Source organism: Misgurnus anguillicaudatus, chromosome 17, assembly GCF_027580225.2.
Source record: "Misgurnus anguillicaudatus chromosome 17, ASM2758022v2, whole genome shotgun sequence".
Taxonomy (NCBI): domain Eukaryota; kingdom Metazoa; phylum Chordata; class Actinopteri; order Cypriniformes; family Cobitidae; genus Misgurnus; species Misgurnus anguillicaudatus.
In genome coordinates, this window is record NC_073353.2 from 3,618,812 (window position 1) to 3,907,169 (window position 288,358).

The following is a 288,358-nucleotide window of genomic DNA, read 5'->3' on the forward strand; positions in this document are numbered from 1 at the left end:
CTTTTCCTGAGAGTGTCTGTTTCTTGCGTTTTGGCGTTGCAGAAGATCACGTGCTCTGGATACGCGTCTTTGTAGCATAATGTTTGATATTTTGCTTTAAATGTAAAATTATTACAGAACATGTAATTTATCAATTTAATTTTAACAAATCAAAATAACTTAAAACAATAGTACAAATCATATTAAGTAGCCTATGTGTTTTATATAACTGGCTGCTTTTAAACCCAAAGAAATAATAATTAATCACAATTTATTATCTTTATTAATTAACATTACCATTCCAGAGTGAAACAAAATAAGGTTTATTCAAAATAAGGAGTTTCTTACCTTATAATATTACTGATAGTCTTAACAGTGTATGATATCCAGCTCGTCTTGATTTAATTGTTTTTTTCCGCCGAATGGAAAAAACATCCATAGGCTATCTGAATGAATGGGACTCAAGACGGCAGATTACGTTGGCCAAAACACGAGAAGAAGCGCGTTTTCAAAAGATATTGCGAGCAAACACAGACATTTGCATCCGGACGGGACTACATTTATCAGAAGACCTCTGAGTTTGTCGAAAAACAGTAGGTAAATTGCTCTGGAATTTTTACAGAGGTTGCAGAGAAAAACACAGACATGGCCGATTCGGACGGGATTAAATACACGTATAGTGGACCTCTGAGAAGCATGATTTTCTCAGAGGTCCCCCTGTAAAACTAATCCCGTCCAAAATTACAAAGGTTTAAATGGCATCTTTATTTCAAACGACCCGACCGACCGCGACCCGAATGTCATTACAAATATTTGGCCCCGGCCTAATTTAAACCCCGTTGCTGAAGGAGACGGAGCTGAGCTCCGGCAGGGTGTGGACCCGAGGAGGCGGAGCTGCGTTCCGGTGAGCTCCGGCCCATTTTAACCACAACATATATATACTTTGATTCGTTAGGTAATCATTAGTTACTTTATGCGTAGCATCGGTTTGTTCTGTCTGCTTGGTTCAGTGTATTTAACGATATTGCTGAGATGTCTTTGTTGTAACCCAGCAAGCAATAGCCGTCATTTCAACGTCTCGTTTCAGTATAGACCCGATATAGCCGGGCTGTGCCTAGCCCACTTCTAGTCCAAATAAACTTTAATTTGGTTACATGTGGTTTTTGACAAAATAATTTGTGAGGTGTATGCTATTTCGTCATGTAAGCAAAGTTAACAGCGATTACAAGGTATTTCGTTTAATTTCTTTAAAGTGTTTTATGCATCGTCTGTACGTAGTCACAATTTAGCTCATAAATAGACCGACTACGAATAAACCACGTTTAGCCCAGAAATAAACATGTATTTAATTACATGTTGTTTTGCCAAAATGATTTGTGAGATGTATTATATTTCATCATGTAAACAAAGTTCAAAGCGATTAAGGTATTTTGTTTCATTTCTTTAAAGTGTTTTATGCATCGTCTGTACGTAGTCACAATTTAGCTCATAAATAGACCGACTACGAATAAACCACGTTTAGCCCAGAAATAAACATGTATTTAATTACATGTTGTTTTGCCAAAATGATTTGTGAGATGTATTATATTTCATCATGTAAACAAAGTTCAAAGCGATTAAGGTATTTTGTTTCATTTCTTTAAAGTGTTTTATGCATCGTCTGTACGTAGTCACAATTTAGCTCATAAATAGACCGACTACGAATAAACCACGTTTAGCCCAGAAATAAACATGTATTTTAATTACATGTTGTTTTGCCAAAATGATTTGTGAGATGTATGATTTTTCATCATGTAAACAAAGTTCAAAGCGATTAAGGTATTTTGTTTCATTTCTTTAAAGTGTTTTATGCACCGTCTGTACTTAGCCACTATTTAGCTTTCAAATAGACCGACTACGAATAACCCACGTTTAGCCCAGAAATAACCATTAATTTAATTACATGTGGTTTTTGCCAAAATAACTTGTGAGATGTTTGGTATTTCATTGTGTAAGCAAAGTTAACAGCGATTGCAAGGTTTGTTTAATTTTTTAAAGTGTTTTATGCACCGTCGTACATAGCCACTATTTAGCTTATAAATAGACCGGCTACGAACAAATCATGTTTAGCCCAGAATAACCTTGAATTTAATAAAATTTTGTTTTTGCCAACATAACTTGCAAGATGTATGATATTTCATCAGGCATGCAAAGACACCAGTGAATTCAAGATGTTTGGTTTTATTTATCTTATCTGAATATCTGCTGTCACGCATAACATTCATTATTTGACCGTATTTCAATAATAAACAAAATCCAGTTACAACTCCGAACCGCTAGAGGGCAGCTGCAGTACACAAACACGAGGCCAAATCTCGCGAGAAAGACTTCCGCTGTTTGAAAATCAACAACACCAGCGAGAAGCCAGAAAGCAATCTTCCACACTCGTTTGGTCTTGTAAGTGTTTTTATTTTACATTTGTTTAAAATGTATTTACTTTATTTGTTGTAGGAATCGTGACATTCGTGTGGGTAACTTAACAGTATAACGTTAGTGTAAGTAACCCATGTTTTATAAAACCTAAACAGTACAACCTAAACACAATGTAATAAAATAGTGGAGGTAAATGTATTAGTCTATGTAACGTTACACCGAAGATTAACATGAGTATTTTGTATGCTGCTTTTTAGTAACAGCAGTAACTTAGCTAAGTTATCAATGTGTTGCTCACAGTATAATGTAGGCAGTTGTGCTTTACAATTATGCATATAGAGATAGATTGTGGGGGGGGAAAGCATATGGAGTTAACTTACAGGCCTTCAGTCTGTTGGAATAAAGAGTTTTATTGTGTTAGTGAGGGAAAACTTGCAGGTCACTGGGCATTCACCTTTAAAGTTGGTAAACACGTGTACACTAAAGCATATAATACTGTACAATACTATACAAGTACTGACAAAGGCATGTGCTATTCAGGTGTCAAAGCTGTGCGAAATTGGAGGGAGAAACTTGCCTGAAGAATGCTGGACAGGTAAATTCTATAAACATGCAATATTAATCAGACATTGTGGTGTCAACACAGTCTTTCATGTGTTCACAAAAAAATATGTCAGTCTGCAACTGTTAACAACATTGTCTTTTGTATTTTAGAGTTCACTAAAATTCACTAATGTCAAAGTTCAACATGAATGGTGGTGGTCCACTGCAGAAGCAAGCATTTGATAAAACACCAGTTCTCAGTTATTAAAGGTAAGTGTGTTTGTATGTGTTTTTAGGCTGAATGGTGTTTCACAAAATAGATCTTGTTTTTTTTACTGGTTAAATAATTTCTTTTAATATGGCATTATTAGGCTATGTGAGGAGTAATTGACGACAGTCCGGTACTGCCTTAAAGGTGGAGTCCACGATGTTTGAAAGCCAATGTTGATATTTGAAATCACCTAAACAAACACGCCCCTCACCAATAGAATCTGGACCTTCTGTTGATAGACCTGCCCCACACATACGCAACCCAGCAAGGATGTCGGTTAGTAGACACGCTCCTTACTGCTGATTGGCTATAAGTGTGTTTTGGTAGTCGGCCCGTCTCCTTTTCCAAAGCGTTTTTCAAACATCGTGGACTTCGCCTTTAATATCTTCTAATCATTAAAAGCATACCCATACGGTATTGTTTAATTTGTTTTATTTTTAGACATTTGACAGGTTTTTTCCATAAGATTGTATTGTGAATATTTTATGCTTGGCATCTTAAAAGGGCAGGGTATTTGATTTTGAAAAATACTAAGTTTAGCCTACACACACCGACCAGAAGCACACTCCAATCTCATTAACCAGTAAGACTGACAAAGTGAATAACATTACCAAAATAACCAACATAAACAACTGTTTTTAATCCGAATTAAATACAGCACGTTTAGAAATTTGAAAAGATAAATATCATTGCACTAATTTGTAAAGGAACACAAACTACATAAGCAACACGTTTTAATAAAATACAATCTGAATCCATCATAATAGAATCACACTGCATACCTACCTTTCCAAAAGAGACACTGCAACGACCCTTTCAGACCTGTAGCTGTTTCCATTTTGCGGAAAAGCAGTGAAGTTACCAATGTTAATTTGGGTTTTTGCTCTTTGCTCATCCAGATGTTTTTTGTTATTTCAAAATGTCTTTCATTTTGCTGCTCCTGTGCAGGTTGTCAATTCAGCAGGAAAGTTTGTTTGATTCTACCTATGTTTACAGAGCATGAACAGGGTGTGAAGTGGCATGCAAAACATGTTCACAGAAGAGGGGCAAAAATTGTATGCGTCACATTAGGCATGGGCCGGAATGAGATTCTGGCGGTGTGATAACCGTAAGCAAAAATACCACGGTTTTGCGATATTGCCATTGTGACACTAAAATGTGTTATTTTCAAATGTCTGCATATTAAAACATCAACTTTTCAACTGGACACAATACATTTTATTTTTAAGCAACATACAACGTTTATGCCAGATAAAAATAAAGCCTTTAAATGATAATATTCTTTCAATTGTAAATGTAAACATAAATTCAATTACATGATTTAATTCATTTTGTGTAAAAACACAGTTCATACATTGAAACCGGTATCACAGAAAATTGTTGTGGTTTTTAAAACCTTGACTCTGAAAATCTCGGTATACCTTGAAACTGGTAACTGGCCCATGCCCACGTCCAATTATTGCATTCGGTCGGAGTTCAATGATTTTTTTAACGTTTTTTGCTCCTATGCCTTTAACAGATGACACAAATATATAAAAATACACATTTAGACAACTTAACATAGTGATTGCTATCAAGACTTGAGGAGACTTTCAGCCAGCATAACTAAAAATGTTTCTGGATCAAAATCAGATACCCTGCCTTTAAGCCTCTTTTGCTAGTTCCAAAATGTCATTAATCACACAGAGAAACATGCACTTGTGTTTGTAGTAATGAGAACGGTATGATTACTGTTGTTGACCTGTCAATATTTATATTAGACTTCTTCAAAAGAGAATGACGATCACATTTAACATAAAGCAAAAATACTTGTCTAATGCATTCTTTTCATATTTTGCAGATGCTGTGTTGAACAACTTTCCAGCAGCAAGAGAACTGGAAGTGAAGGATGCAATGGGGGCATTTCAAACAGGCACCAGGGAGGACGTGGTGTATAGAAATTAGTACAATTAATAAGTTGAAGTGAACTGAAGAAAGTTTGTTAATGTTTAGATGTTATTTCATTTTTAAAAAGTGTATTTTGTTATTTATTCTTTTATTTTGTTACAGTTTTTATTCTTTTTGTTAAGTAGTTTTTCTTCATTTTGTTTTATCTGAATTTCTATTGTATTAACAATATATATTTTTAATACATTTGCATAATTGCATGTTTATGAGAACCTGTTTTATTGGATTAAAAAGAGTTCTTTAGCCATTCTTTTGTTGTTTATTAGACCCATATGTGTAGTCATTTAATAGCCATCTATTTAACGGCTAGTCTATTCTTGGGCTATGATAGACGTCTACTAGATTTTCACTGACAGCCCAAAATTAGCCTTTTATTAACCTAGACCCACATTCACCGTCTATTAGACGTATATATGTAGACGTTTAATAGCCGTCTATTTGATGACTAGTCTATTCTTGGGCTATGATAGACGTCTACTAGATTTTCACTGACAGCCCAAAATTAGCCTTGTTTTAGCCTAGACGTCAGGGGGGTGTTTAGACGGCTACTAGACGTCTATTAGACGCAAAATTGCTTGCTGGGAAGATATTCAGACATATACATTGTACAATGTTATTATTGTTATTTGGTATTATGATAGGTGCATGTTATACAATGAATCTTATTTGCACGTTGCAATCATTAGTATGTGTGACATATACTAATGATTGCAACGTGCAAATAAGATTCATATAATATCCAGACACGGTCCAGACTTGTTAAGCTGACTTCATGCTGTATTCACGGATTAATATCGCCCTCTTGTGGACATTCAACCATAAGCACCCATGCTTTAGTAATATGTTTCTGTTAAATTTATATTGTGTGTTATTGTTTAATATGGAACATTTGTATATTTATCTCACTAAGTTTATTCTTTAATTCTTTCAGACACACATACAAACACATGTATAACTTAACAGTCTTCAGTAAAGCAAACATCAATCAGACCCATTGAGTGCGACCTGGGCATAGGCGCAGAGTGTGCAATGAGATGATATCATCTCACACTTAATATTTTGCTTCTTGGTCTCCTTTCAAATATATATGACTGTTATTTGTTTGATTGTAGTCCATAAAGCTCTTTATATTAAATAATGTTAAGTAACACATTGGCTGTTTCTCAATATGCGTTCTTTAGCGATCTTGCGTCCTCGTGTCCTCGCTCTACGTCATCATTAACGGTCGAAGTTCATTCCAATTCTCAAGAACGCAAGGACAGAGGACGCATGAAAATACCCGGATGTGTTCTTGATATCGAGGATGCATCGAGTGCAGACTTGCTGAAATCGCTTTACGCCCCAGAAGTCATTGCGGCAAAACTTCCGAGTTCGTTCTTCCAAGGTCGCCTGGCAAGACCGATCTCCACGAGGACGCAAGTCCGTTCTTTGCGTTCTTGGAATTGAGAAACAGCCATCGTCTAAACAATAATTACATAGAACAACACAGAGCATGTACATTTTTTTCATAACTAAACAAAATTAAATAAGATAGCTGTTTACTAATTTACTGTACAAAGAATTGGTGCCCATTAGCACAAACGCAATATCTCAGATTGACATCAGGGTAGTTTTCGATAACATTATCCTATAGATTGAAACAAAACTTTAACATCTACTTGCATGAATTAAATAAATATACTTAGAAGTGGCCTGAACGCGTGCTCCTGTGTATGCCCCTCCGTCAGGTAGGTTTCTGACTCTGAGCGCACGTGTCTAAGTGTGTAAGTGCGCATGCGCGGCTGAGAGTGCACCGTGTCTGCAGCCAGACCCTTCTTGTATGCACTGCTAACCCAACACAGAGATGAAGCTCTATTTCAGGAGGCCACTGGGTGTCGCTACAGAACAGCAATATGAATCACTCAATAAAAAGATTCAGCTGAGCTTCCTGGCATTTATTTTCAATGATTCTTTTAACAGGACTGTACAATTTATACCCAAAGTACATTATACAGCGGTTTAAAAAGAGCAACATCAAAGCAGCGAAAACAAAACAAAAAAACACCAGGAAACCAAATTTACAAGAAAAGAGCAAAAATGTTTAACCTCTGTACAGAATGAATCTGTTGAAAGTTAATTTGAAATTAAGGTCCTGTACAACAAATATACATGAATTCTCCAGAGTGGATACACGAAATGTCTTCCTGCATAGGATTCTGTACATTGCCGTTTGTCTACATTTGGTTATTTTTGTGCATTTAACATTAGTACGCCGACTCCGCTCTGTATTATTCTAGAATTACATTCTCATAGCTAGTTGAACAAAGCAAAGAAAGCTAACACGGTCGTCTGAAACCACATAAGATGACTACAGAGCGAAGAATGAAACCGTTGCCGGTCAGCTACAGTAACTCTGAACGTAGGCTTTTCCAAGAAATCAATTTATTGAGTCTCCACTTTGAACTCGGAGGCAACCGTGTGATAAAACCAAATGACAACAGTCACGTTTCAAGGTACTTAACAGTAGCTGTGCCCTATTAAATCTTCTGAAGGCATTTTCTTCCATGACATTATCGTAACATTCTCTGGGTGTCAAAATGTCCATGCTCCATTTTTTCTTCATCATTATCGTTCCAAACACTTGACTTTGTTTATCTGTGCTGCGAAAAGCACAATGCAGCAAACGTCCTCAATCTGAAATTTCATTGCTAACTGGAAACGGTCCCGTCCCGCTCTAGGGTAGGGTGAGGCGGAGCGCTTTTAGTCGGAGCGCTCAGTGCAGGATGTCAGTATGAGGTGGAGTTTGGTGCCAGCGTTCCCGATGAACTGGCCCGTCTTATGTGGGGTAGCAGGTAAGAGTCGCTACCCAGCTGGTGCACATCAAAACGATCTTCTTTCCTATAGGCTAGACAACGACGGATGAATGCCTTGGAAAACAGTAACATGTAAACATTAAAACACTGCATCACAAATTATACAGCTAAGCTTCATGACAGCTCAGTTTTAACAAGAAAATCTCAATTAAAAAAAGCTTTGATGTGTCAGTGATAGGGGTGTCAACAATAATCGATTCGGCAATGCATCGCAATGCGCACATGCACGATTCAGCATCGATGCAGCAAAGTGCCATAATCGATTATGTCACTGTTTATTTTCTGGCCTCGAGTGGACAATAAAGTTGTGAAGTTTCATTTACTTCCGGAAGCTTAACAACAACAATCAAGATGGCTGAGGCAGAGAGAGATGACAGTGATAGACGGGTAAATAAAAACGCACCCTTTTTCATGGAAAGTGGACATATGGGCACATTTCGGATTCTACGAAGTTAATGGGAAACTAGACAAGACTTACGCTGTGTGTAAAATTCTCATCTCAGGTATATAATTGTCATTGACTTAAAGCTGCTAAGCTTCCGTTTTTTTTTTTTTTTTAGAATAGTTGCACTTGCCTTGTTGTATATAGTAGAATTCTGATGCATCGTAGAATCGAATTGAATCGTTACCTGGTGAATCGTAATGGAGTCGAATTGTGAGGGCAGTGCCAATGCACACCCCTAGACAGTGATTTGTATCACATTTTGTTTAATGTAACCATTCTGTAAATGTGGTTTTAATTCCCATAAAATTGTATAATATATAGTATTTAGTATATAAGGGATGTCCCGATCCGATATGCTGGATCGATATCGGGGTCGATCCGGGCATTTTGGCCGACAACATGACCGATCCAATTCCGATATGTGCGTTAGCGTGGTTACTGACAAGCTATTAAAAGGATAACGGATTATAAAATCACCATAAACACTGCACTATATTTAAAGTCTTTTAACACATTAATAGCTTCATGTGAAGGAACAAATGCACATTTAAAGATATTTAAGAATCACAGAAACACTGTAACTGAGTTAATCCACTGGTGAAGCGGACGGATGAAACGCGTCATTCACACACACACGCAATTCACTTTGTGTTGAGCACACGATGCATCTATTCTCTTTGTGTTTTTAACAGTTATAAACTTTTCATTGCGGTGCAAGGATTCCCATGAGAGGATGATTCATGGGCATCAATTCTGCACCCAGGAAGCCCATAAGCGTGTACATGATGATTAAGGCACATTAATTCTGCACCCGGAATGTGCATAAAACTCGGGTCAAGCGCATAATTCCCAAAATAACCATCTGCACACGAAAGCTTTTTTCTATGACAGTTTTACGCAATTAAGAAAAAAATATTTAGCATACTTAATTGATCAAACGTACCTATTATATGTTTTCCTAAACACTGCCATGATTAATATTTACTTATGTTTCCTGTAACTTGTAAATCATTGTAAATGATTGATTTTAACATTTAAAATGATACTAGATGTAGCTGAAAGCACTATACACATTTAATTACAATAGTATTGGGCAGATATTGGTATCGACTGATATTCGGAATTCATGGTATGGGAATCAGAAATGAAAAAGTGGCATTGGGACATCCCTATAATATATATTTTATAGGACCTGGTAGATCTGTCTCTCTATGTTTTTTTTCCCCAATGACTTTTCCCACAACTCTCTTCTATACGTTACAATATTACTACGCTCGCTACTACGGTTTAATCTTAGCCGCTGTACTTTGCTACTTTTATTGTCCTCTGATTTTTCAGTTTTCTCTTATTTTTATTAATCTAAAGCTGCTCTGGAACAATTAAAGAATTGTGAAAAGCGCTATATAAATAAAATGTAATTGAAATTTAATTGGTTTGTAGTGGTTGAAAAGGCACATGGATTTCTTATTTCATTAAAGATGGTGAGATAAAAAGTGAAGCATGCACAACGATTAAAAAAAAAACACTGACATGTCAACTACCCATATACAGTTTATAAATATTAGACCTTATTAAAGCAAATGTAAAATAACCTTGGCTTCATTGCTGGCAACTGGTTTGGAAGGGAACTGAACCTCTGTGGCTTTTAGGATGGTGTTCTCCTGCAGGATGTCCTGTTGGGACTGATTGTGGCCGAATGGCTGGAAAAACAACACAAATCACACTGTTTAAATCCAATCGAACCATCTTATTGTCACTTTACCATATACAGTGAAATGATGAATGAAAAATCACACTGCAGACTCATACATCATGCACGTAATGAACAGTATGTACACAAATATGCAGCATCTTAAACAGCTTTAAACGAAGTGTCAGTGTAATTGAATGCACCTGTATGAAAGGACTAAACACGTGTGGACAGCAGTATGCACGGGTGTAAAGTGGGTTAAAAAATGTTTTGTGTTAGGATAACTTTAACTAATATTTGTAATGCAAATGCTCCTCTGGCCTTATTTATAAAGCGTGCATAAGCACAGACTTGATGCGTATGCAAAAATCCATGGCGACGTTTATATTTATAAAAATATATGTATTTCTTTGACATGATAACGCATTTTTATTTGTCCAATTGCGGCAGGTTTGGGGAAATAGAAGTAATTTTTGCTGCTCGGAAAAAACTGAAACAATGGCGGGTGCTCTTTTAGTGGTGTTTTCCATCCCAAAAAAGCAAATCTGTTTAAAATAATTCTAATTAGGCGCGTTTTTGTCAAGTTTTTGGAGCAAATGATGGTGGTACTGGTAACCTAGTAACCATCAGTAAATAAAACATGACACACTTAAAAAATAGAGACAGAACTGCATGTTATAATTGGGCAAGTCATTATAAATTTACTAGCAGTGCAGCTTGTAATTTCCAAACTAAATGCTGCACACAGAAGAAGAAATGCAGATGTTTTGATGCAGGCACTAGCAGCAAAGGCATTGTGACAAAGTCGAGCCCCTGATACAGCTAGATGATCAGTCACGTGGGTTTAATGTTGGCTATGTCAGAATTTATTCAGCAAATGCGTTTCCATCTCCCATTATTCTCATTTACTCTTTTTTTGCACAGTCAAAATCACCTCAAGCGAGCGTAAAAACTTTTTCATTAAAAATGTGGCATTTAGTTCATTAGTTTCTTATGAGATACTTTAAAATGCGTATAAAATCGGGGCAATGGAAACCCAGTGAATGACATTAATCAGTGGTGGCTTGTGACGTCTTTTCCGAGGAGGCATGAATGTGAGAACATTGTCATGTGTCTGGCTTGTCATGTCAAAATATGTGTTCTGTGCGTCATGTGAACTTATGTGCATTGCGCGTCATGTCAAACACGTGCCTGCTACAGATGCTTTGTAAGGGTTTATGATGAAAGAGATGCTCACATGTGCTTGATAATGGCTTAATCTTGTGTAATCAGAGTTTAGTGTTAAGTGAGTGTCCTGCGAGACCCGAGCATTACTTTGTTATGAACTCTTTCGACACATATGCAGCATACACGAATTTTGACATGACAAGCCAGAAGAAGAAATGCATTGCGCGTCATGTCAAAACACATTCCTGCTACAGATAGACAAGGTCAGTCCCATGGATTTAATGTTCACTCCTTCAGAATTTATTCAGCAATGCGTTTCCACCTCCCATTATTCGCATTTACTCTTAGTCAGAAACCACCTCAAGCAAACATACAAACTTTTTGCAAATTAAAGAGATTTTTTTTCTCAAATTTGGCATTTCCATCACTTGTTTCTTATGCAATACTTCAAAATGAGCATAAAATTGAAGTGATTGAAACCCAGCAAATGACATTAATCAGGCATCATTTAAAGGTGAAGATCTGAAACTGCTCAGCTGCACACAATTTTAAGCTCATTTGCGATTTATAGATTTCACATCTGAAAGTGAGGCGTACACATATTTTCTGTGTATATTTTATAGTTGCACATAAAACAACAATCCAATAATAATACTAATACTACTAATAATAATAATCAAAAATATGCAGAAGACGTCATGGAAACGTAAAATACATCCACAATTGACCTCTCAAACTAACTTCATTCAAGTAAATTATGCATGTAAAGAAACTGAAATTTAAAGGGACAGTTCACCCAAAAATTACAATTACTTTGATAAATGATGGTAGGCACACAGTTGACGGTACCCATAGATTTCCAAAGTATTTGTTTATTCTACTATGGAAGTCAATGGGTACTTTCAACTGTGTGCTTACCATCATTTATCACAATATATTCTTTTGTGTTTATCAGAATAAAGAAACTCATACAGGTTTACAACAAAATGATTACAGAATTTTCATTTTTGAGTGAACTTTCCCTTTAAGCCAATAAAAGCCATAGAAAAATGTAGAAACATGGCCTTGATTACAAATCATCCCATTGTATCTTCTCACCTTTCTTCCATAGAGGCACTGGAAAAATATGACCCCAACAGACCACACATCCACCTTATTAGAGATCTTTGGAGGTTCTTTACCCACCACAAAACACTCAGGGGGCAAGTACCTGACAGCAACAAGAAGACACAATTAATATACATATGCAAAAAAATTCACTTGACCAAGTGTGTGTGTACGTGCTATTGTATTACCAGTAAGTGCCCGCCCCCTGTGATGTCAGATCCATTCCATCTACTCCATAGTTATCATCATCCATGATTTTAGACAATCCAAAATCTGTGATCTTTATCTCTCCACAAGCCGTCCCATCTACCAGTAAAATATTACCTGCACAAAATCACAGACAGAGACATCAAGACACAAACGCATAACATGCCAACTATTCTTACAATGAATCCTAGAAAATAAGGTCACCTTTTTAAATAGGGTTTCATCGGACGCACACGTGTTGTCACGGTTATGCGCCTGGCCTGAAGTGAACTACTGGTCTATGTTTGTTTATGGGTCTGGCTAGTGGCTAAACCGACCTCTAGAACAAATACCAGTAGAAAATAAAAATGTGATGACGGGAGACGATGAGCATGGATCACCACTGTGTGCTGAAAAATTTCACCCGCATTATTGGTTTTCATGCCAAAAGAAAAAATGGAAGAAAATAAATGGAGCTTCCTCTCTTCCATCAAAGTGCGATTGTGACAGCTGTGTGCAAAATGACACAAGCTCTGTGCGATGTGACACGGCGTGAGATTGTGCTTTAATTTGTGTCTAGTGTTAGATATCACACACATTGACTCATCAAATGCAACAAGCTATTAACTATATCAAGTATAAAGTGCACAGAGTAACTCATGCTGGACTGACAGTGACATCACTGAAGCTAATTTACATAAGCAGAACATCTGTGTTATACCTATTGGTTTTATTAAAATTATTGTAAATCATAACAAAAATGTAGTATTAACAACAAGGCTGCCGAGTTGCTGCATTTATTTACTACTGTTTTGTATATAATAGCTTTCCAGAACGTTACATTATTTAGTGCACAGACCTAACTGAAGAATATGTGTGACTCTAGCCCACAAAATTAGTCTTAAGTCGCACAGTTATTTTTGTAGCAATAGCCAACAATACTCTGTAGGGGTCAATATTATCAATTTGTTCTTTTATGCCACAAATCATTAGGATATCAAGTAAAAATCATGTTTCATTAACTATATACTGTACATTTCCAACCATAAATATATCAAAAATGTATTTTTGTGAGGGTGTGCCATGCTAAGGACTTCATTTGAACAACTTTAAAAGGCGATTTTCTCAATATTTAAATTTTTCTGCAAATATGGTCCTATCCTAACAAACCATACATCAATGGAAAGCTAATTTATTTAATGTTCAGATGATGTAAAATTAAAAAAAAAAAACTTTTTTTTTTAAAGTTTTGTGGTCTTTGGTCACATTTTGTATTGTTTTATTTATTTGTCCAATTTATAAATGAAAAAGTCTAATATTAATATATTATATGATTTTTTTTTTAATAATTTTCTTAAGGGGGATTTTTGGTCAAGTGCATCCAGAATGTTTGGTTTCAGTTTTGGAGCATAACATTATATTTCATTTCAGTGAATCGCTTGTCATATTAAAGAAAAACCTAATTCAGTTCAGTATTAATTTGTTTTTGTGAGCACTTACAGGTTCTTATGTGTTTCATGGGGAACAATTTAAAGTTCAGCATCAAATAACTACCACATTATCTCTCTATCAGCAGCCCTTTATGATTCATTGCTTATTTTACCAGAATCTTATGCCGAATTTCCTTTAACTTTGCTTTAAAATACCCCTATATATATCTACATTTGGTATTGGTTAATGGTTTACTGTGAAGAGGAAGAAAATATGAACGAGTAAAATATGGCAATATATATGATGTGCTGAACAAAAATGCACCACAATATTGTTGCATTGCCACCGTAAGCACTGATATCTAGATATAATTTTACCGGATACCACCTGACGCCAGCTTTTCCCTGAGCGTGAGCTATAAACAGAGTAAAAGCGTGCCAGCTTCTAAGGCTAAATAAGAACTAAGGCAAGAATAAATCTAATTAAATTAAGTAAGATTAGAAAAGATGTTTAAAATTAATTTCCTCTAAAAATCTTATGTTTGGATTAAAAGCGTGTGTTTACCAGGTTTGAGGTCATAGTGTATTATAGGCGGCTTGATCTCGTTCAGGTATCGTAATGCATTAACAATCTGCATAACAATAGAGCGAGCTTCTTTCTCAGACATCAGCTTGTGTTGTTTCAAGTAGAAATCCAAATCGTTTCCTTCACAGTATTCCAAAACTGTACAAAACCTGCAAAAAACATTGTGTCAGTTTTACTGTTCTCACTGTAACATCTTAATGTTTTGTAGGTAAAATTAAAAGAGCTGGAACTCACGTGTCCGTGTCCAGTGAAAAGTAATCATAGAGTTTAACTATTCTGGGATGATCCAACTGTTTATGTATTCGGTATTCCCGACAGGCGTGTCTGTGGAGAAGAGAGGCAGAGGTTACCATGGGCAACAGAGGTGAGACCCCAGCAGCCAGCCTCATGAGAGACAGATGGACTAGATTTCCAGACATTTCTACTTCTGTGCAGAATACCAAGTGACATGAAAAAACACCATCACATCAGAATATCCCTAACAATATATCAGCCTACAAACCTGACACATTCACAAATCAACACATGGAAATGACTCTAAAAAAGTGCAATCGATTACTTTTTGCTAACACAGTACAGACTAAATAAGATGTCCACATAGTCAAGGGTTAAATTGGGATTTGTTACGTGTGGGTGGGGGGGAGGGGTTTAACATGTTTAATACTGATGACAGCGAAGCCACTGGTGTGTTTCAATGACATGCTGGACCTCAGACAGAATTTCATAAGTTTCAGCTTTGAAGCTGTGCCAGAGGTTGCAGATGAGGCGCACATGAGGCGTTTGGCGTGGCAGGAAGAGCGATTTCGCCTTATTCGCGCATCTAGTTCGCGCGAATTGAGCGCCTGGCATGGTACGCGCGAATGGTGCTTTTTGAGCATTTCGCGTTTGACGCGATTTGCCGGCTGACACACGAGTTGAAAATTTTTAACTTTGGCATAATTTCTCGCCGTGTTAACCGATCAGGAGCCTGCTTGCTGCTTTGGCAGCAGCCCTGCCCGGGTCACTCATTCAACCCGAAGGAACGCTTGATATTGTCCATAAGCAGTCACCCGGAGCTATACGACACAAGTTCTTATTTCTATAGAGACAGGAATAAAAAGGACTTTGCTTGGAAGAGTGTCAGTGAGGACATTGGGCAACCTGGTAAGTTGTAATACAAATTTCACTTTAAAGTCACATGACGTTTATCGACCCACACCGTTTATTTTCCCCCATAGTAAGGTTAACCGGTAACTCTCTCCATAAATGCACAATCAACATCAGTCATCTTGCAAACAGACAACCCCATAGCACTTGCCCCTCCCACAAGAAGCGGATTTTGCCTCTGACGCGCGTCTACTTCGCTCTAGACACGCAATTGCATTTAAACTGTTTAAGCGGCAAACTAGGCGTGTAGACGCGATTTTGACGCCTGAAACGAGGTTGGTGTAAACGCAGCATGACACTTTATATGCATGTGTTGCACATGCCATCATGCACAATTAAAAAACTTTCAGGAAAAAAGTTATAAGAATCTTACACCTCCTTTATAGGCATAAGATACACCAAAAGACTGCAAGAAAAGGTGCAATATATCAGCAACATGCCATATAAATTAGCCAGAGAGATTCCCTATGCTGATTTTAGGTCAGCAGCAAATAGAATCACTATAGTTACTGTAGGTTGAAATTGATTTGTTGCTGGTAACATTATTTTATTTAACTATAACTGTATATACAATAAGTGAAATCCAGTGTTAGCATAATGTAATGATATGATTGACATGGCTACTAGGGATGCCACAATTCTCAATACATTATTGAACCGTTCGGTTCAACCCCCACGGTGCAATACGCGCATGTGAATTGTGGTTTTTCGGTTTATCCATCCAAATCTATCAGTTTTATATTCCCTGCACTTTTGTTAATGTACGCGTCCGCATGATCTGCACGCTTATAAACGCCACAGCGAGTTGATATCCAGTCACTGTGCGCTTGCTGCTTTAACTCTGCTTGCAATGCTGGTGTCAGATTTCATTTGCGCGCGCACACACCCAACAGAAATACGACAACAAAAAGCATCAGAACGACTGTCTTTTAAATCTGAGGTGTGGATTAATTACTTGCGCGTGTAGATTACATACAACATCAATGTAAAGATGCTAATTCGCGTGGGGCAATGCGAATGACGCAAATTGGGCTTGTCATTGATGCAAACGCGCGTTATTTGCCTCAAACAGGTCTTCCGCGCAAGTTGAAAAAGTTCAACTTAAGAAGAGAATGCGCATGATGCTAAGATAAATCCCACCAATAATCTTGATTGAGAAACGCATTTTGGTTTCTACACAGCACAGAATGATGTTGGATTTAACAGTAGTGCAGTAAGGTATAGCCTTCATTTACAATGTAAAGTTTAATTTACTATGTAAATGTGTAAGATGATTTTGCATTTAAAGTAAGTTCTTAAGAAAAAACTTAAGAAGAATTACAATTCTCGAAAAACAAACTGTCTTAAATTACATCTTAAAGTTAGGACAACCTTACAGTAGTCTTAAATCTAAAATGTAAGATGTTTTATAAGTTAATGTGATTGTTTTAAATGTGACATGTTGTATTTTGTAGTCTGAAATGGCAATTTAATCAGTTTACTTCACATATTAGTTTAAAGAGGAATTCCACACTCATATAATGAAGTTTAATGGCTTACTCAGTAATATGTCATGAAACACAAATAAGTATTAGTGATAATATTAGCAAACATTTAACTTCCTCCGTAATAGCCTACATTCATTGTGAAATTACTTAACAGCTAAAAGTCGCTCTAAGCGGGAGGCGAAGCGGTAATCGCTCCTTCATGTGAGTTGAGGGCTCAGAAACCGCAGGCACGCTTCACCCTCCGCGTCTGTCTCTTGACGCGTGAGATGAAGCTGTGGGCACGGAGAGTGAAGCACGCACACCCAGAGCGCTCGACACGCATTACGGACCGATTGGGACATTGTGGAATTATATTTACACATAGCACCGCCTTAATACTAGCTGGCCTTTGTTATAACAGCGAATAACATCCTGTAGTACGTAGTCTTAATGCATCACTCGTTTGTATCGCGTTAATGATCGCAAGGTAGTCAAAAGATTAATAGATAAGTGTATTGTTACCTCATTAGCAGGGTATCTTTATTTATTTAAAAGCTTGTCATTTTATTCTTAAGACACAAATTTAAGATATTCTTAAGAAAAAAATCGAGAACTTCTTAAGGCTGCAGTCACACCAAAAGCGTTTATGGCAGTTGCAGGCGCCTTTTTTGAATGATATTATATGGGCAGGGCGCGGACGAGCGCCTTGCGGTTTTTTGCCGCCTGCCGCGCACGCGTTTTTGAAGGAGCGCTGAGAGCGGAGAAGCGCCTGACGTCATTCGCATCTCCCATTGTCCAATCGAATGAGGGGAGAGGCGGGCCTTACGTTGTGGTGAGGGAAGTTTACAGTTGCTTTGAAGAACCGGACTCCACTCACTCACTCTCTCCTTCGTGTTTGTGCACCTCTCATCCTCAAACAAGGTCAGAGCAAGCGTTTCTTTTTAAAGTTTCTGCTAATATGACAGTTAACAGCAAAAGAGCGTTCACGCTTCAATATTTGATTGACAAGACAGCTGACTCGGTGGTTGCTTAGCAATATGAAAAGCCGCGTTGCACTGCTCTTTTTTAAAAAAGGCAGTGCGTCGCGTCTTGCGTTTGCAAGCGTTTAAAGCGCTTTTGGTGTGACTGGGCCCTAAGAAATGTTTGAGAATTGCACTTAGGAACATTCTTACGCACTTATAATTTATCTTAAGAACTTTCTTATTTTTTGCCTTAAGAATGTTTTCATGAATCTGGCCCCTGATGTCTAAAGCCTTATTTTTATCTCTCTCTATCTCTCATCTCTACAATGTCTAATGATGTGTTCGATTTCAAGTGAGTCTGCATAGACGTCGATTAATTAACTAAGTGCATGGTGACAAAAACGATTGACGCGTCGTGCATATGAGCAGTAAAATCCCGTTTCTGCACTCCCGTTTAGTTAAGGGCGCTCCACACTTATGAGCGTGATGTAGGAATGAATAAAAAGATCTTATTCACTTCGCATCAGTGCACATGCAACAGCATCAGCGGGCACAAGACCTTCAGCATATGTGTCAGGGCTCAACCCGAGCCCAATTCAAACCCTGAACATACTGCAGTGATTCAAGAAATGACACATGACCTGCAGCTCTTACATCACCGAACAACATGAGAAACAGATCATAAATACAAAAGGTTCACATGAGGTGTGCTGTTGTTTATGTCTGTCTTCCACTGTTACTGTCAGCACAGTAACTGCTGAAGAATGATGCTCATTTATTTCCTGACAGCATGTCACAGATTTCATTTCATTTAACAATATTACATACTTGTGATAATTCTCTTTTTTCTCCTCTCTCCAGTTTTTGTTAAGCTGATGAATTTTCACAGCAGCGTACCGTTGCTCGATTAAATCAAATGCCTGAAATAAGAGCAGAATGGTGAAACGAGTCAAGCACTTCTCAAAGGTCCGCATTCATTCTTCTCTGTTATAAATGTGAGTAATTTAAGATACCTTGTACACTTCGCTGAAACCTCCTCTGCCCAAAAGATGTAACAGCAGATAGCGTTCATTTAGAGTGGGGTGGTCCTTAAACCTAAGAAATGATACAAAATTAACACCAAAAACATTTACTGAAACTAAACCACTAAAGTGGCTTGTTAATAGTTATGACATCACAACAAACAACCACCTACATTAATATATCAGCACAATATTAATATATCCAGGACCCAGTTTTCAGATATTTGACCCATCCTGTATCCGTATATCTGTATATCGGTACAGATAATTGAACCAACTTGTAACAGGTTATTTACATGTACATGTTTATAAGGTACAGTAGCAAAACCAGCCTGTTAAAAGGATCAACGAGATCAACAAAAACATCTTAAATGTGTTTGTGGACCTTGATAAAAGTAAAATTCTGAAAATTTTATGAACCTTATTAAACAGCCGTTAACTAAATGAGGACTTAATGTAAAGTATAAATAAAAAAGGGATTTAAGCAAATTAAAAAAAAAATCACAATCAAATGCGATGTCATCATAGTGTCTGTACATACTGTGAACTGTCTTCATTGTTTATTCTCTTCAGCTCTCGAATGTGAAGGTTTCGAACCCTCTCCAACCTCTCCAGCTCAGCCTGAATCTCTGCCTCTTCCTACAAAATAAAGAAATAAAACTTATTTCATTAAAACCCTCTGCAGCTGTTACTAACATGAGAGGGCAGGACATGGTGGGACGAAAAGAGCCTGCAGACAACAATGTCAAAAGATTATAATAATATTTGATTAAAAAACATTTAACTTTTATGTGATTAAGCACTTTTAGAAAAAAATATGATACACTGTATTACTTACTAAATACGCATATTTGATAAAAGTAAACTAAATCAGTCTATAACATTCATGAAGACATTTATTGTCATATGACAAAATGTGAAGAAATATATCATCTGGAAAAACTCACTATTGTGCATTAAGCCCTATTAGCACAAGATTATCTGTTGACCTTTAGTGATTTTTAATAATTGCAGAGGTTGTCTGTGATCTTAATCCCGTGCGAATCGGCCCTGTCTGCAATACGCTTTATGCCCAGCTGCACTACTTCCTGAACTTCAGGATAATATTAGTCCCGTGCCAATTAGCATCTCTGTAATTTAACCAGGATTTGGCAGGGTCGTATATAAATTATCAAGGCTTTTGATAAGTGTGCACCTTTTATTTTTCTGTTTCTGCGCCTCTCGCACTGCAGCTGAGGAGCGCACACACATACAGAGAAACATCTTTCCTTAAGAAACTCGAGGCATTTGTTACACATTTCTGATTTTAAACATCTAATCAGTCTCTCCTCATCTATGTTTGATGATTAATATTCAGAATGTTCAGACATTTGAGATCTCGGAGTTCAGGCGGAGCTGTCAACTGTGACATTGCAGAACTGTTTCTAAACGTTGGAGCTTCGCGAACCGGCTGATTAGGACAAAAACTCTGATTAACACGGTAAAGGTACCTTTTACCGCCATCAGTGTGTTATACTTGTATAGAAAAAGGTGTTACACAAAGCTTCAACATTATATTTGGGAGATAAGTCAGTTCACGACGCGGCTGATTAGGATAAAAACTCTGATTAACATGGTGAAGGTACCTTTTACAGTGTGTCGCAGTGTTGCTTGCATAGAACGCAAAGTCTTAACATCATATCTGGGAGATAAGTCTATTATAGTATATTTAAGTAAAATCACAAGCTTTGTTTATCTTTTGCAAAAGGGCCATACGAAACTCAGATGTAGGAGGGCAATTTCTAAAATCACAAAAGGTCCCCAGATAATCAGTGTTAATTTCGTTGACGAAGACGATGACGAAAAATATTCGTCAACGAACCTTTTTCACAGACGAAAACTAAATAAAAACTAAATAAAAGTCAGATATGATGACGAAGACTGTAACAAAATATAACTGACACTTTAGTCAACGAATTAAAATAAGACGAAAATGTTAGGGAGGGACGAATGGAGAAGAAATCCAATCAGAGCGAATCTTTGAGGGTAGGTTGATCTATGCAGGCAGCAGAGGTATTTTAAAAACCTGCGGCAAAGTTCGTTTTCACAACAGGTTGTTTACATTATATTTGTTGTACAGTCTTAGTTATCTAGCTTTGGCTGATGTCAGTTGACTTCGCTCGTTAGCAACACGCTAACGTTTTGGGGTGCACCTGGTCCGAAGACATGCCTCAAATGTCAGAGCTAACTTCTAATCTGGTCACACTTCAAATATTACAACAAGACTGCCTGTAAAGACGACTCATTCAGAAATACATGCGAAGGTAAACATACACGCTAAGGTTGTTTTATCAGATAAACCACCGTGTTTTCGCTTAACTTGGAATAACATAGAAACTAAAGGAACACACCTCTGAACTGTATTGATTGTATTGGATTGTTTGAATTAATACTGAGTATAAATATTCAATGTCCTCAAATTGAATGAAATGTGTAACGTTGCTATTATAGTAGATGTTGTGCTGTTAAATGACTGGACAAAGTGCGTAAGTGCATGTGTGTGTCTCTGTCTGTGTGTCTGCTGTGCGTGCGTGCGTCTGTGTGTGCATGTCATTTAGGGACAATGCATATCTTTTTCTGGAACCATGTATATTTTTTTTAGGTAGAGCGGGTCTTATGCTTATTTTATGTGAGATTATCTTTTGTGAAAAAGCCACGGTCAGTTTTTTTGACATTAAGAATAAAATAAAATACGTGTTTTCTACAACAACCATTAAATCTGTGTCTGTATTGCATATTCAAACCTTACCATTCCATAACAGACTGAGGATACTTCCAATGACCAAAAAACTTTAGACTAGACTAAGACTAAAAGATTTCAGATGACTAAAATAAGACTAAAACTAAATGGTGTGTTATTCAAAAGACTAAGACTAAATCAGAATTTGCTGCCAAAATTAACACTGCAGATAATACTAATCTTGTGCAAAAAGTACTATAGTCAGTTTTTTGAACAAAAAAAGGTGAGATTAGCTTTCTACAGACCTTTTTGAGATGACCGAGTCTCAGTTTGAAGATCTCCTCTTGTTCATGGTATTCAGCTAATGTCAGCCTGCAGGAGATCAACAGAAGTTGGGTGAGGATTTAATGCATTTCACAAAGATGAATTTCTATTATGAACACAGTTCAAAAGATGCTTAAAGATGCAAAATACTCTTATATTTGAGCTTCCATACAGTAGCAACACTAGACTTACAGCTGTTTTAACTGGACTTCACATTTATAGCCGTTTTCCTTTATCATCTCTTTCAACAAACCCATTTAAACCTGATTTTATTGCGACTTTTTAATTATTTTAGTTTTGTAAAGAAACAAATCCCTATGAAACTCATCTTAAGTGAGATAGTATAGTGCCGCTTAAAAGTGTATAAACCTCTTAAAACAGGGGTGTCAAATCCTGCAGAGTTCCTCCAACCCTAATCAAACACACCTGCTCCAGCTCATCAAGGTTTTATTAGGCAGACTAGAAACTTTTAGGCAGGTATGTTGAGGGAAGTTTCAGCTAAACTCTACAGGACACTGACCCTCCAGGAAAGAGTTTAGACAACCCTGTCTTAAAACCTTTTTCAGCAGAATGTATTACCTAAAATATCAGCATAATTAATCATCCTAAGCATCATCATCTATAGTCCTAACATACACATTACAAACAAAAAAAAACAAAACAATGGCAACAAAATAACTCAATATAAAAAATTATAATATTATTATATCTGTGAGGGTTAAATTATGTGATCCTCTCGGTTTAGAAGTTGAAACAGACAGCAGATTCTGGTGGGATCCATCTATCAGCAAGAACATGCAGTCCACAAATGAACCCATGAGAACTACTAAGCAACTAAAGGCATCTCTCACATTGGCTAATGGTAATGTCTACTGGCACACCACACTATCCAAATCAAACTGCGCCCGAGAGCGTACAGATGGGATGGACCTCCAGAGCGTGCGCTTTAAACCAATAATTGTTTTGAATCAGGATGTTAGTGATACAGCCATCAAAACAATGAAAAGACTTAATTTAAAAATTTCCAGAGGACAAAGAACTTAAGAAAATGCGTATTGTTAAAATTAGAAGGGCCATATGACCTAATTTTGATATATTAGCAATGCAATGTGTACATAAAATCGGTTTTGTTATTACCCTGTTGGCTAATCATTAATTTCTAATGTTGTTAGCATGTTTACTTTTCTTTAAAGCAATACTATAGTCCTATAACTAAGTACATATCTCCATTCATACAGATTACAAAAAATATGTAAGGCATGAATATGTTAAAAACTTTTCTCCGGCACATTGACTGGATTCAACAGAAGCAGGATTCATTTCTATTGAAATAACATTTGTACACAACTTTGAGGGTTCATATGGGGTTTTATCTCTAACAATTAGAGATGCTCCGATCAGCCTTTTTGGGGCCGATCACTGATTATCGATCACCAAGATCATGAGCTACCGATCAGTGCCGATCACAGAATGGCAGTGAAATCTTTTATCTATAATCTAGCAGAGTTTGCACAATTTGTAGAAATGTAACTAACTATAAATTAGGTATATTATTGTTTTAATAGAGAATTAAATAAATAAGCACAACAAATATTTCTTCTTGCTAAGAGAAATGTAATATGTCTTTAAAAAGGTTTATGTCTGTTAAAAGTAATTAAAATAAAACACTTTACAGCCTTTACTGTATGAATTAAATATACACGCATTCATATGAAGTACAACAGTTCTTCACTGATGAGCAGAGAGTAATTTTATTGAGAGATGAATTAGGATACTGTAGCTTTAAGACGTGGGAGAGATCGTTCTCTTCATGTGCACTGATGACAGGCTGCTGTGTATGCGTGCGGCGGGTGTCCGCAAACAAGAGCAGCTGTAAGGAAACTGGAAGTTTAAACCTTCAAAACTTTAAAACGAATGCAAGTAATAAAACTTTCTGCATGAGGATGCAATTGTCCGCGATAGATGTGTGTTGTATACGCTGTTTGATAGGGATGTGAAGACGCATTGCGCTGAGGACCGGAGGGCGTCCTCATAGAAAATACGCATATCTCTGTAAAGGCAGAGAGAGAAATCCAAATGTGCACGTCACACATGAGCAACGGGTTACAAAATGCTCGCGCTGTGTAAAATGGTCTCTAATTGCAGCCGCATCATATGATGACAAAAGTAAACAGAAAGATCGGCTCATGAGATCGGCAAATTTAGCGAGTGCCGATCGCGTCATTTAATGCCGTTATCGGCCGATTACGATCGGCGGCCGATCGATCGGAGCATCCCTACTAACAATACTTGTACAACCAACTATCACGTAAATAGCTTGTTATCAAGTCAATCACACGTTAAGTCAATGTTCATGTCTTGAAATCGCATAACGGAGAAAATACATGGGATAAACTCTTATGATCTATACAAAATGTATACTTAGTTGTTGTCATAAAATATTGTATTGTTGTTGCACTACATTGGTGTTTTAAAGAAAAGTAAACATGCTTACAACATAAGAAATTAGGGATTAGTCAACAGGCTAATATCCAAAACAGATATTATGTACACAATGCGCTAGTCTAATCTCAAATGAGGTCATATGACCCTTCTCATTTTAACAATCTAAGTTTTCTGAGTTTCTTTGTCCTGTGGAAATTTGTAAAATGATGTATTTTCAGTGTTTTGATGGCTAAATGACCAGCTAGGGCTGGGCGATATATGGTATAAGATTGTCACGCGCATCTCGTCAGTAAAGCCGGTTCCTTGATTAGTATTAAATCGCCATCACCTGTTTTCAGATGAAGCGGCATTTACTACACAAAGTAGTTCAGTGAAAAGTTGGGCCATAATCGCATTAATTATCACAGGCGATACATCCTCAATATTATGTACCTCGATTGTCAGTGAACTACGGCTCTGTGTAGTAAATGCGGCTCCATCTGAAAGCAGGTGATGGTGATTTACTTCTAATCAAGGAACCGGCTTTACTGACAAGATGCGTGTGACAATCCCCCGATATATATCGCCCAGCCCTATGACCAGGATCCCAATACAAAAAATATAGGTTTAAAGCGCACGCTTTAAACGTACATCCCTCGCAGCCTTGGTTTGATATCAACTTGGCGGCGAAATGAATAAGATGTATTATGGGAAAAGTATGCAAAGGTTTGCATACTTTTGCCACACATAGATTTAACATTGGATAATATACTCCACATTAAAAAAAAATGGAATTTTGTTTTGTTATAAACACCTGTAAAGGGTTCATACATTTTGAAGAACTACTGTATATTTGTAATATAGCTAGGTAAAGATCACTTGTGTTAAAGGACACAACTTTCTAAAACAGAAAACCATTGCTTGCGCATATAACAGATGTGGTACCTTTACCGGTAAATTAATCTGGCAATTTTACAGCAATTGAATAGGATTTATGTGCAGAAGTAATTAATGTCTTGGAGCGGCTCCACATTGAGCCATTAAAAGCATGCAGACATTGCTGCAGGTACTCACATCTGAGGAAGGCTCGGCTTGAGGAACGGGTCATTGTCAGAGCCATTCACAGCTTTAGTCTTGCGTTGTTTGGGCTCAGAGTTTGTGCTGGGCGACTGTGAGCTGCTGGATGATGGGGGTTTTCTTTTGGCTAACAGTTTCCTCTGTCTCTCGATTTCTTCACGCTGCTGAATGATCCATTCCTGCTGCCTATACACACACACACAGACATCAATAACAACAGTTCATATGTGCAACAAATCAACTTAAAGGGATTGTTCACCCATGAAATGAAAGATCTGTCATCATTCACTTATGTGGTTCAAACCCATTTGATCTTCCTTTGAGGAACACAAAGCCCTTTTCACACAGATTACAGCAAATGTCTCTGGGATTTGTCCAGGGATCGCTTTATTTTGGTTTATTCACACTGCCAATGCTTTTCACACACACACACACACACACACACACACACACACACACACACACACACACACACACTTTTGTATCTGCCTTTTGTTCACACAGGATGCGCTCCAGAGATGTTACGGCAATGTTATTAGGTCCTTTTTATGAAAGCCATCCCAGCAACAATTACGGGATGCCCATCCAAAAAAAAAATACATTTCTTGGGCTGAAAATATGTTTTATATATGTGCTGAATACATTTTATAGTAAAAGTAAAGCTTAATTAAATATATTTTTGCAGTTGAAAATATATTTAATTTTAATCTTTTTAAACTGGTTATGTTTACAGGTTTGTAACATACAAAGTTTTTCTGCCAATGTGACAAGAATATAAATGCTTTAAAAAATATTTATTTTTAAAATCTACATAAAAATGGCCAAAATATATTGGTGAAAAAAATTTTGTAGACATATTTCAAAATATATTTCAGTAAATTGTTTTGCCATTTTTTGTATATTTTGAAATTTATTTAAAATATATCATTTTGCAGTATGAGATACAACTTTATGAAATAGTGCTCAGATATAAAATATGTTTCTATGTATGGTAACATGTTCGTGAAGTAAATAACTCTAAAAAGCTGGTAGTACCACAAATAGTTCGGGTACAATGAAAGGTTCCCGCAATGCGAAAGGCCCTAGGCATGGACAATGTAGATATATTCTGAAACGCCAGTATAGACGAGGATTGTTTTCATGGATAATTTTGGAATGGTAAAGAACTGTAAATTTACAGACACATTCTGGGGAGACCTAAGACCTAGATTACATCATTTAAAATTTAAAAAGATTTTTATAACATTTTATAGTTATGGTTTGCATCATTGTCATTGGTGCAAATAGGCCTTTACACTAATGCAGGCGTGAACACTACAATACAGATTATTGGTCTGAAATGCAGATTAAATGACACGAGAGCGCACAGCACATCAGTAAGCATCTTACTTGACAAGGTTTTGAAAGGCGTAGCCGTCTGTCCACTGTTCTGTAAATGAGGCTCCATGTCTCACAGTGGTGAAGTGACCCAAACGCAGTCGATCCTGCATGCTCTTCTCTCGACACGCCTGCTTCTCCTGTGTGCTCTGGATAAATACATACACACCTTAACAAACATCTGACGCTGCTTACAACTTTAAAAACCTGCAATGTCATAAGCATGTGAATAAATAATGGCATTACAAAGCAAACTTTAGATTACATACAATCATTTTGTTAATGAGATCTAAACCCAAATTCAGGTCCTTGCATGAAATCACTTTTGCATTTACAGGTGACGTCTCTCTCACCTTCTCAATCAGAAGTTTCTTGCTCATGGTAATGCATTTGTTTAAACGCTCTTTGTACTTTTCTAGTAGCTTCTGTTGTTCATCAATTTGTCTTCTAAGATCACAGTTTGCCTGGAGAGAAGAGAAGAAAAGTCACCCAATTTGGTTAAAAATATTTCAAACCAAAAGTAACGTCACAGAGTTATACTCATTAAATGTAATGCATTCTTCACAAGCCTGTAAAGTCCCTGACATGCAAACAGTAATGCTGCAACAAAAAGTATTAGCCATGCTATTGTGTAATGATACATTTAAAAACATTTTACAATAATCTTTAGGGCTGTCCTCGACTAAGGATTTACATATTCGAATCAGAATTGTCGAATCCTTTCATAGTCGACCGATAGTCGAATCATCTGTGTGTGTGTGTGTGTGTGTGTGTGTGTGGGTGTGTGTGTGTGTGTGTGTGTGTGTGCATGGGTTGGGAGGGGGTCAGACCAGGTACAAATTGATAACTTTTATTTTCTTTCACAAGCAGCACACATAAACAAGTTTCTGATTAAGTGACCAAAACTGTCTTTCAAGTGATGAACGAAGACAAAACTGACGATGCATTTATATATTTTTAAGGTAAAATGTAAGGCAACATTTGTTTAATTATTCCTCATAACATTTTAAAGCCACGATCTACAGAACATCACGCAAAAAACATTTTGATAACTAAACCTAAGAATATAACAAAGGTGATCCTGCCTTGGAAACCTCGGCTAATTCAGTGTTTTTATTTAATTTGGAGATTAAGGGCGTCAAAGCAGTCATGACCAAAAAAAAAAAAAACGACAAATGAGAAATGACAAATAATTTGTAATTGTTACTGCAAATTATAAAAACTAAGCTTTATATACAATTTATAAAAACACTGAAATTAATGATTTTATAGACACTACGCGTTATTATTTAGCACAGAAATACCTGCTTGCATGCTTTCACTTTGATCATCTCCATTCACTGATGATATTACTGATACAAACAACTGATGATATTATTTATTTCAGGAATCTCTTTTCTATTATTTGAAAGTGAACCCCGACCATAATATTAAATCACAAGAAAGACAGTCGTGTCAAGCATAAATACAGATATTTTGCAGATATTTTCCGTTTTATCACCGAAATTTAAAGAAACGGTTTACCTGTTTTGTAGTTTAACTTTTGACAAGATAACCACAATGTTTTAAATACATTTTAAAAACGTATACCCGTCGAAAACATTCGTTTTTTAATGTTTTAGTTTGATGAACTTCTAAATATGAGACGAAGAGCAAGCGCGTTTGGCTAAATTACATGCGCAAGCATGGCCAGCACGCAATAGCGCAACATCGATACAACGAAAAGCAATCCAAAATGTACAGACTTAAATTAGATCAGAATTTACGTTTATAATAAATACATTTTTTTTATAAAATAAGGTCAGAAGTAAAGTGCAGAACAAATGTGCAAAATGCCTCAAGTGCACGAAAACAAAACACAAGCCAAATAGATACATCAGATAACCCAGAGTGATTTATAAATAAAATAAAGAAATTATTAAAAGAATGAAAGTATAGCCAGAATTACCAGCTTTTTCTTTTAAATGTAAAAACAAAGAGGCAATAGTTTATTAACATAGGAACCTCTTATGGACGTGTAGCCCCGTCACAGGGGTTGCTGGATTTATTAACGCATTTTAAAAATATTTATTGAAAGCTGATACTTCACATATTATTTGCAGAATTATAATAATATGCTGTATATTAATATATTGGGAGAAAGCTGTTATATGTGAAATCAGATTTGTGCACAGTGCACTCATATATGGCCAATATTAAAGGATCCTCATTTCATAACACATCTGCGATGATTCGACTGTGAGATTGGTAGTCGAATCAGGCTTCTCCTATCGATGCATCGAATCTTCGACTATTCGGGGTCACCCCTAATAATCTTAAATGATTACAATAATCTTACAGTAATCTCTTTGGTCTTTTCTTACACATTTTGTTGTCTGATCTTACCCTCAACAGGTCATCTATCCTGCCCTCTTTCTTCTCCAGGTCCAAGTTCTTATTGCTCTCTATAGTGGCCAGTTTGACCACTGTCAACTCCGTCTACATGAGAGAAACAAATATTCATATTCAATCAAATCCTGATTGAACATAACAAAACATCAAAATGTACTGTTTAACATTTTATTTTGACATGGTATCTTAAAAATGTGTGCTTAAGATATGCAGAGATCTCTGAAGTCTAAAATGACTTTAATTATAGGTAAATTGTGCATTCATACCACCAGATGAAATCTGATACAAGCACTTATCGGCACAAATAGTTTTCCTGTCTGTTGCCAATGGTGTCAACACTAATAGTTGTGTTGCAATTTTATCAGACTGGACTCATGTGTGTGTTTACGTATGGTCTTACCTGAACACTTTTGACTGCCATTTGTTTACAGGAAATCACAGAGTCCCCGAAACACAGACTGGTTGGTGATGAGCTACTTTGTCGTGTCTGAAATAACAAATTACAGGATTTAATATCATCAAAACAAAGTTTGTAGTAAAGTGAGGCAGAAACAGACGTGTTTGTGTGACATACACTGGATCCTGGTGTAGAGTGGGAATGTGAGTTTTGCGGGGAGCGAATGACAGGCGGTAGACCTCTTACTGGACTGGACCCATTACCACCCTGAAACTAAAGACACATGTCATGAATAAAAACATATAAGACAGTGAAAATAAATTCAAATACAAAGTAAATGAATAAAAAAAATACAAATTAAGCTAAAAAACTTTCTTAAGGGACACAAAAGCCAAAGAAAACGTGTCTTTAGCCCTTTTCACACTGGATAATACACGGAAAATGCATCCTGGACTTTTCCAGGATCATTTGATTTTGTTCATTCACACTGCCATGATTTGATCTGCAAGTTCCGGAAAGACACGTGACCTGTTTAAAGTCCCGCCCTCTCTTCTACGCAGTGTCTGATGTTTGCATATTATTTATTATTTCTCTCTCCAGAAACCACTCGCGTGCATTTTTGTTTATGATAAGATTATAAAGGAGCGTGTGACGCGCCGTTCTAATCCTAGTAAATGATCTCAGCTTCAGAGTGGATATTTGACGAGCTCCCTGATCTCTGATTTAATACAGTTTTCAGACATTTCTCATTGTTAATGTTAATATACATTTAAAACCCCCGTTTTGAGGAGCTGAACAATATATCTTGTTGGGATGAAGCGCGGGCATTTTTGTTTATAAGCTCAAATGAGCATGTGACGCGATATTCTTTTATGCTGCTGATTGATCTCCGTTTCAGCTCGGTTATTGTAAGTGACGAGCTAACTTACCTGATATCTGCTTCAGTCCAGTTTGCAACATTTCTCGTGGTGAATGTTGTAAATCCCTCATTTTAAAGAGTTGAACCAACTTCATGTTGCCATGACACGCGAGTCCTCACTGCGTCATTGTTTATGCACCCCTTTTATCATTTCCTGATAACTGCTTCAATCTAGTCTGCGACATTTCTCGTGGTGAATGTTTATATACATGTAAGTCTCTCGTTTTAAAGAGCTGAACCAAAACTTTTGTTGTGATGACGCGCGCGGGACACTAATTTGTAGTTACATAAGGGTCAAAACTGAGTATGTTAATCTTTGGAGAAAATGTTTTAGTTATTTAAAAATATATATTTATATAGAATAGGTAGAGATATTCAATTATTGAAAAATAAGTCACACCCAAGGTGGTAATACACGGCATGTGTGCATTATTTTCAAATAATTCAAAGGAACGGAGTCAATACACCACGATTAAAACAGACATTGCTCTGGTGGTTATTTTAAGACATTTGACAGGTCAGGTGTGCATTTATCAAAAAATCTGAATAAAGCATTCAACAGCAGCTGAAGATCTTTGCCCGAACCCGACGGGACCCGTCGGAACCCGACGGGCTCGGGCGGGTTCGGGCTTCATTTCTAACATTTTACACGGGCTCGGGGCGGGCTCGGGCTTCCGCTCCGGCTTTGTGAGGTAAATGAGCAGTCAAGTTCAGTAGCGCAGGACCGCGCTGAATTCGTTGCAACCAGTGGATTTAATGATTTTCCTCATCAAAAACATGTAGCCTAATCTTGGTGAGTAAAGGTTTTTCAATGTATAACTAAATATTAATTGAGTCTTAAATACATAATTTAGACAAAGGATATAGACTAATGTTGGCAGTAATGGAGAGAAGTGCCGACGCAAATCCCACGGAGCCTTTCTCTTAATTTCGTTATTGCAAAATACCCATCTCAATTCAGAATGTATTATCTTAATTTAATTCGTTAAGAAATAATATTTTTTATTGGCCTATTTATAGTGTATTGCATAGGCCTATTTAGAATGAGATGTTACAATGTTACAGATGACTTATTTTATTTCTTTGTTTCAACTTCCAGTTTGCGTGTAGATTATTAGTAATGAATAAATAATGTTAAAACCTGTGTAAATTACTCATTCTTGACAAAAGCTGTGTGTGTGCGCACATTTAAATAATGTCGGGCTGTAAACGGGTTCGGGCTTTTAAAAAGCTGTCAATCTAAATGTACGTTCGGGTTCGGGCTGCATTCTGTCGGGCTCCGGTCATTTCGGGCCTAACTTTTAAGGCCCGATTACAGCTATATTATATGATATAAAGAGAGAAATATACAGTATTATCCTTTTATATAAATTTGAGGTAGCCACGACAAAGATTTAAAAAAAAGTTTTCAAAAGGTTTAAAATAACAATCATAAAACCATATACCTGCTTTTCACAATCAAACACAATGTTAACAATATTTTATTACACAAATGCTGTTTATCACTTGAAAATATAATGCATAAATGCAACACTTGTGAGCAGGGCCTAAAACTAAATTTTACCATACCTGCCAATGGACGGTGACTTGAGAAAATTTACCAGCCATAAATATTTTTAATGGCCATGAACCAGTTTTTTAAACTACATCTGCACTAAAATATTTAAGCAATAAATATGTATTTTAAAAACATATATGACATATTATTTCAGTAAATGTGGCTCATAGTCGGTTTGGTTTCAAACATTTCTCAAAATATCTTCCTTTGTGTTCATCAGATTCAGAACAAATACATTTATAAAGGTTTATAACAGCATAAGAGTGAGTAAATGACAGAATTTTCATTTCTGGGTGAACTATCCCTTTAAAAATGAGCTAATACAATATTTCAAATCAATACTTAATTTTATTTACCTTACTTATGAGGTTAATAGTTGTGTAATAAGCGTACTAATGTACAGGCAGCATCCACTTCGTGTCAAGTCCTGATTACACTGTCGGCGCATATTTCTGTTTCCGTATAACAACCAGCTACCTATACATTATCCCTTACTTAATAAACGCTGAAAAAATATATTGTTAATTGTAATTGTTCACATACAAGACAGTCTCTCTAATTTAACGTCATATAATTTAATTTGATGTTATAATTACTGATTGGTCTGTGCAGAAGTCGACAACAGCACCTTGCTTGTGAGGCAAAAACATTTATTAGCCCTTAACTGACAGATACTCACATCAAAATAATCACTAATTTTGGGTCCCCGAACTGTAGATTTCCCTGCAGGAGAAGATAAAAAATTATAAAAAATATGAAAGTAGATAAAGTATAGAACATTCTAGAAAGAGAGAGAGAGAGAGAGAGAGCGAGTGAGAATTACCCTGACTGCTCTCTGATTGGATGTCGGCTTTCCTCTTTCTGCCCCGTGATGATTCAGAGTGCTTCTTTTCAGGAGTCTATAAGAGAGAGATTACATCCAAAAAAGGTTTTATGAATTTATTCACATCTTATTTTGCACTCGATGCAATAACGCTGGTCTCTACACCACATTTAAATTCATAGTCCCCTCCATGCCATCTTTCAATATCAGATCAGAGTAAGACGATACATATTGTGTCCTCGAACACTACATAATGACTCTTGAGTCTAAATGACTCTAAGAATAGGGCTAATGTAAGTGTGTATAATCTGGGGCCTGGACCAATAATCACAGTCTATTCTCTCTCACTCTCACTGGGGAAAGGATGCAGAAATATCCAGCTCTCTTCAGCTCAAACAAAGAGGGGTGTGATGCCAAGGGCATCTTTGCATTCTGATCAGAGAGACGTTCTCACTCACTGGCTTGCTCTGAAACCTCCACGTCTGACACTAAATGACAGTGCAGATTTTCATAGCTTATATGGTGCAGGAACACTCTTAAGAGATAAACCGTGTCCTACATCCGGTTAAATATACATTAAGAGAAAAGTCAGTTCGTATATATGTTCATTAAAATGCAAATCTCTTTATAACTGTGAAATAAACAGCAAGAGAAGGGGTGGTTATTTGACTGCCTATTGCATATGTATCTTTATTAAGGCAGTCAAAAGATTAATAACATAAAATAATTGTGTTTGAATAATATGTGTTTCCTAAAAACATACATGAATTACATACATATATATATATAAATAAATATAAATATAAATATAATTACACACAGCACACACACATAAATTATGCAAAATAATTATTTTGTATGGGATTAATTGCGATTAATCTTTTGACAGCCCTAATCTTCAGATTAATTTCATACTAGCATAGCAAATTAAGAAATTAGTTGTGTGGGCTAGACCAGATCTGTGTTAGATTTCTGAAACCACATTGTGTCTCTTCAAATAGAGGACAACTGATATGCCTGACCCAAAAGCCTCCAAAATCACAATAAGCCTCGCTTCAATTTTCACCTGAGAGGAACTGACAGAGAGCAAGAGAGAGAGCGAGAGAGAGAGACAAAAAAACAGAAAGAGAGAGACTTACTGAATATGCAGGAGAACTTCCTCGTTTCCCATCTGATCCCTGCAACAGAGAAAGAGGGAAGAGGAATGGGAAAAGACAGAATGAGACAGGAAAAAGAGAGGTGAAAGAAAAACAAGAGAAGATGCTTTAAGATGCGAGTGGGTCAGAGTTGTGGTACTGATGCTGGTGTTTATAATTAGCCCTCAGTGACAATGACAGAATGTCACAGTGGTCCTAAAGAGTCGACACAGGCTCATATTGATGATCTATGTGCTTTAATCTGGCATTTTTGGGTCACAATGGCCACAAGCTTGAGAAAAACCAACACAAAGAAAACAGAGTCACCGTATAGGAGAAAATTTAGTATTATTATGATGATAACTCAAAGCCAAAATGTGAGCTGATGAGCTAAAAAAGATCTTGCACAGATAACTGGATTCTTTTATAAAAGCCACGAGCTTATAGGAGATGCATTTCTTAGGCGAGTTACATGATTTTTGAAAAATACTTTGGAAAAAGGAGTCGGGCCAGGTAACGAAACACTCTTGTAGCCAGTCAGCAGTAAGGGGCGTGTCTATCAAAAGAAGGTCCAGATTCTTTTGGGGTAGAGGGGTTATTTCAAATATCAACATTGGCTTTAGTGTTGTTTTTGGCAGCCTTTTTAGATTTAGTCTTAGTCTTTTGGTTTAAGTCAAGTTTAAGTCAATTTTAGTAAAAAAAGTAGTCTTTAACAAATTAATTTAGGTATGGTACACAAAAATTGCCTTTTCTTCCATTATTACTATCCGTTATTAACTTGAATTTGTTTTGAATATGTAGTGGCACCAAATTATTTTTCAATCTCCACATAATTTGTAATAATTTAAATTTGACCAAGTCATTGAATTTCTTTGAGTTTGTTATTGTGATCTTGTGAACCTTTATGAGTCACAACTCTTATTGCTTTTTTCTGAAGTAAAAACAACCTTCCTGTGTAACTGATACAAGCATTACCCCACACCTCAATACAGTATGTTAAATATGGAACAATTAAAGTTGAATATAGACGCTGTAATTAACCTTCATCCAATGTGTGTTTTACATTATAAAGAATACCAATATTTTTACTAACTTTACTTTTGATATTAAACGTAAAAAGTTAAAAAGTATTGGAAATGGGCTTAGGTTTGCCAAGTAGATACATGTAAAACCTTAAGCTTACCATGAAATGTGTCACAAGCCGATTGTTGAGTAAAATTTATGTATGTGATATGTTAACAGCACTTGTTAGTTACTTAAAAAAAAAATTAGCGTGATGAGCCTTCAGGTGCCGCTTGAAGTTGGTGGTTTTCTTCCCACCTAGTTTGTGGCCACATTTACCATCGTCTACCAATATGCAATGCATTACGTTTTTCTTTCTGATGGATTATACTGAAAGTATGTCCATAAATCAATCTCATCGTTTCCGTTTATTGGGGTCACCACCGTGGTCCTTCGAACTTGCCACAGCCGCAGGTGTGTTGTTGTTGTGTGAAATCTGGTCCACGTGCACGGCATAGCGGCAGCAGGGTGGTGGCCGTACTCAAAACAAGGATAGGAAGCGGCAGCATTGCTGATACTTTTTAGCTAAAAACAGACAGATTTCACGCAAAATAGGCAGAAATGACTAGCCTGACGTTGTCATACTCAATTCTAGTCAGAATTTGAGTCTGATACCGCTCCATTGAGCTAAAATTATGAGGCGTGTCTCAACCGAAAAATGCCTCTGCACTCAATTGGATAGACCTACGACCAATCAGAGCAACGGAGTGTGTGACTTATGTTGAAATGGCGTCTTTAGCAGCCTGACCGAACTGCTAATAATTTCGCTACAATGATACTAACTTCATTGTAATTATACTAAGTCTGAGTTAGCGAAGGTACATCAACACCTACTATGTTTACAACATTTCATTTATATCACAACATTAAGTATTTACTAAGTCATACAGTAAGACTATCTCTTACCATTTGTACGTTAGGTGAACTTCATCCACGACGATAGCTACCCATTACGTTGGCTTGAAAAATATCGGAGCCTAGCATGTCCCTCCACTTATTCAGCAGTCACGATTCCAGGCTTCCGAAAAGAAGCTGGCAACGACCGCTAATTATATCCATCTCGTCATGCACGCTGAGTTGCATCGCCATGATACCCATTTCAGTTGCTTCTTTAACTTTGTCCTCCATAGGAAGGACGGCGAAAACATAAACAAATGCCTTGATCGCGTTTCTCTGTTCCTCTTTTTAAATCAATGCTCTGTCGATATCTTTTAGAACAGACTCAATGTCAGAATCCACACATCTGAATTCACCAGCGGCAGCCATTTCATTGTAAACAGATTGAACACACGCGCTCTTTGGTGACGTGGTTGATACGTTACTGTTGATCATCTGTCCATCATCGTATAAAGCCCGCCCTCACAATTTGATTCGTCGGCCGGTTTTGGTATTCGCATAGTAGCTCCTCAACGGTGAATCCCCAGACCGATCTTCCCGGTTTTTCAAATTGTGGTGGGCGGGGCTAAGATCGGCTGGCACCCAGGCTAAGAAATGACCAGAATTGGGTCTCATTCACTAATAATTGCGTACATTTTTCGTATTTAAATGCACATTTGAACTTCTCATTAAAAATGACTTAATTCACAGCACATGCATGAATTTGTTCTTATACTTGTGCACGCGGCCGCTCATGTAGAACACTCCAAATTCACTAACGCAAGAACAAGGTTGGCAATTTGCATATTACACGCCCAAACCAGCTTCATATAAGGGCTTTCCTTAGCACTTTTTTTGAGCAGATTGTTACTGAAGCAAAAAATATTTTATCAACTTTATTCCATAGCATTTGATTATAGCGCACATGATTATTGCATGTGTGTGGTTTTAGTCGTTTCTACGTTTTTTTCTTACATTTAGAAGAAATTTTGCTTAAAAAAATTTTTAAATCATGATTTGTTCGTAAAAACATCCGTACGCACATCTTGCGCTTAAATTTGTGTGTACGCATGCTTAGTGAATGAAACCCATTGCTACCATATGTGCATCTGCCTGTGAATCGTTTTGCGATTTACTGTTTTCTACATAAAATCCTCCTACGTAATGTAAAAAAAGCATTGTTAAAATTTAACCTGATATCTTTAATATTGACTAAGTAAGGTCATGTCAAGGATTGTAATGAAAATGGATGTGAAATCAATGACTGCAATCAAACTCACTCCTAATCTCATCATTACATTATGAGACTGGATTTCTATGATATAAGGTCTCCTGCAACCCTACCCTATGGTTAGTAAAGCTAATGTACATCTTACCAAAAATTTGCAACAGAACAATAGTTTGTACTAAAATGTATTTTTTTAAAAGCTGCTTTGCAACAATGCAAAACTATACATAAACGGGTATATTCAGCATATATATTCAAATCTATAACGAATATGTAAAGCTCAAGGCATCCATTGAGTCATGTGCTTCAAGGATGCAGGTGTTGTGGGCTGATTAATGTGCAGGGGATTATGGGCAATATAGTGAATGCAGCCTGCAGGAGACGTAATGGAGGTTTCGCTGTTGTGCTTAGTGTCTGTTGAAATGGAGTGAAAGTCTGTGTGTGTGTGTGTGTGTGTGTGCTCTGATGCAGTGTGTGTGTGTGTGTATGTCTGAAGCATCTAGGTGGCTGACATGTGGCATAATAAGCAGCTCACACCACATGAGAGGAGTTTATTCTCAACCTTCTCTTTCACTTCCTCTCTCCCTTCGTAAGTCGCTCCATTGGCTTCCTCCTCCTGTGCTTTGATTTATGGTCACAGCAGGTGTGTTGTACAGGGGGAGGAGAGGACAATGTTCTTTACTATGACTCTTAATGTGTATGTGTGTGCGCGTGTGTGCGCGCCTGTGTGCACGTGCCCATGTGTGGTGCTTTGACCGCTGATGATTTAACTATCATGCGTTACAACAGATGCCAACCCAGCTTGAGTCGGCTACAACACACACACACACACACACACACACACACACACACACACACACACACACACAGAGTGACACAGCATCGTCTATGATGCAGAAGCACAGCCCTCAGTGCACACACAAAATCACAGCTTCATTACAGGGAACATTTCCCATCGACCTGAGTCACACTGACACGCCAGCATCAATTTCTCCATAACGCTTTGATTCAAAGGAAGCACAGCAGAACGTCGAAACCCTCTGCTGAACTGTGGACCCAGTTATTAACAGCTTGCATAAGGACTGAACCGTCAGCAGTTAGAAACATCACGGTCCATTACAGATCTCAGTTTGGAGCTAATGCTTCAATACATCTGCAGTAAGTCTATTTTATAATTAACCCGGCATCATTTTATTTAAAGATATTTGGTTTGAATATTACGAGCTGCAGAATCCCACTGTCAATAAACCATGCCAAAAAACCTACACATTATGCAAAAAAGAAGGAAAAAAAATCTGAGATAAAATTTCAACACAATTTGAATTACACAAATGCATACGTGACAAAAGGTCTAAACAGTAAGAGCATGTTTTGTGTGGGTGCACTGTGAATTTGCATTTTTTTGATTTGTTGAGGATCTGCAAGTTTAAAATTGAATATCCATCCGTTTTTCTGAGTTTATGCCATGCTCCATGTGGATCCAACTTCTTATGAAGACTTCAGATAAACCAACATCTACAAAGACATGACACTGCCTTGAAGACTTCAAATGACATCAGCTCTGGACTATCATTAGCTAGCTAGCTATGTTTACATCCACAAAATTTGTCAATCCGACTGAATTTAGTCCGATTGCAGGTTAGGACAAAACAGTTTACATGCACCCTAAACATTGCAATCCGATTACAATGTTTGTTTACATGTCCATTCTATATAATCTGAACCAAACGTCTACGCAAGCGCACAGCCAAGGTTGCAAGGTTCGCGTATCAAAGGGGAAACCTTCCGATCTCTCTGATGAAGCCAATACGAAAGTGACTTAAACGGCAATTCATCAACTGGCCGCTTGAGGCTGACTGCAAAAGGGAGTCAATTCCCATAGACCTCCATGTTCAGAATGTCCCTTTTTAGAATAGAAAATATGTTTACAGCCTGGTTCAAGAAGTGTTTTTGGTCTATATAACGAATGTTGCCCTTCATGACAGCTGTGAGGGTGTAAATTTTTTTGTAACTCATCCGTTTAAATTACATTAAGCCTTAAACTTCTGCATAATTAAGGGCGTGGCCACTTGAGTGATGGGCGAGCTGCCACTGCTGTCACTAGAATCGAGCTAGGGGGTGTGGTTTGAGCAACCAGCCACCTAAGCTTCTCCCATGCCCCACCTCTTTACCCATGTTCAGTTATCCACAAGTGATTCGGGGTGACGTGCGGCCAAGTTGGCGATGGCAGGCAACGCCTACTTTAAGCTTCAAAAACGATCTTCACAAACCAATGGGAGACGACACTACGTCCATTTTTTTATGATCTATGATCAAATACAGCCCAATGTACATTCAAAACTAGCCCAAACGCATCCCAATGACTATTCACAGGCCAAATACCAATAACTAATGAATGAAATCCTTTCATCTTTAACCTGCAGAAAAAATCTACTTGCGAAAACAGTTTAAAAGTACCCCAAATCTGAACTCCCTCAAAAAGCAGAGAACTTTGTAATATTACGCTGCACACAGCATCTCTCGTAGAGTTCACGCTTTATATCTAGATAAATGTTCAAAGTTGAGTTGGAGAAAGTTGTTAAAAAGTTTTAAGATATAGGCGAAGAAATTTTTTTCAAAAGGCACAATGCTATTTTATTGCTTTGTGTAATGTTATGAAAGTACATATGAACCCTACAGAATATACAACGCGTGACCCAATTACTTTAATGTGTGTTGCATGTTTCTGTGATGAGAATCATGTGACACTTAAATATGATATTGGACGGTTTTGCTCTATATCAGCAAATTTTTGTTGCAAAAACAAGATAATCAAGGTAATTCGATTAGTGTGCCACATTCCGCTTCTGTCATTTCGCTTTGTGTTATAAATCCAGCGTGACATAAGCAGCTGCACTGTTGTCCCCCCTCTTCCTACCTTTCTCTCGCAAGTGCACTCACATCTGTCCGAAGTCTGAACACAAAGTAGTAATCCTAATGTATTTAAGTTTCATGCATTTCAAGCGAGTTAAGGCAAACTATTCCTCATTTAAAGCTCCCAAAACACAATCTTTCTGCTCATCTTTTGTTAATTTTTAGTACATATAGAGTAGTATTACATCCTTCATTACATCTCTGAAGAGTCTTTAATTTTATCAGATTTAAAAAAAACTAATTAGCTTTAGCGGATGTTTCCGTATAAACCCGAACTCCTTGGGGCATGCCACGGGAGGAGCGAGTCAAGAGCAAGCAAGACTGAATAAACTTATGATTCACTACATGTTCGTGTCATTTACATTATATGTACTAATGTGCCGATGTCCAAAATAACACTGAAGTCTTACTTACTGCATGCAACTCATGACCTGGTTGGGACTTTTCAACGAAATCCAGCGTTAAACAAAACTCCACTGCTACCACGGATAAACAAACTAATGTCTACTGTTTCCATAAGGCTGGCTTTCTTGAAGAGCTGAAAAAGGCTTCCTTCTCCTTACATCCAAAAACACACTTCTTCTTTTGTGCCATTGTTGAGTCTTGATATAAAACAAAGCTGTCGCGTGAAGTGACTTCTAGCATTCTCAGATGACGCTCTCCCACTGATTTATGTGTGGGCATGCTTTTCCAGGGGAAGTGCCCATAAAAGAAATGATACGTAAGGTCTAACATGCTACGCAAGATGTACCCATGTTTAGGGCCCTATAAAATCCGTTTTATTTTTTCCCAAATTCCGTTTTATTTTTTCCCAAATTCCGTTTTCTCCGTTTTAATTTTTGCAAATTCCGTTTTATCCGTTTTAATTTTTGGCAATTATATTTTTTACCCTTTACTGTTATTTTAGTCATAAAAACAGTGTGCCTTTAATGTTAATGATTAAAATGTAAATGATTTAGGGAAAAACTGGATAACAGGATTACTTAATGACTATAAAAGATGCATTTACACACGCACACGCGCGCGCGCGCGCGCGCACACACACACACACACACACACACACACACACACACACACAACTCAATTCAATGCATTGTTTAGTGTTGTTGCAGGAGGCTACAACAAAGTGTCAAAGCAGTGGTGCCTTCAAAAGTGCCTTAAACACATCAATCCAGCGGAACGCGATCCATATTTTATACACAATCGCTTGAAATGCATATAACTTTACAAACATACACAGGATAGTGATCTGACTTAGGAAAGCATGAGCACGCAGCTCTTTGCACGTGCGAGCGAAAGAGAGACAGAGAGCGGCGCCATGATGCAGATGATTATATTTTAAATGCGAGGGATAGTTAGTTCACCTCAGCTCGCTTGAAATGCATAAAACTGAACAAACACATGAGGATTTGTGTTCGCACTTCGGACAGATGGGTGAGCGCGTTCACGTGAGAGAGGTACAGTGAGACAGACGTGGATGAGAGAGTGCGTGTATCTTTGCGCTCACAGTGAACAGAGTGTTGACAAAACTTCCAAAATAACAGTTCTCCGGTCACATAAAAGTCATGTGAGACCTGCTCGGAACCAAGTGCTTAGCGTCGAATTTCTTAATTTTTTCGCTGACGAAAGCAGAGTCGTGGAGAGCCGCTTCACCATGGTTTCAGTGTTTTGGAGGGGGTCTGAAACCACGGGAGGGGGCGTGTCGCCCAGATTTACTTCCCCGGTCTGCATTTCCCCCAGACATACGTTCGTCTCCCACACAAAAACATAATTTTATTCAAAAAATGTAAAATTCCGCAAAATTCCGCGTTAATACTAGATTCCGTGTTAATTAGCCAATTCCGTGATTCCGTCCGCGATTCCGTGATCGCGGAAATTATAGGGCCCTACATGTTTAAAAAAAACTTTCGCTTTCTGAAACTTGGGTTTCTGAAACGCTGGCAAAGTGCATTCAGCACAGAAATTCTCTGTCACACGTCCAACTGCTTTTTTGACACTTTGCCTATGTTTAGCATGAGGAAACCAACTCATAAACTGTGTTAAGTCAGAATGCATGAATACATATATGTGCATGTTTTTACAGTCATTAAGTAATCGTTTTTAATAATCAAATAATCAGGATTATGATTTTCCCATAATTGAACAACCCTAGCACACTTAAATGTTTACCGACCATTCAGTAAAAAAACAGAAAATATGCATAATCCATTGTTATACAACAGTTTGATTGGCTAAGAGACCTTCCAAGCTGTGAGATATTCTACTGATAACATAATAGTGACTTATAAAAAAACTTGTTACAATATAAAACACTTAATTATTCTGTTTTATGTAATACTGACAAGAACAAAGTCCACTAATAAAGAGAGTGCTTGTACCATGTTAAAGAAACAGTATGTAGGATTGCAGCCAAAACTGGTACTGCAATCACACAACTGGTGGCCAAAACACTACATGACAACATAAACATCAGTTGAGGGCTGCAACTTCACTTTTTAAATGACAATATCCTGGCCGGACCACTGTTGTCAGTGATATAAGTATTTAAAAATGAAAATGATTTCTTAATGTCTAGTGACATATCAGGGCCATTTTATGATGAATTGATATAAATTTCTTACATACTGTTCCTTTAAGATTAAATGGAAATCAATAGTATATAAATATAGTTTTATTAACTTTTACCTTCCGGCAAAACACTAGATATGAATAAAAGTGACAAGTGATAGATTCATAGAGACCAAATACTGCTGGTTTGATCAACCCAAAACAAATAAAATCACATTTTAGAAAATCAAACACAGATATATCAGAGCCAGTGGGAAATTATAAGTGTTCGAAATGAGGCTGTAATCAAGCCCCCGCTGGTGTGTCTGGATCTCACGTCCGAATCTTTCTAAGCAACTGTTTAAATAGGTGCTATCTTTATTAATCGACTGCAGATTTGAATATTATACATTAGGGCTGGGTGTTGATTCAGATGTTCCAGATCGATTCAATTTCGATTCACAAGCTATCAAATCGATTCGATTTCGATTCAATTTTCGGTTCCGGTTCTCGGGTTGGTTTTTATACCCGATTCAAGTCAATGAATATAGATTTAATACAAATACTATATTAATAAAAAATAACAGTGAACATAAGTTTGCAAGTGGGTAATTAATAAAAAGAAATCGACCATGTTTAAAAAAAGATTAATCGAAAAATCGATTTTTTTTACCCAGCCCTATTATACACATATATACACATACACAAATACACACATACATACATATAAATATAAATATATACATTCTCACCTGAACTAATCTTAAAACTACACTTTGTGACCAAGAAACGTTAATACTGAGAAAGGGCTATTATATAAATAGTATAAAATAAATACTGCTCTCGGGGTCGTGTGATATAGCTTCATATCATCACAGCTGTGATTAGGACAGAGGCACCAGGCCGCAGGGCGAATGCATTTTGTTTGCTTAAATAAAACAGACAAAATGCCAAATATAACCTGACTAACCCATCTCTACAATATAGCGCTCTATAAATTAAAGTGAGGCAACATGATGTAATCAATGGCAACATATATGCTGTGGTGTGAATCATACTGATAGTAGTTAATGATCCAGCCCTATTTTATTTTCCATTTTGAATGCTCTATGTGGAAATGTTACATGATGCCACTAAAGTGCATTGTGGGTGCAGCTTTATGGTGTCTTCAAATAACATTAATAACACAACAAGATATTTACGTGAAAGGATCATTTAATATTTCACACTATCAGATTCCAATGAAAGTGATTTAGTTAAGAGAACTGAAGCTTTACTCACTTCTGACTCTTTATCGCTGGAGGAACCCAGACTGCCAAAACTGTGATTGGAGCATTCGTTGTTCGTCAAGGTCTGCACAGGGGAAAGACATAACATTGCAACACATACATTAAAATGAATTGCTGCTACGAGTCAGGACAGATAAATATGAGCAGCAGGTGTTAAATATGAATAAATTACTTGATAACAATGTATAATCAAAGAAATAAATCTTTGTCAGGATGTCTCGTGTGATCTTTCAGTACATTTCTTTCACAAAAAAAAGTTCAGGGCTAAATATAACAAAGCTCAAATGTTAGAATCGCCCTTCATCCTACATCACTGCACACATTTCTTCAGTACTAAGGAACACATTTAAATTATGCCCTGTGGTAATCTGCTTAACTAGTATTCAACTTTGACTATTCTTTTAAACAGGTGGTGCATGTTTGGTGATAAACTCAAACACTAACTTTGGTTCCTCCACTCGCGCTGCCGGTGCTGCCCACTGTGTTGCCACTGACTCCACCCAGAAATCTGGCCTCCAGCAACTCCTGCCGGCGCGGGTCCAAACTGTGCAGCTCCTCCATCGCACCTGAACAACGACACACAGAGTACATGAGTCCTGACTAACACCCGAGCACTAATACACATTAGATAAGTAAACTATCCACACTTAAACAGTACATGATGTCATCTCCATCAGTCTCATGGGCTGTGTTCTCACACAAACACAGGTACATCGTCCCCAGAGATTATACAGAACTACTGCAGATATCACAAACAGATCAAGACCGAGTATAGATAGCAGCACATACTCATATCATGTTGCATCACATTAGAATGTACAGGAGATTTTTTATGCGGCCCTGTAGTGCAACAACAACATGGATACTTTTCCCCTCACACATTCATTCTTAGAAGTTCCTCTTTCCCAGCATTTAATACAACATTTCCACTCCTCTTTTAACACATTATCTGTGCTCTGCACACATATACAGTCAGTCTTGTAGTGGGCTGAAATGGAGAGCTCATAGATGGTTGATTGCACGGTGTCATTTACTTTCATTTGTTTCTTTCAGTTTAACAGAAAGATGAAATGCAGGTGTCGCTTGTGCAAAACAGTCATGCATCTGATGCAGCAGCATTCATTTATGCACAGAAAACCCTCAGAAAACAACACCTGCTTTCTTTACTATATTTAGTATCAGTACAACCGAATTACACAGTACTCTTAAAATTCAATTCTACCTAAAGCATTCAGTTTATTTTATTGGAAACTGTACATTGCAAAAAGGCCACCTGTCCAGGGTGTTTTCCTGCCAATGGTCTAAGATATGCTGGGATAGGTTCCAGCAGTCCGTAAATAAAAGGTGCTTAAAAGGTTCTTAACAGCAATGGCATAGAAGAAACAGTTTTGGTCTCTAAAAGAAACATTCAGTCATCATAAAATCTAAAGAACGAAACCATTCAGCCAAAACATGGTTCTTCTATGGTAGAGGTAAACCGATAGTGGATTTTACAGATACCGATAACCAAGTTTGTCCCTGCTTGCCGATAACAGATTTAAAATTTAAAAATCGAGATTGTACTTCACATTTTTTATAGTTTTTGACGTGTACATAATTAGGCCTGCGTGTTGATGTTAAAAGTAATTTAAAATTGAACATGTTAACATGCAGTGAGGTAGACATTTCTGCAGTACAAACCATCCACCAGCATATTAAAACTGGAATTTAAAAAAATACCACTGCTTACACGACTATAGTCTTCCTTATCCCTCTCCCTTTCCATCACTTCCAACTGATTTTCCATTCACTTTTCCATTCATGTCCCCATCATCATCATCATTATCATCTCTATCAGTCCCTGAGGCATGATGCTGTCAGGGTCCTCTTGGTGTTCTCGACCGGGCGGTCTCCTCCAGACTCACCCTGCTGTCATTATATCTCTATAATGAGTGGCCATTACGGCTCTTCTCCTGCCACTGTTACACCAGCACATTGCTAAAGTCACAATGTTGCCTCACACTGAAAACATTCACTTCACCCACAAAACAATGTATGCTAAAGATCTATAAACAGACAGAATCAAATAAAGGGTATTGAAAAACAAAATTTAAATAGATGAAAGGGCAGGATACATAAGTATTTCAGTGTCAGGTAAGATATTAAAGCTAGGCTGGTCATAACAAGCTAGCTTTAAAGGCATAAGATCAGTGTGCTCTGCAAAGTCACGCCTCCTCCTAAACACATCTACTCTGCTTTTAGCCATTTCTTGATCCAGATGTTTATTCTTCATAGGCATTTCTATCACAGTCTTGTTTTTTTTCTTGTGCCACTTCTTGTGTGGTTTGCCTTCCATTCTTGTTTGGTCTGCAAGGAAAATGCAGGATTGTAGGGATGCACCGAATGTTCGGCAAACTGTGTTCGGCCGAACAAGTGATTTGACGAAAACATTTACAGAACAATTATGTTTTTCAATGACGCAATCAAATAGCAACCAGCACAGAGAGAGAGAGAGAGACGCACACACTTTATAATGTAGCAAACGTGTCAGTTGAAGCATTTTAAAAAGATGCAAAAACATACACCACTAAGTTTAATTTACCATTTAAAATCAAGACTAGAGTATGACCGAGATGCGTTTTTTTTGGTTGATGATGATACAGATATTAGGGAGTAAAAAAACAATATTCTTTGTGTGTATATTATAGAGCAGTACACATATACTGCAGTACTGTACATAGAATACACTATATACATTAACAGAATATAATATAAATAAATACATTTTTTTGCAATGATCACTCAGATGTGGTGATCAAACACTTATAATGATGTGACAAAGATACAAAGATTTTTTCCGGACAATTACTTTTGCATAGTTTGATTTCGGGACCTTTTTGAACTTGATTTGGCTTGTCGTGTTAATTTAGCCTATTCAGCCTCCCAGGTATGTTCTGTATGCTATTGTGTATCATGTAAATAACTGGTTATGTTACATGTACAGACACCTATTAGGGCTGTCACTTTTGAAAAAAAAAAATCAAATTCGAACGGTTATCGAATATCATGCAATGTATTCGAATATCTAGGTGCCCATACGTGCACAAAAAACACCGTATAATGGAGATTCAATCACAAATTTATAAACAGTGACAGTCATATAAACAGGACTGTATGGATGACTTTTTTTTACTTAATCTTTGAAACAGCAGGTTATCAACTTATGAATAGCAACTTGTATGAAAAAAAAAAGATTCAGAACGGGTACAAACAATAACGTGACAAATTAAACAGCAGGAGTAAGACATATAGCCAAGCCCAAACGCTTGACAGTTTTTAAGGAGAGAGAGCCAAACCATTTAATACTTGAGATGAAATTAAACTTGCTGCTAAGTTCAGCAGATCTCACTTGACTCTGTCTGCTATGTGACGCCTGACAGTCAGCACATAATCATTTCAAATCCGTTTACAAGACCAATGCTGTTGTTGTTTAATATAAAGTTTACATTGTGTTGTAAAGATGATGAAATGCTAATTTCATAATGTGAACGTATTAACACAAGCTTTTTATTCTGCTATAATATTTAACACTATAAACAATAACATATGTCATTTTATATACAAACTATAATTCTATCTTGACATGCACATAGGTTCATGTTGGTCTAGTTTGATTCAAAGGACTCACTGGTTTGGTGTATAAATTTTCATTGTAAGAAAATAATAATGTTAGATGCAATTTTGTAATATTTCCAGCTTAAATTCTCTAATATTTTTTTAAACATTTAAAATCATTCTGCAGAATTTTCCAAACAATTTCCACAGAAAAAGCAAAAAAAAGTCTGCAGAAGCCGGAGCCACGTCTTCCCTCTTTTGCGCACAGTTGCTGTTGTTGGTCTCACTCTCAGCCTCCTTCCTATAATGAGGTGTTACTGTAAAAAATGCGCTACACATGGCATTTAAAAAACCGGATGGTTTATTTAAAGTTAGAATATGGATATTTCACGTCATGTTCGAATGCATATTCGAATATCAAATAAAAAGTTACAGCCAGACTGCTCTTTTATACTATTGTTTAGTTGAATAACCTTTCCAGATTAAATGTCTGTTTTTCTAAATAAACACGATGTATAGACTTTTGACTTATACTGTGGAATGAATTATAGTCTGGAAAATACAGTAATAGTGTTTAATATGGTGTTTAACAATACACCTTATTAACTTGAATCATTGGCAGACGACAATAACGTTATATTTTACATGTATTGAAAAGGGGTAAATGAAATATAGATAAATGTCATTTAAATCAACAAAATGGGTTTGCAATACATTTTTTTTTTTACTTTACTTTTTTAACAAACAAACTAAATATACTTTTATGAACAACAGAAACATCATTGTTGTAACTGGACAGAAGATAATCCGAGTAAGTAACTACACTCTAAAAATGGCTGGGTTATTTTTTAACCCAAAATGCTGGGTTGAGTCTGTTGGGTTGTTTTGCTGGGTTATTTTTTTACATTTTAAACACTTTTTGGGTAGTTTCAGTTTTCTAGGTGTTGGGTTAAAACTGCTGGGTTATTATGTTGGGTTGTTTGAAGAGGCTCATGTGCTTCGCGCCCTTGATGTTTGAATGTGCTCAGCAACGGTCGTCGTGAGAGGACAGAGTCACTGGAAGCAGTTGTTTCAAGGTAAGTTTATATGTTTTTGTGAACATTTCATGAATATAAACAAGATTATAACATTTTGCGAGACAGCAACGTGTTCATTTATACAGACTAAGACGACGGGTGTAATTTGGAGGAGTTACGACTGTTACCTCAGATCGCCATTTACACAAATTGACTCGAATAATCGTTCTAAGATGTTTGATATGGCATATTAATAAAATTAATAAAATCGGTGTTACAAAATCCACATCACACGGTTGGTTACGTTAACTCATGACAATTTCTGTAAGCCTTTAACAAAGCGAGTCAAAACCGGTACCGGGTCGACCTCCGCAACCCCACTTCGGCTTATTGTGTCACACACGCGCACAGTTTTCCCTTTCCCAGCTTAACAAGCGATAGCGACGCTGTTAAATAAATAAAAGCGATAGCGACGCTGTTAAATTAAAAATTTTTCTTGTCATTATGTAAAGACATACCGCGAGGCGCGAGCACATGTTAACTTTACCGGACGCGCCGGCGGAGGATCACGGAGCCGCCGTCTACCTGTCACTGAGGCAGGGACATGCAGCGCATTCACCTCACAGTCGGTACGGCAGGTAACGCGTCGATAAATGAAAACGAAACAGCGTTTCCAAGAACCGGTGTCTTGTATGTATATTGCTTGTTCCTCTCTTTTAAAATGAAACAATAATTTAAGTGTTTGGACATGAACTTGAAAATATAAACGTATTTGTCACCAAGACGGAGGCTGCGTGGAAGTGACTATCTGTTAACAAACATGTATATGTGTTATATGAATTTAGATGTGTTATTGAGTCGTATTTAGTTACTATTTTATATTCATTTCATAACATTTTTGGGTTGTCTCCTGTGATTTCAAATGTATATTGACCAACCCTCTGATCTGTGGCTGATACTGTAACAGAGATGTTATGTTTTTAGCAGAGATCAGATGTGATGTTGTTTTCCAATTCTTTTTTTAGAGTGTGCAGAGTTTTAACGTCCATCCATTGATGAGGCTAACAAGACCTTCATACAACTTCAGCCAGTACGTATAACATTTAATAATTTCTATTTGAAATGTATTGGGAATGTCTTAATTATCTACTACATTTTAGTTCTGCAGCACTTTATTCTTTATAGTCAGATCATCCTATTTGTCAGTCTGTGTGGTTTGCAGCCTTTGTTGTTGGCACAACAGTTAAAGGAGTGTAACACCAAAGTCTTGACAAAAGGCCATTGCATTTTTGGAAAAAAAATCTCACACGTGGTGGTAATGCGGCCAGGGATGCAAAAGAAAGCCTTATAATTTTTATAAAATGTATAATTCACTTGGCCCACATGGTTTTCTGAATACTTAAATCTGAACATTCAGTTTTGACCACTAAAAGTTTTTTCCTCTTTTGTAGATTGCAACAAATGTGGTGGAATTTCTTCTCTGGACAGAATCCTCGAAAACCCTTTCCTTTCGTCCTGGACATGGGAAACATACAGCAGATCTCTCAATCTTTTTTCTCAATCAGTCTCTCTAATAGAGTCAATACGGAAGTGACTTAAACTGCATTTCGACCAAGATGGCGACGGCACGCATCGCATACTTTAAGCTTCAAAAATGCTCTTCACAAACCAAATGGGTGACGTCACAGACACTACTTGCATATTTTTTTGACACTATGGTTTAAAGGCATTTTAAGTGCTTGAAAATAAATACCCCAGGCAATGTGCTTCTATGGGAATTCCTGTAGTCTGTCATTTTTCAAATGGATGAGTCCTCTCCTGTTCGATTCCTTTGTACATCTTTGTTCGCGACGAGTAACTTTAATAATTAAGTATTTTTAGTCAAATACATTCCATTCTGTGAAACTTAAAACATTTGTTCTGTAAAAAAAACTTACATCTATGAATGATTTTACTTTTAATTTAACAATTACATTGTTTCTTTTCTTACACTGCTGTAGTTTTGTTTATGTACATTTCAGTATTTCATTTATATACTGTAAAATTACAAATTCTGTCTTACATTCAAACGAATTGATTCAACCTGTTACATTGTTACTTCAATGTGCATAATTTATGATATTTTATAAATATATTTATACTTGGGTTAGTAAGCAGTCCTTTAAATGATTTTGCAACTTACAACTGTAAAAATGTAAGAGTTTGTAGTTATTTTGCAGTCAAATAAACATTTATTTGCTGTTAAAAATGGTCTTCATTTACAATAAAGCACATGATAAAAATAACCCAGCAAGAATAACCCAAAACCCAGAATATTAATCCCATAAATGGTTAAATGACTACATGTTGGGTTTTCTCAACAACCCAACCTGCTGGGTTAAAATGTGTTACCCAACGTGCTGGGTTACTTTAACCCAGCATGTGTTCTGTCCAATATTTACCCAGCGCTGGGTTGCCAATTGGGTTGTTTTTAACCCAACCATTTTTAGAGTGTAGGGATGCCACAATTCACAAACAACAGCAGGAATTTTTTTCAGTATGAAGATTTTGTGTATATTTCCTTCATGTGTAATCAACATCTGATGTGTTATATTGTAACTGTGCCCTGATGTAATCAACTGTATTAAAATTAGCCCCTTTGGTCATCATTAGGTCACATTCTTGTAGGTTCTCTGTGGGTGTGATTGTCACTTCAGAGATCAAAGTATTATGGGTTCTCCATGTGGTGCCATTGTATTGTTTGTGAAGCATGTATAAGGGCTGCTCTCACAAGCAGTAGGGGTGTGCATTTGCACTGCCCTCACAATTCGATTCAATTACGATTCACCAGGTAACGATTCAACTCAATTCAATTCTACGATGCATTGCGAAGCATCAGAATTCTACTGTACACAACAAGGCAAATTTTTAATCAGTCAACAGCAACTATTCTCAACAAAAAGGGAAGCTTAGCAGCTTTAAGTCAATGACAATTATATACCTGAGATGAGAATTTTACACACAGCGCAAGTCTTGTCTAGTTTCCCATTAATCCAAAATGTGCCCATATGTCCACTTTCCATGAAAAAAAGTGCGTTTTTATTTATCCGTCTTTTGTGGTCATCTCTCTCTGCCTCAGCCATCTTGATTGTTGTTGTTATGCCCCCGGAAGTAATTGAAACTTCACAACTTTATTGTCCACTCGAGGCCAGAAAATAAACAGTGACATAATCGATTATGGCACTTTGCTGCATCGATGCTGAATCGTGCATGCGCGCATTGCGATGCATTGCCGAATCGATTATTGTTGACAAGCAGTACCATGGGTTAAGAATGTTGAAGGTGGATACACAACAACATCGCTCCTGAAGAAACATGCTACACAACAATCTTTATTAAAACTCTTTTCCCCACAAGCACTTGGTCCTGCTTACTTATTTTACATATTAGATGCATTGCCGAGACATAAAAGACTGCACAGTCAAATTCAAGAAAATCAAATCTAAATCTTAGTAACACAAATTTTATACTTAATCTTTAAAGATTTCAACACGATTTCAATTTCACTAAAAATGTTAAAAAGATTTAAAACATTTTTTACAAATGTGTAATTTCACTTCAGGAGACATTTATTAACCCACTGAAGTCATTAGGATTATTTTAAAGATAGATGGATGTAGAAATGCACCGATTGCAATTTTCTTGTCCGATTCTGATTTTTCTGTAGGTGTGATCTGTTCATACCATTTTGGCCGATCTTGATTTTCTTTCTAATAATTTAATACATTCTCAGACCTGCCAACCTTGGAAAATTTTTTTGAGTAGCAACTTACTGCAGCGGCGCGGCGCGAGGTCAGGCACATTTGCTGATCAGTAGTGATTGAGTTCACATGCTTACTTATGACTTATTACTACAACTTATTACTAAGCAAATTGTTCCCACTCACCACCATATCTAGTCTTTCAACATACAAGTAGGCTATGAAGAAATCATTTAATGAAAAGGCAACCTCCAAAAATATGCTTATGGCATATGTCTTAAATACATGGGACATTATAAATAACAAAGAATCAACAAATAGCATGCTATTTCCTTGCTTTATATTCCAGCAGGCACGTTGACATGAATCTCTAATGGGGCACAGCAGGCCTACCACTACTTTTTCTTTAACATACCTAACATGAACAGTATTACTATGTTTTAATGCATAAATGCCATGTTAGCAAATGTGCTAGTTTAGCTGGTGGACACCAGCATACAGCACCAAAACACAACATGGTCTTGGTGGTGCTGGTATGCTGATGATGACCACCAGCTAAACCAGCACCAAATCATCATGAGAATTAAGCTGGTCTATGCTGGTCACCAGCAAACCAGCAACAAAACACAACATATGCTGGTCTTGCTGGTATACTGCTTTTTTTTCAGCAGTGATGCCAACTGTTTATGTAGTGTCCTAAAGTAGATCTAGTGAACTAAACAGTAATGTCATATCTGACAATACAGAACAGTACACAAACATTGATTTTCTCAGCAATAAAGCAAACCTCTATACTTGGTTTTGACTGGCTGAGCATATAGTTCGTTTTACCTCCCTCATCATCTATACTTTCTGCTTCTATTTCCCTGCTCTGCACAAAAAATCTGATGTACATCGACAGGAGCCAGTAACAATCGAGTAAGAATAACATTGATTTAAATTCAGAAGCGTACTTTTGTTTTGTCATGTTTTCTCGCGTGCCTCACATCACATGCTCTGAGTGAGCGGCGGCAGAGTGCTACAAAAAGTAAACACAGAGGCTCCGCTCGCGGACATCGATTTCTGCGTGCTCGCGCCAGTTTGTCTTGTGGGACTGCAACGTGTTTACAAGCGTGAATTACGGTTCATATAGCTCAGTTTTTTTGGCGCGATTAACAATGTAAATGAATATACTGGCAAATAAAGTAAAAACTTAAACTTGAGGCACAACATAGGACACTGGGTACAACAGATTTACACTGGGGCACGTACAACAGTAAAAGGCGTCTAGACGCCCCTGGTTGGCAGGCTTATTACAATGGATCCAATTCACAATTCCCATACCCTGCCCATTTACCTTTAAAAACGGTGTTTAGAACCATCCTCCCTTGTAAAACAAGTCACAGTATGAAGATGGACCGGGATGAAAAACAATATCGTTATTTTCGTTATTCGCTTCGATGGCTCCACGCTCTCCGCTTTGAAGAGTTTTAAACTAGCGCTATGATTGGTCGACGTCGTCTTTTCCCAACAGGTTGCTGCCCAATGCGGTTACACAGATAGACGAGTTGCCTAGTGCGCAAATGCACATACAGTTTAACTCAAAGCCATCACTGGCTTTTCGCGTATTTTGAAGTGACAAATCGTAGCAGCGTAGTTTGATGTCTAAATGCGTATCTGTTACGCAAAATGCGTAAAGGTTGGCAGGTCTGCGATTCTTTCTCTAATAATTGATAGCATATAGGTTACACACAAAATCCACTTTTCTTTAATAAAAAAAACTTTCATTTTATCATGAAATAAATTATTAAACATTCCACTTTCACCCAAACTGCATTCAATTACAGGCTCGTCTTTCATTTAAACTGATCTCAAAACAAAGTGCTCATAGACTCAGTCAGACTCACTGAAATTATATTATGTAACTCAAGAAATGTGACGTCAGAAAAATATTTAATCTGTATTGTGTATTTAGGCTGAGGAAGTTTATCAGATTTCTAATGCCTCTGCCTGGAGAACGGCTGGTTATTTAGAGCAGATTCCTGAACACGGCTGGGTGAACCGCTGGAATAATATCAACGTGTCGTTCGCGGTGTGGGGCAGGAATCAATATAGGCATGGACAGACTGTGGGTCTAAAACCCAAGAACATTTTGACTCATTTCCGTAAAAGCTGAAAGGCAGGCGTTATTGTGTTCACAGTCTAAAGTTTCTAAGTACGGAGCAATTTCTGGGGGCGGTTTGTGTCGCGGTCTAAGTCAAAAAAGACGTTTAATTTCTGGGTAGGGAATACAATTAATGCTGCTGTTGGACAACGGGTCGAGTGCTGCTTCCACTGCGAGTGTGGTTGTGAAATAAATGCGTGCGCCACTGGCAACAAAAGGACCGGCTTGGAATCGGAATACCGTGAGACTGACCATGCGGACAATCGAACAATTACGATCTCTGGACGGTCAATCGGTGCATCTCTAGATGGATTTAATTGTTGGAGCTTCAGCGTGTGAGCTCTATAAGTTGATTACATGATGGCATTTTTATATGAAATTATTTGTTTGTGCTCAATTTTCACATAAGATGGAAAGGCATGTCTAATTATGATGCCTGTCATTTATCACATTGATTAAAGGTCACGTTCTTCCTGATACCATTTTTTAAACCCTAGTTAGGGTGTAATGTTGCTATAATAGAGTAAATAATACCTGTAAAATGATAAAGCTCAAAGTTCACTGCCAGGCGATATATTTTCTTCAATATAATTCCTCTTTAAAAGCCTACAACGAACGGCCGGTTTGGACTACAGCCCTCTATTTCCTGCTTTAATGACGTCAGTAAAACAGTTTGTTGACTAAACTCCGCCCACAGGAATACATCAGTCACCAGCTTTGGCTCGAACGGCTCTGCTAAGCTAAGCTGCTATCGAATCACAGCACACTAAAAACAAACTACACAATCAGAACTTGTTACGTATTTCTGAAGGAGGGACTTCACATAACAAGGAAGACATCAGCCTGTTTAAAAATACCGCGTTTTTTTACACGTGAAACATGAACACATGTTATATTGCTCACTATAAACACAATCAAAGCTTCAAAATCACAGACAGAACGGGAGCTTTAAACATCTAATCGAAGGACAGATAATACCATATTATTAGTTAATAACATTCTATTTTATTAATAATTCTCCCATTTTCTATAGTTTCTTTCTTCTCTTGTAAAGCTAATTTAAAACACTGCAACATTGTGATAAAGTGCCACATAAATGAAATAAATAAGTAAATGAAATATACATCTGCAGTTGCACGAGGGTAAGTAAATTATGAGAGATTTTCATTCTGCGGTGAACTAATACTTTAAACAGGCACAATAAAACATTTACTGCGATTGTGCACATTGAGACTCCTATACTCTGAGTTTGAGTCATTAAATTAAATCAAAGTAGTCACAGTGTTAGGCTCAGTTACACCATAAATATGATGGAGCATTTAATCAGTGTCTCTAAAGAGAGACAAGAGAGAGAGAGAGAGAGAGAGAGAGAGAGAGAGAGAGAGAAAGAAATTGGAATATATCATCTCCAAAAGGACAGTCATGATGATGTCAATACATAACACATCTAATTGGGGCGTAACGGTTCACACTGCTCACAGTTTCGGTACAGTTTGGTTCTGGCTCAGAGCAGGGTTTCATAGGGTTTTTCGAGGATACCCTGCTTCAAAATTACAAGTGTCAAATGCTCCTTAGCCTAGAGTTAAAAGCAGGGTTTAGAACGAAGATAACCTAAGGTTAAGCGCAGTGTGAAACAGGCGTGGGAATCTTTGGACTAGGGCTGAAACGATTCATCGAGTTAGTCGATTAACTTGATTCAAAAAATTCCTCGAGGCAAAAATTCTGCCTCGAAGCCTCGTTAAATTCCTATGATGCGCACTACACGCGCCGAGATCTGATTCACACGGACTGTTGTTCAATGTTCAGGAAGCACATCATAGCGCGTGATACATTTTGAATTTAGTTGGCGCGATGGCGGAGAGCGAATATGTCCATAAACGCCAGAGAGAGAACGTCTAAAGTTTGGGATCATTACATTATCATTACATTCAGCATCTGAACCGAAAACATCCACTGCTGTTTCACCAAGCGTCGATGAAACAAGGTAACGTAGCTTCCGCTGATTTTAATCCCATACTGTATTTGTAGCAATGTCGTTATGCGGTTTGACTGGATATGATGTTTAGCTTTGATGTTTTTAAAGGTAGGGTAACTGATTTGATCCTGAAACATTTTTTGTTATGCTGGTTAAAAGTCTCCTCACATCCTGATAGCAATCACTGTGTTAAGTTGTTGAAATGTATTTGTAGAAATTTATGTCATCTGTGAAAGGGGTAGGACCAAAAAAATGTTCAACAAATCATAGATTTCGGTTCGAAAGGACGTTTCCTTTTTTGTCCCCAAGCGTAATTTGAATTCCCACCGCACAGCGAGTCTACGCAGACACCATACATCATCGGCGCGTTTGCGTGCGCTCACCTCCTGCCTGTAAACAGCGAGAACAGCAAACTTTTCTGCTGAATTGACAACCTACACAGGAGGCACAAAACTAAAGGCATCCTTTATAACAACAACAGCAAAAACTGCCTGGATCAGCAAGAGCAAAAACCCAAATGAACATCGGTAACTTTACTGCTTTACCACGAGATGCAAACAGTGTGTTCGTTTACGGATTAGCGTAACGATATAGTTACTACGTCTACAGGGTTGCTGCAGGTTTCACCAAGTCAAATTGAAGACTTTTTAAGACCTTTTTAAGACCATTATGAGTGAAATTTAAGACCAATGCGACACAATGATCTCAGAAATTCTCAAAACATTATATTTTTATTATATCTTTTTTTTTGAAAAAATAAAATCCACTAATATGGGAAGATCAGTATGGTCAGCTGCTGATATGTGCCTTGTTAACCTGCTTTACACTTTCTCCACCCATACGTTATATGCATAAATATGCGCTATACCGCCATCGCATTTATTCGCCTCTCTAATTACTAAATAATTAAATGAAAAGGAAATTTACCATTAAAAGGCTGTTCGTGGTTTGTTGTGTGTTGCTAACAAGGCAGTTTCTAAATCCGAAGGCTGGGGCCTCCAGAGGTCGCATTTGTGAAAACTGTGTAACACTAAAGTTGACTTCTTGTTGGTGGCTCGGGACGGCCTGACTGTTTAAGTTGATTTTCAATAAAGCAGTATAGATTTTTTCGCAGGTAAGCCACGGGCTAGTTGGTTAAATTAACACAGAAAAGATTTTTGCTTATAAAAAACGGCATTTAAGATTTGTTTCTCGCCAAACCTACAGTATACAGTCAGATCACAACACCTGAAATATAGCTTATGGCATGAATTGCATGGATTATAATAGCCTACATTTGTATCCTCTTAAAAAAATAATGATTAAAAACTGGATTGAGGTGACATTCAGTGACACGCGAAGTGCAGAACTTTTCTTTTTAGAGGCCGACCCATCAAATCCTTTCTTCCTCTGTCACTGATTAGTTCTACAGCATTTTAAATTACTATTTTATTTTTTTTTCGGACAATTCTTTTCGGGAATAAATGGAGGTAAGAAATTTAAGACTTGGGTTAATTAAATTTAAGACCTAGGATGAAAATCTGGCCGTTTTTAAGACTTTTTATGGCCTTAAATTGAACTTTCTAAATTTAAGACTTTTTAAGACCCCACGGGAACCCTGGTCTACACAACCGAACGTGTGCTTAAACTAATTCTGATGTAAACCAGTTGTTTATGTTGGTTATTTTGGAAGTGTTATTCGCTTTGTACTGCAAAGTTTTCTCACTGGTGAATGAGACAGGAGATGTGACTGTCTGATCTGTGCGTGTTCATGTGTTTTGAAAGAGGCGTGACTTTGGATGGTGATTTTACTTGGGGGTGGGATCGGGATTTCATTGCTAGGCGGCTACCGTTAGCATTTTTCAAAATGTGTTACCCTACCTTTAAGTAGTGAACGTATTCACGTTCAATTGCAGGAGAGTATAGCTTAAAAAAGAACCCCTTCACACACACGCATGCACTTTACAGGTGTGTGTACCAAAAAACGGCACCACAGTGCAATCATATATGGGCAACTTGTAATCTGACATATTTTGTTCAATAATAATAATCTCTGTCTTATTGGAGTTTAGCATAAGGAAGTTATTCTCTCTCACGCGAGTCAGACCGATCGTGCAATGCATCACATATGCTTAAACTTTTATGTAGCCACTCATCAATAATTTCAGCTGCATGCATTCACTGTATACAGCGGGACGTGATGTTGTGATTTTTTGAACGGATTCTTAACCTAAAATGCACCGCAATGCAAGTGATGCAAACCAAATACAGCGTTCTATTGAAAATGAATGTATGTATTTCTGCAGTACCAAAATGCAATGAAGCAAATGAATGGGTGTCACTCTTCCTCACGCACAGCACGCGTGCACATACAAACACAAACACAGATGCACGTGCGCGCACACACACAGGTTGTTACCATAGCAAATAGGCTCACCCCAGAAATAATATATTATTTGTTAGTAGCCTAATGGTAAATGCTGCAGGTGTAGAAATGTACATAAAGCAGATATTTACTTTGATGTCAGGGCTAGATTACAGCATGAAACCTGCTGTGCATATTAATAAATTAAAGTGCTTAATTGTTGGTACTGGCACTTATAAACACTAAATGGGTAAAAATTTAAATAAATAGGCTTACTTTTTGGAGCCAAATACTTCTGGGTTTTTTAGAAATAAAAGCCAAATGCTTGAACATTTTACAGCCACGTCATTTTTGTTATGCATTTTTTGTTTTGGTTGTTTAAAAACACAAAATTTTTATCCGATTACTCGATTAATCGATTGATTCAGTGCTAGATTAATCGATTACAAAAAGAATCGATAGCTGCAGCCCTACTTTGGACCCTCATGAATCGATTCTGAATCAATGCTTAGGTTCTTGATTTGATACAGAATTAATTCTCAACGTACTGTGACATAATTACGTCACAATTGCTCTCAAAGCCAGACTTTTGCTACTAGTCTCTGAACTATATTGTACTTTAATGCAACTAAGTATAGTGCGTGCCGTAGCACTTCCATATGTAAAACAACAATCGGTTTAAGTGAAAAAACTTTTGGGGTTATAATGTTTCCAGCTGCGCTAAAAACACGATCTGATGTTGTACTGGTAGCGCAGATTGATACCAATAGAGAATATCTTGCCTCATTGTTCCGCGCCAAAGCCAGTGGGTCATCACTGATATAAGTTGCCTTGCAACTAACTCGGAGTCTGCTGGCCTTTTGCGTTAACACGAACCTGAAGACATCTCGCTGGGCGAGATCGTACTTTATATTTTTCTTAGTATTTCATCAGCGTCGCATCCCAAACGCATGTAACAGCCAGGGTTTCCGCAGAAAATGTGTTAGTTAAGATGGTAGGATTGGGCAGGTGGGCGGGGCATGGCAATAACAGGGGCAGGGCATATGCGTCATTATGAAAATGTAAATATTTTTATTTAATACACTCAAATAAAACTTAGTTTTGAAGAAAATATGACAGAAAATGAACACATGCTAGATTATTAATGAATTAAATGTAAAGTAAATAATGCACATAAATAACGTGAGCATGAGCGCTCAAATATCTAATCAACAGGCAAGTGAAACCTAGATAGCAGGTTGCTCAAACAACAAATCACCACCTAACTTGAACTATAGAGTAATACAATAACAGGCTTAAATAAACCCAAAACACAGTCCACTTACAGTTCTCACAGACACGTGTTTCATCAACTGGCTATCCTCCAGACATGACAGACCACGTCTATCTCATTTCGGTCGTGTGGCACGCGTGAACGCTCGCAGTGTGAAGTGGGTCCGCATTATTCTCCGAGATGTTTTATCAACTGGCTAGTTATCCTCCAGACAGTGACGGTCCGGACCATGTCTTTCTCATTTCGGCCTAGTTAAGGCGGTAGGGTTTCCCAGCTTAGGCGGTAGGCATGGGCCGGTATAAGATTCTGGCGGTATGATAACCTTTAGCAAAAAAACACGGTTTCATGGTGTTGCGGTTTTGCCATTGCAACACTAAAATGTGTTATTTTCAAATGCCAGGTAAAAATTAAGCCTTTAAATTATAATATGCTTTCAAAAAATATGTAATATTTTCGTAATGTATCTTAAATGTTAACATCAACTTAATCACATGACTTAATGATTTAATGAATTTTGTATAAACACAGCTCATACCTGGGAGACAGTATCACAGAACATTTTAGTGGTTTTGAAACCTTGACTGTTTAAAACCACGGTATACCTTGAAACCGGTAACTTGCTCATGCCTATTAGGCAGGCCGCTTGAACTGCAAAATGCTGCGGGACACCCTGACGCATGTAACAGCATATTGAATCTGTGCATGAGATCTTCTCTGTGAACTAAGGGTGTCGAAATTAAGTCAATACCTCAAACCTCGAATTAAAAAATGGAACCGTCGATGCTGCCATGCCCAAATGTTTGGTCGGCTTGCAAAGCGGGAAAAAATACATGTTGAGTGCTGCGAGTCAACCTCCTCTAACTTAGCTAGCTAAAGCCAGTCAAAAGATAGCATGGTAGATGTAGGAGACACCACGCGAGCTGCTCTTTACATGGAAAACAAAAGACCGGCCTCTGTAACAAGACTGGTCGCTTCTCTGAACTGAGATCCGTTTAAGTTTTAGAACAACTTATTTCAGTTGCTTTAGCGTTATAAAAACAGCATTTAAACTAGGGATGCACCGATAGGATTTTTTTTGGGGCCGATACCGATTTAAACAGACAACTTCTGGCCGATATACAGATGCCGATATTAAACACATGTATACAATACTATACAGTTGGTCTATTAGCTAGCTTATTTCTGCATCAAATTATTTTTACTAAATATGGATCGGATCTAATTAACATTCAACTGACCAACATAATAAGAGAGGCACAAATTAAGCTAAAACAAATATAATAAGACAGCATAATAACCTTCAAAGGTGGTTTTTGCTATTCAGCATTTATTTTATTAATAACATTAACTCATTTTTTTTACATATAATGGATTTCTTTATGCAGTTAATTAATAAACAATCGGTATCGGCCTTTCTTGTGCTATTGCCGATTAGGGATGGGCATAATTAATCGACGATCGATAATTGATTGTTAAGAATTTCGTCGATTTCGTAATTTGTTATCAATTAATCAAATGCATTTTTTTTATTTTACTCCTGTTTCACAAATACTCTGTATGCAGTGCGTTTGCGTATGTGTGCGGCGAATCCGTCAAGCACCCGTTGCAGTGCGCTGCTGACCGCTTATTCTGCATATAAAACGTTCATGTGATTGACACTTTCTGTGAACACTTTTCCGCATAAACAATAGAACAAAGCATCATTTTTTTTACAAAACAATATATTTTAGATATTATTTGACAGACTCGTAAGTGTGTATTAAGGATGTTTAAAATCTCTAGCCTGGTGGTCAGGATCTGAATGGATCAAATCAGCAGTTTTGCAATGCTTTATTTATCTCCACATATATCATAAATAAAAATAAGCAGAGTAACTTTGCAAGTCTACCCTTCCACATTATATATTTCCTACTATGTATGTATATGATTTCCAAATAATAAACGAGAGTATTCAACGACAAAAAACGTCTCATATGGAAATAAATCCTCACAATATTATTATTTCTCAAAACTTTATGAAAAAAATAAGCAACTGTATTCCTACAGTTATTCAAAGATGCACACATTATTCCGCATATAATTTGAATATTATACAAAAGTATTCATATAACGGCACGTTTCATATGGCAAATAAATATCCTCACATTAACATAACAGCATAATGAAATGAATAAACAGACAATGAAACAGGATTGAAATATAAATTGTATTATTATTACCGGAAAAAGCAATATTGCTAAAATAATCTCTGAGGTAAATGTAGGGGTGGGCAATAAACCGGTATGATAGTAATTACCGGTATTGTGTCACGCCATGATATGGATTTCGCAAAACCGTTGATACCTGCGTTACATATTTTAAATTCTATTTTTGCACTTATCAGGGTTCCCGCGGGTTGTTACAAAAAAACTAACCTTCAGAAAGTTATATCTATGTCCTTAAAACGCCCAGATCTTCATTCTAGGACTTAAATGTAACTTTATGAATGCTATTTTTTTAAGACCCCGCGGGAGTTTACCCAAGTCTTAAGTCATACCTCCGTTCCCGAGATGCGCTGTCCACAGAAACGCAAAACGAAAAGCTCCGATCGCACTTCAATCCATTTTTAATCAATATTTTTTTTAAGAGGATGCACATAATAGTGCACGCAAATCCTGCCAAAGACTATATTTCAGGTGTTGTGATCTGTATACAGCGAGTTTGGCGAGAAACAAGCCCGTGGCTTACCTAAGCATTACCAGGTTCTGAAACATAACATGACTCAGAAGCGAACAAAATCAACACTGCTTTATTGAAAATCAACTTACACAGTCGGACTGTCGAGTCCCAAGGCACCAACAGCGCGTCAACAGTGTTATACATTTAGGAGGCTTTTTTTTACCTCACTGCTTCAAAGTCGTTTAACGGTGTTACTCCCTTTTCACTCAGATCTGCTCTATCTACTGCGCCCTGAACGCGCTCTCCAGGTGCGATTGGATGACGGAAAGCAAGAAATTACCGTAATAAACCATAATTTGCCAAAAAGGGCAATTTATCTTCTTTTAGGAACCATTCCTTTTTTGATAGCGCAAATGGTTGAGGAGTTACGGTTAAATGAATAGCGCTTTCAGAGTGCTTTAGCGGATAACGTAAGCAACGTACCAAACACATTAAAAACAGACTTTAATGGTAAATTTCGTTTTCTTAATGCAGATTTATTAATTAGACAGGCTATTAAACAATACATAGTGCATATACTAATTTCCATATTTTCATACTTTCCATATTAGTGACAATACGCATAAGAAGATGAGTCCACCCATCCACACAATGGCGCTTTGAAAGGAAAAAATGGGAAAAGATAAAAAATCATGTCTATGTCCAATCCCTCACTTATTAGTAACATAAGGTTAAAAATACAAATTTTGTCTGTAATTAAGGTTTACTACAGTGTGACTCCAAAATGTTTTATCTCATATGGCAACATACCGTAATACCGTTATACCGGCTGAAGAGTGAAAAATACCTTGATATGAATTTTTGCTCATACCGCCCACCCCTAGGTAAATGCGTCAAAAATGCTGTTACCCGCACAATAAGTCTAAATGAGCAATAAAAGTGAAAAAAAGCATTATTAGGCCAGGTCTCAAAACTTTATATGACAAAAATATATTTAAAATTACAGTTATTCAAAGATGCACACATTATTCCATATTACTCCCGTTTATGAGCACGTTTGTCTCTGGCCTCGCGCTGTTATGTAATAGATTGACAGGTGCGCATCTCCGTCTTTCAAACATATATAATTTTGTAATTACTACCTTAGGAAAATTAGCCATGATTTTATCATTGTGAAAATGTTTTTTTTTTTTTGCAGATTAAAAACAATTTGTATTTCCGCAATTTTACTACAAATACCATGGTTATGGGATACCCATTCTATTGTGGAGTTGGAGACCATAGTAAATGTCTACTGTTGTTTTACTACAAATAAAAACTAAAAGACTATGTTAGTATAATTATACAATGGTAAATGGGGCTCACAAAACGCACGCTGTTTCACACATACTCTGTATGCGGAATAAGTTAGCGCTGAGGTACCTGTGCATCCCGGTCAGTCTCCTCGGAGCGGCTGTTTTCGGCGGCGGCTGGACTGACGGTCACCATGGGTTGTGGTCGCGTCTGACCCCAAAACATGCTTTTATTTCTCAAAAAAAATCAGTAGACTGGTGCAGAAGTTTTATGCGAGTTACTAAATTTAGTTATTTTCACGAGGCTTTAAGTAGCCTAATTTGTTATAGCCTAATGTTAGGAAGGCTAATATCTTGCACTTTCTTCTGGCTTGAATAATTTTGAGTTACATTTTGACAAAACCTTTCAGATTTAAGTATTATGTTTTTTGTTTAGTTTAATGTTAAACATGAATCTGTTTTTTATTTTGGAACTAATAATGAGGTCTCTATTTTAGAACGCTGGCTCGCAGCTGCAGGTTCCGCTGCTTTAGAGCACTGCACATGCAGGCATATATAAGTTTGAAACATAGTTTAACTGTCTGCCACAAGTTGATCTTGTAATAATGGTCTCATCGAGGAAAAACACGCTGTATATTTGTATTCATTGCATTTTTTAAGTATAAAAGTTAAATAACAAATTTTATTATAAAAATATTAATGATTAATCGATAGTCGATCGTTAATTCTCCCGACGATCGACAAAGAAAACTTAATCGAATGCCCATCCCTATTGCCGATATGCCGATGGGTTCAAATTCATCAAAAATCGGCCGATAAATATCGGCGGCCGATACATCGGTGCATCACTAATTTAAACATGACTTATTGGGGTATAGCCTACAATCTAGTCTGACGGTAATAAAAGCGCTTTTTTAGGTACAAAGTACTGACGGGAATGTTCATCTGACAGGAAGTTTCATTTTATCATGTGCGTGAACCATATTTTCCCACTGGCAGCACGACTAACACGGCAGGGCATCACCGGGTTCAAGGTCAGATATAATATTTCATAAAAGTCTAGTCTAAAAATTAGGGATGCACCGAAATGAAAATTCTTGGCCGAAACCGAAAAAGAGGAAACCAAGGCCGAAAACCGAAACGCCGAAAGAAATGATTAAGCCAATTATTAGTACAATTGCATTTATGGCTATCACTGTGTACTAAGTTTACTAGGGGTGTGTGACGGATCACAAAACTCACGGTTCGGATCACATTACAGTTTTCGAGGCACGGATCTGATTATTTTTCGGATCATCAAAAAGGGGGTGGGAAAAATCTAATAACAAATAAAAAAATGCAAACATTTAAAAAAATTAAGTTGTACATTAATAAGGTCTAAAATTAGCATTAGGTACAGAAATCAAATTAAATGAATCATAACACTGTCTTTATTGTATAAATTCAATGTCTGACCGGACACATTTAACCGCATGTGCCTCTGTGCCTACAGAAAGCTGGTTACTTTAGCGCCTTTTGCGGTTAAATACGTCCACACCGCATTCAGACAAGCATGTGCAGGTCGCGGTTTCTGTTTGCGTCATCACAACATTTCGGCCGTATGGACCCCTTCAAGGTTTGTAAACATTAAATGATCGGGTGCGCGCGCAAGCATGGTGTCAAACTGTTCATGCCATCCAGGCTTTATAATTTAATCTAACAGGGCTGAAAAATGATGACTTCCATCAATGAAGTGAGCACTACAAACACAAGCCTCTTTGATAGTTGCATTGTTCCAGTCTGCACGTTAATTGCTTGCAGATATTGTATTTTTTTGTTTTTGAGATTCTGCATGAATCGCGAAAACTTAACGGAAGGCCCGGTGTGATTTTCACAGCCCACGATGTAAGTAGGCATTTTTGACGATACCGAATAATACGCAACTCAATCTGCTGTAATGGCTTTTCTGCCCCCGACAGTGAGAACATTTTCGGCCCAAATTTTCCAGTTGCCGAATAGTCGGTGCATCCCTACGAAGAATGGCATAGCTTTTTTGTGCTGTCAAAAAAATAAAATATATATATATAGAAAACCGAACCGTGTCCTTAGAATCGAAAATGTAATCGAATTGAGGATTTGGAGAACTGTGACACCCCTAGTGTGAACACAAACACATCCTGTAAATGTTTCGGGATTGCTCCTGTAAAGAGGACCTAGTAACATTGGTGTAACATTTACAGAACACATCCTGTATGAACTAGAGGCAGAAATAATGTTGTGAGGGGCATGCCGTGGTGAGGACATGCATGTCATTGCAACAAGAAGTTATGGTTCAGCCGGTTTGACACAGATTTAAACGCAGATCACCATTCACTACGAGAAATGTCGGCAAACTGGACTGAAGCAGAGATCAGGGATCGTCACTATCTGCGCTGAAGCTGAGATCATTCATTAGAATGACAGAAGAGCAAATCACACGCTCCTTATGATCTTGCCATAAACTAAAATGCATGCACATGGTTTCTCGAGACAGAAATCACGGATAATTAGCAAACTTCAGACGCTGTGGAAACGTGTCTTTAGGGATCTTTACAGTATGCGTGTGAATGCACACACAGATTTCGGAAAATCATTGGCAGTGTGAATGAACCAAAAATCAAACAATCCCAGACAAATCCCGGATGCACTTTCCGTAATCTCTGTGTGAAAAGGGCTAAAGTGACAGCAACCTAATAAACTGTTTGTTGTCTGCTTTTGATGTTAGTCAAACAACAAAGGACATAGTTTACTCACTCCTTTAGTGTGTTTAACTTCTGTAACTTTAAACAATATTTATATAAGGAAGGAAGCACAGTGTTTACATTTAATTATTCAATTTCTGCACCTGAAAACCTATCTTGGTGAGGTTACATGTGCTAAAAACAATAAGTAGGCCTGTTTTTATTTATTTATTTTTTGTGGTGGGGCCAGTGAAAATGTTGTCTGGGCTAGTAAAAATTAAGCCACTGGCCTGACCGTGCCAGTAGGTAAAATCCTTGTTTAGCTGTCCTATCATATTGTTGCTCAAATAATCCAAAAGAGACAATGATGGAAGTGGGCCTTTATCTTCTGCCGAGGCGGTTCTTCATTGCACTATGACATCATACTGGGACAACATCCGACAAAGAATTTTGCCAGGTTGGAATTAATACCGTATTTTCCGGACTATTTTTTTCATAATTTGGCTGGTGCTGCGTCTTAAAGTCAGGTGCGCCTTGTAAGTCAGTATAAATTATATTATAATTAATTTTGTCATTTGAGGCAAGAGACAACATTACCGTCTACAGCTGCGAAAGTCCACAATATGCTGCTCCTGTATTTATGTAATTCAATGAATTCAATGATGTGGAATGACGAGCCTGTGAACTTCATTCTCGTTGGCTTGTTCGGTTTATTTAGCCTATTCAACCTTCCAGGTATGTTCTGTATGCTATTGTGTATGAAAATTAAAATATTTTTATTTAAAACACTCAATAAAACATTATTTTAAAGAAACTATGACAGAAAATGAACACATATTAGATAGATTATTAATGAATTAAATGTTTGTAACAGATACCTCTAACGGGAATAGCTGCGTGATGAAGTGAAACTAAAGGGTTAATAAACACAAACTAAAGCAGATGTTGTAGATCGTCTGGCGAACAATGATAGATAGCAAAAATTGTAAAAACTGATTATTTCCCACTATTAATTACATTATCTTAAAGGAGTGTAACTATTGTAGCATGTAAATAATGCACATAAATAATGTGAGCAAGAGCGCTCAACAATTATATCTAATCAACAGGCAGTTGAAACCTAGCTAGCAGGTTGCTCAAACAACAAATTCACCAGCTAACTAACTTTAAATTTGCAAGAACTATAGACGAATACAATAACATGCTTAAATAAACCCAAAACATAAGTCCACTTACAGTTCTGACGGACACGCGTTTTATCAACTGGCTATCCTCCAGACATGACGGACCACTTCTTTATCTCATTTCGGCCGTGTGGCGCGCCTGAACGCTCGTGGTGTGAAGCGCGTCAGCACTATTATCCAAGATGTTTTATCAACTGGCTAGTTATCCTCCAGACAGTGACGGTCTGGACCATGTCTCTCTCATTTCGGCCATGTAGCGCTAGCACGTATCCATGCTATTCTCCGAGATGCACTTGACGGCCTTTTGTGCGTCAAAATTTTTATTTTTTGGACGACCTAGTTAAGGCGGTAGGGTTTCCCAGCTTAGGCGGGCCGCCCGAACTGCAAAGTGCTGCAGGAACCCCTAAAACATTTTGGTTCCAAGACAAGGTGGACAATATTTCTTTCGTTTTACATTCAAGCTAAGACAATGGTAAAACTAGCACTAAAAAGCTCATTCGCATTGCTCATTTAATAAGAAGCATTTTCAGAAAAGCTTTAAAGAAATTTTTCGGCAGACAAAACATATAATGTGTATAGACTGAATTGCAAATTTGCCAAAATTGCTCGTACCATGATGCTTTAATTGATGCTACAAATCAAACGATGAGAACTAAAAACATTGGGACCAGAATTGCAGAAAGATGCCTGCAAAAACTCTCTCTGAAAATGTGGTGTCTGGCTGCAATCCTTTAACCAGTCTTATATCTCTCTCTCTCTCTGGAGGACCAAGAGCCAACATGGATGCTCAGCAAATTCCCACTGACACAAAATGGCAGTACAAAGATCAGCAGTGTTATCAGACCTGGACATAAACAGGACTGCGGAGTTCATAATGGAAGCCAAAAGGAAAAGGTGAGGCTATTTTGAGCAGCCTCAGACTCTGTGGACAAGCTTGAAAAGTGCTGAATAATCAAGAATACTTTAAAACAACAGATCTGGTGAATATATCCACAATAATCAGATGCAGCTTAAAGCATCACCCAAGCCTCGTTAATTACAGTTTGACATCTTAGAAAACAACTTAAAGTGAGGGAGCCATAATCATTCTGCTTCTTGGTCTTTGTCCTCTCGCTCTCTCTGGAAGAGACATCATTTCCTTGACATTCTGCATAGGTCTCCTGCACTCTCAGACCCCTGCACACACAGGCGGGTGAACCCTTACAATGCAGGGATGTCATTTTAGCTCAGCTCCTCACAGGCACCGTGTCCACCTGTTCCTGACACATACTTGCACTGTCAATCCAAAAACACCTACTTTGGGTTTCATGCAACCAGTTTCACAGATACATCCTGAAACTCCTGAAGTATAAATACTTGTACCACCAATTAGAAATGTGAAACAATAATCATTTTCCATTGCAAGGATATAAACAGCTGAGAAGAACCAGACCTTTAAGCGAAATCTGCCTCAAATAATCAGCTCTCCAACCAATGCGGTGCTTAGGTGCTTGTTAGTATTATTTATCCTCATTTTAACAGCTCCTGAGAGGTTCAAACCTAAACATCTCCCTGGGTGAATCTCACCAAGCTTTAGCCATGAAACCAAAGATCCAGCAGCAGCAGGTTGGAAAGAAAAGTATATGCTCTCAAGGTTTGCTGACAGGCTTATTCCTATTAAGCATATGATGATTAGTGACAGGATAAATGGTCAAGTGTGTTGAGTGATACAAGTTGACATCTGGCCAACAACTCCAAATATATCTCAAAAGTGTGACACTCAAAACAAGCACAATGTCAAACCTACAGGCATTATAACACAGGAATGACCAAGATGTTACAAGTAAATGTATCTTCTTAAAAAACAACACCACACCTCTGTGTTACATTACACCTGTTTGTGATACATTGCATGTACATGGGAACAACATTTACTCATTGCAATAAAATACATTTTTCACTTTATTAACATGTAATCGTTGAATTAAAAAAGGAAAGTTCATGAATCTGCATGCTTTAAAAAACAACAACAAAACAAATGCATCTGCACCATGAGCGACCCTGTTTGTCATTAGACATCTTTACATAAACCAGAGTCTTCAAGTCCCACTCCAGTTCACTAAAACATCAAAATCAAGTCACACGATTTTACCATAACCATCAAATGTAATGACAACTACAGCAGTAAATTGTCACTTTGTGTTATGTTTTTTTTTTTTAGCTTGACACGGTTTATACACAGCAGCTACACTGAAGTACAGTATAAGTTTAGCACGCTAATTAGCAAAGAGGCTAACACCGTATCCAGTTTGCTTTATGATAGCATGCTACCATGCCAGCTTTACAAGACGCTAACATCTATGCTAGTTAAGAGGCTACTTTGCTGGGCCGGGAGGCTAACTAGCTAAGAGGCTAAAACGCTAGCATGCTAGTCAGCCAATCCATTATAACGTTGGTCAGCTAAGAAGCTAATTTGGTAGCATGCTAAAAAGCTAACCCGAACGAAGCCTGCTAACCTCATACTGTAACTCGCAACCTGACTTGGTCGGGTAATTTTAAGCTAAAAGTCATTTATTAGCACCTTACACCAAAACCCGTTTAATACCCAAACGTACAGACTTTGGAGATTAACATAAACACACTCTACCTTCTTTGGCTGGTGCGAGCAGCGCGCCGTGCGTTTGTGAAAGCGGCGCCGGGGACGCGCTCGAGAGCCGCTGCTGCTGCTGCGGGAGCCAAGATGGCGCCGCATCCAAACTTCCACAGTTACTTTGCGCACTCATCCAGCTTCTTCAGAGGACCGTCGAGCAGAAAACATCAATCAGCTGTCCACGCAAAAGACATCAGACGAAATGTAGGAGGTTAAGTGAATGATGATATTTTTTCATCTGGGGGAGGAGGGGCTGTCAACACTTGGGACAGACACACAAACCTTCATCGCCCTCTGCAGTGCATCTAGAGGCTGCTGCTCCTTTTGAGAATGAAGATGAAATAAAACCATGAAGATCTTCTCTGGGGATATTATCGCGATACTTGACAATCATCCCGTGCTGATGGGGGATAACCAATATTACCCTAAGCTGTAAACATCATTTCCATTCCACATGGTTGTTGTTGCTCTAAAAATAAGGACAGGCAGGCAAATAGATAGACATATACACTGTTTGAGATAAATAACACACGTGCTCATGTTTGTAGTGACAAAACGTTTTATCAAAAATGTCCATTAGTACACATAATTATAACATTACAAATAAAATATCAGAACAGTTTATGGAATAAAAAACGTATTACAATGCATGTGAATGTTATAAAAATGTAGTATATAACATCTGGTAAGTATTTTATGTGTCATTTATTCCCCTAACAATGCTTAATTGATCCTTCTCTACTGAAAAATCCAGCCAAGACCAGCACAAGATGGCATTGCTGGCCCAAGCCGGTCCCCCGAGCCTGGCAAAGCTGGCCAAGATGGTGGAACAGCTGGTCTTCCAGCCTGACCAGCTAAGTCCAGCTTAAAAAGTGAACAAAACACAGCTAGACCAGCTTGCTTCACCAGCAACACCAGCCAAAACCAAGCTGGGAGACCAGCCAAAACCAGCCCACCAGCTTATGCTGGTCTTAGCTGGATTTTTCAGTAGGGTTCTATATTGCTCCAGTCTTTATGCAGTCTTTAATTAAAATGTGGGATGGCATTTCTTTCCCGAAAACAATGTCTGTTCTCTAACTTCCTCTAGAAAAGAGCAAAATATAAAAAAGAAGCAACTGCTTCAGATTTATTAGCATCTGTATTACCTGCTGGATGTTTTAATAGTTTCCTCTTGAACATTTATTCAAGATAAAGTCTTGTGTTTTCATGACAAGGCCTTTAGCCCTACTTTCATGTGCTCAATGATGTCATCTAAACAGATGTTGAAAGCAGATAAGGTTTCCGGTATTTGCTTTGCATCCACACTCTGTGCATCACCACCTTCTTTCCTCTGTTGACCTGCAGTCTTCTGTCTTCTAAATTCTGAAGCTCTTCCAAGCCAGCATTTGTGAACAAATTATGGACCTCAGCTGTCATAAATAAACAAAACTTTCAACTTTTAGGATCCACCATGAAGTATATGAATAAAGAATGAATTCATGTTACGTAAGCCAAAATAAACATGAAATGTAAAAGTAGCTAATATACAAAAGAATGCATTAATCTTGAAAATCTGCTAAAATGTCCGTACCTTTTGTGAAGAAATACACACAGGTTCCATCTTGTCGTGTATAGAAATTGTCAGACAAACACTGGCCTACAGAAAGTGGAAGAATATGCATTCATGATTATACAGCATTCAAAACAACCCAATTTAATTCGATTTCTTCTTGTTTAGCTTGCCAATACCATTTCAATTTAAATCTTATAAAGATAATGTGTGAATTCAATCAGTTACAATACAGTTAAAACACTGAACTGGGTGCATCTCTGACTATTAAAAAAAGTGTATCTCCTCATGCATGCACATATATTTCAGCTGTGTGATGATGGGTCAGGTTTTTATGAAGTAAAAGTCCTGTAAGCTATATCATTTCTTTTACTATATAAAATGTCCTTAATATTGGACAAATATATTTGAGGCTTTCTGAGAAATCACTCCTGTCTTATTGACAACACTATACGTTCTGTACACAGCAAAAAAATAAGTATCCTTCTCTTATTTACCAGAAACTCCCACTGTCTATCTGATGTCCCACTCTGGACTTTGGAGGATGTAGTTTTGTGGTACGTGTTTGAAATATAGTCAAAGTTACTAAAAAATAGAAACAGACTTGATTTTATTGGTGTGCTGCAATCTTTGAATCTAACGCTCTGATCTGAAAAAAATATTTGTTTAACTGACGTTGTCAGATGTCAAATGTTGTGCTTCTGGGATGGAAGAGATGAACTTTTCCTTTAATTAAAGGGGTGGTTCAATGGTATTTCAAGCATTCTGACTTATTAACACAGTTATAGAGTTGTTTCCTCATGCTAAACGTAGGCAAAGTGTCAAAAAAGAAGTTGGGCGTGTAACAGAGTATTTCTGTGCCGAATGCACTTCGCCAGGGTTCGTACAAGTTTTGGAAAGATTTTTTTGGATTACAGGTCCCGCTGACGTTTCAGGGGTTTCTATACGTATCACTTATTTATATGGGCACTTCCCCCGGAAAACCCCGCCTACCCGTCAATCAGCGGGAGACGCTTGAACTTGTAAACATCTTATCACGTGACACAGCTTTGTTTAATTTCAAAACTCAACAATGGCACGAATGAAGAAGTGTGTTTTTGGATGTAAGGAGAAGAAATTCAGCCTTATGAAAACAATGGATATAGTTTATTATCCAGGGTAGCAGTGGAGTTTTGTGTGTGTGTGTTTGATGCGGTGGATTTTCCCAACCGGGTCATGAGTTGCATGTGGTAAGTAAGACTTCTGTCTTATGTTGGAAATAGGCGCGTGCATATTATATAAATGAAACGCACATGTAGTGAATCATAAGTTAAAACAGTGTTGTATTGTTGCATGACTCATACTCGCTCCTCCCGCGGTAGTAACTCCTCCTTCTTCATTTTTTCGTACGTTATCAGAAAGATTCGGTAAAGCTAATCTTTCTTTTATAAATCTGATTAAAGCGTAACTAAACCCCTGGTCAGAGCCTGACTCCACCCACTGACAATATTTGAAAAATGCAAGAAAAGTGGGCAGATCCCAACAGAGATAGAGGGGAGGAACTAAGCTCGTACCAAGTGTGTGGTGTGGTGAGATCGTAACAAGGGCGTGGTGAGCTTGAACCTGCTTACATCACGAGTTATTTTTTGAACCCAACATCCAATAGAAAAATGCAACTGCAGTAGCCACTGTTCAACCTGAAGAGGGCAGCACTCAGACGTTTTTACACCATATATTGTAGTATTGAAACACTTTATATCCAAATGTCAAAAAACTTACTAAAATCAATGAACAGCACTAATAAAGCATCATTATTACAGATCATTAACTAAAAAAAGTTGGTTTAGGGTTTAGTTACTCTTTAAACTAAAGACACTTTGGAGATATAAAGGATGTCATACTACTCTATAGGTACTCCAGATTAACATCAGAAATGCAGAAACAGCGTGCGTTATGTGAGCTTTAAGCCTAAAATTTGCATTTGTTTAAAAAAAAAGGTAAAAATTGCATACTCATTAAACTTTCACCATTATATTGTGGTTTGTTTAGTCTATGGATTTCACTTTTGTCTCTACCTATGCAACATAAACCGCTCAATGTTTACAGCAAACACATTATTGGGTAAAGAAACAGGGACAGTGGCATTTTTAAAGCTCACATAACACACGCTGTTTCTGCTAATCTCATGTAAATCTTGAGTACCTATAGAGTAGTATTACATCCTTCATCTCTACGAAGAGTCTTTAGTTTAATCAGATTTATAAAAGACAGATCAGCTCTACTGCTACTTTCCGAAAAAAGCTGAGCTCCTGGAGGCGTACCGTGGCTGGAGCGAATCACAAGCAAGCAACACACACAAAAACATTATCCCACTATCTCTGGATAACTTACGATACACAACATGCTCAAGTAATTTACATTATATGCACTTACGCACCGATTGCCAACAAAAAAAAATTCAGCCATTTGATGCAGTTTTATTTCAGGGCTCGCAAAATCGCTGGCCCGACATCCCAGGGCTATTGTGCCTTCTAGTCGGGCTACCAAAATGTATCTCTGCCCTGCCCGTCGGCCTATCTTAGGGAGAAGAAATATGTATTTAAATGCTTTTGCATTCTCTCACAGATCGGCTGGGTATTTATGTTGTGTGTAATTCTGGCATTGGGTATTGAAATTGCGTTTGAATGCGCCCTTGCTTTTTAGTTTTACTTTCCATTCGCTGAAACTGTACAGATAGCATGCATGTAATTACTATCCTCACGTAAGTGAAATTTCCCGCAGCAAGCTTTAAATGTGATAAAGATTGCATGCGCAGTGAAGAGAATTTAAAAAATTGCTGAGAGTCATAAATCTCGACAACAACAAACAGGTGAGAAGTGGAGACAGGAGGAGAAAGCTGATGAAAGAGATGATATGCTGTTACAATTTACTGTAGCTCCGAATCTTGCATGCAAAGAGTCACATTTTCGACAATGCACACAGTAAATTCAGTTCTGTCTTTAGCAGATACATACACAAAACAAAACAAAACATGTTTTCTTGTAAAAAGAACAATTCTTTATGTTTTGAACATAATCAGTTGATAAAAAAAAAACGAATTTGTGACATTATTAGACTATAGCTCCGTGCAGATCTTGCTCTTTAAAGCGAAAGTAGACCCTATTTTACTGATTGAAAAAATATCTGTGACTGGAAAAACATATGATCAAAACTGTGAGTTTTGTGATCCATTGAACCACTATTAAATGGTGAGTAGATCCAGTGTGGAGAAGAGCAGGCACAGTTGGCTAGCATGGAAATTCAGATTTTTCCAGCAACAAAAACAACAAGAACAGCAAAGCAAACATTATGGTCAGTGGCCCTTGGCTTTGTATTCTTGGCAAAATTTGGCCTGTGGTGAAAACTAAGTGAGGAACCCTGTGCTATGCCCTCAAGGTCGAGTGGCATTTTCTTATTCATGACTTAAGTTGATATTTCAGATGCAAAATCTGAAGTTTATAGAAATTTGAGTTCAGTTAGATCCAAATATTTGGATTGATGATTGTAATTTGGTTATTTGACATTATTATATGGGTTTTGATAGATGTTTTGTCTCAATATTCCACATTAAAAAATAATGTGATTTTTTTATTGGGGCTATCTGCATTTATTTCACGCTACCAAAAACTGAAGAGTGCCTTACTGCCTGCGGTAATGACCCGGTTGTTTTATCACTGGGACCGAAACACAAACTACATCTATCATTCCCATAATGCTGGGCTTTTTAGGAAGCTGATCAAGCATACATTTCCCTCACAAACAACAACACACTTTTTTGGTGACATTGATTCAGTAGTTAAAAAAAACCCTGACGAGGTGCATTTGGCAGAGAAATACTCTGTCATACAACCAAATGGTTCTTCGAACCTTTGCACATGTTAACATCAGGAATCCAACTCTTTAACTCTTTAATAAAATTACCTTTTTTAAATCTCAGTTGTGACAGATCATATCTTCCATAGTCTCTAAATAGCATGATTCCTCCCTGTTTCAGGTATCCGGCCAAGTTATTCACCACACTTTGAGCTCTGGAAAAAAAAAAAAAAAAATATATATATATATATATATATATATATATATATATATATATATATATATATATATATATATATATATATATATATATATATATTTAAATTGAAGCAGGTAATGAATTACTTTACACCTATTAAATTCCTGTAAAATACTGGCATGCAGTGTATGTTTTTTGTTATATGTAGCTTTGTGCTTTGTCTGGTTTACTGTTTACTTCTGTTGTATGCATCCTTGAAATTCTTCTGAATAGCTCTTTTTTTTATTGCAAATAGAACACAAAAATACTGATACAGTATCAAACAATCTTGGATGACATAGATACAATAAGTACAAAGAAGAATAGAAAGGCAATCATTGAAAACAAATAAAAAACAAAAACATAAAATAAATAAATAAATAAAAATAACATAAAATACAGAGGTAATAAGCGACTTATGTAACATTCATCAGATCATTACAAAATCACAAATTTGACACTTTTTTGATTATTAATTTTTGTTAGTGTTATAATTAGGTAATTAAGGTCATAAAGAAAATTGTTTAATTTGGGAACTGTTTGGGAAAATTTACATTTGTGAATATAATATTTTGCCATTAAAATACACACATTTCCTATATATTCTATATTTTGTTTACAATCAGAAAAATAACAGAATATATCACACATATTCAAATCTATGATCAGGTTGGATTTTGAACCCAGAACTTTTGATAAATCAGACCAAAATTATTTTACAAGGGGGCATTTGAAGAAAACATGATCAACTGATTCAGTGGCAAACTTACAAAAAGTACAATTCAAATTAGTGTTACTAAATTTAGATATAATCTCATTAGTGGGGTAGATGTTATGCAAAATTTTTAAATGTAATTCTTTAACTTTGTTGGGGACACAAAATTTATAAAGGTAGTATCCATGCTTTTTTCCAATTAATTTTATTTATTAAAGAATTCCAAAAAAATTACCCCTCGGAGTGATTTTTTTCTTTGACTGAAACACATTTCTTATATGTTCACGTTTTACAATTTCTTCAAATAATAAATGACATCTCATTAAATGAACAAGACCATTAGGTATAGCTTTAACAACTGTAAGAAATTCCTTATGGACAATTGGGAAATCGTATTTAGACATGAAATCATAATAAGAATAAACATTCCCACGTGAATCTAGCATATCACAAAGATAATCAATACCTTTCTCATGCCAGTTCTTAAACAAAATTGACTTGTTCTTTACTAAGATGCTTTCGTTGTTCCACAGTTTCACTTTATGTGGGGAGAAATAAAGTTTCCATGCCAACAGAGCTTGTTCATGGAATTTAGAGAGTTTTATGGGGAGTTTAGAGGAAGAGAAGTTACAAGTTAACAAAAATTTAAGCCCTCCAACTTTTTTAAAAGATATTTTGTGGAATAAAGTACCAAAAAGAATCTGGTGCTTCTGAATAGCTCATTTGGTATAGACCTTTTGCGAGTCGACGTCACAGTTACGTCGAATCATAGAGACAGAGCGCAGTTATGCAAATTTGAAAAACACGCCCACCGGGGGGAATTCAATCCAACCGTCCCCATTGACTTTGTATTGCGAGAGGCCGCCTCCTTGTCATTTCTGGCTTATAACAAAAAACAGAATAATGCCTAAAAGCTGCTGTGTGACAATATGTAACAAGCCAAAGAACCCAGAAATACATTTTTATAAACTGTCGAGCCGTAAAACCCTGCCTTTGAGGAGAATAAAGTGGATCGCCGACTACGTTTCCCCCTAGTGGACACTACTCCATATAACTGAATGTACAAGCCAGAAATTAAGCTTTGTTTTTGCACAGGCCTACTAAAGGGTTAATAGTGCCACATGGTGATCAACAGTAAAAATGCCAAATTTGACCTCTTAGCAAAAGGAAAAAACATTCAAAAATGCATGATAAAAAGGTGTCATAGCTCTGCAATCAAAAAAATGTGGTTATAATGAAAGTCAATGGGGCAAAAACAGCCACTAACAATAAATGAGGGAGCAACATTTTTAAAACTGATGCTACACAAAAACTAAAAATGCTTCAAAACCAATGTTTTTACCAATCTTTGACATGCCCAAGACTGTGAAAAAGGTTAAAAACAATCCAGGTTACAGTCACTTTTTATATTAAAGATCTGTCATTTTGTGTGTGTTTTTCCCCAAATCAGTGACATCACTTATAAACTTGGCAATTAAAGAGTTAAAATCATGAAATTTTTGGTAGTTTTGATCAGTACTGAGGTTGATTAACAGATTTATGTAAAAAAAATGTGGAAAAAATATTTAACTGATACATTTTTATAGCCATTGAATTTAGTGGCTGTTTTCATCCACTAACAGGTAGTAAATGTGAAGAATGCACAGGGGTTAAGATATGAGTCTTTAAATTATGATTTTTTGCAAATTCACGTAACAGAAGGAGATCTTAAGTTAATTTAGGATTCTCATCTTATCTCACTAAATCTTATTTCATCTCTAGTTAGGAAATCATAAATTGCTTACTCATGTTCAGTTATTAACTCTTAAGTCTGTTGCCTAGCAACCAACAAACAAACAAACACTGCTGCTACAGTAAACAAAAGAATTGTCCTTTTTATTTCAATGGGGATGAATAATAAATTTGATTAAATTCATTGTAATCATATCTGTGTCTTTTATTATAGTTTTAGGATCAATGTGCTGCACATCATCTGTGAGTTCCCATTACATTTAAGCATTTAGCAAATGTGAAAAAAGTGCTAGAATACTACTGTACATTTCAACATTTGAACAAACATTGTTGTATTTCATCCTACACTTTGTTAAAAAATGTAATGTAAACTTTTGATAATAAGTATTGAAGTATTTGGATATTTTGTCTTATAGTAAATAATATTGATTCAGGACAGTAGTGAAGACTCTGACACAAGTGATATAAGCAATAGTAAATATTTATTTAACTTTAAACTTAAGATGTTTTTGTAAACTGCTATGTGCTGTATCACAAAGTGCAGTTGTCTGAGCTCCAGTAGACGTATCTTAACATCCAGTACAGCTTCAAGACTGGGACTGTTTTCACTGGTGAAGTGTCTTGTGCCACTCGTTTCATTTTCTTGCAACAAGTTTCTTCCAAAAACCTCTCATCCGGTATCAAGGATGGCAGGACATCATTCTTCAGCATCAACATGCCAATTTTGTTTGCTTCATATAAACTGCACCGCAGGACATTCAGGCCATGTTCATGACTGTAGTAAGACGAAGAGCTTGAAAGTCAATCCAGATGCATTTCCTGAAGTAGTTCAGCAGTAAAGGATGAATCAATAGGATCTTGCTACAGGACTTTCACCAGCATATCGACAGTAAACAACAGATCTGTGGGTTTTGTGCCACTTCATTCAGTTGTGTCTCAGGATCTGGTTTGGCACAGGTTGACTCAGGCTCTTGTAAGTGAAGCGACATGGTCTTATAAGCACTTTGGAGGATGAAGTGCTTGTAGTGGAAATCACCTGTGTCCCTCCTCTGCTGTCCACCCAGTCCATTGTCATCATCTCATCCATGGTTTCATCTATTTCCATGGGCTCTTCAACATCACACCCAAGGTTGGGCACCGGGGCTGGAAAGGAAAGCTTTCCAATTGCCTGCTGCCTTTGGACCTTCACCTCTATCTTCTTCTTTTTGGTCTTCTGGACAGCACAAAGTTTTGAATGGCTCAAAGACGGACTAAGCGGTCTCTTTCTCATCCCCATTTTAAGTTTTTTTCTTTCGCAAAACACGAGCAAAGTAACAACACGTCTTACTCTGACAACACCTTCAACTCTACCACAGCGATTGATTGAACAACAATGATGTCATAATGGCTGCATTTTCTGAAAAAAGGGCCTTATTAACCTTAAAGGGACAGTACACCCCAAAATAAAAATTCTGTCAGCATTTACTCAACCTCAAGTTATTATAAATGTATTTCTTCTGCTGAACACAAAATTAGATATTTTAAACCAAATAGTTTTTGAGCACCAGTAATTTCCATAGTATTATTTTTTTCTACTATGGAAGTCAATGGTGCTCCGGTTTCCTGCTTGATTACAAATACCTTTGTGTTCAGCAGAAAGTTAATTTAAGAGCACTGGTGACAGTTGATATGTTAATTTCTTGTTTCTTTTTATCACATTATCTGTACTTCACAATGTGTAACACTGGACCACAACACCAGTCATAATGGTCAATTTCTTTAATACTGAGATATAAACATCAACTGAAAGCTGAATAAATAAGCTTCCCATTGATGTTTGGCTTGTTAGGATAGGACAATATTTTAACAACTTTAAATAAACGCGTTTATGGCAGTTGCAGGTGCATTTTTTGAATGATTATCTATGGGCAGTGAGCGTTATGTGTGCTGTTTATGTGCGTCGAACGCCTTTCGTTTCGGTTATATTTTTTTAATATAGTCTACTCAAACTTTTTTCTTTTACTTGTTTATTTTATTTGATGATATATGTTATCATTGTTTAAAATGTTAATATACATAAAAGAAACCAAGCTAATAAATATTAAAATAGAGGCTAAAATAGAGAGAGGGAGGGAGAGAGATATCAAATGGCATGAAAACACAGATACTAAAATACATCCAAATAGCAATGATGATCCAAAGTGGTCCTGTATTCATCAAAGCAGTGTAACGCACACACATCTGCTATATTTACATTTAAGTTGTAAGGTATGACCGACTGCATTCATTTCTTAAAATTATCTGTTGTCATTAATTCAGTCATCTTTTCATTCAGAAATTCTGCAGGGACCTGGAGTTTTTGACACTTGGATATATCCGCACTTACAAAAGCTGTCAAAAGACAAAAATTACACATTTGTACCAAAAAAGTCCATATTAGTAACTTAAAAGTACATATTGGTGCCAAATGTATTCATACAGTGGAAAGAAAAAGTATGTGAACCCCTGGTTTTCTACAGTGATTTGGCATAAAACGTGATCTGATCCTCATGTAGGTCACAACAACAGACAAACACAATGTGCGTAAGCTAACAACACACAAATAGTGTCTTTTTTGAAAACACCTATTTGACATTCACAGTGCTGGAGGAAAATGTAAGTGAACCCTTGGATTTAATAGCTTTTTGAACCTCCTTTGGTAACAATAACTTCAAGCAAGTGCTTTCAGTAGTTCTGAATCAGACCTGCACATCTTTCAGAAGGATTTTTTAGGAATTTTCAGGCTCACAGCAATGTTTTTTGTAAAAGCAGCAGCTTCCTACATAGTGTTCTGCCATAGACACTGTGTCTGTTCAAAGACTTACGTATGTTAGATTATACAACAGTTCTTTCTGGTTCTCGAATCTGATTGGCTAAGAGCTATACGATATTGTACTGATAACGGCACAGTAACCGCTTCACCTTTCGTATCATTCCGCCACCTAGTGAATGGAGGTCCTAAACAGGCTCATCTCTGAATGGAAAAACACAGACGCCCTGTTTTTAAACACTCTCCGTGTGTCTCATTAGTTCACTAGCTTATAAATCAGTCTGTGAATCCCCAATCGGAAGTTATTATTCCGTCAAAGATCAGCGCTCTTGGATGTTACGTTAAAGTTAATGGGAGTAATGTCTTGTCACATCGTGTGGACGATTAACACTTGGAAAGAGGAATATAAACACTCGTTTTTTTCTGGAGCTATATCTTTTATCAGAACGCGAAAACACCGTGGAACTGCAGGTAAGCACCGCAGCTTTTAAATGTGCACATTGATCATTTACTTTATCGTGACATGACTATTAAAACATGTTATGAGAATATCGCCACTGGTATATTTATAAGCAGCATGCAAAAACATCTCTCTGACACTTATAAAAAACCGTTTTGTATAGTACTGACAAGAACTATGCTCGTATCGCGTTAAGATTAAATGGGAAAGCAATAGTAACATTATTTAAGTAGTTTTATTAACTTTTACCTCGCGCCAAAACAATAACAACACAAAAGACACTAAATATGAATAAGAAACAAGTAATAGTTTCATCATGACACCAAATACTGCTGATTTGATCTAATTTTTGATCATCAGCTGGGCGAGTGAACACTGACGTCCGCTCATTGTTTGGTTCTCATACGTACCGAATCTCACTAAGCAAACAATCAAACAGGCGCTATCTTTACTAATCGACTGTAGATTTAAATATAATACATATATATTCTCGACTGAACTAATCTTAAAACTACACTTTGTGACCAAGAAATTGTAATATTTAAAAACGGCGAATCCGTCCATTGAGTTAATATGAGATTCAAAGCAGCCGAAAGTGTTACCTGTCATTTTGGCCGCCCTCAAATCCGTGGCGGAAGAAGTAGTTCTCAAACAAAGAGGCTTTTAAAATTACTCTGTTGTTGTTTTCTAGTTTTCGTTTTTCAAACGTGTGCCGTCGAACTGTTGTATAAAAGCAATATCGCTCTCGGAGTCGTGTGATATAGCTCTATATCATCACGGCTGTGATTAGGCCAGAGGCACGAGCGATATTGCTTAACTCATGAACATAGATGTGTGCCAGCTCCAATGATGTCTTCAAGCCTTTAGCTGATACTCGTGGGTTCTTCTTTACTTCAATGAGTATTCTGCATCGTGCCTTCTAGGAAAGGTAGTTACAGTATTAATCGGTCTCCATTTATAGACAATTTGTCTAACTGTCGACTGATGGATGTTTTGTATACCTTTTTAGCCTTATGGAGTACAACAATTCTTCATATGATACCTTTATGCCGCTTTTCCATTGCATAGTAGCCCACAATTTGGTTTAGGTTGGGTCAGCTTACTTTTGGGGGCTTTTCCACTGGGTTCAGTATGTAGTACCCAATACTTTTTAGTAGAACCTCGGTCAGGGTTCCAAGCGACCAGAGCTGATACCAAAACGTGAAACACTGTAGATCACGGATTGGTCTGAGAGAATCATCACTACCAGCGCCATGGCTATAATGTAAACGATTAGCTCTACCTTCATGTTAGCTTGCGCTGTCTCTAGTAAACCTTTTGTCATCTGTGCTTTGCTGTAAGTTCCCAAACTCCCTTTTAGCGATAAAAAAACATCCACAGGTTGAGAATCAGGAACACCATACCAATTTTTCACAGACTTGCAGTTTGTGTCGGCACATTCGCTATGCACACGTCTGCATATTTGTTTAAATGCATCTTAAATGAGGCTCAGCGGAGCACGTCGACCGACGCTACAGGTGTTTGTACAGAAACTGTCATGTGTGCAGACTGAGAAATAAATAAATGTATGGGAATGTACAAGGACGCTCTCACTTGTATGATGTCACAGCAATAGGCAGCAAATATAACGACACGCCTATAATCCCTCCCACTCTGAAGTGTTACTAAACTTGATGGAAAAGTTAACCAAGCCAAAGTGAAGTGAGCTGACCCGACCTTACACAAACCAAACTGTGGGGTACTATGCAATGGAAAAGTGCCATTAGTGGTAACAGTTCTAATAATATGAGTACTATGAAAAGTTGCCTGTTTCCACTTTTCTGTCTGTAAACGCTCGTTTTTTTCAGCTCGACAGCTTATAAAAACTTATTTCTGGGTTATTTGGCTTGTTAGCTGTACAAATTGTCACACATCAGCTTTAAGGCATTATTCTGTTTTTCGTTATAATAAGAGAAGATATCCTGTGTTCTGTCGAAGTCTGTTCCCTCTTTGTGTCTCTTATAGCGTTTTCATCACGTTACGTTTATAATTTATTTAGAAAGATTAAAGATTTGAATGCGTTCATAAAATATCAATAATATTACCATTTATTAAAGTTTTCATTTTTTTTTTCGTTTTCTATTACTTCTTTTTACCTTATATCTTAGCCTATGTCTTCTTTCTGTTTGTTCTAAATTATGATGTTTACTAATAAATATATAAACATTGCACACACACACACACACACACACACACACACACACACACACACACACACACACACACACACACACACACACACACACACACACACACACGTAAAGTGATAATTATATATAAACAGGCCTATACTAATTAATTTGTATGTAAACATAATAGTTTTAGAACAAACACGTAGGCTATAAAAATAAGGAAGAAATTGAAAACAGAAAAATTATGAAATATTTAATAAATGATATTATACAGAATACATGATAGTATTGCTCTTACTTCAGTGATTCATACTGTAAAAATAATTGATTTACCAATAAAGAACAATACACATTACATACATGTACACAATTAGTAGCCAGGCCATTTAAACTTTTAACTTATTTAAAAAATAAACGTAACTTGGTGAAAACGTTATAAGAAACATTACACTTAAGAGAAATATAGGGGAAACAGATTTCTACAGAACACCGGATCCTTAAAAAAATCACAGTTTAATGCTAAAACATTTCACACAGCTATTGAGAAGCATTCACTTTCTGCCACCAGTTGGGCTCCGCCCACAAAAAACGTCATCTCTGTTTGCAAACACGCAAAAGGTCTATTGGTATGGCATTTAGTCCTGGTTTCACAGAAGATGCTTTGCTAAGGTCAGAACTAGGCCTTAGTTAACATGTTTAAGCATCTTGTATAAACATGGGTCACGTTATTGGTGTGTATCTTGAGATAAATTAATGGCACTGGCAAGTTATTTTCATTTGAGACAGCTCAAAATGTGTTTTGGTCTAGGACTAGGACTGAGCAACCATTTAAAAAATGTAAGGGGGTTGCTAAAAAGTTTTAAAGGAACAATTGTCAGTTGCCATTCAACAGCTGTTACATGTCCGACCAACACACATATGCTGATGCTCATGCAACTCTGAGATTTTTGTACATTTCATCTACAGTGTTTTGTATTTACTTATTAATTCCAATCATGTTCTTTTCACTGATCAATATATACAAGGATCAATATTGAGATGATAGGTTGGTGTGTCCTAGTGGTTAAAGATCTGAACTGGTTTAAGGTCTAATCCCATTAAGCAATGCTGACAGACTCAAGATTGAGTAGAATACAGTAGAGGCCAAATAAAATAAAAAAATATTTACACTCAAATCTGATGGAAAACAAGTGGAAATATTAGTTGAATGTTTAAGAGTATGACTGATAATTTTTAAGAAAGGCTGATAGCAACACTTTGAACAGCACCCAGAATAGATGCTCGTCTACGGGACCGTTAGGTCATACAGTAACAAAGAGCAGACGGACTGAAATTCCAGCTCAAGGGATTTATGCCTGCACTTAATTTCCTTGGAATTGAAATTAGTGACTACTAATGTACTGGTAACAAATGCAAACAGAAATGGGTGAATTTTCCAATTTCCAGCTCCTATAGTTATCAAATTTGTGTACAAAAATTGTTCATTGTGTACTCATTTACAAAACACCTTCTTTCACCCTTTGCATTTCATAAATGAAATAAAAAAACATATAAGAAAGAAACACACACATGTATGTACAAATAAGGACTGAGTAAGATCAGACTCCTCATACAAGTAATAAAGTAAGGCAATAGCATGTTTATTTAAAGTGAGAAATTAATCTGTGATATGTAGACGTGGCTAAAGGATGCCACAGTTATATAAATGTGAAATGGTTGCTATAACAGAGACAGTAGATACAAACAGCGTGAACGGTGTATGCTGGGCAAGTATGTTTTTGCCTACGAGTGTGTGATTTCTCCTACCGTTCTGGGTGGATAGCAGAGAGCACAAAGACCACCAGAATAATGTCCAGACTCCCAGGAGGGAAAGGAAACGGGGATGTTGTGTCACAGATGTCCCGCACAAATGCATGACACACTGCAGGCTCATAGTCTGGGTGCTTCTGTAAAAAAGTAGACACAGTATGTAAAGACAAAGTGGTGGTCTCTTTTTACTTGAGCTAGTAAGCAACCAATCAGAACAGCCTAGCAACCACCATGCCCTGGCAACCATTCACTTCATTTCTTTCACATGTAGTATATAGATATTGTTTTAAAGCAGATATAATAGGAATGAACAGAAGCAGAAACTTTAAATGAAGCTATGGCTCTTGTGCTGATAGCTGTCATCATGCAGTGCAGTGCATGTCACATCTCCCTGAATCAACATGTGCTACTGACATTTAATAAAGGCGTCTGCATACCAAAAAGGAGACACAAATGATCAGCTGCCATTTAACTGGATAAAGATCAGAATGTCTGTTTCTATATTAATACATTCTCAAAGGCATTTACTACTGTGTGACTGTATAATGTGCGCGGGCTCTCTTTGATGTACTGGCTGGCAGGTATAATTATGCATTAATTACAGGTGACAGCGAGTTACCTGGACAAGCTCAATGGCTCGAGATGAGAAGTCACAACAGTACAGGAATGCCTTACTTCCCCTACAGAGAGACCACAATCTCAAAAAACCAAAGAAATACTGCTGGAAAAAAGATGCACCTGCCTACTTGTGTTACCTAAATCTAAAATTGGTGTTAACTCAACAAACTTTTTACAAGCATTTTAATTTAAAGTCTACCGTCCTTGCAAGAAAATAAATTAAAAACATTTTATTAAAACAACAAAAGCTTACTTTATTAATTAACTGCTTTTTTTAAAGAATTGTCATTGCTATTAACAATTACGTAAAAAAGATTTTATTTGAACATGTAATTATGCCAGTCTTACCTGATGGTGTTGATAATGGGGTACACACTGTTACCTGCACCACAGCCTACCTGCATAAGGCAAAAAAACCAAATATTATTAACATGAGATTTTCTACTGAAAAACTAGGAACATATTATAAATGTCAGGAAATAGGTTAAATGTTATTTAGTGATGGTCAAATGGTTTAACATATCAATAATGATTTTGTGGCAATATAGAAATGACAAGTATGTTAGAGCACCTCTAGTATTCGAAAGGCAGCATGTTGTCCAGGGAATGAGTCACTTGTTTCAGGACAGGAATAGCACTGCTGATGTTTTTCTTTATCCTTAGACTCTAAACACACGTGCCCCAAACTGCCCTGCTCTTTCTCTGGGCTACAAGCGTCTGGAGGAAGTAGCTCTGGGAATTCGGTGAAGAGCCAGCTACGGTTTCTGAAGAACTTGCTGTGGTGCATCTCGTAAAATCTGTCCCAATATTTATTTGCGTCTCTGTTGTATTTTGCTGATGGGAAAAACAAAAGTAACTAGAAAAACAAGATTAAGGTTGACTTGCTTTGACATATTTTATTTATGTGCTACATTACACTTATTATTAAATCATAATCCTAGATGCTTATTAAACTACAGCCCAGAAGTAATGATTTTATGCATTTCAAGATGAGCTTTGTACTACTTAATGCGTTTCAGAAAGGTGTGTGATGGAGTAACAATAATGTACGGTATGTGGAAAATAATGTGTTTTTGAACCATAAACAGGGTAAAGACATTGCATTACACATAATTTTACAAAATAATGTTATTTTTAGTAACGTCATATGAAACCATTAAAATTAACAGCTTAAAATACTGAAGAGCAAACAAAATCCTCTAAATTGTCATCATGCATGAAACCCTATCCCCAAGAAATTATTAAAAGTGTTTTTCTGTAGTATCAAATATCTTATTTCAGTCAATAATACTTTGAAAGGAGACAACTCTGTACATTTTGACAGAAGAAAATGTATGTATGATTTTTTTTATCTAGGCCCCACCATAGCACAGAGACAGCACTGCTTAGATTTATAAATGACCTCTTCTAGTATTACTGGATCTTGGTGCAGCTTTAGTGACACCACAGGACATGCTAATGGACAATTATATTAAAAAAATATATGGCATTAATGGTCAGGCATTAACCTGGTTTATGTCTTATTTAAACAATTGTTACAATTCGTTTAGGTTTATAAGAAAATGTCACATAAATCTCAGGTCAAATACGAGTGCCACAGGGGTCAGCTTTAGGCCCTGTCCTTTTCTGAATGTCCATGTTTCCTCTAGGCGACATAAACGGGAATCATGAAGTCAGTTTTCACTGTTATGCTAATGTTACCAATCTCATTTGAATTCATTGCTGGGTGGATGCCCTATAGGCTACTAAATAAGCTTCAGCTATTTGAAAACACAGCAGCTATAGTGTTTACTACTGTAGACCAAAGACATAAAATCTTGTAAGGCCAGTTTAATCATCACTGCATGGTCTCTGCCATTAAGTTTCGTATACATTTCAAAACCCTGCTTATGACTAACAGTATAAAGCTTATGAAACATGTTTAAATAAACAAATGGTCTTTCTGCACAAACTACTATCAGATTACAGTCCTTCACATACACCATGGTTGCACAATTCTGGCCTGTCAATAACTCCCAGAATATCAAAATCTTTAAAAGGTGTTAGATCTTTTTCCTGCTTGTCCCCTAAACTTTGAAATGACTTTCTTTGGCATTGAATACACTGAAAACTGAAGACTTACATCTTTAACCAAACATCATTTCCTAAACATATGTATGCTGCTACCTAGCATAACAGAAACTAACTGAACCATTTATATTATAGTGTAACTTTTACATTATATGTGAGCAGACTTATTATGAGCAGTATTTCCTATACATTTGGACACTTACTTTGCTCTTCTACAGGAATCTTGTATTTAGAGTTTTCCTCTGCTTTCTGCTGGGCTCGTTCTCTCTCATCCTCAGTCCACTGCACATGATCCCTGCAGTTCAATGATAAAACCAGCATTCATTTCATTTAGACACTGATCTAACACTTTTCAGTGCTTTAAAGGAGACATTTCACAAAGACTTTTTTTAAGGTGTAAGATAAGTCTTACCAAGGGTACATATGTAAAGTTTTACCACAAAATACCCAATAGATAATTTATGATAACATCATTTTAATATCACAAAATTGCCACTTTGTAAGTGTGAGCAAAATATGCAGTTTTTGGGTGTGTCCTTTAAAATGCAAATGAGTCGATGAAATGCAAACACTGATCACCATAATGGCGGATTGTTGAAATTGAAACTCAACTGTGCTGTGAATAATTTTCTCTCTCTGCACTAAATGGCATTGCTGTGGCTGGATAGTGCAGTTTAAGGGGCGATATTATCCCCTTTTGACATCGCAAGTGGAGCCAAATTGCAATTACCTGTTTTTTTACATGCTTGTGGAGAATGGTTTACCAAAACTAAGTTACTGGGTTGATCTTTTTCCAATTTTCTATGTTAATAAAAACACTGGGGACCCAATATCACTTACATGGAAAAGTCAGATTTTTATGATATGTCGCCTTTAATATAAATGGTTGCATATCGCCTGCTGGGTAATAAATGTGATTAATATGTATTTGTGTATTTGATTATAGCATTTTTTACTGTAAGATTAATATATACCTTGACTTTAGAAATATCTTCATTCTTATGGCTGTATAGACCCTTTTACTGTTTGTACACAATGATGACGTGGCAACGTATGTATGTATCAATAAGAATACCACAGTATTGTATAATTACCATATGTACCCATGGTATTCACATGGCACTCCAAAGAAGGATACCATGTTACTATTATGTGTATGTTAAAAAAATCAGTCAGGGTTTTCATCCTGTTTCATTATCTGTACTGTGATTTTTATTAGATTGAACTATAACTCATTAATACTTGCAGCTGTTCAATGGAAATCATGACCATCTGTACCACATGTTATGCTGAAAGATGTCATCAGGGTTGGTGAGGATTCTGGCTCCTAAAGGGGCCGGTGGTCTTCCTTCACTGTAAAGTCTGCGGGCAAAGCATCTCACAGCACAAACAGTCTGCCTAAAGACAATCCTCATCTTTCCACATTCACCTGAGCAGATTTACCTGAGTAGACAAATTAACCCGTTAAACCGTAATGAAAACCTAAAACTACACATCCCACCATGCAACAGCAACGACGTAAGCGTCAGCGCGTACAATAACCCGGAAGTTTATGTAAACACATGTGAGCAGTGTGTTTGGTAACTACAATTTAAACGCAACCAAAAACTACTACTTAAAGAAGATAATTGCGAAATGTTTTTGTGAGTTTTTGCCTCAAATATATATTTGGAAATAGCTGGCATAATTATACAAACTATGGAAGATAAGTTAACAGTTAACATTGTAGTAAATAACGTAACGTTAGGCGAAACCTGTACGTTTAATTATACGGGCTAAAACCTAACATAGGCAACAATGTGTGCAAAATGTGCTTAGTTTTGATTAATTTAACATTAGTCACACGAGCCAAATTTTCTACAATATTAAAGGTCGTCTGATCTGATTAGTAAATAAAGGATTTCACAACATTGCAGTTCGCTGAAAAGTCTGTGTATAAAAACGGTAAAGAATCGGTTTTACCCTGCACCCGTTTTGGCGATATGTCTGACGATTATTGCACACAGGTTTGTAGTATTTTGTAGTGTAGTTTAGATGGTGTATCTTCCTCCATGTGCGCGCTCCCGAGCCCGTCCGCACAGCGCCCTCCTGCGGGCATGCGCACCACTAAAAACAGCTGTAATCTCCTGAAGTCAAGATCAAATGGTTCCTTCTCCAATGACATTGGCAAATTACTAGCGGGAAATCTTAAAATACTCCGAAATATTATTCTCCAGGTGCGTATTTAACTGTCTAATGTCTTTTACAGCTGTTTTATTTACTTGCTTCATGTTCATTATTTATATATTTTATAGGATGACACAGAATTCATAAATGTTTGGAGCAAGACCTCCAAGTCTCCCATTTTATATGAAAGTGGACGTATATACTTTGAAAATTATAGGTGTTGTTACAGCAGGTACAGTATACCACCTGATGTCATTATTTCTCTTTTTTTTAATATTGCAAAGCCATTTTTGTTTATTAGTTGTCCAAACCCACTTACAGAGCATTTTTTGTGTTAAAATAAATAAAGAGAAGCTGTTTATGTTGTTTTTGCTACAAATCCCAGCCTCTTGCCTCAGCCAGAGCAACTGTATGAGCTCCCCGTAACTCCCAAAACAGAGAAGATTGAAGATGCATTGCTTTGCCAGTGTCCATTAGTAAGTCTGGTACTTTTTTGTAAACATACATTTGAACATTATAACAATGTTTTCATATAACTACATATCGGACAATATAACACACATATGAAAGCTAGGAGTAATAAAATAGCACATCTATTTCCTGTGATGAAAAATTCCTTTGATGTCAGATGATATATTTTGTTAACTTGGAGTAATTAATTTTTTTGCAGGACACTGTTTTACCGAAAGCTTCAGACCAGAAGCCTTGTCTTTTGACTCTAACAGCTAATAACTGGTTATATCGTCTCTCAGCGGACACAGGAGAAAAACTAGACCAGGTCTACCTCTCCTCTCATTTTAAATTCAGGTGATTTGGGCGTAACATTTTCACAGAAAGATTAAGTAAAACTAATCCATGTATAAGAATATGAATATTACACTTTAATTTCTCCCAAAATCATTAAACTACACATTCTAAAGTGGCGCTGTCTATAAAAGGTTTGGGGAAAGCTGTTTTAAGTTTAATGTCTCTTCACAGATCATTGGGTTGGGACTCCTGCCAGGAGACATTTTATGTCAAATCCATTCAAATCAAACAGACGGCTCTTGAACGACAGGTCAGACATTTGTAAGGCTGATCACCTGTGCATTATATTTTATATATGAATCACACGCTGTCTCGCTTCCTGTCTGTCTTTGATCTCTTACAGGCACGTGTTAATAATGACATCCTCATGCGCTTGGCCATATTTCAAGTCTTTCCTTTGGATTTCGTGGGAATGCTGGAGATTAATAAAAAAGTAATATAAGATTTGTAATGCACATGGTTTAAGCATTTCAAATGAATGATTGAATGAATGAATGTAAAGTGGTTGTGTTATATGCAGGTCTTTGGTAAAACTGCTGTGGATGTCCTCCTGTCACAGGGAGTGTTGGCCGTTTCACACAGCTCCAAACATGTCAAGCTTTACAGTTTTGAGTACATTCTTAACAAGGTAATTTTAACAAACTAAATATTTTCACTTTTATCCTGTTTGTGTGGATAAAAAATGTCAAATCATTATTCTGTGTTGTGTATTGTTTAGTTTAGGGTTGAGAAGCTGACTCTGGGACAGCAGTGTGATGTAAATGGTGCAAGAGGATTTGTGGGAGAAGCTCCATTCGGTGTTCCAGTCAATATTCACATTCACGGTGAGTATGTTATACTGGTACCACAAAGTTTATAGTTACAAACACACATCATATGGGAATAAAATAGCCTGTGTGCTTGTTTTGGCAGTGTTTAGACAATACAAATATAATAGTGTGAGCTGTTACATGTGCTTCTCTCTTCAGAATGCCCTCCTGTTTTGTTTGAGATGTCATATTTTGAGAACGGTGTTCAGATTGGTGGTCATCCCTGGCACTACATCTACACCCCTAACCATAAGAGACACAGAGGAACCCATCACATCTGCTCGATCACAGATGGAGCGCTGGTAATTGCTCTCTGTTTACAGATAGCTGCATGTACCATGCCGTAATGTTTTTACAATCTGGATATGCAGTGATAGCCGACATCCAGAGCTGCGTAGATTACTTGAAAATTGTAATCAGTTACTGATTACAAACTACATGGCAATTTTGTATTCAGTAACCTAATCTCTTAGATTACACACTTTGTGTAATGTAATCTTTTTGATTACATTCAGATTACATTTGAACTTTGTTTATTTGATGTCACATATTTAAGTAGAATAGTACTATGTTGACACAGTACAAAGGGCAAGAAAATATATGCCAATTTTAAGCAAGACATGTTTGTAAATGCGTTTAACATTACATTGTACACTCACCTAAAGGATTATTAGGAACACCATACTAATACTGTGTTGGATACTTTGGCCTTCAGAACTGCCTTAATTCTACATGGCATTAATTCAAAAAGGTGCTAAAAGCATTCTTTAGAAATGTTGGCCCATATTGATAGGATAGCATCTTGCAGTTGAAGAAGATTTGTGGGATGCACATCCAGAGCACGAAGCTCCCGTTTGTCCACATCCCAAAGATGCTCTATTGGGTTGAGATCTGGTGACTGTGGGGACCATTTTAGTACAGTGAACTCATTGTCATGTTCAAGAAACCAATTTGAAACGATTTGAGCTTTGTGACATGGTGCATTATCCTGCTGGAAGTAGCCATTAGAGGATGAGTACATGGTGGTCATAAAGGGATGGACATGGTCAGAAACAATGCTCAGGTAGGCCGTGGCATTTAAACGATGCCCAATTGGCACTAAGGGGCTTAAAGTGTGCCAAGAAAACATCCCCCACACCATTACACCACCAGCCTGCACAGTGGTAACCAGGCATGATGGATCCATGTTCTCATTCTGTTTACGCCAAATTCTGACTCTACCATCTGTATGTCTCAACAGAAATCGCGACTCATCAGACCAGGCAACATTTTCCCAGTCTTTAACTGTCCAATTTTGGTGGACATGAGTGGTACCCGGTGGGGTCTTCTGCTGTTGTAGCCCATCCGCCTAAAGGTTGTCTGTGTTGTGGCTTCACAAATGCTTTGCTGCATACCTCGGTTGTAACAAGTGGTTATTTCAGTCAAAGTTGCTCTTCTATCAGCTTGAATCAGTCATCCCATTCTCCTCTGACCTCTAGCATCAACAAGGCCTTTTCGCCCACATGACTGCAGCATACTGGATGTTTTTCCCTTTTCACACCATTCTTTGTAAACCCTAGAAATGGTTGTGTGTGAAAATCCAAGTAACTGCCAACAACCATGCCACACTCAAAATTGCTTAAATCACCTTTCTTTCCCATTCTGACATTCAGTTTGGAGTTCAGGAGATTGTCTCGACCAGGATCACACCCCTAAATACATTGAAGCAACTGCCATGTGATTGGTTGATTAGATAATTGCATTAATGAGAAATTGAACAGGTCTTCCTAATAATCCTTTAGGTGAGTGTATGTAAAACATTTAATAAACATCATATCAGCAATACAATTATTATTCAGGTAGGATTAAGATTAAGGAGTAACACCGTGTTGCATGCATATTTTGTTAGAAAACATTAATGAAGGGAATCACTCAATGACTCTTTATATAAAATATGATGTAAACACTGAATAATATATCAAAACTAGGGATGGGACGATTACCGGTTTCACGATTAACCACGATAAAATTTCCTGACGATTAGTATTAGCGTTTAAAATGTAATTATCATTACAACCGTGTTTGATTACCGTGATTTTGAAAACTCGCGGTAAGTCCTGTCCAGCCAGAATCAATTTGAAGCAGGCGTGCACATGCAACATAGTTTTTTGCACAAGAAGGCATTTAAGGGATAATGTATTGTATTTATTTACGGTAAACTTATTAGACAGATATATTTTTTTACCACAGAAATACTTTCTGAGACATGAAATATTAAATTGTGATTTTCAAAAATAAAACTTTTTTAAAGCAACACCAAAGAGGTTTTTTTTTTTTACCTTAAAATAACGTTTCCAAAAAAGTTTCAGTCGTTCATCCACTCGAAACAGGGTGAACGGCACTTTCAAATTCGCTTTGCAGCCCTCTATTGGCCAAAACCGCACTAAAGAAGTTTCCAACCGTCGGGTAGTGGTCCTGTAGTTCGAGTGAAAACTACAAAAACTTGCTTTACGGCAGACCTACAATCCAATCAGAGCCAGCTATGCTGCAGTATTTACGACAGTGGTAATGGACAATTACGCTTCTAACCTGTAGGGGGAGCAAAGAGCAAAAACTCTTTAGTGTTGCTTTAAAAAATGTTTTCAGTGTGTTAATATTTCTTTTTGAACATTTCCAACTCATTTGAACAAAACCATGATAACCGTGATAACTTTGGTCACTATAATCATGATATGAAATTTTAATATCTAATCAAAACCTTTTATATTTATTACTCAGAGGTCAACCGATATGGGTAACTGTGAAACATACAAACAATTAGTGAAACTAAATAAACATTGGTTTTGCATATTTATGCAAAATTCTTTTAATTTAAGAAACTTGTAATGAGGTTAAATAATCACTGCTTATAGATTAAGATAACATGTATAATTAATGACAAAAACAGTATTTATTTCCTTAATATTATATTTGAAGGCACATCTTTTTGTGTCTGCTGTACCAAAATTGTAACACATGGTGACCCCAAATCCAAAATGCCGTACAATAGTGAAGGTGCACCACAAACTTTGAATATGATTGCAGACATAATTTGCTGTGTTTAGACGATATTTTTCTTAGAAGCTATCTAACACACAGGTGTCATTGAGAGCTTTTCATAACACAGCTACACACTAAGACATCCTCCAGAAATAAATGTCTTTATTTTTTTAGAGGGAATTAAGATAAAGGGCTATCAAATATTTTTTTTGTAGATACACATACAGTTGTATTGCATTTTATTAAAGCTCCTTATAATCACTAAAGCAAGCTACGGCCGTTGGTTATCTGTCAAGATGTGTCAGTTTGATCCACTGATGTTTACACACCAGGCAAAGAATGGTGTCCAGGACATGAAGTGTGACTCTCTGGAGGCAGACTGGATCTTTTTTCATCCAGATGACTCGGGCAGGATTGTTCATGCTGGGCCCAGCGCAATAAAGTATGAATCAAATACTTAAATAGTTTTAGTTGTGGGTGCTGAACTGCTATTATAATATCACAGTTATTATTTCTATAAATGAAACAGAAATGTCTAGTAAGGCCTTTGAATGAGTCAATTGAAATGAATGGTTTGTTTATCTTTTTCATGCAGTGTGCTAAAGATCACGGCCAACCCGGGATGTGACTGGAAGTATGAGATAGTCACCGACTTCTCTATCACTGCCGCTCGTGACAATAGTGTAATACATTTCTGTCTGTTTTCTTGAGCAGTTGTGTTTAATGTAGCAGCATTGTTGGAAAGCCTTAAATTGTGGAAAGTTTATTTTTATTTCATGTTTACATCTTAATGTTAATATTTTAAAACCTTTTAAAAGTTTACCAGAAATAACTTTTGGATGGTTTGTTCACTTCCAAAGACTCCTCAGGTGATCGTGACCTCTTCTGGACGTACAGTAAAGAAGAGATTTCAGCTTTTAGATGATGACCCTGCACAAGAGGTCAGCCTAACAAAAATCTCCTAAATCGCTCATGTCAAAATGCTTTTAAAGAATGTTCACACAGCATTTTCCTATACAACATAGTGAACACCTATTTTAAAACTTAATAAAGTGTTATTGTGTGGAAAAGAGGGTGTGTGGACAAAGCATATCCATCTGTGTTCCTCAAATAAAAACATAATGGTTTGGAAATACAGAAGAAGAATTAAATAATGAATGAATTGTCTTTTTGGTGGTGGTGTTTTTTGGGGGGGCAAGTTAAACTTTCAGCTGTCCTATTTCTTTAATATCGTCATTTTAGACATTCAGGATGGTGAAGTATGAAGATGAAATCGATTTGTTGGCTGTAGTAGAAATCACTCACGCAGAGGATGAAGGGCAGGCCCATATTCGTCTCCATGACAACAAGAGTGGGGTTTTAATGAAGAGGGTTCCCCTAAAAGAACCCTGGGATGTGGTATGTGTAACAGATCACATGTTACAGATAACATTCACTGTATTTAAAGTTATCATCCTACAAACTTGCTCTCTCTGTTATTTTCCAGACCTACAGTCATGAGGTGTACTTCGACAGAGACACGGTTATTCACACCGTCCAGAAAAAGAATAACACTTTCTGCTGCCATGTTTACAAAATTAAAAAACATTCTGATGAATCTTAAACACATTTCTTCTGTAAATGACCATAGTGCACTTTTCAATGAAAAGTATATTTATTTATGAACTGTATAATAAATGGCTTATTTTTCTGTGTTTGACAAAAAAAATTGTCTATGGAAGTTTGTTTCTGCAAAAAAATTTATTTTATCCTAAAGTGTAATAATTCTTAATTGTATCACTTGAATGTAACTTGCGATAGTAAAATGATGTCTAAGCAAAGCATACTTTTTCCATGGTGTGGAAAAAATCATACATTTTTAACATCTTATAAAATCTTTCAATATAAAATATTCACATTATGATTTGTGAATGTCTGGACAAGCACATGTACAGTATGAACTTTCTCTTTAGTTAGTTTGAAACCTTAACTTGTAACTATTAGTAAAGAATTTGGCTTTAATAAAGCTCCTTGTCACTGTTACATAAGTTACTGTGTGGTGTTGCATTAATGCAATATGGTGAGTAAGTTACACAACTTGGAGAGAAATGAATGAATAAATATAGGGGCTGTTTTTAAATCCAGTGAACTATCTATTGTGACAACTTTTTGCAGGCCCAAAGATGCATGCAATATTTTGGGGCATTGTTTTTTGTACATCATGTGGGGACGTTCAAAAACAGCATCTTGATATCAAGCCATGCTGCCTAAGTAGGCTGCTCACTAGAATTTGAAACGCAGCCTCGTGTTGTGATATACAGAAGTGAGCCGCTGCCGACCCCTCTGCCCGTCGTCTGAACACATCACATGAGTCCGTTTGCGATGATGGAGAACAAGCTTTTTCTCATTTTCTTCTCTCTGGCTTTGGCAGTTGGTTTTTTATCGATTGCGTTTGTTTTAATTTGGGTTTTACACTTCCGAGAGGGACTCGGTTGGGATGGAGGACTGGCTGAGTTTAACTGGCACCCGTTGTTAATGGTCATCGGCTTTATTTTTCTTCAGGGAATCGGTAAGGAGTTTCAATGTTTGTTTTTGCGTAACTTACACCCAGATGTTGTTGAACCATCCGGGCACTACTTAAGTATCAAAACCTTCTAAAGCAAAAACCTAAGGAACAAAAACTTCTTAAGCAAAAATATCTTATGTAAACAACATTCTTAGTTTAACGTAAAAACGTAACATTGTTGCAGTTAACGTGTATGTGTCGATGTTTCTCTACATTATGTTGCAACTGAATGTTTAGATTTCACAAGTGTCCATGTCGTTTTTGTTTAATTTGATCCTAAACAGTCTATGTAGACAGAAAAAAATAAGTAAAAGTTTATGTTTTCTCTCGTTTAGAGGGAAGTATGTGGCTGTGTCTCAAAAACAGAAAACTGCCCTACGCACTCGCAGGCAGCATTGTTGCGTAATAGGCGCGCTCCGGACGCAAAGCATTTTATTGACTATTGTTTACTTGCATGGGCCATTCCACCGAATCGGTGCTATTTTGCATGTTGTAACTCGTCAAAATTAAAATTTTGCCGTCAACAATGCTTGACTCAGGGAGGAGGACGCCCCTGCCAATCCATAGTCCCATGGGATGTTGGCTAATCACAACAAGGCAACTCCTATGACTAACTGGGACTGGGACGCAAGTGTATGATTGATCACCCTGTCGCTGGCCGCCTTTGGGGAGGGTGTATAGTGTGAAAGGCCTTAACACCCTAGAAACCAAAGGTACACTACCGACGATGCGCTGCCCCCAATTTTTACATTTTTTGTCAGGCTCATTGATCATGACCTCTTGGAAGTGCTTGCGCAAAGGATAGTAACACCTCATCCTGTGTTCTTGGAATCTAAATGTAGTAACACGCATATTTTACTTCAAAATGAGTATTGGTCAATCTCTGGTAACTAGTTTATTTTTAACATGTTTTTTTAAATGGTGGATTGAGGCGTTTTGGTAACAGGACTGAGATTTTAGAATAGATTTAGGAAATACATAATATAGCTGCATTAAATCTGTAAGGAATAAGTGAGGACAGGCCGTTAAATTATCCGAAAATAATGCACTCCCAAGGTGGGTTACAACGGATGTGCATTATTTTCAATTATACCACAGGCCTGTGGAATGCTTTATTCTGGTTCAGAAATGTTCCACTGGTATTGATTATTAATCTGGTAACCATTGTATAAGTGGAATAATTGACTCGGGTCATTTGAAATAATTCAACCGCCCGTCGTCAATTATTCCTTTACATAATTCAAAGGACCAGAGTCAATTATTCCCCTTATACCACGGTTACCAGAAAATAATCAACACCCATTGAAGATTTCTCAACCAGTCAGAATAAAGCATTTAACAGGCCCATGGTATAAATGCTAATAGCATGAAGACACTAAGCAAATTCTAGTGATTTAACAAAAAAAAACTATTAAAAACAATAACGCGTGTTTTTTGGTAAAAAAAACATAAATTATTTTATTTTCCATTTTGTAGCTCCAGATATCCTGTCTTCCTGAAACGCATTGACTTTGGTCAAAACTCATCAACCTGAAAAGCGCTGTGTACCTGATTGGCCATTTAATCTGTACGTTTTGATTGATCGGAATACCTCTGCCATCAGCCGGAAATGTGACGCTCCTTACCATGTTTGAAAGATTCGCTCACAATGCAATGCTAACATGAGTTAATTTACAGGCTGTGAGTCAAAGCGGGAGGAATTATTATGCTGCGTTTACACCAGCCGCGTTTGGGGTGTCAGAGTCGCGCCTGCCACGCCTAGTTTGCTGCTTGAACAGTTTGAATGCATTTGCACGTCTAGAGCGAAGTAGACGCGTGGAAAAAGCAAGCATTTGTGCGTACCGCGGCAGACGTTCAATCAGCGTCATTCGCGCAAAGTAGACGCTCGAATGAGGCGGAATAGCGTCTACCGACACGCGTCTGGAGGTCTCGCGGTGAGAATGAGGCGTTTAGCGCGGTACATGCAATTCCGCCTCACGCGCAAATGGTGCTTTTTGTGCATTTTGCGTTTGACGCAAATTTGCGGCTGACGCCCGAGTTGAAACATTTAAAAAATGTTTGCGCCGCGTAAACCAATCAGGAACCTGCTTGCTGCTGTGGCGACAGCCCCTCCCGGAGTCACTTGAAGGAACACTTGATATTGTCCGTGAGCAGTCACCCGGAGCTATACGACACAAGTTCTTATTTCTATAGAGACAGGAATAAAAAAGACCTCGCTTGGAAGAGTGTCAGTGAGGACATTGGGCAACCTGGTAAGTTGTAAATACACATTTCACTTTTGAGTCACGTGATGTTTATCAACCCGCACAGTTTATTTTCCCCCTACACTGAAAAAAATGATTCATTGAATTTAATCAATTTTTTAAGGTAAGTGGTTGCAATCAATTTATTTAAGCTACATTTATTAATAAATTGATTGCAACCACTTACCTTAAAAAAATTAATTAAATTCAATGAATCATTTTTTTCAGTGTATAGTAAGGTTACCAAATACAAACCGTTAACTCTCTTGATAATTGCACAATCAACATCAGTCATCTTGCAAACAGACAACCGCATACACTTGCCGCTCCCACAAGAAGCAGATTTTGTCTCTGACATGCGTCAAATGCTTGCTTTTTCTGCGCGTCTACTTCGCTCTAGATGGCTGAATGCATTCAAACTGTTCAAGCGGCAAACTAGGCACGGTAGACACGATTTTGACGCCTCAAACGCGGTTGGTGTAAACGCAGCATTATAATGTCGGTCTTTACTACATCACCAATCCCATGAAGTAAACTGTTGCCTACAATCTGTGTGTTTGTTGTAGTCCAAGAAAAGAGATTTACATTGAAAATGATCGTGTCATCGTTTACCTTGGGGTTTGTACCTTTTGCATATTGTTAATGTGCACTAATACACACCTACACACTAAAGGAAATGTACAATTGTGTATCGTGAATAGTTGCTCTTTCAGATTGACATTCATAGTCATAGCATCAATATCATATAATATACAGAAAAAAACGACTTTTGATCTTCAGAAGATCCAGATGTCGTCACTTGTAAATGCGACTTGTGGTATATTCCTACATTTTCAGAGGTGGGGACATGTTGGATAACAGGACTGAGTGAAATCCTGGGGACATGACTAAATGTGCATTTCATCTAAAATATACAACTTTTTCAATGATAATTTTTTTAAAGCAAAGATGGGATGTGGAGCCACACAAAAATGCAAAAAAGTAGAGAGAGAGAGAGAGAGCAGTTTTTTAATTTTATATGTAGTTTTTATTAATTTTAAAGTTTAAATTTGGTGTTAGATTATGATGCAGGACACTTCAAGAATTACTTTTCTTGCATTTTCATACATATACCCCCAGTTTCACTGACAATGCGTAAGGCTAGTCCTAGACTAAAACACATGTTTGAGCTGTCTCAACAGAAAATAAATTGCATTAACAGATCTTGAAATATGCCAGTGCCATTGATTTGTCTCAGGATACACACCAGTAACCTTCTTTTCTAAGGCATGCTCATTAAAGATGCTTAAACATCTTAATTTAACTGAGGCCTAGTCCTGACTTTAGCTAAGCCTTGTCTGTGAAACCAGGCCATAATGTCCAGAAATGGGGCAGATTTGGTGGAGTGGCCCACATCCATATACACTTCTGCAAAGGTCATCTGTGTGCAAATAAAACAAATAGACAGTCATCTTACTGAGAGTCTACTGAAATTATATTCTGGACCTCAGAACCTAATGTTTAGGTCTTAATCCTAAATCATTATTAATATGACTTGCCTGATTTCTCCCGGATCATTTCTCCCTTTTTTTTCTTCAGCCATTGTGGTGTACCGGCTGCCGTGGACGTGGAAGTGCAGTAAGCAGATGATGAAGTTGATCCACGCAGGGCTTCATGTTCTTGCCTTCATTCTAGCTGTCATTTCTGTGGTGGCTGTGTTTGATTTTCACAATGCAAAGGATATCCCTAATATGTACAGTCTGCACAGCTGGCTGGGTCTGGCTGCTGTTATCTTTTACCCAGTACAGGTAAAGCATTACTGTTTGTAACACATCAACAGGGGCCATATCCTACAGCATTTCATTCAGTTTCCTGAATTTCAGATATTACCCTATCCTATGCTGCGCTCAATATCATTTTCATGGCCATTATCCATCTTCTGTCTGACCTTTTTTAATTTCAACAGGCTGATTTTGCAATTAACTAAACACATGTAAATAGTAACTATAGCCTCTGGGCGGTCATATGTTTTTATGGCATAACTATGAAGAATTGGGGAGAGTGCTTGCGTTATTATATTAGGTCAGACCTTATGTTGTGATGTTTGCTTTACATTTTAAAAAGTCAATTTCAACACTTGTTATTCTCGGTTGCTGTCTCAGTGGTAATGGTTTATTTTTTACCTAATATCTTTAATGAATTAGATAGTTATGGGCATCGCTGTCTACCTGATACCTGTGAGTCCAGCGTATGTGCGTGCTGCTTTAATGCCTGTACACATCTATAGTGGCCTGTTCATCTTTACCACCGTGATCGCCACAGCTCTCATGGGCATCACAGAGAAACTTATATTTGCCCTGTAAGTACAGCACCACAGAGGACGTGTCGTCATAATAAGCCACAGTAAAGCACAACAAAGGTTGCAAATAAATTAGCTAGACTTTTTCCAATTCAGCCAGTAATCAAAGCTTTCCAAATGTCTCACATGCAGGAAAAGCCCAGGTTATAAAGACTCTCCACCAGAGGCCGTTTTGGTTAATGTTCTCGGTCTGCTCATCGCTGCTTTTGGTGGTCTTGTTCTCTGGATTGCCACTCGACCCTCCTGGAAGAGACCGAGTGAACCGATCACACAAACCCTGCACGATACCAGCACAAGTCCAGAGGAGATCAAAGTGGGCACTGCCGTAGCCGCAAGATCCGATCAAGAGTCCAGCGTTGAGACGCGCAGACGTAACGGAAAAACAGAAGAATCTGGATAAATCGAATGTTATTAATAGATGAATATCATCAAGCGAAATATTTTCTTTATCTAGAAGAGCTTTCATACCAGACCAAGTATTGTTTATGCTACCCACTGGTAATCTTTGTTATTGTGGAAGTGTAATGTGTTTTCAGTTTATGAAGGGCATTTTGACATCTGATTGTGAGATAGAAATTCAGTTGTGCATAATCATACAGAAGCATGTGATGTCCTTTCTTACTGTTTCTAATATTTGCACTATATCAACATTTCACACACTGTTTCTGTTAGCAGTGGCGGCGGTGACTTCTTTTTTCGAGGGCTCTCAATGCAAAGTTCGTCACAACATGTATGTGAAGCCCATCGTGCGGTTCCTTTTTTCAAAATATGTTTTAAGTATCTAGAGATCCTGTGTGCATCACGTGTCTTGTCAGGGTGGGAGCCTGCTGCAGATGCGTCTAAAGGGTTTATGAAAAGAGACGCTTGTGTTTGCCAGATACTCGCATAATCTCATGCGTAATCAGAATTTACCGTTAAGTGAGTGTCTTGCGTGTATTTTGTGAACGTTTTGACGCGTGTGCAGCGGGCACTTAATTTTGACGGGGCATGTGATGCACACAGGATCTCTCAACGTACAGAACACATATTTTAAAATTATGAACCACACACATTACACTTCGAACACTTATTTTGAATTAGCGCCCCTCGGATGAGCAGTCACGAGCCGCCACTGTCTTTTAGTCAGGGGCATTTACATTGTAAAAAAAGGTTTGTAGGTTTAACTTGAAAAATTAAGTTACCTGGTAAATCAACTTAAAAATATAAGTTTTCTCAAAAAAAATTTTGTCAACCAATAATAATAATTCAATTGAATTAACTCAAAAATGAAGGCAACCTTTTGAATTGAACCTACTTTTATTTTTTTTACAGTCATTACAAGTGTAGTTCATTTATTTGGTACACACACTTTTGTCCTGTTTTCAGTACAAATATCTAAAAATTATTATATCAAGATATATTTTATTGATGAGCAAGAAAATAGGTCTATATATTAAAATTTAAGTGAATCAGCAAAAACAAATCTGCCAATGAATTTAATTTTTTTTCTTTAAACTTCAAATTAAGTGTTTAAGAAAAAAAGTTTTTTTTCTTACACAATTGGCAGATTTTTTTTGTTTTAAGCACAAATTCACTTAAATTGTATATGTTTTTGTCTAAAAAGTAGACTCATTTTGCTAATCAAGAATAATGCATCTTAATGTGAGTTTAATGTAATTTTTAGATATTTGTACTGAAAACGAGACAAAAACTAAGTAAGAAAGTCATTTTTTGCAGTGCACATTGTGTTTAAAGGTTCGTATTTGTGTTAAAACTTATTTTTTTTGTAACTTGCTATTAGTAGGAGCATTTAGCATTATTAAAATGATCTGTATATCCAATATTTGTGCTCTATTTTTATTGCAAGATTATTTATCATTCGACATCATGTTTTTAGTCAATACAAATCAATAATATTTAAGCATTTTAGTGGATTTTCCCCATTTCTGAAATGAAAATGCTGTAAGAGGGACTACAATAAAACATGTTTTATACCTTATTTTATTGTTGTACTGTATTTTCTGCTGTTTGTTGAATGCACTGAATTGAACAATAGTGTGAACAAATTATGAACAAAACTATGAACAAAGAAAAGATAGAACAAAGACTTCAATTTATATACAGAGGAAATCGAGGACCTAAGAAGAAAACTGTAACACTTAATAAGGGTTTACGAATCATAATGAATTAATACCTAAATTGAGTCATGTTAGCATGATTAGTACATCATGCCTTAAAGGGACAGATCACCTAAAAATGAAAATTCTGTCATTGTCTACTCACTCTCATGTTGTTACAAACCTGTATACATTTTTTTGTTCTGATGAAGATATTTTGAGAAATGTTTGTAATCAAATTGATCAGACTTTCATAGTATTCTTTTTTTTCCTACTATGGAAGTCAATGGGACCTCCTATCGGTTTGGTTACAAACATTCTGCAAAATATCGTCCTTGTTGTTCATCTGAAATAATGACAGAATTTGCATTTTTGGGTGAACTATCCCTTTAATTAATCATCAGTTCATATTTAGGTAAAATATTTTGTTTCTAAAATCTGTTGAAATGCCAACTAACAGAAGGCAACAAAGTTCAAACCTCCTAGGAGCCAACAAATATCTGAATGCATTTTATGATGGCAATCTCTACACATTTCAGTAGTAGTCAACAGCTCCAGTAGCACCAGCTGATGCATTCGAATCAAACATCGCCGTAAAGCGAAGAATCAATGTCATTTTTTACCACGAGTGACTTTTCTGTTTATTTTCATCGCCTGTCTGGTAAGATTCACATTTACAGTTACTGACAGACCTGAAAAAAAATCTTTGGCCAGTTCATGCACAGCAGGCATCTTAATAAAAAACGTACAAGACAAAATAAATAAACTGCATTGTAAAATACTCAAATATTTACAGACAAAAGACAATACAGTCTTGGCATCCCATGCATCTTTCAAAAATATACAAATACATTTTAAAGGGAGATGTTTAAGGCTCAAAGATAATCCAAGTGTTGACGCTCTGTCATTGCTCAGTAATAAGAAACACGTGGCTGTTTAAAGACATCTCCATGATGTTTTGATCTCCATTCAACAGCAGGCTCACAGACAGCGCATGTTTCAGTCTTCTCTGAAGCCTCTTACAAACAGAGATGCAGAAAATTGTCCACAGCAGATGCAGTCTCAAGAGTAACTCTCGTTCTCGCTCCATGATGTCATCCACTGCTTCTTCTCCAGGGGATCTAACATGACCTCTCCATCTTTCAAGAGACGCGTCTCCTTACGAATCCTCACCGCGTTATATTTCGGTACGCTGTCTTCATATTTGGAGCGTTTGAAAAATCCACACTGACAGAGAAAGAAGAAAAGGACACAAATTAACACCAAATTTGATGCTTCAGAACGAAAAATCAATCATCGTTTATGGGCTTTGAGGTACGAAAGGCAGCGAGGGACACGACATGCTTGACAAAAAGCACATTTAAAAGCACATCATCCACTGAGGCAAAGAGGCATTCTCAAAAATACACAACAAATGTCAGCGTCACATGATCTGGAAAGAGTGGAACACGGCGTGGAGCGCAAGTCTTTCCCTTCCTTTAGTCAAAGCAAAAGATGAGTTAGTGAATAGTTAGGCCACACGTCATGCAGACACGAGCTCTGCCGCAGCGATGGTGTTTTACCCCGAGAGTTAGGCCTCAGTGGACAGTTTGTCTTTATCTGAAGGCTGAGCGTGAATCTCAGCTTTGTGAAATGCAGCGTCATACTCGTCCCTCTTGGCTCGCTTGAAGAAACCACACTACAAAGGGGGCAAATTCAAGGGTCATTGTAAACATGTAATGTTAAAGTTCGTCCCAAACACCTGGAGTACACACATTTTTATCTGACTAAGCGACAGGGGTCTCATGAAGTACTTTTACATTTGAAATATGTGAATGTGACGGCATTAGATAACATTTCAAAGCAATCTGTATCTGCAAATTGATACTAACAAGCCTTTTTTTGCAATGATATTTTAGCAGATACGATCAAGGTGATTTTTATTGGATGTATGAAGTCAGAAGTTCACCTTGGTGTGTACTACACTGTAAAAAGTAAAAGTTGGATCTTTTAAAGGGGACTTTTTTCAAGATGTAAAATAAATCGTTGGTGTCCCCAGAGTACATATGTGAAGTTTTAGCTCAAAATAACATTATATATAATTTATTATAACGTGTTAAAATTGCCACTTTGTTGGTGTGAGCATAAATGTGCCGTTTTTGTGTGTGTCTTTTAAAATGCAAATGAGTTGATCTCTGCACTAAATGTCCGTGCCGTGGTTGGATAGTGCATATGACATCACAAGGGGAGCCAAATTTCAATGACCTATTTTTTTACATGCTTGTGGAGAATGGTTTACCAAAACTAGCACATGGAAAAAGTCAGATTTTCTTGATATGTCCCCTTTAAAAAAGATTTACTTAAAATTTAAAATATTTCACTTTCAGTAAAAAATTTACGTTGATAAAGCTTGAATTGTTTAGTACCGAGCCCCAAATGTGACTTTGGAGTAAAAAAATCTAAAGTTTAGTTTCATGTTATTCGAAACCTTCATGTGCAGAATTTATTTTTAAAAGTTTAGTTTCATGTTTAGCACGTGTGCGCGCGATAGTTCCACGTGCGCACGCGAAACTATTCAATTTTAGCCTTAGCTCCGTAGTTTAGGTTTTACCAACTTAAGTATTTTTTTTAAGTTAACCCAACTTTCAGCTTTTTACAGTTTAGTGGAGTAAGCACAGGACAGGAGACAGCAGACAACTGGCCGGCTCAGAGTTGTCTGCTGTCTGGAACTCTGAACGTGCTCCACTAACATCTGACAACCAGAAAGGTTTTCAAAATCTGTATTTTGAACACCATATATAATAGGTGTATTAAACAAAATGATTAATATTGTGTTTCTGGTATCTTTAATGCTAAATAAAAGACATTCGTACAATGCGTAAAAGGTTTTAAAACGAGAAAACTTTTTTTTTTGTTAAAACATGTTTATTGTTATGTTATCATGTTTTAATTGTGTTTTATTTTATCGTATTTTATCTTGTTTTGGAACCGAACTTCATTTAAAGGAATAGTGATAATATGATAAAAATGATACTAAACCCATCATTTAATCACCCTCAAGCCATCCGAGATGCATATTATGTTCATCATTTTTCAGACAGTCACTTTATTTCTACAAAATGTCCTAGATCTTTCAAGGATCTTTCATCCTTCACAAAAGTAATCCAAATGGCTCCAGGGGGATAAATACAAGCCTTCTGAGAGTAATTCGTGTGGTATTGTTGTAGAAATATCCATATTTAAAACTTTATAATAATGTGTTTGTCTGAAACATTATGGACATATGCATCTCGGATGACTTGAGGGTTAGTAAATCATGGGTTTAATATCATTTTTGTCCGAACTATCCCTTTAAGTATTAAAACCTTCAGAACAATTGAAGACAAGAGAACGGCCAACAAATCCAAACCAAAGCTTTCTACCAGAAATCCCTCTCAGTAGTTCACAGCCACAAGGCTGACATCTTTAGTTGTTAATGTTTTAAACGTACCTTCCAGAGTAACAGAACCAGAAGAGCCAGCATTAGGATTCCAGCTAATACGGCCACAAGAATGATCCACCAAGGAACGCCACCAAACGGAGTCACTGTCGTCTCTGGAAAGACGGTCAGTCTCACCTAAACATGTGCGGTAAAAATACATGTGTCTGAGAGAAACTCTGAAACTATAAGCTATAACATCTATATTAAATATTGTTCTGCTATTTATAAATTGAAGCTATTTATGTGTGCAATATCATTTGTATTATAGCTATGGGATATATATCTGACCCTGGACCACAAAACCAGTCATAAATCACAAAGGTATTTTACATTGTATGGGTCAAAATTATACTTTTTTCTTTTATGCTAAAAATCATTTAGGATATAAAGATCATGTTTAATGAAGATATTTTGTCAATTTCCTACCATAAATATATCATTTTTGTGAGTGGATGCAGTTGGTAAGGACCTAATTTGGACAACTTAAAGATGATTTTCTCAATGTTTAGATTTTTTTGCACCCCCATATTCCAGATTTTCAAATAGTATCTCAGACAAATATTGTCCTATCCCAACAAACCACACATCAATGGAAAGCTGATTTATTCAACTTTCAGAATTAAAAAAGGACCCTGATGGTTGGTTTTGTGGTCCAGGGTGACATATAATAATCATAGAAGTTAAAACAATCTAGAAACACGCTCATTTATAGAGTTGAAAACATACAATATTAACAGTGGTACTTATACAAATATTTCTGTAAAAAAAGAATATAAAATGCTGAACAAGGACTCGGAAAGGATTTAAAACAAATCAATTGGTTTTTTATGGTGTCATTACGTGTTCAGTCCTGTGACAGCAATGTAACATTGTGACACACTAAACAATACTTGTTTATAAAAAGTAAGTAGTTACTGGAAAGGTCACACTATTGTGTAAACAGCTAAGCTATGTGATGTTATTAAAAAATGTCAACAACACACATCTGCTTTAATGGGTATGATTACAAATGTTGATATTTTCTCAGTTGTTTTCTGTGTTGTGCTTAGAAAGGCGATGTCATTACCTGTGTCTCTGGGTTTTTCAGCACAATGTTTGTTGCAGAAACATCCAGACTGATAGAAGCCTTCACCATTATATCAAGGTAATTGTAGTTAGAATAATCCTGGATTGATAACAGATTGATAAACAGATGGTTTAACATGCTTTTATTGCTTCAATTCAACAAAACAATTATACTGAAGTACTAACTCACTTCAAGAAAAGTTGAATTCCACAGACGTGATTTTAAAATGATGACCGCACTGCTGTCCAAGCCCTGTAGAGGGCATCTGATCTCCACACATTTGGCATCTCCTGCGCACGACTATGAAATAAAGAGGATTAAGTTTACTACAGGAGTAGGTTTGGTCATATCATTTCTAAAACCCAGAATTTACAACAAATACAAACTATTAAATCTAATCACCTGCGTCCTATGCTTGCGTTTGTCAGCGCCGAAGAGAGATATTTTACTCGGTTCAGACACTTTCCTTTCCCCAAGCTCTCGTTTTGTTCTGGTCGACGTTGACTCCTAAAAGTGTGACAGGACATATATGACTACATTTTTATTTGGTTGAGCAACATCGACTGAAATAAAAAAAATTTCTACATAAAATCCTCGTAAAGAACATTCAGTGAAAATATAATCTTGACATCATCTTTAATATTGACTGAGTAAGATCATGTCAAAGAAAAAAGCAAAAACAAACATATTTTTTTTTTTTGTGAAAAATAATAAAAACGCAGTGAGTGTGGGTACTGAATCTGAAAATTTTGTCATTTTATGGCTATGATGACTACGTTAAATCTATTTTGATGCTCCAAATCTCATCATTAAATTCTGATACTGTTGCTGGATTTCACAGACAGGGTCACATATTTAATTAAATCAGGTATATTATGGTGATATTGTGTTACCTCCTTCAGTCTGAGAGGGTTAATCTCTTTCTCAGGTGAACAGGTGACTAACTGTAAGTCTCTGGTGTTGATCTTCATCAGATACAGCAGCCATTTTCCCAACGAGCTCTCTCTGGGCCATTGGATGTTTAGGGAAGCAGTTCCAAAAGACTTCAGCGGTTTTCCCAAGTTGATCACCTACAAAATAGATAAATAAATTCAGGATTTAAGCTTTTTAAAAATCTCCCAATACCTGAAAAGCCACATCATAAATATATGAGAAACATTTGAGCATTTACTCTAAATTCATATTCAATCAAGTTGCCAATGTCCTCCTCTGACTTCATGGCACTCTCGCCTTTGACTTTACCACCAAAATAGACCTGAGATGGTTTGGCCAACCTGAAGAACAAGAAGACAAAAACCACAATCTGATAACATGCTTACTAATAATGAATGTTACAATTCTACAGTGTGTATAATCTCAATACTTGGTAAGAAAAAAGCATTTCCTAGTGATTTGAGTTGATTAGTTTAGTAAAAAAAGTACGTACCCTTGCACAGACAGCAGAAGTTCAATGATCACCTTTGCTTTTGCCTTCACTTTGCTCATTCCCTCCTGTAAACTCGTTCTGTACAAGACCATTCATATCAATACACATTCACACAGTTACTGGCTTTATTGTGACCCTGCCTGTTCAAATCCAGCTAAAGTCATTTTTTTGTGATTTTTTTGTTTTCTACATATATAATTATGCTACATAATATCTGTGAAAATATAACTTTGATATCTTTATTTTTGACTGAGTAAGATCATGTCAAAGATTGAAATCAATGATTCAAATCAAACTTTGACGTTCCTCATCTCATCGCTAGATTAGCAGTGTAGTATATGTGATGTCAGACTTACGTTTCCAGCTGAAGTTCAATCTCAATCTCTTTGGTGTCCAGTGAAATCTTGCCAGTGCTCAGTATGATATAAAATGTTACCTATAGAAACATTCATACATTGAAAATAACAGTAGACAAGAGCGAAGTCTCTGGGATGTTTGAACGAATATGAACAGACCTCTGAATCACGTTTAAATGGGTTTCCCAGCTCACAGTCGGCCAGAGATCCATTCTGATTGGCCGCACAGATCACATGCTTATCCTACAGAAACACACAGATTCAGTTAGTCAATATAAGAGCATTAAAGATTGAGGAAATTATTTTCTGTGTTTCCCAAAGATGTGAAAACCTTAAAAACAAGTGAATGAAATATAAATTGTGAGACTCACTGTAGTTCTCAGAGATCTGAATCCAGAGTATGACAGAGATTCATCAAAGTGTGCCAGCAGTTTGGCTTCATGAGCATCATCTCCGCCCCTGTTCCCTACCGTGACCTCCAGAGCAATGTCCTTCTGATCGCTTAAAGACACCACTGGAACACCGTTCTCTCTGAGTAACCAATACAACATTTCTCATTATTACATTATTACAAAACAATATTTATATACTGATGTGTGTGATGATTGAGTGATACACACAGCGGCAGTGGAGGGAAGACGTCCTGGTTCGTCTCTCTGTAGCAGAATCTATACTGCAGTTTTAAGTTACTCTGACAGATGTTATCAGTGCCACAGCCCTCCTTCAGAAAGTTGACCTGCACAAGCAAAAGCAAATTATTTTCATTGACCTTAAATTATTACGTTATTATTGAATTACTTTACATAAAAAATAACTTAGATTTTAGAATATGTGACCCTGTTTGTGAAATCCAGGCTAAAGGGGAAATATTATGCCCATTTTTGTAATATAAGTCTTTTGTAATATTAGTCTCAGGTGTGCCTAGAATGTGTCTGTGAGGTTTCAGTTCAAAATACCCTACGGGTCATTTGTTAAAGCATGTCTAAAATTTCACATTTGGGTAAAAAGTCCAATTGGTAGTCGTGCCATAGCTACGCCGTAGACTATCTGTAGCCTCTGCGTAGCCTGACGTGCAGCTCGCCAAATTTTTAACAGCGCGTCAGTTCTACGCAGACCGCAAGCGCTGTGATTGGTCCACCAGAACCCCTCCCGTCAGGTAAAAAACTGCGTTATAGGTATTTCTGTTTGCAACGGTGAGAACAAAGATGAACCAAGTTGAGGAGTGATTTAACTCAAACTGCAACAAAAGTCGCTGTTTATTTACTTCCATCATACACAACGAGTTGCTGTTTCTTCTTCGTTTGTGGGTAAACTTGCCAAGCTGCTTCTTCTCTGACGGTCGCGCTGCTACTGTGGTAACACGTGTGGATACTGCCTACCAGTGGTCTGCGCGTGTGTTTGCATGTCGACGCGGCCGCCGCCGCAAAATTATAAATAAAAACTGACGAATAAACTACGCCGTCGCAGCTACAGCGTAGGACCTACGCACAACTATAACGAGCCCTTAACCAGTCAGTCAGTGCCTGTGGTGGGGCTTATCAGTGTGACATCACAGTAACAAGAGAATCATAACTGCATGTCCAATGAGACTGCTTTGTTTTAATGGGGGTTACAAAGAAGGAGTGGAAGGATTTTTTTATTGTAGGTTTGTTGTGTTCACAGACTGCCAACACACATTTATGCCTACTGTATTTTTTCGGTCTATGAGCCGCGTTTTTTTTCATAACTTGGCTGGTGCTGGGTCTTACAGTCAGGTGCGCCTTGTAAGTCAGTATGAATTAATTTTGACATTTATGAGGCAAGAGACAACATTACCGTCTACAGCCGTGAGAGTCCGCTTTATGCTGCTTCTGTATTTATGTAATTCAATGGATTCATAACGTACAGACATCTATTCAGCCTGCTGTTCTGTCTGCTTTAGTTGAATAACTTGCCTTTCCAGATTAAATATCTGTTCTTCGGCTTGGATTTTGTGAAATAATTTTCTAAATAAACGCAACGTATAGTCTACTGTGACTTATATATGTTATTTCGTCTTGATGCATTTTTGAATGATGCGGCTTATACTCCAGTGTGGCTTATAGTACGGAAAATAAGGTAAACACTTTGTGGATTTTGCATAATATGTGTGAAGTCCTATAATCTAATAATGAGAATAAAGTTTGATTTTACTCATTGATTTCAATCTTTGACATGACCTTAGTCAATCTTAGGTTATCACAGAATGTTTATGTAGAAAACAATAAATCACAAAAAATCTTTAGCTGGGTTTTCACAGACTGGGTCACATATTTTACAATTACAGACAGAGTTTCTTTACATAATTTGATATTATTATATTATATTAGCAATATTATATAAGTTAAAGATCTAAAGATGGACTGTTTGGGTTCATCATCAGTAAGTACCTCTGTGATGGTCCTGTTCGGCAAAGTGGAGTCCAGTATTGGCACGAGTTGTGGGAGGGAGCTTTGCCTTTTGCCTCTCTTAGCACTCTGAATGGCCACAAAGACCTCGATAGGAACTGCTCTCAGCTTATCTTTGATGGCTTCCTGAAAAAAAGTTCACATAACAGATCCAACTGAGTCAAAACATCATTTACTAACTGCAAACCCCATTTGAGGAAGAAAACAAGCTTTATTCACCTGCAGTTTGAGTTGGGTCTTGTAACACGCTTTCTTATTCTGTCCTCGTAGCTCCAAAGTACCAGATGACTGGAAGTCCTGATCCGTCTCGCTTTTCTCCAGAAACACAACTCTGGATGTGAGACCAAGCTTTCTGCGGTACCACTCTGCTTCAATTGTGTAGCCAATGGCTGCGTGAGAAATAAATATGAAAATGTTTAAGCTGTAAATTTCATCCTAGAATCTAAAACAAGACTTTTTTGACTGCATGATTGCTACAACAACTGGCTGTCTGTACTTCACTAGATTTGAAAATGTCTCTCACATGAGAATATAAACAGACTCACTGAGTTTTGGGTTGTAGGTGGTGGGGTTTGCTCTGTATGAGAAACAAGCCTCAACAGTCAAGCTGTGAAGAATTAAACATAGATAAGTATTTTCCCACAAGACAGCTTTCATGAATCTGTGCGAGACTTTCTTAGCTCTCACCAAATACTGTTGCCACACGTTTTCTTCATCAAGTCAATTTCCTTTGGCGTGACCTTGACTTCTGTCTTGATGCTAACAACCGATTTGGACCTGCGTGCACACAACAGAGATGTTACTACTCATCACATAAGTAAGGAATAATTAATGACAGGCCGTTGATTTATAAGAAAATAATGCACACTGAAGGTGGTTATGTGGCACGTTGTGCATTTACATTTTCAAATAATTAAATGGACCGGAGTCAATTATTCCGCTTATACCACAGTTATCAAAAACAAGCTCTGGTGTCTATTTTTAAGACATTTGACAAGTTAGATGTGTGGTTTACAAAAAATAATCAACACCCATGTAACATTTCTCAGCCAATCAGAATAAAGCATTCAACCGGGCTGGTGGTATAAAGAGTTAATAACATAGACATGAGAAATGACCGTTCAGTACCTGTATATGAAAACTGCATCAGAGAGAGAGCCCACAGCAAGATCAGGGTAGGAGTTATGATCCAGGTCCATATTTCCAGCCAGAGAATAGCCAAACATCTTAATGTTGTGTTGCCTGCCCTCCAGTATCTACAATGAATAATTGCTACAAGCGTTAGCATCTATAAGCTGGATTAGATCTACAACTCTTCAACACAATCTCAAGGTAATTCGTAAGGATTATACAACGTGGCTCATTCACATTAATTCATATGACATAACTTATACGTTTTTGTACTATTTGCTTTCGCCCCTGTGCCATTGAGGTTCGTAAAATACGTCAGAATTTCCATTAGATCAGGCTGGACCATTTTTGAAACACTGCTCATTTTCAGTATATGAGATACATATGTGACCCTGGACCACTAAACCAGTCATAAGTAGCACAACTGAGTCAAAATTATCGATTTTTTTAACGCTAAAAATAATTTAGATATTAAGTAAAGATAATGTTTCATGAAGATATTTTGTAAATTCCTATCTTAAATACATCAAACATTTATTCATCATTATAATCAGTAATGTATTGCTAAGGACTTCATTTAGACAGCGATTTTCTCAAAAACACTCAGATTTTTAAATAGCTGTATCTCGGCTAAATATTGTCATATCCTAACAAACCATACATCAGTGGTGATGTTTAAATCTCAATTTCAAAAAAGAGACCCTTATAGCTGGTTTTGTGGTCCAGGGTCACAAATAAGGTTACAGCAAAAAGTAGCACAAAAAAAATAGAATTTAAGAGACAAAGACATACAATAAATACAAAGATATACAATACATTCAGATGTACAATTTACATTTAGCATTTAGCCGCTTTTATCCAAAGCAACTTACAAATATTAATGTATATTTACAAACAGGTTAATGTATATTTGTGATGAATCAATTCAATGGAATACAATAAGACCAAACATAAGTATCTATTTGTTTACCAAAGTTTTATCCTGCAAATGGAAAACCTTTTAGACAAGACAACATTGGAAAAAGCTCAAGAACAGATTCTGATAAAGGCCTTTACTGCTTTCAGCTCAACCATTATTTGATGTATCTGTGATTTCTCAAAGATATTTTCCATTAAACAGAAGAACAGAAGAGACAGAGAGATAGTGAAGAGTGTCTAACCTGAGCTGGTTTAGTATTGATGCCGTCAGCAGATCCGTGGTAGATGTAAACACAACCAAACCCTGAGTCTGCATATGGGGCGCCAACTGCAATATCTGATCAAGAAAATCTCATATTAACATCCTAACATAAACATATAAACAACATAATATATATCAAATATTTAATGTCGTTTTATGTCATTTTACAAAATGAAACTTTGGAGTTATTTATCCAAAATACTTTCCAAGGTATCCAAGGTTTATATTAAAATCCATATAACATAAATATGATGATTTTAAGGTTAATGTATTTACAATGCTGGCCAACCTTCAAAAGAATCCAGGTTAATATCTCCAATGTTCTCTACAGTCAGTCCAAACATCGAGTCTTTAGTTCCATTCAGGCGAATAGCACTGACATCCTTCCATCTTCCAGCTTTATTGATATAAACAAATACAGCCCCGCCCACTTCCTCATCTCTTTGGAAGAACTGTGGCGCTCCAACCACGACATCCTGCCAACTGTAGACAAAATCCACACAATTTACCTGCCTGATTGCAATGGATGAAGTTTAGTTCCTCATGTTTATACTAATTTGACACAAAGTAATCTCATCATCACAGCTGTACCCAACCATCACCGTTCAGGTCCACCACAGCGACATCGTATCCAAATGATGATGCAAGGCCTGGTCCTTCTAGTATGTGTTCAGCTGCGAGCATGGTGGACATTTCACTTTCCTTCTGCAAAAACACCACCGCTCCACTGTGATTGGCTCTCGGCGCTCCTGACACAATGATGAGCTTTCCTTTCTCTGTGATACTGTGACCAGAATCCAGAGAGAATCCTGGAAACATGTGTACATATAGATGACAATGTCTGTCAAAGCATGCTGAAATGAAGAATTGTAATTGTAGAAATGTAGACGTCAGACTTACCCAAGTAACTGTTGGCTGGTACTGGCACTAGATTTGGATCTAAGCGATTTTCATTCCCGACCTCATAGGGACCATCATCATACATGCCCATATCCAGCAGTGTGTTGTTCTTCTGCTCAGCACGCACTACACCTGGAAATAAAGAAATGAGATGAGATGGATTGCCAAAGCAGCAAAATTAATGTAATAACTTGAGGTGTTATTCTGACACAGAAAAATTATGGATTTCAGTTCAAGAAATTGGAAGATATTGCAGTGCAATTTTTCACCAACAGAGTTCACTGTGTACTGACTGAGGGTGGACCAATAAACAAAGTCAAAACATAATAAAAAAATATAGCTCGCAAATAGGAATTTGATTACGATTTTGGTTTCCTTTTAGGGAACCAAATAAAAACGTTTTTTAAAGATTAAATAACGTTCCAAAAATGTTGCAGGGTGGATATTGTTCATGCTCCTCTGCTGCGACAGCACACACTTTCTCCTGTGTTTAGCAAAGAGATGCAAAAATTTACAGTTGTTCAGTTTTACAATGATTTTAGCGATTTCTTTTTTCTCTTTATTTATTTAGTAACTTAAATGTGTAAAAAATGAATTTATACTTTAGTAGTTTCCGATCCATTTGACACGTCTGTACGAACAGAATATGACGTTAGTAAAGCCCTTTTTACACAGAGATTATGAAAAATACACAGAAAATGCATCTGGGATTTATCCGTGATCATTTGATTTTTGGTTCGTTCACACTGCCAATGATTTTCCGGAATCTGTTCATGCATTCACACACATAGCCTACTTTAAAGATCCCGTAAAGACACATGACGTGTTTAAAGTCCTGCACTTTGGTTTTTTCCACAACATCTGAAGTTGGCTAATTATTCATGATTTCTCTCTCGCGAGACCACTCGCATGCATTTTAGTTTATGACAAGATCATAAGGTGCATGCAATACGTTGTTCTGTCATGGTGAATGATCTCAGCTTCAGTGTGGATAGTGACGAGCTCCCTGATCTCTGCTTCAGTCCAGTTTGCTGACATTTCTCGTCATGAATGCTGATCTGCGTTTAAATCCCTGTGTCTTGGCACGCCCCTTACGGCACTGTTTCTGCTTCTTGTTCACACAGAATGCTTTCCGTGAATGTTACGGCAATGTTACAGTACTTTTCCTCTTTACGGGAGCGGTCCCAGAACATTTACGGGACGTGTTTGTGTTCACACAGAAGCCTCTCAATTTTTTACGGAAATTTTCTGTAACCAATGTGCTGTGTGAATGAGGTTTAAGTGAGAAGCTTAACTGTTGTATGTAAAAACAAAAATGTTGTAAACTGCAGTGGTAAGATCTGTTAACCTGTAAATGAAACGTTTAATAAATATCTGCTTTAAATCGTCTATATTGGGTTGAAGTCATTGGTTATTTATATAGTTTACTTAAAAGGGTCATAGCATGAAAATGTGACTTTTTCCATGTTTAGTGCTATAATTGGGTCCCCAGTGCTTCTATCAACCTAGAAAATGTGAAAAAGATCAACCCAGTAACTTACTGTAGTTTTGGTAAACCATTCTCTGCAAGCATGTGAAAAATTAAATTGTTCAGATTTCGTCTGCTTTGTGATGTAGGTAGCAAGGCCAATTACAAAAATACCGCCACTTTATTCTGCACTATCCAATCACAAAACTGCAATTATGTACCGAGAAAAAGAGAAAGGGAAAACATAATTAACAGCACAATTGAGTTTCAATTTCAACAAACCACCATCATTGTGATTAATGTTTGCATTTCTTCAGCTCATTTGCATTTTAAAGGACACACCCCAAAATGGCACATTTTGCTTAGACCTTCAAAGTGGCAATTTTAACATGTTATAATAAATTACTGTCAGGTATTTTAAGCAAAAACTTGACATATGGACTCTGGGGACACTAAAGATTTATTTTACATCTTGAAAAAAATCTCTTAATATGACCCCTTTAAATATCTAAATACGTGAAACCAGAGTAAATACAATGTTTGATGCTGAGGAAGTTTATGTGTTATGATAAGTATTTGAATAGAAAATTATAATAAGTAATTTTTAAAAATTATATATATATATATATATATATATATATATATATATATATATATATATATATATCAAAATATTCAATATATATATATATATATAGATATATAGATTAAATCCTCTTATTACAGTATATGGAAATGTAAAACACTAAATTTTTGAGTGGTTTCTATTTTCATGGTGAATCAAAAATAAACCTTAAAAAAATTGTTCTGTAAAGCAAAACTAACGTTATGGGATACAAAAAATTGTTAGCTGGGTGGTCAATTCACAAGCTTGATTACTTTTCGCCTTGGGCCTAAATGCTATCTACAAATTGGACAAATGGTGAAGGAGAGCCATACTGACGTTTGAAACCTTTATGATGTACGGTCTCCAATGCTAAGACACTTTTAGTGCAGGAAAAAATGAAGAAATCAAATACAATGGGGTCACTACCAGGCCCAAACCTATTATTTTACTCTGCAGTGAGGCAAGGTCGAATTTTGATTGGTTGTTTGACTAAGCGTGCTCCCCCACCTTAATAACATTACGTAAAATTTCTTACACTACGGAAAGCAAACACGAAGGCTACAAACAATCCATAATTTTAAAGGTTGTATATTGCATTAAATAATTTCACCATGGACATTCGAAAATGGATTAAAAAGAAGCAACAGCAAATGCCACTACCTCTGGGTCTGAGCTCCAAATAAACAGTGTTGTGCTAATATGTAGGTATGCATTTTATTTTTTGTTGTTGTAAATAATACGATTGTTCAGACCTCTCTATGTTGCTCGCTATAGCTGCAGTTTTTGTGGTTCTTTACAAAGATGTTTTTTTATAACGCGTAAAAATTTAAGGAATGAACCACAACTATATGTATTTTCTATCTGGAAGAATTATATGCATTCATGCATTCGCCCCCTCATCAGCGCTCGGCTGGTGCCGGCACTGTCAGTACAACATTTTGCATTTTTGTCACCTCTGCCTGTACATGGTAAATATGGTAGATGACTGAACCCATACGCTAGGGGTCGGCAACAGGCGGCCCGCGGGCCAAATCTGGCCCACCAACAATATTTTCTGGCCCGCTGGATTATTTTGGAAGTCTTGACTATTTTTATTTTACAATTCTCACTGAATATATACCTTTTTCATATCCAATATTTTGTACCCAAAAAAAAAAAACAATAAAACCATTACAGAAAATTATAATGGTTTCCATTAAAATACCAATAGGAACCATTAGCTTTTACCATTAAAACCACTACACTGTAGTGTGTTTTGGGCCATATTCCATTAGAACCAATACATAGAACCAATAGAACCAATACATACCATTACAGACCAACAAAGACCAATACACTGTAATGTGTTTTGGGCCATATTCCATTAAACCAATAAAATTCCCAATAAAACCAATAGAATTTCTGTGATGTGTCTATTGTTTTTTTAGCAGGGCAATTTTGTGCATATGCTGAAACATAAAACATGTTGTAACATCATGTTAAATATATCTTTCAATTCTACCTCTCCAGTTGTACGCTCCGGGTGCTCCAAAGATGACATAATGATAATCTTTAGTGAAGGTGGCAGCCAGGCCCTGCTGACAGACCCCGAACCTTTCATGACCCCTGGTGCGTCCATCACAAAATTTCCAGTTCCCACCATCCTCATCTGATTGGCTGTCAATGCTGAGGTCCTGACTGAGCATATAACAGCGTCCAGTGATGTCTCGCGCCTCTTGGGCTGTGTTCGCAAACAACAAGCGCTGGTAACGATGGGCACATGTCTGAAAAAAAAGAAAGGATTTCTTAATAAAGCAACCCTGTATAGAAATAGTGAAGAAACAGTGTGTGACAATACCATTTATCTACCATAGTAATACTGTTGTGTTATAAAGTCAATAGGGATGGTTAGCTTTGTTCTTGACGTACCACAATCTTGCCTCCAGGTCCCTGACTCTGAACGGTTACACCCATCCACTGGTTCTCCTTACTCTCCACCTGAACATCCACTATGAGAAATATAATCAATACTAAATTCAAATCATACATATACACCTGAAAATTACAAAATGTTGCAGTTCATGGTCATTTAAAATAAATTCATGTTTGAAATGTAAGTTTGGAATTTAGCATACAACTATCATTTCTTATAATTTCAACTTATTTTCTGTTTGTCTGAGACATAAAACTCACCATCATTGTCAAATTCCACCCGTGTACAATCATTGGGATGGGTTGTGATGTCACAGCTGTACAGCCCACCGGTGATGTTAGCATTCTGATTGGATAAAGCCTTGGCCTTGGGAGCACCAATCAACAATCTGCAAAACAATATTTACCATCATGCTGAGTTTACTTTTTATTCACTGCCTTAGGAAGCTCAACTGATCTCAGTAAACCGTGACAAACAATGGTAATGAATTTGCTATAGATTGCATGCATGAATCCAGCTTTGTTCAAAACTTAGTGAGCTACAGTACAGTAATGTTTATATACTGTTTGTGCTTACTGAAACATCACATAATAACAGTAATGTAATGACTTTAAGTGTTTTTGGCCTATATGTACAGTTGCAGAGCATTTGTAATAAGTCACTGCATGTGAGAATGGTTAGGATGCTGTTTTAGACTTTAACTGCAGAGTAGACTGGAAAAGTCTTTGTATATATGACATAATAATCATGCTAATGTAAATATAACTAATGCTGTTTGATGAAGAGGATTTGACAGATTATTTCATGGCTCCGTGTCTTCCTGACATTAACCAGCTGCACCAAATCAATTATTTACATACACCGCTGTCAACACAAAACAACTCAACACACTTTCACCTATACAAACATCACATTTCCAGCCACAATAGCAATAAATAGATCTTAAAGGGGCAGTTTCTCGGACTGGGCTTATCTTAGTCCCAGACTAAACTGCATGTTTGAGCTGACCTTAATTCAAAAACCTCTTGCACTGACATATTTTAACATATATCAGTGCCATTGTTTTGTTTCATGATGCACACCAGTATTGTTTTTTGTAAGGTATGTTTTTTAAAACTACTTAAATGTCCTAATATATAACTAAGGCTTAGTCCTGGATTTATGTAAACACTGTCCGGAAAACTGCACCAAAAAGCTCAGATGCAAAACTCTCTGGGGTGGTTTCCCGAGCACTGATGTATTTTAAGACATGTCAGTACAAGTTTTCCGTTTAGACAGCTCTTACATTTATTTTAGTCTGGGACTAGTTTAATCCCTGTCCGGGAAACCACCCCTTTTGTTTAGGTTTAGTCATTTCGCTTTAATGGCACTGAAAAGTTTTTGTGTTAGAAATTGAAATGCCACTTTAGTTATTATTTCATTTGTACTCAAGAAAATTAGATCTTTCGCTGCAAAACTTCTGCATGAAACTTTTTTTTTGTTGCAAAACCTCTTCCACTTCCTTGTTTCAATACAAACTTTTCAATATTTGCAAAAAAGAAAAACAAATAAATGTGAATTAGGTAAATTAAGGGATTTGAAACTTGACATTTTCATTACTTGTTTATTATGCGATACTTCAAAATGTGCATAAAATCAGTGTGATGGAAAATAGAGTAAACTAGAGTTTATGTGTGTGTGTGGATGGGGGGTGGTGCTCTGGGTTTGGGCCAAATACTGAGCTCGAAGCCCTCTCCTTAGACAGCATGCCAAATGCGCATACCATTCATTCTATCTGACTGTAAGTGTGAACTCGAGAAACATTGCAAATGATGAAGAAGTGAGAAATTAAAAGGTAAAAATGAATAAACTGAAGCACACATTGTTTGGGGTGCTGTGATGCATGTGGCTGACACATTCAGATTGTATTCAGGTCCAAGTATACTTACAAGGAACACAAGTTTAAATGTAATCTACAGTTGTTTCCGAATCCCACATCTATCTCTCCATTTACTCTTCGCTGTCTTTTCCGGATAAAGGTAAAAGGTTAAAAATTCACCCAATATCTTAATTTATTTTGTAAACCTCCTTTAACTGCAAAATTAGGATAACAAAACTGTGAAACACCCCTAAGCTCAAGATTCATCACATGACTAGACAGCACACAATTCCCTGTATACAAAGAGACCTGGAATGTAAAAATCTGTTGAGGATTGAAAAAGTTGTGATATTTTTAAGATTAGAAATCAGAGGAAAAAGTTGTACATGGATTTCAATGGAAGGTGTGTGCTTATTTACATGTTTTTACATGTAGCTTTCTCATTTTATCAGAATTTTGTTAGTTCTTTCATTTACTATTTTAGTTGGAATTAGTTTGTCATATTCAGATTCAGACCCATGGTTTTTAGGACGATGCCTGTATGGAAGTTCTGACAGGACGTTCACTAATCTACCACCACAAACGTGACCAAATTTCCGTGATTTATTTAAATACCTTGGCTTCGCCAAAATAGATTTTGAAGAAATTTCGTCAGTACCAAGATAAAAGTCCCACCTACCTTTCCGAACGGTTGAATGTGACACAAATTTTTAAACAGTTGCTGTGAACTAAAAACAACTCAGGCTGAAACTCGAAGGTGGTTGTTCTTGACGTAGTTATTGTCGTATTTAGTAAAAACATATATAGTACAACTATGCGGTGAAGAGTGGATATTGCATGAAACACATTGTAACAGTACCACGCAGGCTGAACACAGAATTTCGATGCGCATGTCTGCGATATCAGTATTGCTAGTAAAATACTCAGTCGTTCATCCAATTAATCTCAGTGCACTTAGAGGACTTTGCTGAAAATCGATTTCTGTTTAAAGTCTCTGTAAAATCACCTCACTGTAAACTATGTAGTACTGAATTTCAGAGTTGGATCGATAAACAGTTTTTTGCCATTTCTGTGTTCAGGATCATTTGGGCGGGGCTAAAATGGTGGCTTAAGTGTGTCATTGAGCCACCATTTGAGCCCCGCCCAAATAATCCTGAACACAGAAATGATAAAAAACTGTTTAAGGATGTGGTCCACCCCTAACACAATCACTAGCATTCATTCAGGTTGTAGCTGTATTTGAAATTTAAGAGAGACGACAGGTTTGGCGTGAGTGGGCGTGGTTTCAGCACAGACAGTGGACACACCCCCACCGCTTGAGAGAATGCTGCAACTCTTCATATATAAAAGCCCTTTCACACCAAACATGAAACAAATCACCTATGAATGGTCTATTCCTCAATAACAAAACAAATATTTGTCAGGCGTAACGAAAAGCAAATTCACACCAGCGCAAAGAACTCCTCAACTTAACGCCGGCTCTCAATGACAGATCACAGACAGCTAAACAGCAGATGTACACAGGATAAAAAACAAGCTAGTAACCTAGTGCTAGGTAATACCAAATTATTTGAAATATCCTATTCTGAATCTGACAGATCATAAATTGTGATTCATACAGTGATTGTTATAATGGACCTAAACTGCAGCTTTAAACACAAAGTAATGCATTGTTTTTATCGCAAATCCTGTTGGTGAATTTGATGTGAAAGGATCCTAACACAATGGCTTCAACACAACTTATTCCTATCACTTTTGTTCCAGTTATAACTGCATTTCTAAAACTGCATTTGTGCTTTTAAGGAACATAAAGGAATCTTTACAACCGATCCCATTTCCCACAGTTCATTCCAGACACACCTCTCCCAAGAGGAGAGATTCCTGCATTGCCTACAACTAACAACTATCGTGGGCTACGTTTCCTATTTCATTTGTCTTTTTCCAATCTACTAGACAGATTGAGTAAAGCATGACAGTGGGACACACAGTTTTCATAATACACCGCACTTCAGAACAGTCCGCTCTGGGCAGCTGTTATTCTAATGAAACATTACCAGAACGTTTGCTGCCTGGATGAATCGACTGATCTGGCCACTTTAGTAAATGAAAAACTGGAAAAGATTGACAGACATACAGGCAACACAAGGAATTAATGAATAACGATTTTTTTTTGTGCTTGTTTTTGGTTGAAAAACGAGACTTGTTTTCTTTGGTCATTTTGCTCATCAAGAAAGTACATCTCAATTTAAGAATTGTCAGACATTTGTACTGAAAACAAGACAAAAATACTGGAAAAGTAAGGGAAAAAGTAAGAAAGTCATTATTTGAAGTGTGTGTGTTTCTGGCCTAGCTGTATTTTCAAAACCAAAATTGTCCTTGAAAGTTCAAAACAACATCCTCAAAAAAAAAATATAGAGGTTTACAAAGACTAAACAGAGACTTTCATTTTTGGGTCACATTATGAGTACACTATGGGTGGGTATTCCGGACAGGGCTTAGATTAATCCAGGACTAGGTTATGTTAGTACATTTAAGTAGTTTTTACAAGCAAATCTTACAAAAAAACTTTACTGCTGCGCATCTTGAGACAAAACAATGTCACTGATATATGTTAAAATATAATATATCAGTACAAGGTGTTTTGAAATTAATGCATATATTATGCATTTTAGTCTGGGACTAGGATAAGGCCTGTCCGGGAAACTGCCCCTTTGTGTATGGCATTACACAACAGCTCCTACTATATTGTGACCACATCAGATCATATAGGGTTATAAGTACTACAATTTTTACTATTATTATATATTATTATAAGTATTTTTTAACCGAGCCACTTGGTAAGTTGTCTACATGATGAACCAACACAATCTCATGGTAATTCATATGCATTTTATGAGGTAGCTTATTCCCATTAATTTGTACCACCACAATCCTACAATTTTGTATGACTTGCATTTGCCTCTGTGAGGTTGGGGTTAGGGGTGGCGTTTCATTAATGTTTTTGTTTTTTAAATAATCATACATTATTTTATGACTCATTTCTTTCAAAATCATACGAATTAGCCAACTCGTAAAACATGTATGAGATCAGGCTGGGTGAACCATTACCACAAACACGATCATCACCTCATTCCCACAAAAATGTGTCAGGTGAACTGTAAGGTTTGGAAAGCAAACAACTGGAATTGACATGCCAGAGCTGAAGATTTAGGGCTCTTCTGACTGGAAACAGGCCAGCCATTAAAGTGCTGAGAGGTTTCATCTCGGTATCCAGTGCCTTATAATCCTACCATAGTGAATCCATTCAGATCAGCATGTAGACTGCTGTGGGAAAACTGAAGACCTCCAATGAGGCCACTACTGGGACACCCGGCCATACACATGAATGAAATGTTTCATTGTCAGCATGAGATAATAGGCATTGTTAATCATATACATATGACTAGCCAGGGCTAAACCCATTCATGCAGCCCAACACCATCACTTACAATAATTGAACTGTAGCACAATACCATAATACAATACTTTTATTGTTATTGCAATAAAGCTATGAGCCAAAAGATGGGTGAAAATTATAAGTTCAGAAGACTCTTAAATCTTTTGATCGTATAAAAATTGATTTTATAGTAGAAACGACAACTGCAGTTTTTGTAATTGCTGACATGGCAAATTGTGCTGTGTGTTTGCTGTTACTAAGGAAGACAATGTAGTCAACATGACACCTCTTTAAGTTACTCAGAAGGAAGCGAGAAAAGGAAATGCTTACACGCTGGAAAAAAAATTATTTCAATTAACTCCTTTATATAAACACAAAAGTATATCTTTCAGTATGAAAGCACTCTTTTTCTGATCAATTTGCACCTAATCCCAATGGGTTTTTCAGAAGTGCACACTTTCGACTGTATTTACTTAAAGTTATTGTGTTTTGTATTGTATAATATTCTTCTCTTAATCTCCAGAGTCCCAGATTTAGTAGACAATGCAGCCTTGAGTCATTAATGGACAGAGGAACTAATGCAAGACAAATCATTAAAATTGAATGTGGAGAATGTGGCCTGTCAACCTGGCACACCCCGTTTCCAGCCAACATAAGGAAGGAGAATATATCTCATTAGAGAAATAATGGGAAAGGAGTCATTTACTTCAAAAGCTAAAGAATGTTGCCCTGCCTTATTTTCAGGCATAAATGGGAATTTATAATTCGGAGCAGTTCAGCTGTGAAACACTTGTGTTTGATTATCCAAAGCATTTCACTGTTAGCAGTACAAGGTTTTATTTAATCCGGGTCACCAGACTGAACATTACCTTACAAACAATAAAAGTTAATACTGTAAAAGTAAGTGTGTCTGTACTGTACTCTATATTTAAAGGGATAGTTTACTCCAAAATATACATTTGCTGTTTATTTACTCACCATCAGGCCATCTGACATTTTGGTGATACTTTTTCTTCAGTGAACATCAATGAAGATATTTTGCAGAAACTGCAGCGCTCTGTGATTTATATAATGCAAATCAATGTTTCTGCTACTTTAAGTGTAGCAGATACTGTATATCCAATACAAAATAGTAATCCCCACAACTCCTGGGGCCTGACGTATAAACGTTGCGTACGTACAAAATGGGCATAGAAATGTGCATACGCAATTTTCCACGCACATATCAGGATTTATAAAAAATAAACCTGGTGTACTAAATGCGCACCATAAGGACACAAGTAAAGTAAAAAAAAAATACATTTCTCTGGCCAAAAATATGTTTTAATTATATGTTAAATACATTTTGCAGACAGTAAAGCTTAATTAAATATATTTATTTGGCAATGTATTTAGTTTAAGCCTTCATATATTAGCATTTCAAAATGTATTTCAGGGCAACAAATAGATTTCTAATTTTACAACTCATATGGCAAAAAACAAAACAAAAAGTATATTTTTACAGTTGAATATATACACTCACCTAAAGGATTATTAGGAACACCATACTAATACTGTGTTTGACCTCATTTCACCTTCAGAACTGCCTTAATTCTACGTGGCATTGATTCAACAAGGTGCTGAAAGCATTCTTTAGAAATGTTGGTCCATATTGATAGGATAGCATCTTGCAGTTGATGAAGATTTGTGGGATGCACATCCAGAGCAAGGAGCTCCCGTTCCACCACATCCCAAAGATGCTCTATTGGGTTGAGATCTGGTGACTGTGGGGGCCATTTTAGTACAGTGAACTCATTGTCATGTTCAAGAAACCAAATTGAAATGATTCAAACTTTGTGACATGATGCATTATCCTGCTGGAAGTAGCCATCAGAGGATGAGTACATGGTGGTCATAAAGGGATGGACATGCTCAGAAACAATGCTCAGGTAGGCCATGGCATTTAGATGATGCCCAACTGGCACTAAGGGGCCGAAAGTGTGCCAAGAAAACATCCCCCCACACCATTACACCACCACCACCAGCCTCCACAGTGGTAACAAGACATGATGGATCCATGTTCTCATTCTGTTTACGCCAAATTCTGACTCTACCATCTTAATGTCTCAACAGAAATCGAGACTCATCAGACCAGGCAACATTTTTCCAGTCTTCAACTGTCCAATTTTGGTGAGCTTGTGCAAATTGTAGCAACTTTGTCCTATTTGTAGTTGAGATGAGTGGTACCCGGTGGGGTCTTCTGCTGTTGTAGCCCATTCGCCTCAAGGTTGTGCGTGTTGTGGCTTTACAAATGCTTTGCTGCATACCTCGTTTGTAACGTCAAAGTTGCTCTTCTATCAGCTTGAATCAGTCGGCCCATTCTCCTCTGACCTTTAGCATCAACAAGGCATTTTCACCCACAGGACTGCCGCATACTGGATGTTTTTCCCTTTTCACACCATTCTTTGGAAACCCTAGAAATGGTTGTGCTTGAAAATCCCATTAACTGCCAACACCCATGCCACACTCAAAATTGCTTAAATCACCTTTCGTTCCCATTCTGACATTCAGTTTGGAGTTCAGGAGATTATATGTCACCAACACATTGGATGGCCTGAGGGTGAGTAAATAAACAGCAAATTTTTGGGTGAACGATCCCTTTAAGTTGTTTATCCATTATGTAGTACAACATGACTCAACTCACTTTACATTTGCTTGGTTTGCTTTACCACTGCACTTTAGTACCACTTTAATTTGGGTGGGGTTAAAGATTTATTGTTATTGTTGCGCCACCTCTACTAACGTGACAATCGTAAATCGGTGGCTAGCTTGGAACCTTTAGTACCATGAAGTGGTACTAAAAAAAATGGTACTAGTGGTACCAGTATCTAAACTAGATACTGTACACAGTGGAAACCCCCCTAAAGTGAGCCATATCGAGCTTTATGATGCAGTGAAGAAAAGGTTTAGATTGTCTCATTGTCTTTATTTTACACTGTAACAGGCTTGATTGTAGAAAAGGGTAAATGCTTATTGAAAATCAGTGTTTTAATGTTGACCATAAATTGAATAAGCAATAAAACAGAGGTTGTGTAATCTGCATGATCAGAATTTTTGGAAAAAATATTTCAGATATTGTAATTCAGCCATCAGCCATTTAACTTTAATGATTATGTGTGTAGTGTTCACATACTGTAAATGGATAGACTGCAACAGCTATAATGAGGATTAATAGAGTGAGGAATGGTGAAGTGAACAGCGGTCAGTGTGTGTGCGTTTGTGTGTGTTTGTGTGTGTGTGTGTGTGTGTGTGTGTGTGTGTGTGTGTGTGTGTGTGTGTGTGTGTAGTCTTTTTTCTCTCTACACAGCTGTGTCCAGTATCATAACAGCTGGCTGCAATCTATCTCACACACACTGTAAAATCTCTTCATCTCTAGAGGAAAATCGACCCTTTTCTCTTCAAATCCCACTTCTTAATTTCTAATGATCACTAGTCATAGTGAGTCAGCTTTATACCTGCTTCAGAGTGACGCATCATCTCAAAAGAAGAAAAAATGACCAGACCCAGCTGTCTGTACCCATCAATCCAGTCATACAGAGGTTTCCATCTTTTCATCAGAAAATACACCAGACGGATAACCTTTCACCAATACACAGTCTTACACAGACCAAAACCATCCGTGCCAAAGTTGGTGCAGCTGTCTTGAGTCCCAGCCGCTCCTCACAACTGGGCACGAACTGTACAAATGTGTTACAAGTGATGCTTTATCTCTCTTCAATACATTCACTACAGTTGTTTAGCTTCATAAATCTATAACGTAACAAAGCTTGTTTGAATGTGACTTTTTTGGTTTGGGTATATGCGTACGTTTTATTGGGGGTGTGATGCAGGTGTTGGGTTGTGTTGACGTATGATGTGTGCGTTGGATTATTTTTCAGTGTGGTTCGTTTGTTTTAGGGTACAATATGTGTGTGTAAGGTTACATGGGTGTGATGCATTTCTTTTGGGTTGTGATGGGTTATGTTGGGTGTTGGATTTCAAGATCTTTGTCTGAACAGAGAAAGGTTTGGTCCTTATCTTTGATCATTCTGTCCAAGTACCACCAGTTTAGACAGGGGATCAATCATGGATTGTTGTCTAGGGCAGAATTATGAAAAAATTCAGCCCAGTCTCCTGAAAATGCCTATAAATAGCACGAAGTGTAAAACTCGTGCAATACATACGCCAAATTCCACTTTGGCGTGCATATGATACGCAAGTCCTTCCCATTCACTTAAACGGGGCATCTTTTTTGTCGTTTTATTTATTGGTTTCTCAATTTTTTTGCTGTTTTTTACCATTTTCGCTTGGGTTTAGGGTTAGAACAACTTTTTGTTATATAAAAATGACATCCTAACCCAAACCCCAACTCTAACCCCAACTCCAAGCGACCATGGCTTAAATACGGACAAAAACATAGAGAAACCTGTATATTAAATAACCTCATTAAGCAAATCTAAAATCTAACCCTAAACCCAAGCGAAAATGGTTTAAAAAACAGAAAAAAATTGAGAAACCAATAAATAAAATGACAAAAAAAAAGATGCCCCGTTTAAGTGAATGGGAAGGACTTGCGTATCATATCACGCCAAAGTGGAATTTGGCGTATGTATTGCACGAGTTTTACACTTCGTGCTATTTATACGCAACCTCAGGAGACTGGGTAGAAAAAATTATACCACAATAACAGTCTGACATGGATAACATTTTTAAATAAAGACTGAGACTAGTGTATGGTAATTTTGGGGGTGCACTGGTTTATAAAAGGATGTGTTGTTGAGTTTAAAAGTTTAGAAATATAAACACTGTCACAGAAAACAAAAATGGTCCCAGGCTGTCAACAGGACATTATTGCCCTTTATAAAGGGTCCTAATACATTTGGTAATTGGTACCAGTACCTCCTAACATTCACTCTTAGGCGCAAATCTCTTAGCGTACTTTTCTAATGGGTACCACATGTAGTGCTGGGCAAAGATTTATCGCGATTAATCGCATACAAAATAAAAGTTATTTTTAGCATAATATACAAGTGTGTGGTCTGTGTAATTATTATTTATAAAACGGGCAGTTCTGGTTCTTCATTCTGATTGGTTGAAACGCGTTCTAAGCCGTGATAAAATACACCGGTAACCTCACGGTTCAGACCACATTACATAAGTATCACTGCGCCACTGTTGCTGCGTATTGATTTATGAAAATAAACACCACAGTCTTAAATCATATTTTTAATTTGTCTACAATTGCACAATTAATGGCGATATCCAGATGAATGTCAATAAATATTGTTGAGTCATCTCGTCGATAAAGAGAAAACGTTGTCTGAGGATTTTATAACTCAAGTTCATACGTCCGCTATTATCCACCGGGTGGCGATCTTACCCAATTTAAACATTGACGCATTCACTGAAAACACCATGTAGTACTGTTCATGGCTCCGTCTGAATCTGATCTCTTACTAAAGTTCTTCACAAAAATGGAATTATTTCCGCTTTTAATAAAAAAATTTGAGAGGTGATAAGAGATCAAATGAAGGTAGGATGAAATGTTTTTTTGTTTGTTTTTGTTTCAAAGCGGATGGTCTGTTCTTTCATTTGATATTTTATGTTTTTATAAAGAAGATAATTTTCTGGAAGGCATTAAACTAAAACTGGGTGGCAACTTAAAAAAAAAACCGCTGACGGGGAAAGAGTTCAGCATGCTTCCAAGCATATTTGATCATCACTTCAACAGTTGCACGATATAAATGTTAATGTATAAATTAGATGAATGGTGATTTATAAAATAAACACCACAGTCTTAAATCATACTTTCATTGTGTCTTTGCTGTGTCTGTGTTGGTTGGGAACTGCGCTCTGTTTCAGTCACACTTGATTCTGAGGAACTACTTTGTTTGGCGGAAGAGTAATATTTGTACTAATATAATTACAACTTTTTTGGGTTTTATTTAAAAAATCCCGCTAACGTTATGCATATGAAGTAACCGTTTTATAAACGCAATAAACCCCTCGAACATTGGGTTACCAGTGCATTTTATAACAGCTAAGGGGCGTTGTTAGGCACGACGCGAAGCGTCGTGCCTAACAACGCCCCTTAGCTGTTATAAAATGCACTGGTAACCCATTGCTTCTCGGGGTTTATTGCTTTAGTATATATAAATAAACACACACACACACACACATAATATTATATATTATATATAAATTTAATATATATATATATATATATATATATATATATATATATATATATATATATATATATATATATATATATATATATAAATAAATACAAATTTTGGAAATGTACAGTATATATGTATGTCTCTGTGTTTAAATATACATAATAATTACACACAGCACATACACTTATATTATACAAAAAATAACTTTTATTTTGAATGCGATTAATCACGATTAATCTTTGCCCAGCACTACACACCAGTGACAGCTACACTGTAAAAAAAGATTGTTGGTTAAAAAGTAGGCTAAGTTACCTAGTGGCCTTAAAATGTTTAGTTAATTTAACTAATTTTTAAGGCAACCAGGTTATTTACTTTATCAAGGTAAACAAACTTTTTTTGGGACTGACAGTATAGTAAAGTGAAATTAGTGATGCCAAAAATATTTTTTGACAGGATGGCGTTACATTCAAATAAAAACATTATGAAACAGGATGTAATTATACGCTCAAACCCTGTAGTGCAACAAAGCATATCAACATCTGTAACTTTACTTAACAATAAACCTCACAGGCCAACAACCACACACACACGCACCTGAGAGGCGACACACATCTGATTTGTTCAATACTAGAAACCGAGAAGACCAGAAAAGAAAAAAGGCTCTCATGTCATGTTACAGGAGCCCAGATGGACGGTTGTACATATGCCCTGATTCCTCCTGCTCCGGTGTAAACACATGCCGACCTGTTCATTATCCACTCACAATATTCACAGCAGCATCAACATGTCCATCTGGGAGTTTTGGGAATTTTGTGGTTTCCTGCATTGAGTTGACAACAGCGGATCCGCACTGATTCTTTTTAGACTACAGGAAGCTTTATGAATGTCAGGAAGGAAGACGATTTGTGTGGCATTAAAAGAAGCAGCTACTGAAATCCAGGCTACTTGAATGGCATCTGCCAAAAGAACCAGAGACTTGGTTACAAGTCGATTGTTCACCTCTTACAGGCAGGAAACCTGATTCCCTAAAGTCTGGCGTTAACTAGAAATCTAGAACCTGCTGAACAAGCATCTTGAATTTTTAACTCACAATTCAGTCCAGACATCGTTGTGGTAAAAGTGTAACTTTTAGCACAGATTTCATAACCAATGTGAAATCATTGGAGCAGTAATGTCATGGCAGTCATGCAGCACAAATGGGCTTTCAACACTCAGAGTCTTACCACCACACTTGAGATTACTGGCAGGAATGAGGCTTGTACAGCTGCGTACGTGTCACTGTAAGATATTCACATCACACTTTTATCTCGACTGCATTCTGTATTCTGATAATAGTGCTGGTGCTACACAGTGAGACATTTTCTTATTGTGCCTTCTCACATTCACTCACTTCATGCCCTCTGTAAACTCCTCCCTATCTAACCTTAACCTCGTAGACCTGATCCTCTTTTCAAGGTAAACTGGAGAAAATACCACCAAACTGCTGAGGAATTCCAAGTAGCTCATGAGTCTACATATATGCATTTAGTAGACACTTTATCTGACAGGACATCTAATCAGCTATGCAATTAGATAGACAGACAGACACACAATGCTGTTCACAGGTGCTCCACACTTTCATGGCAGTATAGATACTGTAAACAGGTGTCTGTCTTCCGCTCCTCCAGCACACTTGTTCATTGTACACAACTGTTTAAACACACTCACAAATGAACAAACAGACACACACACACACAGAAATCCCACCCTGTGTGTTTGTTTCAGTCATTGACCACCATCACACTCTCAGTCAATCATTCAGCCTTTCTTGTTAATCTCAGATCTCAAACTGATCTTAGGCAGAGAAACTAACGGTCTATGTTTAACACTATGGGGCAGTTTCCCAGACAGGGTTTAGATTAATCCAGGATTAGGTTTTAGTTATTTTAGGACAGTTTTTACATACATACATACCTTATAAAAACATTACTGGGTGATTTTCACAAAACCATTGAAACACCACGGCACTAATGATTTTAGCTTTAAAATGTGTAATATAGTAACATTAAAAAGCATCAGAATTAACACAATACTGTGTTCTACCTTGCACAATGTGTGATTTCAACATAAGAATTTATAATTGTAAATTTTATCTCATTTTCTGCTGAAATTCTCATTACCGCAATGTGTCCGGCTGTGTTTGAACATGCGTTATGTTGTAATTTAATCAAATTAACACAAAAATATTAAGATAAAAAATAAATGGATGTTTTGCTAGACTACTTTAGATGACAGAAAAAATATTTACTGAATATTCATGTATAATAATAATGAAGAAAAATTAGGAAAATGATGTGTCCATGCCTGATGTTCTCATCCTCCGCAACACTTTTTGAGAAGAGTTTAAGCACACATACAGAATTTTAATAAAGTTTGATTTTGAGTGACCAAGCACATGGACCAGTTACGTCAAGATGGCTACCATGTAAGATCATTTTTTTACAGTTAATTTGAAATATTGTCTTGTCAGAATGCTTACACAACATTTTGATTATCATTACCGCAACAGATGCTTATTAAATGTTAATTTAATTAATAGAAGCATAATACTTTGATTTTAAATGCATGTGCAGAATCTCCAAATTATGTTCTTTCAGGTTTGTCATGTCATTTTGAAAATATGTCAGTGTTGATGTTTTCTGACTGTTGCGGTAATGAGATTTTTTAGGACTAATTTTTTAAATTATGTTACAAAAAGTGTTAAATGATAAGTAAAAGTTTTTAAATTAATGTTCCCATTTACTCCAGACTTTGTTTTTCAATGTCTGGTGGGAAAAAAAGTAAATTTAAGCTTCACATTTTCATGCTTGACATTTTTAAAACCAAGTTTTCGTGAGAATCACCCTACTAGTGTGCATCTTAAGACAAAACAATAGCAGTGATTTATTTTAAGATGTGTCAGTGCAAGGTGTTTTCAAATAAGGCAGCTCAAACATGCATTATCTTGAACTAGGATAAGCCCTGTTCACATCACTTATCCTGACTTATCTCTAGAAAGCACTGCAATTATTGTTACTTTCTAGGCTTTAGGGAAGTTGTTACAGACATTAAATAGATCTTTGCCTCAGAAGTTAACCATCTGCCTTTGGAATAGGGTACCATGCTTTTCCTCAAATTTCAAACTAGTCCATAAAGGGATCCCATACTGACAGATGTTTTATAGCCTCAGATAGACCTTACCATCTTTACTGTACCAGGCAGAGAACAGGCTTAAGTGAAACACATACCAAATAACAACAAGGTCATTTTACACAACATTTAGATAATGTGTCATCACTATAAGATAAGCATGTACATAAAAAATCTGAATATGGTTCAAGAAAATCAGAGTAGCCTATTTTTATCTGTTCAGTATGATCTCGTTGAACTTATTTGAGGTCAAACATTAGCACACAATAAAATGTTTAATCTGTTAACTGGTGCTTCAAAGAACCTTACAGCCATGTAAAGGACACAATGAGAACCATAACACAAGAACATATAGAGGAAGGCAATTATTTGCTGTGCAAAAAAACTTCTTCAAAACTTTTCAAGGGTGCTCTTTGAATCCTTTCAATAAGAAAAGCCATTGTGTATTGGTGACATGTCACATCACGTTGGGTATTGTTAACTTGCCCCGGTCTAAGCACCAGCACCCTGCCTTCCCCCCACACGCCGCAACTCAATAGCGCAGAACAGACTGATGTGAGTGTGCTACGGACAGTAATTAGCCTGCGGTATAACTTACTTCACCAAAAGGTTGTTTAAATATTCTAAATAAAGTATCAATCACACACACATTTTAAGTTGCTGTAGAGAAAAAAGTATCACAACTGACTGAAAATAAGAGGCACAGGTGCACGAAGGACGGAACATGACCGGGTATGGAGCGCCCACAGCGCGCGGCGCATCTTATCAATTTTGCAATTAATCACAATAATCGACACCTTATTAATTATACTTACATTCTTTTATCGGTAGGTTGAAGTTGTCGGTGCAAAGCCAGAGAGAAACCAAAGAGGCTACCGGGTTCACCATTCTTCCTCAGGACGTTTTGCGTGTCCAGGTTAAACGCGCTCGCAGACGTCCATGTAAGCAATGTTAAAATCCACCACACGTTTAAAGAAAGTACCTCCATTGCATGTAAATAATTATGCTGTATGAATATAGATAGCCCTTGTGTGCAGTTGATCCCGCTGCACTGAGTACAAGCCGCACTGCGCTGCGCTCAATGAGAGAGAGAGGGAGAGAGAGAGACCCCTGTCCCCTCCTCCCTCTCCTCTCCAGTCCCCTCAGTGCTCTACGTCATTCAGAGAGATAAACGAGAGTACATTTGTAATTCATGAACATGTAGATGCAGCTAGGTTCAGGATATGTAGATGTTACATTTTTTATATTTTATAACTATTTATAACATTTAATAAGTTCTTGACATGATTTCGAGTGTTAAAACGTGTGGATATTTGTGTGCAACTAGTTTTTTTCGTGATAGCAAAGCGTAAACATGCGGACGCAGTTTAATGCTACAGAATTAATCGATTCAAAACTCTAGTGCCATTACAGAAACACTGCTAAAATGTTTTGTACTAAACGTCAATAAAGCTATAGTTTTTCTTATTCATAGCAGAGTAGATGGATGAGACACTGATACGGCTGAAATATAGATTTAAAGGACATGTCACCTCCAGAGGAAGCATTGATCTCTTGCTGTCCATATGGACGGTCGATAAAGTCCGAAGCAATAATCTGATCCTGATAAACGTGCTCACACACATATAACTAATAAACCTAGTTAACATATGAAATCTGAGACACTGGTTTAAGTTTACACTGGTATTTAAAAATGGCATATAATGCATCCATATGAAAATGGTCATTTTGCAGTGTAGTTCTTCCTCTTTAAAGGGATAGTTCATTTTAAAATGAAAATTCTGTCATCATCATTTACTCATCCTCATGTTGTTCTAAACCTGTGTGAATTTCTTTTTTTCTGATGAACACAAAAGAAGATATTTTGAGAAATGATGATAAACACACAGCAGTAAGTGACCATAGACTTCCATAGTTGGAAAAATATTTTGGAAGTATTGTGATAAATAATGAAGAAAATATTTTGATAAATGATGGTAAGCACACAGTTGACGGTACCCATTAAATTCCGTCATTTTTTTTATTCCTACTATGGAGTCTATGGTCACTATCTGCTGTGTGTTTACCATCATTTCTCAAAATATCTTCTTTTGTGTTCATCAGAAAAAAAATAATTCATACATGTTTAGAACAACATGAGGATGAGTAAATCATGACAGAATTTTCATTTTAAAGTAAACTATCCCTTTAATAAACTGCAGGTGTCCTAGACAAGGATTAAAATTCATATAGAGTGTTGCAGTTTGTAATAAGGAAAGTGCTGAATAATTGTAAATAGTCACTATAAATAGCCTGCATAGCATACTAACTTAATTATTGCTTGAAGGCATTTGCTCCTGCACTGCTAAAACGCATCAGTATGCGATGGGGTTCACTTATGTATATAGATGTACTAAAACCTTTACTGTCTCTCTTCCCGGTAATGACATCACATGAGGTCACACGGACATCCAGTCATCAGTTCGTATCCAGGCTGCGTAAAGTGCATCGTCATCATTTTACCACAAGCAGTATTACAGCATTTCTCTTTCAGAAAATGAATAACTGCCATCAGAGCTATGACTTTTACCTCTAATGATCAATATGGTATCATCTCTGTGTGGTTTAAAATGTGGTGTTCCTGTGGCTCAATCTTTAGAGTATAGCCCCAGCAATGCCAAAATTAGGGATTTGATTCCTAAGGAACACATGGGAAACTGTATACCTGGAAAGCAAAGTTGGACACAAAGAGGGTTTCCTGCATAATGGTATTATTATTTGTGCTTCAGTACACTGATAATGGACAGAGGTGTATACGGGATATTCTTTCAGTCAGCACAGAAATGCTGTTACCTTATGTTTGCTTCTGTTATATTAAGGGTGAAATTCTGCTATTCCTAATTTTTTTCAAACTGTCCAATGCATCATAATTCTCATAGGGATACGTTAAGATAGTGAGGCTCTTGTAATGTTTGAGTGGCAGGGCACATGTGTGTGCACGGTGACACATCAGCCCACACTTTCGTCTGATAGCACAGGAAGCAGCAGGAATGTGAATGGCACTGTTGTGTGGTCACTGTTGATTCACTGTGTGGGCACTGACATTCTCTTAACATGACAAAAGCTTGAACTCATTGTTCAAAAGGGTTTGGAGAGACCGCCGATGTGACCTAAGATGGGAGTCTGACCCCAGATGTGACGTGATGTAGAGAGATGGTCATTCTCATGATTAGCCATCTACTGAGATGGAGGACATTGAAGCATTGTGCATCATGATCAATCGCTACAATAAAGAGTCACAATGCATTCAAATTTCATTGAGTTTAAGCACAAACAATTAAGCAGTTCACTTCATTGCACTGGAAGTATAAGGACAGCCCTTAAAATGTCCAACTTCCCAATCAGTGCCCTGTCTATTGAACCCATATACTCAAAGTGAAGTCATTGTGTAGCTTGTAGTATACGGTTAAGAGTAATGCATTACAGGCAGAGGAGGATTAAACATTATTTATCTAGATCAACATAACTAAAAGCAAAACTTTAACCTGGATAAATATTAAAGACATATTTTAGTTAGTAAAGCAAGGCAGTGTGAGACACATGCAGTATGCTTTTTTAGACTAATGTGAACTTTAATATAACCCATGAAATACATAAAGACTTGGTCAATAGCAACAATAAGCAATGAGAGGTCTTACAGCTCTTTTTTTTTTTTTAAAGAAGAGTGAGTTCATTAAGATGTTACATCAGAGCTGTCCCACCGTTGTCTTTAAAACCCCCCACAAATACACCTGTCACCTACCAGGTGTCAGCTGTTGACAGTTAAACGCTCTCTTTTTGGACGTTTCTGAACCAAACGTTTGTGCATCACCAGTGCCTGTTAGCAGCAGGTAGAAATGACACTGCAGTTAAAGAACATTTATAGCAATCATACATCAAAAGTGGTGTTTCTGTAGGAGCTATTCATCAATCTGGCCTCTTCTGAGGTGCCAGAGGTCATAGCCGACACAATCATCTAAATGTTCTTCTGTGTTATGGGTGGCGTGAGATGAATGTACTACATTCCCCATTTCTCTTTCATGCATTCATTTGCTCTGTTAATGAGAAAGCAGAGCTTCTGATCTGCATAAGTAAAAGTCATAATGTATGTACAGACACCACAGAGACTTAATTCCCCACTGTGATGGACACAGGGTCCAGATATTTCCATATGCATCAATGTGTGAGGGTAAGAGAACAGACATACTACTTAAAATTATAATTATATTCACATATATGTAATTAATACTGAATAGACGTTGCTGTTTAAAAAAATACAAAATTGTCTCTTAGAAGACATTTTCTGAATTATATCACTGCTTTCTATGATTTTATGTGCATTATAATGTACATTTTGAATTAAAATACCTTAAATCGCAAAACAGTTTTTACGATCGCTTGAGGTGGTCTTTGACTTATGCGAAAAGAGTAAATGCGGTTTATTGGAGATGGAAACGCATTTGCAGAATAAATTCTGACGTAGCGAATATTAAACCCACGTGACTGATCATCTAGCTGTATCAGCTGTCATTGTCTTTACCATATATGAGGTTTGATGTTGTCATAATGCCCTTGCTGCTAGTGCTTGCATCAAAAATGCTGCATTCCTTCTTCTGTGCACAGCATTCAGTTTGGCAATTCAGCCCAGTCACACGAAATTACATTAGTCATGTAATTTTTTGATTCTTTTTTCGTGATACTGTCACACATTTCCGTGTTTTTTTTTTGTCACGTATTAGTTACTCAACTGTTTTGTCCTATTTTCTTAAAATTTTCGCTTCGGTTTAGGGTTAGATTTACATTAAATGAAATCCTTTCTCGAACCCAACTCTAACCCTAACACCAGGTGACAATGGTTTAAAATTTAGAAAATATAAAAAAAAATCAGAAAATAGTATAAACCAATACTTCAAGTGACATCCTAATGCAACCACCAAATCTAACCCTAAACCGAAGCGAAAATGGTTTGAAAATAGGAAAAAGCAGTTGAGTAACCAATACGTGACAATGACACATAAACAGAAATTCATGATACGATCATGAAAAAACACGAAAATTCGTGACAGTATCATGAAAAAGAATTAAAAAATTACGTGACTATATTTTTGTGAGACTGGGTAAGACAATTACAAGCTGCACTGCTAGTAAATTTATAACTTGTCCAGTAGTAACTAAATGCAGTCCTGTCTCCATTTTCTCAGCGTGCCTTGTTTCATTTACTGGTTAGTATTTAGTTGGTTACTTGGTTACCACCTTCATTGATTAAAACGCACCTAAAGCTGAGGCCACACTAAACTTTTTGTTCCATTGACTTCCATTCTAAGAGTGAATGCGTCAGACCGGAAATGCAAGCTCATGCTGCAATATTTTGCAGGTCACTGCGTAGCAAAGTTCAAGTCTGGTGAACTCCGACCTGCGAATTCGCATCACGTGGAGTGTTGTGACCAGTACAAACTAGTATGTCAACGTGTGACCTTTCACCCTACTGAAAAGCACAAATGGACGAAGCCCAATAACATATAGATGAGCTGCTCCCCGCCCACTTCTCGCAGCAACGTACGACAAATACTCGCATACTCAAAGTCTAGTGTGACCGCGGCTTAATTCGCATTTGTTTGCTTTTCTTTTTTGCAAATTTCAAAAAGATTCACTTCCCGTTTCGATGGAAACCCAGTCACATATACAGACAGGTTATTAGGAGATATAGTCTTTCTGCTATAGTCAAATAAATAAAAAAAAATGTATAAAAATTTATGAGAAGGAGAAAAGATACACTGTACATTTTTTAATGCCCTACACTTTTTTGTTGAATCAACTCAGATTTACAAGTCATTTCAACTTACTATTATTTATCTTGACTAGAGATGAGTTGTTATAACTTTTAGTTGAAATATGTCAAGTTCATGTTATAAGTTGTAGCAATCTCTTTTTAAGATAAATAAAAGTAAGTTGAAATGAGTTGATTGAACAAAAACAATTAAGGCAGCAAGTGTAACTATAGGCACAAAAACAGCTTCGGATTATTCTCTTACAACCAGCAGAAACCTGACACGGGTGAAAACAGATGAACTTAACCAGTCATTAACCGAGAAAAGGATGAACAAAGCATGAACAAAGTTCAAACCAAAAATGTTTTGCAGAGCAAGGATTCTCCAAATGAAGTGATACATTATACAGACTAGTGCAGCAGCACTAACTAATGCGATTACATGCTATCACATGCATGCTTGAAGCTGGTAGATTACTAAACTCAGTGAAAGTACTGAGTCTGCCTGTTTTCTTGCATCAGTAGCTGGATAAAGTGCTGAGTTTAATCTCGGTGAGAGCTTCCTGATCGGCCAGTGTTGTAATAGACTGCTGGCTCTTTTGTGAAACATGGATCTCTGTAAATCTACCCAAGTCCTGCAGCACAAAAGCTCGACTCTGGTTTACAAGTGAAGGGGGTGGGGGTGTAGAACAATAAGAATGTCAGAACTCTGGGACATCACTGCATTCTTTCTCAGTCCATTCCTGCATGTGACACAGGGAATTGTGGGGGATCCTCCTTTGTCACTGCATGCGAAAATGTGGCCTTTCTTGCATCAAAAAGAAAGCGGCAGTATTGCAAACAAATATGTGTGTTCAGGAAAGACTATTTATAAGACTCATGCACTGAACAGTGTGACAATAATTATCACATGTCCCATGCATCCATGCCCCACTTGAAGCATTTGTTAAAGAAATGCTCACTATGAGTTTTTTTTAAAGAATTTTTTGCACAGAAAATAATTTTGACTCATCCTGCTTTATAGTTTTTTTTACATTCCAAGAAATATGAAACTTGTATTTATGTTAAAGCTGTTCTATAAAATGTGTGTTACATAATCTTACACACGATGCAGCTATGAATTCAGAGTATTGTAATAATTTGTTTTAATTACTCAGTTACTTTAAAGCAGTGGTCACCAACATGGTGTCAGCGGGAATTGTCAAAGCACATTTTATTAGCCTCAATTTGAATATTTATTTATTACATATTTTTTATATTAGCTTGGCTTCTTTTATGTATGTTAACATTTTAAACAATGATAAAACATAAACAAATAAAATAATCAAGTAAAACAAAAAAGTTTTGAAAAGACTATATCAAAAAGTAGCCATCCAGATTGTTTTATCCATCGTGGTAGCCCTTACTCACAAAAAGGTTGGAGACCCCTGTTTTAAAGTAAGTTAAGACTCCAGCATTTGCTTATCAACAGGTGGAAACCACCGGTGATGATCCCCTATTGTGACAAATAAAGTTCAACACATAACCACATAAAATAACATTAAAAAGTATAAAAGCAGTGATTTCACAGGCAACACCGAATGACACTTCCTAACAACTTCTTAACTGTCAACGCAGGCAGTTGTGTCTACGCGAGCTGTAAACAGAAGGAAAAGGCATCATATGCAAACATCAGATTTCTCAGTCCTTCTAGATTTCCTCCATCTGGGGTGAACAAACATTAACTAGCTGTGTGCTTTCTAATTTGTGCCGCTCCACACATGGTCAGCATGTTTGAGTAACCTGGTGGAATTTAAACTGCAGGGTTTGAAGCTTAGGGCAGGTTGCTATGGAGATGAATAGCTCAGTGAGGTCTAGTGCTCTCCACAGGGCATATGAATATGCAACCAATATAATGAAATTATATTTAAATATATGTTAGCGTGAAACTAGTCTGTATAGGTTACTAGTATTTATTTCTGATTATGTACCAGTTTTATATGCAAAAATAAAATACATTCAAGGTCCATATGAAGATGCCTAACATGTGAACATTCACAAGCCAACACAACATACAGGAGCATTTCTGTCCTGTTGCTCGGGTGGTACACTAGCAACACCAAGGTCATGGGTTTAACATTTTCCAAAGAACAAACAAACTAATAAAATATATACGCTGACCAAAAAGCCATACAACAAATGTACAAATGTGCAAAACATACATTCAGGATAATTATGGGTCGAACTAGGTCAGGTGACCTTTCTGTGCGAAGTGTGCATGTTGTCCCTGTGTCAGTGTGGGTTTACTCCGGGTACTCCGGTTTCCTCCCACAGGCCAAAAACATGCAGGTTAGTTGAATTGGAGATGCCAAATTGCACCTCCCCCAAAGTGTGTATGAACTAACTTGTGTATGGATTAACCCGTTCACGCCATAAATATAGCCAAAGATGCTGGAACGGTGTTAAGAATAAATAAACAAACCAATTTTGCTTAAAGTTTATGGCAATAGTCTTGCAATCTTATATCTTCTTAATATTTGTTAGTTATCTTTTAATCAAAGTTTCTTTCCATGCTATATTCATCAGGTGAATAAGGCTGGAAAAATATCACATTCAATATGATGCCTATTGATGAAATGATGAAATATGATGCTCTATATGGAAATGAGATCTGACTCCTCCCTCTTTCACTGTGTGACTGGTTGAGATTTATTTTGCCCCGTGTGGTGTGCTCTGTATTGGGTTTGGTCTGCAGGAGGGACCAGGCTGACCAGCAGACGGGTCACAGCTCATTGCTGACGCTATATAAGTCATATCCTATATTCTCACATCCCCCTTCAACTCTCACAATGAACAGAAGGATGCTATGCTTAAAGGCAAAGTTCACCCAAAAATGACAATTCTGTCATCACTTGCTCACTCTCATGTTGTTACAAACCTGTATAATTTTTTTTAATTCTGTTGAACACAAAAGATGATGTTTAAATATGGCATTTAACCACAGTTGATGGTACCCATAACCTTCCATAGTAGGAAAAACAAATACTACATTTAACATCAGCTCTTCTCAGTGGTGTAAAAATGGATTTGAGAGTCATTCCACTGAATCTGTAACATTTGCATGTCCAACTTGTCAAAGTTCTTCTTCCTTTATGCCATTCCAGCATCTACGGTTATATTCATGGTGAGAACTGGTTAATCCATAGACAAGTTTTATTCAGACAAGTTGATCCATACACAGGTTGGGGGAGGGAAAATTTGGCATCTCCAATTTGGCTAACTTCCATGTTTTTGGCCTGTGGGAGGAAACCGGAGTACCCAGAGTAAACCCACGCTGACAACACGCAAACTCCACACAGAAAGGTCACCTGACCTAGCCTGGGCTCAAACCAGAGACCTTCTTGCTGAGAGGCAACAGTGCTACACATTGAGCCACTGTGCCTCCCAAATTTGAAGTCCAAAACTGAATGTACTTTTTTTACTCAACAAAATGGATATTGGTCTAGTTTATATTTTTAACATGGTTTCTTAATGGAAGATGGATGCATTTTAGTAACAGGACTGAAAGTAACAGAGCTGAGTTTTTAGCATGGATTTAGCAAATACATGAAATATAACTGCATGTAGTTCCATGTATATAATCAGCAAAATCTGGTTTGCCAAAAAGTTTGTATTTTTAAATAAACAGATAACATCAAAGAAATAATATAAGAGATTAACCCTCACAGTCTACAGCTACAATATCCTAAAATATACAGAAGGGAAAAAATTAAAATGATCATCTCAAGGCCTTCAAAAGATCCGGATGATGCAACGTCTGGTTAAAAAGTGTCTTGTGGAAAATTCCAAGTTTTTCAGAGGGGGGAACGTGTTGGAGTAACAGGACTGAAGCCGTTAATATGCGTTCTTGTCTGTACTTGTGTTCTTGTGAAACGTCATCAGTTGCGGCCCAAGTACTGTTCCAATTCAAAGTTCGCATCAAGCCCAAGTTCACATAAAATCCCCGGATGTGTTCTTGATCCGCCCATTTTATCGAGGATGCATCAGAGGAGACTTGTGTGGACTTATCATAGCGAGGTTTCCCAGAATGCATTTCGCGTCAGGAGTTTGTTCTTCCGAGTCTGAACTTGCAAGTTCGAACTACGAAGGACACAAGTCCGAGTTTGGCGTACTTGGTATTGAGAAACGGCTTGAGTGAAATCCTGGGGACACGACTAAAGTGTATTTTATCTAAAACATTAAGATTTTGTTAAAAAGTATTTATAGCAATGATGTGGAGCCACAAAAAAGGCCAAAAATTATGATATCTGGATTTTTACTTAAAACTAGAAAATGCACTTTTAAATGTGTTTTTGGCAGAAAATAAGTTGCCAGTCTGTGTGTGCAGAAACATCCTGTTAATATAAAAAAACATCTCTTCTTCTTTGTGTAATCTCATTTAAATTGCAACAGTCACACAAAACAGGCTGTTGGGATCCCCGATCAGTGTGATGTCACATACCATTACTGCTTACAAACTCCACCTTATGTTCAGCCTTCTGCCAGAGACACATGATTTGATGTAGTCCGTAGCACATGTTTAAGCTTCTCTACCATCTCCTTTGCACATGGGAGGGGAACAGAAGCTTTCTTTGCATTTAAAGAAACACACAAAAAACAACACGTTTTTCATTGCAGCCCAAATGGCCATGTTCAACATCTTATAATGAAAGATCTGTGGTGGATTTTAAACTGAAACTTTATAGACACATTCTGGGGATACCAGAGACACCTAGGTTAGGGGCCCTTTAATATCATTTGAACTCCAAACAGTCCTAAACCATAATAGTCAGAGCACTGCAACATCTGTATTAAATAGATTCAGTCCATACATCCATTAATTCATCCATTCATGCATTTTCCAAACACACTTATCCTATGCAAGGTCAGGCGAGGGTTGAAGCCTATCCCAACATCTAGGGCCACAGTCAGGGTATACACACTCTATAGATGGACAGTCCATCGGAGGGTGCTTACAGGCACACGCACGCACGCACACACACACACACACACACACATTCTGGTTTCCATGTTTTGTGGGGACATTCCATAGACGTAATGCATTTTATACCATACAAACTGTATATTTTATTCCCCTTACCTACCCCATTCCCTAACCCCAACCATCACAGAAACCCTTCTGGTACTTCACATTTTCAAGAAACATAATTTTGTTTGATTTATAAGCTTGTTTCCTCATGGGGACATCAAAATGTCCCCACAAGGTCACAAAAATACTGGTATTCCTATCTTTGTGGGGACAATTGGTCCCCACAATGTGATAATTACCAGGCACACACACACAAACACACACACACACCTAAGGGCAATTTATTGACCTCATCTGCATGTTGTTAGACTGTGGGGGAAAACTGATGTGCCAGAAGGACACCCACACTATAATACAAAGAACATCCAAAGAACATATAAAAACAACACAGGAACTCTTTTGCTGTGAGGCAACGATGCCAACCACTGTACCATTGTGTTGCTCTTCATTTTAGTCACCATAACAAAAAAGCTGGAGAAATTTTTTTTTGTTTAATTAAGGGGGGGGGGGTCCAATTGTTTAAGAGTTGAATTCCTCATGCTAACCAGTGGCAAAGTGTCAATAAGAACGCATGATGCAGTTTTTCCGTGTCGAATGCACTTCACCAAGGTTCATACAAGAACGAGAACGAGCATGCACTAGCGTGTGCTAGTAGAAGTGGGTTGTGCTTGAATAGATTTGTAATTTTGGTTTAGACCAATAATCAACAATTGCACCAACATGTGTTTTTAGATGTGAGGGGAGGAAAAACTTGATTTCTAGAGGACCCGATTTTAAAGGGGAAATATCACGAAAATCTGACTTTTTCCATGTTTAAGTGTTATAATTGGGTCCTAATTGCTTCTATCAATCTAGCAAATGTGAATAAGATCAACCCAGTAACTAAGGCCCTGTTTATATTAGAGCATTTGCGTTTTAATACGGCATTTAAAATGAAAACGATCCTGGTTTATACTGGCATTTTAAAAAAAATCTTCATCCACACTATACACGACCATAAACGCATGAAACATGACCAATCACGTAACTGGGCATGTGCATAAAAGTGTAAAATAACTTATTACTCTAATAATACCTTTGCGCATCTATTCAGCCTAGGGGTGTGCGCGATATTGACAAAAATTCATACCTGGATCCTTTGCTGGCCCCCTAAATGGCGTTTAAAACTTTAAAATTACAGTCTATCTTTCGTAATAAGCTAACTAAATTTAAACAAAACATAAACACATTACAACAATATTCAAACCCAACAATACTCAAACATAAATATAAAATAGACATTATCTATAAGGATTTACATAAGACTCCGTCTACGTTCATTTACACTCAGCGTAACGTCTGAGTTTTCAAACTAAAACAGGGTCTCCAGCGTTTGCGAACGAATCCCTTTATGAGGGTCGAAAACGGTGGTGTAGTGTAAATGAAAGGCGTAAACGTAGCAAAAGTAACGCGTTTTAAAGGATAAACGCATTCATGTAAACATAGCCTTAGTTTTGGTAAACCATTCTCTGCAAGCAAGTGAAAAAATAGGTCATTAAAATTTAGTGCAGAGATCAGCATTTGCATTTAAAAGAAAACACCCCCAAAATGGCAAATTTTTGCTCACACCTACAAAGTGGCAATTTTAACATGTTAAAATAACTGATCTATATAATATTTTGAGCTAACCCACTCTGGGGACACCAAAGACTTATTTGACATCTTATAGTTTTTTTCGATTGCTAAACACCAGTGGGCACAACTGGAGTCACATGTGCAAAACACTAACTACAGTCTGCACAGCAGCATTTCATGTGGACCAAACTCTAGTTCATTTTTCATTGCTTGAACACAGTTTTTAAAACTCTAGAGTTTTGAAAACTGTGTTCAAGCAATGAAAAACGAACTAGAGTTTGGTCCACATGAACTGCTGCTGTGCAGACTGTAGTTAGAGTTTTGCACATGTGACTCCAGTTGTGCACACTGTCGTTAAGCAATCGAAAAAAACTTTAAACACAACCTGCACAACACTGTGGATTTACAGCACTTTGTTCAAATGCTAACACACTGCTGTCAAAACTGTGAACCACACATTCAAAACACAATTGATTTTAGCCTTGTGCCTTTCAAACACTGCTGATTGCAATTTTTATATAAATATAAATTCCAATTTCAAATAGATATAGATAGAGCTCAGAAAGACTAATTTTGGAAATGGAACAAGGAAGACGGGTTCGTGGAGGGAGAAGTGTGGCATGTAGTGGCCTGATGCTAGAGAGAAGCACGATTAGACCCTCAATTATTTCTTTGAATTACAGTATGTACTTTTAGTTTCTACCTATTTTCTCATTACTGTAATTCCATAAATTACTCCAGACTACTGAAACAAACTGCTATTTTTCATTTACCTCAAAGAATTGTTCTGTTCTAAAAAAATAATAAATCATGTGATAAATCAATCAATAAATAAATCATTCATTGAAGAAAACATTACTTATGACGTCACTGAAATTGTTCAAACTATAAAGATGAAAAGTTTGTATTTTGTGTATTGGTGTTTGATGTTAGTGTTTTTCCTCTCAGTGTGTTGAGTGACAGTGTGTGTTATTTCAGTGAGGGTTGTGTTTAGTGTTTGGCTGCACTGAGCTGTTTTGAGTCATGTGCTCAGGTGACTTTTGGTAATGCAGACACTTTGGTAAAGAATAACACTTCTTTTCACTTCACAAGGTACATGCAATCAATTACAGTTTTTTTCAATTGTTTACACGCAATTTTGAAAACTGGGTTCTTTTTATCAAAATATAATCACAGTTATCCAAACACCACACTCAATTTGCATAATTCCTAGATTGTTTGCAAAATGACACGTTTAAGTCAAAACATACACACTTCAGTCAAAACATATACACATATTTGTGAAAATGCTATTAGTTTTCATTTAACCAACACAGTCCTCAATGATCAGACACTATTGCAGCCAGTTTCACACTGCTGTGATAAATAAAAAACACATTTGTAAAAAAATTATTTTAGGAAATAGCATGTGCTAGATTTTTGTCCAGACATTGTTATGTAAGGGCTAATTTAGATAAAAAAAACTGTGACAAACCCACAACAATCTTTATGATTAGTTTGAGATAAGGGGAGAATGTACACAAAAAGGCCTACTATAAACTTAACAAGCACTGCACAACACTGATGCTGCAGACTGAATATTTCAAGTATTTATTTCAATACTTACATTATTTCTTACCATTATCAGTTACAGTAATCAAACAACAATGAAATCATTGAAACAAATAACATCTAGACAAATAAAAAATAAAGCATGAAGTACATACACTTTGACTCTGAAGAAAAACTACTGTAAAAGCAACAAGTATACGGTAACTATTCATCATCTCTCCGTCTGGCTGCATCAGGCCACAAGATTTCATCCACATCACAGGCTATGTCTTCATTGGCAAGGCACCGTTAAAGAATCACCTCATGTGATGAATCCACCCCTGCACAGAAGCTGCTTCGATATGATCACAGGCCTCCTCCATGGCCTGAATGAGGGGCACACGGTCATAGGGCCACAGGTCATATACCTTCCACCGCCATGCTGAAAAAAAACTCTTTTATTGGATTCAGGAAGGGGGAGTATGAGGGAAGGTATAAGACTTCAAATTTAGGGTGCTTATGGAACCAATTCTGGACCAGAGCAGCACGATGGAATGAGACATTGGTCGAAAAGACAATGTACCACATCTGGTCCACTTGGTTTAATGCTGTGACAATCTTGTGCAATCTGTCAAGAAATGCAAGTATTAGATTGCATTATAGGATTCCATATTTGCATGGTGGTGGAGGACCCCATTTTGTGTAATAGCAGCGCAAAGGGTGATGTTACCCCTTGCTGCCCTGGCACATTGGTGATTGCCCTGTGTCCAATAACATTTCTTTCTCTTCTTCTTCTTCTTTTTCTTCTTCTTTTAGTCTTTCCATTTTTATTAAAGTTGCCTTTATTGCACACCTGAGTGCTGCGTTTTCAAATTAGCACATGTGTGCTTCCACACTTGGTGGATGTGACTATCCAATTCATTCAGTGTGGTAATTGGCAATCCAGGGCTTTGTAATGACAAGGAAGTAACCTCACAATCGTTATCTGTGTATAAGGTGTGAAAATGTGTGTAAAGTTTTACAAATCACTGTGTGTAATGTTTTGCAAAAAGGGTGAAGCAAACATTGTGTGTTATGTTGTGCAAATCTGTGGAGGTGTTTTGCTCAGTGGAGTAGAATTTTGCAAATTGTGTGGAAATTTATATTTTAGTGTGTAAACAATTGTAAAAAACTGTAAAGTACACCAGGTTTCAAAATACTGGCTATTGTTGACATTACAAAAACTGCATAGACTTTTATGTTTCAGTTTTACAGGTATTTGCATTCAAAACATGCAATCCACCTTTTTTACACTAAATTTCTTGGTTGGGAACAGTATGCCCATATGTATAGTAATGTTCACATTCAAAAGCATTTCAGTAAAAAGGAGTTTTTCCCTTTACTCTTGACTATAGGAGGTAAATTAGAAACACAATATGATAGAACAGAAAATGTTTTACAGTATTGATCTTGGTCATTTTTGAGTAGTTTTCCTCTTCCCCCAGAGGGTGGAAGACATTGCATTTTTTAGAGGGACCAAAAACTCTACATATGCATTACTGAATGACCTTATTGAGATGTCAAGTGAGAATAAAAACAATCGATGTAAAATGCAATACTTACCTGTTGGTTGGTTGAAAGATGCGTATAATGGAGGCAACTGTTGACCACCTCCAATTGGGCTGCACTCTTTCACCAGCCTCTCTTAGTGAAATGAGTGAATTTCATCACTGACTTCTGTTCTTGCAGCCCTTGGAATGCTACCACACACATTCTTACACCTCTACATTGCCCTCTCCTTGGGCCTGCTCTTCTCCCTGGCCCTGCTCCTCTCACTGCATCTCTCATTGCTCCTGCACTCCTTAAAGTCCTTCTTTTACTGTGTAAGTGTCAATGTAATAGAAATAACCCCTGCCACTGAGTCTAAGCCAGACTGGAATCAGCTGTGGTTGGCCCAATTTACCCAACATAAATCAGTTGTGTGTCAATGATACAATTTTCTGTTTATTATCAGCTGAGATATATTGTTTCTGAACTGATCTCATCGCAGAAGCAGAGGTTTTTATACTGTATCTAAGGTTTGGAATATTGGTTTTGCTATTGTGGGATGTTGTGTGTTAACATTCGTAAATACTACAAAAACAATCCATAATTTTGTTGGGAGGTATAGCTTGTCTGTTACAGTTTTTTCCAATTGCTAACACACAATTTTGCAAACTAGTCTGGTTTTATCAAAAAACTTAACAAAATTTACAAAACCACACACCCAAATAGCAAAATACCACATACAGTCTTGTTCGGAATAATGGCAGTGCAATGTGACTAGCCAGAGTGGTCAAGGTTTTTAGTATGTTTTTTGTTGCTACGTGGCAAACAAGTTACCAGTAGGTTCAGTAGATTCTCAGAAAACAAACAAGACCCAGCATTCATAATATGCACGCTCTTAAGGCTGTGCAATTGGGCAATTAGTTGAAAGGGGTGTGTTCAAAAAAATAGCAGTGTGGCATTCAATCACCGAGGTCATCAATTTTGTGAAGAAACAGGTGTGAATCAGGTGGCCCCTATTTAAGGATGAAGCCAACACTTGCTGAACATGCATTTGAAAGCTGAGGAAAATGGGTCGTTCAAGACATTGTTCAGAAGAACAGCGTACTTTGATTAAAAAGTTGATTGGAGAGGGGAAAACCTATAAAGAGGTGCAAAAAATGATAGGCTGTTCAGCTAAAATGATCTCCAATGCCTTAAAATGGAGAGCAAAACCAGAGAGACGTGGAAGAAAACCGAAGACAACCATCAAAATGGATAAAAGAATAACCAGAATGGCAAAGGCTCAGCCAATGATCACCTCCAGGATGATCAAAGACAGTCTGGAGTTACCTGTAAGTACTGTGACAGTTAGAAGACGTCTGTGTGAAGCTAATCTATTTTCAAGAATCCCCCGCAAAGTCCCTCTGTTAAAAAAAAGGCATGTGCAGAAGAGGTTACAATTTGCCAAAGAACACATCAACTGGCCTAAAGAGAAATGGAGGAACATTTTGTGGACTGATGAGAGTAAAATTGTTCTTTTTGGGTCCAAGGGCCACAGGCAGTTTGTGAGACGACCCCCAAACTCTGAATTCAAGCCACAGTACACAGTGAAGACAGTGAAGCATGGAGGTGCAAGCATCATGATATGGGCATGTTTCTCCTACTATGGTGTTGGGCCTATTTATCGCATACCAGGGATCATGGATCAGTTTGCATATGTTAAAATACTTGAAGAGGTCATGTTGTCCTATGCTGAAGAGGACATGCCCTTGAAATGGTTGTTTCAACAAGACAATGACCCAAAACACACTAGTAAACGGGCAAAGTCTTGGTTCCAAACCAACAAAATTAATGTTATGGAGTGGCCAGCCCAATCTCCAGACCTTAATCCAATTGAAAACTTGTGGGGTGATATCAAAAATGCTGTAAAACCAAGAAATGTGAATGAATTGTGGAATGTTGTTAAAGAATCATGGAGTGGAATAACAGCTGAGAGGTGCCACAAGTTGGTTGACTCCATGCCACACAGATTTCAAGCAGTTTTAAAAAACTGGTCATAAAACTAAATATTAGTTTAGTGATTCACAGGATTGCTAAATCCCAAAAAAAAAAATGTTTGTACAAAATTGTTTTGAGTTTGTACAGTCAAAGGTAGACACTGCTATTTTTTTGAACACACCCCTTTCAACTAATTGCCCAATTGCACAGCCTTAAGAGCGTGCATATCATGAATGCTGGGTCTTGTTTGTTTTCTGAGAATCTACTGAACCTACTGGTAACTTGTTTGCCACGTAGCAATAAAAAAATATACTAAAAACCTTGATTATTCTGGTTAGTCACATTGTACTGCTATTATTTTGAACAAGACTGTATATCCTGCAAAATGAAGCACTCCAACCTAAACTACATAGAACATTATCAAACTTTGACACAAATTGGAACACACCTCATTCATATTACCAGATTTTTGTCTAACCAACTACACACAGTTGGGCATAATGAAAAGTGCACTTTTCTTTAGTATGCTTTGCCATAACACTAAAATATGTATTAGATTGTTCACATGCACAGAACTATTTGCAGATACATACACATGCTGTTGATTTTTTTTACCAAACAAGTCACAACGCCTCGTCCACATCACAGGCAATATATTCCCTTGCCAGACATCGAGGGAAGAAGCGCCTTGAGTGCCTTATCCATCCCTAAATTGCACCCACATCACTCTCATTACATGCGCCTCTTCCGTAGCCTGCAAAAAGAGGCATGCGCACAAAGAGCTGGTGGTCATATACCTTCCATATAAATCTTCTATGGGGTTCAAAAATGGCGAGTGTGGTGGGAGGTATTACACGATAAATGTTTGGTAGTCAGCAAACCAGTTCTGGACTGGGGCTGCACGATGAAAGCTCACATTTTTTTCACACTACAACGTACCGGTTTCTTTGGTCTGCATCATTCATACACTCTGATGGTATGAGAATGTTGTGGAGTCTTTCTAGAAATGTGAGAATATGGGCTGTGTTGTATGGTCCAAGGTTGGCATGACGGTGGAGGACACCCATAGGAAAAATCTGTTGCTCATCTGTTGTTCAATCTCATCTCTTGAGATCAATTTGAGCTTCTCATATTCATATCATTCTGTGATCATTTGTTTCTGAGTTACTTCTCCTAAGGGTCCCTTAGGAGCAAGACATAAGCTAAAAAGAGACAAGACACCAGTAAGACAAAGGAGGTTAAATTGAGAAAACCATTTGAGCAATAATTGAGAAGTGGGATAAACAGCAGAGATCTCATAATTGTATACCCCTGATCTCAATTATGACTTGGTTATTTGAAGGAGAATTAAAGAGAATAAGATGAGATAAATCTGAGACTTTAATGAGACAAATCTGAGAATTATGAGACTTAAAAGAGATCTTATTATTGTGTGTCCAACGTCTCTTCCATCTCTTGATTATTTCTCTTTAATGTCTTACTGAAGCTATATATGAGAATGATATCTGAGGTATATTTGAGAAATACAAGAACAAAATTGAGAATGCAATTTAAAGATTAATTATCTTTATTAATTAGAAATAACTGTAAAAACAATACTCAATATTGAAAAGTTGAAAACTGTATTTGTGTTACACCAGTACAACAAGACAAAAAAAACCACTGACCAGCAAGTGGAACGTGTGACAACAATGTTAGGCACACACATGAAAAGTATGGTGGCCTGGAGGTGCAAACCAACATGAAAAGATAAAAGGATTTGGTTAGAATGCTAACTATAGTAAGGCACACTTGTACCAACTCAGCTCACTCCTCAGATGTAGGTGCTGGAGTGTGGGGACATCACTAGTACAGTACAACACTTCCAGATTGTAAAAATAAAACACTGACTAGCACATGGAACAATAATGTTTGGCTCACACTAGGGGTGCACCGAAATTTCGGTCGCCGAAAATTTCGGCCGAAAATGGCATTATCGGTTTCGGGCCGAAATAAAAAATCCAGCCGAAAATGTAAACCGAAAATGAATGTCAACCGCGACCCTTTCATCTGTGCGCTAGCGCTTGGGTTTCACTCAGCCTCGGTGATCAGTCGTCTCCCACCCCTCCCCTTCGTGCTCAAGCAGGTTTCACTCAGGGTCCAACTGTTTGCACGCGTCTGCAAAGATTAAGAATGTCTTGATGTGTAAACTTTAGAGAGAGTCGCGCTATGTGTCTCTTACTGTAATCCATTACATACATTTGGCGAATAAAGCAATGAAACACAACGTAACGTTTATATGTGGAGCCACTGTTGCGCTGTTTGGGATTCACCATCAGTCTCTGTATATGCATGCGTTTAAGTGCCCTTAAAGCCGAAAGTATACTAGGGACGTCCGCGTATGCGCGGCATTATTTTCGTCATCAGGAGGGTCCGCGTCCGGCCGCGCGGACCGTCCGCGTGCAGCCCAAAATTTGAGACCGCACGGACAGTGCGCGTACAGTCCGCGTACAACATCGCATGCGCGTGAAAATATTTAGACAGGACACTCCACTACAAACAATTATACAAAGGAAATAGACAGCATTTGCACACATACTATCGTTTTCTTCTTTAATTTTATTTCATCCATAAACAGAAAGCTGTGGAGCATGTTTGTTACCATATTGTTTGATTCCTGTTCTTTGTTGTCGTTTGTTCTAAACTGTGTTTGCAATGGTGGATCGGTTTCTTTTCTTCACCTATCCTAATGTTTTAATGTACTGTAAATGTCGCCAAATCAGTGCTGCACTAGAGTAATAATTTGAATAGAGACGCGTTTAAAAAAAAACAAGCAAACATAATTTCTCTCTGTTATTGACAGGGCACATATAAACAAAATTCTCTCCACAGTATTCTTTTTCTAATAAAAACATTTGTTTATGTCTGTATAGATTACAGTCAGATTAACATACTGAAGTCTGTGTCATTAATGTTGATCAAACAACCCATGACAAAGAGCTCTAAAAAATAATAATATATTTAATTTATTGTGTTATGATTAATTTAATTTGATTTCTGTACCTAATGCTAATTTCAGACCTTATTAATGTACAACTTTGTTCTCTTATATAAATGTTTGCAATTTCTTTATTGTTTATTAGATTTTTCCCACCTGCTTTTTGCTGATCCGAAAAATAATCTGATCTGTGCCTCAAAAACTGTAATGTGATCCGAACTGTGAGTTTTTTTTATCCGTCACACACCCCTAGTAAAGTTAGCACACAGTGATAGCCATACATGCAATTGTACTAATAATTGGCATAATAATTTATTTCGGTGTTTCGGTTTCGGTTTTTCGGCCTTGGTTTCCTTTTTTCGGTTTTCGGTTTCGGCCAAGAATTTTCATTTCGGTGCATCACTAGCTCACACACACATGAAAAGTACGGTGGCCTGGAGGTGCAAACTAACATTACAAAATCTGAAACACTTTTACAGAGCTTGAAACCAATTTAAATTTTAGAAACCAATTTTACATATCATAAAACATATACATTACCATAACACAGCTTGAGACAAATGTAAAGTCCCGAAACAAATTTAAAATTCAGAAAACAAATTACCAAGAACACACTTTTACAAACACCAAGACAAATTTACAATTATGAACAACCGGAAAGGGAACGTACCATCCATATTGGAGATGGCAGCACACATTGTGATGTTCCCACCACGTTAGCCAGGAACATCTATAATGGCTCTGTGGCCAATGACGTTCCTGTGGTCTTTTCAAGTCCTGATTGAAGTGTTAACAATTAACCATTCAGGTGTTTGGGCAGGTGGCACATAGCCTATATTGGCCATTTAGCTCGTGTAGTGTCAGTTTACACGTGGGTGGCTATTGTCATAAACGGACATTTCAACCTCTCCGGTTTCAAAAATAATATCGTGCACACTTGTCAGTTTTCAGAAAAGTGTTTATTTACACGTACCCGTGCGTGCATGCCGGCAGCGCTGGTGGTGACGCGAACTGGTTCCTACTCGGTTCTTCATGTTGGAGGGAGGAGTTAGATGACGTCAAAGTACCGCGAGAGCGAGTTGAGGAATCACACGTAGAGGTCTAATTTCGAATCGCTCTCGCGGTACTTTGACATCATCCGTCTGTCGGTTCTTGCAGCGCCGAATGAAGTCGAACACGCGTAAAATTGCTGACCTCCGAGCACTCGTCTCTGCTCCTCGACATAATGGAGCAGCTGTATTTGCAAATACAAACACACGAAACGAGTTTGCACGAACATAAATGTGATCTTGGAAGCGTTGTAGCAGTCACATGTAAACATAGGTCGCACTTTTGACGTAGGTGCGAGCTCTGGCGCATACTCTGTGACGTTGCCTGCTTAAACATCCGTTTGTCTCACTTTACATGCAACTGACTGTGCAACCGAAGATTTTGAAAATCTCCACTCTGGCCGGAATTTTTAGAAACAATCGGTTTCAGAGGCGAGTTCTCCGTTTGCGTGTAAACGAGGGGCACAAACGAAGGTAAATTTCTCAGTTTTTAAAAATAACCATGTACGTGTAAACAGAGCCTAAATCTCTAAGTTTTTAAAAATAACTATGTAACTTACGTGTAAACAGAGCCTCATTTTTAATGGTAGTGTTTTGATAAGGCAAACATGTGACTTTATGTCAGATTGTTGTGTCTTGTGCAGAGAACTGTGTTCAGTGCATTGAAAAAGTGCCATTGTGAATTGCAAAATGTGTGTAAAGCAGAAAATGTGTTTAGACTTTTGGAGACTTGAGAAGAGGTGTTGCTCTCTGTGTGTCAGTTTAAATAGTTGTGCGGTTCATGTCATTTTAGTGTGTTAGCAATTGGAAAAAAACAAGAAAACATAAGCATTGTGGAAATGTGTTTACTTGCTGCATGTTGTGTGAAAACGACATGTAATGTGTGAATTGTATGGCCACAAAAGACCGATGCTGTGCTAATTGTGTTTAGAGTTTTGAAAATGTGACTGGTTGGACAAATGCTTGTTAGCGACAGAAAAAAACTGTAAAACAAAAAAGAAAATCTAATCTAATCTATTGCGTTTCTATTTGGCCACGTGTTCTCATTCACATCACACCTGATGTCTTCTCTGTCAAGGCATTTTGGAAAGAATCTTTTGCCATGTCTTATCCACCTCTGACAGTGTTCAGGTGTGACATCTCTGAATGCACCATCTATTGCATCCAGGTGGGACTGGAGGAAAACCTCTTCCTTGTCCTGGTGGTCTTGTTACTCATTTGGTCTTCCGCTGACTCTTGTAGACATATCTTATTTTTTGTGTTGCTTATAATGTTCCTTTTACACACAAGATCGACCTAAAGAGCTTCTCTTTTACTCTTTTGTGTACCATATGGTCATGCAATCGAAAGAACCTGAGTGTGTTTCTTGGATAAGAATCAGCTGTGATTTATATATTATATAGTTGTTTTTCAATCCAAATGGAATAAAATACAGGGTATATATTTGTGTTTCAATTCATCATATAAACAGCTGTTTACTTTGACTATAAGTGAGGTTTAGCACATACTGTTATCTGTTTTGACATGCTGTGTGAAAGCATTTGACATTAAACATCTATTGTTTTGGTCTTGTTTGAGTTTGTGTGTAAAAGGAGTTATTTTTAGTATTTTAAATTTGTGTTAATTATATGCATTTTGTGTTAAAGCAACAAAAGTGTTAATAGTATAGCTTACATAGGCGGATGTAGTGCTTGTTATTGTGTTAAGAGTTTTGGAAACTTGTTACATGTAAAAAAGTGTTGTGAAATGTCCCCTTTAAGACAACGGTGGATGGAGTTTGTTTTACCCAGCCAGCAAAGGAATTGCAAAAAGTAAATCAGCCTTAAATGTCTGTTTTGTTGGCAATTGGCACGTAAATGCATATAATGTAAACAACACGAACATGAATCATAAGTCATTCAGAGATAATGATATTATGTTTTGTGTGTGTTGCTTGCTTGTGACCTTCTTTTCATAAAATGGAGTAAAGCTCATCTGTCTTTTATAATCTTTTATAATTTTTTAATCTGAAAAAGCTACAGACTCTTCTGAAATATAAAGGATGTAATACTACTCTATAAATGGTTTCATCAGAAGTGCGTGCGGTGACGCAATAAGCATCTGATCCGAACTTTAGCTCTGGTTTCAGTTTTTTTAATGGTCTGACTAGTTGCTAAACTGAACTCTTGAACAAATACCTTGTCGAAAATAACAAATGTTTTGGTTTCCTAGATAATCTACATGTTGTTTATTTTGCTTGTTATATTTAAAAGGACTTTGTTGTTATTTATTCTTAGCGGAGTTTACTGGGCCGGGTTTCCCAAAAGCATCGTAAGGCTAAGTAGATCGTAAAAACGATCATACGAATCATCTTAGAATTACGGGCTGTTTCCCAAAAGCTTCGTAACTTAAGTTGCACTTGAAAATCATCGTAGATCTACGAGTGCTCTGGAGTAATCGTTCATTCATAAGTGCATCGTAAGACAACAGAGTTACAAGGTCACCTGCAGGACAACCAGCAAATTGCACTCCTGCAATGACGATAATGTAATGTTTTAAATGTTTATTTATTTATTGGGTTCTTCTTTGTTTATTTTATATTAAATATATAATATAATATATTTAAAATTCAAATGAGAAATCAAATTTAAATGACTAAACAAATAAATAAAGAAATGAACATAGATAATAAACAACAAATAATAATAATAATAATAATGGAAACTATAATAGAAACGCAGAAGGCATTTCGCAGTGGGACGAGTCCTAACTAAATACGGAAAAGAATATTTAATAAATTATTAAAACATTTAAAAAGTCATTGAACAATAATGAAAATATATTATTAAAAATATTAGTGCACATCGGCTGAAGATCATTAGCTTAAACAAGCTTCTGCTACAAATTCGAGTCATTCTATTGGTGACATTTCAGCACTTGACAAATGGATAGCGACTCGTAAGTAGCACTTAAAACCCAGCTGCGAATGATTGTTTTACGTGCATCTTTGGGAAACGCACGTAAATGAACAACGAATGTTCGTTAAGTAGCTCGTAGAAAGCGCTCTTAAGTGCTAAGTTCAATCGTTATCGGGAAACCCAGCCCTGGAAGTTACGTGATGACCACGAAAGACGCTTGTTTGTGTTGTTACTACTGAAACTGTATAGGTACTGAAGATTAACATGAGATGAGCAGAAACCATGTGTGTGACCTTTAAAATTACTTTTTTATTTTTAACTTGCACTTGAAAATGAATGATAAAACTGATATTATTTACATTTTTGTGTTTTTCTCTTGTTAAAATTTTCATTTTCAGATTGAGGAATTCTAAGAAGCTGGAGGTCTAACTTTAAAAGATGAATGAGGGGAAGAGTTTTAAATGATGCCCCAGGTCACTAAAGTCCCGAGGTATGCATTTAAGGGTTAAATCTTCACCATCCGGAAAAGGCGAGGCGGGGGAGGCTTTGATGGCCTTTATGTTATCTCCAGATTGTTCAGATCTCAAGGCCAAACATGAAACTTCATGGACTCTTTGTACATATTTCTCTAACAGTAGTGTAGATTGTTTAGTTTTACCCTAATGAAGTTTCTCTAACATCATCAACACAACCTATACTCCAACCCATACAACCAGTTAGGTCATTAGTTTGTTCCCCCAAATACAACTCACAGAAATGTTAACTAAATTACTACAACTATTGGCAACAGGTATAACTTAATATATTAGGGTAGGAAATGTTTTGGAGTATAATTTCGCAATGATGACGTATTGGTAGTGATGTAGTACTCGAGTCCAGTCTCGAGACCGATTTCTGTTTTTTCTGACTTGTCTCGGACTTGTTCCTTCAAAGACTCGGTCTTGACTCTGTCTTGGACCACAGCTGGGAGGAGAATAACTTGTAATTTCAGACCAAGTCCTCGAGACCAACGCATTTTTTTATGTTCATATAAAAAACACACAATACATAACAATAATAATAAAATGCAATGTTGATGGGCATTATTTGAAAATGACATCCCATGGTACAATGCAAAGATACTGCCATCAGAGCCGTTTATTTATCTCTAGAAAAATAGGCAGAAGCTGATGCGTGTGGTAGGGGTTTTTTTAATGATAGTAAAAGCATAGTTGATATTAATACTTTAAGACTGCTCCTTTAAACAATTCCCAATCTAGCTTAGTCTGTAGACCTAACTGTTGATGATTAACTGGGGTAATATTAAATCATAAATATAAAAACTGACATGTTTTTATGGTCTTGCTCGACTCGGTCTCGACTCAGACCCCTGCTGAAAAAACAGCATACCAGCAAGCCCCTTATATGTTGTGTTTTTTTGGTGCTGGTTTGCTAGTGAACACCAGCTAAACCAGCATCAGCACCAGCATTAGCACCAGCTGAACCAGCACCAAACCAGCATTAGCACCAGCATCCCTTGCATATGTTGTGTTTTGATGCTGGTATGCTGGTGACCACCAGCAAAACCAGCATCAAACCAGCATAGACCAGCATAATTCCCATGCTGGTTTGATGCTGTTTTTTTCAGCAGGGACTTGCTTCCTCAAAGACTCGGTCTTGACTCGGACTCGACTGTATTTGAAAACCAACGGACTCGGCCTCGACCCTTCAAAGACTTGGTCTTGACTCGGACTTGGCATAGGCGGTCTCGTGACCATCACTACGTATTAGGATATGATTTTCAATTTCAACCACCAGGATCAATTGTATTTATATTCCGGCATTTTGAGCAAATAATGTTCTCATTTATTATATAATATCAAACAAAGCATACAAAACAGTCATAATTTTTTAAAAAGTACCAAGCTCAAATGATTTATATGAGGAAAATACGCAAATGCGATTACTATCTGCTGTAAATTTCATATGCGGTGTGTACAGAAGAAGTCATTTTTCATCTTTGATTGTGAAATAGCATTGGCTCTCATGTGTCTTGTGACCCATTGCATAGTTGTGTCAGCTTGCAGTTTAAAATACCATTGGCTCACGTGACCGATTGAATCATATAAAGTGATTTTACGGCTTTAGTTACTTTTATTAATGAAATATGTTTTATTGGTCAATTTATGCAAAAAATATCAGTAAATAATATCAGTTTTATCATTCATTTTTTTTAAAGACGTGACTGGACTTTTACTTGCATGTTGTGCTTTATATGGTTGAGAAGTGGTTGGGTTTGGGTGGGCTTAGACGCTCTAAAATATCTTTTAAAATCATAAATGTTTATGAAACAATTTCTACATTTGCAAATGCGTCTAATCTGATGTGATGCGCCATGCTTCTTAAATCTTGTAGTGTGAGCATGTTTAAGATTTAAGAGAAGAAAATCTGATTCTCCTTATCTGTGTGCTCCGACCAGATTACATAATCGGTCAGGGTTTAAAAATCTTGTAGTGTGAGCCTGGCCTTAAAGGTGAAGAATAAAATGATCTGCTCTGATTCCAAAGATTAAAGCTATAAAGATCCTGGGATCATTTAATGTGAAACGTCAATGGGTCTTACAGCAATACAGCAGATAGAAGAATATAATATCAGAGAGCAATCAAAGAAATATTAAATTAATCATTAAACATGATTTTCTTAGGATAGTAGAAAAAGTGCTGAATTAAAATTACATTAAAAAATACTTATAAATGAATTTTAAAATGGTTTGCATTTAATATGAGCACTGGATGTTTTGTCAGATGTGGTTGAAAATAACCAGCGTTCAGGGTTTAGTCATACTTGTTTAACAGTGTGTAAAGTGTCTATTACTGTAAGGAGGAACCGGGTGGTGCTAGACTTGATTTATACATCAGAGGAAACCTAATTTAATGCTCCTCTCTGTGGATCCATTATTGTCCAGCGGCCTGGAATTCCCCAGGCAAATTCTTAGCAATCAGGATTGTGTCTCTCACCTCCCCCAATGGTTAAATCGATTACAGGTTATTTAAAAAAATCTTTAAAAAATAAGCGACAGAGAATGCGTGCAGAGAAATCTTTGTAGTTGAGGCGCATATACAGTATGTGAAACACTGGCGATAGCTTATAGACTCTCTTTGTGGTTTTGTGCTCTTAATTTGCTGTATATGATTGATGATTATAAGAATGATGTTTACCTTTAACCCATCAGCCTCAGCACTAACCACTGATTCTCCCCTTGTGATGGATGAATACCTAATGGATAACTATAAATAACCTTTCCTCACTATTCTTCTAAATGTTAAATGATAGCTTGATTTATCTGTGTGACTGTCATTTCTTATTCTTGTAACTCCACAGTTTGACATGACAATCTTTGTTCATTTTTTTGTGCACTCTCAGAACAAAAATGCTATAAAAGCTGTCACTGGGGCGGTACTCTGTCAGAAAACATGGATTGGAGAATAGGTTGTGTTGATGATATTAGAGAAACTTCATTAGGGTAAAACTAAACAATCTACACTACTGTTAGTAGCTTTTCACATACATTACATCTTTACATACAGGTACATATCTTTACTTTAATGACACACAAAAGGGTATCATTCCTCTTTTGGTATGGAACTTGAGGTCTTTATCATTTAATATCTGATGTCTTGTATCTGATTTTACAGTACACTGAAAAAAACGATTCATTCAATTTACTCAAATTTTTTAAGGTAAGTTGTTGCAGTCAATTTATTTAAGCTACATTTAAACAAAAAAGTAAAATAAAATAAAAAACTTTTGTTTACAGTTTTTTTCGATTGCTAAATGACAGTGGGCACAACTGTAGTCACATGTGCAAAACTCTAACTACAGTGTGCACAGCAGCAGTTCATGTGGACCAAACTCTAGTTCATTTTTCATTGCTTGAACACAGTTTTCAAAACTTTACACACTTATCCCATGACTTTAAACACAACCTGTACAACACTGTGGATTTACAGCACTTTGTTCAAATGCTAACACACTGCTGTCAAAACTGTCAACCACACATTCAAAACACAATTGATTTCAGCCTTGTGCCCTTCAAACACTGCTGATTGCAATTTCATATAAACATATAAATATACTGATATATAGTATAAATATTACGTAATAAATGTACATATATAAAAATAGATATAGGTAGAGCTCAGAAAGACTAATTTTGGAAATGGAACACGGAAGATGGGTTCGTAGAGGGAGAAGGGTGGCATGTAGTGGCCTGATGCTAGAGAGAAGCACGATCAGCCCCTCAATTATTTCTTTGAATTACAATATGTACTTTTAGTTTCTACCTTTTTTTCTCATTACTGTAATTCCGTAAATTACTACAGACTATTGAAGCAAACTGCTATTTTTCATTTACCTTAAAGAATTATGATGTTCTAAAAAATGAATAAATCATGTGATAAATCAATCAATAAATAAATCATTCATTGAAGAAAACATTCGTTTGTATGAAGTCACTGAAATTGTTGACACTGTAAAGATAAAAAGTTAGTATTTTGTGTATTGGTGTTTGATGTTAGTGTTTTTCTCTCAGTGTGTTCTGAGTGACAGTGTGTGTTATCTCAGTGAGGGTTGTGTTTAGTGTTTGGCTGCTTTTTGAGTCATGTGTTAAGAGTTGTGCTCAGGTGACTTTTTGTATTGCAGACTGTAGTTAGAGTTTTGCACATGTAGCTCCAGTTGTGCTCACTGTCGTTTAGCAATTGAAAAAACTGTAATAAAGTACAGATATAAAAATAACCATTAAAACAATGACCTAAAAGCAAGTCTAAAAAAATCGCTTAAGGTGTGATTTAAAAGTACTAAGAGAGGCAGCATTTCTAATTTCAAATGGTAGAGCATTCCATAATTTAGGAGCTATAGATGAAAAAGCCCTATCCCCCATAGAGCGTAAACGGGTACAAATAGGATAGGATATGAATCCTCTGTACAACCTAATAGATAAATTCTTAGCTTTGAGTATCAACAGCATTACTAACAGTTTAAATACAGAATAAGCATTTGAACTAAAAACATCTTGGCCACATTGCAATTCATAGTAGTATCTATTAGTATGAAAGTATAGTAGCGCATTGAGTAATCTTCTCTTTTGACATACTGTATAAATTTGCATGCTATAGCTATATGAACTCAAAGGTGTTTTAGTATTTTAAGAAATTTAAGCTAATGAGTTTAGCTTTAGGGCCATTTGAACAATTCCAGCGTTTTAGATTCTCAGAGAATGCATTTATTTGCAATATATTGAACCATCTGTTTATATTTTCCTAATTCCTTAAATATAAACTTCAGAAATCAGACAAAAATATCAATCTATTTACAAGTTTTCTAATTTAGATGAAGGAAACATGCATGCGTTATGGATGTGACAAATAATGGACACAAGTTTTTTGGGAGACAGCATACTTTGTAGGAATTTAAAATGCACAAACCAAAGCATTATACCCAACAAATGAAGAAGTGACGGCTCTTCAAAGAACATTTTATATTTATTTTATTTGAATTTTTGTATGCATTTATGAAGAGGAAACAGCGTTATGGACGTGACAATTCTAAAATTTGCACTTACTTAACTATGGAAAATAATTAAAAATGCTTTATTTAAAAAACTTTAAGAGAGTTTTTTCTTTAAGAGACTTTGCATACATATCTAAACCCGCAAATTTTGACATCTGAGATTAGTATGGTCAAAAACTTTACTTTTATATAAGGTTAACATTTGCATGGAATTTCCCAATTAGCTTGCAAAGATTACACAACAAAGTTTGGTTTATATGATTAAGATGACTGTAAATGTAATTATGTGGAAGCCATGTGTCTTAATTCTGTCATGATGTGTTTCCAATTACAAGCGCAGTAGATTCAGTGCATACTAGTCATATGTAAATGGGGATGCAGATACTTTTTCCTGATTTACAACCACACAAACAGACAAACAGACCCCATTCTACCAAGGGATGGCTCCATTTACAGTTGCTATGAGACCAGATTTCATGGTAATGGTTGAGATAGGGCTGGAATGTGTTTTTGTCACAGAATCCATTAAAACCAGAGGGCGAAAGGAAAAGAGGAGATAATGTTTTAAATAGTGTATTAGGACCTGGCACCCTTTCAACTGTTTTTGGTGCCAGCATACCTTTTAGTCTGAAACAAACAATGTGCTGATTGTGTGTGTGTGTGTGTGTGTGTGTGTGTGTGTGTGTGTGTGTTCACCCAAGGAGGGTGTGAATTAAAGGCGAGGTCACTGTTCTCTGCTGTTATGGCTGCAATGCTTGAAATCACAAGTGGTGGCATTTTTAAGAGTCCAGTCTCATGACCATCTGTCCTTTACAGCTTCTCAGACTAATGACTGTCCATAAGACACATTGGAGTCTAAGAGATATTGAAAGCATTAGAATGAGAGACACTCAGGGATAGTGAGATAAATAATTCATTGTAACATTGATAATGAAGTAGGTTATTTATAGAAATTTCAAATGTTTTTCACATAGCATGTGACCTCTCAAAAATACTCAAGATGAAGTGACTACCCATCATTCCTAGTCTTTCATCACTTCTGATTTTTGGCCCTTGTTTGTTTCTTTTACTTGAAAAGTCGGCGTGAAACAGTCAGCAACACATTTTGGTTCAGATGCAGTAATTTGCAGATTTAAACAGGATGTTCAATGGAAAACTATAGGGTGGGGCTTGACTTTATCCATTAGAAATTCATTGATAGGTTGAAAATACAGTATGAGATGTTGGTGAAGTAAGCCAAACAGGAAAGTCAACCAAATGTAATGACAATTTGTATGTTTTTAATGAGGTGGCTGATTCATTTAGTATTAATAAGTACGTTTTAATACGATTTGCTTTTGCCCCTGTGATGTTGCGGTTAGGGGTGGGACTTCATTATTGTTGGTTAACAAGAATAATTACCACTAAAATCAGGAATGCATATTAAGAGAAGTAATAGCATTGATTTTGTTATTATGTTAACTTTAATGTACATTTAAAAAAAAAAAGAGAGACACGGGTCAGGTTTTGCTCAGGAGGCTTTGTTTAGTTCTGGGTGTGTCCTATTTTTCTACATCACCGTCAAATACACAACATTGCATTAAATAATCAGTTGTGAAAATAAGCTGTAGCTTTAATCTTTAAGTAGACTCTGAGACCATAATAAATCCAAGAAGAATTGGATGATTTTATGATGATGTTATGATTTAATGACTTTACTCAGGAGTATTACGGCACACAGAATGGACATCAGACAGTATGCCACCTGCTCCCTGTCCCATCTTGTTATTTGCATTTGATTTAACACTGTGTCAGCTGACCTGTACAGCCTGGAACAACACATCATATACAACAACCATAATGTCTGTGAGGACATACACAAAATGAATAAAGATATATAGTAAAGCTATAGTTATAGTTAATGAATGAATCACATTCAGTAAACTGGCACCCTTGGATTTGGTAAACGATGTCATGGTCATTATTAAAATTTTCATTAAGCACATTATAGAGAATAGATGGACATTAGATACATTACATTTCTTAAAGGTGCACTGTGTAGTAGTGTTGGGCGATATGCCCCATTTTGAGATCGTCCTATCGTCAGCCTGTGAGATCGGCGATACACGATAGTATCGGGGGGCGGGGCAGTAGTTTACTAATTCTTTTATTTTTTTAATTTTTTACTCATTATAACAAGTCACTTGATTAGTGGACAAAAAAAGAATAAGAGCAACACCGTCATGACCGCAACCTTCTTAAAACTAATGCCATTAATGCGAGCGCGTCATTAAAACCCCAACCATGATTACTTAATAACTGTAAAAAAAACACGCATCTGCGCACGCGCACATACAAACAATTCAATGCATTTGTTTGGTGCTGTTGCAGAAGGCTACACGTGTCAAGCAGTGGTGCTCTCAGATGTGCCTTTTTAAACACATTGGTCCAGCGGAACGCGATCACATTTTACAGAATCCTTTTTTAAACACGAGTGATGGTGTTGCTACAACTCCTTGAAATGCATATCATAAACAAGATAAATACCTAGCGATCTAACTTTGGACCGAGCGCAGCTTTCTGCACGTACGCGAGTGTGAGAGAAGCGCCAATATGCAGCGGGTGGGTCATATTTTTAAAATAAGGAAAGTTTGCCTCAGCTGGCATGAAACGCATTAAACTGAACAAATACATAAGGATTACTACTTTAGTTTATGTTTAGACTTCGGACAGATGCGAGAGCGCATGCACGTGAGAAGCACAGCTGCTCATGACACGATGGATTTAGTGCTAGAAGGAGTCCAAGACGCGCGCATTAAGTGCAGGTAATGAATCCTCTCTCTACAAGCTCTCCGCGTAAAGTGAAGCCCACCAACTCTCATGCGAGGAAAAGCATGCAATGTGGATGTTAATATAAAACTATGATGATGATGATGATAATAATAACAATCATTCGCCAACTATCGTCATGACTATCGCCATGAAAGCCTACCATTGGCGATATGTCTGGAGATCGTCGATACACGATACTATCATCTATCGGCACAACCCTATTGTGTAGCTTTTAGAGGGATCTCTTGATAGAAATGCAATATAATATATTCATACTATGAGTGTTGTATAAAGACCTAACATAATGAATTGTATTGTTTATATTACCTTTTTATTTACATACCCCACGGTTCCCCTTACATGGAAGTTACCATTTTGTGGCGTCATGTTTCTACAGTAGCCATAAACAGACAAACTGCTCTGTAGAGTGCACACTACATTGTCTAAGATGATGACATGTTTGTCCTGTGGCGGCCGTAGCTTCTCTATGCGTTTCGAAAGGTAGGGGTGAGCGGTGGACTGAGACGTTGATTGCAATTCACAGTCTCACCACTAGATGCTGCTAAAAATCTATAAAGTGGGCCCATCTTGTCATTTAGCACCACACTCCTTTCATGAAGCTATCAGGAACCCAATGGGGTTACCTAATAAAATGTAAAATAACAATACAAAATGAAAAGCATGGACATTTTTGTTGAGACTGAAACACTTGGTGGATTTTGGTGTGGTTTGCCCAGTGTGAGAGAATAGTCATAGCTGTAAAATCACAAGTGAATGTAGTTTCTCACCTGAATGTGAAGACCCTCCTCTCTGCATATGAAAGAATGGCAGACACGAGGCTCTGTTTAAATGCTTACTTATAACACAGCACCTAAAGCACATGCTGTTTAAAGGTTTGCTGCCATTCTGAAACTTATTAAGCTTCTTAAACATCAAGCCCTGAAACCACAGAGATCATCATGTTAAAAATACCCATCAGCACTACAAGCTGTAAAATGCAGCATTTTAGTCAAATTACATATATTTTTATGTTACTTTACCTTAACCCTTGTGCAATGTTCAAATTCACTACGCTTTCAGAAAATGTAAAAATGTGCACTGTAAAAAAATATTTAGAAATTACAGTATTACTGGGTATTACTGGCAACTGGCTGCCAGTAACTTACTGTAGATTTTACATTTATGTTATTTACTGCCAACAGTTTGTTCAAGTTAAAGGCGGAGTCCACGATGTTTGAAAGCCAATGTTGATATTTGAAATCACCAAAACAAACACGCCCCTACCCCAATAGAATCTGGACCTTCTGTTGATAGACCCGCCCCACACATACGCAAACCGGCATTTGATTTGATTTGATTGGCTATAAGTGTGTTTTGGTAGTCGGCCCGTCTCCTTTTCCAACGCGTTTTTCAAACATCGTGGACTCCGTCTTTAAATAAACATGAAGCATTTTCAGTCTTTACCTTCTACAGTAAGTTACTGGCAACCAGCTGCATTATTTACAGTGTGGTTATAATGTCAATGGGGCAAAAACAGCCACAAACTGTAAATGAGGGAAAAAAATTTATCTGATGCTGCACAAAAACTAAAAATGCATCAAAGCCAATGTTTTTACCAATCTTTGACATGCCCAAGATTTTTTTTTAAATCCAGCCACCATCACTTTTTATATTGAAAATCTGTCATTTTGTGTTTTTCCCCCAAATCAGTGACATAACGTATGAACTTGGCAATTAAGGAGTTAAAATCGTGGAATTTTTGTAAACATTTGGTGGTTTTGATCAGTACTGAGGTGAGGTTGATTAATCTGACACATTTTTACAGCTGTTAATTTAGTGGATGTTTTCATCCAAACAACCAGAAAGGGTAGTACATTTGCCCACCGTATATTGTTGAGTTAAAAAAAAATTCAATTTCGCAAAATATTTGTCAATATAAGATTTGTCACCAAAAATCATTCCATTCGCTGAAACACAAAGAAGGTTGTGGCCAAATTAAGACTAAAAACAAACAAACAAACAAACAAACAAACAAACAAAAACATAGTGGATGAAAACGTCCCCAACAACCCAACTTGTTTTTATAAGTAATGTCAACTTATCTTAGGTCAAAACTTAATATTGTAGGTTGAGCTGACTTGCAAAACTATGTTGTTCTAACTTCATGCTGCAATTTCTTTTACAGTGTAGGGAAAATTACAACTTGTCAGAATTTGAAACTATTAAACCTGTTTGTAGTTTCAAAATAAAACAAATGTACCATATCTTTCATATTTGCTAATCAGATATTCAAATAATAAATGTGACTCCAGCTGCTGAGACATTGAGAGCAGCTGAGTATTTGATGTATCTGAACACTGTGAAAACAAAACAAAGGAAGGGGGTTTGGTCTGTAGCTGCATATCTCTTGAAAAGCTTTGATAAACAAATTGTGTGTCATGGTGTTAATACTTCACAGCTCACTGAACTGCTTCCTCATTGGCTTTGAAAACTGAACCCCCACCTGAGCCCAGCAGATTTCTGGACATTATTAAATCATATTCTTCACCGTCTGACATCAGACAGATAACTCATTTCTTGCATTGGTCATTGTTGATGAAATCTATCATATCATGACAATTCACCTCATCAGAGTAGACTAAAAGTGTTTGATATTTAGATATCTATCAATCCGTATACCAAAAAGATTTAATTCAGAGATAATGTCAGATATCAACATGACAGTCTGTTCTAGTCACACCTAAATGCAAAACAAAGACATGCTGCCCTCTATAGGTTTCACATTCAACTACATGAAGTTTATGCAGGTATAACTACACTAGTCAACGTTTGAAGTGGATCAAAAAAGTTCATAAAAGTTGTCCAAAGACAAGAATGCCAATTATTCAATATTTTAATACAACTTTTATGAAAGGTTTTGATCCACTTCAAATGTTGACATAGTTGAACAGTCACTATACTCAACCTCTTTTATCACACATAAAAATACAGAAATATGAAATAAAACATTTTTACAGTGTACTAAACACTACTGCACAGACTTAGCTCAATCATCATTATTATTATGTTATATTTAATACCATTTTATAACCTACTGGCTTTTCCAAATCATTGTAATCTAAAAGTTCATGAAAGTCATACAGATACTCAGTGGATCTCATTCTTTTTACCTTATTTTCTACAAAAATTTAGACCCTATAAAATGTTCTAAAGCTTGTCATACTAGTAAACTAGAAAGATATATATATATTCATTATAAAACACACTTAACTAAATATTGACTTTTATTTTAGTCTTATTTTATATTGTTATGCCTTCTGCAGGAAATGCATTTTAAAGCCTGCTTGGAAGTTTGCTGAGGCCCCCTGGTTGAGAAACACCGCACTACAACTCCTCACAAGGAGACAAACGACTTCCTCTGAGAAAACAGCACAATTACCGTAATGAGCTGCAGTGTTGGGGGTAACGCATTACAAGTAACGTGCATTACGTAATAATATTACTTTTCTGAAGTAACAAGTAAAGTAACGCATTACTTTATAAATGTACACATTAATATTTGAGTTACTTAAAAAAGTAATGCAAGTTTAGTTTAATTAATTCAATATAAAAACATTATGTGCTGAATTAAACTAAACATAGTCACATTATGCACTCTATGCGTACATGCCTTTGTGGGAACAGTTTGAGATGGCAGGCCAGAGCTCGACATTTTTGTCATGAAATATGCAATTTCTGAATGCAGAACTTTTCAGTCATAAAAACACCTGCAAGGCCTGAAAGAGATCAAGCCTCAGCCAAGAAAAAGTAACGCAAAAGTAACTAAAAAGTAACGTAAGCATTACTTTCCATAAAAAGTAATGCAATTAGTTACTTTTGTGCGCAGTAACTTAATATTGTAATGCATTACTTTTAAAAGTAACTTTCCCAAACTTTAAGGGCATTTTTCTCTGTTTCAGTGTTTGTTACTGCACTTAGCATTTGTAGGGCAGTATACCCAGCAAAGTTTTTTTTTACAAAGAAGACAAAATCTTTAGTCGAAAACTAGCTAATAATGTTGTATTCATATATTGTAGATGCCAAAGCTACTTAGGAATGTTTTTTCAAACATGAACTTTTCTAAAACAAGATGTGCTACCTAGGCTTGTTAATTAAAGGCGGAGTCCACGATGTTTGAAAAACAGTTTGGAAAAGGAGACGGGCCGACTACCAAAACACACTTTTAGCCAATCAAATCAAATCAAATGCCGGGTTGCGTATGTGTGGGGCGGGTCTATTAACAGAAAGTCCAGATTCTATTGGGGTAGGGGCCTGTTTGTTTAGGTGATTTCAAATATCAACATTGGCTTTCAAACATCATGGACCCCACCTTTAATGTTAATAAACTAGCCAGATAAAGTTAGCTCGCAACATGGCCAAGTTTAGTTTACAAAATTTTTCCTTTATTTTTATCTTCCTCTGTTTTTCTTTTTCTTTATTTGTCTTCTGTTGCTGCTGACTCTTCAACAGTGGCGGTTGTTGATTTCTCTTCCGAGGGGCGCAAATTTAAAATATGTGTTCGGAGTGTCATGTGTGTTGCTCGTCGTTTGTGTTTGGTGCTTCATGTGAACCATGTGCATCATGCATCTTGTCAAAATATGTGCCTGCTGCACACGGGTCGAAATGGTTTATGATAAAAGAGACGCTTACGTTCACAAAATACTCGCAAGACACTCACTTAACACTAAACTCTGATTGCTTAAGTATTAATCAAGCATCTGGCAAACATGAGTGTCACTTTTATCATAAACCCCTTCTAAGCATCTGCAGCTGGCACTTATTTTGACATGATGCGTGATACACATGAGTTTACGTGACGAACCACACACATGATGTGACATACATGTTGCAATGAGCTTGAGGCCTCGAAAAGAAGTCCCCGGCTGCCACTGTTCTTCAAGCACCTTAAGGGTCACGTTCTTCCTGATACCATTTTTTAAACCCTAGTTAGTGTGTAATGTTGCTATAATAGCATATGTAATACCTGTAAAATGATAAAGCTCAAAGTTCAGGCGATATGTTTTCTTCAATAGAATTCCTCTTTAAAAGCCTACAACGAACGGCCGGTTTGGACTACAGCCCTCTATTTCCTGCTTTAATGACGTCAGTAAAACAGTTCGTTGACTAAACTCCGCCCACAGGAATACGTCAGTCACCAGCTTTGGCTCGAACGGCTCTGCTAAGCTAAGCTGCTATCGAATCACAGCACACTAAACAAACTACACAATCAGAACTCGATACGTATTTCTGAAGGAGGGACTTCACATAACAAGGAAGACATCAGCCTTTTTTGAGGACAGTGAAAACAGCGTTATACAGATAAGTAAATTGTGTGAAAAATACCGCGTTTTTTACACGTGAAACATGAACACATGTTATATTGCCCACTATAAACACAATCAAAGCTTCAAAATCACAGACAGAACGGGAGCTTTAATCTCAGTCACAAGCTAACATAATCAATATTACATTTCATCTGGTCATGGGGGCCCTCTGGTGGCCACTGGGTCCCTAATCACACACATAGACCCTTTTAGGTGGGTCATAGGCTTTAGCAACCCTAAATTTCTGCCCAGCCCCCTAATTTTTTTTTATTTATTCCATGATCTGTACACAAATTTGTGACTGCTTTAGCCTTTTCAAATCTCATATAAAAACGGTATATAGCCTCAAGTACTTTATTGCTTTTATAAACAAAATATAATTATTAATCTTAAAGAGCACCAATAGTCCGATTCACGATTTTACATTTCCTCTGGTGTGTAAGTGTGTATTAGTTCATGTTAACGATATGCAAAGGTATAAACTCCAAAGTAAACGATGATGCGAGTTATCGTCTCCAGCGTAAATCTCTTTTCTTGGACTACAACAAACACAAGGACTGTAGGCAACAGTTTACTTCCTGGGATTGGTGAAGTAGACAAGACCGACATTATCATAATTCCTTTGTTAACTAAAAAGTTAACTCCTCTTAGCATTGCATTGTGCAGAAATCTTTCAAACATGGTAAGGAGCGTCTTGTTTCTGGCTGATGTCAGAGGTATTCAGGCCAGTCACAACGTACAGGGACACAACGCTTTTCAAATCCGTGCGTTTCAGGAAGAGAGTGAAATCTGGAGCTACAAAAATGTACGGTATGTGGAAAATAATGTTTTTTAATCATAAACCACGCAAACACTTTGTATTATACCAAATACACAGCAACAAAATGTTTCATAAATGTTTAAGGGTGGTTCCCTACTGAAAAGACCAGCTAAAACAAGCTGGTTGGCTGGTTCTAGTTGGTCTCCCAGTCTGGTTTTAGCTGGTTAAGCAGGCTGGATTTAGGTGAGATTTGGGCACTTTATAGCTGGTCAGGCTGGAAGACCAGTGGACCTACCAGCCTTAACCAGCTTGACCATGCAGGCTAAAAGGTTGGCTGGTCTTAGCTGGTTTGGAAGTAGCTGATTTAAGCTGGTCCTCCCAGCCTGACCAGCTAAAAAGTAGTCAAAACCAACTAAAACCATCTGAACCAACTAAAACCAGGCTGGGAGATCACCTTAAACCAGCCAACCAGCATAGGCTGGTTTTAGCAGCATGGTCTTTTCAACAGGGTTGCTAAGGGTGCTGTGCAGATACATATATTTGGAGTCTATAACCCAGTCTCAGAATTAAAGACTAAAACTAACCCATTTAAAAAAGTGCATAAACCCATAACCAAATAAACAAATAAAACTAACAGGCCTCATTTCAATTACGTTGTAACTGGCATCACAACTGCAACGTCACAGAAATGTAATTTCATTAAATTAAACAGCTCGAAGGACTGGTGATAAGTTATATTATATTGCAAGAGAAAGCTGTCTATTTGATTACTGTGCTTTAAGTCCTGTCAAATTGTGAAGAACATACGCGTTGCGTCCCAAACCGCCTACTTTATAGTATGTAAAAAACACTACTTCGCCTACTATATAGTATGGAAGTAGGCTGTTTGGGACTTTCTGCCATACATCTTACTCATGTTTTACATGCTCCTTTTAAACCTTTTTCCATTGTATTGCTCCTCATGTGGTCACCAAATGTTACTGGATGTAATGATGTGCTGTGTCAGTAGAGGTGCTGTTGCTCCTTTAAATGTAATTACTACTGGCACGACAAGCTAAATGTAGAAAATAAGCTATAAACACAAGACAAAAAAACCCTCCACAATATCATAAAAACATGCACATTTCTTTCCACCAAAATCCATATAACGCATTGCATTTACAGTTATTACACTAAATCAACTTAAGTCGTTTTTTTAACAGGAATTTGAATTTATTATATAAATGTATATAAATATACAGTTCCGGAAATATTTGTTAGAAACTTTCGTTTGCACATTTTCACATGTTTAAAAGTAGAAGAGCATAAGAAAAGAATTTATATTATTGGTGAAAAGTGATTTGTGCAGGAGGAGAGAGAATGCATATTTTACACAAAATTATGCAGATTTGTACCATGCTTATACTATTGTACGTTTATAAGTTTATGTTTTTTGTTTTACAGTCGTTATGCAATTAAACTAGTTTGGCATAAACATAAATGAAACTGTCCTGAGCCAAATAATGCTAAGAGAATGCCAAATGTTTTGGGATATAAATGGTAGCCTATATTTTTAAGTTTGACATTTTGACAAAATGCCCCATGGCATGTAAGCTGTATAAGGTAAACGCCTATTAAAACAGAACCCCTGTTCAAATGTCTTTACAGCAAATGTTTACACAGTTAAACAATTATGAACCACAGAAATAATTTTAAAAAACATGCATAAGATATCAAACTATTGTCTTTTTCAAATTATTGTCATTGAGAAAAAAAGTTACATTTTAGACATTTAAAATATGAAAAAATGTTGAGCTGACATGTAAAGCTACCCTTTGAAAACATTGTTTTTACTTAAGTATTTTAATACCATCTACCCTAATCATATATTAGGCTCTTCTGTGTTAAATATTAGTAATGACTGTACTATTTTAGATGTTTTTATTGACTTGTTTTTAATACTTATATCAGCCCCCAAAATTAAATGTATTTTTATTTTACTTTAAAGGATATAATTAACATATTTTAAACTAGGTGTGTTACTGCCAACATACTTATGTGTAATCAAACTTGACTCAAATATTAAAGTTGTAGCCTACAGAAATACTGCTCTTGTGACAACCTTCCAGTCTGACAACTTGCTATATGTACTTATATAATCACCGTTGAAATGATTACACGTATAGATAATTTATAAAAAGGTCAGCTCCAGCAGGACTGCAATAAGCAGAAAAGTTTGTTGTTTACACCGACAGGTGTCGCAGCAGGTCAGGACGCCATAACGGCGCAAGTCATAAACGTAGGCTACCTAAATTCTGAAGTCGGGACTGTCGGGGTTTAAGTCATCCGTTTACTTTATAGTTAAAAAAATGCCAAAATGCACTTTGGGGTTTTGCTTTTATTGTATTTATCTTTGTATTGAATATATAATCTGTCGGAGGATTTGAAGCGTGTGTTTCTATATTCTTTGTAATCTTATTTTGTTTTATTGCATACTTTGTAGAAGAAGACTTCATAGAAGTCGTAAAGTCATTTCAGATCATTATTATTTGAACGTGGGCAACAAAAACTGGTTTGTCTAGCACCGAACAATGCATTTATGTTTTTTTTCAATGTAATTATGTTTATGCAATTTAAGGAATGTATTATCAAGTTATAGCCTACGTGCTGTTTTCATTTAAAGAAAGATTCTGCAGTGAATAACCACGCGATGCATACATTGCAGGAATATGCTTATGGGAGCTGTGTGCATCCGGCATTCATTGGCTGCGGAACGCGCACAAGTTCATCCTCCCCCGTGACGCACGATAAATGTCCGTCCTCCCGCATTTCGGCTGACAGACAATCAGGGTCTGCATCGCATCGCGTCGCGTCTGCTTCTGTTTATCTCCAAAGTGAAATGCAGCCGTCATCAGAAAAGTGATTTAATCCTGCGCTTTACAAGAGTTTTTATGGGTTTGCTTATTCGTTGGACTTGCGTTTGTTTAGCATTTTTTGCTTTATGAAAAACATGACTGGAGTTTTTGACAGCCTTAGTACAGATATGCATTCAAACCAGATTACCTCCAGCAATTATCACAATCTGCACAAATCCCAGGAATCGCCTACTTTACCGGTCTCCACCGCCACCGACAGCAACTACTATAATAATAACCAGCAGGCCGGCCAGTGCACCGGTTCTCCATACGGCCAGATCAGCTCTTACCAATACCAGAACACCAGCATGAACGGCGTCCAGTATGGCTTCGGTAATGCGTTCGGCCCCTACAGCGCGTACGGCTCCTGTTCTTCACCAACTCCTGCAGATGCTGGTAAATATGACATAAATTAGCTTGGCTTGTAAGCTTTGTAATGAATTATGAATTATTGTAGTAAAGAACGACGTTAAAATAGCCTAATTATTTTATGGAGCTGTTTATAATTTTGTTTGGTATTTTTATTTTACTAAATTATAATAGCATGCGTTACCTATGTGTAATGGCATAGTAGGAATTTATATTATATATATTTTAAGAGATTTCTCTGTTCTTTAATAAAAAGCATTCATACATTTAAATCTTGTTTTTATGTCACAGAAAAAGAAGAAAGTGAACCTGAAATACGAATGGTTAATGGAAAGCCAAAGAAGGTCAGAAAACCTCGAACTATTTACTCGAGTTTTCAGCTGGCGGCCCTGCAGAGGAGATTTCAGAAGACGCAATATTTGGCTCTGCCGGAGAGAGCCGAACTGGCAGCATCTCTGGGCCTCACACAAACACAGGTACAGATATATTTCGAAGACTATAATTTATAAATAACATACCACCAGCTTAAAAAAAACTGCCACTGCTTTTGTTATTAATATAGGCCTAACTGCACAACAAATTAAGCATATTTCGGAGACCTTGCATAATGAGATGCAAAGTAGTCAGTTAATTTTGTTACAAATAAAAACAGCACGAAGTATATAGTAAATTATAGTAAAACGTATAAACTAAAATTCTTTAATGTTCTTTTTATTTATGTTTTAAAAATAAAATAAAAAACCATGTAAAATTCAGACAATTCCGACGACGTTTTGCACAATGCTTATGTTTATTCTGCCGTTTTTCCAGGTAAAAATCTGGTTCCAGAATCGTCGTTCCAAATTCAAGAAGTTGTGGAAAAGTGGAGAAATCCCACCCGAGCAGCATGTGGCCTCCAGCGAGTCTCCACCTCACCACTCACCGCCTCTCAACACGGCCTGGGAGTTCACGCATAATCAGAGAATGAACAATGCAAACGCCGGTTTGCCCCAGAGCAGCAGCCCCCCGATCACGACCACCCCTTCCTTTCTGACAAACTACCCCTGGTACTCATCCACGAACTCTGCAACCCATTTACAGCCACTGCATCATCAAAACACAACTATAAGCGCCGGGACAATATTTTGATCAACTTCTTAAAAACTGGGAAAATCATATTGCAACTTACTGTAACTAAAGACTTTTAGTCCTATATTTATACAGTGAGACGTCACCTACGCCACGTTGATCACATCTTTTGGCGCGTAACAGTTTCTTGTCATGCAATGGACACGAAAAAATCAAACATATACAATTATTTTTGTATTTATTTATTTTGTTTCTGGGGGTGGTATATCAATGGATTCATTTTTTTAATTGCTCAGTAAACCACTGTTGTCCAAAGCCCAGAGAGCTCACGTGGACGTTATCGGAGTGAATATTGCAGCAGGGTATATAATAATCATTAAAGCACATGTAGCACAACCTCAAGCTGTTTGGTGCCTTTTATATAATGACCTCACTGTCCTCATATAGAGTAAATGTGTTTCATGTGGCTGCCTTTTGTGTTTATTTTACATTTAGTAAGCTACATGAGGTAAGTTGACAAAACAGCATCAATCTCTGTACTCGAGTGTTTTCATCACATCATCTTAATAATATTGCCATAGGATATTACATTAGGTTGTCACTGTGTTTTTTCTTTTATTATTATTATTATTATTATTATTATTATGAATAAGACATTATTGTAAAGCACTGGTAAGCTACTGATGTTCATGTTCACCTGTAAAAGGAAATTTTCTCCGAAGTACTTTGTTTTTATTTATTTTGAAATCTAAATGAAATATTCTGCCACTAAAATGACCAATCTTATTTAAATAAAAGGTTTCATGTGAATTCACTGTTTACGCACTGTTTTATGGAGGGGATTTTTCTACTTTTTTATGTTTTTTTTTTCTGTAGTTCACTGTTGGAATGTTTTGTGTGTTTTTTTCGTGGATCTGTCCACGCCTTCCTCTCGTTGCTTCGGCGCCAGTTGAGTCTGTAGTCTTTAATAAGTCTGGCTGGAGACGCGATGCAACGGCTTGTAAATGTTTCACACACAAAACCCACAAATTCGCCTTTTGATGACTAACGTGACAGGTGTGTCGAGTCCACTCTGTTATAAGTGGAGTTTATGCGAGTTTGAAATAATCAGATGCATTGCTATTTTAATAGCCACTAAGTCAGTTGTGTTCCTTAAAATTCTGGGACATAGAAGAACTTAAAAAACGTCGGGGAGGCGAGACGCTCGACAGAGCCTCGGGCAGGGAACGAGCAGTCAAACACGCCCCGGCACGAAGGCGTTCGGCTGCGTTCAGACTCTCTGGAGTCAGAGCTCTGCGCGCTGCAGACTTTTTATGAAGTAAGTCCAGGCAAAAAAGCAGGCTCACAACTGCCCCGAGCAAAACAACATGGAAACATTTCTCATAACTTCCACCGCCCGCGCACAATACAAGGCCTTTGTAAAAGGGGTTGGACTGCCTGGTAGCCTACATGGATTTTCCACAGAATAAAACAAAGGGAAAATGTGTTGATTTTTTTGTAGGGTTGTTTGAAGTAAATAAAAACGAAAAACCGAATGCGTGACAAAAATATCAGTAATGCAACATGCCCAAATTTTCTTTTCAACAAATTTAATTAAGCCCGTTATTAATTGCGCATGTCATGTGTCACCGTTTTTCTCGGATTAAACGATTAATGTCATCCCACCATGCGTGAATTAATTGCGGTTGTTCTTGAAACAGGTAAAGATGGTATCACAGCTTGCTTTTCATGTTACATTAATCTATTTGTCTGAGGGTTCAAAAGCTGTAAAGCAGACAAATGTAATGAGGATGTATCCTGTCAGTGATTGCCACGTTACACGTTGATGTGTGTCGCCTGAGGCTAAAAGTAAGCGTCCATACTGAAATCTGCCCCGCGGAGATCCACAAGATCCAGATTATATCCGTTCAGTAGAATAAACAAAACACGCACAGGAAAAGGGCTTCATTTAACCAATAGCGGTCGTCTTCCTTTAGAGTGCTTTTTGGTAAAGGCATACGACACTTCTCAATAACGCACTGTTAATCCAAAACAGTTTACGCACACCGTCCCTCTAGACAAGCTCCTGGGGGAGTTTAACTTGTGATCAAGAGTAATGAAATATCACATCAATTCTGGTGCACACAGTCGTCTAACCAAAGCAAATCGTGTTAACCCATACTTCAGACTTAAAACGAGCCAGAGGCTTGACCACATGCTTTTGCACCGCTTTCTGTCAGCCTGTATTTTTGCTGTCTCTGTATATATATATATAAAATATCTGAAGGAATTGGTAAAACTGGCCAGAGTCGCATTAACATTGATTAAGTCTCTCACTGGTGGTTCAAAATGGACAAGTGTCACACCTTGCGAATGCAAACGAATGTAAAGTTGTACTAAAGCTGTCTGCTGCCACATGTTCTTCGCATGCCTTTCTCTCGGAAAGATTAGCAATGATGTGGTTTTAGACACTTCCGGAATCCTGTAGACAACTTGAAAAATGCCATACCCCATCCCTAATTTATACTCTGATCTGTAATTTTATCCACAATTGCTCCAGTTGAGCATTCTGGCTCCCCGATCTGAAAGCCTGCAATTACTATATAATTCTTCGCAATTTTAGATGTCCTAATATGGACTGTAATTTTTGTGCAAGACAATTTCCAGCTATTTCAAGCATCAACATTGTCAAAGTTGTATGTACATAATAAATGGTAATATCAATGCATAGTTTTTAGCATAACATCTTGACTCCGCGATAATTATATCCGTTTAGAGCCTACGCAAAATTAGCCTGAATTGCATGGTAACTGCCGCTTTAAATTTTTAAAAATTACTCATAATTTTCCCAAAGATTACCAAGATCTCGAGTGCACAATGTCATCAGCGTAATGAGGAGTAAACATTTATGCTAATAATCAGCAATTTTTTCCATCAGCTATAAAGAGGGAAAATAAAGCAGGATTTTTCATTCCTGCTCGGAGAGCTGCTGTCAGCTCTGAGCCCAGCTAGACGAGGCTGATTCTGGGACCCAAAAAGCCGAACTCATGCCATGACTGCGGGATGCTCTTTTCATATTCTTCAAGACACATCTTATAATATAGACACTGTCAAATTCAGTTTTCTTCTTTATTACAAATTAAGGTAAGTTTACGCAATTAATTTGTTAACGAATGTTTGTGAATTGTACATGCAAAAATATTACCTAGCATGATCATTGAATTAAGATTCGTCTTGCATTGCAGAAAAATAATCGAGAGGCTCTATTTCTGAACAAAAGATTTTGAAATTTAGTTTTGAATCATTTAGGCTATGATAGACATGAAAATGTTGTTGTCACAGATGATTTTGTTGTATGCGGCATTCTTTAAGAATTAACCGTAGGCTAATAGCCTAATAAAATGGTATATCAAATAATCAACAACCGAAGGTGAATGATACTATTAAAATATTTTGACAAATTTGGCGCATTGAAGTGTATTAATGTTAGCCAGAAGATAATGCATGTTTGGTCCTTATGTTGTGTGGAGAAAACAAAACATAAACCATTCGCTGTCATTAATAAAGCCGTCTGAAATTGCGAGATAGTTTATCTATAGAATCCAGTAGAATATAAAGCAACCCTTGTTCTATAATTTCACCTCTGCCTTCATCACTCCGGCATTGTGCTTTTGCTCATTTTGATTCCTCTTCCCATTGACAAATCTCTCGGTATACACCTGCAAGCAATTTGCCAGCCTTACTTAACTACCGCTGCGCGCACCTATTTCACTCTTTTTTCCTTTTCTTTTTTCCTCATCGCACAGCAAATTTTCTTTCAGTGCGCTATCTCTTTTGTTAACAAAAGATTCCACGTGCGAAAAAAATTGCTCATAATTATCCCGTAGATGGGAAGCTGCATTAGAATAAGTAAGGAGGGAATGACTGTAATTATGTCTGGTTTGATGGGCCCGGCGCGTAATCAAGAGGAGAATAGAGTGAAATAACGCTGACCCTCTCTGCTCCACAGCTGCATGTCGGAGAAAAAGACAGAACAACACGGATTTTTATTTTATTTTTTTCCCAAGAGTTGTGTTTTGGATATTTTTAGAAAAACAAGACGTTTTAGATTTTTGGTAAAACTTGTCAGGCCTGTAGCATTGGTCCTATTAGTTTAAAATGTATTCGATTTTTATCCAATAGGTTGTTTTTTTTCTCTTTTTTTAATACAGAAAGTTGAAATTTTACGCGCCGCCTGGAAAAATAAACAGATGATTACAATTAAGGTTCCAAGATGACCAATTTTCCTACATAATGGACAAAGCACAAGACGAATTAACAAACATCTAAGAACTGAAATGCTATTGCTGAAACTGCAATTATTAACAAAAAACCTACAACAAAATAACAGCAGTAATAATAATAACAATAATACTGATACGAATAATAATAACAATAATGCAACATATAATCAACGTATATCAATTTCGTATCTTTTAATATAATAACGTGGGCTATAACTCAAAATGAAAACTAGCTCAAAATCAGAAAGAATTGCACTTGCATTGAGCTCGCAATCAGACCGCGCGGGGCTATTTCCTGCTTTGACCAGACCGTTTTTGAAGACCACACATGCAGAATGTCAAAATTTGTCAAAATAATTACTGCACCTACCGAATTGACATAACTGCAATCGGATCAACTCTCAACAACAACATATGTCGATCAAATCAATTAATTTCTAGCTAATACAATTTATTTTTTATACAGGCCCAAATAAAAAATATATAAAAGAGAAACAGATAAACATATTTATGAAAATAAAAATGTAACGAGGATTGCTAATCGTTCTTCTTACGCAACGAAGTTAGTTTATTGATAAATAAATATGAATACTAAATAAAAAATACCCAGACACAATTAACAGACAAAATACATATTAAACAAACGTCAAGGTAACAGACTAGATGTTCTCTAAAGCACAGAAGAATAACGCACTGTTTACAAGATATTTGACAAAATATCGATTTTTATTGTTGCTCGCCGGCATCTATCTGCATCAGAATTTTCTTTAAATGCGCAGTTAAACCATCAGCCCTAAACAAAAGGCACTTTGAACATGTCATTCTTTACCTATCTGCATTACCCCCACCCTCCATCCCCAACCTTTCTTCATGTGGCCCTCTATGAGCGGCACCTGCCCGATTATTCACTTAACACACGGCCATCAAAAGCAGCCACACAAGAGCAGAAAGGAGCTTATAGCGGCTAAACGAAAGTGAATAGAAACAAGTGCCCTTATTGTCGGAGGAATTGCTGTGTTACAGAAACCACCACAAGATTAATCGGTGATTCACACTGCAATGAAAAAGTATAGGTTAATGCAAAAGAGACAAAGGGAGATAAAATGGCCAAATATTGAAGCAAAATGTGAGGATTAATGTGAATTTGTAAGCTTCTTGAAGCTTGACGTATTAGCCCTAGCTGTGTGTGCATGCTGACGTGATCTTATTAAATTAAATTTGATTAACTTATAAAATGCGTTTGATTATTTTTATAAATCGTATTGTTTTCTATAAACAGCAATTTTTGTAACACTTATTTTGGATTTTTAAACGAAAATGGCTAAAGATTTAATTTCATCACATTGCCTTGGCCTGTTTTTTGTTTATTAGTTGACGGCATTCAGCCGCGTTTCTTTTTTTTTAAATTATGGTACAGCAATACATCTGGCTATGACATTTTGTAACTTCTTTCATAAGCAGATTTTTACTGTCAGACTTTACACATTATACAAGACATAAATCAAAAACAATAAATTAATGTGACGGGTAAGCTATAAAACTATTTTTCAATGTGAAACGAAAAGACACATGAATTTTAATAAACACAATCATATTTAGATCCTTTTGCACAAATTATTCAGCACACAACGACTATTTCTGTACATTAGAGCTGTCAACACTTCCCATCTAACGGCGATGACAGACGCGTTTATCTGTATCGTGCCTCTCTCTGCATCATCCAAAAACACTCGGGTTTACAAATTAGGTTCAAATCTGGGTAAGTGTGTCTACTTTATAGTGCAGTCTTATATCTTAATTTAAAGAACATTCATTTTAAATAAACATACAGACAGGCGAACAAGTCTAAATAAGTTATATTTAAATTAACACAAGGAGTCATACATCCAAAATCATTTTGTTTAAAGATTCATTTGTTCCCTTTAAAATTGGGAAAACCGTGAGACGTTTACGGTTACGGTGTGACCAGTTATTACTCATCCACCAAATCGTGACAAAGCCTGAAATGACAACATGCACCCAACGTAACGCACGGGATTTTGGGAAATGTGCAGTTTTGGGGTGATGTTTATGACGCTCTAGCCAACACGCACTGTTGTGCTGGGGGCACACCGGCAAATCCAAATTCCAAATTTAAAGAAAAGCATGAAATAAATTCTTACAGTTTCATGTATTTTACATAACAAAAGGTCACGGAAATGGGAAAGTAGCAGCTTTGATTTGACCCAGTTTTACGGCATTCCCTTAAAAAATAAGAGTCATGTTGCCTCTCCGATGCAGACGACCCTCTTTCAGTTCACACTGGCCAGGTGTCCTAGCAGGTGTCTTGATTTTGAGAGTGTCCCCGGGTCACATCTGGTCTGTGCTGCGGAGGGCCGGGGTGTGTAAGGCCGCAGAGTGACTGGCCTGTGTCGGGTCCCCTAAACTGGCCACTGGTGAATAGATGGGCAGGGTTGTTTTAGCAGTCCTCCTGGTTCACATGAGTTGCGGCTGCTGCATAGTGTCCTGATGTGCTGTCGGATACCATGAGGTGTAACTGGGAATATAAGAGGTCGGTGTGGACGTTTTGACAGTGGCTGTGGAATTCCAAACGGGCGCAAGGGATGGAGATCCGGTAGAGAGTCCGCGCCCGTTAGCCAGGGCGTTTGTGTCTATTGTTCCTCCGCCCTGCTTCATCAGTTTCTTAAACTTGGACCGCTTGTTCTGAAACCAGATCTTTACCTAGAAAAAGAAACCCACGTCAAACATAGCGAACATGTAATCAATCTGAGATATGGGAATAAAACACACCTTATATATTATTTACAAAACCGAATGCCTTGTTAAAACGCGCCAACATAAGTTTATTGACATGAAGTAGCCTAATATTCGTTTCTAAAATAAAGTTCAGTAAAAGCTGAGTACATGCCTGTGTTTGTGTGAGCCCAAGTGATGCGGCGAGCTCGGCTCTCTCGGGTAAAGCCAGATACTGAGTCTGCTGGAAACGTCTATTCAGAGCCTGCAGCTGGAGACTTGAGTAGATGGTCCGCGGTTTGCGGATCTTTTTGCCCTTTCCGTTGAAGCGAACCTCTCCTCCTTCCACCACTGTGTTTTTTTCTGACTCCGGTGCTGCATGGGAGAGAGAAAGCAAAAAATCTGATCATGCAGTGAAGCTCACATCACTGCGCACAAGTTTTACAGGCGGCACTTTAGGTATAATTAGCCTTAATTGCATACATTGTTTATAGCATTACGCAATAAATAATTACCAAGCCTAATAACAGCACATTTGGGCTACTCCAGTCCGACATTTTCACAACGCGCTGACAAATCCAGCGACCAGCAAAGACCAAAAACATGCAGATGCAGCATCGTTTCTTACCTGGGTCCTCCAACCTCGTCTGAGCCAAAGCGGCGTTGTTTGGGTACGTCTGCACGGTGCTGAGGTACGGACTGGAGGAATGGCTACCGACCGAGTTGACATATGGATAAGGCAGCGACCTGGGGAAGGACGGAGCCGGGCTGTATGCGCTGTCGTGCTGCGGGTGTCCGGAGGAGTGTAAACAGTGCATTGAATAATGTCCGTGGGTCATAGACGAAGGCGACATTTGCTGACTTGGTGGCCCAAATTCCATGAACACGCTCTTTCCTGAGACTGGGCTGTTTAGACTCTCTGGTATTGTAGACATGGTCATGTCTTCTGGCGCAATCTCTCTCTCTCCCCCTGCTTTTTGTTTTCCTCTATGATCTGAGTGAAGGATGGATCCCAATTTAAGCTCAACTGATTTTTTCACTTTCCATTCATAAGAAAATGTAGTTTGTCTCTGTGAAAAGTCTAGGTACGATGCTGTGGATCCACACAAACTCGCTCAAAGGTTTGAATCGAGGAATCATGAATATTTATCCGAGGTGCTCTCTGATTGGTCCACTCCCTCTAAGAGCGACGCGGATTGGTAATCCGAGGGTCGGCTCCGATGGACTTGATAAACTCAAGGAATAAGACCAACCTGTGACTCCATTGTGCAATGGTAATATATAAATTTAGGAAATGGACTGTGAGCACATGGGCCCTAGGTCTGGAGGGGTCAGTGCCAGGAGTAAAAGCTTCAACAATATCCTTTGCAATATATTTATTACATATTGTGTACACATTTGTTTTTACATCCTTGTAATTTTGGTTCTGACGACAGTTATAGAAAGTAACAAATTCATATAAAAACAACTAAGCACTGTTAAATTACCCATAACATTGTCATGCTAATATTTACTCTTCTAATTTATCTAGGAACAATTTGGCACTCCAATTATCAATGATTTAAAAAAAAACTCGTAACATTATTATTATTATTATTATTATTATTAATCAATTAACGATGGATTAATCTTTTTATTATTAATAAATACTTATCGCACGTTTTATTGTTATAATATAAACATCCCAATAAATAACTTATCGCAGCAATAAACTAAAACCTAGTGATTAAACCACTAATCATGAGACAAAACGATCAGAAAAACGAAAGCTTGTACAAATTCAGTATCTTGAGGATTTTAAGTCTGTCCACAGCTTTAACAGCAGAACATCAAACAGAATGTTTAAACACAGGTATAAATGTGTTTCTCCAGGCAAAGATAAATTACTTTGGCGATTCATTTGATTAAAATGCTAGTCTCGAGTGCTCCAGGACACAGTTGAAACCAGCCAAATTAGCATAACACTGTTGTTTAATTTCATACGCATAATTAGTCGTGTATTTAACACTTGCAGTGTTGCGCAGATTCAATCACACGCACGCGCGCGTGGGTTAAATTAGTACGCTCGAGGATCCACAAGACGGGTCCGTTTTCATATATCGTTTCTCTTGCTTGGTGAGTTTGGTTGACAATGCAATATAGCAGCATATAAATTACTTTTAGTTTGCATTATTATAAAATGTATTATAAACCCGTTATACATTATCACCCATATAGGTTTTGTTAAATTAAACTTTAATTTCATTTATTTTTTTATGCACATGTAAAATATACAAAGCATTAAAACAATCAACGAAAGGTTACTACAACAGGCAATCTTTCGTTTCCACGTGTTTAAAAGTTAAAAGATAATGAATTTAACATCTCATTTTCTGTCAGCTAAACAAAATCATTTCCATTTATAACTGATATTTAAACAAAATCCACAGTTTATACGGTATACAAATGTCAGATATTGTTTATTTGATAATAATAATAGCGATATGGTATCATATTTATAAACATGATTATAATGAACTTCATATTGTCTTCTGACTGATTGTGTGACTTTAGTTGCAGACTACCTCTTATCACATTTAACCTGGTCCTCACTGCAATGCTGCTTGATTTTACTATATAAATAATTACTATATAATTTGTCAATCCATTTCAAACTCCTGTTTTTTAAGAAACTTAAAGTGTAAGTTAGTATAAAGGAAGAAGTGATCTGCATCAGAAATATGTATGATGAAATTTATTACATATTCGAAAACAACGTATGCTCATATCTCATAATATGGGTGATAAAATATCATGCTTATTTTACGAGAAGTAGCTTAGAATGAAAACTGTACCGTTTGTGAACGCCTTGACGTCCTCTTCTTATTTATTTGTAGCTGTCTCTCTTTCTCTCTTCTCTTGTCTTCCGCCATGCATTTTTCCCTGAAATTTTCACAATCTTTATACATTATGTTTACTTACATTCCGGCATAAAAAAGATTTCTTCTTGTATTTCGAAAAAATATAAACGTCGCTGGGACCATCACGATGGCCAGATGATATGGACTGAGGACCACATTTGACAATACCTGTTAGATATTCACCATGCTAAAATTGTCCAATTTAAAGCAATTTGTATTTCAAATAACAAAGTAGCTCAGGGAACCTTCATCAACAGCGAAAATAATGGCAGTATTACAACCGATAATTATCATCATTCAGGAGGCATTGAAAAATCTTACGTGTTCTGTTACTGTTGATGACTGTCTTTATTGTCTTCAATAAAACTAAAATGATTAGATTCTCTTCCTTGTATAGTATTGCGTATCAGATATGGACAGTTAAATCCAGTAAGACGATAAAACAATTAAAAACAACACCATAAATAAGACTTTTTGTTAAATACAAAGAGTATTGCGATTTTTTAATATTTCAGTCGCTAATGCAATATGCAAATTCACAGATCTCATTTGCACGATTAAAAGACAAAAGGGAAAGACATTTATCAGAAATCAGCAAACGCTTTAAAATAGATGGTTTCTTGATAATATTTTTGTTTCAGAACTCTTATGCTGTGCTGAAAAGGTTTTTGTTTTGTTAAAACTTCAAAAATCCAGTACCATTTTGAAACATTTAATTGTGGTTTTAAAAAAAGGACCAAAGCAAAATGTTGGTCTCTGTTAGATAAATTATTGACATGACAGTGGCTCCAGTATCTGTGTGGTCAGTCCCATAATAATTACACAGCACAGTCCCACAGCCCACAGTGTCGGGACGATACCACCGCGGTTCTCTGTTTAGACGCAACTCAACTAAAGCAGTATGTGAGATGATGAGTTAGAGCACTTTCCAGAGAAGAGGATCATCAAGAATAAGAGTCAAACACCTGCTATGCTGCCCTGATTTAGAGCACCACACCAGTCCAGGCCCACTCAGTGTGTTTCAGATACTGACAGCTGACGAACTGATTCAGCTGAGTTTATGGCCTCCTTCGTCCTTTCAACAGGGTCTGATTCATAAGGGGAGCTCCGAATTTGCTTCCGGAGTAAATTGAAGTCTCTGATTAGTATCTGTTTTTGGTGGCACAGGATTCTCTGGGAGTTTTAATTGTTTCAATATGAAGCTTTCTTACCAGCTCTCCGGTTAGTGTGACCCATGAGATGTCCTGCTGATAAAGGGTTCCTGAAAACCAAACCCCAAATCCGGACAGATGCCTAATTATTTAAATGATTGTTAACAGATTGTGAAGCAACAGTATGAAGAAACAGAAAACATTGCAATTTATTATATTTAATGGATCTCGTGTAACAAAGCACCCTAAAATATTGTATAAGTAACTTGACATTAATATCCATTTTAGTCTCGGAAGAGAACTGTGATTTTGTGTTGTTGTGTGTAAATAATACTTGTGTAAATAATACTGATGTGCCAAATGCTCTTGTTTTCTACAGATTCAAACAGCGTCCAATACATTTTCAGTCAATTTAGACACATATGTAGTTGTTGGATATGATCACTTTAAGAAACCATCATATTTTATCAAAAGCACATGCGTTGACAAAATAAATCTGGTATTTCGTGTGTTTTACAGTCTATTGTAAATCACTTTACTTTTTATGTGTTCATATGAAGATGACAGTCTCTACACTGATGGAGGGGTATTTAAAATTAAATGCACTTATAAAATTAGCTAACTCACACACATACTTACATTGAAAAACCAACATAAAGACAGCAAGCCCCAGACTTAATGCAGCTTTGCTCCATCACATGTTAGGAATAAAGTTGAACAGTTATAAAGTTTTATCATTGCCATCTCACCTGCTCTGTATTTAGAGATATGGCCCAGTATTTTTGCAGGGACTTAGAATTACACCTTATTTACAAAGCCTGCTTATATATAAATCCACTCCTGTTCAACTAGCAGCAGCAAAGACACACAGTGGTAAATTCGATCAGACATAATGATCCAATTTAAGAGCATCTGATCAATCCTGATGATAAAACAGCTGCAGATTCTCTGGGTTTCTTGCTGAGGGTTTTAAGCAGGCAGCACCGTCAATTTGCTGCTTGACTGAATTCCAATGGACAGCGAGACACTGTGAGAGTGTTTGTTGAGACTCAAAGCAATATGTGCGTGTAAGAGAGAGAGGACACTGAGATGTAACCACAGATTATTGCGTCAATCAGTATGGAAGGGTTAAGCGGGATGTTAAATTAAAACATACAGGTTCTGGATTTGTATTCATAGGTGTTAGAGGTGGGGTGGGGTCGAAGTTCAAAGTGGTGTTAGTAGTGTGTTATAATGACTGATTATTATTTGAAAAACGAGATAAACCTCAGTGCTGATGATATGTTGTTTTCTTCCAACCAAATTTAAAATAAAGATTATTAAACAGCTAATAAATGTTTTCTGAATGTATTGTGGTTTGGTGATCTTATGTAATGCTTTTCCATTTTTTTTTTTTTGTATAATTATATAAATGTTTTATTTTTTATGTGCCTGCTCTAAAATACACTCTAAAAATGTGCTGTAGTTATGCAGCTGTTTGCCAGTAAATTACTGTAGATTTAGATTGGTGTTATTTGCTGGCAACAGTTTGTTCAAAGTTTAATGAATATTAAACATTAACAAGTCTGCATCTTTTACGGAATAAGACTAAAATAACGGCCTCATGCAAGGCATTCTGGGAAACTAAAATCCTCATCAACCTTTTTCGGCTTTTTTCTTCAGATTTTGATTCCCAGAGTGCTTTGCATGAGGCTGTTATTTTATTGTTTTATTCTGTAAAGAATTCATTTAGCTTTGAACAAAATTGCCAGTAAATAACATAAATTTAAATCTACAATAAGTTACTGCCAAACAGCTGCTAGTAATACTCTTATTTCTACAGAGATTTTTAACAGTGATGTTTATTATAATGTTTATCAAATGTTTTGTAATGTACTGATTTAAATTGCATTAAAATCTCTGTTTTGAAAATACAACAATTAATAAACTTTTCAACAGTAACTTATTGTAGAAGATAAAGACTAAGACTGAATAATGTTCATTTAACTTTGAACAAACTGTTGCCAGTAAATAACATAAATGTAAAATCTACAGTAAGTTACTGGCAACCAGCTGCCAGAACTACTGTCATTTCTACACAATCTTTTTACAGAGTACCTCAAGATTGGATTTTGGATTGTAGAAGAGATGCTTAATTCTGAAAGAATTTTATAGAGATTTAAGACCATTCTCCTTTTAAATACTGCATTCCTGTATTCCTTGTTGCTACAGGGATTTCATTGATTTTTTTTCATTCATGTATTTACATTGTTGAATTTTTTTATCTCCATCTGATGGGTCTTACTGTGTAATTCTAGAAAAATATACAGACATGCTAATTGTTTTCCGAATGGCCAGTGGTTCACATCTTCCGACAGCAAATGGACATTCACATAATAACACATACAACATCTGTCATGTCTATGTATGTTTCCTATAGCCTATGAATTTTGCAGGCCTCTGATAGCTATTCTTGCTTTGTGTTGCTAGAACGTAGTAATAATGTGTTAGTAAACAGATGTTGTGTATTTAGTACTAAACATTGAGTAATTTTGGATGTTATGTTTAGCCTACTGAAATAAATAAACCATGGCATTAAATCCACCCAACAGTCTGTTTTTTTCAACAGGCTTCATATCGCTAGATCACATGGTTTAAAAAAATCATTCATTCCCTAAAATGTGAAATGTAGCGGCAAGTGACAGGTGTCACGTTCACCAAAACACACGCGGCCGTGATCCAGGAGCAGTTTTGCGCCGGATCTGCTTGGGATCTTCCGCTATCTGCTAAATTCTAATCTAGTGCGCACCCATCACTCACCTGCGGGCCGCAGAACCGGGGCAGGTGAGGGCGAGCTGAGACCGCACAGAGAGACGCACAGCTGTGCCGCGTGTGTGAGAGAGACGGGACTATGACAACCCAACAACCTCCATCATTACCACAGCAGCGGGGGTCAGAACAGTCTGCCCAGCCTCCCCCCACCTGCCCAAAAATTGCCCTCCAAAATGACCAATTACCTGAGTTAGGTGCTACTGGGAGAAATAGAAAAATCCGCCCCAATAGATGGTTACTTAATGCATCAACAAGAAGGAAAAGAAATGACTGCAGAATTGTCACTTGTGGTATTTTTCCCTGTTGCATCTCCAGGTTAAAGCCTGGAGACAGGCAGTCATCAAACGTTCAAACCAAGCAGTAAATTAAAATCAATGAAAGTCATACCCAGGGAAAACAGAACAATGTGGATGTACGCGAGGGCAGCCAAGACCTGGCAGATGATTTCAAACAGCTGGAATACAATCTAGGACTGCCTATACGTTATGCTCATGCAGACGATACTCTCGTTTGCATATTGAAACAAGGTTTGATTACGCGGCTGAAAATGCGCTTCACACATTGTCCAATTAATGACCCCATAAAGACGGAAAGCATGCAATTTTTTCAATTAAATAATTAGGCGCGAGGGAGGGGGCAGCGCGCGCGCCACTCCGTCCTGTTTGGCGTTTTTGTTCCGCGTTAAGTCCCAAACAAAGACGGGCAGAGAGGTCAGTACTCCACAACACCTGAACACGTTCCCCTCTCCCCTTGATCTCCCAAGGCAGCCCGCCATTAGTCTTAATAATGGAAAATTGTCATGTTGATACAAGTCTCCCTCTCTCTTTCTGAATAAGTTGTAGGTGGAAGCTCCATTTATTTCCAAGTTCTTTGTGCGCAAAGGCCAGGGACGGCGCTTTTGTGGCGGCGAAGAGAAAAAGGTGCTGGATGCTCTTTCCATAGTCAAGATAATTATCCCCACTGTGACCTTAATGATCCACCCTTCTCCCCCAGCGACTTCTGCGCGCACTCGAGCGCGCCTCCCCCCTCTGCGCCCCGTGTCAGGGAATATGAAAACCCCTATAATGAAACCATTTTGGCTGATGGAAAAAGGGCTCCTCGAGCCGCACTTGCCACAAAGACGGCTCAATTATGTGAGTAATTGTGATAATTTTCCATCCATTCATGGTCCTTTCTGAAAGGGAAGGAAAGAGAGGAGAAAACAGAGAGAGACACTGAAAGGGAAATTACGCAGACAATGTCGAGTGTGAAAATTGTTACGCAAAATGACTGTAAGAAAAGTGTAAGTCTATAAATAAATATGTTAATGCGGGGAGGCCTTGCGCGCGCGGGGTCCCGCATCACCAACAAAGGGCGCGGTTGCGCGCGCGGATGGATGACCGCTATAGGAGAATAATGCCAAGATGAAAGTACGTGTGCAGCTGTCTGAAAATTAAAGCTCTTTCGACTTCCTATTGACAAAGCCGAGCCCTAAAAAAGCTCCCCGGTGGTTAGAGATCATTTGGAGGCCTGTGACAGGAAAAAGGATAATTACCTCTCTGAGAGAGGCAGGCGGACTGACGCGCCCTTCAGACGCGCTGCTGAATGCAGGAGCTTGATAGAAGGCAGGGAGAATAATTTTGTGCTTTGCTTTTTCTTTTATTCCACCGAACATGTTTTGTTGGCTGGAAGACAAGGCGGCGAGCGCCGCTGAGTGCATTAAACCCTGGGTGTTCGCAAATATAAGGTTCCTCCGTCCATCATCTCGCGCTTAGAGAAGAACTCTGAAATGCATTAAAATGCCACTCTGCGCGCGGACGCCACTGAGATACTGCAGAAGACTTCTGCTTGCCAGCGGGAGACAGATTAAGCATTTCCTTATACAATGCTTCGGGCCTCTTCTGCAAGACAACAGCTCAGTCTCCAACTTCTCTCAACAAGCAATATTATTCGGCGTCATTTCACTTTTCAAATATTCGTAACCTGAGATTGCATTTTAATCGTTCCAAAGTAAGAGAATGCATTCAAATATTTACACTTCTAAAGCGAAAGACACTTTTATTTCCAAGTTTCCATGAAACTTTTGATGTTTCATAATCGTCTGCTGAACCTTCACAATTCAACCCATGATGTGAACAGAGGACCATCACGTTCCTCCACCTCTGATACTTCTCTTTTGATGACAGGCACCTGATAGTTTTCATACAAATCGCACCATGATATCCTAAAAAGCTGTAGAAACATTGTATCTCCTTACTCCCTCCTTTTCTTCGTCTCTTTCTCAATCCCTAAACCGTTCCCACATGTATGAAGCTTGACCCCATGTGTGGGGCTCCACATACATCTGGGGAAATTTTAGCGTGCAGTCTGGGAGCTCAACTATTCAGATTTGAATGAGCAGATCAGTGTCACAACAGAATCTGATTTCCAAACGAATCTGAAACGATGAGACTGAATTAACAGGATGCGGCTAACATGCATTTCACTTATTGTACCACACACCTTCTTGTCTCCCCTCATGAACCTCACTTTTCCCTCAGTGAAAAACACACACTTTGTGTGAGTACCTGAAACGGTAACACCTGATCAGTCATCATATCACACATATGATAATTTCCCCAATAGCTAAACACTTAACATCTCAGACAGGTGGACACCACTGTCCTTCAGCTGCCAACAAGGAGACCAAAAATAGTTTTTATCATTAATTAGAATGAGATAATAACTTAATTTGCATCCCATCTTTCAGATGCTAAAACACATCATAATAAAAAGCTTTATAAGCATAACAAAAGAAATACGACACAACAAAACACATGCAGTGTTAATGACCAATAAAAATGGTAATCAAATGGTTGATTTGCCGGCAAGGTTCGTATGAGCAAAAATCTTTACAGGTTATTTCTACAGTTTAGGAATTGAGCATGTTTATTATAATTATTTAAATGTAAAGTGGTTTGGAGTTAGAAAATAATTGATTTGCCCTACAACTGACCTGCAAATAATTAAAACAAAATGTTGCATTTTCTAGATAAAACCCACACTTGGGTTTACGGTTGCTCTGTTATATTCATAATTTTAGAGTTTTTCCTATTTATATGTAATATGAAACATAAGGTAATGTGTGAAACTCTAATAATAAAAAACTGTCATTCATGGGCCTGTAAAACCTTAAACATCTATGATAACTATAACTTAAACATGAGCAGATAGGCATAACAATACACATCAGTTCTGTTTTTAATAGCACAATAAACTAAATAACACACACTCAAAAGAGAGCTTATTGGTTAATTATGACACCTATTTCCACACAATTTAATTGATTTATCTAAACATAAGCCATAAATGAACTTCACTCAATTTATTATGTTTAAATTTATTAATGTTGAGCCAACAAACTTTACTTGCTTTTGTTAGACAATTGTTTTAAAAACCCGAAAAAGTAGTACACTTCCATAGTGTACTTAAAGTGCTTTATTTTCGCACACAAATTTTCTACTTAATATACTAAAAATTCATCTTTACTACTTCTTAAAATGTTCTTAAGATTATCTAAGTGTACTTCACTGTGCTATTTTGAGACACCATAAATAAAATGTGCTAAAAATGTATTTAAAAAATGCATTTAGGGACCACTTGTAGTAAACTTGAACTCATCTTTGTATGAAAGTTGAGTTTAAGTGTAATACAAGTGTTAACTAAATACATTTTTTAATACAGAGATAGTATGTTAAAAGTGCATTTTAGTTCATATCTATTGTGTCACAAAATAGCACAAATAAGTACACTTAGATAATCTTAAGAACATACTATTAAGAATAACTAAAGATGAATTTTTTGTATATTAAGTACAAAATTAGTGTGCGAAAATAAAGCACCATAATGAATGATGCTGACAGGACATACCAGTGAGTATAATGCATTATTATTTACACATAATCTACTCTTACTCATACATAAGGTGCATACATGCCAAAATGGTGTAAACATGCTCGTCCTGAACCTAAGTGAAACACTCACACTTTACCACTATGGTAAACCTTATACATAACAGAAAACAACGTTACAGAATTATAAACAATAACATGTCACCATGACTTGCTTAAAAACACATAGTTTAGTACTTTATTTAACATTTACTGTCTTTATTTGTCATGAGAGCAAAGCATGCTGGGAACTCAATCCTTTTCATACATTAAAAAAAATGATAGTTATTCAAACTACACTACATTGAGTTATTGATACTACACTACATTGAGTTATTCAAACTGCACTTAATTGCCATTTACTTTAAATTGAGTTGAACAAACTCAATATATTTTTATTGTGTAAAGCAGTTTTTTATGAGTTAGGGGTACACATTCATATTGGATGGAAATCCTGCCCACAATTTAATTGAGTTAATCCAATTAATAATTTTTTTGAGTGTAGTTTCAGAAGGTCAACGAAAATGATTGATGTTGTCCCAACAGAAATTAATTAAGTAAATGAAGTGACTCATCTTAATTAAGTTGCTCATCTTAACTGAGTTGAGTATTTTCAAAAAGAAAAAAACTAAGTTATGTCAAAGAGTTACCTATTGATGTCAATATTATGCATTGCATTTGTCTTTAAACAAAAAAACTAAAACAAATGTGTTACATTAAACTATACTGCTTGAGCAAAATAAACAACCTACAAAATACTTTTTTGAGTCCAGAAAACTAAAAAAGTACAAATATTCCGGTACATTGATAATATCTGTTGATATGGTAGTTTATGATTATAATATTTATGATTATTAATATCACTTCAAATGATATAATAGTTTTCCAATCAAGTTATTTATATAGTACCATGTACAATACAGTTTGCAAGGCTTCAGTCCAGACTGGTTAAGAGAGCAGAAAATGTAATGTGCAAAATGTAAAAAATAATAATAACTCAAAAAGGTTCATCTGTGTTTTGAAGTTCACAATGCTGTCAGTATGTTGGTAAAGCTCCAGACCCCTGGAGCAGAATTAAGTAAAGGATTGAAGAACGGCTGGTCTGTGTGTGTCAGTGCTGCTGTTATAAATGTAGGGCCAATGTGAGGGATGGCTGGAGCTGTCTGTGTAGAGTGATGCGGGCAGGGCAGCCTGGCTGCTGACTCCACTCTAATGACAGAGAGGGTAATGACAGAGCCCCAAACAGCAGGAAGAGGAAGATCAATCTACAGCCCGAGATGGAGAGATGGAAGAGAGGGGAGGGACGAGGCGCAAAAAAAAAACAGCGGAGCGAGATTTCTATTACGTTCTCTCTGCGTGTCAGCCTGTCTGCCTTGCTGTGGCAGTCAGCCCACGCCACACATTAAAAACACAGCGGATCGATAACTATTAACACTCTTCAGGAGAGTCACACTGCTCGCATCTCCTTCTCCATATACAATCCCGCGTCTCTCTCTGTTTCGCCATCTCTGTCGGACCGTGAAGCTGCTCTGGCTCACGGGCTGGTGGGAGCGCGCCCGGGGTCAGTGGGAATTGAGAAACTTAGGGAAGGAAGGATAGAGAGGGGTGAAATGAAACGAGACGAGACTCACTAACCAGCACACATTCCTCATTCTTAATCTGCTGCTTTTCCTGGCCAGGACGATCCTCCAAAAAAACCCATCAAAGCAGATCAGGTCTTCATGATAAAAAACTTTATATAAAAAAACATTCTCCAATATTTCTAGACAATTAAATAGGTTTGATTAAATTTGTGGAATTTTGTTGGATGTTGGCATACTAGAAATGTGAGAATTTGACTCTTGTTTAATATATAAATAATCAGTGATTGCAAAATAGCAGCATTTTTTACCACTCATCTCGAATTTTGGGCCTCACCGTATAATCATACACCAAGTGCAGACCTGCATAAACAACAAATACTCCAACATTGATAAGATCAGCCATCTGAAGAGGAATAAAAACGGCAACAACAACATTCTGAGTGATTAATACCAGTTCCCGGGAAAGAGAGCGAAAGATAAACAAACTAAAAAAAAAACAGTGAGCAATATAAAATAAGCTGCAATTTGGGTTAATTTCTGTTTAATTGTCCTTTGGGAAATGACTTGAACTACTGATCTAAACATTTAGCAGAATAAAGACTTATTCAGCAACAGGAAACAGCACAATGAGCTGATTATGGTAGAAATTATATATTTCTCTCACAGGTCACAAAATACTGTAAGGTTTTACCTGATCAGAAATGAAACAGACACCTGTTAAGATTAGCAGGCTGCTAAAAATGACATTTTGACTGTGGTCAACGATCTGAGTTGTTTACGAGAGTCATTTTCAGGAAATAAGGCTAATTTTTAAGGTAATATTGAGAAATATTCATTTATAGAATTCAAAAAGCCATTGCTGACCGTTTATGAGATCACATTTTCACACCACAGGCCAGTATAGCAACTATAACCACTTATACATTTAATATTCACATGTTTATTCATGCTAAACACATACACTTGCTCACAGCAAACATTTTTTTGGTTCCTCGTGAAACCATGTCTTTTATTGTAATCTGAAGAACCTTTTATATACATTAAAGAGCTAGGCTTTTGTGAAACAGAAAGGTTCTTCAGATGTAAAAGTGTAAGATTTGAAATTGTTGAATGAACACTCCTAAATATATGATTCCAGCCTTGAAAAGTGAAAAAAAAATTCATTGGCACCAACCTCAACTCATTGAGTTTAAATGTTTATACTGTTGTATCACTCGGTTCTACCCAACAATAAATTATTTAATTGTAATTAATGACATGCATAACATTTATATGTATTTAAAAAATCTAAATGTAATTTGTTTTCAAAACATGTTTTGTTCCAATATAACAGCTTTGTTTAAAATTGCTGTAGAAATTACAGTATTACTGTCAACTGTTTGCCAGTAATTTGCTGTAGATTTGGATTTGTGTTGTTTACTGGCAACAGTTTGTTCAAAGTTAAATGAATGTTTAACATTTAACTTTGAACAAAATGTTGCCATCTAACATAAATCTAAATCGACAGTAATTTACTGGCAAACAACTGCATAACTACACTGTAAAAAGAATCCGTAGAGATTTGCAGCTGGGTTGCCGGTAACTTGCCGTGGATTTAAATTTGTGTTGTTACTGGCAACATTTTGTTCAAAGTTGAATGAACATTTAACATTTAAAGGTCTTTGTCTTTACAGAGTAAAACTGGAAAAACACCATCAAGCAAAACATTCTGGGAAACAAAATCTGAAGCAAAAAACAGAAAAAGTTTGATGATGATTTCTGGTTCCCAGAATGCTTTGCATGAGGCTGTTATTGTATAGTTTTATTCTGTAAATATAAAGACTTGTTAATATTTAACATTTATTCAACTTTGAACAAACTCTTCCCAGTAAATAACATAAATTTAAATCTACGGTAATTTACCGGCAACCCAGCTGCAATAACATTGTAATTTCTACAGATTTTTTTTACAGTGTACAGCATTTTTTCTCTAAAAATGCGGCATTTTATAAAAATCTACATAGACAGTGAAACCTACATAACACTGTTACTGACATCTCTAGTGTGGACCTGCATGATATTTAAAAGAAAATCGACTTAAATAAGCATAAATGTTATAGTGATTTATTTTATACACTAAAGTAAAACTATTAGGGTAGCGGCTGTAACTATCAAGATATTTCCTACTACACTAAGTGACAATATCAGCACAGTAGGTGAAATTTTTTTTATTTAATAAATAAAATAATCAAATTTGCAATAAGTAGTAATTAGATGCTATATATATTGGCAGATACTATTTGCACCACAGTATTTTTGTAGATTGTAGTGTACATGATTATATTTATTAAAATTATGAAATGTATGCTGCATTATTCGGAGAATAAAAGCCATCCCTACACCTACAACCCTAGTTACCCTATACCCAATAAATACTTTTATTCTTAAGAAACTTTATTTACACGTTTTAAAGTGTCTTTTCAATCTAATATGTGATAGGAAAAGGCAACAGAGCGAGGTCTGCAAAAGATGGATTCAAAAGCCAGTTTCACCTGCGCCACTAAAGCCTTTGACTTCAAATTGATTCAGTGGCAGATTCAGTGTAAATAGTGTTTGCCAACAAGGGACACTATTTACACTCAGTGTAAATTGACACTGCAAACTATTAAATAATGTAAGTTTAGTTTAGGAAAGATAAACTTTAGCCTTTAAATGAATGAAACTGACACCTTAAATGTTGAAACTTCAAACATTATTGTTTCTGGAAAGCTGCTTTGACACAATGTGCACTCGGAAAAGCGTTATATAAATGAAACTGAACTGAATTATACCAGCAAAAAGTCAACACAGCACTTAAATGGCACCAATGACATCAGTGAGATATTACTGTCTATAGAGTTTGTTGTAGCCTACTCTATAGATTAAATATGTCAGTTGTGTGATGTGGTCAATAATCTGATCTCGCAACAGTCTCTGTAAGCCCATGGGTCAAACATCTCTGGAGTGAATTGAAACAAATGAGCATGTGGCTTTTAGTGCAACAATATCTTTAATCCTGTCCGAAATATAAAACCACCCTTTCCCATCTCAAGCCACTCATTACACTGGCCTATGTGTAATTTGTCTCTTTCCTTTTTTAATGTTCAGCGTCTCTATACAAGACCACCTATCTCACGTCAACCGAGGTCTCCTAATGGCTATCCGTATATCAGCCAAACACAGACTTCAATGTGTCCCCCGCTTTTTTTCTCAACAGGACTTTATCTGAGCCCAAACCAGAAGATCATAATAGTTTTGCTTGCTTGTGTTTTGGGCTTTCACTGCTGTGAATGGAGAGGGGAGGAGGTCCCAGCATGACAGAGGACATGAGCTGAATACCTCAATACCTGTCAGGTGTACGGTAACGCTGCAATATTGTTTAGGGAGGTTCAGATTGATTTCGGATAGCCTGGCCTGAGCGGAGTGGGCTATCGTGTCTGATTGCTGGATCACGGGAAAATGCCATCGGTTTCATCTGTTGTCATGCCAACCTGGACGGAAAAGAAGTGAGAAAAATCGAACGGAAAGTAATTTACGAAAAGACTGATAGCCTTGGTTATTTACACATGGGCCCTGGATTATTCAATAATGCAATTATGCAAATAAGGTAACAGGAAATTCACCCCTCCCCAAAAAAGCAATGATCGCAGTTTTTGCAGCATAATTCCCAAGCTGTAATATTCACTAACATCTACAGTTGAATAAAACTGGGCCTCAGATTTAAGGTTAGTAAATACGACTCAGGTATTTGCCTGGAATACTGGCCGTAAAATTATTTGAAAAATGAATTACAGTAAAGAAGATCAAAGGAATTCATTCCAAGAGCAACTTTTATCTAATCTACAGAAAGATGTGGATCTTACCATGTCACATTATGATAACCTCAATGTGTTAATAATAATAAACAGACTCCATGTAGAGGTGCGATGTGTCCAGTTCCTCTCTCTAGATGTGGGCAGTGTGCTACTGATATTGAGATGCTAATGGCTTCAAGACAATTATCTCACCGTTTGAGCAAATGGACTCAGCCATGCGTATGTGCCACCGTCTCGGAGAATGTGCTCCGCTCAACGAACGGTTTCCATGAATATGTAACTACATTTGAGTCCGTCTTTGTTACCGAGGGTCATTATGGAAGCTCCACAATGAGACATTTATACAGTCGGGCAGTCGAAGAACAAGGCAGGCATCACTTTACAAAACACTGAAGATCTGGTGTTAACCATCTCACACATTTAATGTGTATGTGCCTACAGTACTGTTGGATTGTGGGTAGCTAACAGGCCAAGGTAGTGATTGCAGAAGCTTGGGGTGGGATCTTTTCACTCAGCCGAATGAACAGCAGTATCTAGCATACAAAGAACATCCTAGCAACCACCTATCGATGCCCTAGCGACCACACAGAACACCTTAGCAACCACATAGCAACCACTCACATCCAGCATTGTGACAGCATCTTTTGCACAGGCAACCAGAACACTCCCTTAAATCATACATACACTGTAACAAAAAATGGTTAAAATTAGGTCTGTCAAAATGTAGGCGTTAATAACACGTTAATGTAAATTAATTTTAACAACACTAATTTTATTAACGCAACTCGCAATTTCTGTTTGACCCTTATCCTAGCCCTGTTGTTGGGTAAATTAAGACACAGGCTTAGACAGTAAATAGTCATCAAACGTCTACAATAATCTTAAATTGTACGGTTTGTAGGTGCACCGTCCTTAATGCTTAACTAATACAAATGATGTGTGTGTCCATCCATTTGCACATCTGAGATTTTGGTTTCAGTTTTAAAATATGCAGGAATTACTGTAGATAATAAAGCGCATGACTTGCTTAATGTTAAAAAAGTTGTTAAAAAGACTCAAAAACAAGCTTCCTCACGCTAACTGATAGATCTGAAGCATGCACACCGGCGCGTGACCTGGATATATGCACAGATAGACAAAATAAAAATATCTGTTTTGAGAAAAATTCACAGAGATATAATCTGTTATGTTTTAAGTGAATGTTTGGTTAACTGTTGGCAAAAAATATCTGATGTGTAACAATATATTAAATCCTTGCATACCAGTAGATCTTAAAGCTGTCTGTCTCAATGCAATCAAACAATAAAAAACGAAAAAAGTTGAAATTATATTGATTTTGTTTTTGACTTTGTATGTGCTAAATCTATTAGTTTTACCTGTGATTTTAAGGTATGGATGCAGTGATCTTTAACTGGATTTTTTCAAAATAATTTTAGCTGACTGTTTTACTAATAATAAATATAAATTTGCATAAAGCATCCATTTTTATGCAAGCCTATGTTGATTAGAGTATTAAAAACTGTGTTAAGGGTTAAATTAAGATAAATTAAATTTAGAAAAGATAAAATGTGTGATTAAGTTGCGATTAATCACGAATTAACTCATGACAATCATGCGATTAATCTAGATATAATATTGCAATCAATAGACAGCCCTAGTTAAAATATGTACCTTGGCTGTCACTAGGGTGGTGACCTTTTAAAAAATACAGTTTTGCACTTAAAGAGTTCATATTAGTACTTCATATTGATACCAAATGTATACAAATCTGTACCTTGCAACCTGATCTCACGGAAAGTTGTGTTATAGTCACAAAAAATTTGATTAATTTATTCGTGTCCATGGTACAAAATTCAGCTTTTTTGTACCTTGAGCACAAATGTCTTTTTCATGTCATTCGCACAAATTTCTATAAATATTTTTTTGTGTCCGTGGCACAACTTTTTTGTGTCATTTTATGTATTGTTTTCTCGTTTTTTCCCCCTATTTTTACATCATTGTCGCTTGGGGTTAGATTTGGGGTTTGGGTTAGGATGTACTTTTATGTATGGGTTTCTACACATGGGTTCCTTCCGCTTTTAAAACTATTCTCGCCTGGAGTTGGGGTTAGAGTTGGGGTTTGGGTTAGGATGTCTAAAAATGTAACAGACAGTGATTCTAACCCCTCGTTCAGACAGCCAGCAACGTTATCGCTGTGTGTCGCCCGTCTCTTTCAATGACAGTAACTGACGAGAGAAGGATGACGTGAACTCCACTGCTTCATTCTCATTGGTAGTCGCTCCCGAAATTCGCTCAACATTTGCATAAAGTTAAACTTTTCTTAACTTTCTCGCGTCGCTGGACACACCCATACGGTCGCCAACGGTCACTTTCGCTCGTGTTGCCGGAAGTCGTCCGGTTTCCATTGAAATGAATGAGATTGCGTCACTCTGCTACTGCTGGTCGCTGGCTGTCTGAATGGGGCGTAAACCCAACCCCAAGCGACAATGGTAAGAAAATAGGGAAAAAAAAACGATGAGAAAACAATACATAAAATGCCACGGACACGAAAAACTATTTCTAGAAATTCGTGCGAGGCATACAAAAAAGACATCTGTGCTCAAGGCATGGAAAAAAGCTGAATTTCGTGCCATGGACACGAATAAATGAATCAAATTTTGCGTGACTATAACACGACTTTCCGTGAGATCAGTCAGCCTACATATTTTTGACATGGTACATATTTTTGTTGAAAGTGCAGGCCCCACATAAAATAATGTCAAATTGATTTGAGATGCTATTTTACATTTGAAAATTCATCAACAACATTTGATTTCATACAAAGAGACACAGAGGAAGAAGCATGAGGTATGTGTGTGTGTGTGTGTGTGTACATCAGGGGATTCCCAGGTCTCAGGACTCTCACTGCTGCCTCTATACTCAACAAGTGTGTATGTATGTGTGTCGACACGGACACAATGGCTGTCGTCACATAGTCTGGGCTAGTAATGTGCTGAGAGAGAAAGAAAAAAAGAGATTGTACATGAAGATGAGAGCAGGTTGACTCTTACAATACTTTCATTTAGAGCGCTGAGCCTTCCAGGCTCACAGGCCGTCAGTCCCTCTGTCTCCAAGCCTCAGCCCCAGGAACGGATCTCCACCCTGGGGACAGACAGACTGCTGATGTCCCCACTCCACACACGAATCACACGGTCGGCTTTTCAATCCTCCAAAGAGAGGCTTGAGGGGAACTGAGTTGGCCCAAAATAAACACAGACATCAGTCTCAGATGGCACACACGGGTCTCCCTTAGAATGTGTACTGACCATCTGATGCATACCGCAAATGGCGAAAGCTTTCTGAATCTGGTGAGCTCTGACACTGTTAGTGTATAATGTCACACTAACCTGGCAAAGTTTGCCAAATCTAGACAGTACTATTTGTACCTGGAAAGCACAATTTTGTTGTCTTAAATTGGGGTAAAAATAATGTAATGTACATCTGTTGCCACTTACTCTCCTTTCTTTATAAACCTGTAGGGTAATATATCAAATATATTGCAGAATGAACAGAGCACTTTGTATACTAGCAATTTTTTGGCTAAACATTACCTTCAAAACAAAGCAAACTTTAAAATCTGCTTCATCAGTGATTTATGGAGACTGAATGTGGTCAACCAACACAATCTCATAAAAATGTGTACATACTTTATGAGGTGGATTTGAATGAACATGTATGTGTAATCGCATTTGTGCATTCTGTACAATGAATTTCAGTGACGCTGGGTTTACAGGTGGGATGTTTTTTTTTCTAACAATTGTACATTTTTGATTCACTTCGTAAAAATGTGTAAAAATTAAGTTAGAAATGTTCAGTTTTTACACAACTGCGATGGTCCACGTACAGTGTGCGTAAAGCCTGTATAGTCTTTTTTTACGTGTATACAAACGTACACACATGGTAGAAAGGAACAGCCTTGCAAATTATAGTTTATTTGACTTGTACATGTGCACAGATGTTCGACTTATGCGCATTGCGGCAAAATGCAATGCATTTCCTGGGCTACATACTACATCTTCCTGCAGGCACATGCGCAACCTATCCAGGCAGGCTTTTAAGGACAAGGTTGAATTATAACGTTGAATTACCTTTTGATTTTGCTAATTTTTTAACATTGAATAACAACTGTCATTTTTCAATCAAATTTCAACGTTGATTTTTAACCATTTTACCAGTCAACGTTGTTTCAACTTTGAACAAACAACTGACCTTATTTCAACCAAATTTCAACGTTGAAGGTCGGTCATATGCCTACTGGGATGTTTAAAAATCCAGCAGTGCACGTACAGGCGTGCACTCTTCGAATGATGATAACTGCGTCACGCACACTGTACGCAGACCCTTGCATACGTATTAAAAATGAACTACACTTCGGCCTTAAAGCAAATAGTCTATTTACCGCCATTTTTTTAACTGCACATACTTTGCATGAGTAGGTTGTGCATGCGCGTACAGGAGAATGTAACATGTAGCCACAGAGGATGCATTGCTTTTGTCTTAATATGCATGCGTTGAACGTCTGCGTACACATACGAGTCAAATAAACGATGCTTTGCATAGCTGTGTTCGACCGTTTGTTCATGCTAGCATAAAAAACAAACTATATATATAAAACTATGCAGCTTGTTCAAACAAACTGCAGCTGGACACAACGTTGACCTGTTTTACTGCTCCAGTACTGAAGATGGGTTTATGGGTACAGATGAATCTCCAGTGTGGAAGGAGGCCATAATCTCATGGGCGGATAAGACCCTGAGCAAAGAGGCCAGAGGGGCCATGGAGATCAGTTGGGTTCAACATTGTCCATCTCTTCATCATCTTCATCACCCACCAATCAAAAAACAGCAGCCCTACAGCCACTCTGAACAAACTGCGCTCAGCAGGGATGACACACACACACACAAACGCTCGACTATACAGACAGCTCGTGGCAGAGAACAGCATGGGTCGGAAAACACACTCACATACATTTCAAAAGCCATCAGTGGGCTACTGAATATACAATCACTCACGAACACAACGTATTCTTCCACAAGACCCAGCAGGGTTTCCAATAGAGAGCCCTCTTTCTTTTTTGACTCACTCACTCACACACACAGCAATTCACACAGCTCTCTTCAGAGCCAAGCCTTCATTCAGAGCCCGATGCTGTACCTGAACACACACTTTTTATTTCTCTTTCACAGATACATACTGCAGTTATCATGGGTCGCACGCACGCACGCACGCACGCACACACACACACACACACACACACCTTTTGTTACTCATTTAAATTCCAGAGGTCATTTTTCGAACCAGAAGAATAACTACTTTAATTGTCTCAGTTGTTACTCCTTGACAAAAATGTTAGATTGCAGAGTTATAAATTAGATTTTTACATTTTGTGAGAAAATTTTAATTGGTGGTGCTTGCCACCAATCGCCAGCATTAACATGGTGGGGCACAAACATTGGTGCATTGTAACACAGCTACATAGTTGTAGCTGTGTTACAATACAACTTGAGCAATCTGTGCTTTTGGTCTTTTTCTCTCTCTGTCAGTCAGAAAATGATCTCCTGCTAATTTGTGATAAGATACTGGACAAAGAGTGTTATGGATGAGGCATTAAAGTAAAGTCTCCAAAGTCACAAAATCCAAACTTACATTTACATTTGGGCATTTAGGAGATGCTTTTGTCCAAAGCGACTTACAAAGATTAGGAAACAATAAAAGCGATGTGTCATGGGGAGGCAATATTACAAAAGGTGCTTATAACAAGATACAAGTTTTTGCTATTTCAAAAGAATAACTGTTAAAGGAAAGAGTTCGTTTTTTTGTTTGTTTTGTTTTTTAACTGAAAAGGGAGAATAGAAAGAAATGCAGTCAATATCTATGTCAAGTATTTTGGAAGAGATGGGTTTTAATTTTTTTTTTAAATGTTCCAAGAGATGTGGCTGACTGGATTACAAGGTCATTCCACCAGCAGGGAGAAGTGAAATGAGTGGGAACATGATTTAGTGCCCCTTTGTGAAGGTAACACAATTGCTGAACATAAGGTTCTGGATGGGGCGTAGGAATGCAGAAATAGTGTATAACACAAAACGGCATGATCGCGCTGTCTTTGCAGTGTTATAAGAGAAAGACAGTTGTCATTAAAAGACTACACCGAGGTTTCTTGTCGTCTTGGAAGGAGAAATGGTTGTGTTGCCAAGTTGAATGGATACGTCGTGCTGTAGCGTGGGTTGTGCCGGAAAAACAAGCAACTCTGTTCAGCGAGGCTCAGCTGGAGGTGGTGTTTCTTCATCCAAGTCGAGACGTGCTGCTATGGTGGGATCATCATGGTGAAATGAGAAGAAGATCTGTGTGTCATCAGCATAGCATTTGTAGGAGAAGCCATGTGCCTGTATGATAGGTCCTAAGGATGTTGTGTAGATGTAAAAAAGAAGTGGACCAAGCACTGATCCCTGAGGGACCCCAGTGAACATATGGTGAGCTGTAGGCCGCACACCTTTCCACGACACCAAGAAGAATTTTTTGGAGAGATAAGATTTGAACCATTGGAGGGGAGTACCTGGGATCCCTACTGATGATAGGGTGACAAGTAGGATCTGATGATTGATTGTGTCAAAGGTTGCCAAAAGGTCTAGTAAAATCAAATCCATGGATTCTGCCTTAGCTAGCCATAATGCTTTTGTGACCGCTAAAAGCGCTGTTTCTGTGGAGTAGTTGCATTTGAAGCCTGACTGCTTGTCAACCTTACATTATCTTTATCACTGTCTTGTAACTTTAATTACGATATCAGGAGAATGCATTGGGTGTGGTTTCTAAGGTGTTGTTATGTGGAGGATTGCTGCACCAACTTAAAAGCGTTAAATGATTTTTCAGACCTTAAAAATGAATTCAATTGCTGTAGGTCTGTACTTTTTGTTTTTGAAATCAAGCAGGTGAAGATTGTAAATCTGATAGTAAACAATATATATAAATGGTAAAATTAACAATGTACATTTATGCACTCATTTGCTTTAATTCAAAGCGACTTCCAGTGCATTCCAAGGTCATTATGTGATTTTTGGGATCGAGCACACAACTGTTTGCGATGCTAACGCAATGCTTTATGACTGACCTATAGAAACAATTTTCAGCGGACACAGGAAAAACAGACACCAGATATCATAGACCCACCCAAACACAACACTGACACTTAACAAAACCGAAAGCTCCGCTGTGTTTCTTGAAACCTTAAAAGAAATGCAATTTTCCTCTGGGCAGCACAGAATCAAAGCTGAAGGTCAAAAGGTTTCTTTCTGCATTTGGTCAATCTTCACTGATTAGCAGAACATATAAAGGTCTCATGTACATCAGATTTAGTGTGCATGTGTGTGCAGTCCTCCAGACAGTGAGGAGTGTGTCTTTTAAAATCTCTGTGATTACCAGCACCTGCACGGCCCACCATCTCAACCAATCACGTCACTTCGTTACAGCAGCGCGTGGAACCAGCTCATCAATATCCAGAAAGACGTGATGAAGTTCTTCCGTCCAGGTGGAGGAAAGACTGAAACCATGATTGTGCAGCTGTTACTACACTGCTGACAAGGGCCACGACCCACATCTGTCCAGCTGCCTCATTCACTAGACAAATATCTAAGAGGAACTACAAAAATCAGACGGCTCAGTTATTTTTTATTTTTATCTTTTAATGTATAGCTTATAACATGAATGATATAACAGCTAAACATATAAACCCAACACACTACTTTATAAAAAAATAGAAATGACACACACAAATCTAAGTTGACATTTATGTTGGACACAGAAAAGTGTTAAGAAGAGTTAAAAATTCATGCAGATCAACAGCTTTAAGCTTTTTAATGGGTACAGCATTGTGTTAGCTGTGCAAACGGTTGTGGGTTAGATTTCCAGGGGAACACACATACTGATGAAAATGTATACTTTAAATCCACTGGATTAAATGTAAAAGTTTTAAATGCCTGATGAAGGTCCTCACACAGATCTATTATTTGGCTTAAGTTGTAGGGTCCATGATTATGGTACCTTAACGTTCTGTCATTGAGGAGCTGTAGCCGGTCACTTTTTTGCAATCAGCTCTGTTCTCTAAAAAACTTCAGTAAATCAGTTGCTTGGCATCAAGCTGCCAGATAAGCAAAAGATTTATTATACACAATTCATGTTTTCTATCAGGAACTAAAGAAGTTCAGTAAGCAGTTGATCCTAACTAAGAAAGCCTTGGAAAATTGGTGTGCATTTGTGTATATACATTTTCGGAACAAAAATCCAGAACAAAAGTGGTCTGTGGTTAACTTTTACTGTAAGGGTGTTACTCATAGATATGGCTTGAATGATTTGTTTTCCGGTCTGATGGTGTTTATTCTGTTACCCCATTTGATATGAAGAACTAAATAAGCTTTTATTCTGAAATAAGCTTTAGTAAAGATGGACACTTGCACAATAAATCTCTCTGGCCTTATACAAAGTACTGAGTTGAAATCTTAATTCCCCTCCTGTGTGCAGCCAATTGAAAGGTTAGAGCAGAAATAAAAGCACATGTTACTCTTTCTTCTTTTCTGTTTATTTATGTTCCTGTTTTTCTGCCCTAACTCCAGAACAAGCATCATGTTCACAGACCATTTCATAGAGCTACACCATTAGTCAGGGTGGAGCGGATGGCCTATCTGTAGATCAGCGGCCGAGCTCTCCATCAGTCGCACCCATACAAACTCAATTCACATGCTGTTTGATTTTAAAGTGACTAGATATTGATACTAAACTTTGCTGTATTCTCATGGGATGGTAGTAAAATTGCACTGTCACAATTGAAACAACTGTAATGTTTACAGAACATACAGTATACAGTACACAGTTGGTTATGCCAAGTCATTTGAACGTAATATTTTTTGACTAATATATACACTGAAAAAAATGATTCATTGAATGTACTCAATTTTTTTAAGGTAAGTGGTTGCAATCAATTTTTTTTAAGCTACATTTAAACAAAAGTTTTATATTTTATTTTAATATTTTTGTTTAAATGTAGCTTAAATAAATTTATTGCAACCACTTACCTTTAAAAAATTGATTAAATTCAATGAATCATTTTTTTCAGTGTAGTTGACATAACTTATAAACTAGTTGAAATTAACTTCATTTGTTAAGTTAAAGTAAAACAAAATGTATGTTGATATTATTTTTTCAGTGTAGCTTACTATTATCTGGACAGTGTTATTAAAGACAAAAAACAAGAAAAAAATATTTTTTTAATCTTTTGCTGATTTCAATCTATGGGTGAGTAAAGCAAATACACTGTAAAAAAAACAACATAAAAAAATTACTTCAATTGGTAAGTTTTCTCAACTTAAACTTTTAAGTATTTTCATTAAACACCAACAAAAAATTGGTGTTACCAATTAAAATAATTTTTAAGTTAATCCAGTGTTAAGTTTTTACAGTGTCTTTGCTGCCTTATTTTTTGTTTAATCAACTTAGACTTATTATTTATCTTGCTACAACTTAAAAAATATAATTGAAATAAGTCAAGTAAAGAATAACTTTATTTTATAAGTTATACAATACTAATCTCTAGTCAAGATAAATAATAGTACGTTGAAATAACTTGTAAATCTGATTGTAATAAAACAAAACCATTTTAAGGCAGCAAAATAATTTTTACAGTTTTCAATTCTAAACATTATGGAATGGTTTCCCAGACAGGGTTTAGATTAATCCAGGACTAGGCCTTAGTTATTTTAGGACATTTAAGAAGTTTTTACAAGCATACCTTACTAAAACTATACTGGTGTGCATCTTGAGACAAAACAATGACACTGATATATGTTAAAATATGTCACTACAATTTGTTTTTAAATTAAAGCAGCTCAAACATGCATTTTAGTCTGGGACTAAGCCCTGTCCGGGAAACCGCCCCAAAATCTTAGACATGTTTTTGGAGTAAAATGTGTGACTTTTTCCAGAAAAATAAAAAATAAATAATTTAAAAAAATTCACATAAATTGTGTTTGTATCATTTTACTATCCATGTTTAACACCTTTATAATATCAGGTCTGAAGAGGTTAAAAACTGAGTAACATGATTGTAATAGGGTTAAAGGGTTGTTGTACAAAATACTTTCAAAAAGAAATAGATTACCATTTTATCAATTACAGACTTTCTATAGAAACTGATACTAATAGAATGAATAAATTCAAAAAGATTTTCAAATGTACTTTGACAGGGTTAAAATTTGAAAACAAAAAATGTCACAATATCCTGAGAAAGGACCGATTATACACCAACTATTTTAAGTCTAGTGCAGGATCATATGGGAAGTCTCAAATATCAAAAGTAAACAATATTCCCAAACATTCTGAAAATATCTCCTCATAAAGATCCCAATCATTAGTCTCTGAATGTAAATCAGGTCTGATCATGTTAAATAACCCAGACTAGACGATTAAGACGGGCACTGCAATAAAAATAGAGCTAGCTGAGAAGGTCAAAGGTTGCTTATGGAAGGTTTACATTTCTGTATGACATGAAAATCAAGTAATCAGGATGGCCACATTCATTGACTAGATATGTATATTGTGTCACTGACCAAATCCTCAATCCCCTTGCAGGACAAAACCAAATGGAAAAGTGATGAAGAAGAGTTTTGAAGCACCTCTGAAGCAGGGTTGGTTCAAGGGCTAACCCACCGATCCGCCAAGCAAAATACTCCAAGACGCATGCAATTACAGACCCTGTCAAAGGGCATGCACAATTTGCAAACCTATTTACACAGCAGAGAAAGCCCTCCCACCCGGCCAGGAATAGAACGGATCAAGATCCAACGATACAGATGCTTTCCAAGCGAATATATCTCCAGTTTTAGAGGTGTTTTGTAAGCAGAAGTGAGAAAAACAGATTAATGGCTGAAAAATAGTTGTGGTTGGAAAACATGGAAATGATTTTGTAAAATGCATCAACTGGAGGACATTGAAAGATCTTACGTAATTTTCTGAATATGTTGTCCCAGTAGGAGCTCAAATGAGTTCAGCTACAGAGCTCCTGCAACTGTACTTAAGTTGAGAAACACACACGACTCGCAGGTGTCTCAGCACATGTTCTCCCAAATGAATCCATACGAGGGCATCTAAACAGCCTTCTCCTGCTGGGAAATATCCTTTCTGCACCTGTCTGAGGTGAGGGGGCACGAGGCCGCCTGGATTTTGGTTTTTAAAAGTGAGTCTCATTTGCAAAGTTTTTTTTTGTGCATGAAAAACCTGAATGTGACGATTATTGTAGTCGCTTGACGAAGTTGCAACATGTGGTGAATTTAGTTTGTGCCCAAAGCAGAATGAGATGTTTTAAGGATTAGGCAGTTTTTCCTCTGATTTGGTTGCAGCAGGTCTCCCTCCAGGGAGGTGCAGGGAGGAGAGTGGAGGTCTTAACGGACCACCAGACCTGCACAGCTGTGAGCCAGCACCGAGATCTCTGTGTTTCCTCCCCACCCTGAGATGACAGGCTGCCCTGAGGCCACAGAACACCAATAATAACAACATTCAGCATACAGAGAGCAGGTCACCACTGCCATGACCTGCCATCAGAGCACTGAGATCTGGAAACGAGACAGAGCCCTGAAAGAGAGAGAGATAGAGATAGAGAGAGAGAGAGAAAATGTTGCCACAGGTTCACTAAGTTTCTGAATACTTCCTGTTGTTTTAAACAAGGTGTATTTCTGCAGAAAGCGCGTTGTAGATCCAAAAACATTCAACCTAGGTGTTTTCAGCAATATAAAAATAGCCTCTAGTATCCCCAGAATGTGTCTGTAAAGTTTCAGCTCAAAACACACCACAGATCTTTCATTATACGATGTTGAACATGGCCATTTGTGGCTGCAATGAAAAACGTGTTGTTTTGTGTGCGTCTTTTTAAATGGAAAGAAAACTTTTGTTCCCCTCCCCGTATGCAAAGTAGGGGTTAGATCGCTTACACATGTGCTTTGGACTACATCAAAACTTGTGTCTCTGGCAGAAGATTGAACTACACAATCATAAGGTGGAGTCTGTGAACAGTCATGGGTGGGGTGTAATCAATGTGACATCACAGTGATAGGGGATAAGAGGGGCTTTAAGAGCTTCTTTAATGAATGAATGTTGATAAAAGTTTGCAACACATCCACGCAGTTATTTCAGTCATGAAATATATATAAGTCCTATCCCATGAATGGGGAAAGAGTTGTTTCTATACATTGTGTGGTAAACAACATACATTATAAAACACCTTTATTCGCAATAGTTTCAGCTACTGTACCTAAAAAGTGCCTCACCACTCTTCCCACACAGTAAAATATCCTGTCAACATAATTTGTTAAGTTAAAGTCAAACAAAAACTTAAGTTAAATAATAGCAACTTGTTTATAAGTTATGTCAACTATAAAAAAATCCTTGTTGCACTTAAATTTTTAAGTTAAAATCACTTTGAAATTACAATTAATTTTAACTTTCTGACTAGTGAAAAGTTGCTATAAATTATACAAATTAAAGGTGCAGTGTGTAACTTTTATAAGGATCTTTTGACAGAAATGCAATATAAAATACACAACTATTTTTTCAGTGGTGTATAAAGACCTTTTACTATGAACCGTTATGTTTTTATTACCTTAGAAGTGACGTTTTTATCTACATACACCGAGGGTCCCCTTACATGGAAGTCGCCATTTTGTGCCGCCATGTTTCTACAGAAGCCCTTAACGGACAAACTTTTTTTACTAAGTTGTCTCCGAAGATGACATGTTTATCCGGTGGCAGCTACTGTAGCTTTTCTATGCGTTTCGGTGAACAGTGGACTGAAATGTTGGTTGAAATTCGTAACCTCACCACTAGATGCCACAAAAAATTTACACACTGCACCTTTAAGTTGAAATAATTAAAGCTAATTCAGTTAAATTTTTATAATTTATAGCAACTCCTTACTAGTCAACAAAGTTGACATGAATTGTAAATTCATAGTGATAAAAAGCAATTTTTTACAGTGTATATACTAGTCAAAAACTTAAACTTGCTTGAATTGATATAGTATGTCTTTATCGATTGATGATTGTTTCTTTTAAGAGGAAGGCGGGACTTCTGTTGCCAGAGCGGCCATATTAAAAGTCACATGTTCACTATTCATAGTAATAGTAGTGCTCAATCTTGTTATATTCAGTATCTTTGATACCAGTGTTTAAATTTAGGTGGGCTGGGGTGGTCACAGACCTCCTATAAGCAATGAGGGGCCCCCTATAAAGCACAGTAGAGGGGTCCCCTGGCTTTTATTTAAATTAAAATACATGAATTTAAAATTCTCGTGCTGTGCTACCACAAAGCAATGCTGTATTTCTCCTAATTTCGCAATAAACTAATCCAAAAGATTTTTGTCTGACTCTCAAGTGCGCCTTACACTTTTTTCTGATAAGTCAATGTCGAGTCAGTGTTTCTGCATGTGGATTATTTTTACCTCGTTGACAGTAAGAATCTTTAATTATTATCTTTAGTATTTTTAGGATTAAGGGCTAATTTTTTTGGGTAAATTCTTTTTCAAACTCTTATTTTACACCTTTTGAGGGGTAAAATGGTTAGGGTTTGAGTTAAGGGTAATTTGGGGTTTCTTTGATTAAAACGTTGATCCTAGACCAACAAAAAATTTTGATCCAGGATCACATCTTACTTTGTGAAATCACGGTGACCCTAATGATGGAGGGGTTGGGCCTAGCTAGGGGATTCCCATAATCTTTGACATAATTCGAACACTGTTTGATCCACATCACATCTCTGTACTGATTGGACTGTTGCTAGGAGACCTTGACAAAGCACCCGTTTCCCAACCCTCCCAACACAAAGTGTAGCTTTAGTTTAAGCGATTATACTTTGAAGACATCACATCAGCCTGATTTATTCAAAAAAACTGATCATCTGTTATCACACTTTTACTGTGGTCTGTTACTGATCAATATGGACAATAGCTATGTTTAGAAAAAAGAACAACAATGCTGTATACGGCAATATGACAAACATTTCAAACAGTAGGAAGTGTTGGCACTTGTCATTCACGACTATATCTTTAATTCACTGAGTAGGAGGTTAAGTTATCTCCAAAAATATGTGTGTCACACTAGTTTTACATTTTAGGCATAACACAACGGCGAGAAAAAATGCATTTTAGTTCAATTTATCAAAATCAATGAATCCATTTTGTTTATAGTATCTGGTGCAAAATGTTTACTTAAAGGGATAGTTCACCAAAAATGAAATTCTGTCATCATAGTCATTTTGTAACAAAGCAGATCTGGGGCACCGTTGACTTTCATAGTATAAATAATAAGTAACCTGTTTGTTTACAAGAATTCATTAATTCTTTTTTCATTTCACATCACTTTAAAGATTTGAATCATCCAATCAGAACAGGAGATATTAAAATGAAAAATGTAATTGCTGATTTATTTCTAATAATGAGTCAAAACTGCCACACATGTCAATAAAGCCTACTGCATAAAGTGCACAAACAGAATGAGTAATATGGAGTTCAGATCTGATTTCAGAAAGATGGGACTCATCTACAAATGTCTGACAAATAAAGTACTGTAGTATTTGTGAACACAAAAGCCCAGCAGGGACAGAAGCAGAGGTGTGTGGGAGCGAGACCGTACAGTATGTGTCAGAACGGATAGATGTGTAATTAAAGTACAAAGCCTACGAAAAACAGCCAGCGGCCACGGGTTCAGAGAGGGCGGATAGTGGAGAAAGAGAGGTCTTATAATAGAGCAACAGAAAAAAAGTCAATTAAATAAAGCATCAAACTCCCTCAGAATAACACACAAAAACAGGTTCCCATAGAATTCATTTTCCATCTTTCTGAAATAACCCTATTATAGGATGACAGTTTCTCACTCTCTGAAATAACTCCCTGTAGGGTTGTAAAGCAAATACCAAAGAGGTGTTTGCAGTATGTAAACAGGATCAGTTCAGTAAGGTTGAGGTGCAGGAGTATAGTGATCTCTCCGGGCCACACACTCCTCTGGTTTCTCACACACTCGGCATCATGGGAATACTCCGGGCTAATTAGCTCTCAGCATCTGGGAAACGTCAGCTTGTCTCCTCGCGGCACTGGCAACATTCCTATTCCCTTACTAAGATCGCACTGCATGAAAACCCCCAAAATTCTCTCTGAAAAACTCCAAATCCAGAAATTACAAATCCAGAAATACATAATTTATTGAAAATATTAAGAAAACTCCAACGAAAAACACAGATTATGTTATATGGTGTGATTGATTACTGGTTTTCACAAATGTTCTGCTGGGTGGTGATATACATGCTTTGGAAAACTAAAGTAATGGTAATCCAGAAGAAAAATACTGGAAACTCCAAACCAATGTTAAAATAATATATTCAAATTATAATGTAATGTAATGTAATATAATATAAAAATGTCCATGCATTTTTATAGAATTAAAATCTACTTTAATTTCTTACGTTTTCAAATTTTCTTTTCCAGTTAGTACCTTTCTTTTTTTTCTTTTTTTTACTTTTGGGCATTTAGGTCACCGAACATGCTCAAAAACTCTTGAAACTTGGCACAAAGGCAGAGTCATCGGCAATTAGGCCTAGGCAAAGGTTGGCTCTGTAGCGCCTCCTGTAATGCAACAAAAAACTTGGTGCACAGATCTTGCATACGTGTATGGACATGTACAAAACTTGGTATGCGTATAGTTATTAACGACCCAAACAACTTTTGCAGATCAACTGATTTAATCGATTGACATCACATTTGGTCAGTCTAATTTTAAGGCCTTTGGGATGATAAATTGCGAAGGTCTTGACTTTTCGTTAAAGGGTGTGTCTGTGGCAAAGTTTTACGTTTTGAGACAGCAAGCTGTTGTAACTCAGGCATACAATGTTTGACTTGCCCCAAACTTCACATGTTTGATAAAGGTCCTGGCCTGAACACATCTACATGGCAATATTCAGTTACAGTCAAAGCGCCACCTGCTGGCAACATGAAAAGCGTTTTACATTAACTTAAACATTGTTTTGTCTCAAGATGCAAATCTGTAATGTTTTTTGTTAGTTATGTTTGTAAAAACTAATGTTCTGAAATAACTAAGGCTTAGTTCTGGATTAATTTAAACCTTGTCCCGAAAACTGTTACACAGTGTTCAATCTGTGTCCAAATTATTGTTTGATAAGATTTATTTATTTATTTATTTATTTTTATTAAACCTTTATTTAACCAGATGATCTCATTGAGATTTAAAACCTCTTTTTCAAGAGAGACCTGACCAAAATGGCAGCATAATTTCAGCACAAAGTTACACATATAAATACCAAACATTCAGTTTTAGTAATTGCACCACCTGTTGCCAACAGGAGATGTAGCACATCAACATACCTTTGCCATATTTTTTCTATATTTACCCACTTAAAGCAACACTATGTAGTTTCCATGTAAAAATGACTTACAACTCCCCCATGTGGTTGAAAAGCGCAACAGTACCTGGTATCAGACACTCTTCTGCAGGCAGGGGGAGGGGCGGGGCTGTGTGTTCTACCCTCCACCGCCACTTTCAGAGTGTGCTTGTAGCAGCTAGGAGGCTGCTCAGGTTGCAGCAACAGTACAATTTGTCAAGTTAAAAGCTGTTCTATCACTGAAATAATTTTAGAGACATTATTTAAAGGTAAAAAAACTACATAGTGTTGCTTTAAATGCATATGGCCCACTGGTTTCCTTAGGCCATTGGCTGGGATTGGGCCTTTCATCCCTCCCTGCGGCTTTAGTTTTTTTGTAACTCAACAAATTTAACCATTAAATCCACTTTGCATAATTCAGCAGATTTTTCTTTACAATAAGCACACCAAATGCAACACAATCTAATGGTAATTCGTACGTATTTTTTCCTAGGAGGCTAATTCGCATTCATTTGTATGACCACATTTCTATTTTTTTGTATGCTTTGCTTTTGCCCCTGTGACATTGGGGTTGGTACGGGGTTAGGGGGGAGTTTTTTTGTTTAATAACTTGTACGTTTTGTAGGATTAAATTCGTATGAATTCAAACGAATTAGCCAACTTGTAAATTACATACAAAGTCTTATGGGCCGTGTTGGATAAAAGCTAACTCTTTTTAACCATTATCCACTTAACCATGATAAGACACACATACTGTATGCTGGTTCTTATCTCATAAATCAATCTGTAATAAGGGTCATGACCCTAATGGAGATGAAGAGATCTGTCTTTAGTCAAGATAACCAAGAAAACTACAGGCTCACTAAAGGTGTAATACTAAAGCCAGATCCTGGATTATCTTAAAATAACCCAGCGGAGTGAGCTATGTGTTCTTACTGTAACTCACATAGCCAAAGTGTGTTTATTTATACAACAATACGGGGCGGTTTCCCGGACCAGGATTAGCTTAATCCAGGACTAGGCCTTAGTTTAATTAGGAAAGATAACTAGTTTTAAACAACATGCCTTACTAAAAACATTACCTGTGTGCATCTTGAAGTAAAACAAAGGGCCCTGATGTATTTTAAGATCTGTAAGTGAAAGTTGTTTTCAGTTTGGAGAGCTCTTAAAAGTGTTTAAGTCTAGGACCCCTACTGAAAAATCCAGCTAAAACCAGCATAAGCTGGTAGCTGGTTTTAGCTGGTTTTAGCTGGTTTAAGGTGGTTTATGCTGGTCCTCCCAGCCTGACAAAGCTGGTCATGCTGGTGGGCCAGCTGGTATTCCAGCATGACCAGCTAAGTCCAGCTACACCAGCTTAAAATGTGACCAAAACACACCTAGACCAGCTTGCTACACCAGCAAAACCAGCTTCCTACACCAGCAAAACCAGCTAAAACCAAGCTGGGGACCAGCTAAAACCAGCTCACCAGCTTATGCTGGTCTTAGCTGGATTTTTCAGTAGGGACTAGTCTAATCCCTGTCCGGGAAACCGCCCCTACATGTCTTAAAGCTAAATTAAGCTCTGTTGATTTAAATAATTAATTTACAATAATTAGCTGTCTCCGGTGATTCTAAGGCCATTTAAATCTGGTAGTATGAACAGGGTAACGGAAATTAACCAATCTTTATCAGAGACTAAGTGCTTCAATAGTCAGCCTTTTGTAAGGAACTGTAACCCATGGCTATGCTAGACGTCGAAAGAGGTCAGCTTGGTGGGTTCAAATCCACATGAGGTCATGTCCAAATCGCACCGCTCCACCTTTTTGCCATTGTTTGGTGCCGTTTAAATGATTCTACAATAGGTAAAAAGCTACCACACAAATGCATATTATTACACAAGCGTTTTCTCTTTCTCTGAAGTATTTCACAGTTTTCATCGCTTGTCTGTGTTTGTGGTCAAGAAGAGAGCCCGCAAGTGCTAGAGAATGCATACAGATATTGCCTGGTAGCCTAGAAATCTAGACGCACCCTAGCGGCCGCAAAATATATTTGCTGCCAGGGTTTAGTCTAGGCACTCACAATACACTTAACAGCTCCAAAAACCAAAATTTGGTCAGGCCAATCACATCGTGTGTAGCGTCTGTGGGGCGGGCTTAACATGATGACGACAGAGCTGCCTGCGACGGTTCCTACTTGAAAACAAAGAATGGCTGCTGCTGCTGGCGAACAGCTTTCTTTTGAAGCGGCTTTGGCCGCGACTCTGGAGGACTTAGACTTATGTTTTTCTTTGAGAGAAGAGCAAATAACCCTACTGAAGTCCTTTTTAAGCAAGAAAGATGTGTTTGGAGTTTTGCCGACTGGTTACGGTAAAAGTTTGATATACCAATTAGCTCCACTGGTGGGGAAACGCAGGGGACTCATACGTCACCTTCTTCGTTGCTCTGATTGGTCATAGCGCTATCCTATTGCGTACAGAGGCATTTTGAGGGACAACCTTATATCCCGCCCCTTGCATTGAGCCGTTTGTGTGAAGAGTTGCCAGACCTTACATCTTGATGTAGGTCTGGCTAACCAGGCTAATTGCCTGGAGCATTTCATTAACAAGTTGGAGCGCTGATGTTTTATGAGAGCAGAGCTGTGTGGTTTTACTGACATTGATATGCTGATTTTTTCTTTTCAAAAGTCTACTTTGCTTACAGTCAAATTATATCCGTGATTATATTCAGTATTACACGCAATGGTCATCTATGTAATACAAACACCAACTAAAATGGTTGTGGGGGTGAATAAGATAGATGTGATCTCATGGAAATTGTGTGTATTTTCAGTGTGGTTGTACCACACACTGAAACGTATTATATCAACGTATTTCAATGTTTGCATTTGTTGCTGTAAATTAAAATAAAATAGACATTCAAATGTATACAGAAATATGCCAATTTATAATTAATTTAATGCCAATTTATGTTACTGGCAACAGTATGTTCAAAGTTAAATGAATATTAAACATTAACAAGTCTTTATTCAAAATAAAACTAAAATAACAGCCTCATGCAAAGCATTCTGGGAACCAAAATCTGAAGGAAAAAAAACAGAAAAAGGTTGATGAGGATTCCCAGAATGCTTTGAATGAGGCTGTTTTTTATAATTGTATTCTATAAAGACAAAGAATTGATAATGTTTAATATTCATTTAACTTTGAACAAACTATTGCCAATAAATTAGATATATATGAGGGTATTTCTCAGATTAAGGGCCAAATTGGGTTGCTGCAATTTTGAAAATTAAAATTCCAAAATTGGTTTACATCAAATTATCAGTCCTTAAGTCAGGAGCGACGTTTTGAGCTTGGTTGAGACCATAAGATAACATGGGCATATATGATTTATGTCAAGTAATTGTGTCTTTACCATAACATCATCAAATATTTGTCATGGTTCTGCCATCTTATCCTTTGGTTAATCCAGTCTTGTGGCAGGATCATGACAGGCCCATATTTTGTGTGAGTTCACGTGGTCCTAGTATGGGTTTTACTAGACCACGTGTTCCCGGTGTCTTGGCACTTTTACCTCGTTCCCTTGTCACCCTCATTGTTTAATCCATGTCATCTGTTGTCTTCATTAGTTCTCCCCTATTTTAGATCCTTGTGTTTGTTAGTCTGTGCCTGTTCATTGTTGTTTTATGTGTGTTCCACTGCCTTGTTCCACTGCCTTGTTCCACTGCCTTGTTCCACTGCCTTGTTCCACTGCCTTGTTCCACTGCCTTGTTCCACTGCCTTGTTCCACTGCCTTGTTCCACTGCCTTGTTCCACTGCCTTGTTCCACTGCCTTGTTCCACTGCCTTGTTCCACTGCCTTGTTCCACTGCCTTGTTCCACTGCCTTGTTCCACTGCCTTGTTCCACTGCCTTGTTCCACTGCCTTGTTCCACTTAGTGATGGGCAGTCCGGCTCTTTCCATTGATTCGGCTCTTTCGGTTCTAGCGCTGGCTCTACATTTTAGTGATGGCAGTCCGGCTCTTTTCATAGATTCGGCTCTTCTAGCTCGGCTCCCTTAGAAGAGCCGGCTCCCCTGCCTGCGTCTGAAGATTCGGCTCTGCTCGTTCGCTACAAAGAATCAGCTCTTAGAGCCGCTCGTTCGCGAACGACCCATCACTAGTTCCACTGCCTTGTTCCATACGTGTGAGTACTTTGTTAGTTTAGTCATTTCCCAGTGCAACCCAGGGTTGTTTATTTTGTCTTTATTAAATTCCCTATTTTTGAACACCTGTGTCTGCACTTGGGTTCTGTCAAACGTATCGTGACAATATTTGTTAAAAATAAAACTAATAAATAGATAAATCAGTGCTTTTAAAACATTTTGTTGTTTCATATGGAATCTAATTTATCTTGAACTTTACTTGCAAGATGAATTATACTCATTTACGTATTTACATTTCTGATTCATCAATCTACCCTGACTTGGAATATAAGCTTATTTAAGTGAATGTTATATATCAAAACGTTTTAATAGTGATCATTTAGACTATCCAACATTGTCAGAAATGCATAATTGTAGGATGCTTTTGTTATTTATACATAATTTATTTAATTGGCAAAATTATGTTTTGTGCTGGTAATGACTGTGCTGGTAATGACATTTTTGTCAAACTAGCCCTACTAGCTAAGATGATGACTAAGCAAGTGTAGCTAGCTTTCTACTTGTAATGTACACCATTTTAACTATTAAAGTGATAAAAAATATTTCAAAAATGTAGATGCCCAACACAAAGAATAAAGAGTAGATTTACTTACTTTTCTGAACATCAAGGCATCAGTCTTGCAGCTTGAAATCCATGTGCTCCACTATGTCATTAGGTTACCATGGCTACCAAATAAACTTTTGATGAATAAACAGTGAGAAAGTGCATTTATGCAGAGCGTGTTGGTAATGACAGCTAAACCATGGGACAGGTAGAAATGACGCAAAATAAAGTACAAAATGCATATATATGCTTAATCTGTGCATTTAGTTTATTAGAACATTTAATTCATATACATATATTTTTTTACACCAAACACCAAAACACAGATATTGTACCACAAAACATCAATAAAATGTGATAAAATTATTAGTAAAAGCAGCCATAAAAAAGTTTAGGTTTGTTTTTGTTTATACTAATTAATGGTGCTCAAATTTATTAGATTTGATTAGTTTTTAATAGAATTACACCCTGGGCACATAAATAGGCCCGAATTCTGGGAAATACCCATAAATCTACAGTAAGTTACTGGCAAATGGCTGCATAACTACAGCAAACTTTTTACAGTGTAGGAACTACACAAAAATAACATTTTAAAGTCATGTGCACTGTACTACAAGATGAGTTAAATGAGGGTCTGTCAGTAAACACGGGACTGTAAAAGAATAATTCAGATGTATGTGCACGGAGGATTGAAACTGAATTACAAGAGGGCTCACAGATCCATCACCTGACAACATCACCGACATCCTGGCTGCCTGCCCTGATAATATCTCTCTCTCTATATATATATATGACCATACACATCTGTGCAACCCCTCGTCTTGTGTCTGTGTTTGTTCAGTTTCTGATCTAACCACACAGACTGCAGACCACCAGACCTCCTTTAGATTCAGAAGATTAATGTCTCCACAGCTCGATCTGATGTATTTCTGCACCAGTTGCAAATGGTCTTGCTGAGCTGCTCTGATTTCCATCAAGTGTTTTGTTTTCCCTTCAGAAAAAAATGTACTTGTTTAAAAATTATGCAAATCTTTGCTATGATTTTTATAGTGAAAAATTGGCTCCACCACTTAATTGGTGTAAAAAGAAAACTGGTTTTGTATTGCGCATGAGACTCTTTGAATTGGACTATGTGTAATGAGACCACCTCCTCTCAAGCAGAAGTATCAAACAGAAATCTCTTACAGCACTTTCTGATATTCTGAACTGAGAACATGTGACGTTCAGTTTCTGCGAAACGAGAAACAAAAGGCGTCGCCGTGAGTGAAGGTCACTCAACACGGCTCATTCAGCTCAACCACATTGAGCCATTAGCATTTGTTCAAGTCAATTAAAAGAACAACACGTTAAACAAGTGAACGAGCGAGAAAGCATGTAACAAATAAGCCCATCAGATGGGGATGACACGTAGTTTAAACGTTTCACCACGCCTTACTGGCAGGAAAGAGGTTTAGAGTTGGTAACCTGAGCGTTATAAAGCCACGATTCAGGATGTGATTGTTTGTAGTCTCAGTACTACCTACATACATCATGAGTGACAAAAAATAACAAGCAGAGGACTGCGTCTGTTCAATCAATGTCAATCATTACAACCAGATACACAGGGAACAAGTGCTTTCTTACAGTATTAATGCAGATTTTTATGCAATGTACATTTTGACATACTGTAATAGTGCAGCATGCTTAAAAATCTGATTTCATCTCAGCTATAAGTATTGGGGCAAATCCTAATACTAAGCTACTACAGCATTTATTCAGTATAGTTTATTTTAATTTCAGAATAATACAGTTTTAAAATTAAAAGTTGTGTCTGTTAATATTAGTTAATGCTCAATGAACTACCATGAACAATCGTATTGACATTACATCAGTGGTTCTCAAACTTCTCGTCACGCACCTCCTCCCCTTGTGAAGGGTGCATCCCTCCGCGATCCCCCTAGAGAAAATTTATGACATAAAACGATATCAACCTTAAAATTAGAATTAAACAAAACATATGAAATGATACAATGTTAGTAGCCTTACTTTTCTGAGGTTTAAAAATAACACAGAATTTATGACAAATTAATGCATTTTATAAAATGTCATAAAACTGGGGGCCCCGGCACCATCTCCCGCCCCCCAGTTTGAGAATAATTGACTTACATTAACAACATTATGCTGGACTATTATAGTGAACGTGATTTCACCAAGTAAGGTGTGATCCTGGATCAACACCATTATTGGTCCTGGATAAACGTTTTCATTAACCAATCAGATTGCAGGATTAAAAATAGTGTGCATGTTAGATTTAGGTTTAGGATTGGGTTAGGGGCTTTTAAGAAATACTCCTCAAAGTATTATTTCACACTAATTTGAGGGTTTAAAAATGGTTAGGGTTTGAGTTAAAGGTAGGTTGGGGTATCTTTGATTAAAATGTTGATCCAGGATCACATCTTACTTTTCTTGCTTTTATTAGGTTATGTCATCGAATGCCTTAAGATGAACTATGAAGTTCATGCATGAACTTATTTAGGTTAGTTCATGTTAGGTAATGCATTTACTAATGTTCAACCTTATTGCAATAAATAATTTTAAATGTTTAAAGGAATAACATGCAGAATTGCTCTCATGCCTTCATGCAACATGGTAAAAACAACACCTTAACATAAGATTTGACTGATTCCTAAAAAGCTTATTTTGAGGTGTCACAAACGGTTACCCATTGATGTTTATTATTCAAGTATAGGGGCATGTTTCAATTACTACCTCTAAGCACGAGCAATAGTAGGGGAGAGCGGGGCACAAAGTAAAGCTTTTTGCCTTTGTCATTCAAATAATATTTACGTTAGATGAATAATGTTTTTACATGATCAACACACACATCTGTGCTACAAACGAAAACTTAAAGTTTGTTTGTGTGATCTACTGTTATCATACAATTACACCAAAAGTGACAAGAGTGCAAACATTACAACTTACCCCATAGGTGGGGTTCATTGTAACAAACAGACGGTTTGTTGTAACACCTAAAATTTAGTTTAAACACAAATAATTCAATCAAATTCTGTCTATATATTAAAGGTGGATATTGTTTTTATATCTGTCTAGATATCCACACATTCATCCATCCATCCATCATCCTTCATCTAATCATCCTTGTATTAAGCATAAATGCATAGAAACAGATTTTTTTGAAAGGGCTGCACAATTAAGACAAAAAAACTATATAATTTTGATAAACAGTATTAACATTGTTTTCATTTCTTATTAATATATTATTATTAATTAATTTTATTATAAATATTATTAATTAATTATATATATTATTAATTATATCATTATCACAATTAAGGCTTAATTGTAACAGTGTGTGACTAACCCCGCTGTGTAAAAGTGTTTTCAATCCCAGCTATAAGTTACTACGAGTTGCTGACATGTTTCAACACTGTGTTATGTTTTAACAAGACAGTGATTAAAATAATATAAGGTTGGATTTGGTGACATACACACCCAAATCAGAAATGGAAAAAAAACATAAGATGACGAAATTTACTTCCATGCCTCCAAAATACTCTTTGTTCAATATCTTAACCAAAACGCATTAAAACTTTTCACAAATTCACAGGAGATCTTCTGACAGTAAGAGAAAAGACCAAAAGCACAGATTGCTCCATTCTGTATAAATATGTAAAGTAGCCGTGTTACAATTAACCCTGCGTTAGTTTGTGCCCCGCTCACCCCTACTATGCTTGCCTGTGTATAATTTAAAAATCTGTACAGTAGATGTTTGCATTACACTAGTGAGATACCTTAAGGTAGTTCAAGATATTTGATATTGAAAAACTTTCAGTACCTATTGATTTATCTGTACACGTGGATGTGTTACATCAATACAAAGCCTTAGAAATCTCACCTGTAACACAAAACACTAGATGTTTAAATCTAAACTGAACCTTTGACACGAGAAACACCTAGAACAGGTAAACTGAGGTCTGTGTTTGTGTGTGTTTACATGGCGTGACACTTAACCAAGTCCCTAGACACACACACACACACACACACACACACACACACACACACACACACACACACACACACACACACACACAGGTCTCAGGTTTACAGCACAACCTATCCACCTGATCTTCTCCTCGTAATCAGTCTTTTGCTGGCACACACAATTAAAAGATGTCAAACCTGGTTTCTTTAACCGTGTTTGGGTTCAGCTTGTCAGTGTGTCAAAGAGTATCTAAAGAAGATCTCAATTAAAGGAGAAAAGGAGAGGTCTGGAGAAGTGAGTTTGAGGAAGACCGCTGTCCCTCAGGCATGAGAGGCCGCTCGGAGAGACAATAGTCTGGGAACACGATAAGAACAGGGGGAATACAGCACACGTCTGTCTCTCCCACCCCCTGGGAATTCTGGGACTGAGACGGTGGGATTCCAAAGGAAAGGTATCAAGTTTGTGCGGCTTCTGCGGACGACTGGGATGAGTTCCAGTCGCTTCGCGCTGTCTCAGGTTGGGCATACGGAGGCGCCACCAGGTAACGAGAGGCGCGGGTTTGCCGTGCCAAATAATGTAACCGGAGATTCAAAACTCTGGACTGAAAGTTTCAATCAGTCATTATAAGAGAGGAAAACACTGTCTGTCACTGGAATATCCTACTCGACATATACAGTAACACACAGGCCCAAATCCAAAACTCTAAACAGCACACCTTCCTACAGTCTGGATTACTTTACATGACTTTCCCCCGAGCAATTCTGCAGATTTGGAGCATCCAGAGATCATAAAAAGTGCATAATGTATGATGATGAGCACAGATCATGTTTCTGGAGATCAATTGGTAGAGAACTGCATTGGCAGCGAAACAGGTGTGTGTTTGATACCCATAAAAACACACATACTGATGAAAATGAATACTCTTGAATGCACGGTTAAGTCACTTTGGATAAAAGTGTCTGTCAAATGCTTAAAGGTAAATATTTACCCTCAAACTATGATTCCACCTATAGTCAGATGAAACTGTTTGATATTTTAAGCCGAAATCTTGTGTTGTATGATGCTCAAAATCAAATCTAAAGTCATATACTAAGAAGCCATGGGAAAAGTAAGGCAAATGGCAAAGAAAGTCTGCAGTGCAGTGATTTATACATATTTTTAAAAAATCTTTGTTTTAATCTTTGTAAAAAAATACAAATACAACTTTGCAGTTAAAAGCTATAAAATTGTATTCATTACAGTAAAGTTTTGTATATTTCAAAATTCTTAACTGAACATTTTATGGCAAAGTTTTGTAAACTTTACAGTTTTTAATTGTGTATTTAATGAACTGATATGCCTGTTATAGCCACAACTGAATCAATTCACACAAATACAAAATGTTCTGATGGACACGGCACTCTAAAATGCTTGATTGTGATATTTTAAATCAATATTTAATCTTTCTTACCTTACTTATGAGGTAAATAATTGTAATATACAGGATAATGTAGAGGCAACAGGTTGTTATCGCAAAATAATTCCCTTTAGTATTATACAAGAACGATCACACTGTCTGGGCTTATTTCTGCTATAACAACCTGCTGTCTATTCCTTACTTCAAAATATTTTAATATTAATAAAACACCCTGCTAAATGTAACTGGTAAAAAATATAAGAGAAAGTTTAATTATTTAAATTAAATATCATCACACAGGGAATTGTGGGAATGTCATTTAACTGTTTTTCACAGTAAATTTTACGGTGACTTGTAGTTTTAACTTACAAAAACAATAATTTAACAATATTTTACTGTAGAAGTACATGTATTAATTCCATTGAATAATATAGATTTTTACCATAACATTTTTGGTTATTCACATCTTTTACTTTTAATTTTACTTTGTAATATTTATAACTGTCTATTGTTGTTTTGTGGTATCATTTTTACTTTTATCGTAAAAATTTTATCGTCATTTTTATGAAGTTTGATGTATTTCACCAATGCGCCAATAGTTATTTCTACGTCCATTCGAAACATTTTTTATGTTTAAGTGCTATAACTGGGTCCCCAGTGCTTGTATCAACCTTGAAAATGTGAAAAACAGAGGAGAGAAAGAAAATAATTGACAGCACAATTGAGTTTCAATTTCAACAAACCACCATTACTGTGATTAATGTTTATCATTTCATCAGCTCATTTGCATTTTAAAGGACACAACCAAAAACAGCACATTTTTAACATGCTATAATAAATTATCTATATGCTATTTTAAGCTTAAACTTTACATAAGTACTCTGGGGAGACCAAAGACTTATTTTATATTAATATTACAGAAATTACAGTGTTACTTGCAGCTGGTTGCCGGTAACTTACCGTAGATTTAAATTAATGTTATTTACTGGCAAGAGTTTGTTTAAAGTTCAATAAATTTGAAATATTAACAAGTCTTTATCTTTACAGAACAAAACTATACAATAACAGCCTCATTCTGGGAACCAGAAATCATCATCAACCTTTTTCTGTTTTTTGCTTCAGATTTTGTTTTCCAGAATGTTTAGCTTGATGCTGCTTTTTTAGTTTTACTCTGTAAAGACAAAGACTTGTAAATGTTTAATGTTCATTTAACTTTGAACAAAAGGTTGCCAGTAAATAACATAAATTTAAATCTACGATAAGTTACCGGCAACCAGCTGCACTGTAACACTTTAATTTCTAGGGATTTTTTACAGTGTACCGGCCGGGGGTGGGACTGTCTGTTTGGTAGACCAATGACAGACAGGCAGAGGGTTTATTAAATATGTGACAAATAGTGGCACAGAAAGTATGCACTTCATCTTTAACACAGCCTTGAAACTCATTATGAATGTTAGAAAACTCAGATCAGATAAACCGGGACCAAAAAAAGCTTAAACCTGTAAATAGCAGAAAAGAGTCAGAGATGTATTTCTGTAATCTAAGCTCTTCTGCTGAACTCACATGACTGACTGACAGCGATTCTGACCATGATGATGGATCCTCTGAGATAAAACACAAAAGGCTCTGTCTGTAGTGTGATTTATCTAAACGGGTTTCTCTCCGCCGTCTGTGCTCGGCTCCCAGCAGCTCAACACTTTGAGTGACTGCCTTTGGGGAAACCCTGCAATACAAGCACATATTACGCTTTGCACAGCACTCAGAGTGATGCCTCCAAAAACACAGTTATTTTCCCCAAACACACACAGAGTCAGCTGCTTTAAGACATTTCACCTGTGTGTATGTGTATGTGTGTTGGGTATGGTTAATAGTGGTGTGTTTTACAACACATACATCAAATATAAATAAAATAGCAGAAGTAAATGCCTGTAGTTATACAGAGAACTGAGTAAATAAGAACGGCAATAATGCTGGTTTGTTTCTGTGGTATTTGACAGGTGACAGCACAAGCTGGTTATGCAGTCGAACTCTAAAGGGTGACCAGACAGGGTGAAGCAGCCCAAAAGATACTAGTCAGCTTTACTGGACATTTCACTGGATAGCTTATTTAGATAGACAGGTTTTGGTTGGGGTATAGGACATAGTTCCACCTAATTTGTGCTACTTGGCATGATAGGCTGTCACGTGGAAATTTTAAAGTGCACCTATTTCATTGCTGAAAATTTTATTTTGTTTATTTGTTGTAATACAATGTGTTTGCGTGGTTAATTTATTTTCCACATACCGTACACTATTGTTGCTCCTCTATGCCCTGCCTCCATGAAACACATTGATTTTGAAGTTAATATCATCTTTACTACCTTATCAATATGAGCGAATCTGATCCAGAAAATGTAGATGACCAAGCTGATCGATCAACTTTACCAGCGCAGCTTAGCAGAACGTAACAGATTGGTAAAGTAAGGATACTAAAACATTAAAACCATGTCTGCATTTGTGATCGTAGAAACAACAAACAACAAGTGCTACTCTGCACTGCTCAAAACCTGTGTTTGAATCATGGTTTAGTCAGTAGTTAATTCATTAATTATGAGACCATAGACTACTTATAGGCTGTGAGTCAGAAGCGGGCGGAGTTATGATAATGACCGTCGTGTCCACGGCCCAGAAAACTGTTGCATACAATCCGTGTGTTTGTTGTAGTCCCAAAAGAGATTTACATTGAAAACGATAACTTGCATCATCATTTACTTTGGGATTTGTACCTTTTGCATATTTTTAACATGTAGTAATACACACCAAAGGAAATGTAAAATCATGAATCAGATAATATGTGCCCTTAAAAAATGCAAAAGCAGATATGGTCCAAGGAACTAAATTAGACATTTTCAGTAAACGAAGCTTTATAGCTTTAAAAGTCCCATAACAAAGCCCATGCGTTGTATGTACTCTGTATCACTTTTAGAGTACTTTATGGTGGAAAATCTATTTAATAAATGTATTAAATAAGCATAAATGTATGATAAATGAAAAAGAGCAGCAAAAATTTATGTTCACAAAAGCACAAAAATCATATGGGTTTAGAACAGTGGTTCTCAAACTGGGGGCCGCGAGATGGTGCCAGGGGGGCCCCAGTTTTATGACATTTTATAAAATACATGAATTTATCATGAATTCTATGTATTTAAACCAAAAAATATATAAGGCTACTAAACAACAGCACTACTTTGAATAATTTTAAATGTTTTATTTAGTTAAAATGTTACATTTTAGAACAAATTTGTAATACATTTTCTTTAGGGGGGGCCGCGAAGAAATGCACTGTACACAAGGGGGGCCGCACGCTGAAAAAGTTTGAGAACCACTGGTTTAGAATAAAGTGACAATGAGAAAATGATGAGAACATTTTTATTTTCAGACATTTAATTTGATATAAATGAAATGATTATGTGAAGTGAGATTACGTGTTTTAAGGGAGACACAACCAATATATTTGTCTTAAATGTGCATATTGTTAGAGGCTACTGCTTGGATAAAAGATGTAAATCCCCTTAATTTTAAACGGAAACTCCATCCTCCCTTGACATTCACTCCCTGAACTCTCCCCCCTCCCCATTTCAAGTCAGTCATAATAGATATCATTCAAACTAAAGTTATTGAAACACAGTTAAAGCAACAATACCAATGCATTTGCCATTTAAGAAAATTGTTTATATTTATGTTTGAATATTGTTAAAATATGATTTGTTTTGTTTCAATTTAATTGGTTTATTATAAAAGGCAGACAGTTTTTGTAAACGTCACATATAGGGAATGATAATGGATTGAAGGGCAATATGCCGGGTGAAATGCAGTGTGGATCAGACCATTTTTGACCACTTCATAAGTTTTGTTTCCTTCTTTAAAACGAATTTTGTTTCTTATTTGTTTCTTAATTTTAATCAATGTTTTGTTGATAAGTTTTGTAAATTTAAAAAAAAAATAACAACACTGTGGAATTAACAAATACAACCCACTGTCATGCTTCCACGGCCTTGAGAAAAGACCAAAACAACACATCATGTCTTCAAAGAACAGATGAAAGCTACTAGTCATCCCAGTCTAAACTATCACATAAGCCAGAGAATTGAGTTCTACCACAAACATTTACTATCATCATCTTCAACCATTATATTAGAAATGATCTTACGTTAACGCATTAGATACACGAATAATTCTCTAGATGTGAGGTCTTGATATGAACTCAGGAACTAGAGGAACATAAGAGCGGCCAATTAATTTCTGACATGGTCAAGTCTTAACTCTCACATTTGAAGAGGACTAGAAAAGGAAATTAACCTCTAGACCTTAATTTTTAACTGCGATGAGTTCAGGAGAATGGATATTAATTCATCAGTGTGAGTGGTCGGTGTGGTGACAGGAAGGGCTTGAACATTACGGTCATTAGAGAAACACTCAACGCCAAAACGCAATCAGAAGATGCATTAACTGCAAGAGGGAGGGTGAGGATTTATGATTGTAAATTTGACTTAAACCGACTGAGTGATTTGAATCCTGTATCATTCTATAATAACATCACATAAAACTGTGTACTATCAAAGATATTGGATATAACAAGATATCACTGTCATTACTAGAAATGCGGCAAGCGGCAAAAATCAAAATGGGTGCATTGGCAACGAAAGTCCTGCTTTAGTTAAATAAACCATCAACTGATAAAGACTGATGATTCTCTGGAGGAGGGGAGGTGTACAGAGTCACGTGAGGTGCTTGCTGAACTGTGTGCATGCACAGCTGCTAAAATGACTGCGAATAAATTTATTTTTTGCACAATTTGAGCTTTAAGAAACAAAATTTATGGTACAGTTGATGTCGGGTATAATTGTTGGTCGGAAATATGATGTTTAATTGTGATTTTAGCACACAATTTTAGAGATACAGTAAGGAAAATAAGTATTTGAACACCCTGCATTTTGCAAGTTCTCCCACTAAGAAATCACGGAGGGGTCTGAAATTGTCATCATAGATGCATGTTCACTGTGAGAGACAGAAATCACAATGTATGATTTTTAAACTATTTATTTGTATGATACAGCTGCAAATAAGTATTTCAACACCTGAGAAAGTCAATGTTAATATTTGGTACATTAGCCTTTGTTTGCAATTACAGAGGTCAAACGTTTCCTGTAGTTTTTCACCAGGTTTGCACATACTGCAGGGGGGATTTTGGCCTCTCCTCCACACAGATCTTCTCTAGATCAGTCAGGTTTCTGGCCTGTCACTCAGAAACAGAGTTTGAGCTCCTTCCAAAGATTCTCTATTGGGTTTAGATCTGGAGACTGGCTAGGCCACGCCAGAACCTTGATATGCCACTCTGGATCATCCAAATGGTCATTGGCAAACTTAAGACGGGCCTGGACATGTGCTGGTTTAAGCAGGGGAACCTTCCGTGCCATGCATGATTTCAAATCATGACGTCTTAAGAGTACCAACAGTAACCTTGAAAACGGTGGTCCCAGCTCTTTTCAGGTCATTGACCAGCTCCTCCCGTGTAGTTCTGGGCTGATTTCTCACCTTTCTTAGGATCATTGAAACCCCACGAGGTGAGATCTTGCATGTAGCCCCAGTCCAAGGAAGTCCCAGTCCAATTTCCCCGTAGCCCTTTCCAGCCTTGTGGAGGTGTACAATTTTGTCTCTAGTGTCTTTGGACAGCTCTTTGGTCTTGGCCATTTTAGTAGTTGCATTCTTACTGATTGTATGGGATGGACAGGTGTCTTTATGCAGCTAACGACCTCAAACAGGTGCATCTAATTTAGGATAATAATTCGAGTGGATGTGGACATTTTAAAGGCAGACTTACAGGTCTTTGAGAGTCAGAATTCTAGCTGATAGACAGGTGTTCAAATACTTATCATACAAATAAATAGTTAAAAAATCATACATTGTGATTTCTGGATTTTTTTTAGATTATGTCTCACAGTGGACATGCACCTATGATGACAACTTCAGACCCCTTCATGATTTCTAAGTGAGAGAACTAGCAGGGTGTTCAAATACTTATTTTCCTCACTGTATGTCATTCTCCATTTAAGTAGATAGGACTTTAGTTTTGCATGAGTAAACACCCCTAGGTATTACAAAGATGTCCGCCTAGTGGCATGACTTCCCTAAAAGCACTATTTCATACACCGTAGGCCTACCATTTCAACTAACAGTTAAAAATCTGATCTTTGCTCTTAGTGACTACCCTACAAAACCAGAAACGGTACATAGCATCTATACTATCTTTTCCATTTTACCTCCTTACATTTTTCATGACATTCTTGTGATGCAAAAGATCATCAGCTATTTTAATTTTTGTCCAAATATTTTTTTTAAATGTGGTGTTTTTAGACTGATGACTGTTGCCAGGATTCCATTACTAACATCACTGGAAATACAGATTATTTATTTCGGCATATCAACATTTCTAAAATGAGGTAGTAAAACACGCGTTTATTTTGTGAAATCACCAAAGAGATGACATACGTCACAAGCCGTACATTTGAGCAATATACAAAACATTTTATTTTTTCCAAGTGCTTGAAAATCTACATTTTTACATTTTTAAGGAAAACATTTCATGGAAAAAACCTTAACAACATTAGCTCAAAAAATCTTTAGCTCAGCTCCATAGTAGACCGATGCACTCAGATTAAATGAATGATTACCCATAATAACAAATGCAGCTGAATCATGTTTATAACACTGTGAAAACAGAACAGAAGTCAATCCAGGACTATTTGTGTGTGGCGTTGATGTCTCAGTCAGTCTTTCCAGGACTATGCAGAAACTCTCTCTCTCTCTGTATGTATGTTTGTTTACACCTGAGCCAGTCGCTCCAGGACTCTGCGATATTCCACCAGCACATCCTGGTAGCTCTTCTCAAGTTCCTCATGCTGCAGTCGTGTGTCCATCTGGTTGACGTGGGATGCCAACTCCTCTGGTCTCAAACATTTCCTCATCTTGGCCAGCTCACGTTGGTTCTTCTACAACACACATGGAAAAAGCATTGGGTAAGAAACACACAGGTGTCAGTAAAGCACAGGAGAAATAAGATGCAAACCAGAACACCCGATCCCATCTAAATCCCAGGGCAAAACTGATTACATCACAGCTAAACTTCATCACATATCAAAACAAAGTGAGAATAATAAAGAAGAGAAATAAAAGAGTAGTGGGCAAAAACAAGGTTGTTGGAATGCTGGAACTGCACCAAGACTAACAAAACACTGCATTCAAGGTAATACAAAGTGTGTGTGATTTAAATACAAAAATGACTGTCAAATCATGAAGTAGTCGGCAAACTTTTGCCTGCTTTGTCTCAGGGAAAACCCCATTTACTAATCTTATTCTCTCACAGACTGGGTTATTTTTGTGCAGGATTTGTGCTGTGACATGTACACGAGTCAGTGGGCTTTATTTATTAAACACAAATAAATTTCTGTTCAGGGAAGTTCACATATCCATTCTTCAGTTTGAAAGTGGCTTAAACGGCTTAAAGATCCATTATTATTTAATCTAATGCGACTCAACAATTTACAAAGAACAATAACAGAAACTTATTTTGCCCATTCTCTACAAATAAACCTTTTCAAACAGAATACAGAAGTCAGCACCATCTGCGTGGAACAATTAACGTTGTGTCCACGCACGGTTAAAGAATTTTGTTTAAAAGAGATGTTTGTGTACGTTTTCTATTGGTCATGGCAGCAGTAATTCATCATATGATCATCAGAACACTGTAAGCAGGCACACGTCCAGATGTGCAGAGCGCTCCTGCATGCATTCAGCATTTTAAAGAGATGATTCAGGTGTCTGGAGCGCAGTGGTGAAGGGATGCTGTACAGTCCCACTAAAGTTTGCCAGATCACAGACGTCTGCTACATCCACCATAACTGAATGACGGCCGAATGCTCAATGCACACTGAAATAATTTTACTGTTACTGTATTGTGTTCCTGTAGCTCAGTTGATAGATCAATGCATTAGACGTAAAAGGGGCGGAAAGTTTCCATTGAAACTTAAAATTGGGAATTTTGAAAATATTCTAAATTGGAAACTTAACAGGATTTATGGGAATTATTTTGAAATGTATATAAAACTATCATATACAAACATAAATAAAATTTTAGTTCTGTCATAAGCAGACATGCATGCAAGGTAATACAAATTTTAAAAATGACATCTTGGCTGATTTAATTATATGTCGAACTTTAATTGATTCTCTCATTGAGTAACACAAAAGCATAATAAACATTATTATAGTTATTTTAATAGTGCTAGCTTACATTTAGATATCACATCTACATTATTATTTTTTGTGCAGAATTGAAGAAATGATCTGTACATGTTATGAAAGAATGCATGTAGATGCAGGGGGTGTGGCCTAAATGGCCCTTCAATAAGCAGTGTGCATGTGACTGAAGAATGTGCAGGTTAGAAATTCAACAAAAATTTCATTAAATCTTGTTGTTTTAAACAAGATTTTTTTTAAACTTCATCCAAATTCCCTGTTATAGGCAAATTCCCAATTTATTCCCATTAATTCCCAATTTATTCCCATTAATTCCCATATATTCCTGTTAATTCCCATGGAAAGTTTCCACACTTGAAAATCCCCAGAATTTTGTAACCCTAGAACACACATACATAAAAATACTGTATAGTCTGTATAGTAGGGTTGTGCCGTTAGACTATAGTATTGTGTAGGGATGCACCAAATATTCGGCCACCGAAAATTTTCGGCCGAAAATGGCCCAAAAGTGGTTTTTCGGTCGAAAGACTTTTATCACCGAAAAATACGGCCGAAATAATGTGATGACGCAAACAGAAACCGCGACCTGCACGTGCTTGTCTGAAGTAACATATCTGCGGTGTGGACTAGGTTTCTCTCAAACCTGCGTCCGCCGAATTTCTGACCAGGATCTCCGCAACCTGTGAGTTTCACTCCCGCCCACGACCGTAATGTTTGTGTCCAAACCCGCGGATTTTCTCTGGGCATTTGTGTACTGTTTTCACAAGCTCCGACTAAACATTCGTTCAGATTAACATCCAGAATAACAGACATTTAACATGATTGCTTTTAAAATTAGTGATGTGCACGAATGGTCAAATATTCGATCTGCAATAATAATTAGAATGGGGAAAAAATGATATTCAAATGTTTTTAATCCGCCACCGCAGCATTACGGCTACTGCTCATTTAATCCTTTTTCACTTTACTGTACGGTCTTTTACAGACTTTAATATAAAATATACATGAAAATTAATATGTATGTATTTCTGATTGTTTTGGTAATTCAGATTGCAGACTCATTTAAGTGTTTAGAGTTTTAATTCCGGGTGTTAGACGTGCTTCGCCGACGCATCAGCGTGCATGATGAGAGATTTGTTCGCTTCCTTATATAGCCTAGTTTATTTTGTTGTTAAAACGACACGAGACACGCATGGAAAGCGAAACGGAGAGCGTTTATTTTATCTGTGGATATGGTTATAACAAACCCGATAACTGCAAATGCCGTAACAGCAAACAATAGCTCCGTTTGTGAAGTGTTGTTAAATTAAGCTCGTAACTTTGCACCCTCAGCAATAATGTATCAAGCCAGCTTGCGTTATTTGTAACATAATATTAAATTCAGATATATTTGTTAGATCCGTTTGCAATGTTCTCACTGGATAACAACAGAGCAGAGTTTTTTCTGCAGCTGGCATTAATGAGAAAAACGGGTTTCACCGGAGAAAGTAGGCTAAATATGATTTTCTTTCTAAACGAAAACATGTCAGACTAAATAAAGAAGATATTCATATTTGACTGAGCCTTCGATCCATTCGGGGTTTTAACGTGCATTAAAATGCCATCATTTTTTTATCAGCATTTTGTAACATTAACGTTAGAACAAAACCACAACTAGCACATCTCAGTTTTTAAATGTATAGGCCTACTGCATGGCAAACAAGCACCAAAGGATTAATCAAACAAATCCTTCAGCCTATATAACTGAAGTTGGGTTTGTTTATGCCACATGCTGTTTGGCTTATTTTTCTTCTCAAATTGTGTGTGTTGACTCCATTTCTATTACACACAAAAATACCATAAGTGCAATGGTAGTACTAATAATTGCCATAATTTCTTTCGGTGTTTCGGCTTTCGGCCTTGGTTTCCTCTTTTTCGGTTTTCGGTTTCGGCCAAGAATTTTCATTTCGGTGCATCCCTAGTATTGTGTATCGATGACGATCGTCAAACATATCGCTGGTAGCGGGCTTTCGTGACGATAGTTGCCGATAGTTATTATCATTATAGTTTCACTGTGTTTTCCTAGCATGAGAGGGTTTGTGGGCTTCACTTTGTACGAGAAACACGTCCGGATTCCTTCTCACACAGACCTGGACTTAATGCGCGCATCTTGGACTCTTGCGCGAACCTGAATGCACGCGTCATGTACTCCTTCTAGCACGTGAACTTGAAAAGTGCATGACTCCGACTATTCCTCGCACATGAGCTTGTAATACGCGCAGCTCTGCCATTTCCTTGCACTAGAGATTGTTAGGCACGTAGGGGTTTAAAACCAGCGAGTGTGTTGTTCCCACTCCCTGGCACGCAGAAAATTTTAGAGCGCATGGGCATAAAGAAGCGCTCGGATTAATGGCATCATTAGAGTAAGTCAACTTCTTTTTTTGTCGACCAATCAAGCGACTTGTCATAAATGAGTAAAAAATGAACAAATAAATAAATGAGAACTATTGACTCGCCCTCCAATACTATCGTGTATCGGCAATCTCACAAGCTGATGATAGGACGATCTCAAAATCGAGCTTATCGCCCAACACTAGTCCGAATGCACTGTAATCGCTTTGGATAAAACATCTGCCAAATGCATAAAGGTAAATGTACTTGATTTGAACAAGTTCTTTAGTGAGTCTGGCAGTAAAACACTGCAGACAGCATGTGTGAATTATTTCAAATAAATGCTCACACAATGAGTTAGTAAATCTCCCACTGGTTTGTATAACTACATTAGTAAGGACGTCTCGTAGACCTTTACTCTTTTCACATGAGATTAATGATCCTTTCATCTAAACCTAAGACACCTGCTGACATTTTTACATTTAAAGAAAACATAAATCGACTAATTCACGAGTCCTTGTATTAGTGAGGACCCCCTAAAATGAAATCACAGGTAATTTCTTGACATTTCACTACAAGGCTTTTAAACATATAGCCAAACCTGTATACACACACAGTTTCAAGCATCACAAACTCACATACACTAAGATAAGCTTGTGCGAACATCTGCAAGACATTCAGAGTAAAGAGACCTTCAGACGAGTGAGCGAAAGAGAGAGAGAACCAGAAAGAGAGAGAGCGAGAGACATATGGTGTGCAGATCCTGCTCTACTTCCTGTCCAATCTTATGTTTTTCTCTCTGGCTCTTTGGTCTGATGTGTGCGGTTATTCTGCCTTCAGGATTTTCGGTCCTGGACAATGTCATGATGAGAATGTGCTGGATCAGAACCATTGATAATGCTGGAGCATGTCATATCGACTAACATTATCTGTTACACTAATATCATCACAGTTTCCATACAGAACAAAGAGACACACTGTCATAGTGGTTATAATCATTGAGTATAGGATGAAAAAAATTGAGGATAAATCGGGTAACTGCTTAGGAGGACTAAAGACTTCCATAAAAATGTTTGCAATGAACAGAATTGGCATGTTTATTATTCTCCAACTTTTTGAAAACTGTTTGATTATTAACGAAGTACTTTTGTCATTATGAACTCTCTCACGTTTCATTCCAAATGCTTTTGAATGAATAACAAGAATGTGATCCCAACATTTATAGATGATTATTTCTCGTCTTTTACATACAATTAATTGATAGAAAGTTGTCAAGCTCCAAAATTAAAATAAAACCCATACAGTGGTACAGAAAAAGCATATGGCTTATATGCTGCACTTCAAGCCATAATGCAGAAGTCTTCAACCTTTTTAAGGGCCAAGAACCCTTTAATGGATCGAGAGGAGGAGCAGGGACCCCCAGTACATGTATCAAATCAAATTAGGGATTTACATACTCTTTTATGATGGTTACGTTAATAAAATAATAAAATTATTTTTGCATACACAAATACTTACTTAACCTACTACATAACATTTTAAATTCACGGACTAGATTCAAATTGGGAAACCATCATTTTAGCAAAAAAAACATCATTTCAATCAAGTTTTTTAGGGCTGCAAAGTGATTAATCGCGATTAATCGTTTGCAAAATTAAAGTTTTTGTTCATCGTGTGTGTACTGTGTATAATAATTATGTATATATAAATACAGATGCATTTAAGAAATATGTACAAGTGTATATACACATTTTATTATTTATAAATAATTTATATTATACACATAATTATAAATACTTAATATATTAAAAAAATCATAAATTATACATCTGTGTGTGTGTATTTATATATATATATATATATATACATACATACACACATAATCATTATACACAGTAGGAAAACACATATATGGGGTAAACAAACACTTTATTTCTGCAAACGATTAGTCGCGATTAATCATTTTGCAGCCCTAGTTTTTTTTATCATTTCTATTATTAGACTTTTACTGCATTTTTGTTGAATGCCTAATTTCATAATACATTTAAACAATATTTGGAGAGCCCCCAGTAGTACCACCATGGACCCCCTGTTGAAGACCCAAGTCATAATGTATATAGGGTGTATGCAAACACCAATATTTCCCTCTGTATGCTCGCACGAGTCTGAGATTGCCTGCGCTGAATTAGTGAGTCCACACGGTGGCAAACTATAATGCACCCGACCACCAGTGTGTGTGTATACAAACCAGTCAATTGGAATATACTTTGACAGCCTATGAATGGTACAAATGAATGTATACGTTAGCTTATGTGCAACAACAGAGGTATACTTTGGGATTAGGGATCACCAAAAAATGAGAATGCTGTAGTACACATCACAAAATATAAATGTGACACATACATGAGTCTACAGGGATTAAATACAGTGTTTATAATGTAAAAAGAATCTAGCAATGTAGCACTGATGCTCAGAAAGAGAGAGAGACTAGTGCAGGTGACTGGGTGCTACATTCTCCCTGCTAAATGGCTCTGCTTAAATCAGATGCAAATCTGTAATAATGACACTTGTTGTGAATGGAGCTCGTGGTGTGGATGTGGAGACTGCGGCTGCCGCTCGGTGTGAGCCATTATACCCTCAAACAAACCCAAACCGATGGCCTCGGGTCCCTCACGCTCTTAACACCGCGTGAGAGGATCACACAGGAAACCGCAAGAACTATTCACACCACTCAATGAATAAATTAAACTAGACAAAGACGGCACAATATTCCAACAGGAGCATTGAAAGTTTTCAGTTTTTGTTCATTTTAATAGCGCGTACTAATATAAGTGCGCTTAGAAGATCGGTTCTTTTGTATCGGGGATAAAGCTTAATTTCACAGGCTGTAGTTTAAACTATGCGGTTTACGGCATTTTACACAAGCAGGCCAATCTTGGCAGTCGCAGTCTGTAAAATATTTGTGTTTATTTTGGCAGGACTTCACTTGTTTTGTCGTTTCATTGTAATCTACGTATGTTCAGTACATTATGTTGTTACTGCTTTATGACTGACTACTCAATGCATGAGAGTTATTCGGGTTATGTACACAGTTTTCAAGACTGTCACAGTGTCAAACAGACCTAGGGTAGATCTTTAAATACACACTTACTCTGTAGGGTCCATAAAGTCTTTTCTTCACCTCCAGACGAAACTCTTTGGCCTTCTCTTCATCGCTCATGTCCGTGTTTCTAAGACGCAGGATTTCATAAACACGTCGTGCATGTTTCTAAAAGACAATACACAACACAAAACTAAATTTTTTAAAAACAAAACATTTTTGTGACTAGCTAGGTTTTTACACGCAGTGATACATTTTATTTTGTACTGTAAATGTGTGTGAATTAATTTACAAGTTCTGCCAACATGTTATAGTAAAAAATGCAGGAAATTACCACAAAACATAGAACTTGGAGAAATTACAAAAAAATGTGTGCTATCCTAAACTGAATAAAACAAAAAACACTGTACCAACCACCGCAATGGCAGACTAAAGGTTTAACCCTGCCCAAATCTCTGGACCTAAATCCTACTTTACTCTGAGATTCCAGTGCTGATAAAACCGTAAGGCTGTAACCATGATTTCTTTTGCAACCATGCCTCTGAGGGGTCCTCCATACCTCAAGCAGCTCCCACCAGGGTAGTATGGAGAGCCAAGCATTTTGCCTGGCCATGCCAAAGGCGCCACCCTGAGATAATCACTCACAAACAACACGAACAGAGGGGATTGTGGGGAATAAAAAGGGATGCCGGTTATAATTGGAGTAGTTAAAGTGTGACCGGAGTAGAGGGAGAGAGAGAAGTCCCACAGGGGTCACTATTAGGCCCACTCCCACTCGCTAACTGCTAATGGCCAACGGCCTTTAGAGGAAACGGATGCTCACTCCTACCTTCAGGGGGATTTCAAGTTCATGAAAGCCCATCAGGGCAATGCCATTACCTTTGGATATAAATGCTTTTGCTCTGAGAGAGTTAATCATACAATTCATTGGCTTTATATTTAAAATATAAAAGCACAAGTGAATAATAAAGCACAAAAAAGCAAACAAAGATTACATCTTTATATAAATTCAATCTTTCTTCAATGTTCAATTTATACATCAAAATGCATGCACTTGCTTTTTATATTGACAAACAAATAACTACAGTTGTCAAAATTAAAAATGCAGAAAATTAAATTGTAGGAATTAAAATATCTAAGGAGTACTTTCCAAATTATTTAATTGTTTTATTTGGCCTAGGGCTGACCTGGTTATGAAATTTGGCTGACGGTTAATTGTCTAATTAATTGTGGCGGTTATGACGATTAATTTTTCTGTTTAGGGCTTTGACGATTATGATGATTAATTGTCTATTTTATTGCTTTGATATTTAATTCTCATAATTGTTTTGTTTGTTCATGAAATAAGGTTTACCTGGAAGTAAATATTAATACACATAACACATAGTAAAAAGTAATTATTTAATGAATATATCTTTAAAAAATTGTTAATTATTCCTAAGAAATAAACACAATAATAAACACAATTAGTACCGGACCACATCTGTAGTGGCTGCAAAAAAATTCATTCCCTACAGATCCTTAAGAATAGCATCCTTCCCTTTCCTAAATTTAAAATTGCTGTTTTGGAAATGTATGTTTTACCTGGCAGTTCATACTGCTTATCAAAGTTTTGCAGCATTTCTTTAAATGCTGTTTTTACACTGTATTAAATGGCTTTGCAATGTATCGCATTATACTGTAAGTTAAGAAGCGCCATCCGATACGTTTTCATTTACACAGGCGCTGCAGCTCCCCCTTGTGTTTTTAGAGAGATGTGCAATCATTGCGGTGATCTGAAATCATCGCGATGAGGTCAAACAATCGCTGATGATTATTTTATCATTATGACAGCCCTAATTTGGCCTGTACAAAATCTCTTTAAAAAAGAAAAAATCTCTTAAAATACCCAATAAATATGAAAGGCTGCATTACACTGTAAATATGGCTAAGGCTAAATAACATGGCTACAGTGCATAGGTGATCCCTTCAGCTGTAACTACACTAGCAAAACATCACTCTCTTGCTAGCTTACTGCTTTTTTATTTTTAAAGGTGTAAAAAAAACATAGCAACTAACAATTAAGTTAATGAGCAGAGCTAGAGACAAGATTTGTTTCATAGACCCCATCAAAAGTATTTGTATAGCACAAGCACTGACACATTGAGCTGTGGTGTCCAACTGAGCAATATGAATTTGAACCAGGCCTGTGAAATTCCTTGATCCCATATTTCTATGTCATATTCATTTCATATTCACTTTGTCTATTAAAAAGTTGCCAAACAAAACACAATGCAGTAAACGCTGAAAGAAATGTCACCTTGTTGATTTTGAGTTTCTCTCTGGCCTCAGACACCATCTCATCACTGAAGCCCTGCGAGAGTTTCTCATTGGAGAAGGACTGTAGAGTCAAACACAGCTTCACCAGAACAAAATCTCTCAGCTTCACGTAGTTCTCAGATGGATCTTCCGCTGCAAACAGACATTTATAAACAGTCAACCAAAGTCTATTAGTATAATATGATTATATTAAAACACAAGACTTTCAAGATGCTGAGCAGTGTTGTAGTCAAGTCCAACTCGAGTCTGAGTCAAGACCAAGACCAGAGATCAAGTGTCGAGTCCAGATAAAGCTGAATGTAGACTCGGTCTTGACCCAGACTCGACACTCGATCTCTGGTCTCGACTAGGACTCGACTACAACATTGATGCCATTGTGTTTTCACCCCAGCTGCGTTCGTATACTGTGCAGCGTACCAATAGTTAAATAAACCTCATGGTCACATTACTTTATTTTACATGTACGTTTATGAGCAAAACCTCTTCAATATGCTTTTTGGACTGTCAGTGTAATTTATATAACTGTGTAGAGGTGTAACGGTACGCAAAAATCACGGTTCGGTGCGAACCCCGGTTTTGAAGCCACGGTTCGGTTCATTTTCGGTACAGTAAGGGAAAAATGCAAACATTAAACTGCAGGTTGTTTATTACTATAAACTTTTTTTACAATTTGTTTACACTTTTTTAAACACTTTTTTATTAAATATAACACATAAAATATATATAAAATGAAAAAATAATAAATAAAATACTACTGCAAAGTTCTTTTTTACATTATTTTATAACAGAAGGTAACTCTTTTCTTAACCTTCTCTTAAACTTTTTCTACTAAAACCTTGAACTAACAAATTCAATTCCTGAATACATTTATGAACAATTAGCCTACATTTTTGCCACCAAAAATGTTCTGTTTTGATTTATTTTGGATTGTTTACCTCACAGTATTGAATTGGCTATGTACCATCTCTGTATAAAAATAATATTACTGCTCTATGTGTAACTGCATAGCAAGCAACATGATGATATACTTATTATACACTCATTTTGAGATTAGTGAGTTGCATACATAGCCATCTTTGATCTTTTGCACGTTTCTCCTATTCTTTGCTTGTGTCATCAATGTAAGCTGTGACTTTACTTACGAACCCCTCCGCAGCTGAGTAACAGCTGAGTAAGCCCGGGTACAACTCTTCCGTGTCCCGACCAGCTGATCGCATTGTGACAATGATATGATTGACGTGATGTGCAGATGAAAAATCTGATCACGCATTCCTTATTCTCGCTGTCACAGAAAGCGCGTCTCATGATTGCATAGCAACGAAAGACGCGCATCCTCTCACGGACTTTTGAAAGAACAAAGCAGCGCGTTGACACGCGTTTAACATGCGCTTTTAGATACGACACGTAAACGTTTACATCAATAATAAAACGGATATTATGTTATATGTTTGACAGAAGACTTGCGCTGAACGAGGAGACTTCCGCCACTTAATATGTTCGTGCAGAAACGCACGTATTATGTTCCGCACAGGCGCACACAAAATGCATTCGGCCTTTCGGTGCACGTGTGCACCGTGCCGAAAGCCCTGAACCGAAACGGTCCGGTTCGAATACACGTACCGTTACACCCCTATAACTGTGATTTGTTTAATCCACATTTGTTTTTGTGCTGTTCTGGTCCGTGTAATGACAGATATAGACAAAATACACAATTATAGACATAAAAAGCCCATATCACATTATCAAATCTGTTTCTCTGAAGTTTACGAGAAAAGAAAAGGGTTTACTCAGTGATTGACAGCATGATGCAATCGATCATGTTCCTCTCCAACAGTATAAGCATAAATGTAATGTTATCTGTTTCTCTGAAGGTTATTAAAGGTGCAGTGTGTAAATTTTAGCGGCATATAGTGGTGAGGTTGCAAATTGCAACCAACAGCTCAGTTCATAGCTCACCCCTTGCTTTGAAACGCATAGAGAAGCTACGATAGCCGACACAGGACAAACATATCATCATTGGAGACAACTTAATAAAAAAGTTTGTCCGTTAAGAGCTTCTGAAGAAACATGGCGGCACAAAATGGCAACTTCCATGTAAGGGGACCCTCAGTGTATGTAGATAAAAATATCTCATTCTAAGGTAATAAAAACATAACGGTTTATTATGAAAGGTCTTACACCCCTGATAATATAGTTTTGTATATTATTTTGCATTTCAGTCAAGTGATCCTTCTAAAAATGACACACTGCACCTTTAAGAAAGATGAGGATTCATTTAGTGCTGGGCAGTGAGTGAACGACAGCGCAGTCTTCTTGCAACAGTGTGTTTTTAAATATTTTATTTCTTTCTTTAAAATTGCTTAAACCATAAACAATGCACTGTCACTTTAATTGATGTGAGCAGCGCAGCAAAAATAGAACCGACACCAAAACGATTGCAACACTGCTGCTTCAGAGCAACTTCTGCTACTCGCTGCTGATGCGTGCGATGTGAATGCTCTAATCTAACTTGTTAACATGGGCGCTGAAAAAAACATGCGCCGCTTAGGCGCTTGCTCACGCGTGCGGTGTAAAACCGCCGTGATGCTGGGATCAGATAAGCATAACATGATCTTTATATTAGGAATAGATCAACTTCCATAAAAAAAGAGATTCTTAGCAGAATTTATATGCACTTTTTCACGACATGTGACTTATTTTATAAAACAAATGCTGATCATTACAAATCATGCTAAAATACAGAATATACTAACAGCTTACAATGTAATACTACCAAATTTACCTACTTGTACTCACTGCAAACGTGAGTAACAGACCAAATGGTATGGACTGCTCTCTCTGTGTGAATAAATGTGTCTTTGTTAAAGGGGTGAGTGAGTGGCAGCATGTGGCCAGCACATTTCAGCAGCAAACTGCCTGCAATTAACATCACATCCCTTCACCTCCCCAACACTGAACAACTCCAAAGCAACAACTGCCTTAAAGGAAATTCACAACACTTTGCCCTCTCTCTCTCTCTCTCTCACACGCACGTACGCACACACATACAGAATATCATTAGAGGATGTCATCATCATACATGTCTGGTAAAATAGTCAAGGGTTTCTTCTCTTTATTTTACAAATGAATATATACAATTATATTTACTGCTCCAATATAAGAATACACCTGCAAAGAAATGAACAGGAATATATACGCACATAAATTCTTACTAAATACTAAAAAAAATCAAATCATGTAAAATATCACTTTAGACTGGTAATACAATCAAATCACTAAAATCACAATCACTGAATACAACTTTCACTTGTAAACATATATTTGTACACTACTCTCATTGTTAGCTTTAAAGAGAAAATGTTAAATGCTCCCTCATATGAAAGTCCCTTTAAACAGAAACATCTGCTAAATAAATCCATGAAAATGAACAGGTTTCAAATACATTTATAAAAACAGACCTTGTGAACTGGCTCACAGAGATAAACTAACACTAATCAATACTAACATGGTGTTTCTGTGGCTTAGTTTTTAGGGCACTGCCATAAGTTGACTTTTTTCTTCTGCAGTAGCCTATGCAGAGACGCGAACCCTATGCAGTAGCCTACGGCGTAGCCTGTACACAATCCGCTTCTTCTTTGGCTTTTGCCTTGTGTAAAAATGCACACCGAGGCAAACAATGACGCAGAAGTATAAATGAAAACTGCTGCGTAGCCTGTGGCATACAGGTTACGGTGTAGGTCCTATACAAAAGCATAAATTGCACTTTAGCTTTGCAAAAGGTCATAGATTCAAGAGAACACACATAAAATGCATACCTGGAATGTATAATGTAAGTCATGTTGGATAAATGCGTCTACCAAATGCATAAATGTAAACATTGCTTTGCCTACTACAGACTTTGCGGCATCCATTCATAATAACCAGGGTTTCCCGCAGCACTTTTCAGTTCGGGCGGCCTGCCTAAGCTGGGAAACCCTACGGCCTTAACTAGGTCATTCAAAAAAGTAATTATTTTCCCGCAAAAAAAGGCCGTCAAGTGCATCTCGGAGAATAGCGCGGACGCTCTTCACACCGCGAGCGGCCGAAATGAGTTAAAGAAGTGGTCCGTCATGTCTGGAGGATAGCCAGTTGATAAAACACGTGTCCGTGAGAAATGTAAGTGGACTTATATTTTGCTTTTATTTAAGCCTGTTACTGTATCTATAGTTCTTGCAAATTTAAAGTAAGTTAACTGGTGATTTTGTTGTTTGAGCCATCTGCTCGCTAGGTTTCACGTGCCTGTTGATTAGATATAATTGATGAGCGCTCTTGCTCAAGTTATTTATGTGCATTATTACTAGGGATGCTCCGATCGATCGGCCGCCGATCGGTATCGGCCGATAATGGCATTAAATGACTCGATCGGTGCTCGCTGAATCTGCCGATCTCATAAACCAATCTTTCTGTTTACTTTTGTCATCAAAAGGATCCTGAATGTGGCTGCAATTAAAGACATTTTTACGTAGCGCGAGCATTTTTACAACCTGTTGCTCATGTGCAGCGTGCAGATTTGTATGTCTCTCTTTGCCTTTACAGAGATATGCGTATTTTCTATGAGGATCGCGCTCCGATAAACAGCGCGAGGCGTCTTCACATCCCCATCAAACAGCGTATACAGCACATATCTATCACGGACAATTGCATCCTCATGCCAAAAGTTTATTATTTGCATGCGTCTTAAAGTTTTGAGCGTTTAAACTTTTATTTTCCTCACAGCCCACACACACAGAAGCCTGTCATCAGTGCACGTGAACAGAGCGATCTCTCCCTCATGTCTTAAAGCTGCAGTAACCTAATTCATCTCTCAATAAAATCACTCTCTGCTCTTGACTAAAGAACTTTTATACTTCATACGAATGCGTGTATATTTAATTAATACAGTAAAGTCTGTGAAGTGTTTTATTTTCAGTACTTTTAGGAGACATAAGCCTTTTTAAAGCCATATTAAATTTCTCTTTGCAGAATAAATATTTGTTGTGCTTATTTATTTGAGTCTCTATTAAAACAATAATATACCTAATTACTGCAAGTAATAAAACAAAGGCAACATCCGTGGTATTATTTTATTTAGAAAGATTGTAACAGTTACAGTCATCAAAGAGCTTGCATATCAGCTTTAAAAAAAATCGGTATCGGCCGATCACGAAGATTACAAATCGGTGATCGGTATCGGCTGCAAAAATCCTGATCGGAGCATCCCTAATTATTACATGCTACAGTAGTTACACTCCTTTAAGATAATGTAATTAATAGTGGGAAATAATCAGTTTTTTATCATTTTTGCGCCATCTATCATCGTTAGCCAGACGTTCTACAACATCTGCTTTAGTTTGTGTTTATTAACCCTTTAGTTTCACTTCACCACGCAGCTATTTCTGTTAGAGGTAAAAACATTTAATTTATTAATAATCTACCATGTGTTCATTTTCTGTCATAGTTTCTTCAAAATAAAATTTTATTTGAGTGTTTGAGTGTGTTAAAACATTTTCATCATGACGTGTACGCCCCTTTCATTACCACCAAACCACCTTAACTAACAAATTTTCTGTGGGAAACCCTGATAACTATGGTTCGAACTGCTGATCCACTTGTTCAACTGTGATGACGTGATTGGTTACACGCTTGTGATATAGGAAACTGATGTGATTTTAAACCGCAGGAATGAGACACCTTTGGAAAATTCTAATTTTATGGAGAAAATGGAATTTGCACAAGGTTTGTCTTAAAGTATATTAACTCTTTACCCACCACTGACGAGTTATTTCATCAATTAAGAGAAAACATTTGACTGAAAAAAAAGTGTTCCTGATGAGTTTTTATGTTAATCTGTAATTCTGTAAGTATCCACTAGATGGCAATATATTAAAAAACTGAAGCAAAAATTTTTTTGTTAATTTTATAATGCAATAATTTCAGCTTTTTGCTCAAAATTTTGTATTTTTGAAGAAACCTACCCATATTTAAGAGTTTATAAACGGAATAAAAAATATGACACATGTCGGAGCCGATGGCGTAGTGGACGGTGCTCCGACACATGGTGCAGACGCACTTCTGACAACCCGAGTTTGAGTCCCGGTTTGAGGTACTTTGCCAATCCCATACTCCTCTCTTCACCCTATACTTTCTTGTCATCTCCTTAATTACTGTCTATCCAGATATATTATATAAGATATGATGAAAAAAAATTCCCGCTTTGTTTGTTTATTGTTTGTTTGAAAGCAGAGTGTCTGTTCTTTCATTTGATATATTTGTATGCTGATATATTTTTTGAAGAAAATTTTCCTGAAAGGCAAATGCTGGCAGGCAACTTTTCAAAAAAAGGAAGTTATCTTGTCAAATAAGAGAAAACGCTTCCCTGCCAACACTTCCCTTCTCAGATTTTTGTTCAAACTTTTCTATTTTTGTGATTGGATTAAAGTAAAAAAAATTCTTCTGACTGAATTTTTTTTCAGGCCAAGTCATATTTCTTTAACTAACACTTTATGTAGGTGAGACCAATAGCATTTTAAGGGGAGATTTTTTTGCCATTAATTCCATATTAAAGATCTCCTGTGGCATATATAGGTAGCTGTAGTTTGCATGTCATTTAAGATGAAGGCGAAACAGCTAAATAACTCACTATATAGAGAGAAAACATGAATATCACCACCTTTAATGAATCTTTTATTAATTATTTATTAATTGTAAATGTATTTATTTTAGCATTTACTAATTATTTTTTTAATCAAAGTTGAAACTGTTAACATTAGTGAATGCACCATGAACTACCATCAATTACTGTAATGACATAAACAAGAATTAATTAATGCTTATATACTCTATATTTCAGATTATTTGTTCATAATGCATTTACTAATGTGAACAAATACAACCTTTTCATATCATATTATTCAGTACACATAAACAAATAATCCAGGGTCTGTTCTGTTCACACAACAGCTTACAGTCACAGCTCTAATACAGTAACGTTATATATGAATATAAATCCTGAACGAGTAACGCGAGTCAAACTCGTGTACAATTCGCACAGGATGTCTGTAACCATAGTGAACGAAATTGAATGACTGTACATTTATCAACTAAATACTATGTTACAATAGAGGCAGCACTGATGTGCTAGTTTGTGCGCAATGTTTCTGCTGTTTACTTTCTCCTAAGACCTAAATAGTCGTGTTTATATGAGGATACTTGCAAAGACTTTTGACGCATATTTGTATTTAAGGCCAATAAAGTGGCAAAAATACTCACAAGCTCAATGAGAAGCGAATGCGCGGCTTACGTGTTCAGCTCTGACACAGAAACAGCGGACGCATTTATCACTGTTGTTTGTGTTTGAATGGCTTAATATCGCTTGTTTATAAACTGCGGTGCTTAAATATATCTACAAATGTTATGTTTTTGAGACCACACGCAAATGAAACTGCAAGAACCAACAGGTGGATGACATCAAAGTGCCGCGAGAGCATTTCGGTAGCAGTCTCATCTTATGATTCCTCGTCAATCGCTCTCACGGGATTTGGATGTCATCTGCCTCTTGGTTCTTGTGGCGCCACATTAAGTTTACCCACAAGTTTAACAAACCCGTTGTACCAGCCACTGGCCTGATGAGCATAGCAGTCAAAAACGGAACGCGGGTGATCACGTACGTGAGAAATCAATTACCCCCAAAATACAGTACCCCTAATCGCAAAGACACGCAAGGTACCTGGCTGTTTGGATTTCTTGTCCCACGAACTGAAAGGCTTGCCAATCTTCATAATTTCGCTAAGCCAAGTCAATCTCCATTTGTCTTTTACACCTTTATCAATCGCCAAAACATCGGAGCCTTTCTGCATTATAAGTTTGTCCATGCTAGCTGAAATAAAGTTTTACCTCAGCTTAACGTGATACAGTCAGAAAACCCGGAGTGGATCCGGTGCGTAGTGATTACAGAACGCTTACAGTGGAGAGAGGAACGTGATTTGGCTCCACTCCAGATCACATCCGAATTTAAAAAGGTGAATACACATTGTCTTTATGAAAAGTCTAGCGACGGAAAACTTTAATCCACGGTTTACCTGTGATGTCCTGAACTTTAGGGGAACTGCAGTAGTATTTGTGAACCGTCTCTAAGAGCTGAGCACCATGGCCTTCTCCCTGGAACGGAGGTAAGATCAGCATCTGGCTGACACAAACACACAAAAGCTTTAGTGGCCCTGCTCACAAGTGCACACGGCTTTACTACAATACCAAATTAAAGTTAGAACTCTTGAGCCTTTTAAAAAACTGGTTTGAAAACAGTAAGCACCGTTACACTTCCAGCACCCTTCAGATGCACACTACACTACTGACTTTACAGAATATACTGACACTGATACTATAGACCAGATCTTCTCCAATGGGTTTTTTTTTAAGGACCTTGATTTTACATAGAACATGAAGTGACCCAAACATAATACTTGCAAAATTCTTTTTCATACAAATATTACATATAACAATCAAACTAAATCATCATGAAATGCATAATATTGGCCCAAAAACATGATGTGACATACATGAACAAACAAAAGGGGCCAAGTAATAAGTCACAGATGAATTTGCAATAACAGTATTGTAGAAAGAAGTAATACTTCTGTTCACTTGATTATCCTAACAATACACAATTATTATGTTTAGCTGCATTTTATTTTTATTAAAATAATAAGTCTCCATTTCAGTCTCGGTCTAAAAGGTTGTATCCGTTCACTCAGTAGTGGCCAACGTAATGAAATGTTAGCACGTCGTGCCAATCAATACATTAGATTCATTTTCAAAACGAGATTTCGGGTGGGCGATGCTGGATTCATGTTTCTCATAATACCCAGAAAGAGGCTGGCACGCCAGAGACACGAGACGGTAATTTAGGAGATTTAGGGACGAGGCAAAGAAAGATGTGTAATTTTCTTTTCCTTTTTTTGAGAGAATAAAGCTGATAGCGGGCACGTGCTTCCTTAGTAATTACCTGACACGTGGTCTGGTTTTGTCTGGGTATACGTAGTAATTATACACTGTCATGTAGCCAACCGTTGCGTAGAGGGTCTCTCCATCCTTATTGTACTTCTCAAATCTGCGAGAAAGAAAAAGAGATACAGACAGAGAGGGAGAGAGAGATGACAAAGGCAGGCAGGTCAATCATAGGCACGCTCCCATGCACCGGACACCCCCCCCACACCCCATCGACAGCGCGGGCACGCTGCAGAGGGCCAGTGGACGTCCCTGCACCTGCTGGAGACACTGAATGCATTATGCACTTAATTGGTGCACTGCAACTTAGTGCAGAAAGGCAGGCATCTAGCCTCTCCACATCACTCCAGTCCATTTGCCTATTGTCTGTTTTAATAGGTGCCAAAGCAAAGAAAACACAGGCAGAGTCCCCTTCACTAGCACTGGAGACTTCATTCACTGTTTCAAAAGACAAAAACGTTCAATTGAGCCTCTTGGCCTGACTCAAGAATGAAAGAAACACAAGAGCAAAGAAAAGAGACAAACAGCACAAAGGAAACTCTTGCCAGATCAACAATTTGCCTCAATGCAGGAGAAAATATAATTAAAGCGGCCTGATAATTGGCCCCCACGGGGCCCACAAAGGCCGGAGAGACGTAACTAGACCCGTTTGGAAGTTTTGTGTGTGTTTGTGTGTGGCAGACAGCGAGAGACATTGTTCAAAAAAGTTACTGTCATTATGATCTTCGCCGTTGACTGACTATGTTCTTATCGACAGTCGCTGGCTTTGTGCGAGCACTTGATTTGTTATTCTGGACTGCTGAAGTTATCAACACAGACTGTACTAGTGTAAAGTCATGAGTACAATAAGAAATATCTGAGAGGGTCTCTACCAGGGTTTTTTGTAAAAATCAAGTTCTATACAAGTTAAACATTACCTGTGCCGCCCCGTTCATTCCAACAAACAATGTCAAGCTGCTTATATATAGTGTTTGATGAGAAAACAAGCTGTTCATTCAATATCAGCTCAACTTGTAATGAACATTCCTTTAATAATGGTCAGTTTTTATATTGAGAAACTCACACTAGGAAGAAATCCCAGCGATCGTCATCCACATCGATGAAACTGGCTGTCTCGATGAACCACATTAGAAATGTCTGCAAGCGTTCATGATATTCTCTGAAACCTGGACATAGGATATCAACCTGAAACCACAAATAAGATTAAATAAATCGTGATGCGTCCACCAGGGCCTGTGTTATAAGCGTAAACGTCTGCTAAATTTAAGGGATAGTTCACCCAAAAAGGAAAATTTTGTTGTCATTTACTCACCCTAATGTTGGCATAAATCTGTATGAGTTTCGTTTATTTTGATGAACACAAAAGAAGATATTTTAATAAATGATGGTAAACACAGCTGATTGTAACCATTGACTTCCATAGTAGGAAAACAAATATTATGGAAGTATTGTAATAAATGATGAAGATATTTTGATAAATGATGATGAGCACACAATTGACGGTACCCATGATCAAATTCCATCGCATTTGTTTTTCCTACTATGAAAGTCAATGGTTACCATCAGCTGTGTGCTTACCATCATTTATCAAAATATCTTCTTTTGTGTTCATCAGAAAAACGAAATTTATACAGGATGAGAAAATGATAAAAGAATTTTCATTTTTGGCTGAACTATTCCTTTAATTTTTTATATTGAACCATTAAAGGATTAGTCAATTTTCTTAAAAAAAAAAAAAAATCCAGATAATTTACTCACTAGTACCATGTCATCCAAAATGTTGATGTCTTTCTTTGTTCAGCTGAGAAGAAATTAAGTTTTTTGAGGAAAACATTCTAGGATTTTTCTCATTTTAATGGACTTTAATGGCCCCCAATACTTAACAGTTTTAATGCAGTTTAAATTTGCAGTTTCAAAGGACTCTTAATGATCTCAAACGAGGCATAAGGGTCTTATCTAGAGAAACAATTGTCATTTTTGACAAGAAAAACTTAAAATATGCACTTTTTAACCACAACTTCTCTTCTTCCTCCGGCTGTGTGACCAGTCAGCGCGACCTCACGTAATTGCTTAATGAATAAACGCACATTAAAAAATTATAAAACGCACATTTGCGGACCATTTTAAACGATAAACTGACACAAAGACATTAATTAGTATCATTCCACATACAACAACTTCGGAACGGTCCTCTTTCTCCACACTTGTAAACACTGGGCCGTAGTTTCGATACGTCATCCGTGACCTCTTGACGTATTGCGTGAGGTTGCGCTGGCGCATCACAGGAAAGACGAGAAGTTGTGTTAAAAAGTGCATATTTTTTATTTTCCTTGCCAAAAATGACAATCGTTTTGCTAGATAAGACACTTATGCCTCGTTTGGAAACGTTTAGAGTCTTTTAAAACTCTGTTTAAAAAATGTTAAGTGTTGAGTTAAGTGTTGGGGTCCATTAAATGGGCAAAGTCCTGGAATGTTTTCCTCAAAAAACATAATTTCTTCTCGACTGAACAAAGAAAGACATGAACATTTTGGATGACATGGTGGTGAGTAAAGTATCTGGATTTTTTTAAAGAAAATGGGCTAATCCTTTAATGAGTCCAGCCATCAGAAATATATCAGTCTACACGTTTTAGATGAAAAAATATATTTATAGGAGACAACATACTTTGCATGAATTCTGTGAATAAAAAAAGCACAAACCAGAAGTAATAATAATCTACAAATTGTGAAGGGAGGACTCTTCAAAGAACACAAGATATTTATTTTATTTTCGTGTGTGCATTTATGAGGAAAAACAGGGTTATGGATGTGACAAAGTTGTGCTTACCTAACCATAAAAAATACATTACATTTTTTTTTAAACTTAAACAGAGACCTCACATGAGTATTTAAGCCACCAGATGTTGACATCTGAGCTACCAGTTTGGGTAAAACTTTTTTGGTTCAAACATTTGCATGGGATTGCTTTCTTTTATTGAGTTGAATAATGTTGCAAACACTCAAAGCAGCGACTCTGTGTGTTTGGAAATTGTGCTCTTTCTGTACCTTGTGTATCTGGTAGGTCAGATCCTCTCCTGCCTCCACGTTGTGAACTTTATAGGTGTGTTGCAGGCTGCCAAAGGGTTTGAAGTTGGCCTCTTTCTCTAGGAGAGAGATGAAGTCATCTGTGTTACAGCAGAAACCCGCAGGAATGATCTCTCTAATCTTCCCCTCCACATCATCTGGCTGAAGACAAGGAAAGAGAGAGAGTGATTAAGAAAAAGAGAGAGGGATTAAATGGCACCACAATTCTAAGGTACATCAGCATTTTTGAGAGATTACATTTGGATTATAAAAGACACCAATGATGTGTAAACATAAACCTAATCAAATCTAACCAAAGAACTGTGTCAATCAGAATTCACACCTAATTTAAAACTTGATTTCAATATACGTTCCAACAGCATAAAAATGTCCCTTTGGTGTTCAAAGGAAGAAAGAAAGTCATACACTGTAAGAAAAGGGTACAGAAACTTTTTCTGTGGCTGGGATGGTACTCCTTCAATAGTTCATTTTTTGCCTTTATGCAACACATTGAAATGTTGTACCTTTTGGGGTACAATATTATACTCTAAGAACCTATTGTGTATGTTAAGGGGGGAGGTTAATGCTATTTCATGCATTCTGACTTATTAACATGGTTTAAGAGTTGTAATCCTTATGCTAAACAAATGCAAAGTGTCAAAAAAGGAGTTGAGCTTGTGACAAGAGTATTTCTGGGCCAAACTCACGCCTCCTCTGTCCTACACGTCTCTGAAAGTTTTTTCTAACATGTGTACCCGTTATACGCACAACCGGCGCAACGTCATAGAATGTCTCTGAACAGGTTCACGCCCACTTTTGGGGGAAATCGCACTAGACGTTCCATTGGCTTCCATTCAAAATAGCGGAACAAAGCAACCTTCGTACATAGCCGGCAGGCGTAAATAACTTATGAAATCACTCAGATTAAACATGTTGAGTAATTATCTGTCCACACTGCCCGCCACAGAGCGCGAAAGACACATCAACACATCCAATTTGGTCAACACAAAAACATGTCTCCCTCATTCTCCCAGCATCAAATTTGTGTAACAACGCTCCCTATTGGCCAGAAATGTCTTACCCGGACATTTACTCGTACCTCATCGAGTCAAAAGTGAATGATTTTACTTTGTATTTGAAAGTTACTTCGTATTTATTTATTATGTCTTTATATTTAGAGTAATGAGTGCACTTTTCCGTCCAGCCATACAACTAACTGGCTTAGCGATATTTCCAGCAATCACTGGATGGCGTTGTTACACAAAATTTGACGCTGTGAGAATGAAAGGGACATGCCTCTACATTGACCAAACCAAACGTGTCAATGTATCCTTCGCGCTCTACGGCAGGCAGGATGGACAGACAAACACTCGACACGTTTAATCTGAGTGATTTCACAAGTCAACTACGCCTGCCGGCCGTGCAAAAACGTTGCTTTGTTCCGCTATTTTGAATAGAAACCAATGGAAGCGCTGCTTTTTTATCCCCCGAAAAGGGGCGGTGACGAAATTTACAGTCAAGTTCCCGGATGTGCCGGTAGTCCGTATGTATCAGTGACCCCATATTCCTTTTATGGGCACTTCCCCGGAAAGCACGCCCACGCGTCAATCAGAGTGAGAACGAGGACGCTCACCAGCATTATTCCTTCCAGTAAAAATAGTGACGGCTTTGTTTTATATCAAGACTCAACAATGGCACGAAAGAAGAAGAAGTTTGTTTTTGGATGTAAGGATAAGAAAGCCTTATTCAGCTTTCCAAGTAAGCCCCCCTTATGGAAACAATGGACATAACTGAGGGTTGCACGATTCATGCTAAAATGTGAATCGCGATTTTTCTCCATGGGAATTGAGATCCAGATTCTCTCAAACGATTCTTATATTTTCAACAAAATATTTTATTGCACTCTAGTAACAAAAATGTGCTACACTGGACTTTTAGTTATAATAAAGTGTCTTCAAAGTCTCTTTTCCTTATTTTAGAAGATGAGTAACTTAAAATTTGTTAGCTGTTAAACATAAACAATAGAATGTTGACACTAATAAATAAATGTAATTGTACAAAAAAGCACAGGTGCTATTTATTTTAATCAAACTGGTCAACCTTAAAACTTTAAAAACACGAAAACTCTTCAAGTAAGGGTGTAACGGTATGTGTATTTAAAAAAAAAGTGTAAACAAATTGTAAAAAAAAGTTTATAGTAATAAACAACCTGCAGTTTAATGTTTGCATTTTTTCCCTTACTGTATCGAAAATGAACCGAACCGTGGCTCCAAAACCGAGGTACGCACCGAACCGTGATTTTGCGTACCGTTACACCCCTATCTTCAAGACATTCTTATTTTAGAATATTAACAATTATACAGTTGATTATTATTCTTAGTTAATCGTAAATTGTGAATGTAATGCTCAGTTAAGTTAAACCAGGCTCGATGACGTATGCAGCCTGCATATGCGACCTACGGAGGCTGCAGCCTTACGATTAAAAAAATGGCCAGAGGTAACGTATTTCCTTGCATTTTTTCGGAACCAATATTGTTGCATCGTCACTTTCTCCGTCGCCACCAGGATTATCCGCAATGGCGCACGTTTTTCCTTTCATTTGTTAAAAAAATCGCCGCTCCAAATCCATCAAGTAAATCGATGTGTTTAGGTTTACCGCTTTGTTCCACGTCACGTGAGTGACAGCCAAACGCCGCAAATGAGGAGAAGAGAGGAGAGAAACGATCAAGTCTGATTGGTGAATGAATAGGGTTTGGTTTTACATCGCGGGAGTGTAAGCAAGTTTAGATGACATAACATCTGGATTGTGAACGCAGTATCTGAATACATGGAAATACTGTATATGCAAGAGAATCGCCATCATTTACAAACAGGATCGCGTGTATGTATGAATCGAGATTGTGATTCTTTTTTCGATTAATCGTGGAGCCCTAACATAAGTTTGTTTCTCCCAAATGAAAATCATACAGACGGCAAGCGGTTAACTCAGCTGTGTCTAGTATACAGTGAGAGCAGCTGAATTTAATCACATAAACTGAAGTGGCACATTTATGAGTTATGCGTCTATTCCCCTGGCGCTTGGCCTCACATATAATCACAAAAGAGCTCTAACAAAGTAATTCCCTATTGTTCTGTCATTAAGGTATACTTCAGCCATGATTGGCACAGTGTAAAAAGGAATTAAATGGAAAAAATACATATTTTTGTGGCACAGAAAGGAGACCCATTAGGCAATTAGCAATGTCAGCTGAGGAGTTTCCAGGCCCCCCTTCCTCCACCTCTACTGAAAGACCACTTAATTGAATACATTTACTACTTATCTTAAACCATGAATATGAGATGAAGTTACCCCCACAATAATGCGTCCCAGCTTCTCACCGGGCAATAAAATTTAATGAATTGATCTCGACTTAACAAAAAAATCCCCAGGCATGTATAATAGGCTCCTGTGTTCAGAAGCTGGCAAGCGAACTCAATCAAACGAGTTTGCCCTCTCCATTCACGGGCTCCCGGGCGGACAATAGCGCCGTCCCCCTCCTCCGCCCTCTCTGGGATTTTTTTACCCAGCAGAATGCGCACCCATGTTTGCATTGTATCCATTTCGAGCAGGGCTGACATGAGAACACTTTGTATTAAGCTGCTAAGCAGGGCCCTTTGGTCGCGTTCGGCCGTGTGATGGGCTCCGCTTGTGTCGCGGGACTCTTCATTCACGACGGCCACAAAACACACGACAAAAGGCTAATGCAACACGCCGCTAATTCCTGCTCATTCAGACATCAGCTAATATCCGAAGGGGATCGCTGCACCTGCAGCTCAGTAACACTCACTATTGTCCCAATACATTACGGGGGCCAAGAGAGAAGGACGTCGAGAATGGCGCGGACGGAAAACGGTAGAAATGGTAGACGGTTCTGCTGTTCTCCGACAAATTGCTCAATCACACGAATAAAAGCGCAGCATTGTGGAGTTCCCATATTAACTAACACCGCTTAAGGATCCAAGACTCTTCAGAGACTCGAGGTTCATTTAAGGAATACATCTTCTTTATGAGATAAGGTTCAACAATGACGCAGAATTCAATTACACTGAGAAAAACGCCTCCTAATCAAAGACATCTTTATCTACAAGAAAAGAAGCGGAAAAAAGAACTCAATATGAGCAACGGTTAAGCCCTGCGGAAGACATCATAAAATCCACTATTATTTAACGCAGCTCTACCATAAACATCTCTAAGGACTATTCCACTTTCATAATAAAATACTGATAATCAACGTGATTATGTAAAACGTAAGACTGCGCTGGCGCGTCACATGGCTACTGCAAGACAAGAAGTTAAAAAAGTTAAAAAGCACTTTTTTGGTGAAAATGACAATCATTTCGCTAGATAAGACCCTTATGAAAGTAAGACCCTTATGAAAGTCTACAAAAATCAATCTGTATCACAGGTTTGCTCTTAAAGAGTAACTAAACCCTAAACCAACTTTTTTTAGTTAATGATCTGTAAGAATGATCCTGTATTAGTGCTGTTCATTGATTTTAGTAAGTTTTTTGACATTAAGATATAAAGTGTTTCAATACTGCAGTATATGGTGTGAAAACGTCTAAGTGCTGCCCTCTTCAGGTTGAACGGTGGCTACTGCAGTTGAATTTTCCTATTGGATGTTCGGTCCAAAAAATGACTCGTGACGTAAGCAGGTTCAAGCTCACCACGCCCTTGTTACGATCTCACCACACACTTGGTACAAGCTTAGTTCGTCCTCTCTCTCTCCGTTGGGATCTGCCCACTTTTCTTGCATTTTTCAAATATTGCCAGTGGGTGGAGTCAGGCTTTGACCAGGGGTTTAGTTAGGGCTCAGTCACACCAAAAGCGCTTTAAACGCTTGCAAACGCAAGGCGCGACGCACTGCCTTTTTTAAAAAAGAGCAGTGGAGCGCGGCTTTTCATATTGCTAAGCAACCACCGAGTCAGCTGTCTTGTCAATCAAATATTGAAGCGTGAGCGCTCTTTTGCTGTTAACTGTCATATTAGCAGAAACTTTAAAAAGAGGGCGCTTGCTCTGACCTTGTTTGAGGATACGAGGAGCACAAACACGCAGGAGAGAGTGAGCGAGTGGAGTCCGGTTCTTCAAAGCAACTGTAAACTTCCCTCGCCACAACGTAAGGCCCGCCTCTCCCCTCATTCGATTGGACAATGGAAGACGCAAATGACGTCAGGCGCTCCTCCGCTCTCAGCGCTCCTTCAAAAACGCGTGCGCGGCAGGCGGCAGAAAACCGCAAGGCGCTCGGCGCGCATAAACAGCGCGCAAACGCGCCCTGCCCATAGAATATCATTCAAAAAGGCGCCTGCAACTGCCATAAACGCTTTTGGTGTGACTGAGCCCTTACGCTTTAAAAAGTTATTGTCAGTCATATCAGATTACCAACATGGAGGGTGGGCAACAGCAGTATCCTTAATCAAAAACAAAAGCCGTTTCTCAATATGAGTTCTTGTCTGTACTTGCGTTCTTGTGGACTTGTGAAACGTCATCAGTCGCGGCCCAAGTACTGTTCCAATTCAAAGTTCGCATCAAGCCCAAGTTCACATAAAATCCCCCGGATGTGTTCTTGATCCGCCCATTTTATCGAGGATGCATCAGAGGAGACTTGTGTGGACTTATGACAGCGAAGTTTCCCAGAATGCATTTCGCGTCAGGAGTTCGTTCTTCCGAGTCTGAACTTGCAAGTTCGAACTACGAAGGACACAAGTCCGAGTTTGGCGTACTTGGTATTGAGAAACGGCTAGTGTAAAATCCCAAAACGGTCATGATTAAACGCTGAGATCAGCTTAAGTATTACAATCACTGCAGTAAAGTCTCTGTCACACTGAGATAAACAGTGCTATATTTTAAACTTTTAACTCTTATCCTTTTGGCAGGTATAAATTAACATGAAACAGCAGTCTTCATCTTAAATTGCTACAAACTAGCAGGTATCCTTTGTTATGCCACACTGCCATTAAAAAAGTTAATTCTCTTTCTCAAACTCCTTTACATTAAAGGATTATTCCACCTTCATAAAAAATACATGATATGATATTATACTCACCCCCATGTCTTCAGAGATGTTTTTGTGCAGTCGAGAAGACTAGGGCTGTGCCGATACATCGCGTTCCCCATTAAAAAAAGGGCTTCAAATCGATAGTGTATCGCAAAGGCTCCGATTCTGTGTTTCATGCACAGCTTCTGAAGAACAGCGATATAAATGAAGAGTTTGGTTCCAAAACGCAATAAATCCATTTTGACAAATTTTGGTAAAAACGTGTTTTCTATACCAAGAAAGTGACAAGATGAAAACAACTATTTTCTGTTACAAACTTTCACACAGCATCTTTAGGTTATAAAAACATAAAAAATTCAAATCCATAAGTTGATTTTTAAAGATTTATTATAAAAACGGATTATTTTTTCCACAAAATGCAATAAATCCATGACAAGTTTTATTCAAAATGCTATAAATCTATTGAATCAATCGCCTATATAAATGTGCATTCATCTTTGCCATGTTATATTCATTTAGATGACTAGTTGTACACACTAATTAAAAATATAAACATTAATGGCATTAATCAAAACACTTACTTTGTCATATTAAGATCACTGTCATTGCGGTTACTTAACGTCCTCGCTTAACGTCTTTCACAGAGATCAGCTGTAAAATGTTTTTGGTCCTGCTCGATTTTCGTTGACTTTGAGTAAAATAATGTAAAGTTTTCATAAGATCCTCTGGGGTCAATGTGTTAGCATGAGAAGCTTGATGCTGTCGGGAGAACAAGCACCCGTCTCCCGAGTGCCTCTCAGGGAAAATATTAGATGCTGATGGCTTACGTTTCTTTCCCATCACAGAAAACCACCACAGGTTTATCAATGCTATTAAAGTATTATTTTGTTTTGTTTGTTGATCACAAAGTACAAAGTTGATGAGGAAAACTAGGACTCCGTGTACTCAGCGCGTCCGCCATTGTTTGTTTACATTGCGTGACTGGTGGGCTGTAATATCAGAAATGGAGTTATTGCGTTCTGTAAAAAAGAAGCAGTGGCGTTTATCGCATTTTGGGAAAAAAAGGGAGAAAAGATGACAGAATAACACGGCGGATATTAGATTTTGCGTAAAATTAAGTATTTACTTTTAACTACTGACCTGATATAATGCTGATTTTGGCAGTAACTCATTTTTTTCAAAAATGGCGTTTATCGCGTTTTGGAACCAAACTCTTCAAATATTCCTTCAGATATTTCCTGGAATAGTGTTTGGTATGCTACTCCTTCTGTGGCACAAATGGCGTTTCTACACGAGAGCGCCCTCTGGCTTTTGGATGTGGCGGCATTTCACCGTAATTCATTCAAATTCATTCATTGAGAAAACGCGCATTTGTACGATTAATCAGCACAGCCCTAGAGAAGACATTACATTTTTTGAGGAAACATTCCAGGATTTTTCTCCCTATAGTGGACTTTAGTGGTTTCCATGCAGTTTGATGCAGGCCAGGGCACTAAATGATCTTAAAGGACAAGTTGGGTATTTTACACTTAAAGCCCTGTTTTCAGATTGTTTATGATGAAATAGAACGGTTTTGACTGAAATTTCGACATATGCTGCTGCCCCCGAGAATTTTCGGGTGATCGTTGTTTCACCTCTACATCTGAAAACAGGGCTTTAAGTGTAAAATACCGAACTTGTCCTTTAAACAAGGTGTAAGGGTCTTATCTAGCAAAACAATCAGCATTTCTGTCCACTAAAATACTGTACTTTTATACCAGAACTTTTTGTCTTGCACTAGGCTTGTGATGCACCAGCGTAGGGATGTAACGACTAATCGTGTGTCCCATTAAAAATTTCTGTTGATTCTGAATCGCAAGGCTGCGATTCTTTGTTTCATGCACAGCTTGTGTGTGTACTACAGCATTTGGTCAGCAGGAAGTTCTTATCAATCTAAAATCATTATGATTCGGAGTCATTTATAACATGCATTTAAAAAGCAACACTTGTTAAAAGCAGGATAGGCAGGAATTATCTAAAAAAAACTTTTTTACAAATTAGTTTAAACTGTCTTTATATACCAATACATAATTAAAATGTAAGTACTAGGGATGGGAATTGATAAGAATTTAACGATTCCGATTCCATTATCGATGTTGCTTATCGATCCGATTCCTTATCAATTCTCTTTTCGATTCTCATTGGGTGAGGGAATAAGCACAAATTTGTATGTTTGTATTAACTCGCTTTAATACCTGTTCAGAAGACACAGAACAGAGTATACACACATTATGTGTAGCAACCTCAGAACCAACTTAAAAGTAGGTGAGCTACTTCTTAAAGTAAGGGACCTATAGCCTAGGGCAGTGTTTCTCAACCAGTAAATATGTGATCGGACTAGGAATTAATAAAACAGAACTAGACTGACATAAAACATGCAACTTTTGTTCATGCATGCATTTGTTATTTTCTTTTAAAGACATGATGCTGGACAAAATACAGCAAATTAACCTACCGAAATGCAGAGGCATCTACTGTGGCAAACGGATGCAAACCCTTTACCACAAACTTAGTCACTGCTCGGCAGAGGTGGACACTACTTGAGTATTTTAGTTTCATTTTCCAAGCATCTGTGCTTTATCAGAGTGTTGTCTTGGAAAAAATGTACTTTACTAAAAATGTTCACTACATTCTAAAGCATAGAATCATACTGTTTATTTATATTGCATATTAAAATTGATTGAATACATAATTACATAAAAATTGTGTACTTTTACTTTTCTTGAGTAAAAGTACTTTTTACTTAAGTAAAAGTAAAAAACATTACTAGATTTATAATGTACTTAAATATTAAATATAAACCAAAAACTTGAAATTATGAAATGTAGTGGAGTTAAAATTATGATAATATGCTTTGGACTGTATGTTTTCAAAAAAATACAAAAACACTGATAAAATACAAATACTTGAAAATGTACTTTTAAGTAGAAATACTTAAGTAGTGTTCGCCTCTACTGCTCGGTGAAATGTGTTTATGCTCGCCTCGGTCATTTTATATAGATGCACGAGAGATACTTTCTGCAGCCTCTATCTGAGCCAGTGTGAAAGACTCTGGCCGTCATCAATTTGATGGACAATGACAACGGAGATTATCCGTATAGTAAAAGTTTACATAATGAAATGGCGCTCACATTAACATTAACACATTACCTTCTGCATTAATAACAGATGACGTCCCGTTAGCTCCGCTGGTGTTTGACTCGCTGCTGTTATTGTGTAATAGTGTATCAAACACGCGACAGTCCTGCAACGCGACCGTATTGTCGTATGTTCGCGTGAAATATAAGTTACTGATTCAACTGTTTCAGTGTTTCGCGAAGCCTCGCTCTGCCCACCGCTAAATATAACCAAACTTTGGATTGTTCTGCCTCGATGCAATGTTTGCTGCGTTCTAAACCAAAACAACACAGCGTGTGTGTGACGTCATGACACATTTCCAACGAGTGCGAGCGGAACCGATAAGCGGAATCGTTAAGCCGGCATGCTTACGATTCAAAGGAATCGATTCACTGGGAACCGGTTCTTAAGTAGAACCGGTTCTCGATTCCCATCCCTAGTAAGTACTCTGAAAAAGAGAGTATTAAAATCGAGTGTCTGTAGACCTCTCACCAGCTCATTATTTCATTCACTCCACCCCCTCCCTTCTGGGTTTCTTCTAAAGCCACGCCCCCAAAACACATGAACGCAACCGGCTCTGCTGGGAGAAGCATTTACCTCAGACGAGCGGAGAGGAAGGAGCGCGGTGCATGTAATAACATCAAGTCACAATCACATGTAATAATACACCTAACTTTATCACTATGAATAAACAAATAGGATGGCTTTTAGTACTCACAATTAAACAAGCATATCGATACTGGTAAAATTTAAAATATATTTTGTTTGATTCTGTAACAAACAAGCTAGTTATATTTATAAGACAAAACTAAAAACAGGTTGCATTGATACAAGTTTTTTCATTACCATCAGTTACACTGTGATGAAGGTGAATTTTGTGGAAGATTCATAACATAGACGGTGTTTTGCATGGAAGAGTTTCCGTGATGAAAGCATTGTTGACTCTGATGAGGACTACACTCCGGAGACAATACCGCTACCGCATCGTCGACTCGAGGAAAAGCCACGCGACATTTACTCTCGTTTGATTTCTTCATTTATTCCTTTTTTGCCTCGTTTGCTTTCGCTGACTGCATATGCAGGTACTGTGAGTTCTGAATGCTCTTTCTCTGCCGTACTTTTGCTCTTCCTAGAGTGCCTCGTGCACGTTCAACTCAATCGGGTGTGAGCATGTGTGGGCAGATCCCATAGCAACAGGGGTGGTGCCATGGTTGCGAGAGAGAGTGATAGTTGCGCTAGCCAATCATTTGTTTCGTCCTGAATGGAAATAATTAGCCTAACAATTAGTCGTGAGAGGTCTACAGACACTCGAGTCTTATACTCTCTTTTTCAGAGTACTTACATTTTAATTATGTATTGGTATATAAAGACAGTTTAAACAAAAAAAAAGTTTTTTAGATAATTCCTGACTATCCTGCCTTTAAACAAAATCATTCAAAATATTCTTTATTATCATGAAAATACCTGAAACAATCTGAAGAACAGCGATATAAATATTTCTGTAGACATTTCCTGGAATACCGTTTGTAATGCTACTTCTTCTGTGGCACAAAGGGAGTTTCTGCATGAGAGTGCCCCCTGGCATTCGGATGTGCCGGGTTTTCACCGTAATACATTAAAATTCATTCATTGAGAAAACGCACATTTGCACGGTTAATCGTTACATCCCTACACCAGCGTATTACGTAATCACATCGAAAGGTCACACATGACGTATACGAAACTACTGCTTTCCCATGTTTACAAGTGTAGAGAAAGAGGAGCGTTAAGAAGTTGTTGTATGAGGAAATATACTAATAATGTCTTTGTGTCAGTAGTATATCGTTAAAAATGGTCCGCAAGTGTGCGTTTCATAAATGTAACGCGTGGCCGTTCGACGTGATTATGTAATACGTAAGGTCACGCTGGAGCGTCACACACAGCTAATGCAAGACGAAAAGTTGTGGTTTAAAAGTTGTTGTTTTTTTTTCAAAAATCATTGTTTTGCTAGATAAGTCCTTTGAAGCAGCATTAAAAACTGTAAACTTTTGAGGTCCACTAAAGTCCACTATATGGAGAATAATCCTGGAATGTTTTCACCAAAAAACTTGATTTCTTTTCAACTGAAGAAAGAAAAACAAACATATTGGATGACATGGGAGTGAGTACATTTTCTGGACTTTATATGAAAGTGGAGTAATCCTTTTAAAAAAACTAATATTAAAGTTTAAATTGATATAACAGACTAAACTAAAACACACTTTCATGACTCGAAAAACTAACTTGAATAAATAATTTCATAACAATTTCTGATTAAGAAAAAATATGAAAACGCCACAAAAATAAGAGACGATTCAGCATGTTGCATGCATGTTGGATCATTTTGATTGGAGAAGAATGGTAGTGAGTCAGGAGGGAACCCACAAAGCACTTGTCTAATTAATTTTTTTTATCTCTCATTCCAATATGTGAATATTTTAAAAGATAAGGCTTATATACCCTTTTACAGCTCACGTGATCAAATAGCCTGCGGGGGCATTTTGGCAACAGAAGTGGTGTTATTCCCCATTGGTTCTAACGTGTTAGCAACTCAGAAAGTGTATTAAAACTGTTTCCCAGCATCAAAATGTCTGGTGTTGCATTTGGTTGCACTAATATAAAATACTAATATACGTATATATGTATCTGACCACTTTATATTTGGGCATCTGCTTACATCTTCTATCAACTCCACTATAGTACCCGAATCTGGTAGCTGTGTTGAAAAAGTTGATAAAGTCAACTTTAAAATAACTTTCTCTGTCTGTGTTGCTTCACTGCTGATTTTTGCCATACTTCAGTTGCCTAAATGAGTGCGCATACGCTGCCACGTCATCATTGTGTACAAACAGTTAAAGGGTCTATAAGTCAATACAGATATGTCTGTGGAAAGTGAGATGTGTTAGAGACTGCTTTGTTTATGTTTTGTATCCCACCAGTCATTACCCTTTCCGGTTTCCTGTTTTGTTTAATGAATAATACGGAAAGTTTGCGCCATCACGACAACTTTGGACACAGACGCCACCAGTACGTGCCCAATGTGAGCCAACCCCACAGTCCGCATTACGTCGTTGGCATCAGTTTAGTGTGTTTCTACCTTTAGATACCTATAAAAGTCTAACAGGAAGTAGATTCATAAAGTATTGTACTTTGAAAGCTGTACCTCCACACAGTCAAACTGGTCTGTGACCCTGGAATTGTATTTGACTTTAAATAAAGTGTTCAGGTTCCCAGCAGTGTGGAACAGCTGGATTTGAAGACCTTTGTAGCCAAATGCCACTTCACTGGACAAAAACAAAACACAAGAGATAGACATTTCTGTAAATGTAAGCATAGCTGATATGCTTTTTACAACTGCATGCAGAATATATCTAGTTCAGTATGACAAGCAAATGTAGCTGATACATACTCATCTCCAAAGAGCTGATGACTGTACTCAGGGTGAAATGTTGTGCTTTCATCATCGATATCCTCTGGAAACCTCACTGCATCAAACAATAAGACATTTACATAAAGAGCACTTAAATAAAATAAAACAATGCCCTTCACTAATAATGGCGTTAGATAAAAACATAAAAACAGATCTTCTTTTGCATGCATTCAAATCCATCCTGAACACAAAACATGCATTCACAGGCACAGCTGATTCAATCTAACTTAATGCTGTTTTTTTTTCTGGTGATCATTTACCTAATTTCAGACATAAAGCTTCATTGGTGTCACATTTATACTCCGCAAATTTCTTCTCCATGTCATTCATAGCTGTAGGAAAGAAACAGAGGTAAAGTTTATCATTCAACATTTCTGTCATCGAGGTTCAGTGTTGCCAGAGGAACAATAATTATCATAAGGCTTCTATACTTATTGATCAAGCTGTGGATTCTACATCTACCCTTATAATTACGACCATACACAAATGCGTGTAATGTATGTCTTCGATCTCTTGGTTTTGGCTAGAAGGGATACAGCTACAGACTAAATCCTGTGAAACATTGGGTTTAGGTTTGAGGATAGGATGAAAACAGCACTAATTCGGTAAGATTTAACCTGATTTCGGCAGTTGCTGTTATCTTTCTAGCCACAACTCGGCCAATTATCATTGAGAATGACTCTCTCTCTCTTTTACGAGTTAACGTTCTTGCCACATCACTTCACGCTCAGTAGTTTCCAGTCCGTTGTTTTGACCCTCTCACTAAGGTACATCTATTATTTATCTATAAATCGATAAATAGCTGTATTCTGCACATTTGACTTGTTTACAATAATTTTCTTCCAACTACCATCATTTTAAGCTTCTGGTAAAATCCTTGCACATTTCTAATCTGGCAACACTGTCGAGATTTGCCACAAACAGGAATGTTTGACCAGGACTAACATGTCAAATAAATTACTTAAGATAAATGAACAGTCAGAGATGAACAAGTTAATTCAGGTTGAGGACATATTGAGTCCATTTTTACATAGTATAAAGTACTTACAGACAATGCCCTACAATCTACCGTATACTAACAATACAATAAACAGTGCATGCTAGTGTGCACTACAATAGACTAACTTATAAACATACAGTGCACATCTTATGTAACGTTAGTATACAGTAGTACAAATGCTTACATTATCTCATTTTCATCCATACTAACACATTTACTATACACCAAATCCAAATGCAAGTTGTTTACAAAGTAACAGATAGATCGATCGATAGAAAAAGATCCTATCTAATTACATAGATAGTTAGCTTGCTATCTATCCATCTGTTTATCATGTACGATATCATCCGCACGTGTTTACATTGACAGTTGTCTGAACGCACGTGTGTGTTTAACTAGCCTGTTCACCCTATCGTATATGATCGTAAATTATTCTGAGTGTGTACGTTAATATATTAAATACAGAATAGTCGCAAAAGATTTTAGACAAACATGTGTACTGCCTAATGCTTCTGTGGTGGTTAGCATTTAGCCGCAGCTAATACGCAGTGTTTTACAAAACCGTTTTCTCTCAGATATCAGCGGTCAGTATCACTTTACCGTAACATCCCACAAGCACACATCTATTATTGAAATAACAATAATGACACATGCACGCGATAATAGAGGGCATTTTACACTCACCCGCCATTTCCGCACGTCTTCACGGCTCAACCCGCCAAATGCCAACACTACTTCCTGTTTACCCCACGTGCTTCCGTTCGCTCACGCCATTGGAGGAAATCTGAAGTTGTTTTTTTCTCATCCCGGCGGCCTCAGATTGTCTGCCCGTTTCTCAAACGGAAGGTTGCATCCTTCGGATGTCATATTTGTAGGCTGCATACATAGATATGTATATAAAGGCTAGATGGCTCAAGGCGGAGTCCCTAACGGCATCACCTGGCGGCCATCTTACGACAGGGCGCTCGCTCACTCGTAGCATTGAGTTTAATGGTGCAGGTACTTTTAAATGACCATAACTTGCTCAATTTTCTACCGATTTCAAACGGTTTGGGTTTTTACAAACGTTATTAACGTGGCTATAATTCTGGATGCTTTAACATGTTTCATGAATTTATTTTTTATTTTTAGTATAGGTATGCAGTGTCATAGGTACATCTTTGACGTTTATAACAAACCAAACCGTTTGAAAATCGGTAAAAAATTAAGCAAGTTATGGTCATTTAAAAGTTACTGCATCATTAAAACTCAATGCTACGAGTGAGCGAGCGCCCTGTCGTAAGATGGCCGCCAAAATGCGGACGTTGCCCTCAATTGGCCAGCAGCGCGGACGAGCCATCTAGCCTTTATACATATTTATGGCTGCATACGCCATAAAGAATGTCGTATTTTAAAATATTCACAGTTATAAAGTGGATTATTATTTTTAGTTGATGGTTGAAATATGATGATGACTTGATAGGCTAGCATGCAACCTCCAAAGGTTGCAGTTTTCTGTTTGAGAAACAAACGGCCTCTATCGGTTCACTTTTCAGCAGTGTTATTCTAATGCTTGTTTTTAATTCAAAGGCTAAATCCCGCAAAACATAGTGCTGGTTTACGGCAAAATAAAAAAGATAAATGCATAATTATTATTCATAAAAAATCTATTTTGGTTTACGAAATCTATTTCGTAAACAAATATTTATGATGTATAAACACTATTATGCTGAATAAATATTTAGTCTATCTATTTATTTCGCAGCAAACTAACGAGAATGGCTGTCCACACGGAGACGCGGATCACTGTATACGCATAAATTTGTTATCGTAAGGGTATTTTTTCTTGTTCTTCTAATGAGAATGTAGGCTAAATGAAGTCCCAAAGCAAAATATCTTAATTGTTCTAATAGTTCACAATAAAAAATTGTTGTAGTTATGCATCTGTTTGCCAGTAACTTACTGTAGATTTACATATCTAATTTATTGGCAACAGTCTAAGTTGAATGAACATTATACATTAACAAGTTTTTTTTCTTTACAGGATAAAACTATAAAATAAGAGCCACATGCAAAGCATCCGGGGAATCAAAAATCCCCATCAACCTTTTCTGTTTTTTTCCTACAGATTTTGGTTCCCAGAATGCTTTGCATGAGTCTGTTATTTTATAGTTTTGTTCTATAAAGATAAAGACTTGTTAATGTTTAATGTTCATTTAACATTAAACAAACGCTTGCCAGTAAATAACAAACATTTAAAGGGCGTTTTGCAGGTAAAATTTTTCAACGAATTTGTGCAATTTGCTTGTTGATAATAAACATTTAGACTGTTATCCATTGTATTTTATGTTGTTGGGTATCACAAAACCCGAAAAAGTATGAAAAAGTACAGTGGTTTGCAATGATTCTCCTTTCCCCCACAACGCACTGTATGACGTCACGCTGGGGAGAGAATTTACCAAAGCCGCCTTGAGAGCATTGAGAATGACTATAGAAAGACGAGTAAAGTACAGTTCTGATAGCGCAGATTATAGATAAATACATACATACATACATACATAGATAGATAGATAGATAGATAGATAGATAGATAGATAGATAGATAGATAGACAGATAGATAGACAGACAGACAGACAGATGGATAGGCTAGTATAGAGAGATAGGCAGACAGCCAGAGATAGCATAAGGTTAACATATCTTCGTGTAGAAAGTAAACAAACAATTAACATACTCGTGCATGCTGGCTTGAGGGCAGGGACGTGCACAGACATTTTGAGGGGCAGGGGCTCAAGTGAAATAAAGGGCACTTCTCAAAATTATGTATATTTTTTTCTTTTTTTTTAAACAAAAAGTGTATATATTAACGCAATTCTGACTTCCTTTTTAAAAAAATATTTAAAAAGTTAATTAATTTTATCTTCCTCAAAATCACGCAATTGTTTAATTTTCAAAAGATGTCTACAAAATAATCAGTTCACACAGACTACATGTTCTCCTTAGTATTCTAGGTTTATAGAGCAGCAAATGAAGCCATTACACAATGTGCATGTTTTGAAAACATTAAATTACACATTAATTACAAATTTGTTAAAATGCTAAAAACAAAGTTGTGACTGCTGAGTTAGCGCTACATGCCAATAAATGCTATATCATATGCTAGCGTTTAGCTGATTAGTTGTTACTCCAAATGTATTTTTGTCTGATAAGGGCTCAAAATACAAGGTCTGTTTACTAATGTGAGCTTCTGGCATGAGCCTCAGAGCAGAGCCAATCAGAGCAGAGCTCAAAATTATTATTCATGACCCTTTCAAATAGGGCAAAAATAGACAATTTCATTCAAATAACAAATTCTAGGGTTGTAAACAGACATGTAAAAACGTTTCTGGATAATTTTTGCACTTAATAAAGCAACATACCTTCTATGTAATTGTCAAAGAACAATTTAACATATTATGGCAACACATCCTTTGGCACCTTTAATCTTAGGTTTCATATTTATTAGGGTTACACACGTCAGAAACAACAAATATAGATTAGGCCTATTTTATTTGTATTTTTTTTTGTGATGTCAGTGAAAATTCAGACTGGGCAAGTAAAATACTGAACCATCAGATTTCTTCCCAATCTACTCCAGCACTCCAGTATAACACATTATACTTATTTAACAGCCATTACAAAAAAACGCAAACAAAAAAGCTTACTACTGCAGTTAGCAATTATTTTATTGTTTGTGCTTTATTATTTTATGAGCAGTCTGTTTAAACTACATACACTACACTGTTACACGTTTGCAACTCTTCAGGTTAATATGGGATTGCCATGGAAAACAATGCCCCTGAATCGTTATGTGTAACAACGTGTCCCATATTTTGTGCATAAAACTGTTAATATAAGAATGTTTTCTTCCTCACTCACACACTTACCGATAGCTGCCTGCATAATCATGCACATGATCGCGTCTCGTTCAGGCTGAGCTTTGGCGCTTGAAGCGCGAATGATGCAGCACGAGTGTAGACAAGCCAATCATAAAGCGAAGTAAGTTTGAGAGGCGGGACTAAGGAAAGGTAAAGCCAATCATATTAGCGATGTGAATTTTGGAGGCGGGACTCATCTGTTAACCGTTTGTGTGCCACAAATAGCGCTATTTTTCTTTATATAACAGTTTAAATCTCATTTAAATGATTCCTGAATAAATTAATGTTAAATTAAATAAGCAACAAGTAAAAAACACAAGAAGCAGACAGACATCAGTTGTTATATGAATAAAGATCATATTATTATTATTATTTTTTAAAAGCACCCCAGAAAAAAAGGGCACGTTCTCTCCAGGAATAAAAAGGGCAGGTGCTCAAGCCCCCTTTGATGTCTATGTGTGCACGTGCCTGCTTGAGGGGGTCCATGATCCTGCCTGAAATGGGTGTAACTTTATGCGATCTTCAGCACAAACGGTTTTGGCAGCATGTCTCTAATTCTGGAAGGTGAGTGAAGCACGTCACGTCTGTTCGCGGGGACCAGCGACCCAAACGCACTCACTTTCTTACAGCCAGTAGCGGAATGGCAATCGAGAGAGTCGGGACTTTCCCGGGCCGATCTGATAATAGTTATACATTTCGAGTTATATTAGCAACCCCGTCTGGCGGCGTGATGTGCGCCGGTTCCCGCAGCCCGCTGGTCAAACTGTGCAGGCAGCCTCTCTGCTCAATAAAGTATATAAAAGTGCTCAACCTGTTCGGCAGGTCCAAACATGTACAGGATTTATAAAAATACGGTGATCAATGAGCGGTTCCTCCTCAAATGGCTTAGCCTGTCGTGATGTAAAAAGCCGCCGAACGCCTGTTTATTACAGTATGTATGCGGTCGGATCCGAGTGTGCTGCAGCTGCTGACTGCTGCTGCGTATAAAATGATCGTGTGATTCGTTATAATCGCATAAACAATATAACAAAGCATCCTTTTATTTCACAAAACAATATATTTGAGATATTATTTGATAGACTAGTAAGTGTGGATTAAGGATGTTTAAAAATCTCTAGCCTGGTGGTCAGGACATGAATGGATCAAATCAGCAGATTTGCGAAGTTTTATTTATCTCCACATATATCATTAATAATAATTAGCAAGGTAACTTTGCAGTATAACACATTATATATTTCCTACGATGTATATATGATTTCCAAATTATATACGTAAGTATTAAACAGCAATAAATGTCTCATCTATCTCTATGGCTCTGGCTGAGTCTGTCTCCACTTCTCCCCAACGTGACGTCATCGCAGAATTGCGTTAAAAAAAACGTTAATACCAAAAACGTAAAAAAAGTGGTCTTTAAGACCATTTTTGAGACATTTTAAAAATTATACACATATCTTGAGTGATTTATGTACCCATTAATCGACAGTGGTGGTTAACCTGCAACATACACTTTAAATCTACAGTGGGAAATACACAAAAAAGCATCCGGGATTTGTCCGTGATCGTTTGATTTTTAGTTTATTCACACTGACAATGATTTGCCGGAATCTGGGCGTGCATTCATACAGATTCCTTAAAAATCCTGTAAAGACACGTAACGTGTTTAAAGTCTTGCACTTGGCAGGTTTTTTGCAGCGTCTGAAGTTTGCTATTTATCTATGATTTGTCTCTCCAGAAACCAATCGCATGCATTTTGGTTTATGATAAGATTATAAAGCAGTGCGTGATGTGCTGTTCTTGTTGGTGAATAATCTCAGCTTCGGAGCGGATATTTAAGGAGCTCCCTGATCTCTTCTTCAGTCCAGTTTGCAGACATTTCTCATTGTGAATGTTAAAGGAATAGTCTACCCTTTTTCCATATTAAACTATGTTATTACCTCAACTTAGACAAATGAATACATATCTATCTTTTTTCAATGTGTGCACTGTACAGCGCGTCGTTAGCATTTAGCCTAGTCCCATTCATTCCTATGGTACCAAACAGGGAAGCCACCAAACACTTCCGTGTTTTCCCTATTTAAAGATTGTTACATGAGGAGTTATACCAGTAAGTATGGTGCCACAAAATAAAACTTTTTTTTTGGTACCATAGGAATTAATGGGTCTAGGCTAAATGCTAACACATTCACAACGCGCTGTACAGTGCACGCATTGAAAAAATATAGGTATGTATTAATTTGTCTAGGTTGAGGTAATAACGTTTAATATGGCAAAAGGGTAGACTATTCCTTTAATATGCATTTAAACCCCCAAACAATTATCTTGTCGCAATGACAGGCATGCATTTTTGTTTATTATAAGCAGATATGAGTGGCAGAAGGCTTTCCGGGTATCTTACGACAATGTTACTAGGTCCTCTTTCTGAAGCGATCCCAGAACATTTACTGGATGTGTTTGTGCTCGCACAGAAGCTTGTCTGTCAATTTTATGGGTGTTTTCTGGGACAAAAGTTTGTGTGAATGAGCTGCCAGTAACACTGTAATTTCTACAGAATTTTTGACTGTGTTTTCTTTTATATTTTCTCTTTTTATATAATTCTGTTTGATTATCTTTGTTTTATTTTTTTATTTAAATTAATTTTGTAATATAAAACATGCACTGGAAAAACAAACTTTTTTGTTTAGTAAAATATATTAGATTAACCCTCATAATTTCTACATAGTAATATTAAAATTGATTGAGAATTAGATTTTCCTAAGTAAAATTATAAATGAGCCCACAATTAATTCATTTACAAAATGAACTGTGTGGTAATAATAAGTCGTATTATATATTTTCTTGTATTATTTAACTGTTTTATAGTCACTGCACATAGCCCTATAAGTAAATTTTAATCAAAAACTTTAGCACATTCAAGTCTGCCTTTAAAATATTTAATATTCATATGTCAAACATGCAATTTTGTGTGTGTTAATGTGGAGAATTAAGTTAATGTAATGACTGACTTGTAATCGGTCATGAATTTTGTGTTATAATGCTGTTAATAACACTATAAGAGTAACTCGGTTAACTACATTTCTTAATTATTTTAGTGCAACAACTTTCCTCCAATTTTATAAATAAATTAAACTTGCCTGGGTTTACAGTGCACTCAACTATGTAAAAGAAAATAACAAACAGTAAATAAAATTTTTAAAATATTTTAAGGATAGTAAATAGACGCTACCTAAACGATTTAAATAAATCTAACTTCTTAAAATGTACTTAAGTGAAATGTACTTAACTATTTAACAAATGTTTTGTGTATAGATTTTATTTGATATTGGTAAGTTGTGCTTGAAATAAAATTTGACTTAAAAAAGGATTTTATTAAGTGCATTTTACAAGTGTGTTTTGCAATACAGTACTGCTTTTGTTGTAGTGGTATAACTGACTGACATTGGTGCGGATTTTGATTACAAAATGTGAAATTGATCCTTAAAGATAAACTTGACATACTTCAAATGTACAGTTGTGTTCAAAATTATTCAACCCCCCAATGCTGTTAAGGGTTTTAGGGAATTTAGTGTACATTTGTAATTGTATTCAGAATGAAATCATACAACGACTTCTTAAAGAACCATATGCAACTAAAATGACATCAATTGGTTTTGTAATATAGTAGTAAATGTTTCTTTTGTAAATTCTTCATTAACACAATTATTCAACCCCTTAAAGAACTACCACTCTGAAGAACAGAGGTTCATTGAAGTGTTTTCAATCAGGTATTGAAAACACCTGTGGATGTCAGGGAACAGCAATAAAGCCTAATAAGCACCAATTAGGCAGCTTTAAAATGACTGTGATACTCAACTCCTTCTAAACATTTACTGGTGTGGTTACAAACATGGTCCAGGAAGACAAGAGAAGAGGTGATTAATCTTCACAGGAAGGGCAATGGCTATAAGAAGATTGCAAAGATGTTAAACATACCAAGAGACACCATATGAAGGATCATTCGCAAATTCAAGGCAAAGGGCACTGTTGAAACGCTTCTTGGTCATGGCAGAAAAAAGATGCTAACTGCGACTGCTGTGCGCTATCTGAAGCGTAGAGTGGAAAAAAGTCCCCGTGTGACTGCTGAGGAACTGAGAAAAGATTTGTCAGATGTGGGTACTGAAGTTTCTGCTCAGACAATACGGCGCACCCTGCGTACTGAAGGCCTCCATGCCAGAACTCCCAGGCGCACCCCCTTGCTGTCTCCAAAGAATAAGAAGAGTCGACTGCAGTATGCCAAAAGTCATGTGGACAAACCACAGAAGTTTTGGGATAGTGTTCTGTGGAAAATTAGAACTGTTTGGGCCCATGGATCAACGCTATGTTTGGAGGAGGAAAAACAAGGCCTATGAAGAAAAGAACACCTTGCCTACTGTGAAGCATGGTGGGGGGGTCAATCATGCTTTGGGGCTGTTTTGCTTCTGCAGGTACAGGGAAACTTCAGCGTGTGCAAGGTACCATGAATTCTCTTCAGTACCAGGAGATATTGGATGACAATGTGTTGCAGTCCGTCACAAACCTGAGGCTTGGGAGACGTTGGACCTTTCAACAGGACAATGATCCCAAGCATACCTCCAAATCCACTAGAGCATGGTTGCAGAAAAAAGGCTGGAACATTTTGAAGTGGCCATCGCAGTCACCAGACTTAAATCCGATTGAGAACCTCTGGTAGAAAGCAGTTGCAGTGCGCAAGCCTAAGAATGTGACTGAACTGGAGGCTTTTGCCCATGATGAATGGGCGAAGATACCCGTAGATCGCTGCAAGACACTTGTGTCAAGCTATGCTTCACGTTTAAAAGCTGTTTTAACTGTAAAAGGATGTTGTACTAAGTACTAAGATTGAATGTCACTTGGGGGTTGAATAAAACTGATAATGATGTGAGCACAGAAAAGACATTTGTGGTTATTTCATTATAAATGTTATGTTATATTTGTCTGACCTACACATGCCTCTTTGATGTAATTGTAAGCAGGATGACTGAATGATCAAAATCAATGTCAAACCGGCCAAAACAATCAATTTCAGTTGGGGTTGAATAATTTTGAACACAACTGTATTAGACATACATTTAAATGAAATTAAACAAGCCAATATATTACATAAAAGTCTCTCTAATCTAACAGAATGCATACTAAACTGTTGTAAAACTTCTCTGAGAGAGAGAGAGAGAGATAAAGAGAGATAGAGACTGGTGAGATGTAATATGTTGTCAAACACTAAATTGGACCTTTATGAAGTGGGCCATTATGTCAGTTCACTCATAGATTAGATACACAGGAAAAATTCCTTCAAATGGGGATGACAGTGTGGGAGCTCAATAAAACACATGACCTTTACAGATCAGAGGATGGAATAACTGTGCAGACTGACCCTGGGAAATTCAGTGTCATTATCCTTGCCACTGTGATTTTGAGCTGTGCCGGACAATCTCCTGAAACTGCTCATGTAATATCCCATCTGATTCACTAACAGGACTGGATTATCGGTTTACCAAAAGCGCTTTTGTGACCTTTGATCTATCTAAGAGTAAAATGTGTTGAATGGTCTGTGACCCCTGAGGTAGACACCTGGAAAGCTCACTTCTTCCCACTTTTCCTTGAAAAGTAAACACATCTCCATAATATCTTTCAAAGATCTTCATCCTCATCATTTATTCATAAAGCAATCTACCATCCTAAAACATCATCTTAAAGTAAATGAAAAAAGTAACTGCAATGAATTCAAGGTTTTTGTACTTTCAGTTTATAACATCATTCACTTATTCAGTTTGGTACATCTGTCTTTTTTAAACATCTGTCTTTTGCTGTCTGTATATGCATATAACATATAGAAGCACGAATTACACATACAGTATGGGACACTGAGCTCCATGCTTAATATGTTTAAGTATACCTAACAGCTAGGTCTACATTATGCTTTATTTAATATTATTTTAGTTGTCTATGAAGAAAATAACTATTAAGTAAGTATTGTTGAATTATATTGTTGGCAGCAGCAGTGGCCATTGAAGGCACTTGTCACAGTACATTACGCTCAACAGTGCGCCTTTCATCTGAACCCAGTTCCATTATAAAAGCCCCTCTCTCAACACACATCACTGCATAGTTAACCTCGCCTGTAAGTGATCGAATCTATAATTGACTGAGTTATGATTTTAATACCCCCCTTGTCACATGTAATAATTAAGTAGCTCTCTGAAATTAAGACTGCTTTAATGTGTAAAGGAGCCACTGCTGGCTGAATTTCACACCGCCGCCGGCTACGTGCTTGCTTTAGTGATGAACTACTGTACCAAGGTTGAACTTGCTTTTAATAACATTGCTTTTAATAAATTGTTTGGAATATTATCTTCTCTGGGAGCATTCTGTAAAGTGATAGACGCGTGTCTTACTGATCATAACACAAGTCAAGACTAAATATGAATATAAACAGCAGCCTACAAAAGCTCCGGCTGTCTTGAATGATGCTTGAACCGTACTGAAGAAGTAAAAAAAATGGGACATGTTTTTGTGGGGTGGTGGCTTATTATAGACAAAAAATGTGTACCTTTATTGCTAAAGAAAGAAATGATTCTGTTCATTGAATAAACATTGACTTGGGGCATGTTGTCAAATTATACATGCTCTCACAATGGGAAATTGATGTTTTTAACAAACATATCCAAACATCTCTTGAAATTGCACAATTTGCATGCAAAAATGACAAAAAAGCACAAAGAAGAAAGATTATATGATATGAGAAAATATATCAATGTACTGCAACAACTTGATGACGAAACCAGAAAACACATTTAATCTTTCTGGTAATCACAGTGGTTGTATTATTTTGAAACTAACATAAAACTACTAATAGAGAAAGCACACGTTTGTTGACCTAAAACATTATTGATAGGTCTTGTGACGATTTGCCCCTCTCTTCCATACCTAAATTCTTCTATTATATGAAGTGCTTGATTGCAGAAAGACAGCAGAAGATTAATCGCTCTGGATTTGCATGTGATGCAGGAAAAGCAAATGAAGGCAATCAGACATAGACACGTTTATATTGCCAGGTGTAAATGAAGTGAAAATAAATCATTCAGTATAAATACATTTTCAGTGTGCATTTTCACTTCAAACTGTCTTTAGCTTACCTATTTATTTATTTATTTTATTTGCTTATGTCCCCAAATAAATAGCTACCGCTGTAGATCTTCACAGCTTGGACATAAACATAATAACGATAGAAAAAAATCAAAAATTTTTCACACGAAATAGAGAAGATCAGGCAAATAGTTCTGCTTTAGATATAAAATAGGTTTTCAGCTTAAATTTGTAAATCATGTGAAACAGAAGAAGCTGTAATGATTTTCAATACTCATAGTGTATCAGTTTTGCCATGATGGCCTGTCCAACCCAAGCATCTTATTTAGGTTAATTAAAACTATATTGTATTAAAGGAACAGTGTGTAAGAAATTTTTATCAATTAATCCTAAAATGGCCCTGATATGTCACTAGACATTAAGAAATCATTTTCATTTCAAATACTTATATCACTGACAACAGTGGTCTGGTCAGGATATTGTCATTGAAAAAGTGGAGTTGCAGCCCTCAACTGATGTTTATGTTGTCATGTTGTATATTGGCCACCAGTTGTGTGATTGCAGTACCAGTTTTAGCCACAAGTTTTGTGATTGCAATACCAGTTTTGGCCACAATCCTACATACTGTTCCTTTAATGCTAGTGAATCCATTTTTAAAGGTGTTTTTCACATTAATAATCAATATCCTGAATAGCATAAATCAGAAATACAATTTTGTAATAACCTTTTCCCCATTTTATTTGACAACCCTGCTTACACTCCAATCTGCTTCAACATACATTTATTTTCATGTTTTGAAAATAAATCAACATACATGTTTTTAAGTTTTTGGCAAGAATCATGATGCATGTTATACCAAATTTAAAACAATATTCTTTCTGTCTGCTCTTATTATTTACAAATATCGATTCACCTGAACGTTATACTGTGGTCGCAACCCTGTATCACGAAATTACGTACCTATAGTCACATAATTTCGTGAGTGCTTTCCGTAACACTGACACATTTTTCCGCCTTTTTGCGTGAACATGTTACGTATTTCTATGAATGTGTCACTGTCACGTATTTGTTACTCAACTGATCTGTCCTATTTTCAAACCATTGACGCTTCGGTTTAGGGTTAGATTTGGTGTTTGCATTAGGATATCACTTTAAGTATTGGTTTATACCTTTTTTTCATGATTTATGTTTTATAATTATTGATTTTTAAACCATTGTCGCCTGGCATTAGGGTTAGAGTTTGTTTAGGTAAGGATGTCATTGTATGTAAATCTAACCCTAAACCGAAGCGACAATGGTAAGAAAATAGGACAACAGTTGAGTATCAAATGCGTGACAGTGACACGTAAACAGAAATACGTAACATGTTCACGCAAAAAGGCGGAAAAACGTGTCAGTGTCATGGAAAACACTCACGTAATCATGTGACTATAGGTACGTAGCATGTTAAATACTGCAATTACAACAAATGAATAGAATAATAATAGTCAAGTCATTGATGAACAAAAATTCCATGTAACATGTATAGTTTATCCTTTCGTTTTTTACCTTTCAGAATAAAGACCACGATAAACTTTGGGAATTTCTTTTCTGTTTGTTTCCAAGTCTTTCTGTGTTTTATAGTGCCATCAAGTCTGCATGTCACAGGCAGTATAAGAGCAGTCAAAATGTGTTTTCCTCAAAGCACCAAGGAAAGTTTGGTAAGAGGCCATCTAAGTCTAGAACACAAATGACTTTTCCAATCCTTCTACAGTCAATCAAAATTCAAAAGTGCTGCGTTGAGAATAAAGAGCAGCCATCAAACGCCGCTATTCAGTAGAGTGTCTCCAGAAATCTCAAACTGTACTGTATACTTTATTGTCATCCATCAATGGAATCTATGAAAAGAGCTGAAAATTATTGATCCGATTCTGAATTTGCTGAGACGTCGGAATCAATGACTTTGGTCTTTTCACAAGCAGAATAAAGACAACTTGAAAAGAAGCTTTAGCTCAGAGAAATAAGACGGACTTCTGATCGCTGTGAGAACAATGATACAAAGAAATGATTGCTTGTGATTCTTCTCAGAAGAGTTTCCAGTAAACAAATGTCTATCCTTGTTTATTATACATGTTTATCCAAATGTTATCATTTGCCTTTGCTACTGTATTAGTGCCACCTATGACTGAAAATCCTGCCTTGCTTCAATTTCAGCCTTCAGAGTGATTCAGGGATGAAACTTTCGCTGATAATGGCAGTGTCCTTTCCAAATGATGCTTATGCTATTGACGTGAATCTGTGTAAATGCTATAAAATACTGTTGCTGTGCCTGTTGTTTTGAAATCTGAAAAACTTGAACAAAGCATATTTGTCTGAAGTTAATAATACGTTGTCAGAAATGATTAGTACTTACATACAGTATAAGAGATCTGTTTGTGCATTTGGGATCGGGGTGATGTGGCGTAGTGGTAAAAGCTCATGGCTGGTAACCAGAATGTTTCTGACTTGATCCTTACAAAAGGTGAATGATGGGTCCCCTTAAATATTTCAGCACATTGTACTTTCTATAAAACTGTGGTGCCAAAAGGTATTTTAATGTTTAAAGATAAATTGCACAAGGACAGTTTCCAATCAAAACATTTGGAATTAATGGATGTTAGGTTTGAACACACAATAAAATAAAGACATTTTAACCTAATTATTAATCATGACTCTTTGGAATGTATGGTGGGTTAACTATTAGCATTATTACATTAATACCTACTTAATGTACAATTAAATAATTAAAATCATTTGATTTTATTTGCATGTTGTGTTTGGTCATGAGGCACACAATAACAAAAATTTGGTGACATTGACTTCTTTACATAATATATGGCCCTGTCTACACCTGGTATTAAGATGCGTTTTGGTCGATTCGATCACAAGCCAACGATGCTAAATACAGATGTAAACCATGTGTGAAATGTTTTGAGCTCGACCACTTTTGTCCACATTCTGAGGTAGTAGAAAATGCATTCGGACGGATTTCTTTTGTACAACCCCAAAACAGAAAAAGTTGGGACACTGTAGAAATTGTGAATAAAAAAGGAATGGAATAATTTACAAATCCCATAAACTTATATTTTATTCACAGTAGAATATAGACAACACACCAAATGCCGAAAGTAAGACACCCTGAAATGTCATGCCAAATATTGGCTCATTTTGGATTTCATGAGAGCTACACATTCCAAAAAAACTTGGGACAGGTAGCAATAAGAGGCCAGAAAATTTAAATGTACATATAAGGAACAGCTGAAAGACCAATTTGCAACTTATTAGGTCAATTGGGAACATAATTGGGTATAAAAAGAGCCTCTCAGAGTGGCAGTGTCTGTCAGAGGTCAAAATGGGCAGAGAATCACCAATTCTCCCAATGCTGCAGCGAAAAATAGTTTTCTGAGTTTCTCAGAGAAAAATTGCAAAGAGTTTGAAGTTATCATCATCTACAGTGCATAATATCATCCAAAGATTCTGAGAATCTGGAACAATCTCTGTGTGTAAGGGTCAAGGCCGGAAAACCATACTTGATGCCCGTGATCTTCGGGCCCTAAGACAGCACTGCATCACATATAGGAATGCTACTGTAATGGAAATCACAACATGGGCTCAGGAATACTTCCAGAAAACATTGTCAGTGAACACAATCCACCGTGTCATTCGCTGTTGCCAGCTAAAACTCTGTAGGTCAAAAAAGAAGCCATATCTAAACATGTTCCAGAAGCACAGGTGTTTTCCCTGGGCAAGGCTCATTTAAAATGGACTTTGGCAAAGTGAAAAACTGTTCTGTGGTCCAAAGAATCAAAATTTGAAGTTCTTTTTGAAAAACTGGGATGCCATTTCATCCGGACTAAAGAGGACAATGACAACCCAAGTTGTTATTAGCGCTCAGTTCAGAAACCTGCATCTCTGATGGTTTGGGGTTGCATGAGTGCGTGTGGCATGGGCACCTTACACATCTGGACAGGCACCATCAATGCTGAAAGGTTTATCCAAGTTCTAGATACATATGATCCCATTCAGACGTCGTCTCTTTCAGGGAAGACCTTGCATTTTCCAACATGACAATGCCAGACCACATACAGCATCAATTACAACATCATGGCTGCGTAGAAGAAGGATCTGAGTACTGAAATGGCCAGCCTGCAGTCCAGATCTGTCACCCACAGAAAACATTTGGTGCATCATAAAGAGGAAGATGCGACAAAGAAGACCTAAGACAGTTGAGCAACTAGAAGTCTGTATTAGACAAGAATAGGACAACATTCCTATTCCTAAACATTGGTCCTCCTCCAGCTGTTCCTTATATGCACATCCAACTTTTCTGGCCTCCTATTGCTACCTGTCCCAACTTTTTTTGGAATGTGTAGCTCTCATGAAATCCAAAATGAGCCAATATTTGGCATGACATTTCAAAATATCTTACTTTCAACACCTGACATGCCATCTATATTCTACTGTGAACAAAATATAAGTTTATGAGATTTGTAAATTATTCCATTCCTTTTTTACTCACAATTTCTACTATGTCCCAACTTTTTCTGTTTTGGGGTTGTAGATGCTCATGTGGTCAAATGTGCTCGAACAGCCACAGAAGACCACATTCTCTCCACCTATTGATCTAATGTGTGATGTACCAAGCACAATGTTTTCCCATCAGACCTGACTTTTAGTGTGAAACCACAGTATTTGGCAATGTCTTTAACTCATTAACTGTCACCCCATTTTTAGAGTGTGGCGTTAAAAGTTGATGTGCACCTTTGAGTGAATATACATTTTTTATTGCATAATTGGTCTAGAAATCTAATTTCTAATCTAACTTTATTGTTTTTCACTACGAACATAATATAATATAATATAAACATAAAGCCACAAGTCTCAACTAGTTCTGATCCAAATTTTAAATTAAAATAACAAAAAATGAAGTTTCTGTCACACTTTTAGTGGTTTTACCAAAAACGGCCACTAGTTGTCAACGGTTTGCTGCATACTCTTGTCACAAGTTAATAAATTATTGTCGTTGCATTATTATCAGTTTTGGGGAAAGTTACTTTTAAAAGTAATGTGTTACAATATTAAGTTACTCCCAAACAAAGTAACTTATTGCGTTATTTAGTTACTTTTCATGGAAAGTAATGCTTAAGTTACTTTTAAGTTACTTTTGCGTTAATTTTCTTGACTGAGGCTTGATCTCTTTCAGGCCTTGCAGGTGTTTTTTATGACTGAAAAGTTCTGCATTCAAAAATTGCATATTTCATCACAAAAATCTTAAGCTCTGGCCTGCCATCTCAGTTTCTGACTCAAACTGTTCCAACAGGCGTGTACGCATAGAGTACATAATGTGACTAAGTTCAGTGTAATTCAGTACATCATTTTTAAATCAAATTAATTAAACTAAAAAAGTAACTTGTTTTCCTTTTTTTTTTTTTAAAGTAACTCAAATTTTAATGTGTACATTTACAAACTAATGCGTTACTTTACTCGTTACTTCAGAAAAGTAATATTATTATGCACATTACTTGTAATGTGCTACCCCAACACTGATTATTATTACTGCTAAAAGGTTTTGAAATATGAAAACTACATTCTTAGAGCTTTCCAATGATATTTAGTTTAACAGTAAACATTTTTGAAGATTTATAATAGGATATAGTATGAATATATAAATAATATGTATTCCTATGGGGGGTGGGGTCATGTAACAAAAACTGTCACTACATAATTTATTTCCAAAAATTGTGATTTTGGAGCTTTCCAATGATATATATTTTGTCAATATTGTTTAGGTTTAGATTATAGTATTAGTGCTATAAATTATGTGGGCCTGCCTGTGGGCCTGTGACATTTTAGAAACTGACTCTTTCTACGTCACCATTTTCCCAAAATGGTGATGATGATAAATGAAAACTGTGCTCTTAGAACTTTCCAACGATATATAGTTTGTCATGATTAGATAAAAATTCACATGCAAAAAACACTTGTGAAAGTAGGCATCCTGGCAGGAAAATTACATTTAGCGGGATTATTAATATTTTGAGGCACACGTTTTCATAAATGAATCGCTTAGTCTCCCTACATAATTTATTTAATAAAATACTGTTGAAATACTCTTTTTTACTGTTGAAATACTTATTCTAGAGACTTAGACCTTTCCAACAATACATAGTTTATCATGACTCGTTGTGGTCCCGTATACGGGACGGTGACAGATGGTGACATTTAAACGGTTAAACTTTAATAACTTTTAGACAAAACTGTATTATTTAATTATTCCAATTCAGCAATAATCTTGTGTCTTCTTTCAAATGAGCGTTCATGAATTGCAGCTATTTAGCTTTGTATAGACGGTTTCAGCAGTAACAACATAAACAAGCAGCTTTCGTGTTCAATGCGTAACTTCCGGTAAACTCCGCTAAGAATAAATAACAACAAAGTCCTTTTAAAGTAGTGTATTTATATAACCAGCAAAATAAACAACACATAGATTACCTAGGAAATTAAAACATTTGTTATTTGAGTTCAGTTTAGCAACTAGTCAGACCATTAAACAAACAGAAACCGGAAGTAAAGTTCTGACCAGATGCGTAAGCCCGACAATGCACATGCGTCCAATGAAACAGTATATACACTGCAAAAAATGACTTTCTTACTTAGTATTTTTGTCTTGTTTTCAGAAGAAATATCTAAAAATTCTTAAATCAAGATGTATTTTCTTGATGAGCAAAATTACCTAAGAAAATAATACTAGTTTTTAGACAAAAAATATACAATTTAAGTGAATTTGTGCTTAAAACAAGCAAAAATAACTGCCAATGGAGTGAGAAAATTTTACTTGAATTAAGTGTTTAAGAAAAAAAAATCTTATTTCACAATTTTTTTTCTCACCCCATTGGCAGATAATTTTGCTTGTTTTAAGGACAATTTCACTTAAATTGTATATTATTTGTCTTAAAACTAGACTTATTTACTTAGGTCATTTTGCTCATCACGAAAAAGCATCTTAATTTAAGAATTTTTAGATATTTCCAGTGAAAACAAGACAAAAATACTAAGTGAGAAAGTCATTTTATGCAGTGTAGTACATTATTATTATAAAGGGGGTGGGGGGTGGGGTGACAGTTACTATCACT

At 37.0% G+C, this 288,358-nt stretch overlaps 8 protein-coding genes and 3 long non-coding RNA genes across 13 annotated transcripts; 6 read left to right on the forward strand and 5 right to left on the reverse strand.

The window, feature by feature from the left end:
- The first annotated feature begins 2,255 nt into the window (after positions 1–2,255).
- Positions 2,256–5,477, forward strand: LOC129437182 (uncharacterized). Its single transcript, XR_012358160.1, has 4 exons — positions 2,256–2,415; positions 2,932–2,986; positions 3,106–3,204; positions 5,046–5,477. It is a non-coding gene; the product is annotated as an uncharacterized lncRNA (long non-coding RNA).
- Positions 5,478–7,065: 1,588 nt separating this feature from the next.
- On the reverse strand, positions 7,066–71,230 carry tlk1a (tousled-like kinase 1a). Of its 2 annotated transcripts, XM_055215971.2 has the most exons (23): positions 71,101–71,230; positions 70,816–70,993; positions 44,716–44,837; positions 44,264–44,335; positions 34,360–34,398; positions 33,221–33,296; positions 33,077–33,120; positions 30,098–30,193; positions 29,924–30,010; positions 29,518–29,610; positions 27,486–27,596; positions 27,145–27,281; positions 25,753–25,941; positions 22,236–22,302; positions 19,753–19,850; positions 19,203–19,284; positions 19,018–19,109; positions 14,850–14,939; positions 14,595–14,764; positions 12,602–12,737; positions 12,405–12,516; positions 10,042–10,149; positions 7,066–8,058 (listed from the first exon to the last, which is right to left on the reverse strand). In XM_055215971.2, the coding sequence occupies exons 2-23, from the start codon at positions 70,949–70,951 to the stop codon at positions 7,918–7,920; spliced, it is 2,298 nt and encodes a 765-aa protein (XP_055071946.1). In that variant the 5' UTR covers positions 70,952–70,993; positions 71,101–71,230; the 3' UTR covers positions 7,066–7,917. The 2 variants fall into 2 exon arrangements, with proteins under 2 accessions (XP_055071946.1, XP_055071947.1); XM_055215972.2 differs by lacking the exon at positions 34,360–34,398 and having other exon boundaries at positions 70,816–71,145.
- Positions 48,699–50,400, forward strand: LOC129439337 (uncharacterized). Its single transcript, XR_012358161.1, has 3 exons — positions 48,699–48,941; positions 49,907–49,971; positions 50,333–50,400. It is a non-coding gene; the product is annotated as an uncharacterized lncRNA (long non-coding RNA).
- Positions 71,231–72,028: 798 nt separating the features above from the next.
- mettl8 (methyltransferase 8, methylcytidine) lies at positions 72,029–90,897 on the reverse strand. The gene is made up of 10 exons (XM_055215974.2): positions 90,761–90,897; positions 90,077–90,241; positions 89,002–89,093; positions 87,300–87,562; positions 87,077–87,126; positions 86,730–86,790; positions 86,108–86,247; positions 76,307–76,413; positions 72,389–72,454; positions 72,029–72,227 (listed from the first exon to the last, which is right to left on the reverse strand). Exons 2-10 carry the CDS (start codon positions 90,211–90,213, stop codon positions 72,070–72,072), a joined length of 1,074 nt encoding a protein of 357 aa, XP_055071949.2. The 5' UTR covers positions 90,214–90,241; positions 90,761–90,897; the 3' UTR covers positions 72,029–72,069.
- dcaf17 (ddb1 and cul4 associated factor 17) lies at positions 90,850–97,625 on the forward strand. The gene is made up of 14 exons (XM_055215973.2): positions 90,850–91,014; positions 91,093–91,196; positions 91,350–91,440; positions 91,635–91,771; positions 91,943–92,021; positions 92,115–92,204; positions 92,292–92,399; positions 92,490–92,595; positions 92,740–92,882; positions 95,931–96,040; positions 96,194–96,281; positions 96,459–96,539; positions 96,841–96,996; positions 97,085–97,625. Exons 1-14 carry the CDS (start codon positions 90,850–90,852, stop codon positions 97,199–97,201), a joined length of 1,575 nt encoding a protein of 524 aa, XP_055071948.2. The 3' UTR covers positions 97,202–97,625.
- A 249-nt stretch (positions 97,626–97,874) lies between these two features.
- cybrd1 (cytochrome b reductase 1) lies at positions 97,875–104,702 on the forward strand. Its single transcript, XM_055215975.2, has 4 exons — positions 97,875–98,146; positions 101,965–102,173; positions 102,570–102,724; positions 102,857–104,702. The coding sequence occupies exons 1-4, from the start codon at positions 97,945–97,947 to the stop codon at positions 103,122–103,124; spliced, it is 834 nt and encodes a 277-aa protein (XP_055071950.2). The 5' UTR covers positions 97,875–97,944; the 3' UTR covers positions 103,125–104,702.
- Positions 104,479–136,514, reverse strand: itga6a (integrin, alpha 6a). Its single transcript, XM_073854851.1, has 25 exons — positions 136,230–136,514; positions 121,013–121,140; positions 120,749–120,828; positions 120,342–120,603; positions 116,766–116,897; positions 116,457–116,674; positions 116,155–116,344; positions 115,846–115,940; positions 114,683–114,810; positions 114,242–114,331; positions 114,100–114,161; positions 113,774–113,943; positions 113,537–113,680; positions 111,749–111,864; positions 111,500–111,659; positions 111,288–111,371; positions 111,129–111,208; positions 110,773–110,850; positions 110,518–110,620; positions 110,240–110,416; positions 109,749–109,853; positions 109,536–109,646; positions 109,347–109,445; positions 108,290–108,415; positions 104,479–106,047 (listed from the first exon to the last, which is right to left on the reverse strand). Exons 1-25 carry the CDS (start codon positions 136,400–136,402, stop codon positions 105,883–105,885), a joined length of 3,276 nt encoding a protein of 1,091 aa, XP_073710952.1. The 5' UTR covers positions 136,403–136,514; the 3' UTR covers positions 104,479–105,882.
- A 20,789-nt stretch (positions 136,515–157,303) lies between these two features.
- On the forward strand, positions 157,304–174,724 carry LOC129452538 (uncharacterized). The gene is made up of 3 exons (XR_008647163.2): positions 157,304–157,415; positions 160,237–160,328; positions 171,520–174,724. It is a non-coding gene; the product is annotated as an uncharacterized lncRNA (long non-coding RNA).
- A 127-nt stretch (positions 174,725–174,851) lies between these two features.
- Positions 174,852–179,460, forward strand: dlx2a (distal-less homeobox 2a). The gene is made up of 3 exons (XM_055216433.2): positions 174,852–177,609; positions 177,874–178,058; positions 178,393–179,460. The coding sequence occupies exons 1-3, from the start codon at positions 177,300–177,302 to the stop codon at positions 178,708–178,710; spliced, it is 813 nt and encodes a 270-aa protein (XP_055072408.2). The 5' UTR covers positions 174,852–177,299; the 3' UTR covers positions 178,711–179,460.
- A 4,333-nt stretch (positions 179,461–183,793) lies between these two features.
- On the reverse strand, positions 183,794–187,731 carry dlx1a (distal-less homeobox 1a). Its single transcript, XM_055215844.2, has 3 exons — positions 186,274–187,731; positions 185,821–186,020; positions 183,794–185,633 (listed from the first exon to the last, which is right to left on the reverse strand). Exons 1-3 carry the CDS (start codon positions 186,584–186,586, stop codon positions 185,388–185,390), a joined length of 759 nt encoding a protein of 252 aa, XP_055071819.1. The 5' UTR covers positions 186,587–187,731; the 3' UTR covers positions 183,794–185,387.
- A 47,202-nt stretch (positions 187,732–234,933) lies between these two features.
- hat1 (histone acetyltransferase 1) lies at positions 234,934–271,004 on the reverse strand. Of its 2 annotated transcripts, none has more exons than XM_055215567.2 (11): positions 270,882–271,004; positions 269,458–269,529; positions 269,177–269,252; positions 268,931–269,051; positions 256,541–256,720; positions 254,559–254,680; positions 253,494–253,598; positions 252,571–252,677; positions 244,455–244,606; positions 242,207–242,323; positions 234,934–235,418 (listed from the first exon to the last, which is right to left on the reverse strand). In XM_055215567.2, exons 1-11 carry the CDS (start codon positions 270,886–270,888, stop codon positions 235,251–235,253), a joined length of 1,227 nt encoding a protein of 408 aa, XP_055071542.1. In that variant the 5' UTR covers positions 270,889–271,004; the 3' UTR covers positions 234,934–235,250. The 2 variants fall into 2 exon arrangements, with proteins under 2 accessions (XP_055071542.1, XP_055071541.1); XM_055215566.2 differs by lacking the exon at positions 270,882–271,004 and adding an exon at positions 270,798–270,874.
- Between the last annotated feature and the right edge of the window lie 17,354 nt (positions 271,005–288,358).

What these genes read in the sequence shown, in the direction of transcription:
- tlk1a (XM_055215971.2), bottom strand. Translation starts at nt 70,951, where the DNA reads ATGAGTGCGCAAAGTAACTGTGGAAGTTTGGATGCGGCGCCATCTTGG. An exon ending in ACTCTACACCAGGATCCAGT is followed by an intron (nt 30,011 to 30,097) that starts GTATGTCACACA and finishes TTGTTATTTCAG; the next exon opens with ACACGACAAAGTAGCTCATC. An exon ending in AAGCCGAGCCTTCCTCAGAT is followed by an intron (nt 22,303 to 25,752) that starts GTGAGTACCTGC and finishes GATCTCCTGCAG; the next exon opens with GCTGACATTAGCTGAATACC.
- mettl8 (XM_055215974.2), bottom strand. Translation starts at nt 90,213, where the DNA reads ATGAGGATTGTCTTTAGGCAGACTGTTTGTGCTGTGAGATGCTTTGCC. An exon ending in CTGCCTTTCGAATACTAGAG is followed by an intron (nt 87,127 to 87,299) that starts GTGCTCTAACAT and finishes TGCCTTATGCAG; the next exon opens with GTAGGCTGTGGTGCAGGTAA. An exon ending in CCCATTATCAACACCATCAG is followed by an intron (nt 86,791 to 87,076) that starts GTAAGACTGGCA and finishes GTCTCTCTGTAG; the next exon opens with GGGAAGTAAGGCATTCCTGT.
- dcaf17 (XM_055215973.2), top strand. Translation starts at nt 90,850, where the DNA reads ATGTGCGCGCTCCCGAGCCCGTCCGCACAGCGCCCTCCTGCGGGCATG. An exon ending in GCTGGGCCCAGCGCAATAAA is followed by an intron (nt 96,041 to 96,193) that starts GTATGAATCAAA and finishes TTTTTCATGCAG; the next exon opens with TGTGCTAAAGATCACGGCCA. An exon ending in TAAAAGAACCCTGGGATGTG is followed by an intron (nt 96,997 to 97,084) that starts GTATGTGTAACA and finishes GTTATTTTCCAG; the next exon opens with ACCTACAGTCATGAGGTGTA.
- cybrd1 (XM_055215975.2), top strand. Translation starts at nt 97,945, where the DNA reads ATGAGTCCGTTTGCGATGATGGAGAACAAGCTTTTTCTCATTTTCTTC. An exon ending in TATTTTTCTTCAGGGAATCG is followed by an intron (nt 98,147 to 101,964) that starts GTAAGGAGTTTC and finishes TTTTTTCTTCAG; the next exon opens with CCATTGTGGTGTACCGGCTG. An exon ending in GAGAAACTTATATTTGCCCT is followed by an intron (nt 102,725 to 102,856) that starts GTAAGTACAGCA and finishes TCTCACATGCAG; the next exon opens with GAAAAGCCCAGGTTATAAAG.
- itga6a (XM_073854851.1), bottom strand. Translation starts at nt 136,402, where the DNA reads ATGGAGGTACTTTCTTTAAACGTGTGGTGGATTTTAACATTGCTTACA. An exon ending in ACCTGAACGGTGATGGTTGG is followed by an intron (nt 116,345 to 116,456) that starts GTACAGCTGTGA and finishes GTCTACAGTTGG; the next exon opens with CAGGATGTCGTGGTTGGAGC. An exon ending in ATTGAACTTCAGCTGGAAAC is followed by an intron (nt 110,851 to 111,128) that starts GTAAGTCTGACA and finishes GGTCTTGTACAG; the next exon opens with AACGAGTTTACAGGAGGGAA.
- dlx2a (XM_055216433.2), top strand. Translation starts at nt 177,300, where the DNA reads ATGAAAAACATGACTGGAGTTTTTGACAGCCTTAGTACAGATATGCAT. An exon ending in ACCAACTCCTGCAGATGCTG is followed by an intron (nt 177,610 to 177,873) that starts GTAAATATGACA and finishes TTTATGTCACAG; the next exon opens with AAAAAGAAGAAAGTGAACCT. An exon ending in TGGGCCTCACACAAACACAG is followed by an intron (nt 178,059 to 178,392) that starts GTACAGATATAT and finishes CCGTTTTTCCAG; the next exon opens with GTAAAAATCTGGTTCCAGAA.
- dlx1a (XM_055215844.2), bottom strand. Translation starts at nt 186,586, where the DNA reads ATGACCATGTCTACAATACCAGAGAGTCTAAACAGCCCAGTCTCAGGA. An exon ending in GACGAGGTTGGAGGACCCAG is followed by an intron (nt 186,021 to 186,273) that starts GTAAGAAACGAT and finishes TCTCCCATGCAG; the next exon opens with CACCGGAGTCAGAAAAAAAC. An exon ending in TTGGGCTCACACAAACACAG is followed by an intron (nt 185,634 to 185,820) that starts GCATGTACTCAG and finishes TTCTTTTTCTAG; the next exon opens with GTAAAGATCTGGTTTCAGAA.
- hat1 (XM_055215566.2), bottom strand. Translation starts at nt 270,870, where the DNA reads ATGCCCTCTATTATCGCGTGCATGTGTCATTATTGTTATTTCAATAAT. An exon ending in CATCAGCTCTTTGGAGATGA is followed by an intron (nt 269,052 to 269,176) that starts GTATGTATCAGC and finishes GTTTTTGTCCAG; the next exon opens with TGAAGTGGCATTTGGCTACA. An exon ending in AAAACCAGACCACGTGTCAG is followed by an intron (nt 252,678 to 253,493) that starts GTAATTACTAAG and finishes TGTTTGTGTCAG; the next exon opens with CCAGATGCTGATCTTACCTC.